The following is a 288,358-nucleotide window of genomic DNA, read 5'->3' as shown; positions in this document are numbered from 1 at the left end:
GTTCGTCTACTTTTTCCTCGACTCTTGCGGCTATATTTGTTAATTGTTTGTCATTTAGATACGAGCTGCCAAACTTTGATTCTATGTTCTTATTTTCAGTTTTATATCCCATTTGTAATATTATGCGTTTATGATCACTACCCAAGCTGTTAATGCCTTCTTCGTCTGTTCTCATCTCTCTAAGTTTGTCATATATTCCTTCTGTCATGAGACAGTAATCAATGCTCGATTGCCTGTTTCCGACTTCCCACGTGGTCTGCCCCTCACACTTGGCCCCACGTTAACTATCTCAAGACTATGTTGCTCGCAGAGATCTAGCAATAACTTGCTATTGGTGTCTGAATATCCGTCAAGGTCATGAATGTGAGCGTTCATGTCCCCTAGAAGGATTATTTCGGCATCATGACCAAATTCTTTAATATCGGTGCTTATGCATTTCACTATCTCCCGATTCTTTTCTCTGCAGTTATTCCCTGTCCACATGTAAGCTACACCTAGCCACGTTTTCTTTCCACCTACTGTGCCCGAAACCCATATGTGCTCTGAACACGTTTGTTTCACTCTCTCCCATTTTGTTCTGCTATGAATTAGCATTCCAACCCCCCCACCTCTCCTTTCTGATGTGATCCTGTTACATCCTTCCCAAACATAATTTTCAATATGTGGTGGCTCTTCCAAGTCTCTAAGGTGTGTTTTTGTAACCGCATAAACACCTATCTGTTCCTTGTTTAACTGTCCCTCAATCTCTAACCATTTTGCCTTTTTTCTGCCACCCTGCATGTTAATGTAACTAATTGCAACACGCGCCTTCTCCCTTCTTTTACCTTTTCTCTGTTTTTTCGCTATACTACCTGTCAAAGAGTCCCCCTGGTAGTTTTTTTCATTACGAGTTACCCTGGGCACCGAAGTGCCCGCGTGCCCCCCCCCCCCCCAAAAAAAAAAAAGCTACTGCGCGTCCTGCAAGACGCCAACCCACCTCATGGCCAAGCCTCCTATCGAAGTGTATTCCGTCTCTTCGAAAACCACCTCACCTGTGCACCTCTCTGTTTATTTCCACTCTCTCGATGCCTTTCTCTCTACTCATCTGCCATATCTCTTTGTTTGCGTCGACAACCGCTCTTTGCAGGTTGCGGTCACGCACCGGTACCTCCGGTATTGTGCATACCACTATCTGCACCTGAGGGGAAATGGCGCGCATGTCATCGACCCCTTTCGCCAATGTGGTCGCTAGTTCTGCTGATTCGTTACTCAAGACGTCGTTTAGACCTCCCGCGATTATCACGAGGTTACGTCCATTAGACTTAGTTAAGAAGTTGAAATACCTCCAGCCACAAATTCTTGGAGGAAACCCGAAGTTTCGAGACCGGCTTGGTCTCTTCTTCAGGGGTGACTGTGCTGATCAGGGGGGCTTCGTCGCAGCTTGTTTTTGGCTCCGCCTTTCTCTTTCCCTCACATTCCGGAGGCCGGAATGTGACCCTCTCAGACCCTCACATTCCGGAGGCCGGAATGTGAGGGAAAGAGAAAGGCGGAGCCAAAAACAAGCTGCGACGAAGCCCCCCTGATCAGCACAGTCACCCCTGAAGAAGAGACCAAGCCGGTCTCGAAACGTCGGGTTTCCTCCAAGAATTTGTGGCTGGAGGTATTTCAACTTCTTAATTCTTCCACCCAGCCAGACAGACTTCTGTCGAAATGTTTACATTTAGACTTAGTTGCGAGTTTTGCGCTAGCTTGTCTCATCACTGATCCCAGCCTATGTCCCGGGAACTTCCCTATTAAAACTCGTTTGTCGCCTCTCACCCTTTCCTTGACTGCTTCTGCGCATGTAGCTAAATTCGAGTCCCCGGCGATTATCACGTGATTCAACTTTTCTGCTGGACTGTCCCGCACCTGGCCACTGCCCCGATTACTAGCACGTGCTACTGCTGTTGTTTTGTCCCCTCCCTTTCCCAAGACTACTTCGCGGAAGGTGGGTCCTGTGACCCTTGCACCTGTCTTTTCCAAACCTGTTTCCCCCTTCGCGCCTACCACTGTGGGGGTCGATGCCCCATTGTTCCCGCTGTCGCCTGTTTCCTTGTTCACCACGGCTACCTTTGCTGGCATGGCTACCTTTGCTAATCCCTCCTCGGCTGACTTAAGCCTTTCCGCCATAGCCATCGTTTTTTCCCGCTCTGTCGCTACCGCTTTCTCTAGCTCGGAGATTCTCACCATGAGCTCATTCTGGGCGGCCATCATTATTTCCATTTTCGCCTCTAACTCGCATTGCTTACACTTGGCGTCAGCACTCTCTGTCGTCATATCCTCACAAACCTCTATTTTCGGCCCCATTCCGCATCCTGAACACTTTACGGTCTTTTTGACCATGGCTATAGATCGTTCACGCGGCGGATTAGATACACTTAAAGCCAAATAATATCACAAAACTCCGCAAGTATGTTACACTTAAAAGCACCTGTGCAGCTTTCAGCCACGTGGTGGCCGAACAAACAAATATTAAAAAAAAACACCCGAAGCGACTGTCACACCACTTTGTACCAACAGTACAAAGTTGTAAGCTCTATTAAACTGCAATCTAGTGGCTTAACTAAACAAACAAGCTCGAATCATGCAAAAAAAGACACTTATCTGACGCTGTCATTCCGGAGCCCACGAAAAACACGTCCGTCCTGTAGCAGCACCAGTCCCGCTGCCACCAAAGAGACCAAAGCGCCATCTCTGGCTCGGCGGCGAAACTAACCACTCTAACTACGACTAATCCAAGAGAATCGACAACTGGGCTAGTTTGTTGAAATGTATGGATTAACAACTAAGCGCACACAGATGAAGGCGAAAAAAAGGAAGGACAACAGGACAAGCGCTTAGTCGCAACTGAAAGATTTATTTAACACAGCATGTCTCTTAAATCTTTCAGTTACGAGTAAGCGCTTGTCCTGTTGTCCTTCCTTTTTAACAGCGAAGCTGTTAAAGCTCGAGATAAAACGTCCGCCCGTCCACCCTCCGCGCCGTTGCCTAGCAACAACCAAGCCACAGCTGCACACCACTTGAGTTTAACCTCGGCTAGCCGCGCCTGCGCCGAGGAGCAGCCGTGTGTGTGTGTGTGTGTGTGTGTGTGTGTGTGTGTGTGTGTGTGTGTGTGTGTGTGTGTGTGTGTGTGTGTGTGTGTGTGTGTGTGTGTGTGTGTGTGTGTGTGTGTGTGTGTGTGTGTGTGTGTGTGTGTGTGTGTGTGTGTGTGTGTGTGTGTGTGTGTGTGTGTGTGTGTGTGTGTGTGTGTGTGTGTGTGTAATGGTAAGAGCAACGCTGCTTTTGAGGAAACTGATTGCTAGTTGTCTAACCATGCTTGCATGGCATGTCTGTAGTGCTGCAGAACCTCAAGTGTACTTTTAAATTCGAACACCCCCATATATGTAGCCAGAGGTGGAATGGCGGAGTTCCGCGAGTTCCTCGAGAGAGCTCGCGACAACCGATAAAATCCTTCTCAGACCCTTGTATGCATGCGTCCTCAGCTCTCATTGATCATCGCGAACATTACGGGATAAGGGGGACTATTGCCGGAAGTTTGCGTTCGGGAATGCTGCTCTAGTAATTCACAACTGTAATCTACAACAGGCCTGTGCTTCTCCCAATACTTACCGGCTTTTTCCCATGCACACGTTGTGTAGGCTCGCTTGCAGCAGCACGTAAACAAAATGGCTGGCTCTCCTGTAATGGATGGCAGACGTAAGCATGAAATTGCTAACCGCAAAGCAGATCGTTTGGAGATAATACTAGCCAAAACCTTAATATGCGGTCATGACGCCACGCAGGCCTGAACGCTTACTGAGCCAGAACAAACCTGCCTCGCAGCTGCGCCATCTCGAAGGAGGCTGCGCAAAACCCGCGCCGCGAAACTCGAGGACCGCTGGCATTGCAAATAGCACAGGCCACCCTGTCTGAGCGCGAAAAGGTAACCGAGTGTATGTTGCCCTGTATTTATCTGCCTTAGGAACGTCACTATTGGAAATGACAACTTCAGCCACGGCCGGACTGGAAAGGCGCGCGAGCGTTACGCTTGCGCGCCTTTCTAGTCCGGCCGTGCTTCAGCGTACAGGAGGTTACAGCTTCAGCGATAGTGTCAAGAAACATTAAGAACTCGGAAGCAATATTTTTGTAGCTTGTTTGGGCAGTAACTAGCGGATGTAATGCGGTCCTGCACAAAGGGTCGGAAGCCAGAGACCGTATTATTTAGCTTTTGACTGGTCGCCCAGATGTTCCCGTTTGATGCTCGTACCACGGCTCTGGCTTTTGGCTCAAGGTCACATGAAGGTCACCGAAAACGGGAGCTAAAAGCATTTCATGCCTAATATATATGCATGTGCCTTAATTTTGTCGCAGTGTGTTGCATTGCAGCAGTCGCCTATATTGGCTAAATCGTGTTTTATGCATAGCTAACAGTAGGCGGCATGAGAGAAGTGGTGCTAAGTTGCATCGTACATTAGCTCCTGCGAACAAGGCTTACATACGCTGTAGAACATGACCTGTAGCATGCCTGTAGCTCTTGCTGCTAGCTTGTGCGGGCTCCAAAGTGCAGAGCTACATAACCGAATGCATGAGGTACAAACTCCAGTAGATTTAATTGTATCGCGCCAGCGCCGACCGTACGCTAAGCCAATCCACTGCGACTGCGGTAATCTGCGAGTTCGGCGGAATATGCGCAGGCGCAAGGAGCAACCTCCAATGTAAGCCTCGTACTTCACTGTTTCTTTCAGAAGGAAACACCCCCTGCATTTGTCATCTCATCTTGGCAGTGAAGCGAAGGCCACGGAGGCGAGGCTTCTGCACGTTCGTGTTACTGCGCCAGTGGTACGGCAGCTTGCAGGCGATTTAAATACCAGTTTCAGTTTTGCTTGCTCGCAGCGTTAACGCGTTTAGAAAAAAAAACATATACATGAAAAAAATCACAGCATATCCACGAAGTGAATGATGACGACTGGGCGAAGCTTATTTGCTTCGCCCACTCGTCATCATTCACTCTGCTTATTTTTCGATGGCGATGTCATCTGCCGCTGCCGCCGCCTGTGCTCGTCGCAGCTATCGTTCATAATGATTTAAAAAAAAAGACCTTGTTCGCGCCGGAATCGAGCCTGGGCACTCTGCAGCGTGGGAGTCAACTGTCCCCCAACTAAGACACGTACGCCAGTACTTGCAGGTCTCTCTGGACAATGACGCCCATCGCGAAAGGAGTCACGTGTGTAGATGCGTAGTTGCCCGCATGTTTCGTCGCATATGCGCCGTATCGCAGCAGCTGTCACGCATGCGAATTGCATAACAGGTGGGCGCTTTAAAGGAGCCCACAAATGGATACGCCGCATTCATCATAAGCAGCGGGAGCATTTAGACAGAGGACTTTTATCGAGCAAGCAGTCACGCGATGTAGCTACACGTAATGCAGGCGTTGCGTATAGTTTTGCGCTACAGGTGTCATGCCGCTTGAACTGTGTAACGCTTTAGCGCAACAAAGCTGGTCGCCCATACACAAAGGGCTGCGTCACAATTATTCCAAGAATCGTTATCAGCGACCTGGCTATGGCTTACTACATGGTCCGGCTAACGCGGGCCATTTTGTAGCATTGACAGCAGGGCACAGATCACCGCGGTTTTCGTATCTCGCTACGTTGCTATGGTGAAGTTTGAAGAGAGAGAGAGAGAGATGCTCTTTATTAGAAATACAGAGATTTTTGCCGGCGTCAGTATACCGCTGGCATGCTACTCTGTGTAGGGATGGGGAATGGGATTGACAGATTAAAGAAGAGAGGGGAGGAAATAATAATAGAAAGAAAGAATATAAAAAAAGCCGGCAGATCCCACGCATTGTGGGAATCGATGTAATACGAAGCAGCCAGCAAAGAGCTGCATACATCGTCTTGTATGTCACTAAGGAAAATGCGTGTCATGGTTTTCATGTTAACTCCTATTATTTATGTTCGTCACACAGTAACGTCGCGCAATACCAACTTCGGGGTAGATCAAGCTAGCGAAACGGCCGCCAGCGCGCCATGAGCGTGGTACGTAAGTCATGCTGTACATGACATGCGTGTCCTGATTCTCATGTTAACTCGTGTTATTTATGTTCGTCACACAGTCACGTCGCAAGATACCAATTTTGGTGTATATCAAGCTAGCGGAACGGCCGCCAGCGCCCCATGAGCGTGGCACGTAAGTCATGCTGTACATGACATGCGTGTCATGATTTTCATGTTAAGCCGTGTTATTTATGTTCGTCACACAGTCACGTCGCAAGATACTAATTTTGGTTTATATCAAGCTAGCGAAACGGCCGCCAGCGCAACATGAGCGTGGCACGTAAGTCATGCTGTACATGACATGCGTGTCATGATTTTCATGTTAACTCGTCTTATTTATATTCGTCACACAGTCACGTCGGAAGATACCAATCTTGGTGTATATCAAGCTAGCGAAACGGCCGCCAGCGCACCATGAGCGTGGCACGTAAGTCATGCTGTACATGACATGCGTGTCATGATTTTCATGTTAGCTCGTGTTTTTATGTTCCTCACACAGTCACGTCGGAAGATACCAATCTTGGTGTATATATCAAGCTAGCGAAACGGCCGCCAGCGCCCCATGAGCGTGGCACGTAAGTCATGCTGTACATGACATGCGTGTCATGATTTTCATGTTAACTCGTGTTTTATGTTCGTCACACAGTCACGTCGCAAGATAGCAATTTTGGTGTATATCAAGCTAGCGAAACGGCCGCCAGCGCCCCATGAGCGTGGCACGTAAGTCATGCTGTACATGACATGCGTGTCATGATTTTCATGTTAACTCGTGTTATTTATGTTCGTCACACAGTCACGTCGCAAGATACTAATTTTGGTTTATATCAAGCTAGCGAAACGGCCGCCAGCGCACCATGAGCGTGGCACGTAAGTCATGCTGTACATGACATGCGTGTCATGATTTTCATGTTAACTCGTGTTATTTATATTCGTCACACAGTCACGTCGGAAGATACCAATCTTGGTGTATATCAAGCTAGCGAAACGGCCGCCAGCGCACCATGAGCGTGGCACGTAAGTCATGCTGTACATGACATGCGTGTCATGATTTTCATGTTAAATCGTGTTTTTATGTTCCTCACACAGTCACGTCGCACAATACCGATTTCGGGATAGATCAAGCTAGCGAAACGGCCGCCAGCGCCCCATGAGCGTGGCACGTAAGTCATGCTGTACATGACATGCGTGTCATGATTTTCATGTTAACTTGTGTCATTTATGTTAGTCACACAGTCACGTCGCAAGATCCCAATTTTGGTGTATATCAAGCTAGCGAAACGGGCACCAGCGCACCATGAGCGTGGCATGTAAATCATGCTGTACATGACATGCGTGTCATGGTTTTCATGTTATGACTTGTCAATTATGTTCGTCATACAGTCATGTTACGCCATACCAATTTTGGTGTACATTCGATTAACCAAGCGACCAGGAGAGCACAAAGTCGTAGGCGGCTAGATAGATAGATAGATAGATAGATAGATAGATAGATAGATACATAGATAGATAGATAGATAGATAGATAGATAGATAGATAGATAGATAGATAGATAGATAGATAGATAGATAGATAGATAGATAGATAGATAGATAGATAGATAGATAGATAGATAGATAGATAGATAGATACGCTCAAAGTCGCAGAAGTTCGCTAAGAAATGCTTCGCATTTAAAAAAATGAAATGAGCAAGTGAACCTGATAGAAATATTTACAAGGAGGGTGTCAGGTAAGATAAGGCTTTGCTATGTGAAATAGCCAACCATTAAAGCTTTTCGACTAGGCCGATTTTTGATAGGTAATTAAACAGTGCCTGTAAAACCCGTCGCTGCTTTGAAGGGCTGGTCACTGGGCCTAATAAGTTGTGTAATGTTAACTGATCGTGACAGATCATGTCCATTTGTCGCTCAAGCAACTGTCTCTCATCGCGGTACGCGGAACATTCCAGTAATATGTGCTCCACAGTCTCTATGCTGCCACAGTTATCACAGCAGGGACTAGTGGTGTGCCCTATGCGGTACAAATAACACTTCGTGTACGCCACGTTCAGTCGAAGACGATGGTACAGCGTCTCAAGTTGGCGAGGAAGTGTTGGGGAAATTTTCACTCTCACTTCTGGGTCAATGCATCGCAGACAGTTATCTTGGTGGAGCGGCAGATTCCAGAGGCGGTCTTTTTCTTGACAGGCATATTTTCTTGCGAACTTCGAGGCGTCGACTTTAGTAAAAAATATCCTTCTGAAATTCCGGTAGTGGAGTCCTTTTCGGGCTGCTTCATCCGCTTTTTCGTTTCCTGAAATACCAGCATGGCCAGGTATCCATTGGAACTTAATGTAATGTCCTGCAATCTTAGCCTTGTGATGAAGATAGGCGATATCAGATGCTACACTTTGGTGATTACCATGCTTATACCTGTTCCACATACTTTGTAGGGCTGCTTTAGAGTCTGTAAATATCACCCATTTTTTGGCAGCTGCTGTCGTAGTATAAACATAAGAGCCTCCTTAATGCCATATAGCTCAGCTGACGTAGATGATGTCGCTCTCTCAAGACGATACGAGAGGGATTGTCCTGTAGAGGGCACATAAATTCCGTACGACGATCTACGTTGGGTTGTAGAACCGTCTGTGAATATGTGTGTTTCGGTTGCGTATTCTTTATACATATACTCCAGCGCTATCTGATGAGTTGCTGCTTGGGGCATTTTCCTTTTTGCACTGATTCCGGGGATATATGGCACAATTTCTAGCGGTGCCAGTGTCCAGGGTGAGATGTTCTTTGGCATAATAGGTGACGCCTGAGCAGGGATCGAAATACGTGCGTATATGCTTCCGACGGCCTGCCCGAAGCTAGATGCGGCATTGGCTGTAGAAATATTCTTTAAAAAGTGGGTCTTGTTGTGAATAACGTGTCTGAGGTGAATCCGAAGTGTCTCCTGTGAAGATATCACTTCAAGAGGCAGGCATCCGGCTTCTGCTACAGTTGCTAATCGAGAATGGAAAAATATCCACTAGTGTTGAGTGGTCGCACCCTTCCATACGTGAAGACACAAAGGTTTCTTGGGGTTACGATTGATAGGAATCTCACATGGTCTCCCCAAGTGAAGAAACTGACTGAGAAGATTTCGTCGGCATCGCACGTATTCCGATTTTTAGCCGGGTCACAGTGGGGCAGCAACTGCCGATCAATGGTGCTCCTCCAAAAGGCCTACGTCGACGGGACCTTGCGTTATTACCTGCCCATACTGCATAATATGTCGTATACAAGCAAGAGAAAACTTGAGGCAGCACGCAACAACTGTCTTCGAATATGTGAAGTTTGAAGGAAAGAACATGTCCCTTAAAAGACATCTTATTTCCTTCATTCATAGCGAGGGCCTCGTTCTGGCAGACCTGATGCCTTCAGGTAGTATGCGAGGGATTATTGGTCAGCTGCCAGCTCGTGAAAAGATCTCGTGCTACGTGACGACAACAGGCAGCAAAAGAGTGTTCCACACTCGCCGCCATGGCCGCGATCGGCGCTGACTAACACTCCTAGGTTCAAATGCACATATATACCCCTTAAAGTGGACGAGAGGATGACCGCCGCCCTAGCTCAGTGGTAGAGCATCGGACGCATTATTCGAAGGTCGCAGGTTCGGTCCCTGCTGGCGGCAAGTTATCTTTTCGTCCACTTTACTTTCTTCACACTTATATCCTAATTACTACAAGTAACACCCCATATACTTTCCTTGGCATTAATGTTTGTTAGTTCTCATTAATACTGTGTCTAACAAAGAAAAACGAGCCCTTAAAAGTCACCTTCTGAACTTCCGTCAGGGCTTTTCAGTCGGGTCTAGTCTTAAGAGAGGCCGCGAGGGTCCTTAACGGCAGGCCCTTGCAGGACGAAATTCACCACATTGTCCGGTTCCCGGCTCAATTGGGTCCGGACGTTATACCGGGCCAACCGAACCCCAACGAGATCGCTCATAATCGTGCGCGAGGATTCGTATGCCGCGGCGATGTGGGGCCCTCTAATCTGGGGCGTAGGCAGAAATTTTTTTCGGGGGGTGAAGGGGGAGGCACCTCCTTGATCTGAATGGGGGCCGGGCAGGGAAGTGTGGTCTAGTGTCATTTTGTGCTCTGTATCCCATGGGAGAAAAAAAATTCGGTTGGGGCACGAACCCGGCATGCCCCCCCCCCCCCCCCCCCCCCACCGCCTACGCCACTGCCTCTAATGTTTCGGAATAGCTCGAGTCCGGCGCTCCACTAGTCACCTTTCACGCGATTACTTCGCACTACAGGGGTATTAGACGGGTGTTCCCATCCCCTCACCATAAACATGGTAGAGCACAATCTATGACACTGAGAATGCTCTAAACGGATTTGTATCCTTCAAGGAGCTTCCTGGGTATGATACATGCGGAGATAGATCCAACATGCCCAGACTGCGGAGACGTTAGCTCATTGAAACACATGCTCTGGCGATGCCCTGCGTTGCAGGACCATACAGTCAAGAAGCCTGGTGGACCGTCGCTATCAACGACCTCAGCTACAACGTCCAGCTCATGGCTGTCCGGAAGGTCCGTGAGAGGGCGGAGAGGCTCTTCCTCCCCGTCCCGACATGGGACTAGCCATGAGTTGGATGTGTAAACACCTCATGCTCTTCACTCCGGACCAAATAAATGTCTTTTCTCTCTCTCGTATCAGTAAGTTATCTCTCTCCAGTGACACCACCCCGAATTTAGGCTGACAATAACAATGGGTGTGGAATCACGGCTGCTGGACAACTGAACGAAATTATTAGATGCTTTTAGCAGAGCGTCGCTCACGCTCAGCCCCGTGCAGATGTAGGGTCCCGGGAGAGTGCAGGACACTGCATAGATTTTGCGTTTTTGACGAGAGCGTTTTGCCGTGACGCGGTCAGCTGGCTGCAGAACGACGGCGAAATCAAGTGGACGCACCTTCACGTTCCGCTCAGTTGACTTCGTAACGAGAGATGCGTTCTACGTTCCGCTGCTCGTACGATAGTTCCGCGCACGCGCACTACAGTTCCTTCTACGCGTTTGTGTTTAGTACATCGCGTCACGTGCGCTGCATTTCCTTCTACGCGTTTGTGTGTAAATCGCTCTAGCATACGCAGGTTTGACCGGAGTGGATCGTAACCGCTCAGCTAAAAGTGCGGATTGAGCCTGTGCTGAGGTTGGGTTCGAGTCAGAGGATAGGTTTCCATTGAACAACTTAACAAAAGAAAACGAAGCCGGTGCCAATTCCATTCTCGAACCCAACTTAATCACAAATTTTACAGGGAAATCTCAAACGCATGCTACTAACATTCGCCAAATGTTCGCCTTCTGCTACCGAACAGTCCTGATGAGACGCCTTCCTATGTCATAAACGAGCGGTATATATTTCCGTACAGAGCGTTGTGCCGTTTCAACCACGTGACTGTCGTGACGTCGTCGCTGAAGTCCTGGTCTCGTCTTCGTAACGTCGTTCCAGGGACGTAGACGAGATTAGCCTGTGGCGTTGGGCCATCCGTCACACCGCCGGGCAGCATGCAGGATCACGGTCTTCCTCTAGTATTACAGAACCTTTCATTAGGCCCTCGTTGTTCTTTGAGCCCGTTACCAGTGTCCACGTATCGAGGCAGGACTCGAAGTCGTTGCCGCCCTCGCGCTATGCTCTCGGTTGCCTGGTTCGCTCTTAGAAGCTCTACCATGTTTGGTCTCAGCCAAGATACGAAGCTGATGGGGCTCTCTCCGCCACGCTGCCCCTCTTTGCAGGGTCTATCCGCAACACCATCTCTTTCACGCAGCTCCGGTGGCTGCATACAATTTCTGGTGTTGGAACAAGGGGAGACCAAACACAACGGATGACTGTAAGCCAATCGATGCTCGGGATGGCCACGTGCTGCTCCAGCTTGCTGAAGTAGAATGCACTGGCATGCAGCGCATGCGACCAGAATAATTCGTCCATCTAGTTCAGCTTCCAAGGGCTCACTGTGTGTCCGTTGATCATTTTCTCGAAAGTATTATCCATTGGCGAAGACCTTCCTTCAGCGACGCAAGCACAAAGGAGCGTCGTTGGGCGAACTGCCCATGTGCGAGAAAGTCGCATTGTTGGGCTCCCTTTGTGCAGTTGTAGTAGGCTCTAGGCCCATTGTCGTTGTTCGTCGACCCACTCTTTTGAACGTCAGTTCCAAATGTCACGTGCCAGCAGGTCGATCACCCTGGCGCTTTTCCTCTTCAGCTCGAAATAGCGGAAGGTTACAGCATCTCCTGCAATACGTGCATTGAAATGTCACTTCAAACGCGCGGCCATAGTGTCCTGTGTTGCCTCTACTCAGGCAAGTTCTCTTGCTGCGTTCTACAATGGGCCTTGCCTGCGTAATCGGACACCAGTTGCAAAGCTGTCTTGTCATCGGTCATTGCACTTGCGCCTGACGTGTCGCCTCGTCGCGAGAAAGGCGTCTTTTACAGCGACAGCTGTTGTGAGTTCACAACAACAGCCGATTTTGGCGGCGTATAGCGGTCCGCCGCCGCCAGCGCTATATGAGAAAAATAATACCCAGGATCGAGCGGGGTTTGAACCCAGGCTCTCTGCGTAGCAGTCCAGTATTCTACAATCATAGGCGTGCGCAGGGTTGCCCATTAAGGGGGCAAAGTTTCACCCCACCCGCCTTCCATTTGATCGAGTCCAAAAGACATGTTTCACAACGGATGAGAAAAAAAAAGAAAAATCAGCAGTTGTTCCGTGTGCGAATACAACCAATGAGCGAAGCTTCTTAGAAATGGGATGCAAACGACTATATGTACGTTTTGAAGCTGTTCATTTGCGCCGCGCGCCTTTTTTTTTTTTTTTTTTTTTTGCGCCGTGCGCGCTGAACGCCGCGCGCGCTCATTGGCTTTCGCGCCGGCGCCGAGTGGGGAAAGCGTCTGCTACTGCCTTCGACAAAGCGCCCGTAGTGAATGATGGTTGTCATTTCACAGTCCACGATAAAACTGGTGAAAGTGAAAGACGACCATTATAACCAGTTGCACACAGAGCTTATTTCTTTTAACCTCGATTTCTGGTGAGCTAGACCCAAACCGCTCAAGGCCTAAAAATTTCTTCTTAAATTACCAGCACTGCAACCCAAAGCAATGCTTAAAGGGGCACTAAAGAGCAAAACGATTTTTCTCGCATTAGTAAAGAAGTCTTCCACGATACCAGAAACACCACGCTTGCTGCGAGAAGACGCTTAATAAGCGAGAAAACGCGCAAAAAGAAAATACAGGTGGCGATGCCACCTTTGAATTCCCGCACCATTTGCCGTGACGTCACATATTTTTGACGGCGCCTGCTTGGGCCTACGTAGTTCCTAATCGGTTAACTCGAAGTACATTGTCCTCTGAGGGGCCCAGAGACTTGACATAACGAGTTTGTGGAAATTTCGTCGAGCCAGTGGCGCCAAAATACGTTAAATGCTCTTTGAAATCTTTTACGTCACGAATTACAGAGTTCGGCGCGAAATTTAAAAATGAAACTTTGAACTTGGTTTTCTGCTCTAATAATAAACCTATGGTGGTGAAATAAACTACACAAGAGTTCTCCGAGCACACTTTATCAATCTAAACCAATTCATTGTTTCTCTTTAGTGTCCCTTTAAGAGAAGGGAGCTTCAACGGCGAAGTGTGGGCCTAAGGAGCTTCGCTCCTAAAAAGAAACGATGACGTGCTTCTCTCACAATGGCTTTCCGGTTGTAAAGATGGGAAGTAAACAGTTCTTGGAATGCAACATCAGGGGCCTTTGGTCGCCATTATCGTCAAAAGCCTGCGTGACCATAATTATTCCTTTTGAAAGGACCGACAACTGGCCGGAAGGTATGATTAGACCCTCGTGGAAATGAAAACACTGTGAACTATAGTGACAGACTGAAGCATACTTTTCGCGATGTGGGTCGGATTTATATTTTTAAATCGTGCTTAAAAGTCACAAAAAAAGCATGGTTGATCTTTCCGACATAGGAATCGGAATAACACGAAAGTAAAGCGTGCCCTTACAGAAGTAACTGAATATTTACTGTACATTGATATAAGAGAGTTTGCACGATGTATATAATATATTGATGTCTATTGGATAGCGTGCCCGGCATCTGTTGTTGCGGACCGAGCGGTCGTGGGTTCGATGCCCGTTGACGGAACTTTTTTTTTTGCCATCTGGTCATGTATATTTTTCGACGTCATTTCTGTGACGGAAATACGTCACTGAAGTCTTGGTGGACCGCGGCATAAAACACTTTCGTGTTAAAAAATTGGCCGCGTATCTGCGTGCTTCGCTGCAAATGTCGTCGAAAGACGAAAGTCTTCTGCCGGCCGTATTTTTTTTCTGTCGGCCTTTTCTGCGCCATTTCAGCGCAGCCTAAGAAACACTAGGGTCTTTAGAATTACGTATCTATGTATTTTCTAGTAAAGGAACACACCACCTAATACTTACGTATTGATGTTGCGCCTCAAATATGCGTAATATTTGCTTTTTGATCGACAATGCTCACAAGTATGAACACAGTTACCAGTTCAAGATGGCTGGGCGTTCGGCAAGTGCTTAAACTTTGGCCGGGAGGCTGAATCGTGTGACAGAAAGACAGACAGACAGACATACCGAAATTTCTGCGTTTAAATATCCCAAGAAAGACTGTCGTCTTTAAAATATACGGCATTTGCGTAGCCTAGCGGAAGAGCCTTGAAGTTGGATTATGGAGTCGTTCACTTTGTTGTACGTGGTCTGGTGCTTTCATGTGCACCACAATCAGTGCTAAAAATTATGTGAAAGTAGGTGAAAGCCTCAGATGCCTCATCAAATGCGAAAACTGACCAGCGTCCCGCGTCGGCGTCAACACGAGTGACGCAAAAAAAAATTGCGATGACGTCATCATGGCGTCACAAACTGCCAAATTTTGGCGGGATGATTTGGAATGACATGACGCTTTGAAATGCGATGCACAATTAGTCAAGCGAACTTTGGCTATTATGCAAGCGACTAGTAATCAATAATTACTTTTTCGACGAAGTGGTCACTGCTAATAGAAAACCTAAAAGCTTCCACAGAGCGGCGGCTAACAAAGTCCGTTAGTCCGATCATCGTGTCTCATTGCCTCCTTTTATTTAGCTTCGTACGGGTTTGCGAAAATGCGCCGCAGATCTATAGGAATAAAATTAATGTGATAAGCAGTCATATTTTATTGCATCAAATGTCTACGGCCAGACTTCCATCTCGTTTCAAAAATTGTATAGACCCGTCTAAGAGCCGCGCCCCCAGCTTGGCAGCCCAGAATTTGAAGAACAAAGATTCCTGTCAAATGACGCCTACTGGTTAATTTCGGATTGCATCGCTGGCGTTCGTTTTTTCGTCGGTGTTTAGCACGTGATGTCGGTAGAAGTGACTGTGAAGAGCTTTGATGTAATAAGAGTTTACCGCGCCATGGACGGCACTATACTTGATAAGTTCCATGAATGTGCTCGCGAAACTGCTGTTAAGTAGCAGCGGCAATGAGAGTGAAGGTGCATAGCCAAGTGCATGGTGTGTTAAAGGGACCGACAACTGCCCAGAACATGAAATGAGATGACTGCACTGATGCAAAGATTGTCCGTTGCACTGACTCAAACCAACCCTGTTTATCTCATGAGAGGCGGATTTATATTTTTATTTCTTCATTGAAAGTCGCGAAAAATGACCTTTGGCGCCTCTGGCGGCAAAATCATACACGGTCCGATGAAGCCGGTCACGTGACCATTGATTGGTGTATGCGTTCGATGACTTTTCTGTTAGTACTGAAATATTGTTCATTTCTTTATATTAAAAGATATTACTCCATAAAAATGTACATATAGGCCTGCGTTAGTTGTATGCAACAAAGTGGTGCTGCCTTCGCTTGGCGTAATGATCTCATGCCGCGAAAAGCCATCCATGACACAGGCGCAGGCAACCTTGGTCGCAGGCGCGCACAACGCTGTACAAATACCGAGGTGTATAAAGCCACATCATCTCATTGTAAGAGCTTGCTATTTTCAATAATGGCTGGAAAGCTCGAAATAAAGGTGGTTAAGCATAGCTACAGTAACTCCTGCGAAAGCAGAACAACGACAGCTTTCACAAGGGCTAGCGGCATTGCTATCAATTCTCAGCGTTGCTGGAGCAAGCCTTCATGCGTGTTTGGAGCCTTTCAGATCGAAAAATCACAGCATATCCACGGAGTGAATGATGATGAGTGGGCGAAGCTGCGGAGGTTCATCGGTAAACCGTGAATCTTCCGTGAATTCTGCCCAGTACATCGTCACCGACGTGAGATCGGGCGCGTCTATACTAAAGGTTCGATGAGTTATGACGACTTGCAGCTCATTTTAATTTTACATGTACGCTGTGAATTTTCATTGTTTAGAAAACCATTGCTTTAGAAAACATCTGGCGTCTTTCGTTAAGCAGGTGGCGTCTTTTCGTTTTGCTTTAGAAACATCTGGCGTTCTTTTGTATTGCTTCTACAAAACATCTGGCGTCTTTCGTTGGTTTATTTCATCAATCAACGGCGTTTTGAACAAAATTTTTATTGTTTAATCACGCACAGGAGAAATCTCACCAGGCACTACCTTGGAGGTAAACAATGGCTGCTAATGGGAATGAGAGACAGAAGAAGTCGGCTTTTAGCTAACACTTACACTTCTACTTCTACTAACGTTTCCTACTGGAACATGCCAATGGCTGCTAATGGGGAATGAGAGACAGAAGAATTCGGCTTTTAGTTAACGCGCACGCTGCGAATTTTTTATTGTTCAACAACGCACAGGAAAAATCTCCCACCGGCACCACCTTGGAGGTCAAACCGTAAGACTGGTTACGCACTACGACTACGACTACGAGGGACGAACGGGTGCCGCCTTAAGGAGCTTCGCCCCTAAAATACTGCTTATAAAATAACTACGTGCTTTTAGGATAAACCACTGCAGCTACAAACGCTACGAAGGGTAAGCTTCCTGTCTCGCCGTAAAAAACAGGGTCGAGAAAAGTCAGTTGTCGGTCCCTTTAAAATGAACCACTAAAGCTATTACGAAAAAAAACAACATTAGCTTTTGTGGTGGTGGATAGGCATGAAGGTTTACGGTACACTTGATAGTCCGGAAAAAAAAAATTGACCAGAAGGTTTGGTCTCGTGTCAGTGTCGTAGCTCGTCAAACTTCTGAAAACAAAAAAAAAACGTGTAGGGTCCGTGCACGAGTCTATGTACGGTATTCCATTGAAACTCGTATGAGCAGTGCCGGAAATGTCGTATGTCGCCGATGGATGGCCGTGAAGCTGTGCTTGTGTATGCATTGTGGCCATCCGCAAAAATCTGCGCGTGAATCACTGCAAACGTATACGTGTTGCCTAGAGGATTACCTGTGTCTATGAAAGTGGCCGTCGGTGAGGCATTCGACACTACGTGCCTCTCGAGCCGTCCATTCGTTCGTCATGTACGGCGTCAATGCCAGGAGGCATGCTCAGCTGCAAAAACACGCGCCACCGTAGCGGCTTATCGAAGGGGCCTGCTGAAATGGTGAGAAGTTTCATGTTGTCCGTTGAAGGAGGGATTGAAGAAAGATTTTGTTGATAAACTGGTAACTCGACTGTAATGTCTCGATATGGTAATACGACGGTATTCTCCACGCACCAGAAAAAGGCCAGCCCCCATAAGCGTGTGCAGCGGGAGAGGGGGGGGGGGGTTCGTTCACCACCCGTAATCTTCGAAAGGGGAAACGAAGTCTGCCCTGTACCGTTACTCAGACGCACGAATTTAAAGCGCAGGCCATGCCAGTTTTTTATGATAATGTCAGCCGAAGACGCTTCATGCTGAGTACCAATGAAATGTTACTTCTCAGCTTTACCGGAAACAAAGGTGCTACATGCAGGCCTTTGTAAGAAGCGTGTGATCGTTCACTTCACTTTGTGTTTGCATGCACTAAGAAGCTGGCGTCCTTTTGAGTCGATCAAACGGGACGGAGGGGGGGGGGGGGGAATGTACGCATATGTTTGATAGTAAATTCGTTTCTGAAATGACTGTCGGATACGGAAAACGTCTGTACGCACTAATGGCCCGCTACACCCTTTCTTTGCTGTGTCTCCTTTATCGAGTTCGTGTAGTCATATACGGGCCTCGTTTCAACCATACTAACAATCACAGGCGTGCGCAGGGTTCCCCATTAGGGGCACGGAGGGTACAAAGTCCCCCCCCCCCTCCACCCCGCGTTGGACGAGCCCGAATAATAACATACGCCGTTTTTTTTTTTTGCGTACAACAACGCCGTCTGCTATTTATAATCTGCTATTTATAACTATCTTCGCTTGGAAAAGTCGCAGTTTCGTCCCGAAAGGCAAACCGTTGACAGCGAGAGAAAAGTATCACGCATTTCACGAAGCAAAGTTCCTGGTTTTATCAGCCGTATATATATTGCAGTAAACATATTCGCTCATTAACTCGAGCTAACTGGCATGGCGTCACGAACGTGCTGCGAGCAAATAACGCCAGGCCTGCGCGGCAAGCGCAGCACAGTCACAGCGAAAGCTGGAAGAGCGGCATTTCTAGATACCGTTGTAAACTCTCTTGGGGCTACTAATAGAAGTACACTAGCAAAGTACCCGCTACGCCAAAAATCATAATTTTTGTGAAGTTGGGAAGCACCCACTGCGCCATTATTCTTCATTCTGCGGAGAGGCGAGGTACCAACTACACATCTGTAAGGCATTATGTGTACTTTGTCGATGCAACGGCTGATGACAATGAAGAATTATGGCTGAGCCCTTTGTAATTGGTTGAAAGTTTTAAACGACCCACTAGTTACGTCATCCGCATTGTGTGACGCCCGGTCATTATTTCACTCTCCTACCACGCTATATACCATACGTTGACGCGACAAAGAGAGAGAGAGAGGGAAAGAACTTTATTGAGACCCTGAGGAAATTGATCACGGGGGCACTCATGGGCTTCCTTTGAAACCAATACAAGTGCCCTTGCGAGGAACCCACTACGCTATAAATGATAATTTTTGTGAAGTGGTGAAGCAGCCACTATGCCATTTTTCGTAATTCTGTGGAGAACTGTGGTACCCGCTAAGCACCTGTAAGGCATTATGGGCACTTTGTTGGTGCTGTGACTGATGACGATAAAGAATCATGGCAGAGCCCTTTGTAATGGGTTAGAAACATTCAACAACACACTCGTTGTGCAATTCGCATTGTGTGACGCCTAGTTGTTATTTTACTCTTCTATACCACGCTATATTGCATATTTTAATATGGTTCGTTTCCGACATGAAGCCTGTATAGGGTCTATCTGCAATGCAGTCTTGAACATCGGCATGGCTCTCCGGAACTTCACAGAGGCGACAATTAACAAAAGATACAAAGATGCCTTTGCTGCTTAATCAGGTCTTCACAGGCAGCGTCTGTGTATGCACTTTGTAGAAGAATGTCTTGAATGTTGGTGAAATAGGCATTTTTTTCACACGCACAAGCACGTCGTGTCCAGGCAATCCAACATATTGTGAGCGGTACAAAGGTGCAGGAAACAACATATCTAAAATGGCATTATATAGATCTTTTCGTGAACTAGAGAATAAATAGTCATTAGAGAATCTTACTGTCCAAAACCACACTGATTCATACACTTCACGCATGAATCCTTGAAAATAGGGAGGCGAGGCACAATTAGCAGATACCACTAAACTTGGTAAAACATGGACGAGATTCACTTATAAATTGTAAATTGTAAATTGAAAATTGCTTCATCAGCTGTAAAGACGCCACACTCTTTTGGGACGTTCTACAAAGGGCTTTTAAAAAACAACTCGATTTAAATTCGTATAGCATACGTTATCTCATGCCACCCAAAAGCCATTCTATGCCTGTTGACATGCTATTACTAATGGGTAGGCACAGTTTATGGAAAACTCGCATGTTATACAGACATGCGGAACCCATGGTATCATCGCGGTTGCATTTCATTCAAATGGCTCTCCAGCTAAAAGACTTTTATCAACAATTAGAGTTTCAACCGGACTGGTATCCACACTTCATAAAATGTATAGCTCTAATACCCTTTTAGGACTTCTGTGTAACGCTTGTACGCTGGTAGAGGCCGCCTTGAGTATTTTGTTCGCTATGTATGCTAATTACACACATTTGTAATAAATACTATGAAAGAAAAAAAAACATCGGCATGGCTCTGTGGTAGAATACTGGGATCCCACGGAGACGGCCCAGGTTCGTTCCCCATTGAATTCTGGATATTTTTGTTGTTTCGTTTTTTTTTTTCATATTTCGCGCGATAGCAGTTACGGACACCGGTGCCGGCAGCTCTCATAAGCTTTCGCTGTAAAAAACACGGAGCGGCGACGTGCTTCTCAGAATGGCCCGCCTCTGGTCCCTAGTTAACCGGCACTAAAGATGACAAGAAAACAGTTCTTGGAATGCAACATTAGGGTCCTTCGGCCGCCATTATCGTTCAGAGCCTGTGCGGCCGTAACTGAGTAAACGTATTGCGCAGACTTTGCTCATGGTGCTCATGGCGGGGAGGTAAGCCTATAGCCTAAAGGTAAGCCTATAGCCTTTGAAAATGTAGTGTTTTCTGGTTTTTCAAAGTTTCATCCAATTTGTATGAAATTGATTTTGTTTCTATTTTCGGCCCTAATTAGTAAGCCTTCGGAAGTCTAGTAGTTCGCGAGTTTTCAAGACTTCATCGAATTTGGATCAAATCGATTTTCCCTCCGTTTAAGGGCACAAAGGTTAGTCTTGGGACAGACAGACAGACAGACAGACAGACAGACAGACAGACAGACAGACAGACAGACAGACAGACAGACAGACAGACAGACAGACAATGAACTTTAATGTAGTCCTGAGGGGTGACTCGGAAAGCCCCTTGAAAAATCATGTTTATTTTGCGACTTTTAAATGTTTCGTCGGATTTTGATCAATTCGATTTTGGGACCATTCTCGGCCTAAATAATAAGCCTAAATAATAAGCCTTGGAAGTCTTCTATTTTTCGATTTTCAATATTTCCTCAAAATCAGATGAAATCGGTCTGCGACGATTTTCGACCCAAATAGTAAGCCTATAACCTTTGGAAGTCTTCTATTTTTCGATTTTTCAATGTTTACTCGAAATCAGGTCAAATCGACCTGGGACGATTTTCGGCCTAAATAATAAGCTTTGGAAATCTTCTATTTTTCGGTTTTTCGATGTTTCCTCAAAATCAGATGAAATCGATCTGGGACCATTTTCGGCCTAAATAGTAAGCCCACAGCCTTTGGAAGTCTTGCTTTTTTCTTCGGTTTTTCAATGTTTCCTCGAAATCAGGTGAAATCGACCTGGGACGATTTTCGGCCTAAATATTAAGCGTTTGGAAGTCTTCTATTTTTCGATTGTTCAACGTTTCCTCGAAATCAGGTGAAATCGATCTGGGTCCATTTTCGGCCTAAATGTAAGCCCACAGCCTTTGGAAGTCTTGTATTTTTCGGTTTTTCACTGTTTTCTCGAAATCAGATGAAATCAATCTGGGACCATTTTCGGCCTATATAGTAAGCCTTTAGAAGTCTTGTATTTTTCGTTTTTTTTTCACAGTTTCGTCAAATTTGGAATAAATCGATTTTTGGTCCATTTCTGGCTTAAGTATTAGGCTTACAGACTTTGGAAATATTGGAATTTTTGATTTTTTTGAGTTGGTTGGGGCTTGCTTGCTTTTTTGGTAAAAATGGCTTGCTTTTGGCTTGCTTTGCTTGGCTTTTGGCTCGCTTTTTTGGTAAAAAATGTTACTATGCTTTGTTTTATCGTAATGCATCGATATTTGGAATAATCCAAAAATAAAATACTTATAAAGGATATATCATTAAGTCTTCGTCATTAATTACACCAAAATATTTTTGAAGTGGCACCTGCAGCGAGGTTTGGACATGCAACCCTAGCAATAATTTTAAGATTATGCGCGGCAATAATGCACAGACCGATTTGCAAGCAGTGTTGGCTGCGCCGTTCGAGTAACCGAGTCGCTAAGGCGTTAAGCTCGAAACCGAAAGGGCGGTGGTTCGAATCCTGGTTTGGGCATCGCTAACAATCAGGTAAGGCTGAACACTAAGAATTCCTAATGGAGGCGATTGCGGCCGGAGCGCTCCTGGAATAAGGGTCCCTCCAACCTAGAGTGACCCCGCCTTTTATTTCATTGATTCGATTTTTTTAAATTTCGCCGCTTTATCATGAAGCGTATACCTTGCACGTTGTTTACTAGATCCCTCACCACAGCGGTGGCGTAACGTTTGAGCGTCCGCTTTTACTACGGGAGGTACCGGGTTCGATTCCCAGCGCCGGCCGCCCACCCAGCGGTTTCCAATGGGTACAGGCGGGCTTCGTGGTGGTGTTCAGTGCCGCAGTGGTGCGAGGCTTACAACTCTTGGAGGACTCCTAACCCGCTGCACGGGACCAGTGGCTGCTTCCCGTGCAGCGAACCGGGAGTCATTCTTTTTTATGAAAGCTAAAAAAAAAAGAAAGAAAATCCGCTTATGCTATACAGAAATGGCCGGCCTCACTAGCGCATAATAGGGTCGGTCTGTGCGTTATTGCTACCATTGGCGTCTGTGTCAGTGAGAGCCTCGATACACCCATGACGGCATCATTGTATACTCAGGAATATCGGCAGTGCGATTCGAGCCACCAGTCTTTTGGGCACCCATTGCGTTTCAGCCACGGTAACCGCATCACTACGCGGCTTTTCTTTTTTGCAGCCTGTCCACCAGCAGGATTCGAACAACGGCCCTTTCAGTTGTGAGCTGAACGCTTTATCATCTCAGCTACGAGAAAAGCACAGGAAACAGTGTTTAGAAGTTACTCTGCACATTATTCTAGCGCATACGTGAAAATTAAACGCTGCACTTCCGTGTCCATCCTAACGTAAAATCAGAGCTTCACAAATGAAATCTGGTGTCATTTGTGACCAGAAAGGTGTGGATATAGTGTCCGCGAATCTTTAATTTCTGGATTTTTGAAAGTTTCGTCGCGATATGATGGATTATATTTTGTTGGAATTTTTGACCCAAAGGATAATATATACCTCTGTAAATCTTTAATTGCTCGATTTTTGAAAGTTTCGTCGCGTTTTAAAGAAATTCATCTTAGGGTACAGGAATCTCGGAATTGTATAGCTGTTTCGCAGCAAATAAATTCGGCAGCGCGAACGAAGAAGGACTAGATGAGACACATAAACACAGGACGAGCGCTCACCTTCAACTGAACTTTTCATCACAAAACTGGATATATATATATGTTGCAGGAGCTACGCCCTCATTGGCTGGCTTGATAGCGCGGCGTGGTGCGTACTAGCGATGCGCGTGGGCCATCCTGTGCCCTTCAAATGTGGCCGCCTTCGCGCATAGCAGGGTGAGGATCGAACGGCTCCAACAAGAACCACACGCTGCCTGGAGTTGCTGCTCGCCTGCTTGTCGCTTCCTGCCTGCACTGCCTTGCGTCCACTGGGTCGCCGTGCTGACGTGTGAGCGTTAAATAAATTGTTGTCCGTTGGTATGTGAAGCCTAGTTGTGCCTTGGTTTAACTACGGACGGGACGCAGCTAGCGCCACACGCACAGCGTGTGCCGTGACAGGGACGCCGTACTGAAACGGCTACTTGCTACTAGTTCAAGGAAACATGCCTCAGTGATTACGCGCTAGTCATGCGGCCGTTGAAAAAACGTCATGGTATGGAAAAGAGCAGCGCGTTCCCACTGTTTACAATGAAAATGAATTTCGCACAAGATAAGTTCCTAACCCCAAGTTTGTGTTCCCGCGCACGCTGGCTCTTTCCCATAAGACCGCATTTTCGAATGGGCGGTGTAATGACTTTGAACGCGAAGTTATTGAAGCATAGTTATTTAGATCCATGGAAATACTGTCAGTACGTCGTGACTATCACAATTCAAGAACGAAGTTGATTTATTGACGGATTTCGTCTGATTTTTCGATGAAGTGCGCACACATATATACGTCACAAAACACACACAAAAAAATAAATCATTCTGTCTAACGTTAGGGCTCGTATCATTTTAATGCTTCTCTTGTCATCCTTGTTTGTTGGTGCTGCACAATTTATTTGCCAGTTTTAGTGTATTTTCGGACGAAATAGTAAGCCTACAGCCTATGGAAATCTTGTATTTTTCGATTTTTCAAAGTTTCGTCGCATTCTGTTGAATTCGATATTGACACGATTCTAAGTCTCAAATGGCAAGCCTTTGGAAAACTTGCCTCTTTTGGTTTTTCAAGGTTTCGTTGTATTCTGATGAATTCGATTTTTGGACCATTATCAGTCTAAACGGCAAGCCTAGAGCCTTTGGAAACCTTTCATTTTGCAATTTTTTAGTTTCTTCGAATTGGTATGAAATTAATTCGGGGTTCATTTTCGGCTAAACGGTAAGCCTATGGAAACTCTGTTTCTTTGGATTTTTCTAAGTTCCCTCGAAATTTGATGAAATATATGGTGTGTGCCAATTTTCATCCAAGAAAGTAAAGCAACAGGCATAGCTAACTAGAGTTCTTCGATTTGTCAATGTTTTGCTGAATCGCCATAAAATTGATTTGAGGGGTAATTTTCAACAAAAAGTAAGGCTATAGGCTTCCCTTTTGGTCAAAAATGCTTACAAGGCTTGTTTTATTGAATTGCAACGATACTTATAAAATAAAGAAATGCGAGATTTATAGAGGCTATAGCCTTCATCATGAATGACACCAATATTTTTTTTAACTGGTACCTATACCGAGGCTTGAACAACCATCGCGCTAAATTTTAGGATAACGGGCTGCAGTAATGTACAGACGAACTTGTAAGCATTGGTGACCCTGACTTTTATTTAATGGTGGGCGGGCCAGTGCGAGCCTCAATCTACTCATGATGACATCACTGTATACACAGCATTACCGGCAGCGCGATTTCAACCACCAGTCGCCAGTAAACGAACTGTGTTTTAACCATGGTAACCGCATGCATGCATGACTTTCGTTTTGCACAGCGAAGCCGCCAGCAGGATTCGAACCAGCGCCCTTTCGGCTGTGAGCCGAACACTTTACCATCTCGGCTACAACCGCGGCACACGAAATGGTGTTTATAAGTTGCTCTGTACATTATTGTAGCACATGCGTGAAAATTAAACGTTGTGCTTGTGTGTTAATTCACAAGCTTCACAAACAAATTCTGGTGTCATTTGTGACCAGTAAGTTAAGGCTATATATAGCCTCTGGAAATCTTGGATTTCTCCATTTTTGAAAGTTGCGCCGCATTATGATGGAATAGATTTTGTGTGAATTTTTGACCGAAACCGTAAGCCAAATGCCTTTGGCAGTCTTGAGTTTGTCGATCTTTGAAAGTTTCGTCGCATTTAGAAGAAATCAAATTGATGGTAGAATACTCTCGGAGTTGTTTAGTCGGTCCTTGGCAAAGAAATTCTGCAGCACGAGCAAAGAAGGACTAGATGGGACACATGAACACAGGACGAGCGCTCTCTTTCTGTTGAACATTTCATCACAAAATGCGCGATGTACTTCCTGCAGGAGCCATGCCCTCACAAGCTGGCTTGATAGCACCACATTATGCGCATTAGTGATGCGCGTGTCCCATTTTTGTGCTACAAAACAAGTAGAGCAAGAAAAGAAAAAAAAGAGAGAGAAAGCCCCCTTCCCCCAGCACAGGGTAGCCAGCCGGTCTAAGAACTGGCTAACCTCCCTGTCTTTCCGCTTGTTTCTTCCTTCCTTCCATCCTAGTTGTGCCCTTGAAATGCGGCCGCCTTTGCGCAACCCAGGGAGAGGATCATCGTCTGGCTTCCAACAAAACCACACGGTACCTGGAGTTGTTGCTCGCCTGCTTCTCGCTTCCTGCCTGGCCTGCCTTGCGCATCTTCTGTCGTCGGGCTGACGAGTGAGCATTCAATAAGTTGTCCTCTCCTCATGGCACATACCCAATGGAGGGGATCGGCCGAGTAGTTGGTGAATTCTTCCTATATTGTCTGCATGGTGTGACTTCTTGGTACGCTATTTGTTTTACAGCGAAAGCTGTTATGAGATCATTTCACCGGCCGTTTTTGGCGCCGTAGTTGTCCGCCGCCGCCGCCGGTGTCCGTAACCACTATCGCTCGAAATAAGAAAAAAAAACGAGAGAAGAAAAAAAATTCCAGGATGGAACGAGGTTCGAACCTGGGCCCTCTGCGTGGGAGCCCAGTATTCAACCTCTGAGCCATTTTTTTTTAATGCTTCCAACCCATTACAAAGGGCTCTGCCATAATTCTTCATCGTCATCAGGCACAGCATCAACAAAGTGCGCATAATGTCTTACATGCATTTAGCAGGTACGACGGCTCTCCGTAGAATGACGAAAAATGGCACAGTGCCTGCTGCCCTACTTCTAAAAAATTAGAATGATTTATAGCGTAGTGGGTTCCTCGCAAGTGCACTTGTATTGGTTGCCAAGGAAGCCCATAAGCGCATGATCCATTTTCTCGGGGTCTCAGTAAAGTGCTTCGCTCCCCCCCCCCCGTCTGTCTCCCATGTCAACGTATGTTATATAGCATGACGGGAGAGGGAAATAGCGATCGGGCATCACCCATTGCAAATTACATAACTGGTGGGCTGTTTAAAGCTTCCAACCCATTACAAAGGGCTGAGCCATAATTCTTCATCGTTATCAGTCGTCGCGTCAACAAAGTGCACATAATGCCTTACAGACGTGTAGCTGGTGCCTCGCTTCTCCGTAGAATGACGAACAATGGCTTAGTAGGTGCTTCCCAACTTCACAAAAATTGTGATTTATGGCTTAGTGGGTACCTTTCTAGTGTACTTGTATTGTAGCCCCAAGAGAGCTTACAACGGGCTCTAGAAACGCCGCTCTTCCAGCTTTCGCTGTGACTGTGCTGCGGTTTCAGCGCAGGCCTGGCGTTTTTTTTTAAATTATTGAATTGAAGTGCGAATTATGAGTGATTAAAAATTTAATGCCCATGGAAGCCTGCTTCTTGCTTGGTTTTACTACGGATGGGATGCAGCAAGCCCAATACCCGCAATGTATGCCGTGAGAATGGTGGCGTACTGAAACGACTACCATAGGCGTGCGCAGGGTTCCCCATTAGGAGGTGCAAAGTTTCATAGTAGCATTCCGCTGGAAATCGTTAAATTTCAATGCCAAGCTGAGTGATTATGACAACACGGATTATGACCGACAATTGGATGTCATGGCCCCTTTAACGTCCCTCTCTATCCTTTCTGTCGTTCTCTTCCCTCTCTCCACCCAGCGCATTCCTCTCCCCCTTCCATCTCTCCCTTGGAGATGCCTTAAATGCCGTATTGATTGCTTCGTCAACTTTCATCAAAGGAGAACGTCTCCTCGAATGCGACGGCGCCGGGAACGTGCAAGGCGGACGTCGAAGCCTCGTACCCTCGCGACCTGTCCTACGTGGCGGGCGCCTGCTGCACTCTGTTCGTGCTCTTGGGCGTGCCGGGCAACCTGCTCACGCTGGTGTCGCTGGGCCGAAGCCGGCGGTTGCGCGGCCCGACCACGGCGTTCGTGCTGAGCTTGTGCTGTGCCGACTTGCTCTTCTGCGCCATCAACCTGCCACTGACGGCCACGCGCTACTTCCGCCGCTGCTGGATGTTCGGCGATGACATGTGCGTCGTGTTCGGCTTCTTCTTCTACGGCAACGTGGCTACCTCCATATTCTCGATGACGGGCATCTCAGTCAGCAGGTGGGCTATATACGCCAGCAAAGAGTACCCTTTAGATGGAAAGCTGAGGTTCTGTTGCTAGTAACATGATAGCCTAAGTGGAACTCTATTCAGGGAAAGGGATCGGAAACACGAAGGACAAAGGCCATTGGAGGAGGAAGCATGCGGTAAAGTGAAAGAAAAAAAAAACGAGTCTATTAGAAATGACTGTAGTGAAAAGGAAAATGTTCAAATCAAAGCAAATATTCTTCCATTATCACAACGTGAATATCACAAGATGGATGTCTAGGGGCGCAGACGTGAAGACTCTGCGAAAGCTGGACTAGGGATCTGCACATCTGTTAGTTCTAAAGTTTGTAAACTGCTGCCTTGCAGAAGGAGGGAAGAGACATCTCCTATTTGCCACTGTTTCGATGGGCACAGCGATGCACCTCCATGTGCATTTTAGATGCGAAGCAGCTCTTGCTTAAAGGTATGTCCGGGGCGTCGGCGTCCGCACTGACACTGCGCATGCGCAACTCTCCTTTTTCGCTCTCTCCAACAGCTGCGCGTTACTCTCTTCGCTTCTCTCCCAGCACCTGCTTGCGCTTCTCCTGCGTTCTCGCTTTTTCTCTCGCGGCGCATGCGCTACTCTCCTCCTTTTAGTCTCCTCTCCTTCAAGTGTGAATATAAAGCGGGTAGAGCGCTGCGCGCGTTCAGTCCAGCGCTTGCTTCGGTTGACTCCTTTGAAATGCGGGCTCCACATGCCGAAATTCTCTCCTGCGCAACGCCGCGATGACCGCCAGCGCATGCGCGTCCCCTCCCCTCTCTCTCCTCTCCTACGCTGCCCCCCTCTCGCGCGCCTGTCGACGGCGTTCCCCGCTCGCCCTGTGAAAATTAACGGCCAGGCTAAAGGGAAGACACGACGCGCGTAGTGTTCCTCTTCTCGTTCCACGACGCGAGGTCGGTAGCATGCCCAACGGAACGCGATCGCGCAAGTGCTCCGGCTTCGCATCGCCGCATAGTCCCCTGTAGCGGGACATGGGTTAATTTTACGTTTTCGCTTAACAGTTGTGGCCATTGACGACAAGGTACTGCAGCGGAGCATGGACAGAGCGATAATCTGCGAGTGCAGTGTGGAGTGAGAGGGCGACTCAGAAATATCGGCACCCATAAAACAATTATACGTAGGCCCAAGAACTGCCAAGTGGATTGTGCGTAAAACGGTCGAAAAATCGTTTGCAGGAAACGTTTTAATGGTGAATAAATTACTCTACGGAAAAATAATTTGGCGTCACTGAAAATTCGTTCAAAGAAAATAGACCTTGCGAACTCACCGTCTATTCGTAGGTTACAATTTGAGCCCTAAAGTAGTAGTAGTAGCAAAACTTTATTATGTACAGAAACCAGACAGGCTAGAACCCCGCCAGGAATATGGGGGTGAAAAGCGTAGTCTCTCCTGCAGGGTGGTGCCCCCATTCCAAGGCCCCACTGGCACGAGCCATCCGTTCAGCTCTTTGAATCAGTCATAGCTGATCTTTCAGGGCGGTGCTAGACAGCAGCGGCCTCCCATTCGTCCCTAAAGCAATTGATCAAATTTAACTACTCGTTTTGGCTAGTTCGATTATGTATTTGCCTTTCTTGCGCAATGATGACCGCCGCCTAGAGAAATCCAGAGATTAAACAGCGTGCTTTGTAACAGACTCGATGCCAATAGAGTCAAGCGCGCGAGGGGTACGCAGAAAGTTAGTTGGGCAGATGATATTAAGAAGTTTGGCAATCAAGGGACCGGCTTAATTGGAGAAACGTGGGAGAGGCATTTGCCCTGCAGTGGGCGTAGTCAGGCTGAGGATGATGATGTGGGCCATAGGAGATTTATAAAAAGTTTTGTATTCTCTTAAAAAAACGAAACGGTAGAGGGCCGTGCACTATACAGATTGAGCTTCACTATAAAGATCCCCAGGTGGTCGAAATTTCCGGAGCCCTCCAACGTCGTGCCTCATAATCATATTGGGGTTTCGGCACGTAAAATCCCAGGAATTATTATAAGTTGAAAGAAAAGTCCCGGTATATCTGCTGGGTCATTTTCGTTTAAAAAAATAACAATTATAGGAACAATTGAGGCAAAAATTCGCTGCCGCCATGATATTCCGTATAAAGTCTAAGTGCGACATGATCACATCGCGTGCTGTATTGTGAGTTCGTGGGGAAGCATCCGAAGGTGAACTGAGATTGGCGATGGCTCGATGCATGGTTCCGCCTTCGAAAGCCAGCATGGCAATTTCCGACGCCATGCTAAGGATGAGCGAACCCATACGGCTGGTCCTTTTATGCGCGCCCTCAGTGTCCAAAGCCGCCTTAGATCAAAGTTTTGGAGACATGTTTACGCGAGAGGCAACGTACGTGCCCACCTCTGTCGGCTCTTTTCATCACTATAGCATTGTAACGGCGAGTGTACGCAATCATCGAGTGGCATTTGTTCGTTTTTGCCCGCAGCACGTACGTGAAGCCATGCCTGTTAGCTCGAGTTAATGAGCAAATATGTTTACTGCAATATATACGGCCGATAAAACCAGGAACTTTGCTTCGTGCAGTTGTGTGATACTTTTCTTTCGCTGTCAATGGTTTGCCTTTCGGGACGAAACTGCGACTTTCCCAAGCGAATAGTTATGAGTTGCAAATTTTGGTCACGGCGTTGTTGTACGCAAAAAACCCGGGGTCGACCGGGTACAGCAGTGCGGCCCTCGAAGGCGCGATGCTCTCCCGATCGTGGTCATGTTGGCGATCAGCCGTTTCTGATATGCCAATCTGACCTTTTGCTGAGGTCACCTGTCACTTCATGTTGCCACATTTCATGGTTGCCTGGATATGAACGCATGTTCATCATTGTTGCCTGTCGCAAATGAAGTGTCGCGCTTCTAACCACGTGGATGAAGGTCCCATTTCCGACATGGAGGAAGGAAACAATTAGGAGGAGCATTGCGCAGTGAGAAAGAAAGAAAGAAAGAAAGAAAGAAAGAAAGAAAGAAAGAAAGAAAGAAAGAAAGAAAGAAAGAAAGAAAGAAAGGAAGAAAGAAAGAAAGAAGTAGATCAGGCACACACCAATGTTCGCTTGCCCCCATTTTGCCGATAAGGAAAGGGCTCCTGCTTTTTTGTTTGTTTGTTTTTTGCTCTGATAGCTTTTGCAACTTCCAGGGCTGTGCTGGTAGACTCGCGTCTTCGGCACGACCGCCTGTTCTCCGGGCGGCGCACGCTGGTGGCGGTCGTTTCATGCTGGCTGCTCGGTTTCGGCTTGCTGGTTCCCGTGCTCCTCGGCTGGTGGGGCCGCTTCGGTCTGCACAAGCCGACGTTCTCGTGCACCGTGCTCAGCAAAGACGGCCGCTCGCCCAAGAGGTTCCTGTTCGCCTTGGCCTTCCTGATACCCTGCATGGGAATCATAGCGTCATACGGGCGCATTTACTACAAGGTAACGATGCCCCACCCCCGGAAGCACATCCTATCCAGCTGCTGGCATTCCGGCAGAAAAGTGGTGTGTTGATTTTCAGTTGCTAGCGCAATAATCGTCGCCATGATGTCCCCAGGCTTAATAAATAAATATCATGGTCAGTAACAAGTCAAGAACTCAGGGGGCTCTCAAAGCGAATCTTGTGTTAATGCGAAAACGAATTTCGTTTACACCTGACCGTCACTGTTATTGCTATCCGCAGATTGAATTTGATGAGGCACTGTAGGGCAGTGAGCCTCTCATGTTCGAGATGCCACATGATCCCTCTGCTAGCCCCACTATAGAGCCTCGTTATTACACTGCTCGTGTTGGAAGCCGCGTTCGTGGTCCCCAGGTCTACCAATTTTGGCTGTTTCAGATCTTGCGCTCGCTCAACACCAAGACGTGTTTGTTGCACAAGTGCCGTGTACTGGCTTAATGTCAGTAAAAATCGTAAGGATCTGCTTTCTCCGAAGTCGATGGACCGGCACGGTAGGCCTTCTATGAGGAGTCCGCATTTTGACGTGTGGTTGACTAAGTCTCCGCATATAGACAGCACCAGAGGCGTAGCCAGAAATTTTCTTCGGGGAGGGGGGGGGGGAGGGGTTCAACCACACTTTATGTATGTTCGTGCGTGTGTTTGTATGTGAGCGCGCATATATACGCAAGCAAAATTGAAAATTTTCGGGGGGTTTCAACCCCCCAGCCCCCCCCCCCCCCCTTGGCTACGCCCCTGGACAGCGCTATAGGAAAACGCTTTAAGTCACGACATCACACGCGTTGACTAAGAGCTGCTATATTTTACAGAGGGATCGGGCGACGTTTAGCACAATTTAATATACGGAGGAGCATGGTCATTACAAGGGGATCGGCCAACCTATTACGACGTTAAAGTATGCGAGCACGCAGGCCTCCTCGTGAAATGTAATCTTCGTATGGACCACGATCTTGCTATAAGAACCTTGCCACGAAACGAAAAAATACAAAAAAGTGACGCTATAATAAAAAAGACAGCGATTTTTTTAGTCGGCATACGTTAACACAATATATCGCTGACTGACCACGTGGCCGTGGCGTCGCATTACATATTGCCTATAGTCCTAACTTACCAGTGACAAGAAAGTCTACGCCGTTGTTGTTTTCTTCGCCTGAAAGCAGCACAGCAATTAGGTTTTATAACACGAAAGTGTTTTATGCCGGGGTCCACCAAGACTTCAGTGACGTATTTCCGTCACGGATATGACGTTGATAAAATGGACGCTAACGGATGAGAAAGAAAAATCCGCCGCCGGGAATCGAACCCACGACCTCTCGGTCCGCGACGATAAGCTATCGACTAAGCTACCGCGGCAGATGCACGACATTACGCAAACGCACCTTATCTCTCTGCCACATTCTCTCTCGCACGGTACTCTCGGTTGGCGGGGCTAGGAGGTGCGGGGCGGTGCCGCCGTCTGTGAGCGGTGAAGCGAAGTAATGCGGCATGACACTTACTAGCGTCGATAGAGCTGCGTGCCGGCAGGAAACCAGCCGGCACGCACTCTCGGAGGCCATGGTTAAAGCGCCTCGATACCAGCGAAAAACATTGGCCGCGCTAGCATCGGGGAGTCGCCCTAGACGCGGTTCCGTTCTTTGCCTTTTGCTTCTTCTTAGCGTGTGACGGCTCGTTGTCGGAGTAGTGCAGCTTTCACATGCACCAACGGTGTTTCTCCGTCGCCGACTCCTTCCAGCGCGATAGCATTGACTGATAAAACTGCTGCTATAAGCGCTGCAGAAAGGCAACGATGTCGACGGGCGAATGTCGTCCCTTGGTGAGGCGAGACAGAGGCCAGCGGGAAGTGGAACGCTGCGCGCGTTCGCGGCTCAAGCTATGAACCTCTGCCTATCGTTTTGCGGAAGCGCAGTGTGGTAGCCACTCCGTGGTGGTAGCGTACGCATGAGCACAGACGAGGTTATCCTATTACTCGGGAGCGCACACCGTGCCGTTTCTCTCATTAAGAGACGGCGCCTTGAAGAACTGCATATCGAGTGCCAACGTTTATTATGTGCTTGTTGATGTCACCTTTGCGCGGGATTCACGATACGCTGTGTCCAGGCATATGTTAACAACTTCAGCTACCACAACGGTTAAATCGTAATCATGGGCGTTAGTCGTCGCGACGGAGATGTGCCACTAGGCGTCAACGCGGGTGCATCCACGCCAAACGGTGCTATAGCTGCCAAACACCAATAAATACTGTACAAGCTCTCATGCGCGTATATCACTACAGAATAAGCACTACTTGTGAGAAGACACGTTTCACTTTCGTGTTATACCGATTCCTATGAGGAGAGATCAGCCGTGTTTTTTTTTTTTTTTTGCATCCATCACGTGCTCAGAGCTTTCGGTAGTTACGGCAGCAGCTTTCATGTTTTTCAGTATATTATTTGCACATTTTGTGGAACGACCGGACTTCTCGTCCCATGGACAACGTGGGCTCATATAGGGTGCTTTTCACACAGTATGTCAATTAACTTCAGCGCTCTGTACGAGTCCCGGAACAACACCTTTACGCGCTAGAGGGCACTGAAACATGCACGTTCGTTCAATAAGTATGTCCCTTGTGCTGTGCAGATTCAGCGCAGTTCGCGCAGGCTTGCTTCCTACAGCGGCATGACGAGGATGCGTAGCCCGTCCTCGCACCACCGGGAGGAAGAAATGAGGGTCACCCGACTGATGGCGATTATCTTCGCACTCTTCCTCCTCTGCTTCCTGCCGTTGCTCGTGGCCAACCTGCTTGAGACGCAGCTTACGTAAGTGGCACCGTGACGAAGCAGGGTATTTTTTAATCCTATGTGTGCACTCTTCAAAAGGGGTACTGACACAGAAATTTTGGTGCGGCGTTCTTTTGCTGCGTTCTTTTGCTGTTCTTTTTGGCGACTATGACGTCATGATTTAGCTGGGCATCTCGGAGATCGGCCGCAGTGTTGACGTCGCGGAAGTTCTTGGTCACCTTCAGGTCACATTGTATGATGTTAATGTCGCGAAGTGCGGCTTAGAGCGCTGGGTCGGGCACGCGAGCTTCAAAATTCATAGAAATTACCTTCCATGATGTATTCGCTGTTCAGATTTGGTAGACGATATACGCATACTGACGAGAATCGATACCACAAGCTGTCTCAGCCGCGAAACTTTTTCAGTACCGATTTGAAGGGGTAATGCTGATAAAATATTTTATTTTGATAATAAAGTCAATTTCCCAATGGCGCACCTACCGACATCGACACTAGCTTGACGTCAGGCTACGGTACTAACTCTGTTGACTTCACGCCGCAGTCTGGCTAGTTGTGATGATGTCAGGCGCGAAAACCTCTAAAGTGGCCGCTTGAGCGTCACCAACGGAGCCACGGCGCGGAGCTGCCGTGCAAACGTCACGATAACTTGTGCGAGCAAGTGACGAGAAGCTCGTACCGTGTTATATCGTCAGGGTACAGTAGGAACCGAAACTAGCTTTTCAAAACATAGTGTAATTACTTTTTCAGGGTGCATCCACGCTTAGCAGCACATTTTCTAGGCTCTTGATGGCCTTTCCTTTCATTTGACGCAAAAAAAAACTAAAATTTTTGTGTCAGTACCCCTTTAACAAACAGATAGAAGCTCAGGGGAAGATGCAATCCTGAAGCAATGAAAAATCCTGGAGCCAACGACACGCCGGCCTCTTCTTCCGCCAACACCCCCGTTTGCGCACTTGCCCTTTCCTCCTCCTTTGTTTGGGTTGGAGAAAAGGGTACGAAACATGCACATGACCGCGCTAAGGTAGGCAGTTGCACCCTCAAAGAAAAAAAGTCCGTTTGTCGATACGTTGGCTCCAGCAACACCCTGTGTTCCAAGGAGTTTACATATCTATCTATCTATAACGCCAAGAGGTCGCTATTAACTTGTCGCGTTGAATCGACGAATCACGCTTTGGGCAAGTGTCTTAAACGTCCTTAGGTTGTTCAACTTTTTTTTATGTCTATTTCAGAACACCGTGGGTCCACGTGACGGCTTCCATTCTCTCCTGGATGTCCTGCTGCATAAATCCCGTCGTGTACGCAGTCATGAACAGGCAGTACCGAAGCACTTACTTGGCACTTCTGTGCCCCAAAAGAGCCAGAGAACAACACTTACGACACACAATCTGCCGAAGCCTTAAAAGCACCGCAGTATGATTATCACGTGACTTAGTAGCGCGGCCAACAGGATGAAAGTACGAGAGCTTTTTTGCTGTTCTCGTCTTTGTAAATAATCATGCTTAAAAGCACGTGCAAGGCATAGAATGCACGAAATGTGGTAATAAAGCAAACATGTAGTACATAAGGTGCCGCTTGTGTGCGAGAAATTTAGACTCCTATACACAAGTTGAAGCAGCACACCGCTGCCACCGTTCGGCTTATTCAAAGGATCTCAGGCAGAAGAGGAGGCATCAAAGAGGACAACCTACTCCGGCTCTTCCATGCGTTCCTTTTAAGTCATATCAATTACGTCGCCTCCATGCACGCCTGGAGAGCTGCCGAAAAAGCTAAACGAGCAGTCCTTATTAGACAGACTATCAAAAAGGTTTTAGGGCTCCCTTCTAGAACGAGTACCACAAGACTCGAGGCTTTGGGCGTACACAATAAACTCGACGAATTAATAGAAGCGCAGCGCACTGCTCAGATTTCCAGGCTTTCGTGCACTGGAGCGGGCAAAGCGATTCTAGCCAGAGTAGGAATCACCTCTCCCTTGACTAAGGAGAGAGCAGTTCCACTTCCAGACACCGTAAGGTCGGCGATCATGGTTCACCCACTTCCCCGAAATATGCATCCGGTATACAATCACGGTAGAAGGAGAGCGCGGGCTAAAGCCTTCCTCTCTCAGTTAAACAGCAGAAGAGAAAACGCTCTCTTCGTCGATGCATCTCGCTCGGGACCGAATAGCTTCGTGGCCGCCGTGGTAGACATGAGCGGCCTCACTGTGAGTGCCGCCTCGGTAAGGACCAGGTCCATCGGAGTGGCCGAGCAGGTCGCCATCTCTCTGGCACTAACAACTGAAGATCCATGCCCCATCTTTTCCGATTCCATGACAGCCGTCAGGTCGTTTGACGACAATCAAATATCCTTGGCTGCTCACAGCATTTTAACTAAATCTACAATATTCCCCCATGAGTTGACGTGGTTTCCCGCCCACATGGGCGCCTCCGTCGACGGCATCGCCAACCCCAACGAAGTGGCTCACGCTCGGGCGCGAGGACTCATTCTCCGCCCCGGGCAAACGAGCCCCCCGCCGGCTGCGGGGGAGGGGGGTGGCTATGGCGCCGACGGAGACCCGTTGACCACCTTTCACGAGGTCACTTCACACTATAGGCTAGGCAGGAAATCATTTCCAGATCCGCACAGAGAGCTAACTCGGAACCAGGAGATCGCCCTCCGACTCCTCCAGACTAGATCGTTCCCGTCGCCGGCCACTATGGCCGTGTATACAGACATTTCGCCAAAGTGCTCAGCTTGCGATCAGCTAGCAACTTTTTCCCATTTAATGTGGCGGTGCCCCCGCTTGCGCGTTTGCACAAGAAAGCATCACATCAACAAGACAGAATTCTTAAAATGCATCGCAAGTCCGGATCTTGCGAATCAACTCCGGGCGGTCCAGGGAGCCTGTGAAGCGATCGGGAGCCTTTGGCTCCCGACCACTTCGCGGGCGAAGCCCTCCGCGGGTTTTTAGGAACCCTCGTCCCAGGACACAATAAAGTTCCTCTGTCTGTCTGTCTGTCTGTCACACCCTCGTGTACTTAATTTACTGCAAGCAGCGCCGAGTGAGTTAAGCCTGGGAGTCTTGGACAGATGCATTCACGTGATCTTAGCAACTGTCCAAGCGCTCCTTGAAAGAAAAGTTTCATGAGCGCAATACTGACTTTTGCAGAACTTCCTCGCAAATGTAAGGTGCTCTGCCCGGCACTCCCTACAGCTGGTTAACCAGCTAAGCTGAAACGTGCAGTCCCGGTGTTTATCATGAGATGGGATCTATCGAAGTGTCTTCTGTTGTAGCTTTTCATTTCTGTATCACCTCACTAAATATATGCGTGCTTCAAACTTTGCGTTTGGTGACGTTAGCTTAAAGGATATTAACACCTAACGGATTTTATGGGGAGCCATTCATGCTGCGGCGGGTATCATCCCTAACTACACATGCTGACAAAACCCTGAAGAGAGAAACCAGTGCAAGCGCAGAGACTCTTCGGGGTAGCGTATGCTAACATTCTTCCTTCATATTTAGAGTACTAGTGGTAAGCAGTTGGGCTTGCCAAATTTCTGTGGCCCATATCCGTTCCTGACGATAGTTGCTGCGCACTCACGGACCACCACATTTTCCCACCTCTCATAGCTCAGGCGTGTGGTACGCCTGAGCTTTGGGAGTGCTTAGTACGCAGGTAGTACTTAATCTCGCTATTCTTACACGGCTATTTCATTAGTATAAAATTGTTTTTATCGCTGTTACTTGATTCAGAGTGGCGCAGTAACGATGGAAAATCGAAATATATACTCAGTTTCTCGTACACTCGCAGAAAAGATCCGAGTAAAAAGGGCGTCTTTTTGTCCCACAACGATAATCGTCATCTGGCTCGCTTGCGTGTCCTTTCTTGAAAACTCGGCGCTGGCCACTTTCCTACCAAGAATGCTATGTCACGCTAATAGCTCACATGCCGTTCGTGATCCGGCAAGTTCCGGGCGCGCGGCGATAATACAAGGAAAGGAAGGCAAAGTAAATGACGATTATTGTTGTGGGACAAAAAGACGCCCTTTCTACTCGATCTTTTCTGTGAGTGTACATTCGCAGTGATGTAGTTGAACAGACCAATTGCGCTGACCACTTCTAGTACCATAAAGACAGCAAAAATATTTTACAGCGACGTCTGTGCTGCTTCAGGAACAAACGCAGAAAACGCTTCGTTCCGTGAATCTGACCTTCAAGTTCAGCCAAGGTAATGCCGGCCAAAGATCATCAGCGAAACGCTAGTGCGGCGCGTCCGCAGAAACGAACAGCGGCTCAAGGTCAGTATTTCATGCCGCGGCCGCCAGAAGGGCTGGCTGCATCCAAAATAGAAAACAAGCCCTTGTACGTGGCTTTTCTAGACATCACTGAGGCGTACGACAACGTTAATCAGGAAATTTCGTGGGATATATTGAAAGGAATTGGCATAGGCGACGACTGTATACAGCTTTTGAAGGAGATATACCGAGAAACTACGGTTTGCATAGAGTGGGAAGAAAAAAATAGCACAGAGAACATGGATATTAGCAAGGGGCTGAGACAGGGTTGTCCTTTGTCCCCGCTGTTATTCATGCTGTACATGGTGAGGATGGAAAAAGCGCTAGACGGTAGCAACATTAGTTTTAATATGCATGCCACACAAACAGGGCGGCGTGGAGATTGAGCAGAAGCTTCCAGGTTTATTTTATGCGGACGATATTGTCTTATTTGCGGACAGTCGAGAAGATATACAGCGGCTGTCGGATATATGTGGAAGGGAAGGTGAAGCCCTAGGAATAGGACTTAAACTAACAAAATGTGGATTGATGTTATTCGATTATCTCAATGATAAGGCGGTGTCAGTGCAGAGACAAGAAATACTGAGGGTAAGCGAATACAAGTACCTCGGCGTATGGGTAAATGAATGTGATAGGTACATGGAGGCACAGGAAAAAGCCTCCGCAGCAAAGGGAAAGAGGAATCCTACAATACTGAAGCACAGAGTATTATGGGGATACAATAGGCACGAGGTGCTTCGAGGTCTGTGGAAAGGTGTAATGGTTCCGGGGCTTACATTTGGGAACTCAGTGGTCTGCATGAGGTCAGAGGTGCAATCAGGAATGGATGTAAATCAAAAGACTGTGGGACGCCTCGCGTTGGGCGCTCACGGGAAGACAACAAATGAGGCTGTAAAGGGTAATATAGGATGGGCAAGTTTCAGGTGAGGGAAGCTCAGAGCAAGATAAGGTTCGAAGAAAGGCTAAGAAATATGAAGGTGAGTAGATGGGCAGAGGTGTTCTGGTATTTGTATAGAAAGAGCGTGGACACACAGTGGAGAAAAGGAACTAGGAGGCTCACCAGTAAATATACGGCTGGTAGTGTAACCGATATGGTAAAAAAAAAAGCGTTAAACGAGAAGTCAGAGAGGCGGAGAGGATTTACTGGATGGCAGCGATGAAAAAAAAAAAACGGCTTTGAGTAACTACCTAAAGGGCAAAAGGGAAATAAGAAGGGAGGCATTTTATGATAATTCGAGGGGAAGCGCTTTACTCTTTGAAGCAAGGTCGGGTTGCCTTAGAACGCGTATATAGTTATCAAGCGAGATTCAGTAATGAAGAATAACAACGCACATGCTGTGGGGAAGATGAGGAAACGACGGAGCATGTTCTGATTGAATGTGGAGATATCCACCCACCTGTACGTTTGGGCACGAGCCTACATGAAACCTTGGGTTTTAGCGACAAGAAAGGAAAGCTGAACAAGCCCGAGATAAAAATAAGAGACGGTTAGAATATTGGTGACAGAAAACTAGAGAAAAAAGCCAGTTTCGCCGCAAGGGCGAAGAATTGAATGCGAAAGCAAGAAATCGGAACGTCACACGAAGAACTATAAGCAGCTCGATACTTGCAGCGCGCCGCTGAAGCTCAAAGAAGGACGCCCGAAAAGAACGCACAGGCATGCACAGGGCAAGCGTCAACTAACAACTGTCGCAGTTGTTACGTCTTTGTGCTTGACCAACGCGGTGGAAGTGACGACAATATAGAGTTTGAGAATTGGGGGCCCAAAAAGCTTGGGGAGCAAGGAGCTTGCCAGCCGCCAGGGCGCATGCGCAGAACCCAAGCCACTATTGGGCTCTTGTGCTCGTGTTGGCCCTAGACCCAAAAATCGAATACTAGCGTGGGTCCCCAAGACGTCTTGGGTCACCGCGAGACTATGCAGACGCCGCACGGGACCCGACGCTGTATGGCCCGCGTCTCGCATGATTTTAATTTCAGTACGTGTGGCGCCCCGTGCATTTGCGCCGACGCGGCTTACGTTTGACCCAGTGCTCAAGCTCTGCTGATCCTCCGAACGCAATAGCAGCCTACCCATAGTTTCATACAATAACCTAGAGAGGAAACTGGCGCTACGATCGTTCAACCACCATGGGAATGATGGGAAGTACAGGCTTCGGATTGGATTTCGTTAGTTAGCGAGATGTCTACGGATGCTTTTCTACAGTTTCAGTTTCGTTCTTGGCGAGGCGTGGGCAGTGGGGTGCGTTGCAAACAGTGTTGTAGGCGTTACTGAAAAAAAGTAACTAAATACGTTACCCGTTACACTATAAAAGAGGAACGCGTTACCGCCCTACGTTACCTACAAAAAAATGTAACGCGTTACCGTTACCGTTACCAAAAAGAAGTAACGGACGTTATCTCTGCCGTTACTCCGCAATCATAAATTATAATCGATGTGTCTTTGCTGCACGAACCCACAATAGCAATAATTTAAATCTGAAATTTGTTTCACATAAAACTTCTGACCCAAACAACGAATATACCCAAAATTCTGATCTAATGAGTATTACTTGCACAAATGTACCGGACCTCAGCAATGGTATAGGGGCTTAAAGTTGCCTTTAGAGTTACGTGTGATGGCTTCTGACTCTGACACATGGTGAAGCCGTTTTTGTCAATGTGACATTATACAGAACATGAGAGTCAATCATCAACGCTATTCGCAAAGAAAGCATCAATGAAATCTCAAGAAATTTACAATAATTCTGATGGTGTGCTTCTGCTAGCAAAATAAATGCGCGAATTTTGTAGTAATAAAGAAATGCTTAAACGGGCTAGTTACGTAAAGAAATATCTGTGCATAAGCATTTTTTGTTCACTTTAACCTGTATATTTACCGCAAAAATTGCGAGCGTTTATGTGAGGGTGTTCAAGATCAGCCTCACTCGCTCAGGAGTTCAATAACCAGAAACTTCGGTGCAGTTGCAGATAGAAAAAGCAAAATTTATTTTTTAAAACAAAGTTGATAGGCCTTATCAACTTTGTAGCTACTATAAAACGTCGCATATTTAGACATTTTTCAAAAACAGCGGTATTAAGGTAGTGAGTAAAAAAAAAGTTTTTTTTTGTGTTACAAGAAAAAGTTCTACGTTTCGCGTCCCGCTCGCACTCTTTTTCAGGGTTTTCTTCCAGCCGGGGGTCACGCCAATTCTCCGCAATAAGGCAGACTCTTGATCGGCAGCGCACCTGTAGACCGGTTGACGTTACCGGCTGTCGCCTGGATCGGCCAGAATTCCACAGAAAGCCGCTTAAGTCGACGATGTGGGAGTTGTCGAATTCGATGCGGTGGTCGTTTACCATGCTATGCTCAACGAGTGTACTCCTTTGTCACGCGAACTTGCGGGCATCGTTTTTATGTTGTCGCAGCCTTTCGGGAGAGTTCTTTGTTTCCCCCACGTACAAAATTTCACGACCAGCACGTGGTGTGGAGTAAACGAGCCCCTGCGCTTTCTCTTCGGCCGGCCTGTCATTTGGGCACGAAAAGGCGCAGGTGCCAGCAATCCACCTGCTACATCCACTTCCACGAGAAGCATGTCCGTACAGTTTCTCATGGCGAATTATGCGGCTTTCATCAAGCTTTGTGTGGCGATGGCCAAAACCTCCACACAAGGAGTCGGCGCGTCTTAAAGGACCCTGACAGCGAAATTTTTGTTGGTGACTTTTTTGCTGTAATTTGTAGCTTTGTGTCTGGTAATCTCTAAATTAAATCGTAAATGCTCTAGCGTATCGTACAACTAATTCTAGCGTAGTTAATTGCGACCATTTTAGCATCACTTCAAAACGCCCGCCTAAAAACCACAAGAAACTGGCGCCCCACGCGGGGGAGCGTCAAGGACCACGTGCACTCAAGCTGTGGTGACGTTGACAGCGCGGTTTTCAAATCGGGGCCCCGCGCGCGGTAGAGATTGAAAGTATGTGGGTGCCTCGGTTAAAGGCCAACTCCGGCGATTTTTCGAGGTCCATGGATCTCAATAAAATTCGCTGGGTACGTTCCCTTTCACGTTCCCGTTATATATGCCAAATTACAAGCTGGAGACATACGCAGATTCATTGCAAATGAATTTTATTGATTGCCCCGACTCTCCCCACCTCGCTTCCCAAAATTATTGGCAACATTGAGTGCGTGACGTCATTTTTGTTAAGCGGAAGTGACGGAACTGAGGGGCCCCTAGAGCGTCTGCTATCCGCAAGGCAACAATCGCGAGTGTTTGGCGAGCGCTTCGTTGGCTGGGCGTGTGCATTTCAGTTCCTTGTGGTAATGCGTGCGATGGGTGGCAAGTGGTGTCGCGTTGTGGGCTGCACACGATTCCCCGTTGGCAGTCACGAAACACTCGCACCTATTACCCTGCGTCTCAATATTAGTGTTTTAGCTAGCAATGCCGGTTTACGGCACGGAAAGTACGGTAATACCGTACCGGCTAAAGAGTGCGCATGCGTGAACACCACGGAAACACTTCCCGTAGCATATACAGGGTGCACCGTGACCGGGCCTTTCGCATCGTGCGAAACAACGTAACCTAATCTAGTAACGTTGGTGCGAAAAGTGGCTCATACTTGGTTTATATTAAATTCCTTCGGCCCTACCAACGCGATGTTGAACGCCGCTATTGCCAAACTTATGCACTCTTCCCATAGCAATATTAAGAAGCTTTAGTTAGTCCGCGAACTTCTCAGCGATAGCATTTTACCCGATCACGGCCCCACAAACTTGAGCTCCCTGGACAGGTGGTGCCATCTGGCGGTGGAATGTGCAACCAGGCAAGCAAAGAGCTAAACATTCCACTTCATCGAAGAGGAATGGCCATTACAGTTGGCCTCCAAATGCGTCGGAATCGCAGCTGTCATTTTCCGACAGCTCAGCTTGTGCACGTGACACGGTCAGTCAAACACAAGATTTCCGACGGAGTCACTTTTCAAATGAGCGTCTGCTCTTCGCCGCTTTCGTAGCTTTCATACTACGCGCTGGCGGGACCGGCATGCCTTGCATGATTTCCGGTTTTCTAACCACTTATACGTCACGCGAAGACAGTATGCTCAGTTGGGTTTCGGTTTCGGTGTTGCGCTTTTTTGCTTATTTAAAATTATTCTCCAATTTGCCGAGTGTTTCCGCTATCGGACCCGTGACAGGAGCGTCTCAGGAATATAAAAGCACCATTACTTTGACATGGCCAAAAAATCGCCGGAGTTGGCCTTTAAGCGCGTGTCCCGGTATTCAGACGGGGGAGGAATGGTCGGGGGAGACGGGGGGGTTGCGGATCACGTGACCGCGACGTCACGGATTAGCGAGTGGGCGTGACCCCCCCGAGCCTCCTCGGAGGAGACGGGGACGTTTTCCCCGAAAGGACAAACAATCCCCCGGCGGTGGGGGATGTGGCGGAATTTCTGGCTCTTGTTTGGCCACATTGTTGCACTTGCTCCTGCAGAGAGCGGCAGTGGGTGTCCAGTCTGCAGTTGGGGTCATCTGTAGCTGGGGTCATCGTCGTCAGCAGCTGGTGAAACGGGCGGTACAAGCCACAGGAGTAGTCTGGTAACACTGGTCTCCCCCTCCGTTCGCCCCGTCCGTGTGAGTGGGGGGCATTTGTGGCGACTTCTCCTCGCGAGTTGACGTCACTAGGCTCCGCCTTTACCCCCCGAGCATTCCTCCCCCGTCTGAATACCCCTTTAAGCGCGTGTCCCCTCACGAAAACTACCTCGAGAGCAGCCCGACAACAGAGCCAGAGGGGTGCGGAACAACAGGCCTCGCCGGGTGCCAGTCGTCGTATTGTGCACGTGCGCCCCGCAAACCTTCTGTGACGTCCACAACACTTGCTTTACTCGTGGAACGTCACACGGGGCCTCTATCTACGTCATACCAGGATGTCGCAAGGTGCAGCCAACTCAAGTGAGCACTCACGCTCACTTTAAAGGACCCCTGACAGCAAAATTTTTGTTGGTGACTTTTTTACTGTAATTTGTAGCTTTGGGTCTGGTAATCCCTAAGTTAAATCGTAAATGCTCTAGCGTATCGTATAACTAATTCTAGCGTAGTTAATTGTGACCATTTTAGCGTCACTTCAAAACGCCCGCCTAAAAACCACAAGAAACTAGCGACCCATGCGGGGAGCGTCACAGACCACGTGCACTCAAGCTGTGGTGACGTAGAAAGCGCGGTTTTCAAATCGGGGCCCCGCGCGCGGTAGAGATTGAAAGTATGTGGGTGCCTCGGTATGGGTTAAACCTGTTAAGCGCGTGACCCCTCACGAAAACTACCTCGAGAGCAGCCCGACAACAAAGCGAGAGGGGTGCGGAACAATAGGCCTCGCCGGGTGCCAGTCGTCGTATTGTGCATGTGCGCCCCGCAAACGCACGCCGCACGCTTCGACACAGCAAAGAGAATGAAAGCATGGCCAACGTTACTAGAACAAACTCAGTTTCAAAGCTCCGTATCTCCGCCAGCGGAGGAGGGTGGTCCGAACGGCGGTCGCGAGAACTAGCGGCGCTGCAGTTCCGTCTTGCGCCACTATCGGCGCGTCGTCTGCTGCCACGGCATAACGCTGCGGTCCGCCGCGCAGCTGCTCGCGGTAACTGCGCGGCAACTTTCTTATTGTACTAGTTAGGTGGATACTTAGGTGGATATGCATAAGGTCGTCTGTATGCATTGGCCCGCGTGCGTTGTTCATTGATTGGCTAAGATGTTCGGTCTATATTGCCACGCCCACTTCTTGTTTTCTTTTGATGTATTCGGGTTTGACCAGCAAGGACGGTTATCAACGCTCGACGCTGTCCGCGAAGCAGTGTTCGAGAAGCTTCGCGATTGTAGTAGATCGTTTTGTTAAGATTGCGCGCCGCACGCGAATGTTCTAGCTTTGTCGAGAGATAACGCCGCCACCAGCGATATCGCTGGAAAGTTCGATAGCGCCTGTATAAAAGCCGACGCGCTTGACCGCTTGTCAGTTGATCGACGGTCGACGCTCTGTTCACCGCTATCAGTGTATTGCTGTAGTTTGACTTTCAGTTTCCCGGCCACAAGTTCGGCCAAATAAAGAGTTTCATCTCGGACCTGCTGACTGCTACCTTCGTCGATGTCACGACCCTGTGACAATATTTGAGCTGTCTACATTGCGCTTAACTTTCAAGCATAGGAGTTTCTAAGCGAATGAGGGTTTTCAGCGTAATTTTTCTAACAACCACCACAATTTTAGCCGCTGCTGTCTTATCTAGACCAAGAACAACCCAACACGTTTGTGAAAGCCTTTATAGTGTACAAAGAAGCGTACTTACTCGAGATACAAAAACGTTCTAGAAAAACAGTACTCATGTTTCTACAATTTATTGAAAAAAACTTTCTCGAAAAACATCACCAATGCTTTGCAATGTTTACAAGACACGTTTTCGCGACGGTTAAAGGGATACTGACCAAAAATCGTAAAAGTTTACGAGAACTCGGTAAATGAAATCTCAGTGTGCGATTACGTCGAATAGATGTCGTCTCTGAGCAATTTTTTCAGCGGATAGTTGTATTTTCGGTGTCTCATCTTTCTACGTCGCATCCTTGTACGGTACCTTAAACAATTCGAACAGATCGGCCGTGATGTGAGCACCGAGCAGTTATTCGCGCGTACTCTGTCGCTAGAAGAGTCGTCAGTATTCAACTTCAGTTTTTCAACTTCACCGAGCAGATGTTCCATGCCCGCAGCACTTCTTGCACTGTACGACAGCCGTTTGCGTTTCGTGCTGTAGCCGTTCACTACGCAGTTACTGCTCGTCAACTACAACTATCTTTTGCACAAGTCTCCGTTCCCGAAGCAAAGTGTGGGATTGGGCTAGTTGGTTTTCCATTATTAAACTTCTCAGCGCAAAAAATTTGACACGGTACACATAGAAAAGACGAGGACCAGCGCTGGTCCTCGTCTTTTCTATGTGTACCGTGTCAAATTTTTGCGCTGAGCAGCCCGTTCCCGAGCCGGCGAGTGTAAAATATTCCGCACATCTTGTTCGATACATCGTCGTAAAATCTCTCGAAAATCCACAGCTTTGAAGGCACAGCGACAGCTGACAACTGGCGGCTCCTCCAAACTGGGCACTGGGCTTTCGCGGGACGCCGTGCGTTTTGGGAGGATTTGCGCCTAAACTCCGAACATTTTGGCTTTAAAATGTGGGGTGGAAGTGCTGGGAACAAGCGCGGCACGGCACCGGGCGCGAGTTCCCACTTTCCACGTGGGATCAAAACTTCTTGTCCCGCAATGACACGACGATAGTGCTTTAAAATGTCGTCACTCTCAAAATGAACGTCACAGACCTTGCATTTCGCAGTAAGCTTTCTATCTTTGCGATGCAAAGCTTGAATGGCGTAGGATCTTTTGGAGGTCCGAAGAAGTGTCATGAAGCGGAGTCGTCGTTGCGGTAGCCGCTCTTGCAGCCCGGCGCAAAGCAAGTCGGCATACCGCACTGTGAATCTGTTCGCCCTCGCTACGCTTCATACATCATGCACGTGTCTTCGTACAAGACGCTAAGCCTGGTCAAGAACAGTCGCAAAAATGACGAGCTAACAAAGCGCAGACGACGCTGTAACCAACGTGCGCTCGTACATCGGCGGCGCAGATCACAACAAGCGCCAGCCGCGGGAGCTAGACGTGACTGCAGCGCCACTAGTTCTCACGACCGCCACGCGGACCGCCTCTCCGGCGGAGCTTTTAAACTGAGTTTGTTCTAGTAACGTTGAGCATGGCTGGCAGTCGGCTCCAAACACACTCAGAGATCGTCGACGTCATTGTTACTAGCGTATCGTCACTCAGGGTGATTTTTGTGCAATGTATCACACCGAACACGTAGCACTAGTGTCGATGTTGCAGGGCAGCCGATTTTTTGTTTTTTCTCCTACGCTGTTTGACATCGAATTAAAATAACCTCCACGCGACGGATGCCGTTCAAATTTGGCCAAGAAGACCTATGCATACCAAGCGATCGAATGATGGGCACATCTCGATCTTGAAATTTGATGTCAGTGCTCCTTTAAAACCAAATTAAGATATCTTAAAGGCAACGTTCGTCACTAATAATCGGTCAGATGTGCCGCCGTATACAGGAAAGTCAAACAACACAAAGATCTCGAGGTTTCAATTTTGGTGTCAGGGGTCCTTTAAGAAATTGGTCCCAACAATTTCCACAAAAAGGAAAAGCGATTCCGCCCGCGCTTTCTTGGTCAATGCCTGGCAGGCCGACGGCAGTCCGACGCTGCGACAAAAGAATTTGTCGGGGCGAGCTCTGAGAAGACTGCACCCCCAGGATGAAAAAGTAACGAGTAACGTGACACCACACGTTACCGAAAAATGTTAACGTAAGTACGTTACCCGTTACAGTTTCTAAATTGTAACGAGTACGTTACTAAGTTACCGAAAAAAGTAACGCGTTACCGGTAACGCCGTTACTTGTAACGCGCTACCGCCAACACTGGTTGCAAAGCACTCAAGCAGTGCATTTGTTGCTCAAAGAGGCTGAAAGACCACTAGGTCTCTTGGTTTGCTGCCACGTTGCACCTTTGCATGTTGTATTTGACAGTTTTAGCAAAGCGTCGTGCACTCACCGCTGCGCATAGATGTAGCGTCCCATGCAAGTGTAGGAAATTGCTTAGAGTTCACGTTTCGCGATAAGCGCTACTTGTCAAAACTCTCTTAAATCGACTGCAAAACGACGGCGAAGCTAAGTAGACGGACCGTCACGCTCCTCTGACTCGACTTCACAACAAAACGAGAGATGCGTAGGGGGCAGGCCACTTGCACAGACGCATCTGACATCGCCGCAGATGACACGTTAAGTGTTTCTCACTCAATACGGTACTGTTATTTCCATAAATAGATAACGCGTACTTTCGAGGGAAAGACAAGCGCCTTTGTTTCAAGTGTTGTAAAGAAAATAATTCATTATATTGTGATGCCAAATCTGGAACACAATCGCAGAGCAATGCATACCCTGGTGGTTGAATTTGTGCAGGTTTCAGTTCTGCCTCACGGTCACGCAAACTTTTTGCAATACATTTTACGTACAAAAGAATAAAGCAAGTTTTATTTGGAAATAACTTCATATTGCTTTGTTTTACACTCGACAAACGAGCGTCGCGAATCACAAGAACCTAATCCATCCGAAGCGAATCCGAAGCCTGTACTTCCCATCATTCCCTTCATGTTGAAGCGTCGCTCAAGGTATAGTGTACTAGAATAATTTCCTATAGTCGGTGACAAGCTAAGAATAAAAAGTAAACTGCACCGCTGTCCATTTGTATTATGCGCGTCCAACTACGGCCGATCTTTACATTGACGTAACGGTTAAGACGAACCAATGAAAAATGCAACATGGCGCCGTTCGCGACGAGAGACGAGGTACCACTGCATCGAGACTGATATCCGTCATTTCGAATTTCATGCGGTGTTTGTTTCTTCCAGAAGATGGCATTTCCTACTGTTATTCGCACATACCCAGCATCGTCCTCGCCGGTCGTCATCCGGTGCAGTAGAAGCTTGTGACTGTGCCGCGTTTGAAGTGCACCGAAGCGGCGGCAGCTCGGAGTGTTTTACAACGCTTTAGCGCGTTCCGTCGTTTCGGCAGCGTCAAGTTGCAACACGGCGTGTGTTCCTTCTATCGCTCGGATACACCAAGCATATCGCCTGAGGGTCACCACATCGGCGATTGTCGTCGTGTTCATTCGTGTGCAGTGAGGTGAAAGTGAAGTCTGAATGTGCGCGTCTGTGTACGATTTACCGCCCGCAAAAGCCATGGCATTAGCGTTGCCACATGTGCGCGTGTGTGTGTTACTTCGAGCTCGCGACGTGGGAATCTTGGTGATCTATTGTGATATGCGCCGTGCTGTGCGCCTATATAAGCGACGTATGTGCGGACGAAGCGTGAGAGAAAGAAAGCGACCAACATAGCCCGTTAGCGCAACACATTGCAAAAGTAAACAAACCTGGTGTGGAGAATATGCAGTGGTCTGTGATTTATAAGAAGATAATTGTGGTCATCTGATGCGTTTGTGATTATGTGACGTGTGCCTATTGGGGCAGTTGCGTCGGATCAACGGAATTTATTTCCACCAGCCCAGAATGATGTGCTAGGTTGAAGCGCCCGTCGCGTAAGTGTCGCGCTCGATGCACGAACGCCTTGCAATGAGAAACGCCGTGCGAGGTAATCGTTGTCTACAAACCGTGAATTATTGCACTCGCTGTGACACGTCGATTGCATGGATCGTGATCGTAACTGAAGTGATGCCGCTAAAACTATTATTGAGTGAAAAAAAAAAAAAAGCTTTTGTTTTTAATGGCGTTGCATCATACTTCACGATATAATATTTGGAATGCTTGTTTTTGCCTAACGTGCGTTTTTTAGTATTTCGTGTGTTTTGTGTGCATGTATTACGCAGTGATAATTTGTTTATATTAAACTCGTGAAGCTTATAGTGCATAGACCCTTTTTTTAAGCGCTTATCCCTTCTTGTGAAGCCTCACCCCCTCACTATGCTTCACGAACAAATGAGGAGGGGGGAGCCGGAGAGCTGGGGCTTGACTCCTTGGGCTTGACAATGTATGAAAGGAATGTACTTACTGATTGTGTCCACCGAGATTATCTATGTAGACATCTATATGTTTTCCATTTTTTTGTTCGAGGATGCACGTGCTTTTTCAATGTCCGAGTGTATATTTGTCGTCTTTTGGCTCCTGATTTTTTCATTTCTACATTTTTTCTTATTTATTTTTTTGTCGTTTCACCTGCACGGAGGACGATGCTATAAAAACGCATCGAAGCCTCGTAAATGTTTCGTTAATAAAGATCGGTCTCCGATCGAAACGTTGACAAATAAACTCTTTTGAGAAGCGTGTATCCTTTTCCTATTTGTCTTACGGCAACCGATGACAGCCTCTTCACAATCCACGTATAGATACATATATACCTTCGCACAGACGCACAAATATAGAGAAGGTAGGGGCCCCTCGTCTAGCAAAAGTGGGCCCTCCTGCTGTAATGCCCACTGGGGGGACGCAGGTATGTAATAAATAAATAAATAAATAAATAAATAAACTAAAACCTTGAACGTTCAAGGGGTAATGGCAGTGCCAGTGCAAGTTGTCAAAGCAAGAAACAATCCCACGTAAAGCTTTTAGTCAATGCCAATTTAGCCGCGTACACCTCCTTGGCGTGAACGGCAACGCACGCAATGGCCCCCACAGTTAAACGCCATGTTTGCAACACACTTTTATTTCGTTGAAACAAGACGTCAAATGAAGCCTTGGCGTCTTCCTCAAACACGATTACAAGCACGGCGACTAGAGGCGCAAATGCGGTATTTACGGCAACACCAGAGTCTAAATTCACAAAGCCGATCTCACACCACTTCGCCATACTTCGCTTTGAGTCACAGTTGCCATAGTTACAGCAGACTGAAAACTGGCGGCGAGAGTTTCACAAAAAAAATTACAAACGACCTTATTAAACGTGATTAATGTCCCTGTTTTGTTCTGTGAAACCGTAAAATAACGATTCCTTTATTTTAAGTTTTATGTTAAATCTGGTATTCTTTGTTTTAATACCACATTAGGTGCTGCTCAGAAACATCGCCCTTGAGATGTACATTACTTCTTCGTATAGACTCCGAGATGAACGCGGCGGGGGGTGCGATTTAAACAACACATATATTGTTATGCTGACGCTGAACTCCGTGCCTTCACAATTTATTTTATCTAGCTTTGCTTTCTTTATATCAATATCAGTGCAGTATTGCAAAATAAGGTTTATATGAGTGAAAATTATTGCCATTGTTTAGGAACTACTTCGTTTGTAGCGCGGAGGCATGCAAAATATGAGCAATGCGCCCTCGTGGGCGGAGCTTATATTTATTCTTAGGTTGTCACCGACTATAGTTACGCGTCTGAGAAGGAGCGCGCGTGCCCGTTTGTGTAGACGCCACCAGGCGCCGCCACTGCGCCTTTTTCTAGTCGTCTGCTAGCGTTACTGCCGCAGACCGGCGGATTCATTGCAGTTCGGGACATCGCCTGCAGCAGTATCTATTCGCATTTTTTTAACATCTATTTGCACAAACCCATCATATGAGTAACTCTGCATGTTTTGCTTCTATTGCGCAATACCTAGCACAACATTTAAATCGCATGCTCATCGCAAACTACACAAAAGTGCTCAGCAACGTATACGCTGCGTTGCTATGCCAGAAGGCGTACGATGAAATAACGGCCTCGACGGACGCATATTGACGGTGGCAAACGTTTCGTGATTTATTCTCGGTTACAGAAACGCAGCTAAACAAGATTATTCCTGCGTTTCCTTACCTCATTTTACGGCGTGCAATCGAGAGTGATTCGTGAAGGAAATGAAAAGGGGCGCTATTTTCGTACTACATGGAAGCATCCCACATGTAAGCGTCCGGAGAAAAAAAAAAGTCATCCACCATTTCTTTTTTTTTTTTAAGAACTGCGACGTTGAACGTAGCGTCGCAGGGGACGCGCACGAGGCAAGCAGCTGCAAAGCGCGTCTGAACCGGCCCAAACCGGCGCGAACTGGCTCCGCGACTAGAAAAAAGCGCAGCAACGCCACCAGTGGCGTCTACTGGCGTTTGCTTCAACCGGCCTATTGTCCCTGCCTCCTGGACGCGTCACTAGGAGATTATTCTAGTACACTATAGCTCAAGGAGCCCGCGTAGACACTAGCGCCAGATTCCCCTCTAGGTATTATTGTAAGAAACTCTATGCAGCCTACCCAACGCAGCTTGGGTCCCCAATTCTCAAATTCACTAACGGAGAATCAATGCTCTTTGGAGTGACCCCCTGCGTTTCCTGCTACATGGGGGCGTCTGATGCCAGGTGTGGTGTGCCCAGTGTTCTTTGTTCTTTTTCTTCCAAATCACGAGTGGGTACAGAAAAGGACCAATTTGTCTTGCGCGTCACAAGGGCAGTTTCGCATTGAAAGAAAATTAGGAGCGTTGCGTCTGCAAGTGTCGACAATGGAGATCACACGCTCTTAGATATATTTTTCCTTTAAACTGCGGCGCGTGGAGTGGCTCCCTGCGTCTCCTACCACACGGGGGCGTCTGATGTAAGGCGTGCCTAAAGGAACTTTAGGTACAGTGGCTAGAATACTAGAAGTGTGATCACCGCCAAGCGGCTGCAATGGGAGGTAGTGACGCCGCCTTGCGATGTTTCCGCTAGGTGGCGCGCGCTGTCGTATACACGTCAGGCTCTCAGGCTGCGCACGTTGTTCAATGCTGGAACTCGCCGGTTAGACGCGATTCTTTTGCCTGTTTACGCTGTTCTTTCGTGCTACATTTGCTGGTCGGACAGCCTTGTCGAGTTTACGTTATGTCTTTCGGGAGTGTGTGCCATGAGCAGACGTCAGAGCCACTGTTTTGGGCCCAGATGCTCAACTGGGTACAAATCGTGCAAGCAGAAGCTTTCATTGTTTGGAGTCCCGAAGACGACCATTTGTTCCAGCAGTGGCAGCGTAATATACCAAGAGCAGACGAGCCTTTGGAAAAGAATGCTGCCGTTCCAATCCCCGAGATCCAATCGAAAAGCTATTCGGGATGTATCGTCAGTTATCCGGGTGCAATGATCATCCCACATCGACCCAGTTCCTTACTGCCGTGAATTCCCTTAGCTTTTGCAATTTGGTAAAAGCACCACACACGGGCAACTGTGCAGGTGACACACTTACGTCATTAGTTGGAACTGATGAAGTGGCCATCCATGTTGACAATTTACTGGACACTGGAAACCTGGACGAAGATTCAAGTGTACTACAGGCATCGACTCTCCTTTCTGACCATGTGTGTCCTGTGCAAGTCAGTGACGGAAGACTGGTGTACTATTTGGCCGGCTATGTGGCACGGAGGAAACTTATGGCAACGAAATGCCAGGACTGTTTTGAGCAGGTGCTCAAATCCCTCGAGAACGCAGATAAGGATCTTGCGTCATTCACAGCATTCTGTGATGTTGGAGGGCTTTTTTACCTGTCGCCTGAACTATTTTTATTTGTGGAGGCACTGGAGGACACATTTACATCGTGGTTCAGTTATAATAAGCTCTAAAGGGACCAGGGGCGTAACCAGAAATTTTTTTCGGGGGGGGGGGGGTTCAACCATACTTTATGTATGTTCGTGCGTGCGTTTGTATGTGTGCGTGCCTATATACGCAAGCAAAACTGAAAAATTTCGGGGGGGGGGGGGGGTTGAACCCCCAACCCCCCCTGGCTACGCCCCTGAAAGGGACACTATAGTTGAACTTCTTAACTCAATGCAGAACACAAGCAAGATCTGACGAGCAACATAATCAAGTTTTTTGTTCTCACACGGCTTCACTTCACGAAATCTCTAAACAAACAGAGAAGTTCTGCAAGAGAAAGATCAAAGCACTTCAAGTTTCGAAGGGCGATGTTATGTGCATCACCCTGTAATGTGCTAGCTTTCTTCCCTACTTTGATTCCCTCAACTCTAAATAAAATGTGTAAGAAGAATAAAATGCTCTCCGATTTTCTGTGCAGTTGTAAATTGAAAAATATTTCCACTGTGAATACGCAAGAATACTTAAGTTCTTGAAAACTATCTCATGCAAATTGTTAGGTATACTGTATAACAACATGAAGAAAATTGATATCAATGTCATAGTAGCATTTTTCTTTCGTGCTTCTTGAGGTTGCTTGTAACCTTGTGAAATGGCAATCCCCCCAAAATGTTAATCAGTTACATTTCTCAGCATCAAGGAACGATCGCAAGCAGTGGCAAGCTTAGCTGGCCGCGATGTTTGCGAACGATGTAAAGCTTCACTTATGATACTGTGCGTACGGTCATACCATACGGTGATAATGTTTGATAATATCTGCCGCAAATTTCATTTCTTTATGACGCACTTACGCCCTGCATTATAGTAGAGACACTAATAAAAATTTACGGCGCAAACAAAACCATATGAGCCACAAATCAGCCTTGGCATGGCAGCTTTGCTGCAGCGAGCCGAGCGAGCGACGTGTAAGCTACAACCAGCGCCACCTAGGCAGCGCCGGTCGAGGCATCGGTGGAGAGCGTCAGCGCAGGCGGCGCGGTCTTCACACTTCCCTATTCTAGCCACTGTACTTTAGGCGTGCCCGGTTAGGGTGCCTTGATGCGCGTTTTGTTGCGCGTTTTAGGGGGGCACACATCGAGGCACACTATGCCCGGTGTTCTTCGTTTTTTTTTTTTCTTTCCAGATCACTAGTGGGTACAGAAAACGGCCCATTTGTCGTGCGCGTCTCAAGGGCAGTTTTCAAATTGAAAGAAAATAGGAGCGTTGCGTGATAGAAAACACGCTCAAGCTCCTCCGAGATTTGCTCACCACCAGCGGTAAATGGTGTATATAAATAGCTCCCTGTTAATTCGCTGGCGCATACATGCGCATACATGGGGCATGGGCCAATAAAGAAAAAAAAAACATGGGGCATGGTTGAGTTGTCAAGTGCAGCAGGCTGGGGAGCGAGGGGTCGATGGTTCGAATCCCCGGTCGGGTGCTTCGGAATTCTTTCTTCTGCTTTATTTTTTGTGCCTTTTTTGTATATATATACACACATATACATATCCGGGGCATGACGGCGACGGCAAAAGTCAGCCTAGAGTGTCCATATAATTGCTATCGGAATAAAAGAACGAAAATAAATAGTGGGAATAGTAATGACATTCTGCCGTAAGCGGCAAAGAACTGGGCTGTGAATGTATTTTTTCTATAGTAAGATTGATTTAATCCAAGTAGAAGAGGCATTACGCCAACTTAAGAAAAAAAACTAGGTTTTTCTTTTTTGCCAAGCCAGGTGGCACACGTCACCGCCCCGTTATAAAGGGTACGCTCTAAAGGGGGGGGGGGGTGTTTTACCGAAAAAAAGTAACGAAAATAGGCGTTTTTTCTAAAAAAAGTCAAGGTTTTCAGCAAGTGCCCCCCCCCCCCCCCCCGAAAAAAATTCCTGGCTACTGGCCTGGATCATAGCATCCATCCATCCATCCACTGACTGCGCCTTCGCACAGAGAGCGCCGACGAGCAGCGTCTGTGTGTTGTCGCGTGGTGCAATTTTAGATATGCGGTAGTTGCTGCTACAAAACCGGCTGTCTGGCAGTCAAAGCAACCAAAACTTGCTCGACAAACTTGGTCTAACAGCGTTCAAGCACGGACATTTTTCAACAGAAGGTGGCAAATTCATTTTGAAAGTCTACTTTAAAATCTATAGCGACTAAGAAACTTTTTCACCAAGATAACTATATCACCCTGCAACATTTTGAACTCGGTTTGAAGACATCGTACGGCAAAATCATCCAAGTTTGCAATCGAGCTGATTTGCAGCTCAATATTTTGAAATTGGAAAGCATACTTGTTTACAATTAAATAACGGTATGCTATGAACTGGCGTTGTAAAAGCTATAACCATATGCTAGCCATTTCGCAATCCCTCGCCAAATGTTCGAGCAATTTGTGAGAGGTATCAGTTCTTAAGCTTGCTTTCTTGGTTCGTTGATATGTTGCCTTGGTAGTAATAGCACGAACTTTGCGTTTGAAACATATAGTAAATGAATAACTCGGCCTAATTTGCTTTGTACATTTTCTATAGCCTATTTCATTCTTCTATGTCAGTGTAAGAATTCAGTTGCTTAGTTACAAAGCAGAAAGTCTGTTTGGAAATCATTGAAACGCAATGATTTTGCCCTCACTTTTAAACCGTAAGCCGCCGCTTTGAAGAAAAAAAAATCTAGGCCTGAGCGGAACACACGACAGTCGTAGCGTAAGCTGGAAGAGTGGCGTTCTTTAAGATCCCACTTGTAAGCTCTCTTAGGGCTACTACTGCAAGTATGGTTGCGAAGTACCCACAGCACCATATATAAGCCATCATCATTTTGTGACATAGCGAAAGACCCATACGAGTCTACGTCAGAGTTCTTTAACCATATGATTGTAGGACTCTGACCAACGTAACTGCACACATTGTTGAAGCTGTTGCTGCTGCTGATGATGATAAATTATGGCTGAGCCCCTTGTAGTGCGTGGGCAGCTTTCAACCACGCAGTCTTTACGCAATTCACATGGTGTGACACCTGGTGCGTTTTATGTTACAGCTTACTCTGTAAAGGAAACGCGAATACTGAAGCTCCAAACGGAGTACAATTTCGTTGTAACAGAAATGCAGATACATTGACTCTCGAAAACGGTACAAAATCTTTTGTAACCAGGATTCCGCCTTTGAAGCAAATTCAGGGTGAAGCGTCACAAAACGTCATGACAGCACTTCACAACACATACCTTTCACAATGCCGCAGCTAAGGAAGTCGTTTGACACTCGCCTCATTTGGACCACAACAACGCGGAGGTTAGCACCGCTGTAGCACTAACACCATCATTTGAAGGGCGCAAATAAAGTGAGAATAGTCCTTAAAACACATACGTGGTTTCGACAGTGAAACACACGACCGAAAAGTTCTCTATATAAAAACGTTTCGCTGCACCGGGCGTCACTCGAAGGTCCACAACCATCCTTCGTCGTCTTCCTCAAGTTCCGACGGAAGCAGAAATGGTCCTTCTGCGTGCTCTACACAGGCGCCCAACAAAGGGTCCATCTTAACATCAATGACAGTCGTCTGGAGATTGTCAACCATCGGACCTGGAACGTACGCGCCCGATATTTTCACCGTCACTCGAGGATCACGAGCACAAAGTTTCTGTTCACTCGCAGCTCGGATTTCTTCAATAAAACGGTTTACCAGGTACTCCGCAGAAATGTGGTCGGGCGAGTAGCCCGAAAATACCTCGCCATTGTTAGGCCCGCTGTCAAGGACAATGCAGGAGTCAATCGATGCTGTCCTTTGACGGTGCCAGGAATCCCGCGTTGGTCTAAAACCCTCGATAACCGGGATCGAGTACGTATTCAAATCTTCAGACCCAGACTTTTTCTCTGCACAAAATGCGCTCAGAGGTTGCGTTTCCTCGGCAAGCATGGCAGCAGGTACCGAATCGCAATCAAAGCTGCGTTTCAACTTCGCAGAAGCAAGGCTGGGTTCGGGAGGTTCACTGTTGCCCATAGGCTCGTCCCCGTCGCTAATCACGTGGTGTTGTCGTCGCACGCCTGTAGACGTTGCACTGGCAGGCGGCGGTTCAAGTTTTTCGAGGCCTGTTTCTGCCTCCGCAGCACCTGCATTCTTTTCACACTCGAATTTGTTGGACACAAATGTTTCTCGAGCGCACGTGCATTCTACGGGAGTGTAAGGAACGCCTTTACGTTTGGCCCGCGCCATTTTCTTGGCGCAAGACTTACACCTTTTCAGCAGAGACAGCACCGACGACTGTGTTCTGCGAGGATCATCGGCGTGAAGATACTTAACCGGCTTCAGTGCGCGGGGCATAAGCATCCCGTTTTCGAAGCCAGCAGGCTTGACCGAATCACAGACTTCACCGGTTTCGCCCGTTGTACTCATGGCTGTATCGGTGGATGTTACAGACTCGTGCTCTGTCAGTACAGTCGTCGACTCTATTAATGGACTCGCACTTGGCGAGATGTCCATCGGCGCCACGTCGTGACTCTCGGGGGTGCATGAGCGAACGTGGAGTTTCAGGGAATTGTCTACCTCCGGGGGAGGGGGAGGCGGAACGCCCACGACGACTTGTGGAGTATGCGCTGGCCAAATGCCGTAGTGGGTCCCATTCCATAGTGTTGGGAAAACGCCGTACGGTGGTGGTGGTGGTGGTGGTGGCGGTGGAGTGGCTGTGGGTAGCAGGCCGCCGTAGTAGCCATACGGTACAAGTCTCGGCGGGAAGCATAGTGTTGGTGGAGGAATGTGGCGCCAGAACGGAAACGGTTCGCTTACTCCGGAGCACGGGCTGTGATTCGCCGAAGTAACTGTTGGTTCGACGATATCTCCCGTGGACTGCGCTTGTCCGGTAGAGTCTATCGTCACCTGTTCTTGTCTGTCTGAATCTTCCGGCACTTCTGCTTGTTCCGCTGCGTCTCCATTTATATGGGTTAACCCATTTAACACGTCCACCGCCTTCGCTTGTCTAGCGGAGTCATCTGTGATCTGCGCACGTCCGTCGGAGTCGTCGCCCATCGCCTGCGTCACAAACAGCATCGTGAATCGTGGAAGCAGTGTTAAGGCGTACGAAATGCAGTAGTCAAAATGAATACAGGTCAAAATGTATTATTCTCACGAAGAAATTTTGGGACATAGTTCAGCATATCAGACTCAGTTTGAAAGGGCAAAGTGTGCATGCCTCGCATGCGAAGTGGCAACATTTCCGTTTTTGCGCGAGACCTCCAAAAAACAATGTCACTTCGCAGAACAAATATTTCCCACGCTGGCAGGGCAGTCCGTAAGGAACAAGCACTGAGCGAAATGCACACCATCTATAAAAAAATTTGCAGTGGCTTAGCTCAGCTATGCCAGGATATACGTAGCGTTAGTAAAGGTTCAGCTGATTATTCTGAGCTTTCTAGATTGTCTAGGATTAGCTTGACTGTCATGCTTACTGCTGCTCCAATGACACACACATGGTATGCGTATTATGTGGCACATGCATATTTATTTTTGCTCAACGTCAGGTTGCTTCTTCATTCTTCGTACGCTGAACCGCTAATTGCCAGGCAACTACTTCGGGATCCGATGACATAAGCTTCTCGGCTCTTCTGCGCCGTTGAGCAGCATTTGCGCTCTCCTTCCCCATGGCGTCACCCACGTGCAAACGCCAGTCAGAGGCGCTATCATGCGGCACCAGCGCATTGTCAGACGGCGACTGCACCGCGAAGGCGAATAGCTGCGCGCGCCATGGCAACGACGTCACCCCTCTCGAATGCGCAGAGCAGCAGCGGCGAGTCGCGCGCGCCGGCGCCAGTCTGTCTGTCTGCCCGGCTACGACGCCACTCCTCCCGCTCTCCGCCACCAGCAGCGGCGAGACGCGCGCGGCGGTGGCGGAGAGCGCGTGAGATGCCGGTTCCGCACTGATCCTCGTGCATGCGCAGCACGGCTCATGAGGATCCACGCGAAATCGGCTCCGGCTAGGCAAGTGTAGCTAACGCTACAAAAAAGCCGGCAGATCCCACGCATTGTGGGAATCGACGTAATGCGAAGCAGCCAGCAAAGAGCTGCATAGATCGTCTTGTATGTCACTGAGGAAAATGCGTGTCATGGTTTTCATGTTAACTCCTATTATTTATGTTCGTCACACAGTAACGTCGCGCAATACCAACTTCGGGGTCGATCAAGCTAGAGAAACGGCCGCCAGCGCACCATGAGCGTGGCACGTAAGTCATGCTGTACATGACATGTGTGTCATGACTTTCATGTTAACTCGTGTTATTTATGTTCGTCACACAGTCACGTCGCAAGATACCAATTTCGGTGTATATCAAGCTAGCAAATAATAATAATACTAATAATAATAATAATAATAATAATAATAATAATAATAATAATAATAATAATAATAATAATAATAATATCTAGGGTTTAACGTCCCAAAACCACGATATGATTATGAGAGACGCCGTAGTGGAGGGCTCCGGAGATTTCGACCACCTGGGGTTCTTTAACGTGCACCTAAATCTTAAGTACACGGGCCTCAAACATTTTCGCCTCCATCGAAAATGCAGCCGCCGCGGCCGAGATTCGATCCCGCGAACTTCGGGTCAGCAGTCGAGCGCGATAACCACTAGACCACCGTGGCGGGGCTATATCAAGCTAGCGAAACGGCCGCCAGCGCACCATGAGCGTGGCACGTAAGTCATGCTGTACATGACATGCGTGTCATGATTTTCACGATAACTCGTGTTATTTATGTTCGTCACACGGTGACGTCGCAATATACCAATTTTGGTGTATATAAATCTAGCGAAACGGCCGCCAGCGCCCCATGAGCGTGGCACGTAAGTCATGCTGTACATGACATGCGTGTCATGATTTTCATGTTAACTCGTGTTATTTTATGTCCGTTACACAGTCACGTCGCAAGATACCAATTTTGGTGTATATAAAGCTAGCGAAATGGCCGCCAGTGCCCCATGAGCGTGGCACGTAAGTCATGCTGTACATGACATGCGTGTCATGATTTTCATGTTAACTCGCGTTATTTATGTTCGGTACACAGTCACGTCGCAAGATACCAATTTTGGTGTATATAAAGCTAGCGAAACAGCCGCCAGCGCACCATGAGCGTGGCATGTAAATCATGCTGTACATGACATGCGTGTCATGATTTTCATGTTATGACTTGTCATTTATGTTCGTCATAGTCATGTTACGCCATACCTATTAAAAACGCGAGAGACTGACGCAGACACATAGGGCCCATTCGAACCTCATCCTCTTCTTCTTTTCCCTCCGAACCCCCATCCTTTATTAAACCACTTCTTTTTCTACATTCTCCCGGCCCGCCGAAACTGATAGTATTTCTAGTGGGTACAGTTTTTGCACAGGCCTCGTAATCTTTCCGCCTTGAGTTTGAACTCGGCATGCTCGTACCAGTCCGTCGCGTCCAGGATATACCTCTGTTATTCTTCCGAGTGGCTAAACACATCGTGAGGCATTGGGTTCCTCGACGATCACTATGTCGTCGACCTTTAAGCCCTTATCTCTCGCTGTTGTGTAGTGATGAAGTGAACGAAGCTCAAGTAAATATTCTTTCTTCCAACGAAGCCACAGGTGCTTGAGGAGCTTGTTCCTATGTCGTAGTTTTTAAATTAGGTTTTCCTGGCTTGTCTGCAATATTCGGCTCTGGTATTCCTCGCCGCTTTCCACCGGTTGAGCCAATAGAGATTTTCCGACCAAAAAATTGGCTGGGCAAATCGGAGCAGGTTCTCTGGCGTCCGTATACATATAAGTCAGCGGCCTCGAATTAATTACGGCCTCCACTTCCGTCAGTAGTGTTCTGAGCTCTTCGCTATCGAGCGTTTGTTTTCCGAGTGTCTTGCGAAGCGCTGTCTTCACTGACCGTATCAATCTCTCCCACCATCCTCCCCACCATGGTGCACTAGGTACAATGAACTTCCATTCGATGCGATAGGAAGCAAGAAAAGTGGAAAAGGGGGATCCATTCATGACTGTCCAAAAGTCTTGCAAGTCTCGCGATGCTCTCTTGAATGCCAGGGCGTTGTCAGAGTAAATAGTAAGAGGAATTCCTCTGCGTGACAGAAATCTGCGAAACGCGAGGAGGAATACCGCTGATGACAGGCCACTTGTCAGTTCAAGGTGTACCGCTCTGGTACTCGCACAAGTGAAAAGCAATACGAAAGTCTTCGCAGTGCCAGACTTCGACTCCCTTTGCTTGACGTACAGTGGGCCTGCAAAATCTACGCCCACCACTTCAAACGGCCGAGACATTCTGATTCTGTCTACGGGCATAGGCGCATACTTGACATAAGTACGTTTTGCACTGTATCTCTTGCACAAAAAAAAGGCGTTGATGACTTTTTTAGCCTCTTGCCTAGCTTGTATAACCCAAAACCGTTGTCGCACTTGCATCATTGTGCTTGACACATTACCATGTAACGTACGGCAGTGCGCCTCTGTCACAATTAATCTCGTGAACTCATGTTTATATGGCAGAATGACGGGATGCTTCTCTTGGTAAGTACCGTCCAGCTCTTGAAGTCTTCCGCCAAGGCGAAGTTCTCCTTTGGGACCAAAGAAGGGATGTAGATCTCTCAGCGCAGAATTCTTGTTAGTGGCTTTTCCGCGCGTCAACTGGCAAATGTCTTCTTTGAACGCCTCTTTCTGCACTCGAAGGATCCATAATTCTTCGGCGTTCTTCATTTCTGCTGCGGATATTTTGCCTTGAGTGGTTTTTTGCATATGTCGGCACTTTTCAACAAAGCGAAATACCAGCGCAGTTACGCGTAGTAACTTCTGTAAGTCACTGAATCTTGTGAGATCGATGAATGTGTCATCTTTCCTTTTCGCCTGAATGAGTACCTTAAACACCACAGGCTCAGGTTCTAGGTCCACATTTTCCTGTGAGACCATGATGGGTTCTGTAGGCCATTCCGAACTCGTTCGCGGGAGCCATTCTGGACCGCTCCACCAGACGCAGCTTTCCAAAAGAGACTTTGCAGACATGCCACGTGTAATCAGGTCTGCGGGATTCTCTTGTCCTGGACAGTAACGCCATTCTTCTGGGACCGTTACACTTGAAATTTCCTTCACCCTATTTTTGGCGAACTGGTTCAGTTTGTCCCCGCTTCCTCGGATCCAGCTGAGCACAATAGTGGAGTCGGTCCACATAGTGCAAGGAAACTGCCGGTGATCCCACGCAGATAGGATGTACTTCAATAGTCTTGCTCCGATAACTGCGCCCATCAACTCCAACTTCGGCAACGTGAGTGATTTCATCGGCGCAACTCTACATTTCGCTGCTTCGAGCGTAGTAGTAGACTCGCCTTGCAGGTTGGTTGCCTTCAGATAAGCACAAGCGCTGTATGCTTTCAAGCTAGCATCCACAAAAATGTGAAGTTCCGCCGTATCCGTGACTCCTTGGAGACTGCTTCTTACGCAGCGCGGAATTTTCATCGAGCCAAGCTGCAGGACGTCCGTGCACCATTTATTCCATGGTGTGCCGATTTCCTTGGCCAACTCTTCGTCCCACGCAACGTTTCGAACCCACAATTGCTGATAAAGAAGCTTGGCTGTTACTGTGGAGGGTGAGAGTACTCCAAGCGGGTCATAGATCCTGGATGCCGTCTTTAGTAGATGCCTCTTGGTATTTGCCTTTGTTGACGTTAAGTATTCCATTACTGACTTAAAAGTGAACTCAACACTGCATGCCCAATACAGCCGTATTGCCCAATACAACCGTATTAATGCTTCCATCTATCGCCTTTTCTTTCTCCAGAAACAGTTTTCGAAGATTCATCCCAGCGTCATTCATGATTGACTTCGTTCTTCCGTGAACTTCAAGGGCTTCGTTGAACGTATCTGCTCCAATGAGCAAGTCATCAACATAAAATGACTTCTTCAGATTCGCCGCAAGCTTCTCGTCTTCAGGACGAGCGTTGTCTAGGTGGTTATGGATAGTAGCCATCAGCAAAAATGGGCTTGATGTTGACCCAAAAGGCACGCGCGTCATGCGCCATTCGACAACGTTAGCGTTCTTCTCGTTGGGTGTCTTATCGAACCAAAGAAATCGAAAGGCGTCTCTGTCTGGCTCTTGAATCTCAATTTGCAGGAACGCTTTTTCGATGTCCGAGTTCAGGGCGAATAAAAACCATCGAAAACGAAGTAGCACACGCAGAAGCTCTGGATTTAGATTAGCTCCCTTTTCCAGACAGTCGTTGAGTGATAGTAGTCCTGGGCCATGCGATGATGCATCGAACACAACCCGGAGTTTGGTGGTCAGTGACTCTTCTTTGATGACCTCCCGGTGTGGCATGTAGTAAACGGGATGGTGATCGCGAACATCCTTGGATACAACTTCTGCGTGACCATGCAACATATACTGTCGAATGACTGTATCGTAGCGGTCAAGCAAGCCTTTTTGTCGCGATAGTCTCTTCACCAGCCTCTGTAGACGGTTGACGGCAATGTCCCGATTGTCTCCGATGAGGTGCTTGCATTCCTCTTTCCACGGCAAAGCGACAGCATATCGGCCATTGGATTTTCGTGTGGTCTTTCTGAAGTGATCCAAGGACTTGATTGCAGATGATTCATAAACGTCCTCAATGCCCATTGTTTCCAGTTCCCAGAAAGATCGTAAAACTTGAGAAGTCCTTTGATCTTCTACTTCGCTGGTGTCCACTCGCATAACATAAACCATCAAGTTAGTGCTGTGATCGAGAAAGCCTCTCTGACGAACCGGTCCTTGCAGTGTCCAACCGAAGCAAGTGTTGACGGCTGTTAGCCCTTGAACTTCCGTGCTGCGAATGGCTTCACCAGTCAGAATGTTCCACAGATAGTCAGATCCGATAAGAACACTAAGTTCTGGCTCTTCATCGACTTGCAGGATCATACGGTCGTCAACCAGGAACTTGTTTTCCAAACGCAGCTGTTGTACGAAATGGCTGTCAGCTGATGGCGCAGCGATGTCGTGGCATATCACCGGAACAACAATAGCTTGTACACGGTAAAGCCCGGTGCCTTGTTGACTGCGTAAAGGTACTTCAACTATTTTCCGACGTTCAGCTCGAGAAGGAGATGCGCTGCCGAACGTGTTGAACGATATCCTTGTCTCCCCTACGATCTTGAGACTCATCTTCATGGCTACTTCTTCTTTGATGAAGGACCTCTGGCTTCCACCATCCAGAATGCCTCTGACACAGCGGTGCTTGTTATTTTGGATGATCAAAGCACGAAAGGTCTGCAGATATACTTCGGTATCCTTGTTGTTTACTCGCTGCCCACTGCATGATAACTCTATGGAATTTGACACTGCTGTTTCGGGGGAAACGAATACTGCTGTGCAGCTTCCTGATGAATCTGCATCGACCCGTGGTTTGCGGTAGGATGGATCGCACATGCTTGTTGCATGTCTTCCATGGCAAGATGAGCACGTTAGCTTAACTTGACAGGTCCGTGCCTGGTGTCCCCTGGACGTGCAGCGAAAACATCGGTTGTCCTTGGAAAGTTTCTCCTTCTTAGAAGCAAGAGACAGGTGGCTGTCACAAGCACGCGTGCAATGCTTCTTGGAGCGGCAAAAAAAGCAGTCCGCTTTCTTTACAAATGAATTGTGCAAAACCGAAGCCGTGGCACCTCTTGTTGTCGTTTCAGGTCGTTCACAACGTTTTTCTCTTGGCGTCATGCATTGCTCACGACTTTCCAACTCGACACGAATGAATGCCAGTAGTTCTTTCAACTTGGCATCTGAAGAAGCCGCTGCTGAAGCTGATTCAGACACAACTTGGGTGCCGCCGGATGAGTCACTCCTCAATGCTTTAGTTCGTTGCTTTCTAGTAAACGCAAGAACGATGTCGTACGGTAGAGCCTTTTGCAGTATGTCGATAAGCATGGCGGAGAAGCTTAGCGTAGGCACGTTGAGAGAATTCAGGCAACGAATGTGCAGCTGTGTAGTATCGTACAGCCGTCTCAGACCTCGGACGTCAGTGCCTTGCTTAACGTGACTAAGGTTCCTTAGAGCGGCTAGGTGATGCTGCTCGATTCGATTTCTGTCCCCAAAGCGCTCCTTGAGGATATCGATAGCGTCGTTGTAACAAGACTCAGATGTTGGTAGTCCTGCTATGGCCGCTGCTGCTTCTCCGGCGAGATATCGCCGCAGGTAGAAAAACTTCGTTGTGGACGAGAGGGCGTTATTTAGGTGAACTGTCTGCTCAAACTGTTCCCAGAATCCAGTCCACTCATTTATGTCTCCCTTGAACGTTGGCATATCGAGCTTGGGAAGACTAGGTCGACAGAAACTGCGCGGTAGAACAGCGTTATCAGTGACGTTAGGCTGCACAGGTGGTGCTTGCGAAGGAGTAGCGTGATCTCTCTCAGCTCTTTCCAGTGCCTCGATCCGACAAGTTAATTCGGCAAGCATGCTGATTGCCTCGTCGTTGTACTCGGCAGCAGTCGCATATTCGACTCCTAACTCATCCTCCGGTATGTGTTCCTCGATATCGTCATCGATCTTCGATAGCCTGTCGTTACTTGAAGAAAGACGATCACGCATACCTTTGAGCTTGGGAATGTCAACATCGGGCGTACTCAGAAGAGATCTGGCTTCCTGAATGACCTTGGTGTTCTGTGCTCGTCGGGAGGCTCGCTTGGCTTTCAGCTTGGCTGGTTACGGACACCGGCGGCGGCGGCGGCGGACAACTACGGCGCCAAAAACGGCCGGTGAAATGATCTCATAACAGCTTTCGCTGTAAAACTTGTCCCACCGCTCTCGGGAACGCAGCCGCGTAAAAGCGAAATAACTTTCCCCTAATTTTGTCAAGCTAAACACAATACTTTGTTGTGTTTCTGCGTTTCTTATAATGAAAAGAATAAGTGTAGCAAAGAAAAAGTCACAGTTTCGCCGCAAGGGCGAAGCAATGAATATAATAGCAACAAACTAGAACGCTATACGATGTAAGGCTTGCAGCTAACTCCTTTAGGATTTGATCTCGCGTAACTCTGGAATACGCCGACATAAGGGAACACGGCCGCTCCAGGGAGTGAAGCGGTTTTTGTGCATCGTGCCAAGTAGGCGGCGGAAGCACAACGCGTACTACGGGAGGAGCCATCTACTAATGGCTGTCGAGATAGCGCGCGCGACCACGTCCTTTTGATCAAAGTTCGCAGTTGCTGCCCGAGCGACGCCCCGCACCCGACCCCTCAGTAGCACCCCTTCATGCTCCTTCGCCCGACGGAGCCGACCGTCCCGTTTCATGTCCGCTTGAGTCGCGCTCGTCTGAAGTCACCGCGAGCTAGTGCTCGCACATAGAATATACGACGCGCGTGCTCGCACAAAGAATATGCAAGGTAATGACGGTCTCCCGCCAGTTCAGTAGCTCCTCAACATACAAACTGGTCGATGTTTACCTTCACCACGTGTCGTTATACCGGTACTGAGACGTTACCATTTCCTTCAATCCAACATGGAATGCCCATATTAACGCCATCACGAACAATGCTAACCGTACATTGGGATACACACGTCGAAATTTTAGCAACGCCCCACTTTCCCTTAAGATGCTTCTTTATAAAACCCATGTGCGCTCGAAATTGGAGTACGCTGCTGCAATCCGTAGCTCTCACCAGGAAAACTTGATTAGGTATGTTGAGCTAATTCAAAATAACGCTGCACGTTTTATTCTATCGGATTATCACCGTACATCAAGCGTAACAGCAATGAAGCACCATTTGTCCCTGCCATCTTTATCACTACGTCGCAAGTACTTCCGCCTTTGCCTTTTCCATAAGACCTATACCATAATTCATCACTGCGTAGTGAGCTCATTACGCCTCCCACTTATCATTCGTCTCGGATTGACCACAAACACAGGGTTAAAGGTACTTTCCGCTACACAAACACATTTTCTTGCTCCTTCATACCGGTCACATCGAATGATTGGAATCAGCTACCAGGTGACATCGTTTCCATTTCTGATCGCTCCCTCTTTTTTTCGTTCATCAGCTCAACTACTTCGCGATAGCCCTCCCTAGTCATCCGATCTATTCCCCCTCCCTACGACTTTCTGTCTACACGTGTCAAGATGCCGGCGTCTTTTTCTTCTTTGTGTCATTTCTCTTAATTTTACATTTTGTTGCTAGTACTATATAGTTTCAACGCATGCACTATTTTCTTTTTCTGATTCCCTTATTTTTTACGTTTCGATTTTGTTGCGTTTCATCGAGTAGAAATGTTATTTGCTTTAGTCTTGTTCATGTGCAATATAGCACGTTTTGTTTCGTTGTTTTGTATTTTTCATGTTGTAACCCACTCCCCTCTGTAATGGTTCGGCTATTGAGAGTAACAAAAACAAATAAATAAATATGACTCGCGAGGCGATGTCATCGATATTGACATTATACGGAACATGACAGCGACGGCAAAAAGGCGCCTCGAGTGTCCATACAGCTCAATAAGAGCTGTTTGCGCATAGTATACACGTATACTTACTGCAAAAAGTAAGGTATATCTAACGTATTTTTTGCATTACCGCCTTTTCTGCTCATCCTGAAAATGTCTTCGGAAAATTTACCCCGCATAAACGCACCCCACCCCGACCCCCCTTCTTTGCTTAGAATTTTCGGGAGAAAAACTGCGTTCATTGCGCGAGTAAATACGGCACATAGCAGCTTCCATGTGAATATCCAGTATAAATACGGAAATATCCCTTATCATAAAACATGTCTGGAACATCTCTCAGTAGCGAAGATAAACGTACAAGTGCTTATTTTACGAAATCACGACGAAATATATACACAAAAGGAAAGGGACAAAACATTCACACACGCGCAAGAAACACATCAAGAGATACCCGATATGTGATCTACATACAAGCCCACTATGCAGCTCTTACCATAGGTCGGCAAAAAATGTTGAGCTCACTCAGACTCACTCATGGCGCATATCTTGCCCTTAGGGCTCACTCGGACACAGATTTACTAAACCTTTTCTCAACCGGACTCACTCGGACTCAAACTCATCAGAGTATAATTCATTCAGACTCACTCAGGCTCAGACTCACGGCTCGATCTGAGTCTGAGTGAGTGAGTCGACTCATAAGACTGTTAGCGTATAATTAGCTTTTTCTACCATAGTGTCAATGATCTTTAAACCAATATCTCGCATAACTGGTGCTCTACTTGGCACCTTCTGATATAGTAATTTCAAATACGAGTTATCAGAGTTTGCGATTCAGTAGGGACAGTTTTATTGAGGGATAACTCACACAAGAAATTTTTGTCTATAACTTCCCATGAAACATTATGCGGACGGAGCTCAACTGAACGCGCCTCCTTCCCCTCCCCCTTCTCCCTCCAAAACTCACGCCTCTGATCAATAAATATTGAGCTTACGTATCAACGGTAGCGCTTCGAAGCATGTGTGAGCAGACGCGAATATAGACGTGAGCCGACGTAAGGCTGACATTAATGCTGAAGTACAGTAGATAGCAGTCTCTTACTGACATGCATAAAATACTGTCATGGGGTGGGAGCGGCCCGCCGCGCTGAGTCGCGCATCTCAGGACAAAGTTTTCCATCCATCCATCCATCCATCCATCCATCCATCCATCCATCCATCCATCCATCCAACCATCTATGGGGTGCCTGTGTGGCATGTGGTTGGTATCAGATATGTCTTCGAGCAGCCAGGCATATGAAAGCACTGTACCTCTTTTTTCAGTTGCCAAAATTTTGCCTGCTGCTATTCGTTTTGCGGTTGATATTCTTGCATTCATATAAACGCAAGAACAGTTTAAAACCAATATGTCAATGAAATACCACACATCACAAATCTAGAAATAAAAATGAAGTTCCAAGCGGTTCCTATTATCACCCTCCTGTGTAATTCCACTTGCCGGACATTGGTCAATGTAACAGTTTCGAGCTTCGTGTTCGATGAAATCATAGTTCTGTGTTGAACTTGAGGAATTCTTCAAGAGCATTGGAACGTTATAGAGCTTCACCCGTACGACAACTCTGTGTTTGGTAGAGAACATACAAACATTGCGGGCAAGCAGAATTATTGCAGTATATAAGAAACTCTGCACTGAAATGCTGTAGGAAAATACTTTAGCCAATGTAAACAGTTCTCGCACAAAAGCCCGCGTGCGAAGAGTGCAATGACGGCAGCACACGCTGCACAGGAAGACCGAACACTCGATGCCTGCACGCTCTGTTAAAATAGCGCCTAGATACGTATACAGTACGTGGCATGCGCGGCTGCATGCTGAAATCCTTCGATGACTGTATCGCCCAACGACAAGGAAGCAGCGTCATTTATTGGGCGCAGCTATATTGGGCGCAACTATATAGATGGAATTGTCAAATCTCTGTGAAGACGTAACAAACGATGGTATATCTAAAATAAGTTTGTGGTTTACGAAGTCAATGTTCTTCATTCTTATGGCAAAAAAAAAGCATTGATTGTTCAACTTTGACAGCGCTAGTATACTGTAGTGCTCGGAGTTCGCGTGCCTTCGCTTTTAGCACATGACGGAAATGAAATTAATGTGCAGGAATGTCACTCTGTTCAATAATATGACAAAAGGAACACATCAAACACTGAAAAACCGTCAAACATTCAAACTTACGAGCAATAGACACGCGATCAATGTGTTTTTTTGTAAACTACGTTCGTATTCGATAACTACTTGCATTACTAACCGCTGCGAATTGGAAGCAAGATGGGTTCCCTACATTCTCTAGAGGCCTCCCAGGGCGCATTTCGCTGAAATTCATACGTTGGCCACACGTCACCTGTGCAATATCCAGGGGTGCAACAGCTGAAATACGATTTGGAGCAATTTTTGGAGCAGCAAAATGTTGCTTTTGGAGCACAAAAATTCAAGTTTGGAGCAGGTTACAAAACCTGATTTTTTTAGCACGAAATCCAAAATTTGGAGCATTATAACAAAGAAGCCTTTTTTTTAGAAAAGAAAAAATACGTACAAACCATTCAACAACAGCAAACTCGTGCACAGTGCACGTGAACACTGCTATTTCAATAAAAGCAGTGTGTTGAGCCACCCCACAGTGCGAACACTAAGTCCACATGAGCATTTGCAGTGCTTGTCAAATAATTCGACACGCACTGCAAATGCTAATGTCCACCTGCGAACCTGGCAACCTCGAAATTCGGGATATTCTTAGAGCAGGAGCAAGTGAGGGCAGCAAAAAAAGAAAACTGGCGTACGTTTTTGCGTATTGGTTCTCATGGCCACAGGAACGCCATACACAGCAGCTCAAAATGATTGCCAATAATTTTTTAGACGTCAGCGATCATACAAGTACTCGTAATTAAACGGCGCGTGCACGAATCATTAATTAAAGAACAAAATGTGCTGTGTCCCTGACAGCTAGTACTCACAGCCCCTTCTAAATCTCAGTATGCTTTTCCGCAGGACAACAGTGTACTGCGGCAAAAGTGGCTTAAAAAGCGTTCTGCACGCAATAAAACAGGCATCAGGAAATTCGAAAACCACTGTCCTTTTTTTTATTGCGATAACAATTATATGGACACTCTCCACGGGTTTTTGCCGTCAAGTTCCGTAAAAATTCAAATTGATAACATTCCCCCTAGCATAGTATGCTCTACCGCGGGTAAATGCACGCGAGTGCAGGCGACGAACGCGGCTGAAGCAGAGATCAAACGAGCCAGCCCATCTCCGTCGCTCGGAGGGCGCATGCGATAACGCCACTCCGCTCGGGAGGCCTGCCGTCGAAGCAGAGAGGAAACGACCCGCCCGTCTTGAACGAGCATGAAAACACGCGAGGAGGGGGGCGGGGCTTCATTTCTCGCTAAAACTTCCGCAACTGAGAAAATTTTGAAGCTGGTCGCGCATTTTGGCGCAGCGTGGCGCAATTTCAACAACTTTCACGGTTTTGGCTCAGGTTGGAGCAAAAATAAGGAATTGTATCAAATTGTCGTAATTGGCGCAGCTGTTGTACCCCTGAATATCTCAAAATTATCCGGTATCCTTCAATAAAAGCTCTTTTTCGTTCTCCAGGCGTGGAATGCGACTTGACAAGAAGAGAAACTGCTGTCAAGATGTAGAAGCAGACAAAATATAGAAGCTTCGAGCGACAGTCTTTTCTTTTTTCTTCATGGACAGATTGTGCGGTGTCGGATAATCACAGTGACGCCGGTGCTGCAGAATATCAAAGAAATAAAAACGGCGGAGCTTGCGACCGGATGCGAACCGAGAAGGCGACTGTCGCGTATTACATATCCGGTTTGCATTTTCCATGTCACGCAATGTGCAATCATACATGACCACACCTGCTTATAAATATTAGAAATCACATTCGTAAACGACATCAGTGCGAAAAAACTTGTACTGCAATGGCGCCAACACAACTTGCAAAACGCACACTTTCATTCGAGGAAGGTGAGAATAGTTCTACCACACGGGGCAATGCGACATGCAGACAGACATAACGCTGCACAAGAAGAAAAGGCTAATGTTGGTTAGCCTTTGTAGCATGCATGCGATATACATACGAAACATTTCACAAGGAAGAACGGTCACAAATATGTTTAGAAGAATTGAGGTCTTCAGAACGAAAAATTCCGCAAACCCACTCTATAGGCAACATGATGGCGTATGGCACTGCAACCGTAAGCTGCACAACCTGATGTCGCAATTATTATTGAGGCGAAAGCCTTAGATGCCTCGTCAAATGCGAAAAGTGACCTTCGGGCGTCTGCGTGAGACCGATGCAAAAATATCATCACGTATTGGCGTCACCTATGACATCACCATGACGTGACAGGTCGCCAAAATTTGTGACGTCATCATAACGTGACTCTTACGTTACATGATGACTAGAGAACGGATTTTAGGTAAATGCATATTTTGTTCCTTACGCTCTTATCGTGCCACTTCGATATATTAGCATGAATTAGAAGTTAAGAAGGGCTTTTATAGTGTTTTTATAGTGCCTATAAATGCCTATTTTTCGCGCTCGTGCCTATATGACTAAATTGCCGATAAGTGCCTATTGTCAAGAACTGGCGCCTATATGAACACTATCTAACCTCAAGTTACGCTTCCCGGTGCGATTTGAATCCGTTAATCATGTTACCGCGCAATATTGATTGTTCGGAACTCTACGGGGTTCAACCTAGTCCTCTGGTTCAACCAACTCCCGGAAACAACCATTAGCAAGAGTGAAGTGGGACGCGCCGGCGCGCATACGCCGCAGCGCTGACATGGCGCGAGCGCTTGGTGAATGCCAAATTGCGGACAGCCGTCAGGGAGGAGTCAAGAGCAAAAGAAGAAAGAGAAATGTGATGTGCACGCGGCTTTTGTTTAGTTTGTAATTTACTTTTTAAGGTGTTCACCGCCAGGGGAGAAACTGGTTCAGCACGATTCGACCCGGCCAAATCATGCCGAAAATAAAGGCACAAAAGTGTGTGTCGATTCTACAGCGGACACTTGACTCACCGCGCCACAAAATAAGCGGAGAGACCGTGTTCTGCAAAGTGTGCGTGACGAAGGACAATCGCACGGCTACGTTTAACTGTTGGTGCCTGTGTACCACCTTAAACAATAACTTTTTTTTGTGTTTTCCTGTCGTAGATAGAGGTTGCGAACGTCTTCCTTTATATTATTTGTTTTATGCAAAAATTTATTGTGCCTACATTTACTATATTGGAGGCCTAAAACTTTGTTTTGTCTGCCTATCTTTGCCGCCTAAAACGCACTTCTTTAATCCATAAAAATCCGGCCTCTAATGATGGCATCTCGCTTGTTCAATGATGGACCGATCCCGGAGGCATTGCAAACCACAGGAGGCGCAGAAAGCATCCAATGCCTCCGATCCCAGAAGCAGCGCAAAACCACGTCGGGTGCAGAAAGGTTCCGGGGGAGGGGGGAGGGGAGGGGAAAATTTCAGCATACGTTGATGAGAAAATGCACTTTAACTGTCCTAAAAGCAACCATGTAAGCTATAAACCTCTCCTGTTAACAGATACAGAGAAATACTCTGTACAAAAGATTTATTCAGTGGCGTAAATCATGGGTGGGTCAGGGGGGTCCTGACCCCCTTGTGTTCAAGCTTTGGGGGGGGGGGGGACATCCCTTTGAGATTTAGATGTCCCCCTTTGAGATTTATTTTTCGAATTTACTATGCGAGTTTCTAGGCAGTTAAGGATAGCGCACTCTCCGCAATATCAACTCTGAAATCAGAAGCTCTTCCAATGGGCAGGTACGAAATACAAAAATGAAAGCTGCTTGTCGTTTCAAAAAGCACTGTACAACACGAGCTTTCGGAAATGCTACTGGTAACTTCTGACGTGCCGCAAATGTTTATTACGCTGGGCTTTGAAATGAAGAGTAAATTAAAAATCTCCGATCATCTACCATTACTTGTGTCAATTGGTTGCCATAGAGTTTCCTACAATACTTACAAGAGGGAACTCTTGCGCTAGTGTCTATGAGAGCTGCAACGCATGGCGCTTCAACCAGCATGGGAATGATGGGTAGTACATTTGCTTAAACTTCGTTCTTTCGGCTCTGTTTGGCTCCGCGTCGCCTGCATCCGCTTTGTCGCAAAACGAAGTTTAGCAAAAGTCAGCAGTTCCACTGCACCGGTTTAACCTTTTTAGGCTCACCAATTCAAATCTGGTCAGGAAGTTCACAATGATCCATTCTTTTATCCGAAAGAAAACCAAAACATAGCAATAAACAAAGCCACGAGTGCGTTTGAAGCCCGCAAGTACGAAGACTAGGCAAATCCGTGTACTACCTATCATCCCCATAGTGGCTGAACGATCGCAGCGCCAGAGTCCCCTCTAGTTAATTTTAGGAAACTCTATGTTTGTTGCAACCCATTCACAATGAAGTATAAATGCAATTGCTCGACTATGATTTCAAACAGGTATACACGACGGAGAACGCAGCTGAGGTTACAGAAAAACTCTACCTTTACGCGTTATCACAAAAAAGTGCTAGCATTTGTGTTTCATGGTTTAACCCGAGCGACATAGCTGGAAATATGCTAGAACCTACCTACGAGCTACGTTTAGAAACTAAGTTCGCCTTGCAACGTGCGCTTATACTAATGGCTGCTCAGTGCTGTTTTGTCTGACCCGGCGCCGTCGCTCATGCTCGTCTTCTTCTTAAATTTCAATGAAAGCACGATTCTAATTTTTATAGAATTAAAAATAACATATTTATAGAAACACGATGGCCGCCATTGCAAGATGTGTGACCCACCTGGGAATTTTTGTGGATTTACGCCACTGATATTTATTATTTGAGGACAGTCTGTACTAACAGCATTGTCCACGTACCATGCACAATTGATTCAAGAACGACAATTTAGAATTATCTTTACATTTCACTAGAAATGTAATTCCTTTCTTCGGCGTTTTCTTGGCGTTGCTGTCCCTTGATTTCCCATGGTTGTGCCCATGGTGAAAACACTGGACCCTATTTCTCCTGAACTTTCTCGCTCCTTTAGTAGCGAGACGCTCGACCCCGGTATAGCCTCAAGACCTCAAGGTTGCGTAAGAAGCTTATTGGGGATTTGCTTGTTTCTGAGGTTGAGTGCTAATGTGACTCCTGCGTTGTGTGACGTTGAATACCCGCAGTCATAATTGTCAGTGGCACTGACCTAATACTTTCAAAGCAAGGCTGTGTTTTAAGTACGTGCGCCCAAATACATAAGAAGTGAACGACGTCGTCGGCACCATTGTCGCGCAGTTGTTGATATGTTCGCTTCGCCTTTGCGGGTTTTGTTCGTACCACTGACGACGCGTATTGCCAAATACATTATCAAATAGATCTTGAACCACTTCTCGGCCTTATTGCAAAAAAAAAAAATGTCACTGTAACGGCTCGTGTTTGAAGCACTGATAGCGATATGGATGCCTTTGTAAAGACGGACCCCGAGAGCGAGTGGCGTCCACGAGCAACGCGTTGTAGAGACCGACCCACAGATGTCACTGGAGAGGGTGACCCACTATAGTGTTCGTTCCTCTTCGCTACACCTTGGACAACTCCATAAAGTGATGAGTTTGCAACTTTTATCACCCTTTTCTAGCAGCAAACATTCTCTTACTAATTATATTAAAGAGTGTGGTGCCACGCGCGCACAGGCAGGCATGAATACATCACACTCGATGACCACGAGCAATAGATTTCACAAAGCTGACATTCTAAGCAGCGCGAACAGAATCGAGCAATTTCATCGCGTTACATCATGCCCCTATGGGATAGCACTTCCTCCATCACGCACGCAGCGAGCACTAAGCGACCAGTCATCTAGTCTTTGCACAAACTACCCGCTTTTACGACCGTCGCTGCATGGAGCAACAGCCCAGCAACTCCCGCAGCGCTCACAAAAGGAAACGCACGTTTCATCAGTCTGCGGAGAAGCAAGGTACCCGCTACTTATCTGTAAGACATTGTACAGGGTGTCCCAAATATCACGCAGCACGATTTTAAAAAAAGAGGAAATGTACTTACGCGACGCAAACCTAGTGCATATTGTTCCCAGTATACTGTAGCAGCCACTACTAATTTTTTCGTTAATGAGACATTGTTGATTAGTACTGATTACGTTTCTAACTCGACGAATACTCGCATAATTATTAAAATGCCAATGAGGCATATGTAGGCATGTTCAAATGACATCTAACCGCGCTATTTTCAACAACGTACTAATTGCATGCTCGCTTTTTTTTTGCTAATAAAGCCCGCGAAATCTGAAAAATGACACGTGACTAGACTGCAGCACGTATCAGGAAGCAGCGCCCTCAAACAGTATCACTGTGAGGTACCAAGTCAAGGCTACGCTGCCCTTTTTTTGCGGGTGGGAGCGTAGTCACGAGCTGTTTTCCATATTTCGCGTGCTTTCTTTATCAGCCGGAAAAAAATGAGCACGTAATTAGTAAGTTGCTAAAAATAGCGCAGTTAGATGTCATTTCAGCATGCCTACATATGCCTCATTGACATTTTAATGATTAGGTGAGTATTTTAGAGTTAGAGACATAATTCGGACTAATTAACCAAACCTCATTAACGAAAAATTAATACTGGCTACTACAGCATACTAGGAACAATTTGCACTAAGTGTGCTTCGCGTAACAACGTTCCTCTTTTTTTTAATCATGCTGCGTGATAGTTGGGACACCCTGTATATATGCCATGGCCACTTAGTAGTAGTAGTATCTTTATTTTATTTCTTGTAATACAAGAAAAAGGAAAAGAGGCAAAAGGCGTTTCATACGCCTGACAAAGGCCTCTGTACCTGAAGTTCGCAACACATACACCTTCCTTGTACATCTGCACAATCGAAAAAAAGTTTTGACGCATCATAAAACCACATGAGCGCTAACAAAGGAGTACTGCAGTCAACACAAGCAACACATGACACGCTTAAGATACTGCAGATACGCAAGTCTTACACACATAAAAAAAACAAGAACAGAAAATTCGATGCATCGTGTAACCACATGAACAACAACAACAATAATAATAATAATAATAATAATAATAATAATAATAAAGTATTTGTTAATAATAAAGTATTCTGTTAGAAAAGGATCAATGACACATTTTCCGTACACAAGCAAAAACTTTCATACCACGATGCCACTACAAGTTCTGAGCAATATTGTCTAGTGGTGATAAGTTATTTCATTGGTCAATATAATTTCCTTACCTTGTTTTTTAAACGCCTCTAGAGAAACGTCAAACTGTAAGCTATTATCCAATTCAATAACTATTCGCATTGATTGGTATTTCAGTTTGTTTTCCATAATTTGTCCTAGTTCTGGGTAAACGCTGTGAATTTCTTCTAGCAGGATAAAGTTGGTGATTTTCTTTTGGTTTATACCACTTATTTTTGTGTACCTCTTGTAGTAGTTTAAAATAGTACATTTGGTTAGCCCTTAACATTTCGTGCTTATCAAAGAGCACTAAAGTGCTCAAACGGTCTATTCTACCATTGTAATTTTCATAACTACGAAGTATTTTCTTTTGTGGCATATAAGTTTGTTATAATTTCTTTTGTCGTCCCCCGTACTAGTACACCGTAAGAAAGTCTCGAATACAAGAGGGCATTGTACAAATTTTTCTTTAGCCACAGAGGAATAAGTTATCCAATTCTGTACAGGCATCCTACCGTTCGCGCAGGTTGCTTTTACTAAACCATTAATGTGACCATTCTACGTCAAGTCCACTGAATCATACCCCGAAAAATTTTTGGTTTTTCCCGCTTTATAGTGTTCCCGTCAAAGCTTATCTTTGTCATATTTTACATGTTTATTTAATGGGTGGAATATAATATATGTCGTCTTCTTGGCATTTAACTGTAGCTTGTTTTGTTTAAGCCAGTTTGAGAGTAAACTCGTGTATATATACCCATATACTCGTTTACGTTTTTTTCTAGCGTTTCTAAGTGTCCTGATGTAAAAAATACGTTTGTGTCGTATTTAATTTATATCGTTATGTAAATAGTTTTGCAAAAGCTTAAGGGCAATCCCGCGTATGCCGTATCGTGACTGTTTCCGTAATACTATGCCATAATGTATCGAATCAAAAGCCTTTTTTACGTCCAAGGATAAACCAAGCGTAAATTTCTTATTTTCCATTTTGCTATTATCTGATCTTTAATAATCGTTAATGCTTGCTCAGTAGATTTTTCTGAAAGCCATATTGATGCGTTGTGATAATGTGATACTTGTTAAAAAAGGATAAATACCTGTCGTGAATAACACCTTCAAAAACCTTAGATAATGTCGTAAGTACTGATACTGGTCTATGATTTGAAATGTTTATGCCACCGCCTTTAGAAACTGGCGTTACCTTTGCAATCTTTAACTGTGCTGGAAAGACGCCTGTTTTCAGCACAAGATTTACTATGTAAGCAAGCACCTCAGATATTAGTGGACATGTCAGCTTTAGTTCAGTTGCGATGTCATCTATACCTGGCGCAACATTGATTTTAAGTTTATTTATTAGGTTAGATATTTCAGCGCTGTCGGTGGGAAGCATAAATGTGGAATTCTGCGTCGCTGCCGTTCCTTCGAAACAAGAGTCGTGTTCGCTTTCAGAGCAACTACTGTACGCGCCCGCATTGACGAAATGACGATTCATAGCTTTGGCTAAAGCCTCGCCGCGCAGCACCACGTTTCCTTCCTGTATTTCTGTGATATCATATCTTGTTTTCTTTCTTCCTGTAAGGGCATCAACCATTTCCCAGACCTTTCATTGGTTATCATATATGTTCTTAACTTATTTCTGATAATATTCTCGTTTAGCTTTCTTTAAGCCTGATGTAAGTGCGTTGCAGGTATTTTTTGTACTCTGTGAATGCTTCGGGATCTCGTAAGCGCAAAATTTTTTTAAAAAGCTCATTTTTCATTTGAATACGCTTATAAACTGTGCTGTTTAGCCAAGCTTTCCAGCAATATTTTCTCTTTCGGAAGGACGCTTCCTCTCTAGGAAATGCCTTGTCGTAACAGTGACGTAATAAATTCAGAAACCCATTGTAGGCCTCGTCAGCGTTTTATCTTGTATATTTCGCTCCAATCTAGTGATTTAACCAGCTGAAAAAATAAGTTTTTACTATCGTTATTTATGTTGCGTCGGACGAAGGTTTCCTTCTCTTGCTTTTGGCGTTTCGATGGTATGGGTGTAAAACGAAACACTGGCAAATGATCGCTAATATCACTTGATACGATACCGCATATGGTCTCCGATGGGTTCGAATTAGTGACACATATGTCGAGTAATGTTGCACTGTGTATAGTCAATCTAGTAGGAGAACACATGATTTGCACAACCAAATGCAGAAAGCAAAGTCTCAAAATGTGCAGCGGAAGTATGTTTTGCAGCAAGGTTAATATTTATGTCCCCCATAATAATATAAGAGGTGTTATGAAGTAATGGGGAAGATAGCAATTAGTCTATAAATTCTAAAAAAACGTGTTTTATGCCCTTGAGGCTGGCCTATAAACAACAATTGCTACAAGTTTATCCACTTTTACAGCCAGACATTCAAAATCTGCTGTGATTACCGACAGTTCTAATTTTTCATAAGCATACTTTTCTTTTAAATAAATTGCGACACCACCTCCTTTTCTATCAACGCGGCACAAATGTTCAGACCGATATCCAGGAAAACAAGGGACATCACTATCATCGGTTAACCACGTTTCGGAGAACATAAGCATATCAAAGTTTACTGCCGCGGTCTCTAGAAAAATGCTTATGTCATCGATTTTACTTCTAATACGCGTACTTCTGGCATTGACATGTAATGCAGAAAGCAAGTTCGTATTTCGTGGACAACAAGATTTTAGATCAAGAACATTCTAGTATTTAGAAATTTCACTGAAAACACTCATAATGAACAACGAAGAACAAAAGTGATACACACAAGATAACGAAATCAGCACATTTTTTGTATGTCATCTTGACAGGTGGCATGAATCACATGTTGGACACCCTGTATCAAATGACATGGATCTTTGTTGATGCCGTGGTTGAAGACAATGAAGAATTATGGCTGAGCCGTTTGTAATTGGTGGGAAGCGTTAAACGACCCACTCGTTACGCAGTTCGCATTTCCTGACGCCCAGGTATTACCTTCCTTTTCTACCACATTGTATTACAACTTTTTAACATGACTCCTTGCCCGACATAAAGCCTGCATTGGGCCTTTTTGCGACGGGATTCCAAGCACCAGCGTAGCTCTGTGGTATAAGACTCGACTGCCGAGCAGAGGGCCTCCAGGATCGAACCCGCTCGATCCTGGATATTTTTTTTTCTCATTGTGAGCGATAGTGGTTACGGACACCAGCGGCGGAAAGCTACACGCCACCAAAAGCGGCTGTTGTTGTGATCTCATGACATCTTTCGCTGTGAAATGATGCATTATTGCGTAGTGGGCACTTCGATCACTACAGTACTTGCAGTAGGCACACTAGGGCAGTTTAAAACGGCCATTGTTACGCGCACAAACGTTGCCTTCCTCTCGGCACGATTGAAGTGTCCACCGAGAAGCGAAGTGTGGCAGGGGAATGAGAAGAAAATACGCACGGGGCCCGATTACGCTATCGCGTTCTACACGAAGGCCAAGCTCAAGCGTCCTCCCGAGTTTTTTATAAAGGTCGTCGAGTCTCGCGGTAGCGGAATAAAAACCCCTCTCTGCAACAAATGAAGCTGACATGGAGGATTCCACGCATCAGGAAAATTCATACGTTTAAATAGTTTGATGCCAAGCACGCGTTTCGGTGGTCACGGTATGCGCTTGCCACGGGGGTTGTACCAGAAGCTCACGAATTCTAGAACGAAGGCGAAAGACGCCACGCCAGACCGCCCGAAAGCAACGTTCTATGGAAGGTTACAACCTACGATAAAGCTTTACGCTTACGCGCATCAAAACAACTCTCAAAGGAGATCCCGCGCGTATTTTTTTTTATCTGTGCACTGTCCCTGTCTTTGCCCCGGTACATAATTCGGTGGATTGCATATTTGCACGCGGCCACAAAACAAATGAAGTTCAATTCAACAACTGATCCATGCTTCGCCTTTTTGCCAAAGTGACATCGCTTGCAAACATGAAAACACACATAAAAATCGCAGCATATATCAATGAGATATACAGAGAATCAGCATTATCGGCAGCAACAGTGGCGGCACGAGCGCTTGAGATAACAAGAGATAAAGAAAATGAAGCACCAACCTGCAGAGACGCACGTATAAGCTTCCGTGGGCTGCACGGCGCACTGGATGTGCAATGAGAGCTCTGTTAGATTTCTGCGGCCAAGAAAACGACGACAGGCGTCTCACGATGCTCGTATACGCTTCTAGCAGGTTCCTGCAGCGTTCACAGCCACTTCGCCGTAGAGAGCACAACGTGAAGAATCGTCAGGCTGTTCTGCAAATTGTCAGAAGTTTCTTTTTTTAAAGCCATGAGTGGATCCCGAGCTTCGTGCTACTGTCGTCACTTCTTGCAGAATGATGGTGGGCAGATTCTCGCTGCTCGGCAGTCGATGGCGGCCACGCGTTGTGCAACGTGCAGAATTTCTTTCTCGGTCATTTCCCGCAGCAGCCGTGGCTACTTAGATGACCTGGAGAGTAACAAGTTATCCAGAGTTGTCAGGTGTGTCGGCCAATTCTGTAGATTTGTTTTTGTTTACCCGAGAGTAGGTACGAATGACAGCTAGCCTGTCAAATACATCATCAAACGTTAGGCTTTTGTTCGCCAAAGTGGGTCAACCAGAAACACGAAAGACTACTGTTCGTAGAGCTATAGAAGTCTACGGTCAAAGAAGGAATGACTTAGCTTGCAGGCGAAGCTGAAGCACGTTGTTTGGTGACAGTGACAACACGGCCCAAGGTGCACACTGACGACGGCGAAAGCCACCCTACTGCTTTTATAGGTGAAGAGGCAAAGGGCGCAACGATCCTGCCGCAGTCCCGATTATCACGTGAATGTCAGGGCGCTATCTAGCGATCGAAGGATGTTGGCAGCGAACGTTTTATGTTAGGTTGCCTGGAATGGATGACATCAATTGAAAGATTTACCTACGGACAGAAAGTGCCACGGAGACTATCACCCGACGTCGAAAAACCTTTACACGTGCGGCTGAAGGACAAACGAAGACAGAAATGCGGGTAAGTTGGCGCTAAGTCAAAAAATTACACGTAAACCACGCTTCGCAGTCCTGCGCCCAAGCACGCCTGCGATACCGTATCGCGCTTTAAAAAGAATTCAATGAAATCGTACACACACATGCGCCGGGCCAGTCGTTATGCCTCACATGGTCGAGCAACTGTCGCGGAAATGCTTTGGTACCGGGTTTGAGTAGCAGACTGTAGAATGAATTTTTCTCCAACTGGTGAGGCTTTCTGGGAAATCCGTACGCATTTCTAGCTTCTTTCACCTAGCTTGCGAGCTTCCGCAGAGGTAAGTTGCCACAACCAGAACCACACTGTACCGCTAAATCGGATGCGCCGAATGCCCGCCCCGACATCGCCCGAGGTGGCATCGACGTTACTGTATATGTACACCGCGTGCTCAGCCACGCTTACTGCAGTTTCGACGAAAATTCAGTTATGCTGTACTATATGCTGGGGTCGAATCGTGTGCGCGTTCGGTCTTGGTTCGATTTTCAAACGTTCGTTTTCCGTTCACGCGCTTGGTCAGAAGCTAGATGCACGACAACGACAGCTGGTTTCTGGCCAAGCGCATGAGTCGAAACCGAATGAAGACCGAACGTGTACAGGGTTCCGCCTCTGTTCACGAAGATCTTAACGGCAACCCATGCCCACACGGTCGCAATCCGGATGCTGCTTCGAGAATACGATGATCCCAAGTAGGGGTCCATAAGTCCCCAGTATAACACGACACTTTCGTCTCTCGCACCAGCCACACAGTTCTCTAAGAAGCGATGGAGCCGCTGCCCGGAGTTGCAGCTACAGACCAACGCCCTTTCGGATCTATGAATATATCGAGATATTCACCCTACACCTCCCAATCGTACATTTGTCCCCTTTGCGATTAATATGCGTCCAGTTATGCCAATCTTCATGCCGCATCCTGTTATGCATACGTACCATGTCTCGAACCATCCACCCCATCCCTGAACAGTATATGAAGCCGTGCTGTTCATTTTGCAATCGCGTGACCACCAACGCCAGCTGTGGAGCATAGTGAGAGGCAACAAAGTCCGTATCGGCGTTCTGAAACCACCTCCTGCTAGCGCAAACAGGTAGACAGACGAGCACGTGACACCACGCATGTTAGTAAGATAATGTTTACCTCAAGTTATACAGGGTGCTATTACTGTCAGGCTATCTGTAGTCCTTGCAAACGAACTCTACGCCGAGGCGGAAAAACTTAGCCGCGCCTAAAGTAACACTGAGAATAGCAATAAAAAAACTTGTTAATTAACTTTTTAATTATTAACTTGCGGGCCGTTGTTTATATGAAAAAGATGTAGGACGTGACAATTTATTGCAGACCAATCTTTCACAAAAAAAAATTCACAAAAACACGTGTAGTTTGAGATATTAATAATCGAAATTTAAGGCCCCGATCCAGGCGATATTGAAACTGAGCGCTCAGGAAATGAGGCAGTCGTGTTACGTCAGACCGCAAGCTCACGTGACGAACTTTGAAAAAAAGCGCGTCGTAACAGAATTGATCAGGAAAAACGGCAAATCGTCCAAAATACCCAAGTGGATCGCTCATAATTTGCCTTCGCTGTTTAGTGCTTATCTGTTTTATCACTGAATGTGCTGTCGTTGTCGTATGCTTATCTCGGCAATGAACCATTGCGTGCAACAGCTCACGCGCCGAGTAAGCATACGGCAACGAACTCCATGGGCGCGCGTGAGAACGCAGCCACGAACGAAACATGGCGAAAATGGACCTGCCAAGTGAGTGGATTCGACCCGCCGGTCAGGCAGAAAAGAAACAGAAATTTACCGGTAATATCGACCTGTGCTCCATCTATCATTAGCTGCTGCAAACATATCGTGTCCAACGCTTGGCAGCGCTGGCGTCAGTCGACGCCGGTCGAGGCCACGTGGCGGGGCGTTCGAGTTAACCGTACTCACCGCTGTACAACGCAGAATGGTTTCTAGACTAAAATTTTGATACCTCTTTTTTCACGGCTCTTATCGAATACCGCAACTGACATACATTAATGCCCCATTCAAACATTCAACCCGAACAAATCATAATAAGACAATACTTCAACAACCCAGTCATAATGACACTTACAAATATTCTTTATTTCCGCACGCCATTTCAGATTGGAAGATGCTGCATGCTGATGCTGTAAACTGATAATCTGTCAATGCATTCATTAACAGCATTCAGAATTTAGAATTCAACTGGTAAAAAGTTATTGGTGTTATCAATAATTCATATGTAGCCCCTTGAGCCTGCATAGTTATTGTAAACGTTGTTTCTCTGTTTATATTGCTACGTAGCTAACCCATCAAGAGCCAAACATTCTGCGTACACAAGACGACAAAGAGGACTGGCCTGTCTGTCTGCTGTGGGTGCTGTCCTCCATCTTGATCGATGCTGTGCACATCAGTTGTAAATACACTTGTAAATAGTCACGCCTCGTGTCATTTTACGTAACAATATTAACAGCTTTTTTAAGTAGAATGTGCGCATTTCTTGTTCCTTTTGTGTGTGCTCGTGTTATATGCTCTGTAAATATGGCTTCATATCTTTCAGTTTTTGAATTGTATTAAAATTTGAACTTACTCTTTCATGGGCCCGAGGAGAGCCTGCACTACTGTAAAATAAATAAACAAATGCCGACTCAATGAAAAAAAAAAATGTCCGCCTGTCTGTCCCTCTGTCATCTAAGACGATCACTGGCATAAACAAAAAATGAAACAAACAACGACAGTTTCACTTGAGGGCGACGAAACGAATGCGATAGCAACAAATTGTAATGTTATACGAAGTGAGGCTAGCAGCTAACTCTTTTGGATCCGATCTCGCGTAACTCAACAAAACGTTGGTTTAAAGGAATATGGCCGCTCCAGAGACAGAAGCGGTTTTCGTCTGTCAAAGGTACGTTCACACCGAGCGCGGATCCGGAAAGCGGAAAGGCGGATCCGGAAAGCGGACACGGATTATCCGCAAGAGCGGAAAACCCGCGGCCACTTGCCCGGATCGCTCCTGGACCGATTTTCTCCGTGCGGAAAAGATGCCGCTTTGGCCACAGCCAATCAGGGCCCGAGAAGCGCGCACGCAGTATTGCGTAGTGCCGCATGATGGCAACATGTACGCCGTGGATTGGTTGATTGCTCCATCCCCGCGGCGGAGCGAGCAGAAGGCAACGCGGTCGGTCTGAACAGCCGCACGGCCTCGCTGTCTCTCCGCTTTGAAAATTCACTTGCCGGCTTGCGTGCTCCGCGTTCGGTGTGAACGTGCCTTAAACGCGAAGCATTGAGAGCACAGCAAGCTTACGAGCCGTCCCCATATGTCTGTCGAGATAGCGCGCCAGCCGGCGACGCGGCCCACCCCCCTCCCCTCCCCTGGCGTCCCTTCACGCTCCTTACTAAATACGGGCGGGGCGTTTCCTCTCTGCTTGATGAGAAATCGACGGCTGGCCTCGCGCGCGGGGTGATGTTATCGCATGCGCCCTCCGTGCGACGGAGATGGCCGGCTCGTTTCATTTCCGCTTCAGCCACGTTTGTCGCCAGCGCTCGCAAGCTTTTGCTCGAGGGTAGAACTTACGATGCGCGAGGTGATGTTATAAATTTGGACTTTATGTGGAAAATGACGGCGACTACAAAAACACGTCCAGAGTGTCCATACAATTGCTGTCGCAATGAAAAGTTGGAGCCATTCCACTCTGACGTTGGATGACCAGCCGAGCTAAAGGGCACACTACCGCCTCTGCTCTCGTCGACGTACTTCACAAGCGTGCTATCCCTAAGGTGTTCTCAAAACTTGGAGCACGCTTGAGGTTCGAATCGGGCCCCGTGCGCACACCTTCTAAATTGCTAGCCTGGCTTCTGTTCTCGGTGCATGCCTCAACCGTGCCGCAAGGAAACGAACGTCTGTGCGCGTAATACTGGCCGTTTCGAACTATCCTAGAACGCCTACCGCAAGTACAGTTGCGCAGCGCCCACAACGCCATAATTCTTCCTTTTGCGAATCAGCGAAGGCCCCACTACGCGTCCGTAAGGCAACATGCGAACCTAGGCAGTTCACTTTGTTTATGCTTTCGCTGATGATGATGATTAAAGATGTCTGAGCGCTTTGTAATGGGTAGGCCTTAAAAACACCCACTCGTTGCTCAATTCACATGTTTTGACAGCTGACGCAATTCTACGCCTCTGGAACGCAATATTACATGCCTTATGGCCTCCTCCCGCTACATGGCATTCATATATAGTGCTTTCTTTCCGAAGCAGTTCCAAGCAATGGCGTCGCTTTGTAGTAGAACACCTGCTTGCCACGCAGAAAGCCTGTGTTAGATTTTCACTGGGACCGAAGATTATTCATTTTATTTGCATCTTTCTCGATTTTTCGGTCGCGGACAAGGCTGATTTTTCGCTCACAACCAACGACGCCGACGCCGACACCTGCGAAACGAGCTCCTTAACGCTGTCGCGTTAAAAGGAGCGATCGACCTACTTGGCACACACGACCGCGCCGTCGCAGCGCCTGTACTCGACTGACGTGGCGAAACACGTACGAAAGGCGTACCGCTCCGCCTAGGGCGTCAGCACAGCCTCCGGGATCGGCCTACTGATTCCACCGGTTGCAATGCCTCCGGAATCGGCCCGCCTTTGACCGATTGAGGATGACAAATGATGACGTCGTGACGTCATGTGAACCACCATGGGAATGATGGGAAGTACAGCTAGGCTTCGGATCGGATAGCGTTAGCTAGCGAACTGTCTACGAATCTTTTTTACAGTTTCAGTATCGTTCTTCGCGAGGCGTGGGTAGGGGGGGGGGGGGTGCGTTGCAAAGCACTCAAGCAATGCCCTTTGTTGTTCAAAGAGGATGAAGACAGCTAGATCTCTTGGTTTGCTGCGACGTTGCAGCTTTGCAGGTTGTGGTTGACAGTTTTAACAAAGCGTTGTGCACTCACCGCTGAACATAGGTTTAGCGTTCTATGCCAGTGCAGGAAATTGCATAGAGTTCACGTTTTTAAAGACGATAGTCTTTCTTGGGGAACTTAAACGCAGAAATTTTGGTCTGTCTTTCTGTCTTTCTGTTTGTCGGCACGTCCCTCGATTCAACCACTTGGCCAAAGTTGAACCACTTGCCCAAGGGCCAGCCGTCTTGAACTGGTGCGGCTGTTCATACTTGTGAACGTTGTCGATCAAAAAGTAAATATCATGCATATCTGAGGTGCAACATCACTAGGTAAGTATTAGGTGACGTGTTCCTTTAATAGAAAATGCATACATACGTAATTTTAAGGACCCTAGTTTCTTAAGCTGCGCTGAAAATGCATAAGAATGGAAGCTTGAGCGAGTTGGTATGCGTTCATCTTTGTTGAAACAGCGCTCACTAGACGACGACGAAGTGAAAGAAGGCACAGGACAGGCGCTGCCTGTCCTGTGCCTTCTTTTACTTAGTCGTCGTCTAGTGAGCGCTGTTTCAACAAAGCTGAAAATGCGACTGCGCTGAAATTTGCCTTCCTCCGTGCCCTTCGCACGAGCTCATTGTTGTGTTTCGGTTTCGGTTCTGTATTGCACTGTACGAATGCCATGGGTTGGTGTTGAAAAACCTTAGTTTTGAGAAGGCCAAGAAGGTGAAAAAAATATTTAAAAAATGAAAAAGCAGCGTTGTGGGCGGCCTTCAGGCTGCCGGTTGTGGGCGCCGCTCTGGCGTTCCTGTTTTACCCAGGCGACGTGTAAATAAAAGAGTGTGTGGAGAGTACTCGTTGAGTGCGGACGTTTCTCTGCTTCAGCGCTTCGCGCCAAACCGCGTTTTCGGGCTGGCTGGCGTCCCCGCCGGTCGCGTTGGTCACCGCCGGTCTTCGCCTGCTGCTGCGCCGGGACTACCAGCACGCAACACAGCACTCATGTTTCCCGACGTATTGCCAGATGGCATCCATATCTCACACAGCGCCTCTTCTATCGTCTTTACACGACATTTGCAGCGAAGCACGCAGATACGCGGCCAATTTTTTGATAAGCGCTACTTGTCAAAACTCTTTCAAATCGACTGCAAAATGACGGCGAAGCTAAACAGACGCACCGTCACGCTCCTCTGACTCGACTTCACAACAAAACGGGAGATTCATTGGGGGCAGGCCACTTGGACAGACGCACATGGCATCGCAGCAAACGATAAGTGTTTTAGGGGCAAAGCTCCTTATAGCATCACCTGGTCGGTCGTCGCTCCATGCGGCGTGTTCCCGCCGTCGCGTCTCCCGTATCATTCAATAGATGGCGCTGTCCCATAGATGCATGCAAACTGCAGTTGGGTGACGATATACTTGATGGCGCTGTCCCATAGAGATGTGTGCAATATTTGTGCAAAAAAAAAAGGAAAAAAAAGAGAAAAAAGCAGCGGCAACCTTCACGCTAGATGGCGTGCAGTAATCAAAGCGGCGCATCGCTTTGATTACTGCTGGGCGAAACCACTGAACATTTCACGGTGTAACCATGATTGCTTCAGGAGCTTCGCCCAAGCTCTTCATCATTCACACGTGGATATGCTGTAATTTTTTTCACTCAATACAGTGTTGTTATTGCCATAAATAAATAAATAATGCGTACTTTCGAGGGAAGAACAAGCGTGTTTGTTTCACGTGTTGTAAAAAAAAAGTCACAGTTTCGCACCAACGGCGAAGCAATGAATGCGATAGCAACAAATTGGAATGTAACGCGAAGAACGGAAAGGAGCTCGAAACTGCCAGCGCGTCGCTCGAGCCCAAAGGACGCACGAAAAGAACGCACACAGGACGAGCGCGAACTATCATGTGTCACAGCTCGATACTTGAAGCGCATTGCTGAAACATAAAGCAGCACGCACGAAACGAACGAACAGGTATGCACAGGACGAGCGCGGACTAAATGCCACAGTTGTTACTTATTTCTGTTTCAACAGCGCGCTCCTTTCGCAAACGCGGCCGCTGCAGCGAGCGAAATGACCTTCGTATGCTCTGTGGCCTCAGCGCGGACATTGAGGGGAAAGCACAAGACATACAATCGCCCGCTCGAACCCCCTCCCCCCCGCCCGCCCCCTTCTTTCCTCGAGATAAGCGCACGAAGGCGACCACGCCCTGTGGGGCGAACAGCAACGGCGTTCGCAGGAGCGGGGCGGCGACCTTTAAAGCCCAGCGCCTAGCGCGCTCCTCGCGCCATCTCGCTGGTAATGAAGAAACGCTTATAAGCGCCTGCCGTCTCTGAGTCCGGCCAGCGGCAAAAGGTGTGTATATAATGCTCGCCGCTGGCTACCTGGACGATCTGCGTTTCGTGGCGTAGTGGCTAGCGCCACGCGCTGCGGAGCGAGAAGTCCCTGGTTCGATTCCGCGCTTCGGAAGCATTTTTCTGAATTTTTCTTTGGGACTTTTAGATTATATATATATACACTTATACATATACGGTGCATGACGGCGGCGGCGACGGGGACGGACAAAAGCCAGCCGAGACTGTCCATATAATTGCTATCGCAATAAAAGTAATTCATTATATTGTGATGCCAAATCTGGAATACAATTGTAGAGCAATGCATACGCTGGTGGTTAAAAATTTGTCTAGGTTTCACTTTTATCTCACGGTCACGCAAACTTTTTGCAATATGTTTTACGTACAAAAGAATAAAGCAAGTTTTAATAGGAAATACATTCATATCAATTTGTTTTACACTCGGCAAACAAGCGTCGCGAATCTCAAGAACGAAAGCCATCCGAAGCAGATCCGAAGCCTGTACTTCCCATCATTCTCATGGTGGATCAAGCGCCGCTGAACGAGCCCGCACAGACACTAGCGCCAGATTCCCCTCTAGTTATTATAGTAAGAAACTCTATGCCCAACGTGGTTCTGCACTGCGTCCAGGATCTGAGGCAAGACACCGTGTTTTGCACTGCCTCCGTGACCGGACCACCTTTGACCAGGGTACGATGTAATGACGTCACCATTTGATGTCGCAGTGACGTCAGGATGACGTCACGAATACTGGTGATTGGTGACGTTATGATGACGTCATCACGTGATGATTTTTTGCATCACTCGCCCCGACGCCGCTGGACGGCGATGGTCAATTTTCGCCTTTGATAAGGCATCTAAGGCTTTCACCTTAATAAATCTCTTTGGCGGGTCTGTGTTTGAACTCGGGCCCCCACGCTCCGAAAGCGAGTGTCTCAAACACTGGGCTAAACACCCACTCTTCCAGAACGTGAACATACCTGAACCATATGAACGCGTTCTGCCCGTGGTGCAAATGAAATATATTAAGAGGGCATTTTCTATGAAGGCTTGATTGAATTTTTTCGTAGCGGAATAAAATCCCACTGCAAGACAACATGCACAGACGACATGGAGGATTGAACACATAAGGAAAATTCCGACTTTGCGAAAATCTCATGCCAAACACGTTTTCCGTGGTCACGGGATGCGCCTGCTATGGAGCCAGCCAGGAAGGGGGCGGGGGGTATTGTGATAGCAATTATATGGACACTGTCGGCGGATCTTTGCCGTCGCCGTCATGTCCCGGATATGTGTATGTATGTACATATATAAAAAGTCAGTTTCGCCGCAAGGGCGAAGCAATGAATGCGATAGCAACAAATTGTAGCGTTATACGAAGTGAGGCTGGCAGCTAACTGTTTTGTATCGGATCTCGCGTAACGACAAAACGCTAGTGTAAGAGAATAGAAAATAAGGCCGCTCCAGGGAGAGATGCTCTCCGCGTAGTCACTTCGCGTTGAGAGCGCAGCATGTAGAAGGGTATACGATCCGCCCGCTGTGATGGCTTTCGAGATAGCGCGCGCGCCAGCTACCGCCACCGCACCCTTAGGTTCAAAGTTTAAAGTTGCTCCTCGCATGGGACATCATCAGTCAAGCCCTTGCTGCTGCCGTGTCTCAAGGGATTCCGGCCGACAACTATGGGCGACGGGCAATGCCTGACGTGACTGACTGATTCTTTAAAATAAAGTTTTCTCTCTCGCGCGCGCGACGCGACACTACCCCCCCCCCCCTCGCGTCTTTTAAGGCTCGTTAAAGACGGGCGGGGCATTTCCTGTCTGCTTCGATGGCAGGCTTCCCGATCGGGGGGATGTTATCACTTGTACCCTCCGAGCGATTGGCCGGCTTGTTTGAACTCTGCTTCGGCCGCGTTCGTCGCCCCCGCTCGCGTGCTTTTACCTGCGGCAGAACATACAATACGCGGGGAATCTTGTCAATTTGGACTTCATACCGGAAGGACATGACGGCGACGGCAACGGCGATGGCAAAAACCCGTCGAGACTGTCCATATAATTGCTATCGCAATAAAACTTCGCATTAAAAAAAACATCGCCCAAGCACTCCGTACCTGCACATGGTTAAACGTGAGGCCCCCACTGTTCATCACGAGCTGGGAGCTATCGAAGTGCTTTCTGTCGCAGCTTTTGACTTCTCGATCACCACACATCAGAAATGAGTGCTTCAGACTTCGCGTTTGGTGGCGTTAGCTTAAGAACACCTAAGAGAACACCTAAATTAAGAACACCTAAATGGTTTTATGGTTAACGATTCATGATGCGGCGCAGGTACCATCCCTAGCTATATATTCTGACAAAACCCGAAGAGAAGTTCAAGCGCGGAGACCCTTGAAGGTAGCGCATATGCTAGCATCGATTCTTTATAATCAGTTTCTGCGCACTCACATACTCACGGAACGCCACATTTTCCTACCTCCTATTCATACAAAGCGCCGCTCTAAGAATAGTAGACAAAAAAAACCCTTCGTACAGACGTACCAGCAGGCAAGCAATCAGAGATGGAGAGGCTGCAAAGTGAGTGAAGTTGCCATAGAATGCTAATCGCACTAAAAGCAACTATGAATGATCAACTAGCCCAAATTACCAAACTGAACAAACTAAGTTGTTATCGCACTAGAATAAAGCAATAAACGTCAAACGAGCCCCAACGTCGATGACTTGCCCGTCAGATTTGCAGACCGTTGTCGCACTCAGTTGACACCAACGTGGCAACATGACTGACGATTCTAAGTCGTTGGTGCGACAGGCCTGTATGCCGACGCAGCCGACACAGCGCCAGTCCTCGTCGGTCCCTTGTCCTTGCGTCTCTCCCGCGCTGTTCACGTGGCTATGAAATACCAACCACCCCGGTCACACACCTTTAGGAGTCAGCCGACCGGTCTTGATGCCGCTGAACATCTATTTCAATTTGCTCCCCATCGTGGTACAACAAAATTCACTAGAGCCAAATAGTGCAACTACTGAGCACACACAAAAGAGTGATTCCAGAAGCTAATATTGAAAAAGAGCACAGCAGCAGCATGATATCAGAATCGCGACCACAAAGAGCTAGAAACATAACCAATATTACTTTGAAAGAGGTAAGAGTGTATTCCTTTACCACCTGCCGGCCGACTTGCAACGCACATCGCGCTCCGGGAGTCGACTCGGCGTGGTACTGACCTCGACGGCAGTGTCCACACGGCAAAATCGGACCGTCTATAGGTCCTATAACGTATTAAGAGACAACACATCCCCATGCAGGTGACAAGTTCACAAATGAGTTGGTCGTCTTCTGTGGCCTGGTAATTTGGGCATTGGCAGCGTACAACGAGATACATTTGATAAAGAATTGAATTGCGTTAGCGTGGAACGGTCGGCTTGAAAGACGTACCGCTCGAGAGAAACAGAAATGCTTACGGTCGGGCAGCGGTGCCTCAGGTCCGGTGTTTATGCAGGCTCCGGTAGAAAACTAGGGCTGACGCCCGAGAACACGATACGCTAGCTTGCTGCTATAGCGCCTCTTCGAAAGGAACAATGCTCGATTCGATTATGACAGCGATATTTTAGCGCACGCGCACCGTTTCCACTTCGTCCTTCTTTTTTTAAACCTCCTGCATGAAACAATAAGAGCCGGGGAGCAGAAAATTTCGACTGCGCCTTAAATTGTGTTTCAGCTATTCCGAATAGCGCAAACGAAGCACATAGGTGATCTTTAGCTTCCGGAAGCATGCGTGTGTTAGCATTTCGCTAACGCCCTTCCTTGGGGAGCGCTATTTATATGTTGCACCAGTGGGCGAAGACGAAGACGACGTTCATGCTCTTGCGTGTTCGCCTGCGTGTCGTAACTTGCATTGGGTTTCTATAGTAAATTGAATTCTTACTTCAACGAGTTGTGCCTGCATCTCCGCTGAAGACAACATAATTCAGAAGATAGGATCCAGCCGCCACCGGACTGAACGTGAGTTGGGTGCACTAAAACCGCTAGCCCTAAATGGGACAGTCGCAGGGAAGAGTCAACCAGACTGGCTGAAGAGAACCGGACGCTGGCCATGGTGACGCGAACGTGGCTTACGAGCTCCTCGAAGCTTTACAAGAAAAGAAGTGTGGCAACACTTTTGGAACGAATGAGTGTTGACGGTGCGGCGCAGCCTCAACCGACGCAAACGTTACGCGTCGTTCTGGACACAGGTCAGAATATGAGCACCTTTGACAGTTACGGGGATGCTCCTTCGGCATGCGAATATAGATTGAAAATATGTATACGCCGAATGACGACACTTCACGGATGTCCCGTAACATACATGCTGCAAACTACAAAATCCCGTTTGGATGGAACTGTAAAAGATTGGTATATGCCTTGTGCACCGCCTATAGGGCTGACGCGCTGGAGTTTTGAGTACTGTGGCGGAGCCTGGTGGCGTGCGCCGAAGTTGCTTGGGTAGTCAAAAATGGACGCCGACCGGCGAGTTACGCAGTTCTCAGTTGCTTTGAGCGTTTTACTTAATTTTGCGCCTAGTTTTCAGGCTCAAAAAGAGCTTAAAACGTAAGCAGGAACTTGTCCGCTATGCCTGCAGAGTCTGACATGTTTGACGAGCGATCCCTGCTTCAACAAAGCGTGCCGAAAGAAGGTGGTCCGGGCGACGGCTCTGAGCAGCGCGCGGTCCCGAAGCGCGGTCGCCGCCGTCATTGTTGCGTGGTTAATTGCCTCGAAAGTGGGGGTAAGAATCCTGATGTGCGGTTTTACTGGTTGCCCTGAAAGCCGTACGAAGTGGAGCGACGGAACCGCTGGATACGTGCCGTCCGACGCGTGAAGTGAGTACGCGAGCAAAACATGGTTTGCAACGCAACGTGCTGATTACTTTTCGTACGCGCGTTGCACGCGTTTATATATGTATATATTCCCTGTGTGCAGCCCAGACGGCACGCCGTGGCTGCCGACGGCGATCACGAGGATATGCAGCCGGCATTTCGTGGGAAACGAGAAAAACGATGCCATGAGTCACCCTGCGTATGTGCCTACGATTTTTCCGGCAGCTTACAGCCGGCTGCTTCCAGCGGCTGGCTGTAAACATTGCGCGCCGTCGCTTCTCGACCGCCACCGCACGCTGACAGAATTTGACGAATTCCCTAGAGGCAAATGTTGAAAATTACGACCGTGCATGGGGAAAAAGTGTGTTTGCGACTGAATGCGGCAGAAAACGGCACACGGCGCGAATGCGCTCATTCGGGCCGCCGACGGCTAGCCTTCGTCACTGGACCTTTCTTGATTCCGTTTCGTCGTGTAATGCAAATCATTTCGGCTGTCTTAACAGCAATGTTTTCGTTTATGCACTGTCGTTAATCGAGCGAGCATGCCTCGTAAAACTTAACTCGAGTTCAACGTCGTATGAGATTCGCTGCACTTGCGAATTGCAGCGCGCCGAAATGGTTCCTTCAATCTCCTGCACGTCGTAAACATACTTGACGTTGACGAGCTTCTTGCGTTTACGCAGATTGCTTGGCCTGAAGAACTCAGCCACGCCAGAATTTGGCCGAGATCCAAAGCGCAGCACAACCGACAGCGGCGGCTCCATTGCGCATCTGAGCTTAGTGCTGCATGCGGCCGCCAGTCTGACTACTCGAAACCAAAGAACTTATCGTAGGGGGCGCTTTTTAGCACCGTTTTCGCAGCGCCGCCTGGGCAGCCAGTCAGGCCTATAGAGGCGCCACTGATAGCCACCTAGAGGGCGCCGCCGACAGTACGTGCGGGAAGCCGAGCAGACGACAGCGCTTTGCACAGCTTTGCTGTGAGGAGATGGATGAAGTTCGCCGCTGCTATTTCCGCTTCGTGTGGGTGCCAGACAACTAATTCTGCGCTGGTATCTGCAGGAAAGGCGTGGGCCTCTACGAAAGTGGACTTGTGCACGATGTTTGTCACAAACGAGCGCTTAACTAAGCGCACGTCGCCGATTTCGAACGACGGCATGAAAGCCTGGCGCCGACGGTTCGTGCGCGACAGAGCGCGCACATCGAAAAAACAAGTATAAAAAGGCGCCGAAAGCGCGCCCCTTACCCTCTCCGCAGAAGACGCCACCGACACAGCCAACGCACGCGAAAGATCGGGATATTCGAGAAAGCAAAGCAGCACCAGCGGCGCCGTCTGATTCCGCAGACGAATCGGTGAGAGGATCTAGCCCTTTCCCTAGCTTTCGCTGTGCTACGCACAGACGAATCATACGCACGTTCCCGAACCCAGGCGCGAGCCGATACAGGCAATGCAAGCGCGCGGCGACGGAGAGTCAGTCAGTGAGGAGTCAGTCGGCGAAGAAGTTATGTCGTTCTAGTGATAGCATCGTTCGCTCGACCGCAGAAGACGTGTTTGATGATCTAGTGCTGTGAGTAAAGTATCAAGAGATGACGCCGCGGGAGCAGTGACAAGTTTTTAAGAGGGTCGCCGAGGAGACATGTGATGACCGACTGCGGAGGAGAACGAAGGTCCGCGTGGAGTAAATCGTCATGCCGGTGAATATGAAAGGTGCGTCGCGCAGACCAGCGTAACAAGACCCAGCTATGAGGTGCAGCTCGTGGTGAACATCCGCTTTGTTTTGTTTACAAAGGTGACGTCTCAATCACTTCTTGTTCTTTCTGAAGTCAACCATTGCTGCATTTCTCTTTCTGTAAATAATAAATATAGAATTTAGCTTGTAATAGCGCGGTACATGTACCGCGCTATAGTACAAGCTAAGTTCATGGATGACCAACTCGCCCGAACACCAGCACTTCTGAAATATAGAACGTTTGAGCGAAGTGCCCTTGGGGGGCACGGCGGTCGAACCGAACCAACACGTGCTCAGGCTGATAACTTTGGTCGTCTACAAGTGTCAACATGATTGAGTGCATCCAGCGAGCACCGATGTGGCAGAACGAAAGCATTAGAACAAGAAACGACGTGGTAACTCGCTCAATGAGGAAGCGGCTCGCCTTTGCCAACGAACAGCGGCGATCCATTGATTCCGCCGCTCTTGCTCATGGAGGCCTTGCGGTGAGTGAGTAAAAAACGCCAGGCCTGCGCTGGAACCGCAGCACAGTCACAGCGAAAGCTGGAAGAGCGGCGTTTCTAGAGCCCGTTGTAAGCTCTCTTGGGGCTACAATACAAGCACACTAGAACGGTACCCACTACGCCATAAATCACAATTTTTGTGAAGATGGGAAGCACCTACTAAGCCATTATTCGTCATCCGGCGGAGAAGCGAGGCACCAGCTACAGGTCTGTAAGGCACTATGTGCACTTTGTTGACGCGACGACTGACGACGATGAAGAATTATGGCTCAGCCCTGTGTAATGGGTTGGAAGGTTTAAACGGCCCACCAGTTATGTAATTTGCATTGGGTGACGCCCGGTCGCTATTTCCCTCTCCCGTCATGCTGTATAACATACGTTGACGTGGGAGAGAGACGGGTGGGGGGGCGAAGAACTTTACTGAGACCCCGAGGAAATGGATCATGCGCTTATGGGCTTCCTTGGCAACCAATACAAGTGCACTTGCGAGGAACCCACTACGCTATAAATCATTGTAATTTTACTGAGACCCCGAGGAAGTGGATCATGCGCTTATGGGCTTCCTTGGCAACCAATACAAGTGCACTTGCGAGGAACACACTACGCTATAAATCATTGTAATTTTTGAGAAGTTGGGCAGCACGCACTGTGCCATTTTTCGTCATTCTACGGAGAGCGTTGGTACATGCTAAACGCATGTAAGGCATTATGCGCACTTTGTTGATGCTGTGCCTGATGACGATGAAGAATTATGGCAGAGCCCTTTGTAATGGGTTGGAAGCATTCAACAACCTACTCGTTGCGCAATTCGAGTTGTTTGACGCCTGCGTACCACGCAAGAGTGACCGACTAATTCTGTGTGTGCAGTGTCATGTGCTATCTTTCTATCCTTCTCTCTTTCCTCTCCATATTTAATATCGCCCACCCTCTCCCCATGTGTAGGGTAGCAAACCGATTGTCCTATACTGGTTAACCTCCCTTCTCTATTATTTCTTCTCTCTCTTGACGCCTGGTTACAGAAATCGCGTTGTGCGACGCTTGGTGCTTATTTTACTCTTCTACCACGCTATATTGCATATGCAAATGTGGTTCCTTCCCGACATGAAGCCTGTATAGCACCTTTTTGCAAAGCAGTTTCAAGCACCGGCATGGCTCAGAGGTTGTATACTGGGCTCCCACGCAGAGGGCCCAGGTTCGAAGCTCGTTCCATCCTGGAATTTTTTCTTATTTCGTTTTTTTTTCTTATTTCGAGCGATACTGGTTACGGACACCGGCGGCGGCGGCGGACAACTACGGCACCAAAAACGGCCGGTGAAATGATCTCATAACAGCTATCGCTGTAAAACCGTGTTCCGGGCGCATTTTACAGCGAAAGCTGTTATGAGATCATTTCACCGGCCGTTTTTGGCGCCGTAGTTGTCCGCCGCCGCCGCCGGTGTCCGTAACCAGTATCGCTCGAAATAAGAAAAAAGAAAAACGAAATAAGAAAAAATTCCAGGATGGAACGAGGTTCGAAACCGCGCCCTCTGCGTGGGAGCCCAGTATTCAACCTCTAAGCAATGCCGGTGCTTGAAACTGCTTTGCAAAGAGATCCTATACAGGCTTCATGTCGGGAAAGAACCACATTAGCATATGCAACATAGTGTGGTAGAAGAGTAAAATAAGCACCAAGCGTAGCACAACATGAATTCTGTAACCAGGCGTCACACAATGCGAATTGCGCAACGAGTAGGTTGTTGAATGCTTCCAACCCATTACAAAGGGCTCTGCCATAATTCTTCATCGTCATCAGGCACAGCATCAACAAAGTGCGCATAATGCCTTACATGCGTTTAGCATGTACCAACGCTCTCCGTAGAATGACGAAAAATGGCACAGTGCGTGCTGCCCTACTTCTCAAAAATTACAATGATTTATAGCGTAGTGTGTTCCTCGCAAGTGCACTTGTATTGGTTGCCAAGGAAGCCCATAAGCGCATGATCCACTTCCTCGGGGTCTCAGTGGAGGAGGAGGAGGAATAAACTTTATTAAGGGAAACCAGCAGGTTTAAGTGGCCGGGCCTAGGCCTGGGCGACCCAGCCCTCATGGGTCTCAGTAAAATTACAATGATTTATAGCGTAGTGGGTTCCTCGCAAGTGCACTTGTATTGGTTGCCAAGGAAGCCCATAGGCGCATGATCCATTTCCTCGGGGTCTCAGTAAAATTACAATGATTTATAGTGTAGTGGGTTCCTCGCAAGTGCCCTTGTATTGGTTGCCTAGGAAGCCCATAAGCGCATGATCCATTTCCTCGGGGTCTCAGTAAAGTTCTTCGCCCCCCCCCCGTCTCTCTCCCACGTCAACGTATGTTATACAGCATGACGGGAGAGGGAAATAGCGACCGGGCGTCACTCAATGCAAATTACATAACTGGTGGGCCGTTTAAAGCTTCCAACCCATTACAAAGGGCTGAGCCATAATTCTTCATCGTCATCAGTCGTCGCGTCAACAAAGTGCACATAATGCCTTACAGACGTGTAGCTGGTGCCTCGCTTCTCCGCAGAATGACGAATAATGGCTTAGTAGGTGCTTCCCAACTTCACAAAAATTGTGATTTATGGCGTAGTGGGTACCTTTTTAGTGTACATGTATTGTAGCCCCAAGAGAGCTTACAACGGGCTCTAGAAACGCCGCTCTTCCAGCTTTCGCTGTGACTGTGCTGCGGTTTCAGCGCAGGCCTGGCGTTTTTAGATGCGAAGTATCTTATGGCGGAGTTCAATCCGGTGGTGGTGGTGGTGGTGTGCGGCGTGACCACCCTTAGTGCGCATGCGCATACCCTCGCCCCTCCCCCTCTTCCCTTTCTCACTCTCCACTTTCCCTCTCCCATCCCCCTCTCCACTTTCCCACTCCCCTCCCCCTTTCCACTCTTCCTCTGAAACGCGGGCTAGACATGCCGAAATTCTCTCCTGCGCAACGCCGCGATGAGCACCAGCGCATGCGCGTCCCCTCCCCCTCTCTCTCCTCTCCTACGCTGTCCCCCTCTCGCACGCCTGCCGACCGCGTTTCCCGCTCGCCCTGTGAGAATTACCGGCCAGGCTAGAGGGAAGACAAGACGCGCGTAGCGTTCCTCTTTGCGTTCCACGACGCGAGGTCGGTAGCATGCCCAAAGAACGCCAACGGAACGCGATCGTGCAAGTGCTGCGGCTTCGCATCGCCTCATGGTCCCCTTTAGCGGGAAATGGTGTAATTTTTTGTAGGTGTTTGAGCACTCCACTCCACAGCAATTGTTCTTCGACATCCCTTGAAGTTTCGGCCACCACACATACGACGAACGTTGCTTATTTTAATGCAGAAACGTGAACAACGCGGAAACACGTACAGCGACGTAGGAAACCACGGCGGCCGTCTGCTTGCTTTCCCGAAAGTAATGACCGAGTTCTCCGCCTATGGCGCTTCCGTCGGCGCGCACTAGGCGTATAGTTCCAGAAGTTCCTGAATCACGTCGTTGGAATCAAGTGAACGAAACCAGGCAAACGAAAACATGTATCGACATTGTATTCAGAGCGCAGGCTGTCCGCTCACAGCAATAGAGATTACGACCGGCGCGAACCGCGCGATATACTGAAGGTTGGGATTGCTTAACGTCACCAACACGGTAAGCGCACCTGCTTCAACTGTAACGTCCATGGACACGTGGCTCGTGACTGTGCTGAACCTGAGCGTCCGCTTAGTGCCGACTTTGTCAAGCAACCAACCATACGCAACGCAACTCGTCGCCGCGTAACAAGTCCAACATCGTCGGAGGAGCGTTGCCCTGAACCGAGGGTGGTCATAATTCTCAATAATGAAATCGTACTGGTGGGGCTTATCGACATGGGTAGTTCTCCAGGGGTGTTTGCTGAGTGCTTCGGCGACAACACGAGGTGGCATCGAGATTGTGCAAGAGCGTACTCTGTAAGGTTTCGGACGCAAACACCGACCAGCGACCAGAAGCCTCGGTGCTGCATGCAGGGCGAAGACCAACAGGTGTTACGGCAGTGAACATTTATGTGTTAGTTGTTACGAAAGACGCACTAGGAGTTGACATGCTAGGTTGCAGAACCTTAACCGAACTGCCCATCTTCGCATATGTCAAGATGGCAAGCACGATTCGTTTCAATTCGCAATGCCCACGAACTATAGTTGGCGCGCTATGCGATTCAAGATGGCGCCCGGAGGAAGGTCAACCCGTATGCAAGCATAGGGACAGAAAGGACGTGCGGATGCACGCCTCGTGCCGCTTTCACCGGATGAAATCATGAGAGCTGCACTGACATGAATATGAGACCAAAATACTTGATCAAATCATGGAAAGTGCTAAATGTTCGCCATTTAATTATTTGCTGCGGTGTGAATGGTTATATTTCGGCTCCGTTACAATGCATCAACGATGCTTTGCGAAATCATGTGTGCTACAGAAAACTGCACGAGCTAGAATGGACGTATGAACTGAACGGTACTCCGAGGTAGTACGTACCAAGCCAGCCTCTAGGATGTTGCAGGTTCGATCAGCACCTCGAAACATGGATCTCGAAAAGAATGCACATGCATGCTTTTCACAACGTCGAAGAATTCGACGTTGCGAAAATTCGTCGAACAACAATGCCGTTCGGAAGGTACCTGTGAAATACAGGTGAAGTTAACAGAGTGGCGTGGATTGTGGCCGTGAATGTCTTAACCCTATCATTTCCGCTGGTCGAGCGTGTTGGCGGCATGCGGCGCACCGTAATAACCACAATAAGTTGCACTACATGCAATGCATAAGAAAAATTATGCCTTTATTTTGATTATCGCTCAACGTAATTATACATTAAATACAATCAAAGTGACTTACGAGAGTGAAAAAAAAAAAAAAACGCCAGGCCTGCGCGGAAAGCGCAGCACAGTCACAGCGAAAGCTGGAAGAGCGGCATTTCTGGAGCCCGTCATAAACTCTCTTGTGGCTACTAATACAAGTACACTTGCAGCGTACCCACTACGCCACAAATCATAATTTTCGGGAAGTTGGGAAGCACCCACCACGAAATTATTCGTTATTCTGCGGAGAAGCGAGGTACCATCTGTAAGGTATTATGTGCACTTTGCTGATGCGACGGTTGATGATGAAGAATTATGGCTGAGCCCTTTGTAATGGGTTGGAAGCTTTAAACGACCCACTAGTTACGTAATTCACTTGTATCACGCCCGCTCGTTATTTAACTCTCCCACTACGCCTTATAACATACGTTAATCTGAGAAAGGGAGAGAGAGAGAGGGAATTAACTTTATTGAGACAATGAGGAAACGGATCATGGGAGCCTTATGGGCTTCCTTGGCAACCAATAGAAGTGCACTTGCGAGGAACCCACTACGCTATAAATCATCATAATTTTTGTGAAGTAGGGAAGCAGCCACTATGCAATTTTTGTGATTCTGCGGAGAACCGTGGTATTCGCTAAACACCTGTAAGGCATTATGTGCACTTTGTTGATACTGTGGCTGATGACGATGAAGAATTATGGCAGAGGCCTTTGTAATGGGTTGGAACTTGGAAGCATTCATCAACCCAATCGTTGCGCAATTCGCATTGTGTGACGCCCGGTTACAGAATTCGCGTTGTGTGACGCCTGCTTGTTATTTACTCTTCTAGCACACTACATTACATATGTTAATGTGGTTCCTACCCGACATGAAGCCTGTATAGGACCTTTTGCAACGCAGTTTCAAGCAACGGCATGGCTGAGGTAGAATGCTGGGCTCACACGCAGAGGGCCCATGTTCGAACCTCGTTCCATCCCGGATATTTTTTTTCTTATTTCGCGCGATAGAGTTTACGGACACCCCCACAATTTTTTTTTAATTTTGCTTGCGTATATATACACGCACACATACAAACGCACGCACGAACGTACATAAAGTATGGTTGAATCCCCCCCCCCCCCAAAAAAAAAAATAGCTGGCTACGAGTGGGAGTGGGAAGATAGAGTGACATTTCACGAAATTACAGTACACCAGATTGCAGAGGCGTGCATTCCCACCGCCTCACCTTAAGTAAGAAACAGTCTGTCGAATGGCGGCTTGCAAACCCTTTCCTACCCGAGTCCAGCTATCATGCATATAATACACCCAGATTTATACACGACAGACAAGTGCAGACATTGCGACTCTAGAGCCACCTTAGAGCATATACTATGGGGATGTCCAGATATAATAAACAATAGCCGTGATGCAGCCTTAAACAGCGACAGCCTCCGCGCGCGCTGGGAGTCTGCGTTGCTCAGCTCGGACCTGGAGCACCAACTCTGGGCCGTCCAGCGAGCCGAGGAAGCCGCCAAGGGCCTGCAACCCTTGGCCGAAGCCTAGGTGGGATCCAGGCCCATCCCACCAATTCGCAGGGCAATCAATAAAGTTAATTGATCTGATCTGACGCCCCTGAAGTAGAGTGTTTTAGCAATGCCGGTTTTACCGTACGGTAAGTACGGTAATACCGTACTGTCGGGGCCAGCAAGCAGCTTTTTAAAACGTTATAGCCGCGCATTGTGTACGGCATAACATAATGAAATGACCAAGGGGGTTAACAGAGGTCCTGCAGGCTGTAGTCTAAAAAATCGGCGTGACAACCACGGTGGCACGGCATTACCGTATACTTAACGTACAGTAAGCCGCCACCGCTAAAACACCCTACTTTGCCAGAATTAAACAAGAGATGGCATACCGTTTGTTGTAGTTGGTGACGCACAAACTCTTACATATGCACTTTTATGTCTTAACAAGCTACAGTCTAGCGTTGCACGCCTTAAACACGTCGCTTTACCTACACCCCGGATTCAGATCATATATAGTCAAAAAAACATTAAACCTGCAGCGGAAAACGCAGTAAAGTCACAGCGCAAGACCGATGTAAACTCTCTTAGGGCGGTGGAAGTACAGTTGCGAAGTGCCCACTGCGCCATAATTCATGATTATTTCGCGAAATGGCGTACCCACTGCGCCTAATGCGAAGCAGGTCAAAAGGGCAGAGACACATGCTAATCAACAGCCGCTCACAAACAACAGTTAATTTCATTGGCGTAGCCGAGGAGGAGGGTTCAAGCACCTTCCCAACCCCCGAATTTTTTTTTAATTTGGCATGTGTATATACCGCGCACACAAACACAAACACGAACATACATGAAGGTGAATTGAACCCCCCCCCCCCCCCCAAACCGGAAAGAAAAAACCTGGCTTTGTCCCTCGATTCATCCAACCGCATTCCTCAACCATCACTGATGTCTGTACGCGCACACACTTGCACTTGCAGGAACTTCCTAAACATTCATACAAGACGTGACTTCTGTACCGCTGATGACTGCCAAACCATCTCAATGCCAATTTTCCATACCTAACAGTACTCCTTTCTGATGAATACGTAAAGCATTTACAACCTGCGCATCCATCACAAGCAGAACGATTTCCGCTCGAAGTTCAGGAGACCTGTCTTGCGCGCGGCAGCATTCAAGTGTTCCCATAGCTTTCATACATATATTGTCACATACAGCCAAAGTGCAGCACACGAATGCGCACAGATGCCTTTAACTTACTTAAATTCCCATCGAGATTGAAAAAAAAAGGAAATATTACAAATATCAGAGGTCTGCCCAAGTATCCAACGAATTACGGCAAACGTTCGGAACATGTGTAGCCGTCCGCACCATGGCTTAATTACTGACTGCAACAAACTCAACCTACGGAGCATGCGCAACGCTGAAAAATACAACGTCATACAACACACACACTACCGAAAGCTTAAGGACAATAAAGAAACCGCTTACGGAAAGGAAAACGGGAAGCCTATACCCAACGTAAGCGCCACTGCTTCTGCTTGCACATCGTCGCCGCCGTCGCCACCCATTCCTCCTTGCCAGAGCCTTTCCGAACCACGTGCTCGCAGTCCCCTCTCTGCCCGGACCCGCAACGCCCGCCAGCCTGGCGCCATTTGCCCAGAGGCGCCGACATCGAGGCGCCGGTTGCAGAGAGCTGTGCAACGCTTCTAGAACCACCGAACCACACCGTACGTGCCAGCGTGCCCAGTGGCCGCGTAGCTTGCTTGCATGGTCGTTGAGAAAAGGTAGTTAGGCGTAACTATTTGAAACGTTGCACGTTTTTTAGTATTATTTTAAGGCGAGAGGAGAGCCTTTGATTACTTCGATGCCTCGTAAAACGCGAAAATTGACCGGCGTCCCCAGTCGGCAGCGTCAACACGACTGATGCAAAAAGGTCATCACGCGATGACGTCACAGATTTTAAAGATCTTGACGCCGTCACGGTGTCATTGTGACGTCACGTTATGTGACGTCATCACATGATATTATTGCTTGGTCATAGGTGGGCCGATCTCGGAGGCAGTGCAAAACAAGGTGAGGTGCAGAAAGCTTACAATACTTCCGATCCTGGAGGCATTGCGAAATCACGTTCGTTGCAGAAAGCTTTCGCAGGGGGACGCCGAAGGTTCAATACATCGACTTAGAAGGCTTTCGCCTTCGAGTCGACTGAGGCGGATGGATAAGGGAGCCCGCGAGTTTTATTCCGAGTTGCTAAGAAAGCTTGGGCCTGGCGAAATGAAATGTTCTCAGTGGCATCGCGGTGCGAACGTCGATGAGACGAGGCAGGGCGTTTAATGGGACCTGCGAAATTTCAGCGAAGAACCACTACGAAGCACAAGGGCACCGAGAGTGTCCCCGCAAGTTGGTCTGCGTGATTTGGAGCAAAATCTGATTATCGTCGTGTGCTGATCGATCACGATGGATGTGTGCTTACGTGTCCCTCCACTATGAAGGCTGCTGAAAACTTAGTGACGCATTATTATTATACTTCACGGGCACTAAGCAGGGCAAGTCGCCTCGCATCAGGGCTCTCAAACTCACCCAAGCATAGCGGGCCGCAGCCACGAAATTTACTCGCAAGGGCCGGGACAGTGAAAACGGTAGGAATGGGTGGGGGAGGAGGGAGGTGTATGTTGTACAATATGTCAGCTAACGTTGCCATTTGAAAGAAGGCATTTCCCATATCCTATATATGGGTCACTTCTAAAGGGGCTTTGGCCTCGGGATTCGGACAAAATATCGATACCGATATCCAAAATGACTAAAATCTGAACGTCGATTATGAAATATAGGTTTTTGTTTCACGGTTACGTTTCAATACATACTGACCGCCTGGGGCATCTCTAAAAAAAATACTTGAGACCAGTGATCTCTGCGTAGGTCCCGATCATACTTATTAAGAAAATAAAGAAAAATATTGGACGAAGACGGTCATGTGCGGGCCGGGTCGCAAGTCGAGAGTTCCGCGGGCTGCGTATTTGAGACCTTCGTTACATTGATTGTACGAGATTTGTCAGGGTCCTCTGTTTACTTCGAGAATTCCGCCATAATCTAAGTTTTTTACATGTAGGTTTTCGCGTGCTTTCACGTAGCTTTTCTGCAGTTCGCTATCCCCATACGCATAAAATGGTTTCTCCAGCATTTTCCGCATGAGTGTCTTAAAAGAAATTATCAAGGTGAGGACCTTAGATGCCTCATCAAACGCGAAAATTGACCGTTGGCGTCCCGTGGGGTCGGGCAAACACGAGTGATGCAAAAAATCATCACATAGTGACGTCACCATAACGTCACAGATCGCCAAAATATGTGACGTCATCATGATGACACGCGATGACGTCATCACATGACATTGTCGCTTGGTCAAAGGTGGGCCGATCACGGAGGCAGTGCAAAACTAGATGAAATGCCTCCGATCCTGGAGGCAGTGCAAAACGACTTTTAGGTGCAGAAAGCTTTCGGCGGGTGGAGGGGCAGGATCAATACATCTAAATACATCGAATGAGAAAAAAAAAAGAACATGGTTTTCGCCTTCGAGTTGTCTTAGAAAAAAGCGTAAGGGACCCTGTGAGTTTTCCCATAAGCGATACTGTTAATTTGCTTTGCATGAAAGTATCAGGTTAGAACTAATGCAAAAAGTCGACGGCGAAAAACTTCACTTGCACATGGTTCATCGCATGTGTATAAATAGTGCAGCCGAAGTTAGGGGACGCTTCTAGCCATGTGTAGAAATCGTGCAAAGAATGCGTGACAGAACGCCACTGTTCGAGTTTACGACGCTCAGATGAGCCGGCACCACGAAGTCATGAAAACAGCTAGGAGGTCGCCCGGACAGCTATTCTTCGCCAGCCGGGCGGATTAATTTTTTTCCCTCTCTGTTGGCGCCGCCGTGACAAACACGCCGAAAGCATTTTGCGGGATCACCGGCGCAGCCTTGCTCATCGTTGGTCGCTGAGAAGGGGGATTAGCGGCCGGCTGTCTATGAATGTGGCGCCCCGTGGCCGGATGAGACTGGCCTAAAGGCTGGCCAACTTTCTTAGTTAGTTGCCACTTCCATATTACCCCCAAACTTCGGTTGACCCAACACCCAAATTCAATTGCAAGTTGGGCGACCCACGGGCAAGTGAATGTCAATTGATCCGGCGACTTTTCGATGTCGGGTGATATCAATAAAATTTTCAATATAGATGTATGCTCTGTTTGCTACTCTGATGATCTGTGCCACACTATACGACTGCAAGTAACTTGAATCATGCCTTTGAATGCGGGCAAAGCTTTGTTTGTGACGTCGTAGCCTACATGACTACCTCTCCTACCAGGCGGTTAAAAGGAGAGCGAAACGATTTTTCTGATATTAGTAAAGTACTCTTTCGCGATACCAAGAACACCACGCTTGCCGCGAGAAGACGCTTAGTAAGCGAGAAAACGCACGAAAACAAAACGTGCCGGGTGGCGACGCCACCTTGAAGTTTCCGCACCATTCGCCGTGACGTCACATGTTTTGACGGCGCCTACTATAGATAGGGACTACGTAGCTCCTAATTGGTCAAAATAAAGTACATTGTCGTCTGAGGGGGCCATAGACTTAACCTACCAAGTTTGGGGTAATTTTGTTGAGCCAATGGTGCCAAAATACGATAAATACACTTTGAAATCCGTGACGTCACGCGGGGAGATTTCGGCGCGAAATTTAAAAAAGCTACATTTTCTCCTCTATTAATAAACCTACGATGGCGAAATTAACGAAATTAGAGTTCTCGGAGCACAATTTATTGATCTAAACCGATTCATTGTGTTTCTTTAGTGTCCCTTTAAAAGCAAGCGGCGATTCTCCAGCGGTTATATCGTTGCTTAAAGGACCCCTGACACCGAATTTGGAAACTCGAGATGCTTGTGTTGTTTGATAGTCCTGCATGCGGGGGCACTTCTGACCGATTATGAGTGACGAGCGTTGCCTTTAAGATATTTTAATTTGGTTTTAAAGTAAGCCTGAGTGCTCATCTGAATTTTGAACTCCTATCAACATAACCACTAGTATGACGTAGACGTAGGCCCCTTGTGACATTGCAGAGGTAAAGCAAGTGTTGTCGACGTCACAGACAGAAATATGCGCGGTGCATGCACTGTGGTATACTGCGAAGCATGTTTGCTCTCCCACCTTCTCCTTCTTCGGTACGTGTCGGCAGGCAGCGTGAGCTCTCCGTGTGTGTGTTCTCCAACTGGCAGTTCAACAAGCGCGTGGCTGACGTCACCCAATACTGAACGCATGTCATCACGCGTGCCCCGAGGCGCGACCGCCGCGGCGCTAGTTTCTTATCCTCTTTCGGCGCGCGTTTTGAACCTACACTAAAAATGACCATAATTAACGCTGCCAGGATTAATTAGACATCACGTTGGAGCATTTACGGTGTCATTCCGTGGTTACAAGACATAGACCTACTTATTACAACATAAATGTCACAAACAAGAAATCGGCTGTCAGGGGCCCTTTAAAGGGGCCCTGAAACACTTTTTCAGCTTGGTCAGAAAACGCTGCCGATCGGTAGTCGAGACTCCTGAGAACACGCGAACCAAACATTATAGCGCAGCACGCGGCCTGGAAATCCCAGTTAATTCTCAAAGTTAGCTAAAAATCGCTTCCTCTTCTCTCGACAAATGATGCTATTTACTCAAAATCACTGCTTCATTGACTCAAGTTCCACTCCATTGGCTGATTTGAGCATGGCGGTAGTTACTGTTGCCGCCTCGTGCGCGCGATCGCACTGAAAGTGAGCCGCGCGTTTGAAGAAAAAAAATTGCAGCTCGTCTATGCCAGGATATACCTATAGCGCTAGCAAAGCTTCAGCTGATTATTCTTAGCTTTGCAGATTGTCTAGGATTATTAGCCTTCTTTTGTTCATTCTTCGTACGCTGAACCGCTAATTGCCAGGCAACTACTTCGGGATCCGATGAGATAAGCTTCTCGTCTCTTCTGCGCCGTCGAGCAGCATTTGCGCTCTCCCACCTGGCGTTACCCACCTGCAAACGCCAGTGAGAGGCGCTATCAAGCGGCTCCAGCGCAGTGTCAGACGGCGACTGCACAGCGAAAGCGAACAGCTGCGCGCGCGCCGGCGCCACTGTGTTTATGGCTATGGCGTCACTCCTCTCGAATGCGGCGCAGACCAGCAGCGGCGAGCCGCGCGCGGCGGTGACGGAGTCTGCGCTTGAGAGGCCAGCTCCGGTGACCCAGCTGTGTGACATCACTGATCCTCGCGCATGCGCAGCACGGCTCATGACCATCCACGCGAAATCGGCTCCGGCTAGGCAAGTGTAGCTAACGCTACAAAAATGCCCAAGGTCACGAGCCGCGCGTGACGTACCTTCTTCCTCCGTGCCATCCCTCCCTGCAGAGTACCTTTAGGTTGCATATACAGTAACTCTATCCCTGCTTAACTTCCTGCGCTTTCGTCAGGGTGCGACAAATCTCTGTAACACCTCTCGTACTTGACGGATTCTAAAAAAATTTACGGTTGTCGATTCCTGACGCAATAAATTTCCTTAATGAAGCCATTCGATGGTTACTTGGAAAAGTGTCGCAGGGCCCCTTTACAGGCGAACACCGGCAATTTTTGAAGGACAATGGATCTCAATAAAATTTCGGCACGTTTCTTTGCACGTTTCCGTCATTCATGCCACATCACGGGAAGGAGATGACATGGAGATTGTTTACAAATGAATTTTTTTGATTGCTCCGAATCGCCCAACTGGCTTCCCACAGTTATTGGCACAGGAATCACACCAACACCACATGCGATTGACACCACGTGGTGCTCCAATTAAAAGTCAGCCTTACACCTCAATCGAAAGCAAATAAAGTTTTTCTTATATGGGTGGCAATGGGCAACTTCAATGACGAAGCCGCCGTATGAACAAATGGGAAGATAGCCGTTAATGAGGAACTTCAAAAGTTATTTTCTTCCTTAAAGGGACCGACGGCGACAACTGATTTTTCTCGACACAGTGTTTTACGGCGCGACAAGAAGCTAACCCTTTGTAGCGTTGTAGCTGCAGTGGTTTATCCGAAAAGCACGTGGTTATTTTATAAGCAGTATTTTTCAATCTGAAAGGCTCCAAACACGCATGGAGGCTTGCTCCAGCAACGCTGAGAATTGATAGCGATGCCGCTAGCCCTAGTAAAAGCTGTCGTTGTGTTGTTCTGCTATCGCAGGAGTTACTGTAACTATGCTTAACCACCTTTATTTTGAGCTTTCCAACCATTTTTGAAAATGGCAAGCTGTTACAATGAGATGTGTGGCTTTATACACCTTGTCGGTATTTGTACAGTGCTGTGTGCGCCTGCGCCCAAGGTTGCCTGCGCCTGTGTCATGGATGGCTTGTCCCGGCGTCGTTACTCTCTCGATACACGAGCCAAGCCAAGTAATCGAAAACGTAAGTGTGCATATGCACGGCCGCACCCAGTAGCAGCGCGCGTCATTTCTGAGACGAAGTGTAGGTAGTAAAACCATGTCGCTCAAAAATCTTAGCGACCTGGCAACTGCGTGCACGGTTGCATGAGCACGCTGAAAAGTTGCTCAAGACGCGCTGACGAGGACGGGATCATTACGTCACGCGAAGGCAGCGCCACTTTAATGCATACTACTAACGCAGGCCTATATGTGCATTATTATGGAGTAATACCTTTTAATATAAATAAACGAACAATATTTCTATACTAACAAAAAAATCGTCGACCGCGTACAGCAATCAACGGTCACGTGGCCGTCTTCATCGGATCATTTATGTCTTTGCCGCCAGAGGCTCCACAGGTCATTTTTCGCGACTTTCAATTAAGAAATAAAAATATAAATCCATCTCTCACGAAAAAAAAAACAGGGTTGGTTTGAGTCAGTGCGACGAACAACCTTTACATCAGTGGAGTAAACTCATTTCATATTGTGGGTAGTTGTCGGTCCCTTTAAAACAAAAAATTTAATGATAAAAATTGCCATATCAGAATAATTATTTATTTCCACGATTGTGGTATAAAGGTGATTTTTAATTGGAGCACGTCGTGGTGTAAATTGCATCTCAATACGGCCCAAAATGAAGATTTGCAAACTTCAGTGGTCTGCAAATATTTTTATCACAAAGCACACCTTCCATAGAGTAAGTATTGATCATTGGATATTCTAGCGCGGTATTACAAGGTAAAAAAGATGCCAACATAGAACATTCTGACAAAATTTGTGAAGGCATATATGGCAGAAAAATTGCAGTAATATAACTCAGATTCGACCTCGTATATACTCAGACGCTTTTGCTTAATCTGTGAACCAAATTTGGCATTGAAACACGAAACGATACAGCTCAGAATTAATTTTCGCACAAACGCCATTGAGGCGACATTCTGCGAAATTCAGAAAGCTTCCACGTGACCACAATTTTTTTTTCTCTCCGAAATATCCTAGCAATTGCCTGTTTTCAACGCAAGAAATCAGCACAACTTTCTTTTCAATCACATTTGAGATGGTCGCCAAAATGACTGGGACGTTTGGAGTGGAATGACCCAAAATGGTCTCATGTGTTTTGTAAATAATACTACTACTACTACTACTACTACTACTACTACTACTACTACTAATAATAATAATAATAATAATAATAATAATAATAATAATAATAATAATGTAAACGTAATTTCCTTGTCCACGTGTTCGTGAAGACACCGAGAATATTATATGAATATTTGTAGCCGTGAAAATTAATGGACACAAAACATGTTCCGCCATAATTATAGCCTTGAAACCTCTTTGTTTCTGTATGCTGGAGGATGCCATTTATCGTCACATATGGGGAAGCGGGGCTACGCAGAGGGGCGCAGAAAAGGCAAATTAGTATTTTTACAGCAGAGCTGTTATGGTCGAGATTTTCCGTGTGTCGTTGATAGAAAACTATCATCATCATGAACCGGCACACGCTTTATTCGTCCTCTTCTGGTTCCCTCCCAGAACACGCGCGATGATTCGTCCGGTGTGGGATGCCATAACTCTGACGGGCGAGAGAACGAGTACCCACAGAGAGAGAAAGATAAAAGAGAAATCTTGGCGGAAGGAGAATTATTGGCGAGGCGGGATTCAACACGCGTCCCAACGATCCGAAGGCGAGCGTCGTAACCACTCGGCTATCCAGGCACGCTAGCAGAGTGTATCATAGAGTAGAGGGGTGGGAAAGGGAAGTGACGGCGAGGAGGACAGACGTGAGGGTGAGAAGGAAAAGTACGAGGGAAGAACGAGTACAGAGAGAGAGAGAGAGAGAGAAATAGATAAAAAGAAAGGGAAGAAATACAGATAGAAATACAGAGAAACAAATAGACATAGAGAAAAATATATAAATATACAGACTAAAGAAGATTTCAATAAAAGAGCAAGCCCTAGCCATGGCTAATTAGTATAGTATAGGAAGGGGTGGGAAAGATACCGGTGAGAGGGCAAAATACTAGCCAAGCCAGGCAGTGGCGTAGGCAGAAATTTTTTTCGGGGGGGAGGGGCACCTCCATGATCTGAAGTGGGGGCAGGGCAGGCATATGTGGTCGAGTGTCATTTTGTGCTGCGTATGCCATGGCAAAAAAAATGGGGGGGGGGGGGGGCACGGGCCCGGTGTGCCACCCTCCCCGGCTACGCCACTGAAGCCAGGACCTAGGTGCCCACCAGCAGTGGCGTAGCTACACCGCGCCCGTGCCCCCACCCCCGAAATTTTTTTTGTCATGGCATACAGAGCACAATATGCCACTCGACCGCATTAGAGTCACTGTATATGCTACCTTTAAAGGTAGCATATACAGTAACTCTAGACCACACCTGCCTGCCCGGCCCCCACTTCAGATCAAGGAAGTGCCCCCCGCCTCCCCCGAAAAAAATTTCTGCCTACGCCCCTGCCCACCAGTTCTGCTGTGACCCAACCTTAACGCTTCCAAAGTTTACCTACAGTCAGGACAACAGCCAAATGTAAGCAACTAGAGGTGCAGCAGCAGGAATATATACCATGAAGATGGCATCGAAAACGCAGCCCAAGTTAGCCCAAAACAACGTTGGCCCAAACTAACCACCATAACCAACCGGAGCTCTCTCGGGGTATTGTGGCTAGAGGGGGCCCCATACTCAGGGCACTGTACTCAGGGTAACGAAAACAGATATCAAGGGTCGTGCGTTTGCTAGCTGGAGACGACGGACGCAACGTCACTTTACAGTCGTCAACGTTTCTTTAATTTCTGAAATGATTTGATATGCTTAAGTCATGGCGGCCTGCCCGCGCGTGTCATTCCAAAAGTTGTAAATTTGTTTTCTCAAAGAGCCCAATTCCACTTTGGGAGTCGAAAACACGCCGCGCTGCGCTTACGGCATTTCCTCCATGCAGTACTTACAGTACTCACAGCGCACAAAAGGATGGCCTTCGTGAAACTAGAAACATGTTGAGATCCTCGTCAACCATAGGAGGCGTTGACCATAGCCATTCAATCATACGATCGCGAGTTGCAAACACGCCTAGCTGGCAATTGCGGTTTGCTGATTGTGGCGCCATGTATCAGAGGAAAAACAAACCAGTAAATGGCTTTTTTGTGTGTGTGGTGGTTTATGCGTTGCACAGCAATGCAAGCTTGATGAAGTTGCAAAGGGGGGAACTATTTGCAGGTGATATCGTGGCCACAACTCTTCGATCATTCTTTGAAGTACTTCTCGTAATTATCTCAGCGACAGGTCGCGCAGTGACAGCAAAGATTGTAGCACTGAGCGACGCGGCGTGTTTTCTGTTGTTGCTCCCAGGTGACGGGTCGGCTTGCTACCCCGAAAGATTGAAACCGCGGTAATGTCCGAGTTTGAGACGGATTTTCGCAAAAGCTGTGATTACTATGAATATGAGGCCCGCTCTTCGCTTTGCCATATGGCCATATTTGGCGCAGCTCTCTGATCTCGACTCCGTAGGCTGGCAACGCTGTCCAGCAGGCATTCAACAACATGGCGCTGTGCATGCGGGTGTTCAATTTTCGCCTCGATTTAAAAATGTCTTGTTCGCGACATGGCTGTGTAGCGGTCCGTGAGTGTCACGAGCTCTCTTGAAGCTCACATCGCGGCGCCGACAGCAGGGGAACTGTCGGTCGCCTCCTGCCGTGTTTGTGTGCTTACAACGCTAGCTAGAGGGGACAGTTGTACCGAAACCGTTGGAATTGCAGCCAACGTGGTCACTGTACACGAAGTCTAGACTTTTTCTGAGGCACCTTCATGGCCACTACGCCGTCGGGTACACCTCGCCAGCAGAAGCGCAAACCCAAGGGCAAAAACAGCGCCGTCGAACTGGCTTTAAAGCATGGCTACTCGCCGTCCAAGAAAGGCAAGACAAAAGGTGGCGACGCTGCCGATAGCACCACATCGTCGACGGTGCCACGTACCCAGACAGCGTTTCCCCGAAAGCTGCAGTTCGCGTCGAGCAACTGGAAAGCTCTCCAGGAGGTAAGTTGTCCTTGTGTGCGTTCTTCTGTGTGTTAGGTCGTTTGCTGTGTGGCGTGTCGTATCTTCAATTTGAGAGTTTAAACAAGTTCGACCGACAAATAACCATTTTTATGCAATTCTTAGGCATGTAAGTAGTAGTATTACAATGACAAAGGTGAAACTCAGCCGTAAAGAGAGAGAAAGAAAAAAAAGGGGGGGCGGGGGGTATTCAAGCAGTTGCTACCAGTGAACAAGCGTACTAAGAAAAGCACTTTCTAGTCGGGGCACCGTACCTTGGAAGATTTTCAAACTCTCACGCTTGAGGTAAACAGCTTATGCAGTGTTGTACCAGTGCTATGTAGTGTGTTAACTGGCCGGCTGAGACGTTAAAATTGGAAGAAAGTGGATTCATGTAAGCTCTCTCTCGTAAAAGAGTGTCCTATTTATCACGTGGAAGGTGTCGCAGATGGTAACTTATTCACCACTGAGCAAGCGGAGGGACATATTTCTATTACCAAGCAGCCATTACAGACAAGAATGCGCGCTTGCAAAGAAAGCACAGTATGTCGAAATCATACCTTCATAGATTGAATTTGTAACATACGAACTAGCTACTATTCCACGTAACACGCCACAGATCAAAAGCAACTGTGCTAGAAAACATGTAGTGAGGAGACGTATGCAGTATCACTGCTCACGTAGCAACCACAACATTGCCTGAAAAATATGAAATGAGGTACGGAGCAGTGTGGAGGCATTGAACATGAGTGTGTGTTAGCTCGACTAGTGCAATTCAATAATTCTCCCCGTAACAATATGAAGGGAATCAGTATTCTGACATAATGATCTTCTGTGGTGGGCATGCTACGTATGTGCGAAAAGTGTCACGTTGGCATTGTAGGCGATGCTGATGGTAAGTCTCAGCTACACATTTTAACCTTTACTGTGGTCGCTACCAAAAGATCTCAAGAAGCTGAAACTCAGCTAATTGCACCATTAGCTCAAGCCTTTCATGGTCTTCGTGTTTTAAGTTCAAAATTCCTAATCGCTTTGTCGGGCTGCTGTGAGGACATAAAACTGTACATCTAAATTGGGGGCACAGCAATTTGCACGCATCATGTGGCAGCAGACAGCGTAAAAGAATGAGCGGAGATGCCGAGAGAAAGCTATCTTGGGAACTGAAGCTGAAATGATAGTTGAAGAAATGAGTGTGAGCTTTTGTCTCCGCGAAAGCTCACCTGTTTCACTGAATGTAAATGGAGATACACTACCATTTTCAATAGTAATCTGCTGCAGTTCCTGCATAGCTATTTTTCAAAATACGAAAATGGAGTTGTGTTTGCGTGGTATAAAGGACACTGATGCTTACTTGATTGTTGCAGAAGTAGCAGACTAAAAATCTCTTAATCTGGGATAGGAGTATCTGCTGCAGTTACCAGCCATAGTCCCTTCGCCTAGTGTGATTCAGTTATCTATTATTGGGAGGTCGTGATTATAAAATTTTCAGAGGTTCTCTCCCCCCCCCCCCCCCCCCCCTCCCGCACACACCTTTTATCATAAAATCTGCCTGTCAGTGCTTTATCGTCAATACGTATGGTGATTACGTCACTATATAAAATGCCATAGTTAAGAAGTAATGAAGGCAGCTGTGTCTGTCATCAAAAAAGAAAGTTGGATTTGTGCCATCTGAGTAGTAAGTGAGATCTCGCGCACTGGTGTGCTTTTGAATATGGCAGGCAGTCTGTTTTTCTCTTAGTTTTTCTGTAGTTTGTTAATTCTTTTTTTTATAGTCTGTATGCCACTTCTTTAGATGTTAGCACTCTTCAGGAAGTGTACCATAATTTCGCAGACTGTGTACGTTAAATCGTGGTCTTAAAATAGTCTTATGTTAAGTCTTATAAACCATTGAGAGCAGCAGCATTCTAATGGAGTCTCACGAGAAATTGTCAAGCTGAGAAGCAAGTGCCTGCAAGGTTTACTTGGTGGCATGCCTGGTGTATTACTGCGTATGGTAAGACAAAGTATGAAATGTGTGCAGTACATAACAAGTAAGCATAACATTTGCACAACACACCACAACCCTAGGCCTCGCCTGCAGTGGGGCAGCCTTAACATTCTTAAAGGGACACTAAAGAGAAACAATGAATCGGTTTAGATCGATAAATTGTGCTCTGAGAACTCTAATGTTGTTAATTTCGCCATCATAGGTTTATTAATAGAGGAGAAAATCAAGTTCAAAGTTTCATTTTTAAAGTTCGCGCCGTAATCTCCCCGTGTGACTTCACGGATTTTAAAGTGTACTTATTGTATTTTGGCGCCATTGGCTCAACAAAATTACCCCGAACTTGGTATGTTAAGTCTATGGCCCTCTCAGAGGACAATGTACTTCATTTTTACCGATTAGGAACTGCGTAGTCCTTAGTAGGTGGCGTCAAAACGTGATGTCACGGCGAATGGTACGGAAACTTCAAGGTGGCGTCGCCACCCACATTTTGTTTTTGCGCGTTTTCTCGCTTACTAAGCGTCTTCTGTCAGCAAGCGTGGTGTTTTTGGTATCGTGAAAGAGTACTTTACTTATATGAGAAAAACCGTTTTGTCTCTTTAGTGTCCTTTTAAAATGTTCATTACTGGGCTACTCACGTCTTTTTGCCTTCCTGCATCAAAGATGATGGGAAGGAATGCACTAGGGCAACAGCAGTGCACTAGCTGCCATATTATCTGGACAATAGCGCATTACAGAACAGCTGAGGAAAAATTTTAAAGGATATCTTGAAACTTGTGTGCAGCTGTGCCTCCTACATAGCAGTTAGTTTAGTTGTTCGCTAGTTTTCCATGATTTTTTAATGCCACCTGGTTCAACTTTATTTTTGCGCTGAGGCAATGTGGTGTCAAACTAATAGGCGATGTCCAGAAGTGAGTATGTTGCGTGCAAACAGACACCACAGTGATTGCTGTAGGTGTCCATTTTCTTTACAGTGTCTATTCTGCGCTCAGCATATTTATTTCTTACATATGTCGGTGGACTATACCAGTACCTTTATTTTGCCCTTGTAGAAGCTCCAGGTTACTGCTCCCAAAAACAAAAATGGGGTGTCTGTAAAGGCAGCTCACAGCAAAAAAGATACAAACAAGGATGGCTCTACGTTGGCACCAATCAAGTAAGTAGTACACATTTTGTACGCAAGCATTATTAGTATTACTGCTCTTATACTGCATGTAGTAGTACTACTGCTACTGCAGTATTTGTACTTGTGATGAAATGAGCATGTGCAACAAATGTAGCATGAAAAGAAAGTGAGATCTTTTTCAGGACGTAATTCACATGTGTGGTAAGAAAAATTTGTTATTAACACGTAGACAACAAAATTAAAGTTTATCTGATTAAATCTTGCTCCCAAGCTACAGTGCTGGTATGTTAGTACATCAATTTCAAAGTATATTTGCAGCTTTCCAGTAATTTTTAATCGGGAAATGTTTCAAAACTACCTCAATCGATTCATTACTTCTAGAATGCACTGTAATCATCATGGATGATGATGATAATTCTTTTTTGCCAATCGGTGTTCAACTCCCCACCTTGAGTGTGTTTGTGCATGTGAGCGGGTCAGCAGAAGCAGCGCATGACAGGTGTCGCCTAGTAATTCTTCCAAGAATGTAAATTACAGAAATGAAATCAAGAGAATGATCAAAAGGACCAGAGATTTTGAAAAAGGAAGCAAATTGTGGGTTTTTCATGCCAGAACCATGATTTCATTACGAGAGACAACACAGTGGGGGACTCCACATTTCTTTTGACTACCTGTGGTAATGTGCACTTAAATCTAGGTATACGGGAATTCTTGCATTTTGCCTCCACCAAAATGCAGCCTCCATGGCTGGGAATGAAACCCACGCACTTTTGTTTACTTTAACACCGTAGCCGATAAGCCACTATGGCAGGCAAGGAGCGAAGAATTGTCCCCCATACATACAGTCTAATGAAGTGTGAACTAAATCCAAGTTACGGCAAACTATTATATGAACCACGTAACCTGTAAGCAGTGCTCAAATATCTGACAATGTCACTCAACCAAAAGGAAGATGTATTAGCTGGATTTAACACACACAATTGAGAAAGACATTTTGGATATGATAGCACAATCTACTACTGACGTACACTACAACCAGAGGAAATCAGAAAAAGATAATGTACCTGCCGAAGGTGTAGATACAGTACGCAAACATAAATGTACTTCCGTAACATACTAGCTGCAGTAGCTAAAGTGACTACAATGTTGCACTGCTGAGCTCGTGGCCTTGGGCTCAAATCCCGCTGCAGTAGCCACGATTAGTTACAGTGAAACACTAAAACAGTTGTGTGTACTTAGATTAAGGTGCACAGGTGCCAACCTGTGCTTACATTAACTACAGGTGGCCAAGATGTCTCATAATCGGGTTGTTGTCTCAGTATGTAAATCCGGTAATTTTACTTTCCCCCATGTTCCCAGTAGGGGTGTGCGAATAGTGAAATTTCACCTCGAATCGAATAGTGCCGAATAGTGGCCAAAAATATTGAATATTGAATCGAATGTCGAATAGTATGTTTATAGGGAGTGTGTACCGCCGGCTCCGGCAACACAAAGGAAATGTCAGGGACGCTACGGCGTGCTGACAGTTTTATTGCGCACTTGTTCGGGAATGGCTTTTGTTTCAGCTTTTATCGGCGCGCAAGCATGTAGATAGAAGAGCCCATTCCTAATGACTAACAGAGGGGGGTACGGTAACTAGTGTTTTCCCCATGGTCGCACAATACGGCTCATCTGACAATGGTAATATTGTGCTTCGTCGCCATGGGCACTCCGGGCCCAAAAATCTTCGGGCGCCCGCCACAGCAGCGTTTTAACTGCGTGCCGGAACGATGGGAGTTTCTCAACGAGTGGTTCAGTGCAGCAGTGGCAACTGCCCAGCATGAACGAAGTTTACATGCAAAGCCAATGACTCAGGGCTTCGCAGGCCAATGTCAGGACGTTTTACGGTGCTTGCGGCATACGCGACCGAACTACGCAAGAAGTCCGTGCCTTCGTTTCGGGAACAAAGTTGTGAAGGGCTTGACAGTTTTCTCATGTGCTCTTCTACATGCGGAAATGATATAATCTCATTTAAGAACAGCATGGACTCGCTTTTGAGCCAGGATGTCGGTGAAAGTTTTAATGAAAGGCCTACTGTAGCGACGTTAGCGTTAGTTTTAGCCACCCCACCCTAACCAAGTTGCACCATTGGCCTTTGTCGCGTATTAGATATTCGTCCTGTCGAATTATTCGAAACTTCGAATACTACCTATTCGAAGGTCAAATCGAATTATTCGATTAGGTACTATTCGATTCGAATTCGAAACTCAAATATTCGCACACCCCTAGTTCCTAGCTTTTCAATAGCAATGTACAGGGTCGTCCACATCTAAGCTGAACGCCTCATTCGTATTCAAGACCTCACAAAAGCTGATGCTTAATACATACTACATAACTTGAAAAATTATTATTGTGCTAATGGACACCATGATTAGACGTCATAGAACGCACATTTCTCTCGTGATGAATGATCGTTCTAGTTTTAGTGGCTTGAACACTAATGAGGTGTTCACCTTAGATGTGGTCAACCCTGTACATCAATTAATGGTTACTTTAGTCCGTGCAAAGTTGTACGTCCATGTACCAATAGCATCAACAGTGTCATTTCTGTCTTAGAAAGGATTACGCTGTCCTCATGATCCGCATAAGCACATGCTGCACCTTTGTTGAAGCATGCGGCCAACCGCTTGTGTGCTATGGCACCGTTGTATTTCCAGATTATCTCAACCTGCTTTTAACCTTGGCTCACGTTTGCAGGCCTCTCTGCATACCGGAATGTGCAATCTTAGATTGATTTTAATGACCTTTTGCACTCCCATCTCATCCATTAGTACAATGCCCAGTTTTCCTGCACTCTGACCTATTGTTGTTTTGCGTGATAACGAGATAACATTCCCGAGTGTGACAGTGTGATAAAAAAGTAAGGGGGGGGGTGCTGATTGGAAGAGCCCGTCTATCTTCACTCTTTCCTCACATCATTGCCCTTTTTTTGTTTGTGTGCGCCATGTATTCCTGCACATGTACATGTACTACAGTGTTGCAAAAACGAAATCATTTGGCAGCTGTACGCCTGCCCATCTCCTTGCGCGATTGTCTGTGTAGTTCGTGCATAGTATGTCCCATCCAGTGGCCCAGTGCTCGGATAGGTCCAAGTACGTGGACTCTGTTTTCTCTATCACTTTATCTTACCGCGTTGTCTGTTTACTACGTTCCAGGAAGGGGGAAGTCTGGTTCGATGGCGTCGACCCACTGCTGCTGGAACCTGAAAATGTGCAAACTGCAGGCCAGGCCATTGGCTTGGAGAAGAAGGGCACCTTCAACAAGTGAGTGTGGCCAAGCGGCACCTGCATTCCTCGACTTCAGCTTCCTCTCTGTTAACACCTACACTGCATGGAGCTAACAGAGCAGCCGCTGCCTTTAGTTAAAATTTAAAGTTACATTCAAAATGAGTCTATGGAGCTTCTGTCTACAAGCCAACAGCGAAAGCACCGGTTTACATAACTGTAGCTCAGGAATTGGTGACAAGCTCTGTTGAAGCAGAGCAACTGCTTTGCCTAAGGGGCATTGTTGTGCATCACTCAGCAGACCCAAGGAGGTAGCTGGAGTCGAGGCACGTTTGTGAATACACCTGTTAGTTGCAGAGCGATCAGCTTTTGCTTGATGATGTTGCTGAAGGGTCACCAAGCAAATGAACCTGCCTTCCGTGGTTCGTTAACTGGATAACATTCGTCTAGATAACATTGAAACGTTCGTGTTTTCACCTGTTCAGTAGCTCTAGGTATGTTTTTCATTGCCTTCCACTACTAGTGATATCTCTTTTGGTAGCAGCATCTTTGCTGTATTGTGTTTTAAAAAAATTACTCTATCTAGGCATAAGCATGTGTTATTTGATGCCATTGGACTTGTTTCAGGCCCACCCGAGTCGTTGCTATGGACTGTGAAATGGTTGGCGTTGGCCATGAGGGCAAGGACTCTGTGCTGGCACGTGTCTCGCTGGTCAACGTCATGGGCCACGTGATCTACGACAAGTTTGTCAAGCCCACAGAGGAAGTGGTCGACTACCGGACTGCAGTGAGCGGCGTGCGACCGAGTGATTTGGAAAAAGGCCAGTACTTAGCACCTCGCAGCAGGCGCGGAACGGCTGTACGCAGTTTATATGCTGCCGCAGTGTTACTTAGTTTTGCAGAGTCTCATCACATCCTGGCACTACTACACTGATTTTTATTTGCTTGTGACAGAGTCATCAGAGCAGTGTGCAGTTCTGACAGCAGCAACAGTATAGTACCAACTTGTTGCTGCAACTTAATTTTTATGTGGTTCAGACGTATACTGTAGCATACAGTAAGGCATATTTAAAACACACTGCTCGGACCATTTGCTTTAATTCTCTCTGAATTCTGTCCACTTTTGTTTAGAAATGTGTCAGTCAAGATGAAGTCCATTTGAAAGTCGGGGGCCTGTCTTGTGTGTCTCTTCTGCTATTATCAGCAAATTTCTTCCTTGTTTCTTGTAAGTATGAACCAGGTGGCATAGCAGCGCACGTATTTATACTAAAGATGAGGAGGGCCTTGGCCTGAGGTCTACAGCTATTCATAGGCAAGTATGATTTGCAAGAATAGGTACTGGTCAGTTGTAATAGAAGCCCTGATCATTGGCAAACAGTTGGATCGTCGCGGTAGCTTGAGGAATGTGGCGTTGTGCTGCTAAGCACTAGATTGTGGGTTCTGTTATAACCTCTCTCGGGGTGTCATTAGTGGTGCCTCTACATGAAATGTATATAGTATGTAGCAAATATATGTTCAACTTTAAATTTGTGATAACTATTAAAGTTTTTCATTTAATATTGCTGTAAGGCGTACATTCGCCTGTCTATCTTGCATGGTGTGTCTGCTCAAGTCTTATTAAAGCTTGATTTACTTGTTCCCTCTGCAGGCGAGGATTTCGCTAAAGTCCAGAAGGAAGTGAGCGAAATACTCAACGGTCGCATCCTCGTTGGCCACGCCGTGCACCATGACTTAAAGGTGAGACGTCTTAGCTCATCCTTGCAGTCAAAAAACAAGCAAACCCTTCAGGGTGTATCCTGGTTCTAAACAGCAGTCATTATCTGTCTTGCTTGTGCATTGCTTCCTTTCTCGATAATCTTGTGCTTGCTGCACTCCTGTCAAGAATGCTACTGTATGTTGATAATGTGCACGCTGTTCATGACCTGGAATTATCGGGTATGCAGCGTTAAAGAAAAGAAAGGCATGCCACATAGATAATGATAAAACCACAAGCCATGGTCACTGATGTTCCAAGCAGTGCATGTGACTGACTCTTTCAAAGCAAAGCTTTCTCGAGAAGGGGGCATGCTTATTTTGTAATTTTGACTGTTGCAACGTCGTGGAGCCGTTTTACATGCTGCAGACACGGTCGCCGCCGCCTTCTCTATGTGCCACAATTGTTCATTTGCAATACTCAAACTTCACAATTATAATGGTATGAAATGTGGTGGCAGATTATTTGCATTAGGTAGTATGCTTAGGAATCAGAGGGCAGAGGCCTAGCCCAAGTATGACGCAACGCTTGGACGTTTCTGAAATTCCAGAGGGAACAACACCTTCCCCGGAATGCTTACAAATGTTAACATTGAATCGTTGGATCCGAAAGGGTTATGGGCAGTATATAAACATTTAGCTTCTCGAGAACCTTGCCAAGTAGAGGTTGTAGTTATACGGACTTGTGTTTTCTTTCTTTCATGCCTCTGAATCCTTCGTGTGTTGTCGACAACACGTTTGTGCAGGTTCTGTTCCTGTCGCATCCCAAACGACGGACACGAGACACAAGCGCGTACCGTCCGTTTCGGGCCATGTTTGGTGGCCGGACGCCATCGCTCAAAGCCCTCTCGGAGCGCATTCTGGGAGTCAAGGTCCAGCAGGGAGAGCACAGTTCGGTCAGCGCACTCTCTGGCCCTTCCTCACAATTGCTGATGCAGGCTTGCTAACTTCAGTATGATGTTGCCGCCCACTGTGTTTTTGAGCCTTTTCGTCCGCTACCATGCCACCAGTTCAAGAGCAGCCTCTTTGGAATTTCCCGAGTGTGGTTTGTCAGTTTAGGTCAGCTTGACCTTTTTTTAATGTGATGCATCATCACATTCAAAAATTGACCGGCGGCGTCGGTGTCAACACGAGTGATGCAAAAATCGTCACACGATGACATCACCAATGATGTCGCATCACGTGGCATCACATGACATTGTCACTTGGTCAAAGGTAGGCCGATCACGGAGGCAGTGCAAAACCAGGTGAGATGCAGAAAGCTTGCAATGCCTCTGATCCTGGAGGCAATGCAAAACCATGTTAGTGCAGAAAGCTTTCAGGGGGGCGGGAAGAAAAATATCACTTTCGCCTTCAAGACCCTGTGAATTGTTTGGGTGCAGACTTTGTGAAACCCCCTGTGGTTTCCAGTCTGTTGTGCCTCTCACATTTTGCACTACAAATGTACAACAGTGCTGGAAATAGGAGTGAATGCGATTACGCCTTTCGGGGCTAACAATGTCCCGATGCAGTAATAGTCACCTAATCTTCTTGCCAGAATTTTCTTACTCAAATGTTGCACTCCCAGTGCTCTTAGTCACAAACATCGTATGCATATCAGTGTGACATAGCATTCCCCAAGAGTATAAAAGTATTGGGCACTACATGCAAATACTACATAGATGAATATTACACAGAAAGGGTGCAAAAATTTTCATTCAGTGCAAGATTGCCTGGAGGGCCTGTCAATTGGGCAGCGGCTGCCGTCGGTGTGCCTGTGTGAAAGTTGAGTGTCAGACTGTCGATTTTTGCATTGCAGGTACAAGATGCCCAGGCTACAATGCGCTGCTACACCATGTACAGAAAACAGTGGGAAGAAGATGTGAGGAACGGTCGGCGGTGGTTCACTCAGCAGAAGCAGCTGCAGCAAGTGCAGCAGGATGCATGAGGACACCTTTGTACACTTTGTTATTCTCGCACGTGTGCGAGATACATATTTATCGCCGTGGAAATGAAAATATAACCCGTATTTCGCAACATCCGCCTTGTTTATATGCTTATTAAAGTAACTGTCCACATGACTGGCCTTATTATTCTGCCATAAAACATGAACAGCAGACCACCGTATTTACAAAAATTGCTACGAATTTCCCTCAGTCATTTCTCAAATAATGTACATGGCACTGTTTCACAAATGGACGGTTGCGAAAAAAGACAAGCTTAACGCCCTCATACACAAGGTGTACAAATTTGCGTTGGGACTTGCGCCCGGAGTTAGCACCAGCAAACTCCTAGAGCTAGGCTTGCATAACACGCTCGAGAAACTTGTGGAGGTGCAACAAATGTCCCAACTCGAGTGCCTGTCCAAGACCCGCCTGGGCAGACACGTGTTTGAAAAACTCTGCATCACATACCACACGCAGCATGGCATCAAGGTCGAAATTCCAAGACCCGTACGCGAGCAAATAGATGTAGTACTCCCATTGCCTCAGAACATGCACACCCAACACCATACGGGATGGTGTAAAGCCAGGGCACAGTGCATGACCCAAACCTACTCCAATGACAAGGAAGCGGTTTTCACCAATGTTGCCCTTTATCCAGACAGAGTTCTGTGGTGGCAGATACCAGCCATCGAGGCAAACACATCATGAGCTTCACCGTGAACACAGCACACGCCAAGCGGCAGAGGAAGCAGCTATAGCACTGGCCCTCACACAGACCAAGGCAAGTGATACGCAAGGATTCACACAAAGCAAGGCCAGTGATCAGTGATTCGCAAACAGCGATTCGCAGTTTTGTGAACGGGCGCATCTCGCAAGGAGGTGTGCCACATACTCTAGTGATATCATACATCCAGGAGAGCTCACTTCGGTAACAGAAGGCACTTGCTATGGATCCCGGCACACACCGGCCTGAGCACCCCCAACGAAGCGGCTCACCGCGTTGCTCGAGGCCTCACTCGCCGAGCATCATCGGAGGAAGGAAAGACCCCGCAGGGTACTCCAAACGCCTGGGCAAGATTGTATGACCAGGTTTCACGAAATCATGACACAGTACCACTTACAGAGACACGTATACCCATCTCACGCTAGGCTGAACAGGTTGCAAGTGGCACACTACAGACAATTACAAACAGATACAGAAACCTCAGACTCGTGCACACCACGTTTCCAGACATTTACACTACCAACCAGGGGCATAGTCAGAAATTTTTTTCGGGGGGAGTTTAACCATATTTTATGTGTGTTTGTATGTGTGCGTGTATATATACGCAAGCAAAATTGAAAATTTTTGGGAGGGGGGGTTGAACCCCCCCCTCCAAACTACGCCCCTGCTACAAACAGATGCAGATCATGTGGCGAGGTTGCCCCGCTTAGTCACATGTGGGAGTGTCTAGACTTAATAGGCAGTTCGAACAGTGCCGATTCATCCATCACTTCCACCGCAAGCCTCCGCTTGCGCTGGAAGACCGCGCTGCTCAGCTCGAACCTGACAGCAAAACTGTGGGCCGTCCGATGTGCCAAGGAAGCTGCTTCGAGACGAGGTCCCGGAATCGCGTCTGCAGTAGGTGCCCAGGCCCACTAAAAAGACGCTGGACTCGAATCTTATGCATTCGGCAATAAAGTTTACATTCTTCCCTCAGGGCAACTGTATGTGTGAAGCATTAGCATCTCATGACATGCACTGGCCTGATAGTCAACATTATGGAGTGCTGGTATTGTAATGGTTTCCTAATGGTGTTTTATTACAAAATTGTGTGTCTAGTTTATATTTTGTCGTTTTCTGTGGTAATGTATGTGTGTGCCCTTCATGAGTGGGTCTCCCCCCTATCTTATCACTGAAAATGGTGCTTTTGAAGCAAACTCAAAAACTGTGTCAAGTCCTGTTTATTTTCCACAGGATCCTCTGCATTAATACAGTACTGGCATGTAGAGATGCAACATGCTTTACTAACCAAAAAACGTGTCAAGCCCAGTTCTTTCCACAAAACGCTCCACAGCGCAGTATAGGCATGTTGAGGTGCAACATGCTGCGCCAACAATCTCTAAGGATGTGCCTTGCTTGGCACTGGTACTACCCACTAAACCATAGGGTTGCCAAAAGAGGGCACCACGTTTCAACCAAAAGTGGAGACGGAAAGATGTGGAGGAGGCATCTGGGTGAGCTCCTCTGTAATGAAGTGCAAGAGAACAGGCCAAAGTCTATTTTCTGTGCAATGCAAATATCGTCTTGCTGGGAGACTCGGACTGTCTTAAATACCTGCAGAATTTTACACGCAAGAATATGCCAAGGAATGTTGTTACTGAGACCTCTGGATAATATATATATTCTTGAATTTTCAGGGCATGCAAACATAACTGATTTGGGAATTTAAAAGAGGCGTTAAACTGTGAGGTTCTGTAAAGTGCATTTGCACCATCTCCACGCCATAAAACTGTGGCTAAGGTGCATATGTACAAAGCAGGTGATGCAATGTCACCCCAATTTCAACTTGTATCGATGCAATTTACTGTATTTCACATGCGTGTATAACTTGCACCACGTACAGTATACAACATCCCGAAATAGTACTGCTACTTATACGCCCACAAAATCTGCGTATGATAATGCTCAGGCCTTTGTCCAAATAACCTCCATTTATCGATGCAAGACACATCGTATCTTCGGCAACGCTGTTGGTGATAGGCTTTTGAGACTCTGTAATTACAGGCTTCCACTGTGCGCAGCTCGTCGCAACAGCCCAGGTCTGCTGGCGTGATTCGCTCAGTCAAAATGCAATGGGCACTCATGAGTGAGGGGGGAAAAAAAATTTTTGTTTTTTGGACGCAAGGGTTAGAGTTCCCTAGAAGAAAATGAAACTTTGCGAATCTGGCGTCCCACTCCCCATTTTTCAGATTTCCTGTGTGCCGGGGATATTTGTCATACGATGTGTGCACCTCCTCCTCCCCCAATTTCCATAAAAAAGTCTTAGCTAAGCAAGCAAGCATTAAAGTCAGTAAAATGTGAAATAAGCAGAGTACGTCTTCTCTATATAAATGAAAAAAATAAAATGAGCACATAGATATGGGCAAAAGTCAGACATTTTAATTGGATTTTTACTAAAGCTGTGCGAATAGCAAAATTTTGGGTGCGAAGCGAATTCGAATGCTAAAGATTGAGTGCGAATCGAATCGAATAATTTTCGAATATTTCTCAAACATTTTTCGAATAATTCGAAGTGAAATTACAGAAAAAGTTGCAGAGAATCCCTAAGTATGTTCTTGTGAGATCGCAACATGAAAGTGTTTCTTTTCGCTAGGTTGATGAAGCGCTGGTGGGGTCATATTTTGTAGTTGTCTTTCTTATCAAGAATGAGGCAATGTAGAGGCCGAATTGCATTTATGTACATGATTTGGTGCAACCAAAGTGTTGCCGACAACACTTTACACGTGATAGGCAGAGATGCCATTTCCTCAGCCTCTCCTTCTCTTTCAACTTCTGTGGAAGGCCAACTGATGTGGCAGACAAGGGTGTGCTCCCTTCAAGTCCGGAGTTCCAAATCTGCCTCGTAGACGTCGATATATAAGAACATCTGAAATTTTTGATGCTAAAAAGCTTCGGCGTCTGATTTTTCGGACTTCCTGCCCAAATTTCAGGTCCAAAACAGCATTGAGTCCCCAACTCTGCCACATTTTTCATCCCGATATCGGAACCAGCGTTTTCTTGAGTTAATACACTTGCGACCGTAGCGGAGCTTGAAAGGCAGCTTTGCCGCAATACGGGGGTGTGATGAGGTGAAGCATATTAAAAAATCTAGGGACCATTTTCAACCGGATTTTGTCTCTTGGCCAAGTTCGACCGCAACGGAGCTTGAAAGGCAGCTTTGCCGCAATACGAGAGTGTAATGAGGTGAAGCATATTAAAAATATGAAGGGGTCACTTTCAACCGGACGTTAACTGCATTTGTCTTTGGGAAGTTCGAATAGTTCGAATAGTAAAATTTCAGTGCGAATCGAATCGAATAGCAAACACTATTCGAAAAATATTCGAAATTTCGAATATTCGCACACCCCTAATTTTTACCTTATCAGACTGGGCTTAGCCACGTACTGCTGTACTACCCCCTGCCCCTTTGTAATTCTTTAACTATACCATTGTGATCTGTCAGTGTTTTCTTTTACTGCGATAACTAGTATACAGAAGCACACAGGGTTTTTGCTGTCGCTACGGCCATGATGTTCAAAATGATAACATTGCCTCGCGCATCGCATGCTCTATATGAGAGTTAAAGCATGCGAGGGCTACCATCAGTCACTGCTTTTGTCGCATGCGAGGGCTACCATCACCCATCTTTTGTCACGCGAAAATCTCATGGAGATAGGAGCTGGAGGTGGGCCATCTTTCTTGCCACCCCTTCCTTCCTGAATAGTGGGTAGATGTGTCCCTAATATTATTTGCCTTCTTTTTCCGTCGTGTGCTTGGTACCTTAGTGACATGGCACAACCCACCAAGAGGGATCAGCCACAAATCAGGTGGTACATCAATTTAAAAAGTAGAGTAAAACAGAAAAAAAGGAAGCCACGTAAATTTGCACTTTTCCAAGCACGTATCACTTCCGCTCGGCTTAGTGTATTTTAATGCCCACTTAAAGGGCCCCTCACCAGGTTTGAGAATTTTGAGCTGACGAGCGCAATGCATGCACTGGGCGTTCACGATTACGTCTGCCAAAATTTGCAACGCTACGCGCCACGTAAATGGGTCAAATTTCAAGCTGAACGCCGCTTGCCCTTCTTCTCGCGGCCGCGCGCCCAGAGAATGAGGGGATGACGTACATGAGAGAATGGCCCTACGTAGATGGTAGTGCTGTGACATCGCTCCTCTACGTAGACGACTGTGCTCTGACGTCGCTAACAGTAGCACGTGACACTGCGATAATTATTTGACACGACGTGTAGTTGGTGTAATTTGTTGCTTGAATGGATAAATAAAACTTGACAGCAATAATAAAACACACAAACGGAATGTGTGCCTTTTCTGTTTTAATTTTTACTGCGCATCGCAGCCAGATTCGAGACTAATCTACCTCCGTTTCGCACGCGTTCGTGTTCTCGCGCTTTGCGCATCGTGCAGACGCCGCCCTTTACAACGAAACTAATTTTCTACCGCGTTCCAGCGCTCATTAGGCTCATTTATCCTCCCGCGTCTAACTAGATGTTCATGCGGCACACCGCTAGTCTCGCGTCCGTAAAAATGTTGCAGCTTTCGTGCTCAGTAATAGGTTGAAAAGACAAGTGTTAGGCGAGGGTGCATTCGGCATAGCTTGCAGAGATGAAGCCAGAGATGAAGCTCAAAGAACGCCGCCACAACACCGCTCGCGTCTCGGGGGCTCGGGCTAGTTCGGGCACGTCATGCGCTCGTGACATTTTGTGCGCATGACGTGTTCATGCGTATGCGTTATGTGATCCTCCTGCTCGCGTGCCGAAGAGGGCAGGGAAGGGATTTGGCTTGCGAAGGCTACGCGGGGCGAGCGGCAAGGGTTTGCAGCTCGCCTCCTCGCATCATGGTTTCGTGCCGCTACAAATTATTGTTTTTCTCAGCTTCTAACCGACCGATTAGAAATATTCTTGTGGCATAATGCTCTTAATTGGGCTCGCAACAACTTGCAATGTCTAACTAAAATTCGTTAGGTCACCTGGTGTGGGGCCCTTTAAAGAAGATTCATTTGTCACTTACCAGGGATCCCAGGAACCTCAAAGCACACACGTGTTACATCGAGAGAGGCAAGACAGAACACTTCTTTGGAGCTTTTCCATCCATTTTTATTCTTTTTTTTTTCTCGTTTCACATCCCAGTTTGTACACCTTGATGTCACTGGATAACATTAGATAGCACAGGTATCTGCTCTGTGATTGGGGTCTCATGAATGGCCCCTCCCACACAAACAAACAGAGAACAAAAATAAAACTGAAGAAGGTACAACGGCAGAAGGCTCCGGCTGCACGCGAGATAACACTGTGGACGTTCCAAGATGGCTGAGCAGCCCGGTCATCGAGGCCTGCGATTTACACGACTGGGCAACTTGCGACGAAGCGTAGAGGCATCGCTGTGCATTGCCTCCCCACTTCTAATGCTTACCCGCTTGCGTTTGCAAAACCTGTAGGCATCCAAACATATCACATGAAGGAGTTGCTCACCTCTAACAACAGCATATTGAACAGCAGAACATGGTAATGCAACAGTACGTAAATCTAAGCAAACAGGAACAATACAATTATTAACAGAGTTGAAGGAAGGAGATGCATATAACGCGAGATGTTAACACAACTGTAGCTGGCGGTCACTGTTTTGTAGATGTAGATAACAAATTTCCTCGGTAAAGTGCAGCGCAGGTGCTGGGCTTACAAACTCAAAAGCTGTCGCATTCGTGATAATTATCAGCTGAATGTATTTACAGAAGGAAACCAGCACTAACAAAGCACACCACTACATAGTGAACTGTTTGGAGGAAAGGCCATCTGGCCGGTTAAAACCACTTCTGAAGCTTAACTAAGTGTCATCACTTAAATTGCCACTTTCAATACAATGTTCCAGTAGAAACTGTTAAGACATTCATATACACCCTGAACCAGCAGTTCCGAATGAAGCATCAATAAATGTTTGCAAAAATTACTACCACCAGCTATCACAGCTGGTAAGTACCTTACGTTTTCGTGTAAGTTCTGGGAATCTCTATTCAGTTGACCAACTACAAGCATAATAATGTTCTCTTTCAGCCCAGTAATTTTACATTTCTTCCTCTGCAGATGATCACCATCAACCTTGAGTTGACAGGCATGGTCTTCGCATTGTAGGCACACATACCGCAAGACTCGAGGCAACTCGTGTTCTTTAGAAGCAGTACCCGTCAGAATTTTTCATTATTTATTCAACAGTGTTGTTTGGTCAGTCGGGTTGTGCTACTTGACTGGCTTTTTGTCTCAACCTGCCAATGTGTTGAGCACACACTACACGTGTAACGTGCACCTTCCAGCACTGGAATTGGTATCACTAGAGTGGCATTTGCAATGCTATATAAACACGTCGTCACGGCTTGCCACAAGCTGTGGTACCAGAGGCACGTACCTTGCTGTTCACTTCATCAAAGACAACTCTCGGGCGAAGAATTTATTGCACACTGATATCGCCATCCAGAAGTGGACATCACAAAATGTGAAGTATTGTCGGTGGCGCTGCCAGCAATCTCGGGAAGAAGTAACGGCATTTTATGCGTGCTCAGTGATCACCCGCCACTGTTGTGTTCCTAATCCCTTACAAACATTGCACAACCTCTTCGCCTACTATCGGAGCATTCTGTGATGCCAATGGCATCTTGCGTTGCAGTGGCTTGCTTCAGGCGTCACTGACACAGCTCACGTGACTGTTGCCCACTAAATGGATGGCAACACTAATGCACAAGAACACTGCCACTCCACCTTTCACCAACCGCTAGGCATTCACAGGTATGCCAGTCGTGTAAACCTCAGCCAAGATGTTTCTGGTGCGCATCTTGATCCCGGAGTGAGGTATACTTTTTTTTTTGGTCGAAACATGCAAGTGCTTGTAAAGAAGACTAGTGTTTTGTCGGCTGAGACATGTACGTTTCCCCCAACCATACTTTTATTTCAGTTGGTGGGTGCCACGCGAAAAACAAAAGAACGCAGGCTGCTTTCTGCGTCTCTACTGAAAAACTCTGCCTCTGGGATGGAATCCAAACAACCTCAGATATAACTTGTGGTGAACCAGCTGTAAATATCTCTGGGAAACTTTCTCTTCTTCAACAAGTATTTACACATTATATTTATATATATATAATATAATATATATATATATATACTCATGCCTCCACCTACACAACGTGCACATTGCAGCATCAAAGTACAGTTTGAGGGAACGGGCAAGGCTCAACAATTCAAGGTGTGGTGTGTGTGCGTCCACTTAACGGCCGTCACAGACCTCAGAAGCCTTTGGTCTTTCTCGGGAGCTGGGCCCCCTTTCTCGCCTTTTTTTTTATTCCATTACGAAGCTGTAATGCAGCACGCCCTACAAAAGGTACTCTCAAAAAGACTGGGTGCGGGAGCAGAGTTTGTCAAAAAAGCAGAGCTTTCTGGGCAAACACACGTAACACACTCACACCAAACTAGAACAGTGCAGCAAGATCAGATTGCCAAGAGCCTCTCCCCCCATGCCCAGAAAAGCCCTTATCCCTCCCCTAATGTGAAAATCTCGGCTGGAGAGAAACCCCCCCTCTTTGAGCGCAAGTGTCACGTCGTAAACTCTCTTTATCTCTTCCTTTTCTTTTTTGTACAATGCTGCTCGAAATCTCACTTTTGTACACCACCAATCCTTGGCATCTTTCCTCAACGAGGAGGGTGGCTTGTGGAAACAACAAAACCTGCGAGCCCGCACAACAAACCGCGGAAGCGGAAACGGGCCATCCGTCTTTTTCTCGTCGAGATTACGGCTCGCGGAAGGGCAAGGGACCATCCACGTTTTCTCACTGTTAGCGATACAACTTACACGGTCTTTATTCAACAAAAATAAATAATGCTTCTCATCCCCCCGCTTCGCTTTCTGGTCTTTGTTGCCACCTTTTCCATCACCGCACTGCAAAAGACTGCGCGTGTCACTTTTGAGGCCACTGATGCCCCGCAAGAGTTTGCTGCAGTCCAACCTTCCTTCGACACCTCTGTGCTGCACAGTAGAAACGAGACGGAAACCAAGGCTTCACGCAAAGCCGTCGATGGGACTACCCTGTCCTTCAGGATAATGCACCTCTCTCACTTTCTTTAGACTCTTCTCAAACCACAGGTCCCTCAACAGAACATTTTCGTACGCCTTCTACGAGGACTTTGATCAACTCAACTGTGCTTTTTGTTTTTCCCCCATTCCTGTTGGCATGACGAAGGGGGGGAGAGAGAGGGGTTGAGGGCACTGAGAGAAGCTTAGAGCGTAAACATCATCCCCACAACAACGTCAACAACAACAACAAACAGTGGCCCCCACAGGTTGCCTGCTCCCCCGCTGGCCCCCTCGCGATTGTGCCACTGAGAAAAGGGACAGGAGCCTGCCCCCCCTCGCAATTCTGCTGCATCCGCCAAACAAACATAGAAGAAGGAATCCTCGCCACCATCACGGAATAACGTTAACAACAACAGTAATGGCTAGCCAGCCCCGCCAGCACTAAACACAGTCCCCCCCCTCGAGGGCAACTCTCCCGACTCTCGTGGCGAACAAACCATAAAAATTCCACTTCTGGGCAACACTTGGGTCGGGGAAAAAACTTGCTCTCCATCTTTCCTTGCCTTACTAGTGACAGCACATAGCTGCCGGAGTGCAATGCAGATGCAAACGGGGCTGTCGCGCAAGCAGCAGCAGCGGAGGGGGTGAGGGAGCGGCTACTTCTTTCCCAAGAGAGACGACTGGGAGAGGAGGGCAGGGCAACGGAACTGTCCGTTGCGCATCCAAGGTGGCGCTGGGCAGCGGCTCAAACGGTGGGAGGAGCGTCTCTCAGGCCTTCATCTCGCACTCTCGTGCCAGGTGGCCCACCTCGCCGCAGTGGTAGCAGCGGTTGTTGGCGCGTGTGGACCGGCAGTTGCGTGCTATGTGCCCACGCTCGTTGCAGCTGCAGTTTCGGAAAGAGTAATGAAGGCAGGACGTGTAAAGACAATGCGAAAATGCATGAAGTTAAGCACGTAACGGGCAATGGGCACTATTAAATAGGCTGTATCAACGCCTGTGGCTTTACTTATTCGCGAGTAGCCAGGTCCAATTAACAAATTGATTTCTCGCCTATATTGGTTAACCAGTTACAGTACCATGCACAAGAAATGTTGAGTGCAACCCTTGTTTCATTGAAGTAGCTTACCCATGGTTCATTACACTGATCTCTATCAGAGACCTGTTTACCTTTCCAGTACTGTCCCTAAAACCCAAGGCTTCATGTAGGCTGTGCCGCTTAAACATACCCTTAGGTGGATATCTTCACATTTAATTAAAACATGCTCAGTCGTTTTCCTAGATTTCCTGCAGCAGTCTCATTCTTTGCTCAATCGAACTTTATAGCTATGCATTTTCATAATTCTTCTACATAGCGGGCTCTTGTAGATATGATTGGTAATAATCTTGCTTTCTTTCTGCCATCCCCCTGAAACATTATTATGCTAGCTGGAATAGCAGTTGTAGCTGTCTTTACTTTCAGTAAAGAAGGCTAGGGTCATGCACAAGGCACGAGAGCTTTTAAAGGGACACTAAAGAGAAAAATTATTTTAACACGAAAGTGTTATGCCAGGGTCCACCACGGCTCCACTGACGTATTTCCGTCACGGATACGATGTTGTAAAATATAAATACTAACAGTGGGCAAAGAAAAACACCAGAAGAAAAAGTTCCGTCACCGGGAATCGAACTTATGACCCCTCGCTCCGCAGCGCGAAACGATTCGGCCACGAACGGCATGTTCTTCGCAATGCTAACGATGAGCTATTTATATAAACCATTTGCCGGTGGCGGTACTCAGAGATCTGTGTTACAGCGTGTTTTCGTTATCACTGGCGAGATGGCGCGAAGGGCTCGACGAGCGCGCCTTAGAAGTCGCCGCCGTTGCGGCAAGCGCCCGCCTCTACAGGGCGTGGTCGCTCGTGCATGCGCTTATCTCGTGATCGCGGTGGTTTATACATCTTGCGTTGAGAGCACGAAGGTCACTTGGCTCACTGCAGCGGCTGCTTTTGCGAAAGGAGCGTGGTGCTCATGCAGGAATAAGCTACAAATGTGAGTTCGCTCTTATCCTGTGTATGTTCGTTCCGTGTGTCCTTTCTGCTTGAGCAGCGCGTTGCAAGTTTCGAGCTGCTTGCCGTTCTTCGAGTGACACTACAATTTGTTGCTGTAGCATTCGTTCCTTCGCCCTTGGGGCGAAAGAATGCACAACAGACGCTCAACTACGTCTGTGAAGACACGTTTCACTTTCGTGTTATACCGATTCCTATGACAGAGGGATCAGCCATGTTTTTTCTTGTGTTAGTAAATCCCCCTTTAACAATACCAAAAGTAGAACTCTTGCTGCTAGGAGACACCTGGTAACTAAGAAAATGCGAAAAAAAAAATAAGTGCAGTGGTGACGCCACCTTGAAGTTCCCGCACAAACTCACTGTGACATCACTGATTTTGATGATGCCTACTATGACATGCATAGTTCTTATTCAATAAAAACGAAGTACATTGCCCACCGAGAGGGCCAGAGGCTTCACGTACCAAATTTCAGGAAATTTCGTTGACAAAATGTAGGCGAAATACAAAAAAAAAAAAAAACAATTCGAAATCTCTGACATAATGCCGATGCGCATGTGCAGAGATTTCAGCATGATATTTCAAAAATGAAACTTTAACCTTCATTTTTTCATTTATTATTAAATATATATGAAGGTGAAATCAATGACAGCGAAGTTTTCAAAGAGTAACTTATACATTTAAACTGATTCATTGTTTTGACTTTAGTGTCCCTTTAAGAGAGTCACAGACTGGACGGGTGCTTCACATGGCAAAGACTGGTGTTTGCCGTGAGAGGTAAAGGAAGGGAGGGTCCCTCACCGGTAGCAGACGTCGGCGACCGCGTCGTTTCCCCCGGCCTCTGGGCAGTCCCGGCTGATGTGTCCCAGGTGTCCGCAGTTGTAGCACTTGCGGTCATCCCGCTCGCTGTTGGGGCAGTCCCGGGAGATGTGGCCCAGCTTGCCGCACAGGTAGCACTGGAGAGACAGGCCAGCACCACTCTTGTGGGGAGGAGGGGAGAGCAGCACTTCCAAATGAGTCCCAAAACACAGGAGAATAAAGACAACAGAAAACAAAACAACATAAAAGAGAAATACAACCGAGGCAAACATAATTATAGAGTAACGTAAACAAAGGTGAAAGGAAACACAAATTGTAGCAAATGAGGAGGGTCCACATAGGTGCCCCCACCTACGAGTTAGCATCTTGTGCAGTTTTCTTCAGTAAACTTAAGTGGAAAAGCAGCCAATGTGCAAGAATGCTGCAAGTAAAGCACAAGCACATTACTTCATACACTGACTACAAAAATAGAAACACAATGGCTGAATCGAGTTCTACTTTGATGAATTTGTCTCCCTGCAACGTATATCGTCTGCATCAGACTCTCTCCCTAATGCACAGTACCGAAAGGAACACAATATATGCAGGCAGACACGTACGTGTCTGCCTGAGTTTGTGTCTGTCTTGCAGTAGCGTTTCTAGCGCAGTTTTCTAGAAGTCAAGTGAACGTAAGATAAGGCAACCAATAGACTACCACGGATCTTGAGTCAAGGACTAACATTTCCAATTGAAACAGGTGTCTTCGAATTGTAAAAGACATTATATTTGGATAATCAAAATAGAACAACGTAAGGATAAACGCAAATTACAGTACATAATGGCAGGTGACTATGACCTCGCTCACTCTTTTGCAAGCGATGTGCTTCTCTTGCAGTACATCCATCCACACCTGTCAACCACAGATTCTTAACAGTGACTCACATTTGAGCTATCACTGCCATTGTGTTACCAGAACCACTGCACAAGAGGGCCAACTCGACACTGCCACAACAGCCCAATGAGCTTTCTCAGTGATTTGAAATACAAAGTGCAAGTAGACAGTGTAAATGTAGCCCAATACATCAAGTGTTGCCCTTTTGCTTCAAGAAATTACTGTGGCCTGTAACATCCACACACTAAAGTGACCTGCAATGCTTAGAGGAGTACAAACACGTAGTTTTTAAGTTGTCGAGTATCATATCACATGCTTCTCATTTGTAACTTGAGGGTTAGAAGACACATAAGATATCTCAATTTGATGCTAAAGTTTGTCTCAAAGTAGAATTGTTGGAAATCTGAAATGTAAGTCTCATTCCTGTCTTTTTGATTAATAAACACAATAAAATTTATGATGCATGGTCGTTACTGTGGATAATCCCGATTTTCTAACGTTGCTTTCCCCACGCCACACAGTGGTTCCTGACAGCAATCATTCTGTAGCTTTGCCTAGTGTTGTCCGACGTAACTGCTGCAGCATGACATTAGGTATCAGTGGAGCTGCATATGATGACGTTGGTCATGAAAACATTAACAGAAAGCACTGCCCGTTTCTCATGGCAGCATCCACTTATGGTAGCCACAAGAACACAGAAACGGAACGATGCGATATGTCATTACAACATATATGTCATGAGGTTAGTTTTAAGTTAGGTTACGTTGATACCGCAGCCAACTCCTACATATCAAAACCAGACCCATTTCGTAAAAGAGGAGTATCATAGTGAACTATAAGGGCACTGCAGCACTTTCTATTAATTTTCTTGGGCATATGTCCATTATTTCAATGTAAAACAGATCCAATAAAAAAAGTCTTGTCTATACTCCTTCAAGCACCACAGGTTTTAACCCAACGGTAGCCAAGATTACTGAGAAAGCCATGAGGCACAAATGGCACTTCTAGTTCGTTAAGCTGTTGTGACAGGTCGCCACAAATGATTTTAAACAAGGCAAACGAATGAAAAAAAAAAAAAAACACAGTGAAGCTACCGCAAAAGAAATAACTCGCAAGTAATCAACAAAAACAAACGCCCCAGGAATTCGTCGCCGGCGTCCCAAGCCAAACTTGTCACTGTACCTTCGGGTCCTCAATGACACGATGGTTTCTTCAGAACTTCAAACAGACAGGAAGTGTGCATGTTGCAGGGCCTGTGTCTGTGTGTTTGCTGATGGCATTAAAAACAATTTATATAACGGTGGTTCGTTTTTAATATAATGCTACAACACTGTTTAAATTCGTGTGGTCGAGCCATCATTATTAAGGCATAAACACTTTACAGTTGCAATTATAAGATGCGGATCATAGCATCAGAGATGGCCGTCTTTTTTTTTTTCTGCAAAAAAAAAGACATCATTAAGGTGCAGTAATATGCTTGCTTCTGTCCCGTGTTTTGCTGCTGCCACTGCAGAACTAATCACTGGTTTGCGTAGACTGCATGCAGCACATTTATTACGAGCAGCACACATGCGTAGTGCACACATGGTGTGTAGCGAAGCAGGTCTGTGTGATTTTCAACGGCTAGGAAGGCTTGGCAATTTAGGGTGTACCCAGTTATGAAATCAGCCACTAGAAACACCATCCAAACAAGCAAAACCACTTGGATGTTGAGTGTTCTTAAGCTCTGGCTGTGACGCGTTGCATTCATGTAACTTTCGGCAACAGAAATCTTTGTAAGATGGTTACTGCAAGCCACACGCGCCATTACACACGATGAAAACCTAAGGAACGCAACGAAATGCAAATTGTCACCAGATTGAGCAGGCCAATTACGTTGACTCATTTTCACGATGTAATAACAAGAGGTAAAATTCTTTCAATAGCGACACACCCCGGGAACTACTTTGCATAGAATGAAGGGGTACGTACAGTGGAGTTTTGTGTGCCCTGCTTGCACTGTATTCCAATGTTGTCACTGGGTATAGAGAGCCTGCATTGCTCTTCGAGAGCTTTTGAGCAGTGAAGCTATCCCAGTAAGTCAATTAGACAATCCAGGATAGTGCTGCCAACGTTTTTTGCATATATGATTACTTATTCAGGAAGAAAAAGCAAAAGACTGCAAATTTATTTAGATTTTGGTTAAAGAGCTAACTATGCATCTGAGGTAGGAACGACTTGTGTGCACGCAGAGCTTTTGCGAGTCATCAGCAAGGCATAATGGTCCATGACGACATGAAATGCACTGCGGATTTCAGTAATAAAAGCTTTGCTTAACAACCACCAAGGGCTTTGGCGAGAAAGCGTGAGCTTTATTCAGTTCTAAAATGCGTGAAATTACAGTACACGGCATACTCAACCTTGTAGAAACATGCCACGGCATGATGAAAGATGCATGGCGAAGTACGCCAACAAACACACTCCATAACTTCTTTCCTCACCGTCAGCGAGATGATGCACGTGCACACTTGAGATAATTATTGCTAATTTTTCCTTTATCCATCCTGCGTAATATTACAGTAATGTAATTCAGGCTAGCCAGTGTTCATGACATTTAATTATCTATTAATTAGCTCCTAATTACCAGCCTATTTATGTCCACTCTAGACAAGGACTCCCTCCAGCAATCTCAAACTACCAGTCTTGTAGAAGTGAACTACTAATCCAACCACATTACCCCATCCTCTGCCTTTCAACCACTGTTAGTGCACTGAGCAACTTGTTATCTGCTCAAGCATCACGTAACATGCCAATCCACTTTCTCACACATAGTGAAGTAACACCTTTCGCAAAAGTTATGCCTGCATTTTTTTTCTGTCACAGCACTCATTTTTCAAAAAGTTTCACAAGCTGCTATTCATGACTTAACAATACTTGTTCTAATCCATTGCTCGTTTGAAGATTTCCTTTTTGTGATCAGGGACTGTCTCCAATCACGTAGCCTAGGTAAACGAACTCTTCCACAGATTCAGTAGGCTGCCTAGCAACCACTAGCTCTTGTCCCCTGAGCAGCCGGGTACTAAACATTCCAAATCTCTCACATAGTAATGCATTAATCTTCAACCTACTGTTAGAACAGACAATTAATATTCTCCCTCATATGTTTTTAGCAATCTCTAGCATTGATAAGCAGAATGGTGCATTGAGCAAACCATGCTTTTTCATTTCTCACTGATCTTTATAAGCAGTCCTTTTCCAATGAAATGCATAGAAAACTTCTTGCACACTTGAATAACATCAGAGACAATATGCCTCCCTTGCCTGACACCCTTCTTAGTCAATTTAAAAATTACTTTGTGGCATCTGCCATGGCTGCCGATATTTATATGAACCGAGTGCCTTTTCATAACTATAAAAGCTACATGTTCATAGACTTCTCGATTACGTGATAAATGGTGAAAATGTGATTCGTTGAGAAATATCACTTGTAGATGTGCCTGTCTGATTGAAATTGAGTGTTGCACCAATTATATTTAAATACCTTGGTGAATATCTTGTACAATAGAAAGCAATCCAACAGGTTAAAGCTACTTTCAAGTTTCCTTTCTTATGAAACAATATGCTGGCATTCTTCTGAGCACCTTGCACATTTGGTCATGTGCCACTGCATATACAGGGGAGTAAGCTTAATGAATAACTACAATAATCCCGCCATCTAATATAAGATGAACTTTTACTGCGTAATTTACTAACGATTTTTCCCTGGACCCCATGTATGTCGGAAGGCTTTTTAACTTAATTACTACTTGCACTTGGTGCTTCTACGCATTTCCTGCACTTCCATCTAGACACTACAGAGTTCGATAGTTAACCTGCTGATGACATTGCCCCAATTACCTTTGCTTCAATATCCAAGTACACGATGCATACTGACCACACCGGTGTTCCACACACTCTACCAAGAAGACTTTCCAGTGGCTAGTATTACAAAACTATGCACATTACAAATGTGCAGTGCAGACTACACATAAAAGGCAACACCCAATTAGCAATGCAGGAATTTTGAGAACAATGATACACATGAGCTACAACATGCTATCTTACAAAACCTGCATAAACAACATGTACAGCACGCATCGCACATTTCACCAGAAGAAAGTATGCATGTCTGCACGTAAAGGTTGTTGTTAACCGAGATGCATCTAATCATGCAGTTTTCTCACTGGTCAGCTGCAATACAACAGGTTTCCCTGTTGTTCCATCTGATACCAATTTCAATTTGCATATTTGTTTAACATTTAGCATAGTTTTGTGTGAACTGCTTGCATGCCTTTTAAAGGATACACATATTACTTGTTCTCATTCCTGCTAAGGTGCAGTCACTTTTTTTTTTATGAGTGTGCAACTCAAGAGGCTAGTTGTAATATAGAACCGAGACCTAGACCCTTTCCGGACAATACGTTTTCTCTCTGCAAATGTCACTATGCTGCAGGTTTCATTGATTTGAAGCCTTAGCTTTTAACTTGTTCCTCAGTTTTGCAGTCTGCAGCACAGACCTTGACAGTGCAGCAAGATCATTTGATGTGTGTGCATGCAGGGGGTGCCTTCCACCAATGAGAGAGAAGAGTTTGGTCATGTGACACAACCCTGAGCTCCCTGCAACTGTTACCAGTTCATGCTACCCGACATGCAACTTAAGTAGTGGAACCTGAAGATTCCATATGAATTAATGTGAAAGTTTTGCAGTGGCACAATCACGCCTCACCTGTCCCTTTCAATGTTCGAGGCAGCGCAGGTGTTTGCTACCATATCGAATTGACCCGATGGTGCAAGCACAGTAGTTTAAACCATAATGCCATAGGATATCCTTCACACTGACATGTTACACCTAACACTCAAACGATGGAACCCTGAATCGTTCCACGAACTCGTTCCACGAAGATTGGGAGAAACACACCTTACCTGCACCACAGCTAGTGATCATACATTCATGTCTTGGCACTTGTAGTTATTGTGTGATGTTTTGATGAAGTTCCACATTTTGAATTTATATGCGGCTGGAGAGGTTCTTTCATAGTACACTAGACAATTATATATTTGGATGTCGTATGCGAATTTCTCACAGAGCGTTTTTGAATGCAGTTGAGATTCTATGAACTTGACAATGTTACTGAAGTAAATAAAGCTAATTCTGCAGCTGGTACATTGTTAAAGACATAGATGAAGCCAAATTATCAATAGATAAAACTGACACCTAGAGGGATATGCGAGCACCTATGGCAATGTGGTCTGCTTGTAATTGGAATGAGTTCATGGACCTTGTAACGGGTGTTCCTTTAGCAGGATGTTAAAAGGTACATGGCAGTGGCTCGGTGGCAGTGCAGTGACTGCAACCTCAATTTTCACAATATCAAGTAGCTAGAGCCTTGTCGCGCAAGCACTACCACCACGATAAAACACAGGTGCTCACGCATCAAAGAGAAGCAGCTATGATGAGAAGACTATGTGCGTGGCTTTCGTTCATCTGTGTAGCACTTAATCTTTTTCTTTTTGCCATTCTGCTTGCGGTACCATCTATTCAAGCAATGAATACTCAGCACTTCCGAGGCAGTCTAGCAGTTGATGGGGCTTCACGTGCTGCGCAAGTATGGCAGGAGTTTGAGAAAACCTTGGGAAAGCACCAACATCAAGCCATACTGCAGATTTCGAATCTGCATTTCAATGAGCAATGCTTGTTTCAAGTGCGTGTGGCACCATTTCTGGCAACTGGGTTGGTATCTTTTATCATGCTTGAACATGAGCGCGTTTTCTACGCATGTTTTTCCACTGAAAGTCTTGAACTTGCCCTCAGCCAGCCAGCACAGTCTCGTGCACCTCTTGCTGTCAGAGTGTAGTACCAGTGCCATTAGTTACAATCTCGTGCTAAAAGACCACGCAAGGAAAGAATCTGTGCCACCTTGAGACATCGTGCGCAGTGGCATTAACTTCAATCCTTCTGGCTGCCCAATATTTTGAAGTGTCCAAAAAGCCTTCACGCGTGTGATGCACAAACATCAATTGACCACCACCAGAGTGCCACGACACTGAGTTGATTTGAGACATTACTCGCCAGCATAGCTTCGAGAGCAGTCCGAGCAATGCCCAGTTCGCCTGTATACCTGCTGAATATAGCGAAGTGCTACTGTGGACTAAAGAGCGAAGTCACTACTACAGATAAATTCTGGCCTTCATGCAACAACATGCTGCCATACGTGCACATAAATATCAACATGCCCACCACTACGAGCAGCTCCACTGCTGTCTCATGCAAAAATAAAAACTCAAAAAGGAAAAAAAACCCCTTTTTTTTGGTAATCATACCCAGTTTATTTTGTCTCCTGAACAAACAAGAAGAAAAAAGGCTCCTCTGTGTACAGCCAACAAACCACAAGTGCACCGCTTATTTTTCAGTGCAACACAGCTAATAACAAAAATGAGGAGGCAGATACAGTCTACAGCTTTTGTGCAGATGTAAAAGGAAACTACAATGTCCAAGCAAACAGAAGGGGGAAAAAAAGTGGAAGGGGGAAGGGGTTGTACAAAGAGGAGAGAGAGAAACATTGCACCTCTTTTTGAAAAGAGAAAAACTAATAACGGATGGAATTTAACCAAACAATAAGAACTGGACCTCCTACAGTGCAAGGGTACAGATATGCAAAAAACAGGGAAAAAAATTAAGGCAGTGAATATACTTCAAATAAACTTGCCAATTTAAACAAAGCAGTTGCAGCAGTACGTGGTTAAACTGAACATATGAGCCTCCAAAAATTCGAAAGTGAAAACAACATCTTAACATATTTATATTAAGAGCTACAACGCTGAAAACTTGCAGATATCTGCAATTTTTTGTACCCTTCTTGAACATGAGCTCCATTTTGGCTTAGTCTAAATGGGCAAAGTCAAAATGAACCTCGCATTCAGAATAAACGTGTACTGTGGTACACAATAACATATATAAGTTCTCAGCACCACAACTCTAAGAATAGTTTTTTTTTTCTCATTCTGGTAGACTCCACTCCTCACGTTAATAACATGCACAGAAGAAAAATAATACAGATCCCTAGAAGCAACGTCGAAAGCAGCAAGAATGATGATGCAAAGGTGAGGGGGGGGGGGGATCAGTTTTTCTGGGAAAGGCATCAGCTGGAGAACAACATGCCGCCGTCTCTGCAGCAGCCGAGGTTAAGCAGCAGAGGAGGCACGCACGGGGCAAGGGAAGGACGGAGGAAGCGCACGAAATTGTGTTCCCGCTCTGTGCACAAGAAAAATGCTGCCGCTGCCGCGGCCTATGGTGACGGTGGTGGTTCGTCTTGGAGGGGGCTCCCATTCTCTAAATAGTTGACACTGCCGCCCCCCGTACTCATCATTCGGGACGCTGAAATTGGGGGCAGGGGGAAGGGGGGGCAAAGTCAAATAGTCAGGAGGGAGGGCAAAAAAAAAAAAAAAAAAATGGCAAGACCTTTTTAAAAAAGACCAGAGAGAAAAAAAAGCGAAAAACTACCTAAACCCAAAATCAAACCAGCAGACATACAACAGATTTCGACACAAAGCATGCAGCATGCAAGGGGGGGAGGGGAACAGGCCGCAGGCACGGAATGCGCTTGAGCAAAAGACTTAAAGCCATGGATCTGCCAGACAGAACAGACACAAGTACTCAAAGGCAACGATAAAATTAGCGACTGCTCACTCTGACTGTTACCAAGAATTTCGCGCATTGTTAATACCGCCGTAAGAAGTTACGTAATGCTCATCTCGCAGAACCGTACTTTGCCATGAGCAATAATGGACTGCCACTACTACACTCAAACCTCGTTATAATGAACACAGATATAACGAATTATCGGTTATAACGAAGTAAATGAAGAATAGTCTTGTCATAGCTACAGTGTTACAAATAAACGTTTATAACAAATTTTCGGATATAATGAAGTTATTTTCGTGGCAGATGCAACTTTGTTATAATGAGGTTTGAGCGTAGCTAGTTATCGAATGTGCAATGCAGGTGCATTCAATTTGAGTCCAATTCCTTAACTACAACTTAAAACGGTGCTTCACTTCGTAGAGCTATCGTCATTTGCTTTGCACATCGTGAACCATCTAGCTCAGCGCTAATTCTTGCTCACAAAGAACCGGCATCGCAGTACCTGCTTGAGTCTTGCACTAGCTACAAAGATGCACCATCTTGCTCAACTCAAATTCTCACACGCATCACAGTTTCGGCAAGCGTTACAGTACAAATAAAAAATAATGACCTACCATGGCCTTTCATACCTGAGCTATATTTTAGACCTGCGTTTTACATCTTAGCAGCACTGCACTTGAACCAAGCAAACTAAATCAACTGTGGCAGTAACTACTGCCATTTTTTTTCCGTGCATGTACACTCCCATCAGCTTGCAACAACTACATGCATAGTAGTTCATACTGTTGCTTGATGACATTTGCAGTGTCACTGGACTTCAGTAATATCACTCACTTCGTGGTGGCCTCTGCAGCATTGCCCAGAGCTCCTGATATTTTCCTATAACTTTACAATGCTCATTTAGCTTAGTGTTGCATCTATAATCGCTTGTAAGATCTTCATAAACCCATGCAAGCAGAATGTATTGAAACTGGAACTTTTTTAGGAACGTGCGACACTATTTGCACAACTGAAACACTGAATTCCAGATTAACTAAGTTCGCGATGTAACAAAGCTATTCGCTGCGTGTAGAACTCATTATATCCACGTTCAACCGTACTATAGGTTCATATTGCTTGGCAGATTAAACAATGAGCAGTGCAAAACTACCAGCAATGCTTTTCGAGCAGAAAATTCTCAAACATATTTCAAATAATTAGGCAGGAATTTGACAAGCTTTATTACGCAATATGCAAAGTACCTTATTAATAATGTTCTTATTAAATGGCATTAGAAATTTGTCAGCCCTTGAATAACATAGTGCAATTAAACAGGTATACAAGCAAGGCACACGAACACAACACATAGGTGCGTGTGTTCAAGCACCTTGTTTTAGTCCCCGTTTATTCGCGCTACAATATTATTATTACAAATAGAAAGACACACACACACACACAGAGGTGGAGAAGGTGCCGCTGATGCCTACCTGAAACAGCATCTGCCAGAGTGAACCGACACCGGGGTAAGCGAGACAGCAGACTGGTGAGTGCATGCTATCGCAGGACAAAGCTCAATTAGACGGACAACATAGAAACAGGCCCGTCGAAATTACAGGAGGGGGGGGATGCTGAAGGTGCTAGTGGAGCGTACCTGAGTATTCGTGGCCAGAGTGAACCGATACCGTGGTACGTGGGACAGCACTCGGGCTAGCAGTGCATGCTAGTGTGGAACAAAACTGCACATGAATCCGCAGCCAAAGCACGAGGTGTGCGTGTGCGTGGCGCGCATGCAGAGGGCACATGCAGTAGCTACGGCAACCTCAAATGGTCTGTGCACTTGGCTCTCGGTAGAGGGCGCACCTTTAGTGGGCAGTGTGCATAGAGTGTTTGTATTATAAGTGTTAAGTCTTGTCTCCAACTCCCGAGGCTTACCGAACTTTCAATTCCATGCCAAGATGTACTTTGGCAGAATAAACTTTATACTAATATGAACTGTTCACTACAAGCATGTCAAACACTATGTCATTTTTTTTTTGTGAAAAGTGTAAATGCATGCAGAACATTCAAAGAATGCAGTGAAGCACCACAATGGGCTGTTGCGTTTTCTTAGCTGTCAAACAAACCTGCGCATTACGATAATGGTCTTCCAGAGTGTCCCGTACAGAATGCATCTTTTTAATGTGCTACGTTAAATAAGTCTTAGTGGCAGAACATGAGTGAGCACAAACACCAATCAAACAGATATTAACAGGGGCAGCAGACACTACGGTAAACATCAAGCACACTGACAGCAGTGGGAGGGCTGCTATGGACTTGCGTTGGGATCAAGAGCAATACTAGACACAGTTAAACACAGTTTTGAAAGCGCCACTTAGGATACGTTTACATGAACACGAGTCGGGTCAAGCTGGCTCATCCAGAAGCTGGCTGTTAGGTTTGTGTAACACTACACCGCAGGGTCAAGTGATTGCTGGGACGAGTTTCATTAAATCATCAGCAAGGTGCAGACTGATCGGCCTAGGCAAGGTAATACACGTTAAACAATGCTGGATCAAGCATAGATGGCACAAGTTCCGACTTGACCTGACTGGATCAAGTTCGTGTAAACAGCTTTTAGGAGACGAGGGTTCACAGAGACTCATGTCATGCACAGTGCACAAGCTTCCGCAGAACCTTGTAATGAGAACGTAGTGAAGAGAGTGGTTAAAAACAGGAGGGAAGGACACACAAGCAGATAGTGGTCAGGAATATAGACACCAGAGAGCTGCGGCGGTCGAGCCTCTGGGATTAAAAAATGGACGGGACGGCGGCCACGAGGTGAATGCCGCATAGACGACGCAAGTGCTCACCCTTCTCTCGTCCTGCTCGCAGTCCCTGGAGATGTGTCCCTGCTTGTGGCAGATGTAGCAGGTCTTCTCCTGCTCCTTGCACTCGCGTGCGATGTGGCCCATCTTGCCGCAGTTGTAGCACGACACTGGCAAGAGTCAAGAGGCAAAAGAGGAACCAAAGGTTTGTCATTAGATGACTGCGCTCGCGTACTTAAAGGGGTCATGAATAATTTTTCGAAGTAATCACAAATGGCCTCAGTACCGGAGTTTATTGCCTCACGAATAGATTGCTGCTAAGCTTTCTCGAATCCATTAAGAACGAGCGGAGTAACAGGAGTTTGTCACACACTTAAGGTGCTTTCTTCTCTCGCCCTGAGGAGAGGAGAAAGAGCTTTATAGTCTGCTACATAACGTTAACAGACTATGGAGAACAGTGCCAACACGTGGTGGCAACCCGTGGCAAGGAGTGTGTCTGATCCAAATGCCGCTCTTGATTCATGCCAGCTGTTGGCCAATGGCATGCTATCTAATGTTCGACGTTAAACGACAGGCGCTGGCAGCTCCGAGGAGAGTGAGCACAGGCCTCTGTATGAAAAGAGGGCACCTGAGAAAATGGCAACTTCACGCTTCGCTTGTGAACTCTCCTTGCTGTGCACGACTGCAAGATTTGAATGAGATACTCATAGCAGTGTCTGCTATCCGCAGGATGTGTTTCCTCACCGAGCCCAAGGGGTGGTTCATGAACCCTTTAAGAGCCGACTACAACGGGGTTCCACTTATGACAGAGGGTTGTAAATGAATTAAGTACAGCTAGGGCCATACATCGTGTGACTGCTTAAGCTCAAGTGTAGGACATGATATTTAACGCATTCAATTCTGTCCTCCATTCACGTAGGAGTCAACAAATCTTAACTTTATACTACAGCAGAATCTTGGTGATACAAAGCTTCGCTTGAGGCCAATTCAAAACTAAGTGCTGAAGTCCGCTCCATTCTAGTCATAGCAAATGATAGGAATGCCGAAACGCTTCGAGCCTTTTTACAACTTTAGTGCCTTTATAACCTACCGCTGCGTTGGCCATGTGCCTTTGGAGCTGCGCAGTTGCTATCAATGATTGCGCCGATAGTGACCGCAGCGTGGGCGTAGTGGTTGCAGGAAATGGTATGTTTTCAATCCGTGTGGGCTGGCCAGAGAACACCTATGCACTGGCCGCAAAAGTGCCTTCAAAACTACGTTGCTATCGATGATCGAATCTGCTGCGGTTTCATCCGCAGCAGTTGCGGCAGGCAGCATCACTTTGACACTGTGAGTGTTGGATGCGCACGCATTTTCACAGTTTTGTTGTCATACACAATTGCGTGGATAGCAGTCTTGGCTTCGTGCGCTGTGGTTGCGGCAAATGGTATAGTTCCATTTTCACTCCGTGTGTGTGGACCACACATGTGCCTTCAGAATTACATACATCGCTGACATCTACAATTGTGTCGACAGCAGTTTTGTCTACAGCAGTTGTGCCAAGCAGCATCGCTGTGACTCTGTGAGCATTAAATGGACATATATTTTCGGAGTTTCGTCGTCGCCATACATGATCGCGTGAATAGTGATCGTGGCTTCGTCCACAGCGGTTGTGGCAAACGACAACCACAGTTCTGACTGTGTGCGCTGGCCGCGCGCATACTTCGGAAGCTCCCGGAGCACACTGTTCTTGGCCGTTGCTTGAGGGTTTCGGTAGCAAAGTTCATATCACCCATCGCGCAGTGGAAAAGCGTATGGAACATCCAAACTTTGGCCCACTGGACAGAATAGAATTAGGCCGGGGAATTTTACAAATTCTTATCAGCCAAGTTTGTATCACCGAGGTTCTATGTACTGTACTACGCCCGCTTCCCTTCTCAAGCACCATATCGGCCTTGAAGACATGGAACTAGCCCGTATTTAAATAAACCAAATTCAGGCAGAACCCACTAAGTCATTGGAATAAGATTAAACAATGACAGTGTTGCAGTTATAACAGCAGATAGCCAACACTAGCCAAAGTTAGGCAGTGCTAACTAGTACACTTGAACCTAGCTGCAACGAAACGGGATATGAAGAACGAACGGATATAACAAAGCAAATGAAATTCCCCTTAAAAAACCCGCATCTAAAACCTCGTTTCAGATACACGCATCTGAAACCTCGTTTTAACAAAGACTGACCTCTCTATGAATATAACTAACTAAAATAGTCTCTAGAATAAAAAAATCCCAATGTGTTCACACCAATTTTTCTACTTTCCGTGGTGTTCAGTGCCTATTGCCTTTTTTTGTTGCTTTTTATAACACTTCATCGACTATCAACCACTATCACGGACCTCAACGCCGCCTCCGTCGTTGCACGTTTAAAGTTCCGCAGCTTAATGGCAGATACTGCAGTAAACGGAAATAATGGTTATAGCAACATAGAGGATATAACTAAGTACCTTCGCCATCCCTTTAACTTCGTTATAAGAAGGTCTGAATGCAGTGTTCAAAAACAGCATTCAGGGGGGGGGGGGAGGATGTACTGATACGCTCTTGCTTAAACGAAAAAAGAAAGATGAGCGGGTGAAGGCTGCACTCACTTTCGTCTGGGCCATGCTGGCAGTCCTTGGAGATGTGTCCAGTGCCGTTGCAGCGATAACACCGGTCCTCAGCCTCCTTGCAGTCCCTGGCGAAGTGGCCTATCCGGTTGCATTTGTAGCACTTTTCTGTTGGCCACAGGAGAAAGAGGCGGGAGACAAAACAGTTATCAACTTGCCAGTTTGGGCGAGTCGGTGGAAAAAAAAAAAAGAGGACAGAAACAGAGAATCTGTTGTGTTCGTCCTCTATTCCTGTCCTCTCTTTATTTTTTCATGCTGCTTCAAGTTAGAGACAAAACAGTCACTGAAGATGCCTGCCTGCTTAAAGCAGGACAAGCCCACGAGAAAAGCCGCACTGACTTGCACCAACAAAGGAGCGCGAACCTTACAGCAGCCCATCCACTCAGACACCGTAATACACACAAGACCACAAAAAAAAAAATACGGCTCAAGTCTGATGAGAGCATGTGCCAAGTGAATAGGCCACGACTTGGTAGCCTTTCAACGGCAAACTTGAATTTTTTTGCCAAAGCCTCTTTCTATGAACACTGAATTGAAATGAGTTCTCTGGTTTTACGTGACAAAACCACAATTTGATTATGAGACACTTCGTAGCCTGAGAGCGAGAGAGTGAGATCCCGCTTTATTCTATGTCCGTAGTTGGGGAGGCTCCGTATTAATTTTGACCATCTAGGATTCTCTAGTGCACACCTGAATCTAAACACCCATAGGTTTTTGTGTTACGCCCCCATAGAAATGTGGCCACCGTAGCTGGGAATAAAACCTACATCATCAGGCTTAGCAGCACACCCTAACCCCTCTGTTACCACACGTGTGTTCACTGTGGCTCATCTTGTGCAGAGTCTAATAGTATGTAGTTAAGCAATCTCGCTGGTGCACTAGGTGTGCGGGGATGTTTTCAAGGCCAAACCAAATACAAATTGCATAGAGCCAGAATTGAATCAAATACTGAGCACCTTTCATATAGTTCAAATAAAGAACAATTATTTTTCACATTAACCACAACACAAATTTCACGTCTTCCGTTAGTTGTCGTTACACTGCATGTCATAAAAAAATTGATTCTTAGGTTTTTACATGCCAAAACCACAATACGACCATTGGGCATGTGCATATTGTAACGCATTGTCCATTATATGCACAAATGAACCATCACGAGCCAAAATAAGCAGTTTATTCATATATGTGGGGGCTCATCAGCAAGTGCAAGTGTTCAACTTTTCGGGTTTTATGTCTGCTATTCCTGGTGGAATGGAACTTTAGGCATTTTTCCTAAAAGCCACGTACAGTTCGCAATCTTAAGCACCCGAAAGCAATTAGAAAAATATTCGTACACACTGATAATGCCCTAGTTGATTAGAAAAACACACAGGAAAATATTCAGTTTCTCATTTGAGAGTTTTGAATAGTTACACATTCCCACAAGTATAGAATGTTGATAGCGCAACCACTTATGCCTCAGTCTGTAACCCAAGTGTACATATTTCTGAACTTTGCAGCTATTCTGCAACTCGTTTATCAAAAAACTGAACTTCCTAGTATGCCATCCATTCGGGCACCATTCGGCTCGCCAAAGGATTTCCTATACTCCTGTTAAGTTGACTTTCCTAAAATACAAACAGACTACTAAGGTGCATTCATGCACATCTGATCATAAGCCATACAAAAATAAATGAATAAAAAATTAGGCAAGCCACCTCCAGAATCAGACCCTGTCAGCATGACAGCTGAAGAGCACTCCGTAATTTGACCCAATGGACGCAGGCTAAAGGCGACACATATGCAGGTGGTTCTGCTCACTGCGCAACAGAAGCTAGCCTGAAACTTGCTGGTACAGGGATCAGCTTAATCAATCAAGGATCACACACACACTTAAAGGGCCGGTAAGCAACCCCGCAGTCAAAATGTGTGATGAAGGGATAACTGTGCACTTGTACGATGTGAACATGCTGCCAGCAAGAATTTTGCGAATAAGTGGTGTAATAATGAAGTTACAGGGGATAAAACCACTGTTTAATCAAGCGCAGCACCGTGTCGGACCGAGGAAGAAAAAGCGCCTCCTTCCACGAGAAAGCCCTTGCTCACGAGCACTTACAGCTAGAATCGATTGACACGGTTGAAAAATATTGTTCGTGATGTTTAAGCCTTGCTTCTTGCCAGTGAACCGTGTGCCATTTTAAACAACTTGGTGCTGAAGATCCGGGAACTACTACCAGAGACCACAGAAGGTTACGAGTGAAACTGACCAGCATGTAGCGTAGCATCGAGTTACTGACCAGCATGGAGCAGCTGAAATCGAAGCGGACGTCCTAGACGTTCTCTCAACACCAGGATTATCAATGAGGCAAGAGCTTTTGTCAGCGGTGCAACAGTCACCATAGATCAACTCAACACCATTTACGGACATCTGAAGGCGAACAACAATGAGCTGAACCAAATCAGCGAGCAGCTAGAGAGCAACATAGCGTATGAAGAGTTTGAGCAAGACTACAACACCGTCACTTGAATACGAGGACAACGCTACCAGCATCATGACTGAGCTGCTTAGCAAGTGCGACTGCATTGTTGCGGCTGCATCATCAAGACTGAAGCTTCAGACTTCGTCAGTAGCCAGTACCTACTTGAGCCTCTGGTATCAAGCTACCCAAGCTTACCATCGCCCCATTTGCTGGTGATCTGTGTCGGTGGAACAACTTCTAGGAGCAGTTTGACTAGCTAATTCATTGCAACGTAAGTCTCAGTGCAACGGACAAGTTCAACTATCGTGGGCCTGCCAACCACGGAAGCTTGCTACAAGGACGCCATCGACATACTCAAGAGACGCTTCAGTGATAAAACGAGACTCGAACGGGAGTACTTCTCCAGGCTTCATACATTGCCTTCAGTCTGTTCAGGCGAAGCCGACAGCTCTTCGCAAGCTGTACGACCAGGTCGCCATCAACATCCGAGGACTGGAGACCCTCGGAGTGAGCAAGACGTCTTTTTCTGCAATGCTGTGTGACATATTGCTGCGGGCTCTACCACACGATCTCGTTTTACAGTACCACCGGTCTTGTGCTAATCGCGCGATGAGCGACAGCTGTAATGCAGCCTCTATGACGGAGCTAGAACGCCTATTAAATTTCTTGTCCATCGAATTGGAGAGCTTACTTTTCAGAAAAGCGAGCTCGCAAACCCTCGGGGAAGAGACAGCTATACGGAGAATGCACAAAACAAATCGCACCAGTTTTGTGGCTCGAAACAGACAGTCTTCAGTTCTCCATAACAACGCCATGAAAGTACCCGAGAACTGTGTGTTTTGTAAATCGAGCCAACATTCCATGGAAGACTGCTCGCCAGATCTCCCGCTACCGCAAAAGAAGCACATTTTATCAGGAGACACGAGGTGCTTTCGATGCACGCCCAGAGGTCACAGGGCGTGTGATTGTAGGCGCAAGATTACGTGCTCTACCTGTCAAGGACATCATACGAGGAGTGTGTGTGGTCCGCAAAATTAAGCCAGAAGCCATGCAAAACCACCAGGACAAATGCCAGAATACTGCCAAGCAAACCAAGCAAAAACATGACTGCGTGTGCATCTCTGGGGAAGAATCAACATACCCATGAGAATTCATCCACGAGCGTCCTCCTGCAGACGTTTTGGGCTTGGGCCGTCGCAGATGTTACATGTTGGTACATCAGAGGTGTCACAGACGGAGGCAGTCAGCGCACGTTTGTCACAGAGAGGCTATCAAAGAGGCTGAAGCTGCCATGTGTGGGATCGACTGTCATTGCGCTCAACACATTTGCAAGCAAGTCAAGTCGAGCTGCGCAAAAGCGGCGTGCTGTGCAGCTCCGTTTGTGGAGACAGTTTTCACACGCGGAAGTTGCCTTACAAGCCATAGAAATTCTGCACATACGCCAAGATATCGAGGCAACTACAACAAGCTCACTGTTCGTTGCTGAAATCCAGAGGTCTGGAAAAGCCATCCCTGACAAACTACTATACGGATCCGTTGTCACGGAAGAAGGCATAAGCGGTCTCGTCGATTCCGACCAAATGTGGACGGTGATAATGGGAGAGGTCACTCGAGGCGCTAGCAATGAGACACTTATTGCTATGAACTCCAAACTGGGGTGGATGTTTCAAGGCAACACCAGCAGCATGGCATCGGATGTCGCAGACTCGCAGATTATGGTCTGCATATTGAAAACGAGTGTACAGGAGAGCGACGAATTCCTCCGTTCATTCCGGGAACTTGAGAGCGTAGGAATATCGGTACGCCGTTGACAGCGAGAGCAAGCTCAGTGCAATATTGAAACAATTTGAAGAGGCCTTGGAAGGAAGACGTAGAGCTTTCTGACAACAAGCAAGTCACCATGACAAGACTTTGGAAACTTCTCTCCCGACTGCCGAACAAGCAAGGACTTTTGGAGACGTATGACAGCACCATCTGGGAGTACCTATGAGCGGGACATGTGGAATTCGTTGACGGGCCACCCCTGGATTCGACAAAGGTCTATTATATGGCGCATAGAGAAGTGATCTGAGAGCACGCACTAACCACGAAGATCAGAATAGTTTTCACGCTTCTCATGCAAAAGGGTGCTTTTCATTGAATGAATGCCTAGAAAAGGGTGAAAACCTGTACCAAGATCTTGTCAAGGTACTATTACACTTCAGAATGCACCGTACAGCTCTGCTAGCAGACACTGAAAAGGCATTCCTTCAAATCTCAATTGCAGAGAAAGACAGAGATGCCTTTAGGTTCCTCTGGTTTCGGGAAAAAGAAGCACTGCATTTTTCAGAGAAGGCTATTCAAGAGTGGAGAATGACGCGAGTGCCATTTGGAGCGACATGTAGCCCCTACCTACAGACGGCAACTATACTTCACCACATAAAGAGTGTGCATTCAAGCAAAACCAGAACCGTGAAACTGATCAGTGAATAACTCTACGTGGATGATCTAGTGGCTGGAGCAGAGTCAGATGAAGAAGCACTTCAAATCTGCCAAGAAGCCAAGGAGATTATGCAGCAAGCAGGAATGACACTGTGGAAATGGACGACCAACACGGATAACCTGATTGACACAATGGAGCATGAGGTGTTAACAGTCAGCAGGAAAGGAACTGGCTCTCCTCCACAAGACAAGTATGAAAGTACTCGGAATTACATGGAATCCACCCACGGATACTTTCACGTTTTCTTTGAGGGGCCTTCTCGAACTTGTGAAAGAAAAATGTGATACCAAGCGGTTCGTTCTTCAAGCTGCTTCAAGAATATTCGACCCAATGGGATTTGTTGTGCCATTCACCATTGCTATAAGGATCTTCCAGAAGTTATGGACATGTGGTATAGCGCAGGATGAGAAGCTACATCAGGATCTTCGGGATGAGTGGCATGACTAGGTGCGTCAACTACCGCTCTTGCAGAATGTTTCTGTACCGCGTTATCTTGGCAGCGGATCCAAATTGCCCAAATCGCCCCGAGAGCTACAGGTGCATGTTTTTCCCGACGCAAGCCCTTCGGCATACGGTGCAGCGCTTTACGTCGTAACGAGCTACTCAGTGAGGCCCGAGTTGCTGATCGCAAAAGCACATGCAGCACCTATCAAGACAATGACACTGCCACGGCTAGAGCTTCTTGGAGCCTTGATTGGAGCAAGACTATTTCATTATGTATAAAGCACACTCACAGACTTCGAGACCCACTGCATAATGTGTTCGAATTCCACAATCGTGCTGTCGTGGATAAAAGGAAACATAACGAAATGGAAGCAATTTGTGTCGAACAGAGTGAAAGAGATCAGAGAAAAAACAGATCCTTCTATGTGGAGGTATTGGTCTAGGACAGGTGAATTCGGACGACCTGCTCACACGCGGGGTTTTGATGGATAAATTATTGTCCAGTCGCCCATGGCGACATGGACCAGACTGGCTATGTGAATCAGAAAACTGATGGCCTCTACAACCGTCAGAACCTATCAGCACCGACAACAGGATCACCTCTGAAGTGATTGCCATTCACGTTGCGATATCCAGCGAGACAATGACATCCTGGACAATGATAGCTACAGCAGAATTGAAAAGCTACCCAGGGTCACAGCCTGGATATTCAGACTCATTAAACTCTGCCGCCAGAAAAACGCAGCACACACTGGATTTCTAGTGGTCGAAGAGATCGATGAAGCAAATTATTGGATCAGGCATGACCAGCAGCAAGCCTTCAGAGAAGAGATCAAGTTCGATTTCGAAAGGCAAATCTGCAAAGGAAACCTCTCGCATCAACGACCTCAACCTGTTCTTGGATGCCAACAACATCCTTCGGGTCGGTGGGTGCCTGTTACACCTTGTAGAAGGAGGTAAAACACCCAGTCGTCATCCCGCATGATCATCACTTTTCTACGTTATAGACAATGCGAGCACACTGCGAAACACTACATGGAGGCATGAGAGAGACACTGTCAGTTTTAAGAGCAGTATTGGATCTGCCGGGCATGAACATTGGTCAAAAAAGTTGTACATGGCTGCTATACGTGAAGATGCTTCAGTATTAGCCCAGGCGATGCTTCAACTGCTCCTATAGCATGTCACTGTTTATCATTGACAAACCCATTCGAAGTTACTGGAGTTGACTTTGCAAGACCACTCTTTGTTGTGACTACAGCGGGGGACAGAAAATGTTACCTAGTCTCTTCGTATGTGCTACATCACGTGCAGTCCACCTAGAACTGGTTTCCAGCATGACATCAGGAGCCTTCATCATGAGTTTACGACACTTTGTAGCACGAAGGGGTCTTCCTCACGTAATTTATTCAGATTAATGCAAGAACTTTTAAGACGTCGAAAGACTTAGAGAAGCTCTTCCAGATGTTTTTCCAAGAAGATGTGTCGGCATACTTGGGTCAAGAAAGGATCACCTGGAAGTTCATTCTTCCCAGGGCTCCATGGTGGGGTGGATGGTGGGAGCGTCTAGTCCGGACGATAAAGCTTCCACTGAGAAAGGTTCTCGGCAGAGCTCAACTTGACATTGAAGAGCCGACTACCGTGCTTATGGAAGTAGAGGCGGTCGCGAACTCGAGGCCTCTCACGTACATTGAGTCGGACAGTGGGGAACCTCACGCATTAACCCCAGCAGACATCATTGGACAAAGACTAACGACACTACCACAGGGCAGCAACGACATGCCAATGGACCTGACGCGCACGGAAGCGGTCCGACGGCATACATCCGGAAACGTTTAACTGAGAATGTCTGGAGCCGGTGGACGAAAGAATATCTGCTGCAACTTACATCAGTGCACTTTTTGCGTATGAGACCCACCAACAAAGTTAAAACAGGAGACATTGTCATAGTCCAAGCTGAGAAATTACCGCGACAAATGTGGAAACTTGCAAGGGTTCTTGAAGTGTACAGAGGTGCTGATGGCCATGTACATTCTTGCAAGATTCAACAACAGCAAGGGGTTGTTACCACCAGGCCGATACAAAAACTTTATTCGCTCGAGCTGAACGAGTGACTTGGCGGCCGGGAGTGTGTTTAATCAAGCGCAGCACTGTGTCGGACCTAGGAAGAAGAAGCGCCTCCTTCCACGAGAAAACCCGTGCTCACGAGCACTTGCAGCTAGAATCGACCGAAACGGTTGAAAATAAATATTGTTCGTGATGTTTAAGCCTCGGTTCTTGCCAGTGAACCGTACGCCATTTTAAACAGAACCATTTCGTCTGGTTTCCGTTTCTCACTTGGCCTCGCCACCATTCTCTGCCACGCAGAGGGGTACGCATAGCTGGTCGTCGTGACTACGCCCACGTCGGCAAGGTAACAAGACAGCAATTACGTCATTTGTGCGCAGCCAACGACCAAGCAAGGCTTCCTCCATGTGTCACTCATGTCACAGCAGCACGGCAAGGAACCATGGTGTGAAGGGTGCAAGGCACTGGCGACGTAGCAAATATACGTGACACGCGTGACAACAGCGCGGCCAAAACATCACCACAGGACCAAGGCACTGTTTTTCTAATTGTTTTTTGAAATGGACCACCTGGCGGCACTGTGATATTCACAAAATGTGAGCGCCATGGTCTTTTGTACGAATTAGTGAGTTTGTTTGGGAGGTGTAAAGAAAGTCCAAGCCTGTTTACTGGCCCTTCAATCAAGTCTCAATAATCTGGTTGACATGCATGGCAGCTCAAGTGATGCTCTACAAGGTTCCAGAAATAAAATTAATAGTTATGGCATTGGGAAGAGAAGTTATATTCTCGACCAATCAGTTCTAAGGATGTAACCTTCAGTGCACAGAAAGCTGCAGTTAAGTCTATGAACACGGCTGTGACAAAAGAAATGGCATTATTTCCATCAGCATCGTTTTCGAGTCGCACAGATTTCAAGTACACCTTATACAGTCAAATCTAGATATAACAAAATTCAGTATAACGACATTCTCGATGTAAAGAATTACTTCACTTTTCACAATTTCGTGACCATAGAGCACCCCGAATACTGAATAGTGAACCTGGCACAACCCGCTGGACGAATAGCGGAACACTGTGCCGATCCTGCCTCATTAGCCCGGCCAACAGTAGTGGATGATGTGATGCTCCAGGTCATCACTTGTCTCTCCAATCGCGTCGTAATCGTGTAGCAGTTCTGCGACTGCTCGTAGCAGCACAATGAACTCATCTGTTGAAGCCGCCATATCTGCAGGCCGACCGTGTAGCAGACACAGAGCGAACGCGACTGCGCTAGCGTGACGACGATGGTGATGCTGTCGCAGCAGCCTCGGGCTGCATGACACTTGCCCGAGAATTTTGCCCCTCGCGACAGTGATGCCTGATGGACGTCATTTCCTGTCAGAAAGGAGTTCTCGGGCTGCCATCCGGTTGCCCAAACAGCGAAAATTGAAGAGGCTCAGTGGTACTAGACGCGCGCCAAACTGAACTATTTCGCGTAGGAGTACATGTGAAGAAGCTCCACCCCCACAGCTTTCCGTTCATAGCCAAGATTTGTCCATGAGTATGGGGCTTCTTCGTCGGCGTGGTCACCAAATCTCAGGTTTAATAAATTTTTTTTTTCATGTTATTGAAATTGGCTTTTTGTACTACCGTATTATTCAAACATTGCTCCGATACTTCCCGTGGAAAAGAAGGAGCCTTTCGCAACTGTACTTTGATTTCAAAGTACAGTCGAATTTCAATTTAACAAAGTCTCGATATAACTAAGTAAATTGCCGATTTTACCAGCATCGTTATATTGTGCTTTAACTGCATCGTCCACACATGAAAGTGCTATACCAAAGGGCAATGGACTGGCATTACATGCTTCATTTAAAAGCATGCGTTAATCACGAGGAGCAGTTGCTATTAAATATTGCAAGAAACATCATGTGGATATCACCCTTGGGTTCTAAAGCCCAACCTAATGCATTCCAGGAAAAGACAATGTGGTCGTACTGGATTCTTAGGAGTGCTTTCTTTTTCTGGAAAGGGGAGGGTGAGGACAGCACGCCATGTATTTTTAGATAATAAATAAACACAATGTATCACTCCTCTGAAGATGACGAGAGACATTAATGCGATTAGCAATGCCATGCATGGATTGGCAATGATGTGCTTCACATGTCATGATGTTTTATATGTTACAACCAAGTTAAGAGTCCAAGTTGGCATGTAAGAGGTTCACTGAAGAGCCGCACATGCCCAGTGTCACAATCAGAGACCAAGGCGATTCCAATGGTTGGTTTTGTACACCCGTCCCCACAGCATGGCAGCTTGATGCTCTACCCATTAGGCAGCGGACTACCGAATGACCCAAGCCATCAGGAAAATGGTTAGGCACACAGAATCTCCGAGAGTGTTTGAAGTACCTGAAGAGTGCCATTCGCATTAGAGTAGCAGAATAAACTTAAACCTCATTATAACAGTCACATTTGACACGAAAATAACTTCGCTATATCCGGAAATTCGTTATAAGCATATATATTGGAACCACTATCTATTACCAAGGCTATTCTTCATTTACTTCGTTATAACCGATAATTCATTATATCATGTTCATTATATCGAGGTTTGAGTGTACACTTCAACCTCCATATAACGAACACAGATATAACGAATTATCGGTTATAACGAAGTAAATGAAGAATAGTCTTGTCAGAGACACAGTGATACAAATAAACGTTTATAACGAATTTTCAGATATAACGAAGTTATTTTTGTGGCAGATGTGACTTTCTTATAACGCGGTATGAGTGTACAATGCTACACTAGATTTTTACCGAATCAGGCTAGGTACTCCAATTGCCTCACCTTCATCCAAGCTGTTACAGGGGTGCTGAAGTGAAAATCTGAATTAGTGCAGGCTGATAGATTACATATTCTCCGAGAACTCCATTGTGGTTAACTGATCACGGGCTCGTTATCAAAAAGAGAAAAATGAAGGTCAAAGTATTCCTGAATACTGCACTGAAACAACAGCACCCGAATGCCAGTGTGATGTCAATGACTTCGTCTTTCTTCAGATTTTGGGAATACTGGATGAATAAAATTTCTTCAAAACTTGCTACATTAAGCCTCTGGCTCCCTTGGAATGCAATGCAATTAATTTTTACCTATGAGGAACTCTGTAAAGCACTAGCAGACGCTGTCAAATACTGCGACGCTGTGGTGGATTGGTGCGGGAGCACCAAGGGCGGCGTCACCATCTGCATTTTCTCTTTAGTGCACTTTGTTGTGGCTTATCAAGAGTCTCCAAGAGTTTTGTTTTTTAGTATTGTGTCATTTACTAATAAGAGAGAAATCCTCTTGCTCTGTGATGTCCCTCTAATGTAAACGCCTCTAGATGCCCATCTTATCATATTCAACAACACAACGTTTATGACATAAATTGAAATGAATTAATGTGCACGAAAGAGCACCATTTCCGTCAGTGGGATCCGATCGCACAACCTTTAAAGTACGCATCCGATGCTTTAGCAATTTAAGTCATGATTACTACTCTACCATTAAAAAAACAACAACAAATAATGTCCTCTATGCTTTCCTTGACTTAACTGTTTGTTGCATTCATTTCATTGCGTCTAACAAAGAAACTAGTCCCTCCAAAAAAATTCTTTCGTTCAACAACACACAGAGCACAAAGCACACTCAACGCATTTCTCGGGCTACTCCGCAGCTAGCTCGGCGCAGCGCGGCAGAGCAAACAAACGACCGGGCGAGCTCACCTCTGATGGGAGGCTTGTAATCCATGCGGCCACGGGAAGCGCCGCGGCCTCCGCCCCGTGGTCCCCCTCCACCCATGCCACCTCGGCCCCCGCCCCCACTGCCGCCATCCTGGAAGCATTCGCGGGCGAAGTGTCCCAGCTTGTGGCACTTGTAGCACTCTGTGGTGGCACTCATCCTCCTCCTCCTCCCCTGGCCGCCTCCTCGACTCTCAACTCACTCCTCGCTCCACCCGCCCCTCGGCGCCCACCTGCTGCGGCTCCTCCTGTGCCAACAAAGGACCAGTGGTGGTGTTCAGCCCCGCACCAACTCAATGATCCACGGGTCTCGAGAGCAAAGCGCAAAGAAACAAACGACGTGGACTAAAGTCCCAATGTTTTCACTTTGTTGTTACGTAATGACCAACCACTGAAACAAAGCCGACAAATACCATTGGGTGACGCGTCCCCCACACACTAACGATGGGGGGTTAGCGAGGGAATAAATGTGCGTTACGTTCGCGTATTGTCTTCTGAAAGGTGCGTGGCTAATGTACTTAAATACACGTGGCTTTGTAAATCTTCTAGGTTAGGAAGAACACGGCGGCAGATGCTGGCTGCACGTGGGAGAGGGTCGGAAGAGGAGGCAATAGTCGCTACACAGTGCATAAAAGACTGGCTCTTATCCCAAGAACTAGATATGCAACTTAGAAGGGCGGTGGCAGATTTCCAAGTTACACTTCTAGTTCTTCAGGCAAGCGGCTGTCTTTTGTTCACTCTCATCCACTTTGTCCATTTCTCCGCGCCTTACCCTCAAGCATCATGAAGTACTAACCCAAACCATGGCCCTTCTAAGATTTATAGGTCTTAACTACCGTGCTTACATAAAAACACGGGCACTGCAAGACATACCAAAGTAAGGGGCTTCGGTTCTTCAGTGTTTCGAACACCTGAAGTTAACACGAACCAAAATCTAAGTCCACAATCCATCCCAGTGAGGCCTCTGCCCAACCAACATGGCTGGTGAGTTTCATACCAGTATCACCAAAGATAAATTTGGCACTCCGATCAATCGCTCTATCAACACAGAAATCATGGGTTCTAAAATTTGTGCTGTACTCTAGCCTTAAAATATTGCTTTAGAGCAGTTGTTACTTCGATAACTGCATTTACACCTATTTCCAGCACTTTACAGCACTTTCAAATACAAATCTCTAAATCATATTTTGCAGGACTAGCAGTGCATAATTTTTTTCGATATTCTAAACAATTGTTTTGGTGACAACCTGAAAGCCACGAAAGGGGAAAAAATGAGACTAATGATCGACTTTACAATAAAGTTGACATAAACGATGAGCTTATCAGCTAAGGGGCAAAGCAGCTATCCATGCAGCTGCCTGAAGCGACAAGGGCAAAATTTTGAGCAACTCCGTGTAGGCACTGCTTGTCATTCTTACTCAAGCTAAATGTCCGTGCTTGTGCTGGATATAGACACTAAAGATGATGATACATGTCAACAATAGAAGGTCGCTTTGAAAGAACAATTACCTGTCCGAACTAATTCGTCATTTCTTGTTAGCGCTGCTCTAACAAACAGATTGCTGAAGAATTACGCCTAAATTTCTTCGGTAGCTTCTTTTTTGAGCACTCCTCACCAACCGTTCACAAAAAAAAAATTCGTCGGCATCAAGAAATCAGTAACTGCATTTTTGAGTACAAAAGAAGATAGAGGTGATACACATGGATTAGTAATCGGGGGCTCATAAATGTAAGACTTCGAAAAATGTCTTAAGAACAAACCTTCCAGAATACTACAGTTCTATTGCGATTCCCCTACGTGTTCCAATTCTGAAGCACACGTCAGCAATTCATTACAGCCCCTGTATGCTTTCCCACTGCTCCTTTGATATAAAACTACGCACGTTACGCAGATTGTCAACAGCTGGAGAGATGAAACAAGCTATTTCTAAAAGAGGTTACAGCGTTGCTACAAAGCTTGCAATGCATGGCTCAAGGGGAAAAGATATGTCATGAGAGAAGGAAAACAAGTGTGAAGAGGGGACCCTGGCTTAGTCATGCTCTAGTTTTGCAGCAGTTTCCTGTAACACCTTTGCATTCACTGCACTATCAGAATAAAATGAATACGCCAATGGCAGACCACACAACGTGACAAAGATGTGAATCAATCAACACCGCCTGTTGCCACGAACACGAAATGTGTGCCGAAATTCGTGAAGCGCTAAAAATGCTCGCCCATAAAAAAAAAAAAAAATCACGCCTAACCAAGTCATTAACGCTTCCGAACAAACCTCAAGATACTTCATGTGCCATCGAACGCAAACGAAAGGCCTAACTTACGTGGACGCCGTCCAGATTTCTTAAGAGAGATCAGCCTGCGGCGGGCTATTGTGTCTCGCTGGACAGTGCTTTGCCCTTTACGGGTGCATCAATCACCCCTGGAGCCTGCGGCACGACAGCAGCAGCAGCTGCAAGGCAGCGTTTTTAGGCCTTGGGCCGCAAGGTCTGCTGCTTCTGCACAGCTTCAAATGCATTTCCTCCAGCCTGGTTTTTAAAATTTTGCATACACTTGCAAAGCTCTCCGAGAACACCTGGCCATGAATGTCTTTGCACATGCATGCTACTTCGAGTTGTAAGCGAAGTGTCAAGGAGAAGCGGGGACTAAAGTGGGAGGGCCCTGAGCCCCCTGTTAAACCTTCACCTTCCATTATTCTTACACAGGTCAGACCCAATGCTAACCCCAATCCGTGTAAGCAGCGCTATGCATAGCCTTTTCATCTAGATGTCTGGCGTGTCAGCTGTGAACACAATTCGGTACTTTATGGTCGGTAACACTATAATCCTAGAAATAAGGTTCCCAGAATAATCCATTTTTCTTCATTCCTGAATTACTGTTCCATGAGTTTCTTCAAAAACAGCAGTAAAACTGTTTCCTTTACTGCTGAATAATTGTTTAAATCTTGTGTTTTATTGCCTCGCCATTTCCAGACATATTGTGTGCTGCTAGCAAGTTGAAATGTGAAATCGCCTGCTATAGGGATGCCGACTAAAACTCACGCCTTCGATGATGTTTAAAGCCCCCCCTCCCTTTTCAATGCCCCTTGAAAGACAGCTCCAAAGCCTCTAAGGAGAGGCAAACAGTTTTTAGAAAAACAATGTCCATTCCACAAATCTTGAAACATTTAATTAAGGCAAACCATTTAAAAATTGTGGCAGCAAAAACAGAGAGAACGCCCAATATTAACGTGCATTACCTAACGCAATTTTTGATTTTACTTTGGCCAAATCAGTTCTGCAAAAAATAAATCACATCCACATAACAGCAGCAATATAATAATATCTGGGGTTTAACGTCCCAAAACCTCGAAACAATTATGAGGGATGCCGCTGTGGAAGGCTCCGGAAATTTCGACCACCTGGAGTTAACATGCACCTACATCTAAGTACACAAGCCTAAAACATTTTTGCCTCCATCGAAAATGCAGCCGCAGCAGCCAGGATTTGATCCCGTGACCTTCGGGTCAACAGTTGAGCGCCATAACTACTAGACCACCGTGGCGGTGCCTAACAGCAGCAAGGTATCAAAGAATGTTATGAAGTTTTAAAAAATTGGTCTTGAATCGAACGAGGGACCAATGCCTTTTTAATTCAGCCGCGCAACCATTTGGGAAGCCAGCAGATCGCACAACAAGGCCAAATTAATTGACTACTCAAAGCACAGGGACACGCAATAAGTTTCCATTGGTGGCTTCGTTCTACTGTAGGCCCGATTACAATTTTTTGCCCCCCTTTTAAGGCAGTTTGGGCCAACAACCTTTACAGCTGAGCTCAGCCAGGCACAGCCACTACCCTAATTGTATGTTGGTTCTCATTAAAAGGACACTAAAGAGCAAAACGATTTTTCTCATATTAGTAAAGTACTCTTCCACGATAACAAAAACACTATGCTTAGTAAGTGAGAAAACGCGGAAAAACAAAATGTGGGTGGTGACGCCACCTAGAAGCTTCCGCACCATTCGCCGTTACGTCGCATGTTTTGACGGCGCCTACTAGGGACAACGTAGTTCCTAATCGGTACAAATCAAGTACACTGTCCTCTGAGGGGGCCATGGACTTAACACACCAAGTTTGGGGTAATTTTGTTGAGCCAATGGAGACAAAATACGAAAAACACACTTTGAAATCCGTGACGTCACACTGGGAGATTTCGGCGCGAAATTTAAAAATGAAACTTTGAACTCGATTTTCTCCTCTATTAATAAACCTATGATGGTGAAATTAACGACATTAGAGTTCTCAAAGCACAGTTTATCGCTCTAAACCAATTCGTTGTTTCTCTTTAGGGTCCCTTTAATGTTGTGTCTAACAAAGAAAAACCAAGCCCTTAAATTCCACTCCTTTCATACAGCCACTACCTGTAACTTGACAGGCTAAGTTCTAGTGAATACCTCGTTATTAATCTCACTTAACGGCAACCATAGGGGACACAGCAGACATTTACATGGTTGTAAGGTGTACTAATTAAAGAGTTAGGCCTAATAATCTTAGCCTGCACCTTTACCTTCATTTTAGCACTCGATTTGTTATGAGATACTAAGCAGCCCTGGTCACAGTGAAAATGTTAACAGCAGAAATTACAAGGATGCTCCATAAACGTGAACAGCAAATGAATTGTTCCTTTACTGCAACACACTACATTCTACACATTACCAACACTACCACAATATTCATGATGCTGTCCTCTGCTAGATAACCCCAAACAATCAGGAGACACATCATCATCCCCACAGCTGATCGCATAGAAGCAATGCTTGGAAAGTCTTTCCACAACTCCTGACACTACGGTGGATTGATCAAGACGAACACAGTTAAACCAAACTGCATATACGGAGCAGTTTATGGAGCAGTTACTTGCACGAAGGAAATCCCTTCAAACTGATTCAGTTAAGTAGAACTGCTGCCACTGCCAATGATTGCGCAGCGAGAGGGCTGGATTGGCAGACATGGCTCTACTAGCTACCCACGAGGCAAACGGTGCTTCTGGGTACACAAGAAGCTGTGCCAACAATGGTAAATGCGACGAATGAGCAGGTGCTCAAAGTGTCCATGCAGACAATTATTTCAAGACTCTGCACCGCTGTGTTCATACATATAACACCCCTGAGCCCTTGAGAACCTTTATTTTTTTCACTAGTGTAAAAACAGTGCAACACGTTTTAGAAATATAGGCGAACCACCAACTCTTGTGACAGTGCACAGGATTTGGACAATGCCGCAGGCAACAATTTACAGTACACAAAGCAATACCTTTGTATTATACTAATACAACAAATCTTAACATATATAGGAACGAAACTTGGAGGACAACAAAGAAACTCGAAAAAAAGAAATGTGAAAGCCCACATGGCGTGCAATGGAATGAAAAATGACAGGCAGACACAGCAAAGTGGGTCAGGGAATGAACTGGGGTAGCCAATATTCTATTTGACATTAAGTGATAGAAATGGAACCGGTACTGCTTTTTTCAACCAGTGTTATATGTTGAGTAAGCACAATTGTTATTAGCGCCGTACCTTGCCACTCTGCTATGCTATACATAATTATCGGCAATTCCAACATAGCATGTGCTTCCAACATTCTCGAGATGGCCGTTACCACCCCCTTTATGTAACTAATATCCCGTAGACTAAGAGAAGGCAATTAGATGCATGGAATAGCTTGCTCGGCTTGCAGCGCCTAATGTCATGAGAACCTTGTTCAATGAGCTGTTCAACAGTAGTATGTTGTTCCCTCTTGTCTCTTAACACTAATTACATTCTAGTGCAAGCGCGACGTGATGTCAAATACGACTAAACTGACCATCGAAACATTGTGTAAAGGCAGCCATCATGTGAGGAAAAAAATAAATAAGAGAAACACAGCGTGTATCCACGAACTCCAAGGTACTTAATGGGTTAATTATACAATCTCGGCAGGAACGACCAGTGACGACATTGTTTCCATTACAACCCGGCGCGATTAAGCAACGCCAGCTGCGACCGTCCGAGGCGGCTTTACAATGCGAACTACGGTGTAAACGAGTGTTTTTTGCTACTGGCTGAACTCGATCGATACACGCGATTGCTTCCAGCTTTCGCAAGGGCCCGGTCAATGAGGTCGGGACGCAGCAGGAAACGCTGTCCAGCGTTTCACGTTTGGAGGAACGAACGAACGGTTCAGGTAGAAGCAAAACAAACGCTCCGCGACACCGCAGGAGGCGGCGTTTCGACACGTCGCGTTTCCGCTTTCGACCGAAAATAATGGGAGGAGGGGGACGCCTAGAATGAACGAGATTTCTTCCTCGCGTTCTTGGGGCCGATTTCCCCGCGATGAAACACGCATGGCTTCGAAAGGATGCGCTAGGGCGGCCATTACTCGGGGTATTTACGAGTTGGCCCGCTGGCACGACCACAAAATCGCGCTTCCGCGATGGCCAGTCGCGCGGGAAGCAGCGAACGCGTGCGCAACGGGAGAGGCGGAAAGGGAAGGCGACCTTCGAATCACCGCAAGAGGCGGAGAGGAGGGGGTGCGGGCGCCGAGGCGCTGAAGTGAAGCGGCTGCTGTGCCGTAACCGTTCGTAAAGGGTGGGAGGGTCCCATCTTGGTTGTTTTGGAATGCGCGAGGTGGCAACAGAGTTCAAGGTCAGCAGCCCTCAAACTAGGTCATCAGTGGCACTGCTGCCAGAAAACTGTGTTCTCTGTTTTTGAGTCTCCTCCCTTCTCCTCTCGCTAAATCAGCTGACACACCGAAGCTACTACTTTAGAGGGTCGGAGGGAGGGGGATGCGAAGCAAAAGCGCAGACGCGTACGACCCAAGCAACCGAGCGATTCACACTGCAGCAACACCGCGTCTCCGAGCTTGTACCGACGCGCGTCGTGGAAGAGAAGCGAAATGAGAGAGCGAGAAAAGAGAGAAAATATATATATTGCGAAAGAAAGGTGAGGAGGTAGCAGCCGCGTATAAGAAGACGGAGAGTGGAGCACGACCGACCGGGAAGTGGTTATTTACTCGCTCGGAGAATTGACGCGCGTCTCGTATATTAGCACTCGAGGTTCGGTACAGCGGCGACGCGACCTGAAACAGCTTACTGAGGGCAGAAAGCTAATACACCAAAAAACAACGGAGCAACAGCTGAGAGCGCCACGGGCTCGCTCGAAAGAGAAACACACTCCCGGAAAGAGACACCAACTGCTAACCTTCGGAACCAAACACAACATTAGGCTTACTTTTTTTGTTTTCTCCCCTCGCTGCAGCGCTGACAGCCACGACGTTGCGAGCGATTACGAAGGCAGCGTCCCGGCGGGAATCGGTGAGCAGCAGCCGGTAACCGCTTGAAACCAGCTGTGATTCGACCTGGCCGCCAGTTAGACGGATAGGCTTAAAGGTCCTTTTTTTTTTTCCTCTCTCTTCTTCCTTCCTCACCTCGCGCCACAGAGTCGTCGGGGGTGAACGCGGACCCTAGATTTGCCCGGGCTTAACTGCAGCTCCTAGCCGCCGAGAGCGGTGCGCGCGCAGGAGAGCACGGGGCCCAAGAAAAATCCATCCGTGAGCGCTTACCTGGTTTGGCGGCCTGATCTTGGTCAGATGAGCGCCGTGTTTATTTTACAATATGGAATAAAATGTAACTACGGAGAGAACCGCGCGTCACACGTGGGATTTGCACACGGCCCGCCACTTTATTGTGGAGGCGGAGTAGCGCTAGCACGTTTTGCGCACGACCGACGCGACTCTGGCGAAGGCTCGGGGAACTATGCAAATTTTCTCATTTTCGAAGCCCCCCAGGTGAATTTTGCGGAGCAAAAAGCGTGCCGGCGAAGCGGCTAGAGATCGCGAGTGAAGCAAAGTTAAATGAACCGCTCGCGGCTTGTCAAACCGCGATTGCACAAGTTTGCGCTTCTCCTCGCGTCCGCTGGAGAGAGCCACTTATTAAGACGCAGGCACGTGACCGTGCCTAGCCAATGGCAGCGAGCGTCATTTTGTTTGGCGCGCACACGATCGGTTTTGGTACAGTAGTTTTGGTCTGCTGCAGGAGAAAGCTTGCTTGCGTGTATTTAGAAAACGTGGAGCAGTTTATTATTGCGCGTGTTGGTTTGAATTTGCAATGCACACGCTGCAAGCGATCATGGCAGAGTACACAAACTAAGCCAAAAAGCAGTTGCTTTGACAATTTGGTGGATGGCAATTTTTTCACTGCATAAATCTTTACCCCCTGAATATATTTACTGATGCTACCTAGTTCACACATGGCGCATTTTTTTTTTCAAAAAAGAAATATTTATTGCACTGGAAGACAATTCAGGAAAAAAATCCTGTCCATCAAATATGACAATATTTCTCGAGTACAATCACAATCACTTTGCTTAGATAAACACATACAGTCATGGAATGACTTCTAATCATACACGTGCTATGTAGCAGGCTGTTTTATAATTAAGCATAGGAGTGATACAGAACCATGTATGAGCCCAAAATGCACACAGAGAAAAGCCAGGTGCTTGAGTCTAAACAACCTGCAACACTACTACAGCAAATCTACAATGTAAAAAGGAGCACTTAATCCATCAATAAAGCAAATATAAATGCAACATTTCTTCACATTTATAAAAAAAGGCTGATATAGTCAATTAGACGTATACATTTGTACATAAGAGATTTGACTGTTCGTCTTTATGGCATATCTCAGCAACAATGTATGATGAAATACGAACTACATGTCCCATTAACAGCAGCCCATACCACACAATGTGCATGCACCGGGGTACACTTGAGGTTCAAAGACTTCACCCGAGGCTCCCTATATCATTTCACTGTATCTCAGTCTGTTCAGGGGCATAGCTAATGACTAAGTAGCAGCACAATCTCCAACTGCTACACGAAGCAACAATACTGGCCCTTCCAGCAAATACAGGGACAGCATGCTTTTTAACACTCTATCCTATTCTCAGAGTGCTGCAAGCTCATACATGGTCCCCGTGCTGCAAGGTGATCCTAAACAAGTCATTCACACATTCACTCTAATCCACCGAAACAGATGTATTTGATCTGTGTAAATTCGTCGAGTCCATAGCGTGACCCCTCGCGGCCGAGTCCGGACTCCTTGACACCACCGAACGCTGCCTCGGCGCACGATATTATGCCTTCGTTGACACCCACCATGCCCACTTCGAGTGCTTTGGCAACTCGCCAGCCCTGTGCGATGCTCTCTGTGTAAAAGTAGCCTGAAAGAAAAAAAAAAGAACACATTGTTTCAGCTGTGACTTTCGTGTACAATGCTGGCAGCTCATTCAAGAAGAAATACAGCTACTTAATGAACATCTATTTGAAAGACAACAGTGCAGATTACTAAGGTTATGGCAAACAACTCTTTAGAAAAATGCTGCCTCTAATGATGCCATTAGTGTCAAGCTTAAACATGACTGCATACTTTCTTCAATAAAAACTTTCATTTGTATAAATACTATACCGCTCTGACAGTCAGCTTCATAGTAATCCAGTTTGAGTTAGATTTACCCAGTTAACGAACACATTATGTTAACAATGCAAAACAATTTTATGTTGAGCCAGACCAGTTTTGAATAAAGTTCACTCCCCTCTCCTCTTGGAGTCCACAAGGAAGCAGGCAATGCCAATGCCATAGGTTTAACAAACGCTTTAGATAAGCTCAAATGTGCTGAAAAGATTAATAATAAAATTTAGCTATCAGACAGCTATAGCACCTTGTTCATGTAACCATATCCACAGTTCAACGCTGTTGCACTGCACACATAGCTTTCTGAGTCTATTTCAAAGTGAGCCAGCCAAAAATTGGCAGTGTACTCAGTTATGTTCTCTTCAAGACTGAGGATTAACAAAACAAGGCTACATATCACTGCATACAGTAGTAATGCTGCATGCCTTTAAGAGTCAATTTACTTGTACCACCATATTTTCTGGACTTACTGTTCCAAGTTCATAAATACATTTACTATAAGAAGGAGGCCAGCACTCTGTTGGCTGAAGCCGTCATGTGCATCATGCTGTGACATGACATGGAACTGAAGTGAAATTTCACGTTCAGAGCTTGCGCACACGACATATAATACATGACTTGCCCTTGCATGGATGACATGCAAGCCCATGCGTCTGTAGCATGTGCAAGATGAGATTTTAGAGTGCAATTGTATGAAGCACGTAAGGAGGCTTGCCAGCAACAATCTGAAGTTCCACGTCACAGTGCTTGGTGAATGCATTGCAGTAACGTATGAAAAAAGGATGCCCAACTTTCGCTCCCTTTGCGAGCCGTATACAGCAACTTTCATCTGCGATCACAACACTTCTCCTCTGCCAGTTTTTATCACCGAGGAATACCGCTAATTGGTTGGTACATGTGTAGGTTAAATTCCTTCTATTAGTTAGGCAAAGGCTACCACGACATTGACATACCGCATGATATCTCTTAGTCTGAGGTGTATGCTACAGGACAACAGCATTCGTTTAGAGTAACAGCCTTTTTTTGTGAATAAACACGAAATAGCTGTTTCAGACATAACGCTCCTTTTTTTTCGTTGAATCGTTGTGAAATGGAGTCAACTTTTTGGTGATGTTGCAACAATAAGATCTATTGCCGTCACTTGAGAAACACTTAATTCAATTTAACTTGCACCGCTGTTCATGGTATTGTAGTGCCTTTTTGCTTTTAAGAAATTATGTTATTAATCAATTTCTTTTCATGCACCATTCATTTTTGTGTGTTTTGTGCCTTGTTCCGTGTAAAAAGCTGTCATGCTCCACTCTTGTATGATTCCTCTGAGATGACAGTATTAATAAATAAACGAACGATTACAGAATTAAAGCAAGGTGCAGCGACATTCTGTGGCAAAAGCCTGTGCTACATTTATAGACTTCCATCACGTATACATAATGTTGAAGGCAATGTCACTCTTTGCTGTAGCTTCGGAGTCTCCATTACCTGCCAGTCCAACCCTGGTGGAGTTTGCGAGCTCCACGGCCTCTTCCTCGTCTTGAACCTAATTGGTAACAAACAAAGAAAAGAAAAATCAAACGAAGTTACACAGTTACGGAACTTGTATTACCAGCCGACTCCCTATTTTACCAAAACAAATGAAGAAAATTTCTTAAATTTTACGAGCAAACTTCAATTGCCTAGTGATAAGCGACTGAGCACGAAGTATTCACAAGCTTGATTCTTAGAAGTAAATTTGGCATGGCTTGCAGCATAGCATAATCTTGTATGGGTGTAGCATAGTTTTGTATGTAACGGCTTGTGGCGTGGCGTAATCGCGGAATGGCTTGTAGCGTAGTGCAGCTTGGAACAAAAGCACCAAAATAAACGACAAATGGACACAAGTGCTTCTTGTGTTCTTGTTTCCCACAGCGTTACGCTACAAGCCATTGCATGATCACAAACTAACAGTACGTACCATCACCAACAATGGGTTAACGCCTGTAAAACTTCATTTGTGCAGCTTCATTTATGCTCTTTGCCAAGTCAAGCCGAAGCTGCTATGCTCTGTTATTCCTACAGTAGCCCTAAAGGAATTTGCATAGGTGGTAGCATTAAGCCACTCCACTGCGGCCATACAGCATTCTTGCTTCCGTGTTTGTAGGTGAAAATTCTATTTTTGGCCTAAATGATCTCGTGACAATGTAAAAACGCTTTTGAACGCCACTGTAGGTGCATGTCAAGGAAACCCAGGCGGTCTAAATGAATCAAAACGGCAAGTTGGGCGAGTTGGTAGTTGACCATCGTTTGCTGAGGGCAGCGCGACCCGGACTGAGGACGTGTCTCTCAGTCCTCAGTCCGGGTCGCGCTGCCCTCAGCAAACGATGGTCTAAGTGAAGTTAGAGCCTGCTGCTAGCCTGCTACACCATCTTTTACAGCTTCAAGACGTCAGCCCAGCCTCTCCCAGTATAAAAATAAGATAGTGAGGTTACGTTCTCCTCCAGCCAATCACACGAAACTTCAAACAGGGCATTCTCACTTGATCACCGAGGCCACAGGACCAAATGTCTCCTCCGCGCAGACCAGCATGCTCCTGTTAACGTTGGTGACGAGTGTCGGTTCGAAGAAGTTCCCTCCGAGTGCGTGTCGCTTTCCTCCTACGACCACCTTGGCTCCTTTCTTGATGGCATCTGCCACGTGCTGCTCCACCTGCAAGTTTTAAAGAGGAATGCCCAGTGCGTAACTTGAGAACTCTGCGAGAGCTTTGTCTGCAGGGACTTTCATTTGAGAGGGGGAGGGCATGTCTCGAAAACCAGTAATCCAACTAACCCCTTTCGATGCTGTGTTTATACATGGTGTGCCAGTATCAAAAGAAACAATAGATTTCTCCAACTTTCCTTCTTTCGGTATAACAGCAAATAAAGTACCACAATTTAGACTCAACACATAAGAGCTACACGGCTCACATTATTAAACCGATGCTTTCTATGCCTGCACCAATTCACTTACACTCAAACCTCGTTATGACGAGCACGGATATAACGAATTATCGGTTATAACGAAGTAGATGAATAGTCTTGTCATATAGATACAGTGTTACCAATAAACGTTTATAACGAATTTTTGGATATAACGAAGTTATTTTCGCGGCAGATGTGACGGTTATAATGAGGTCTGACTGTATCACAATCTCCCACATACGTATCGAATCATCCCAAGCTTTACTGCGACAGCAGTAAGCGTATAAATTGGGTGTTTGCTTTGTGTGACCATTAATTTGTCCATGTTATTATAATGAAATCAACCATTTTTGTCATCGACGACACGCAAAAAATTAGAGCATGCTTGTGCTTCGCCTTCGCGATAGCGTTATCGGGACCCATGCTCATCGCCTTCAACCGTGCCACGAACAAAGGAATGTTTGTGCGCGTAACAGTGGCCGTTTCAAACTATCCTAAAACATCTACTGCAAGTACAGTTGCAAAGTGCCCACTACGCCATAATTCTTCCTTTTGCAAATTGGTAAAGTACCCACTACGCATTCGTAAGGTGCCACGCGCACCTGCACGCTTTGTAATGGGTAGGCAGCTTTAAACCACCCACTCGTTGCGCAATTCACATGTTTTCACGCCTGGTGCGATCCTACGATTCTACCACACAATATTACATGTGTTAAGAAGACACCTCCCACTACATGACGTTCTTATAGCGTTTTCTTTATGAAGCAGTTTCAAGCACTGGCATGGCTCCGTGGTAGAACACTTGCTTACCACGCAGAGGGCCTGGGTTCGATTCTCACTCGAATTGAAGATTTTTTATTATTTATATATTTGCATTTACCTCAAATTTTCACTCTTGGACAACGCGGATTTTTCGCTCACAACCAATGCCGCCGCCACCAACACCAAAATTTCTGCGAAACGAGCTCTTTAAAACGCTATCGCGTTAAAACGGTTGTTGTTGCCATGCAACCTCATCATCCTTGGCTTTGATGCTGCCACTGCATGTGGAAAAACAATGCTTCTCCCCAACCACCTCCACCTTGATTTGAACCCATGCCTGCGAAACAATCCGCATTTGGGAGTTGAGTGCGCATACCAGTGAGCTACAACACAGCCACCGTGCATAGCTTGTGGCATGAATCTTTGCGCTCCACGCAGACTATGAGTGCAGGGGTGCCCTTGTATGCATTTCATAGGCCAGGACAAGCAATGCAATACTGAAGTGGATGAGGACTACATTACATGCAAACATAATGTCGACGACACAAAGAAGCCATACATGAAAATGATAGTGACGATGTTCAAACGTGGCAAATGCCTATAACAGCGGATATATACCAATGATCACACCGCTGGAGGGAGGAAGGTTACCCTTAATATGCGAATGCCGTTTCCACCAGCAAAAATGTCTGAGGAATGTGACAAAGCTTAGTTTGCACATGTATTTATGCCATGTGGTTCTTATGGGCATACTATACCAATATCATCTGCAAGTGTACAGGAAAACTTTTTCTTTAAAAATCAAATCTGGCAGACGGCACTTCATCATTTTGCATACGACATCCACTGCAGAAAATATGACCTCCGAAGTAGAAAATCCCAACCCAGGCCTTCAAAACAGCTCAGCGAGGCTGCATAGCGTGCGCTCATTAACATAGCCACTCTTGACAAAGTGCAGATATATTGCACAGTTCAAACGCATTGCTGTGGGGGACCTTCAAAGGCTAAATTGTTAGAGGAAGGATGAGGCCATATTATAAACACCAGGTACAAGACGCCAACATCGTCGATTCTTCGAAGAAAGCCAACTGTAAAAGTGTCGATAGGCAACCTTTGCGACATTATAACGTTAACTTCACCGTGGGAAAATGCTGTTTTCACTGTAAACGAGTTCACAGCTGAAGGAGTCGCTGAAATCTGCTGTCTTCTTTTTTTTTCTCAGCATCAGTTTAATTTATGTCCATTGCCGGATGAACGCTTTCCCCAGCAATTTCCAATCACACTTGTCTTGCGTCGACTGACCCCATCCTGTATGCCTGCAAATTTCTTTCTTTCTTTTTTTATATTTTCACCAATAGTACATCATCTTCAAACCGTGTTTCTATTACTAGGCCACCCATTCTGTTACTCTAATAGACAAACGGACATCTGCCGTACCTGAGGCACGGCCTGTCCAATTACATTTCTTCCTCTCAGTCGCAACTGGAGTTACGGGTGCTTCCGTTTGCTATTTTACATTATTTTCTTCGATGCACCATAAAAGTGTCCCCCACATACGCATAGACAGATAGTGAAGTAGAGTTTCTTGAAAGACTCCGCAGCATCATAAACTAAAATGCAAAAGCAAACATTCAGGTTTCAATAGAAATATGCATAATTTTCTTTCCAGCTCATATTGTCCGAGAAGTAGATGAACAGTACTTAGAACCTGGACCTGTGCTTACACATGAGCAAAAAAAATAGTGCCACATGTGTTTCCTCACACTAAATGTGATCAGCATTGTGGCTTACTTGCGCTGCAGTGCAAGATTTGCTTATCATGTCTGAGCGCTCATGAATCGCAAAATGTTGTAGTCACTTGTTGGCAGACAGGCTTGTCCTAGTCAGAATGCAATTGTAAGAAACAACTACTGTAGCTGTTTTCAAACTTTTGTTATGTATGTATTCTAATGGTATGACTTAGTTCACTCGATAAATGTGTTTCCTTTCCGGTCGGTTGTTTTGTCTGTCCACTGGCACTCACCAGTATCACGTGACAGTGCATGTTCACATGAACATGAGTGCATGCAGCCAGGGAAAAATTCACAGTCAGCAATCAACTTTTGAGACATGCCTGATGATTTGGGTACCTTTGCAGTGCCGTCACATGCCCCATAACGCGTGAGGACATCTGAAATTTCAGACGGCGAAGCCCTTTGCCATCCGATTTTACGGATGTTTTGCCATGATTGCAGGTTTTACACTCCAATAATCGAAGTCACCACCATCACAACGTTGATTATCTCGCAGTGCCGAACTAACGCTGACAAATCCACCGACAGCTGTAGTGCTTTCCAAAGTCGGCTACGCCACCATGCAGAAGTGTTTTGTGGTCAAACATATGCAACATATGTATTGAGGTGAAGCATACCAAGAATGGAAAGGGGCCTCTTTTGCAGGACAAAGAGTATGTGTTCCTTATAAACACGTGTGGACCTGCCATTTTATGTTGGAGTACAAGCACTAAAATGCGTGATAGGTGCAGTGCCAAACCTTAAGAGCTATTTCGTACAAGCCCTTTTGGAAGCAGTAAAAAGGCATGCAGTAGTGTTTTCTTGTTCTTTTTCTGACTGCTTTATTTTTTCGGATGATTTCTTGGTACATAGGGATGTCAGAAACATTCGACACTGAACGTTAAGTGATGGGCAGGGACAACAGATTTCAGAGATGCAATCTATTTATCTGGGCAAGCTAGAGCCTGAACAATGTAGGAATAAACCGGCCAATGGGGTTTGCAGCTAAGGCTAGCAAGAGCTAGATCAAATGGTACAGAGAAAACACACTTGCTTCTGTTTTTAAGACTACCATGACACATTCTCCTTAATAAAACCAGCGGTTATTGCAGCAACTTCAAAACTACGGCAAACATTGCAATACATTTTTTTATACATTCTCACACTTCTCCTTTTGTAGCATAAATTTAATTTTTTTACATCAAATGCCACAATTTTTTTTTCATTTTCAGAGCTATGTTAGGATGGAGTCCTCCACCTTTTGAGGGTGGAGCACGTTTTTTTTTGTTTTTTGTAACGAGTGCGAGCTCTCACTTTTTCAACTGCCTTGGAGTTGATGAGTGGGCCAAGGGTGGTGTCTGGGTTGAATCCATCACCAATCTTCATCCTCTGCTGAATGGCCTCCGTAAGGGCAGCAACGAATTTGTCGTGGATGCCCTCTTGGACGAGAATCCTGTTGGCGCTTACACACGTCTGCGAAATCACAATTTCAGAAGTTACCTCGAGCCCAGCAAGTACATGTGCTCACGAACAGGTGAATACACATGGGTACAGGTGAATACGCAGCAGTTCAATATCCAATGTCCATGCCACTAATTAAAACATCTTGGAAAGTTACAGTGACATAATAAGCATGCTCAATTGCGTAGCTTGAATCAGTGGTTAGTTGTGAACATTTTTGTTAGCTCACACACACGCACACACTGACAGGAAAACCCACAAACAGACTAACTGGTGCCTGAACGAAATACCTGGCACATACATTTCAAAGCTCTCGCGCTTGCAATAGATGGCAATATATCGCCTATTAAATGAGTGCTAACTAACACTCGAGAACATTTTGTTACTACTGTATTTGGATGTACATTTTTCTACATAACAAATACATGGCTAAATTTGATCACATACAGCCAAGATAAGTTTGCCATAGTATTATTTTTAAACACAAATAAACAGATCGGATGTGCAGTGACTGCCAGGAATGAAAGGAGCTTCACTTTCCTTTATCCAAATGTTTCCATACAATAACATACTTATTAAATTATCATATTACATTCAGAAATAATACAATTAATCTTGCATTATAATTAGAGCTGTACGAATAGCAAAATTTTGGGTGCGAAGCGAATTTGAATATTGAAATGTGAGTGCGAATCGAATCGAATATTTTTTGAATATTTCTCAAATATTTCTAGAATATTTCTCGAATACTTCGAAGCAAAATTGCAGAAAAAAAAGTTAGAAAGGATTCCTAAGCATATTCTTATGAGATAGCAACATCAAAGTGTTTTTTTTTGCTAGTAGGTTGATGAAGCACTGGTGGGGTGGTGTTTCATAGTTGTGTTATCAAGAATGAGGAAATGTAGAGGCCGAATTGCATTTATGTACACTGATTTGGTGCAACCAAAGTGTTGCCGACAACACTTTACACGTGATAGGCGAAGATGCCATTTCCTCAGCCTCTCCTCCTCTTTCAACTTCTGTGGAAGCCCAAATGATGTGGCGGACAAGGGTGTGCTCCCTTCAAGTCCGGAGTTCCAAATCTGCCCTGTAGACGTCAATATATAACATCTGAAATTTTGGATGCCAAAAAGCCTCGGCTTCCGATTTTTCGGACTTCCTGCCCAAATTTCAGGTCCGAACAGCATTAATTGAGCCCCACCTCTGCCACAGCCTTTCATCTCCATGTTGGAACATGCGTTTCTTGAGTTAGTAAATTTGCGACCTTAGTGGGCTTCAAGCGTACATTGCCATCGGGCGTCAACAGCAATATCATACGACTTCGTGGTTTTAGAGAGCCACCATTACCCCCACCTCTGCCACAGTGGGTGCATCTTTCGAAAAATCTCCATGTTGGTTTAAACATGCTACCCATTACATAAGGCACACACCTTTGCGCGCATTCTGTTAAACACTGAGTGTTCGAACTGCGCACTAGGAACAGAAATCGCTTGCGTTCAACTCTTAAAGGCGAAGCTTAGGCGTCCCCCAATTTTTTCTTGAGTTAATACACTTGCGACCGTAGCAGAGCATGAAAGGCAGCTTTGCCGCAATATCGCAGTGTGATGAGGTGAAGCACATTGAAAATCTAGGGACCACTTTCAACCGGACATTGACTGTCTCTTGGCAAAGTTCGACCGTAGCGGAGCGTGAAAGGCAGCTTTGCCGCAATACCGAGCTGTAATGAGGTGAAGAATATTAAAAAATCTAAGGACCACTTCCAATCGGACGTTGGCTGTCTAGCAAAGTTCGACCAGTAACAGAGCTTGAAAGACAGCTTTGTCGCAATACGAGAGTGTAATGAGGTGAAGCATATTAAAAATCTGAAGGGGTCACTTTGAATCGGGCGTTGACTGTATTTGTTTTTGGGAAGTTCGAATAGGTTCGAATAGTAAAATTCCAGTGCGAGTCGAATCGAATAGCAAACACTATTCGAAAAATATTCAAAATTTCGAATATTCGCACACCCCTAATTATAATTGCATCTCAGCAGGGCTGTAACTTGGGGGTTCTGACACCCCCCGAAATTTTTTCATGCTTTAACTTTTCGGATGACACTAAAATACTTGCACGCCTTCACAGCGACCACCAGCTGCAAAAGTTGGCCATTCTACACACAAACACGCCCCGAAAAAAATTCCTGGGTACGGCCCTGCATCTAAGTATCATGCAACGAAACCAAACTGCCACTATGCTGTACGCATTCCCTTGGGTGACATCTGAGTTTTGTGAAATGTTCAGAGATCGCTAGATCAAAATGTGTCCACATCGACACAGTGAAACAATGTAAAAGTGCTGTGCTATCCTTTTCACTGTATGCAGCGTGGCGCAAAAAGATTCCTACACATTAGACACATCTTCTTGCGAGAAAATAAGAACACTCGTACAGATCGAATTCTTGGCTTTCACTCATCGATTGTACACTTTTGGGGCTATACATGCCAAAAACCTAAATCCAAGTAAACAGGTGTTTTTCATTTTCTACCGTATTGGAATGCCACGGCCGTGGCTGTAAATTGAATCGATGTCCTCAAGCTTAGGAACACGACACCCGAGCCACGCAAGCTACCACGGCAGGTGGTCATCCCTGTGTTGTGATTATCTGCTTTGCAATTCAAATTTCTAGTACTCCAAGTTGGCAGTAACCTAGCTCACCTGGCCGGTGTTCCTGAACTTGCAAGCTAGGGCTCCGTTGACGGCCTTCTCCAGGTTGGCAGTGTCGAAGACGATGAACGGGGCGTTGCCCCCGAGTTCCAGCGACACTTTCTTCACGCTGTCAGCGCACTGGGCAAGTAGAAGCTGTGGGGGAAAAAAAAAGGTAAGCGCTTTGTAAAACATGCTCCACTGTTCTCACTGACCGAACAAAATACAGCAGACTTTCAGTAAACGGAAATCTCTTAAACGAAACTGCTGCTTCAATGAAACAACTGACTCTGATATGATTGGTTTTGTGCATGAATTCTGCACCCCTGTTCATCTCTTAGTCAACGGAACTCCTGTTAAATAGAACACATTTTCCTGGCCCCGTCAGGTTCCGTTTAACTAGATTCTACAGTATTACTTTCTAGATGTACACGGTTACTAGGATTTGAGAATACAAGGTACATACGTCGTTCACGTGGAATTGATAGTATGCAGCCTTACGAAGATGATTATATGGAGGAATGTGCAGATGTGAAGTAAAATACAGAATTAAAGAAAAAGGCAGTTAACTAGGAGAGGAAAGGAAGGTATATCTGAAATTCTGGTTGAGATAAAGAGGAAGAAATAGAGTCGGTTAGCACATATCGTAAGGTGTATAGCAGATAAATAGTCTATCCGAGCAACAGAATGGGTGCCAAGAGAAGGAAAGAAGAGTGGAGGATAGAGGACAGTAAGTTGTTGTGATTCAATTGCAAGCTAGTGGTTGCAGAGAGTGGTAAGTGCAGATTGCTGGGATGGGCCTCTGTCTCGCAGTCGACATAAATTGGCATGATAACGACGATCATCACGGGAACTCAATCAGTCAATCAATCAAAAACAATGAAGTCATAGCGAGTAATCATTTAGGCCTGCTACGCATCTCGTTAACATCAGCGCTTGCGTCACCTTGCCCACAGCTGAGGATCCGGTGAAGGAGAGAGCAGTGGATCTGGTGGTGCTCGCACAGGGCCCGGCCGACTCCCGGAGTGGTCTTCTCCGAGCTGGGCAACACATTCACCGTGCCCTGGAGGGAAGCCGGCTTCGTGTGCCAAGCTGTGCCAGGGCTAACGCCGAGAGCGGGGTCTCCGGTGCAGGCTTGATGATGCACGTGCAGCCCGCCGCCAGGGCGGCGCCAATCTTGCGGGTGATCATGGCATTGGGGAAGTTCCACTGCAGCAAGTGTGTTTGAATTATGTTGCATTTTTGGTATCACAGAAGGCAGTTCTGTTGGTGTGAGGTGGGATGGAGGTCAAAATTTCAGGGCTGCAGCTGCCCCATATGGAAGGGGTAATTTACTAAACCAGCTCAAATCACTGTTACACCTTAGGTGATGAAAAATCCTTAGAACACGGAATGTCGCTGCAGCCAACATTTCGACAAGCGGACTTGTCTTCCTTAAAGGGCCCCTCACCAGGTTTGACAATTTTGAGCTGACGAGCGCAATGCATACACCGGGCGTTCACGATCACGTCTGCCAAAATTTGCAACGCTACGCGCCGCGGAAATGGGTCAAATTTCAAGGTGAACGCTGCTTGCCCTTCCTCTCGCGGGCGCGCGCTTTAGAGAATGAGGGGATGACGTACATGAGAAAATGGCCCTACGTAGATGGTAGTCCTGCGACGTCGCTCCTCTACGTAGACGACTGTGCTCTGACGTCGCCAACAGTAGCACGTGACACTACGATAATTATTTGACACGACATGTGTAGTTTGTGTAATTTGTTGCTTGAATAGATTAATAAAAGTTGAGAGAAATAATGAGACACACAAAAGGAATGTGTGCATCTTTTTCATTTTTTTTTCGTGAATTGCAGCGAGATGCAGGGCTAATGTGCCTCCCTTTCCCATGCGTTCGTGCCCCGCGGTTAGGCGCATCGAGCAGACGCCAGCCCTGGAAACGAAAGTAATGTTCTGGCGGCTTTTGTTCGAGCACTCCATTATGCTCATTTATTTCTACCGCGTCCAATTTAAACGTTACTGCGGCACTGGCTCGTGATACGGCTACTCCTGTGCCCGTACAAATGTCTCACACACTTTTCACGTGCCGGTCCCGCAAGAAGAACAAGCAGTACCTTGTCTCTTAAGGCTGCAACAACCTTGAAGAACCATATTTGGGTTGTTACCTTAAGAGTCATCGGTGATTGTTGACAACAATTTACCACTGATTACAGACAGCATGCACGTGTTATGCCACAGTAACTGAAAGTGTATTTTCGCTGGGGCAGTGCCAATGGGGCCCCCCCATATACATCATCTTTTCGCCTGTATAAGCTCCATTTCTAGCAAAAATGATCTGTACATCTCGGAATGCTAAAATCAATCGCTTTAGTGTGATTTCGTATTTCTTAAACAGGAAAGGTTATTTTATTAATTATATCTGTAAACAAAACTGGTCATTGGTTAAAGGAATGCATGAAGCAGGTGTGCACAAAACGAACACGTTCTTAAGGAAAATAACAACATAAGAACAAATGTCAGCAGTGAAGTAGAAATTACAAAAAATGAATATGTAGAGAACAGTCCCATAGTAGTGAAGGAACTGCGATCCCATGTGCATGGTGACAACAATCATTCAAATTAAAGCAACACTGATAACAAAAGTAAATTATAAAGTCCTGTTGTATTCTATAATATACAAAGAAAAGAAAAAAAAATTTTAATTGACTCAACCTTGCAGGAAATTTTTTACATATATATGTACGATAACCTTTGGAACTGCAAGAAAAATATTCACTACCACGGCCTGATGCTGCTGACATGGCATGACAGAAAAATATACAGCCAGACCTCGTAGAAATGCAGCATCTAACACAACAATTTGTTATAAATGTCTGCTGCTGTCAATGTCACTATACCAAGACTTATCATTACTTAGTACATCATTAAAAATGATAGTTCGTTATGTTGAAGTCCGTCTTACGCTCATGTGATCCAATGATACAATGATGCAGTGAGAATAGCAGTTGGCAATGAGGGTATACGCAAAAGAGCTATGCCCAATCCATCCACCAGACACTGCAAGCCGACAGAAGTAAAATCCACAATACACACATTGGGCTTTTTGTTGTCTTTCAATGCGCATGCATTTAAACTATTAAGTAAAAAATCACTGCGAAAGGGCTTTTGTCTTTCGATATGTATCATGCTGGATGCCACTATGTGTTCTGTGCAAAGTAATACAGACTAAATATTAACATGCAGCTAACAGATGACAGCGCATTAAATGACTACACAGTCAGTGTATTGTAGCAGCAAACGTGCCTTTCAAGAAGAAATTAAATTTATATTATAGGGCAATTATTACCACAGAAATTGTGTCGTCTCGTACGTATATGCACGTGCATGCATCTGTCTTCTCTTATCACTATGCTAACTGACTACACTATCCTTCTGCTGGCACCAACTACATGTAACTGCACCACTAATCAATTATCTTCCCACATTTCAACAGCTCACTGCTCTAGTGTTTGACAATGATTTATCAGTGCTCAAAGGTTGGCAGGGTAAACCTGTTCATGAGCTGGCTCTTTTTGGCATGCAAGAAAGCGCCGAAAAAAGCAAAATACTTGGGAAACACAGAGCACACGAGGTAAGCAAAGTGAGACGCACTGGAGTGATGATGCCTGTGACGCCCACTGGCTGCTTGATGAAAACCATCTCCCTTCCCTTCACAGGGGCTGGCACGTAATCACCATACATCCGCCGGGCTTCTGCAGCGAACCACTCGAGAAACGAGGCCCCGTACACGACCTCCGACCGGGATTCCACCATTGGCTTGCCCTGCAGAAGGCAGGGGAGAATGCAAAGTAGTTGCGCTGCTGTTTTGTTACGTACCGTTGAGTTGCTGTCAACTCCTGGTTTGTGACATCTTGAGCATGTGAACACCGATGAAATCTGTTGGATGGGCCAATGGCAGGATATTTTCCACTCTTGGTTTTCCTTTTTTTAAAATTTATTTTTGCATTAATATGATTGTGCTCAACATTGTAACTCTGTATACATTACATATTGTGAGTCTGCATAAACTATAGGGTCAATCAATGCCTCAACTTCGTGTATTTCTGCCAGGTGTATTAAATTTAAATTGCCTTTAACTTAAGCTCATGGCCAAGGGGGGTAGCTGCCCCCTAAAATTTTAACTTGACCCCCCTTTGCTTCTTGGAGTATAGCTATATATTTCCCTCAAGGGCACCCCTGCCTCCTGGAGGAGCTTGTACTGTAGTTGCACCCCAATCTTAAGCCTATAATTCCAGTTCCTTCATTAACTTATAATTTACTAATGGAGACATTTAAAAGCTAGACCTGGACTCATGAAAAGGTGGGAAACATGGGAAAGTGAAGCTCCAAATTTCAAAGAATGTAGAGTTCTTTGAACACACTTAATTAGGGCTAGCGTACATGTCATTTTTCCATTCCACCCACATCAGTACATAGCTGCTTTAGCAAGCAGTCGAACCTGCAGCCTATTCTTCATCAGCAGAACATGCAATAAACTGCAATGGAAACTTGCGGTCATGGCTACGATCAGTGCTGACTAGCACTCCCAGGTTTAAATGCACAGATATACTCAATGAAGTGGACGGGAGGGAATGACCGCCGCCATAGCTTATTTGGTAGAGCATCGGATGCGCTATTCAAAGGTTGCGGTTCGGTCACTGCCTGCGGCAACTAATCTTTTCATCCGCTTTACTTTCTTCACATTTACATCATGATTACTACAAATAATATCCCCTATACTTTCTCTTTCTTGTCTGTTAGTTCTAATTAATGTTGTGTCTAGCAAAGAAAAACGAGCCCTTAAAATTCCCCTTCTTTCGTTAATGGGTATGCAAGAGAGATGTCAGCAAAAGAAAGTTTCAAGATATGCGTCGTACATTTTCGGCAGTCATGAGCTTGGCGAGGTCCTCAGCATGCTTGTTCTGCAACTCGTAAAACTTGAGCAGCATTGCCGACCGCTCCTGCAAAAATGCAAGATTGAAACAAGACGATGAAGGTGGGCACTGTTACATTTTGGATTTATACGAAGAGGTGGAGCCGAGAAAAAGTCAGTGCAACATATAGGCATTGCAGCATGGTTTAAATAGGGGAGGCTCTGATACCTTCATATGCAACGAATTCAGTAGTGACTTTAACGGCAACAGCAGACAACATCGTTGAAGAATATATATATAGGTGGCAGGTAGAACAGAGGGAGATGTTGACACCAACAAGCAATTTATCAGACCAAGTAGAAAAGAGATAGAAATACTCAGCAAGCCAGAAACTAGTGTTAGTATTATAAATAGAAATGTCGAGTATGCTTGACTGTTTCAGCTAAACCACTGACTGGTTTCTACACAGATTTCACACAGAGGCCGTATTTCGTAGTGTGATCAGTTAAATTTCATATTTAAAAGCATTCTAGCTGCCTGTTTCACTTATAACTACATAAAAATTCATGTAATTTATGGCAACGCCATTCAAGAAATGTTTGGCAGTGAAATCATGGTAGCATCTGTCAATGACATTCAAAAAAATGCTTATTTCACTGCAATGAAATGGTAGTACCATCTGTCAATGCCATTGTGAAAGTGTATTCACCATGTTAAAAAACCACAAGTGGTCAAATTTAATGCAGAGTCTCCTACTACGGCGTGCCTCATAATAATAATGCGGTTTCAGCACTCGGAACCACAGAATTTGAGTTTTTTTTAACCATAGTGAAAGTTAGCATTACCATTCTGCTGAAGCAAAATTGTTGTTTTTGTCTGGTGTTGTCATGGGCCACAATGTAGTGAACACCAAGTGAAGTGAGAGCATCAGAGTAAAAAACAAAAACAAAAAAAAACCTTTGAATATGATTGATACCCCGTATGTGTGGTTTCTGCCAGTTTTTCTATAGGAATGCTCTTGACACATGATTGCACCTACTGCAGGGGTCAGTGCAGTGCTAGTGGATTGCATGTAGGCAGTAAATAAATCAAACACATATATCCCACAGGCTTAACATAAATAAAGAAACTGCGAAGCTTGAACAGTGTTCAATTTAGCCAAAAATTTATCTCACCCAGTGGAAATGTGCACTACATTCAGAAGTGTAAGAAGCACGTTATAAACAACTATCTTTCGGTGAAACTCTGGTTTTGTAAACACTTTCATGAGGTTGTGTGGTACATAGTGTTCACTGATATAAGGAGGTCGTATGTTTGTTCAGCACCACTGCACTAAATTATTCGTTCAGTATGTAGGTGTACTGTTAGGTTTATCATGTATGCACAATAAGGGCAAAGCAAGAATTAGGACACATCTGCTACTGCATTTTTTTTTTAATCTGAAGGTTTGCCCAATGACGTAAACAATTAAATATATAAGCGAAGGCCATTTCAGTGATGTATGTGGAAAGTACTTTATGGTTGGGACCATAGAGCTAAGGCATTGCAATAATGCAGCCTACCCATCAGCAAGTGACCCATATAAGCCATAACCAGACAAACTGGCCAAATATAAAGCCACAGAATAATTGCCAACATTCGAGGGTGCTGAGGGTGCCTTGCACCGTATAAAAATACTGTCTCACAACCACTCGTTCGCAGCGCACGATTCAGCCGCTGCACCAACACCTAAAAGCCTTGAAAAACCACATGTGTGTTCTCTTTCCTGCACGCTCATGCTTCACGCATGGCCTCGTTGGTGAAATGCACACCTCACAGAAACCGTAACACCGTCCTAGGTGATGGAGCAGCTGATCAGTTTCATGTTTGCGTGCCACGCGCGTAGGATCCTTTTTTTTTTCCTTCCAATAATTTCAAGTTCTTGCACGTCAGACAAATTTTTATGACAGTTACCAAATTTTAAACTTTCCGTAATTACATCTACCTTTTTTGTAAAATATGCAACCTCAATGAACTGCTGCAGATGTTACAAAATCAATGAACACTGTGCACCTTGTGTGGTGAAGATACAGTGCAATCCACTTATAATAATGTTAACAATACCTGAAAATGTGATCATTGTTACTAATTATCGCTATTTCTGGACTGGTAAAAATGCAAGAAAATTGAGAAATATGAAGAATTTTATCGTTATAAGCGATACACCGTTATATCTGGTATCGTTACAAGGTGGACTACACTGTATACAGTGTTATCAGTCAGACAGGAATATGGCTTGACGAGTTTTTTTTTGTTTTGCTTAATGCTCAAGAGAAAACCAGCGCACATATGTTATAATATCAGCTAGTGCCTACCAGCCTTGAGTGAACAAAATCCTAATTACTTTTTTTAACAGATGCATTTGCACAAATGAAACAAACGCACATTGATCATGTCACATTATTAGCACCCATTACACACACAATGGCAGTGACCGTAATGCATTAGTGAACTTTGCTGCATTAATATTGCATAAGCGTTGTGAATGGTAGCTGTGGTGTTTAATTAAAGGATGTGCACAGCTAAGGTACAGTGAGAGGCTCAACACTAATTTAGGACGGACACGGAAGTTCTCAGAATTGCAATGATAATGAATCTCACTTAAAAGATGCATGACAGCTCTTCAGAAGCATGCCTGCGTGCTTTTTATTCTTTGTTAAAGGAACAGATGGGACGAAGTAAATAAAGAATCACTGAGCACATATCTGGCTATCTGTTGTTTTTTGTTTGCGCTTTCTTTAAAACAGTAAATATAGTGCCTGTCAAGAAAGGCTTGCATACATAACTTCATCAAACACAACTTTCGGGCAGCTTCTTTGTAATTGAGTGTTCCTAGCTGTAAATAATTTGACATTTTAAAAATAACATGTGTGTTAAATCAGACATTACTGCCTGTCCTAATTGTTCGTCAAAGTTTTAAAAGGCTACCAGACAGGAAAAAGTTCAATTTTTTTTAAGCACGAACACCAGATTTTCACCCTGGCTCAAATATTTGATATAACAGAATACAACAAAGGACCCTATAATACATGAGGTCTCTCTTTCCCAAATGTGCATGTAATGAGTTAGGTACTCTCTCCACTTGAAAGGACCCAACTGGCCTCAAGTATGAACTGGACAACAAGTTTTACAAGATAACATACATGACACCTCTCCACCTCATGTGAAAACAAAAACACACATTCTGGTACAGTAACATGTGCTGGCAGGCTGGTGATGCATAGTTCATAGGTGCATAGTGCATGCATAGGTGCACAGTGCATAGGTTGGTGATGCATAGTTCATAGGTATAACAGCACAAACAGGACAGTGTCTTAGTTAAAGTCTGTTAGCTAAATAAAGTCAGCACTCTGTCCTGCGTCTTTTTTGTGTCTTGTTACGTTTGTGCTGTGATGCCAATGAACAGACTGTGGACTTTCTCTCATGCTCATTGACTGCTACATAGCAATTAGAATGATAGCAGAAGCATACACAGTTTACGAACAGTATCTGTTCACCGTATCTTCACCGAAGGTTGTGAAATGTTAAAGGTTTATACCAGGATGGTACAGAAGCTGAGGATTCACATCAAAGGTAGCAACAAAGAACTTCAGAAGAGAGCCATTAATTTTGATCAGGTGCATGGTCGTCAATCAAAAGCGACAAAACTTGGCTTTACAGATACATTGTGTTGGAGTTGTAAAATAAGGAGCCAAAGCCAAAAAAAGTGCAGAACAACAACGAAAGAATCAGCCACGTTAATTGCATTTTTTGTTTTTTACTATCGCGTAATTGTGCCTCACTAATTTGCCCCTGCATGTTAAAGTGTGTCGATACAGCTTCCTGTGTGGAGGTTGATCCTGAAGCCTCTGGAAGATTGTGTGAGCCACATGCAGCCAAATCGGTTGAAATAATAATAATATCTGGGGTTTCACTTGCCAAAACTATGATATGATTATGAGGCACGCTGTAATGGAGGGCTCCGAAAATTTCAACCGCATGGAGTTCTTTAATCTGGACTGACATCGCACAGAACACGGGCCTCTAGCTTTTAGCCTCCATCAAAATGCGACCGCCGCGGCCGGAATCGAACCCACGACTTTCAGGCCAGCAGCTGAGCACTGTAACCACTGTACCATTGTGACGGAGAGAAAGATTTATCAAAAGGGTGCACTCGATCGATACTTCACTGCAATAATGCCCTTGTGTACTCTGCAGATTTATAGTGCACGAGTTTATTGCGCGTGAAATTCCATCAATGTGCTGGGACAATTTAATCCCTACTTGCCAATAAATTTTAACGCTGTGAAAACTTTTTCTTTCTTTCTTTCTGTTCCTCAAATGCAAACTGGTGCAACGAGGGGCAACATTTCACGCATGTCGTAACAGTTCAAAATGCAAAAGATATTGCTCCTGAAGCACTAACAAAATAGGGCTTTCAATGTGCCCCCAGCAATGAGAGAAGATATGCAACCAGTGCATTTGTGTCTTACAGGGGAAGCATTTTAATTTTAAATACTGCGGCTTGGGCTATATGTGCTTCATGCTTGATGGAGGATAACAGCTAGAAGTGATGATGGTGACAGGCTATTGTGTTTATGTCACAAAAATCTGTCATTTCACACTAATTATACTCCCGGCAATTGCCCGCAGTAAATTTAGATGGCAGTTTGCGCTTATTCGTCTTCACGTGCATGTCCTTCATTCCAGTAAATTTGTACTATACCACTCCTCAAGTATTTCTGAAGGTGCGTTACGCTGCATGACATATCTAAAAGTTTGCGAAACACATATATGAAAACCATGAAGCTGCTACACAAACTTTTGGGATAGACATTGCATATGCAGTAATGTTATAGAAAAAGGCACGCGTATAATTTAATTATGACGACGCCAGCTGCAATAGGTATCACTAGTGCATGTGAGAGGCGGATTAAAGCAGCTGAGCTTTTCAGAACATACAAACTGCAGGTTTTATATATAATAATAAGTGCACCTTTGCCGTTGTCTCCTTGAATGACTTGAAGGCGACGATGGCGGCCTGGACTGCATCTTCAACATCCTCCGAGCAGCAGTCAGTGACATTGCAAATCACTTCCCCATTTGCAGGGTTGAACACCTGAAAGAGTTTAATAACTTTCGTAAGGCGGGGACATTGATCAAGTGGTATATGCGCCTACAAAGAAGGCAGATATATGTGTGGATGTCTCGCAGAATTAAACTTGCGTTGGTTAACTGTCGTGCGAACTCGTACGTGCATCGTAACCGACCTTTAATGTAGGTACAATACGCGTACAGATATCACAGAGCGTAAAATGCTGTCCCTAAATGTAAACATATCAGATATCTCTCCAAGCCCAAGTGTTTACGAACAACGGTCGCAGATGGGCTTACAGGCACGATGCATATATATATATATACATACTCACCGGGAAAGTGGCACCACTTTTTGACTGCCTCCAGCTACCATTGACGAAAGCTTTTTCGTGGGCCAGAGCATATTGATGTTGTAGTCGAACTGCCATAGTCCCGCTCGTCCGTGACACCATGACGGGCACCTAGAAACGTAAACAAGAGCGGAAACGTCACCGCACAAGGCAGGAAAACTTCTTTGCAGGAGCTGATCCCTTATCGCATTCAAGCTTATCACAGCGCAGTGCGCGCGCGCGGTAACCGAAACTTGCAACTGACGCGATCCACGTGAACATTTTAGTATTTCACGTTTACTTCGTTGCTCTTTACGGACGTACACACCGACATCGCGCCGCGATAAACCGTCAGGAATAGAGTAAACTCGCGTAAAATGTAAGAGGGTCGCCCAAAAGCGTCTGCTATCCACGGACTCGGTTGGTTTCGCCGACAGTTTACTCATATAGCAAAAAATCACGTACGAGGAACCCGGTGCTTCGAAGAAACGGCAGCATATTTCCTCTTTCGGTGGTCCGTACGCGCCCTGTTCGGGGTACCTAATCAAGACTAAACGACAGATAATAAAAACTTATTCTCGAGGTCTTCTCGCCGCCGCACGAAAGCCATGGCGCCAAACAAAAGGTAGCCTGGCTCGCCAAGCCGCTCAGCCGTATTCCTTCATGATAAAAAAAAAATCGTAAACCTGTCGTTGAAAACATAACACTGAGAACTTATATATGACTTAAACGCTAATCTGTATTGTCTTTATTGCACAAACACACGTTTATGAAGAGAAATGTTGTAATTTGTTAATTTCGTTTGGTTTCGGTTTGCAGCCGTCACGGGAGAAAGGACGACCCAGCCCACCTGCCTTCCTCTCTTCGTAAAATGATAAGCGGTTGAATGCGTCGCTGATTTCTCATATTCCGCAATCACAGCTGTCAGCATCTCGTTAGCGAAGGCGTTAACGAAAGTGTAGCACGGGTGATCGGTGAACCTGTACGTGCCAACGGCCGCCGTCTAGGAAGTGAAGAAAAAGGAAAATGCCCGACAAGAGGAAAGTCAGCCCCGTGAAAGATTTCTTCGCCGGTGGTTTCGGCGGTATTTGTCTCATATTCGCCGGCCATCCACTGGACACTATTAAGGTGAGTGGAACCGAGCACCGTACGAGCACATCGTCCAGCTTTCCTTTTGTTTTTGTGTCAAAGACGAACGTTGTCATCCGATGCCGACCTGTCGGATGGAACGGCTCGTCTAAAAGGGTGTTCTCGCAAGCGACGCATTTGTCGCATAAGGGCGCGCTTATTCACTACGCGCTGACGAAGTTCAACGCTCGCGATGGCACCACGAAAGCACGTGGAATGGAAACACTTGTTGCAGCAACAAACCGCGGCGCGCCTCCTCCGCTGCGGCAGAGCCGAAAGGGGGGCTGCAAACAATCGATCGGCCACGGGAACATTGGATGTGTACTACATATCTCTTTCTTGGTTGCATACCTTATCGCTGGCACTGCTGGTGTCGGTATGAACCGAAAGGCATACTGCACTTGGTTTCGCTATCTCTCGCCTTCTGTAGCGTTACAGATTCGATAAGACTCCTCGTTTTTTCAGCCTCTCTTCGAGAAGAGGAAGACGAAGAAACGGCCGGCCGTTCATTCAATGGCCGCGCGTCTTGATTCGTGCGATCAAGTCGCGCTAGCTCGACGTTGTCACGCGAATTTGCGGCTATACTGCGTGAATAGACGTTTGATTGCTTTGGGTATACTTGTTCACGGCAGCCTGTGAAATCACGACTCGGGGGGACTCGGTAAAAAACCGATCGGCGCGCGCTAGCACCATGGGCACGAGAAACAAAGTGAGCCCGATCAAGGACTTCATCGCCGGCGGGTTCGGTGGCATCTGCACGGTGGCCTCTGGACATCCTCTCGATACCATCAAGGTAATTTGGCCGTGACCGTGCACAGTGCGTGTGTCACATCGTGAACTTTGATCGGTACGTGGTATATATGTATCTAGTGGTATTGTCAATGTGTGATTAAAGGAAATGGTCATGCGCCTGGTACAACATTAGCAGATATGGTGGTTGCATATATGAGCTGTTTGCTTGTTCGCCATCCAGTTTGATCATTGTCATTCAAGGGCAAGCCATGTATCTGCAACCCATGCTGATAGCTGCTATATATCTGATCATGCAGTGGTTGGAAAATGTGGAAACATTGGCTATTGTTCGTTACACACTAACATGCAAACGTAGCAGAGGCACTCAAAGAAAACGCAGTAAAGTGACTTAATTGTCTAAAACTTTTTGTTTATTTTTCTGGTGCTGCGTCCGTATGGCTTCTTTTGACTGTGTCCTGCTCAAAAATGGTCTACACTTAACGTGGCAGATCCCTGAATGCGGAGAACTTGCCGTGCTTAAAGAGGTAACAGATCACGAGTTAATACTATTGTGCTACAAGAGCTAGCGGGCAGTGGTCGTGTGCAGTAAAGTGCTACTTTGTGTCTACAGACATTCTTCCGTTATCACTCAAAATCTGCTAGGGAACTCGCCTTGAAAGCAATACATTGTCACGAACAAAAAGGAAATTACATTTATGACACTGGCTTGGAGCATTCCTCCAAATGTGTGTCACTTGGAGTCATATGACAGCAAGAAAACACGGTACATTTGGTGAAAGCTAGTTAAGTGCCATATTACGCTGTTTGTCTGAGGGTATTGTCATTCATAATTTACAAGCGTATTCTAGGAACCGTATACTGAGATAACCACATTCGGCGACGGTGTCGCTTTGCATGACACATAGTCTAGTGCGACCTATATGATTGATCCCTTTGCATGACATATAATATCATGCTTGTAATGACTGAAGCGACTCCTTGCTCACCTTTCCTCAACCAAACGATCAATGTGCACTAAAAGCATTACTATCTCCATAAGTGATAATCTCGGAATGCAAGCTTGGAATATGTGTTGCAAAAATAAAGCAAGAATCGCACTGGTCTAGTGATGATGAGGACTCGCCACAGTAGCCCAACAGCTATGATTAGTCCAAGGCTGACCAAAGCTTGCAGGTTGGGTACCAGCCTCAGCGGCGGCATTATGATGGAACTAGGACCTAAAAACACATGTGCACTGTGTTAAGCGCACGTTTAAAAATCCCAGTCCATCAAAATTAATCCAGAGCTCGCCACCAAAGTGACCCTTATAAACTATTTTGCAAAATCATTTAATTTTTTAATAACTAGAACTAAAAGCTGGGCTGTTTGGTTGTTTTCAAAATTGCTATTGCTCCACAATTTCGATCGGATCTACCATAATCACAGTATCATCAAGATTTGGCAGAAGGTGTACGGTCAAGCCATTGTTATTCATTGGGTTCCAATGACAAATGTGGACATGTTATGGTAGGTGTTTTGTAGTTGATGAAATTGCGTGAAGACGTGTTAGCTTGCTTGTACAGCTAACCCAAGTTAATCCGGGTGCCAGAGACCACGTACTTCCATTTCAAATTTTCAGAAATAATTGAAAGTCAAGGGGTACTATGACCATTTCTGATCACGGTAAAAAGATGCTTGTCATCTGTGGAGAACGTTTCCATGCAACCGAAATATTCTGCTGCATGCAGCAGGGTACCTACAGTTTTGCATGTGAGATCGTTTTCTGCCCTCACTCGAGGTTTTTCTATCATGTCTCGCTTATGACGTCACAGAAATGTACCCCAGAAGGACTGACTGCTGGAGTGATTAATCTAACATAGTTACTGGTGAAATTTGTCCTGTGTCCATATCTCAGTTTTTGCGCTGATTTCATCGGTAACTATGATGTTGAACACCTGCTCCAAGAGACGCCAGCTAATGAGCAGTTGTTCATGACCATGAGTTCTTCTAGTTAAAAAAAAGCTCATGGCATGCACTGCATGCCTCTAATCTTCTAATAAGTGGCCTCAGATTGAGATGAAAACCTGGATGTCTTAGCAAATTGTATGGAGTAGAGCACCAAGTCAGTCTAGTTGGTTCACATTCATTTTAAAGCCTCTTAACTGCACCAGTAAACACTGACAAAGACGAGGGAAGACAGGACGCCTGCCTTCCCTTGTCTTTGTCCTTGTTTACTAGTGCAGTTAAATACGGGAGTCTTTGATAGCCATACTCTGCCAAAATTTTATATAGAAACAACAAACTCTTATTTTCCTATGAGCACAGCACTTACATTAGCAAAGCAAGAATGCTTAAGCTTCAAGCAAACTCTAGCTGGCAGGGTTCTCTCACAGAGGTCAAGGGGCAGGTGCAGCGTGGTTTTGTTGTTGCTGGTTGTACTCAATTCCTATGTAGTCACAGAATTAGTGTACTCTCAGATTTGAAAAATGTGGTGCTGCAAGGCACCTTCATGTCAAAATGACAGGGATGGATTCGTAACTTGTCGAGATTCAGGCAACCGAGTTTCTAGTCTATTACCACTCATCGTTTCACCTTTCTGCCAGTGTTCTTTTTAACTGGACTGCCACTGCGATTAGGTTGTCGCTCAGCACGAGATGCACCTACGCTATGTAAAATTTATTGTACATTGTAACTAATTCTATAATGAAGCATCTGCTTACTTATTGGATTGGAAATGGTTTTTTGCATTCACGAACGTACGCAAGCAGTGGCGCTTAATCTGGGATGTACTAATGTGTAAATGGCGGATGCACTTGGCCCACGACATAAGACACTCAGTCTGACAACCAAGATTATTGTTCCGATTGTTGCAGTTTGACTGCTGCTTGCCCAGCTTGACGCAAGTTTGCTCAATGCAGCAACTCTCACTGTTAGCAGTGATACCAGTTCCTTACTGCCACTGCAGTGTGGCAATGTCGTTGGGACAGGTGTAGGAACGTGTATGTGCTCTGCCGTGCAACGTTCAGAGCAACCATGTTAATGGTTTCCCCTTTCTCAGGGGTCTGAACTGACGTAAGAGACTGTCTTAGATGTGAAATGTGTTCACACTTTAAAACGTTGATATGAATTTCCTTTGTTAAAGGGGCCGTGCAACACTTTTCCAAGTAACTGTCAGATGGCTTCATTAATAAAAGAGCTTGTTGCCTCACGAATCGACTGCCGTGAAAATTTTTAGAGTCCATGAAGTACGAGCGGAGTTACAGGGATCTGTCACACGCTTCAAGCACTTTTTGTCTCCTTTTGTACTAGTGAGTGCGCTGAAAGCTAAGCAGGGAGGGGGTTGACAAGGGGGCAAGAAGATGCGTCCCTTCGTCAACGCACGTCATGACTTTGAGCACTTTCTTTTCTTTTTTTTTTCAAACGCACAGCTTATTTCAGTGTGATCACGAGCGTGCGCATGGGCACGTGGTGGCATCCTGCAGCAGTCACGGTAACTATGCAGCTCTCGATGCTCAAATCGGCCAATAGCCGTGGTTTATGGCACAGTCACTTTGGTTTATGGCATCATTAGTCGAGAGAAGAGGGAGCGATTTCTAGCTGACTTTGAGAATTAATTGTAAATTCTAGGCCGCGTGCTGCACTATAATGTTTGGCTCGCGTGTTCTCAGGAGCCTCGACTATCAATCGGAAGCGTTTTCTGACCATGCTGAAAAAGTATTGCAGGGCCCCTTTAAGCTCAGTTTTCTTTTATCAATAATTTTGAAATTAGCTGCCACCTCAGAAAAATTAAACTAGGCAACTAACTTTCCAACAGAAATAGATTTAGTGTACTAAGGACTCAGAATATTGTTGTGCATTATGTTGATTTATTCAACCATTTTTACCTGGTTGTGCAACTGGGCTGTGTAGGGTATCTAGCTAAAGCAGGTGTCTACTGAAGATGGGTTGAATGTGTCCATAAATTGTTGCCATCGTACCCTGTTGCAAAAAGGGGGTGGAAGGCTCAGAACATTGTCCCTAAAAAAAAAAAAGAGTATTTGGGATATAGTAGGTCAGCCAATATTTGGAGATTTGTTTGAACTATTCGAGTTATTTTGTGACTACTGCAATTGAACACATAAAAAAACACATTTACCTCCCCGAAGGGTCCTATGCACGTTGCGTCAGATGCTTGTGATAGGTTTCCATCTGTATTTTCTGTCGTACTTTGACTCTGGGAGTATTAACATTCCGAAGCTATGCAGAGGGCTATTAAGGACATTGTAGTTGTAATGGAAGAGTTGAGGATAGTTATGATCACCTGTGGTCTTTTTTTTAAGCACTGACAAACTCGGCTGTCAAGTTGCAACTTGTGAGATTGTTGTGTGATGAATAATAATAAGGAAGTATAATCTAATAAAGTCATTAGAAAAGTTTGTGGTGGTGTTATGCTTGTATCCAGTGATACTGATCATGGCATGGGTCAAAGAGATCACACCAAATCCAATAGGATAGATCATGTGGCAGTAGAGCATATAGTGATGCTTTTGAGAGTGTGCTAATATTAAACTATAGTTAGCACTCTGTACAGTACACACACACACACAGCTATAGGAACTGTCTAAGTGCTACGGAACACACTCTTTTGACATATAGCTTTGTTATGTCCACCTGTGACCGTCAGCAAGAACGTAGGTAATGAATTCTGTAAACCTATGCTTTGACCTTCTCTTACTCAACTAAAGTGTGGAATGTGTGTTTTTTTACACGTGGCAAAGGTGTAAGGACACGTTTCTATAGACAGTAAAAGTTGATCCATTTTGCAGTTTACTCAGCCGTAAACCTCAGCGTGGCTGAGTGAAATTTGTCTTGCACTTGTAAACTTTACGTGGCAGTTCTTATTTATCGTTGGAAAGAAACGCTGTAAATGACGGAGGGACTGAAGCAAACTGCGTCTTCATGTGTGTGTGTGTGTGTGCGTACGTGCGTGTGTGTGTGTGTGTGTGTGTGTCCCTTCAGCATTTTCACTGTGGCTTACCAGTGACAAACTGTCGATGCTGATGAAACACAGCACAGCCTGTTTAGTAATGCCTCTGCTAGGCTGCAACGTTGCACAGCATATTGTGCTTTCACTTTTCTACGATGCTTCGTTGCTCAGTTGTCCCTTCACAGCCACGCAAGGTTCAAAACATCTTGTGTAAGTCGTGGGTGGTGAATGACCTGACAGATGTTGAGATATAACTGATATAAAGCGAAGGACCGCTTGTCTAGATATGGTCCAAAGCAGAGATAACGTATGGAGCCTGTGTGAGATTTGGCGGCACGCTCTGTTGCTCGTATGATAAGCCAGGGTATTTGGTTTCATATGTGCCGTGATCAAGCAACGTCGTGTTGCGTTGTGTGTGCGTATCATGTGAATTTCTTTTTAAGCGATTCAATGTGCGCATTGCTGTGCGTACCAGAGCAAGGCCTTTTTTTAAGAATGCGATCGGTCGTTACTGATGCTGTTTCCAATAACGGCATATTTAATTTGTCTCCATCACTGTGCATGTTCGACAAGTGGTACGTTTAGAGACGTGCAGATATTTCAAACTTGGCATCACAAACGAAATTGTTTTCTATTTGATTTGGTCTTTGAATCAAATCATCGCTATTTCTGAACAGATAAAAAAATTTTTTCAGAATGTTAATTGTGTGCAAGTAAGCACAAAATTAAAGTAAAAGTGTAATAAATTTATCCCTGTGCACTTAGTATTGGCGTTTAAGAAATGAGAACTTGCGTAGCGGAGCAGACTACGTCAATCAGTGCGCTACACTTTGCTGGCTATGGAACAATCATTCCCACCCTCAGAAAATTATTCTGTTAACTTTTGTGAGAACTGTTATAAAAGTATTCTGTATGGGACAGAATTAGATTCTCACTTATTGATTCTTATCCGATTCAGTCTAAAAAATTACTGTCCCACTCACCCCTAAGTGTTCTATGTGCTGTCGCGATTAAATTGTCTAATGGTTGTGGCATTGGAACCTTTTTAAAAAATTTATTACTGTATTTTTGTGTGTTTTGGGCAATGTGACGTTGTGAGCACATTAGATTTGTCATATGAACTGTTCCATTTATTCTCAGTCTTGATATCTAAACTGTGATGGAAACGAAAATTTCAGTGGCATCTCTGGTTTCCAAGCTTCTGCACATAACTGTACGTCATTGAGTTACCTCAATAAACTTGCCTGAAACTGTTTTGTAGTCTTTTACGCTTTGGTGATGTGTATCAACGAGATTCTGAACAATACATTTTCACATGGTCCATGTGTAAAGGCAGTCACCTGAGTTGCTGTAAGGTAATGAAATTATCCACTTAATCTGTGCACGTGCACGGTTTGGAAGAAGTCTAGCAGAAATCAAAATTTCGGAACAATGTAAAAATATGAACAAGCAAACAAAAATGGTGAAAGTGTCAGCTGCCAGCTTTTTGTGTTATTTGTAAGCCATACTTGATGCACTGCTAAATACTAGCTTATCCTGTATTCATTGCTAAGGTGGCAGTGAAATTAGTTTGTCTAAAGCATCCTCACATCATCCTCTCAGACGTGCTGTGCCCTCTTACTTAGTGGCATTTAAAAAAAGGAAACAACGCTTTCATTCATGCATGCTCCGCTATCAATGTTGCCTTAAAAAGATTGCACCCTCTCTGCACATTCTTACCTCACAGCAGTAATTTGTTCTGTTCGCGCGGTATCTATTTTCCAGTGTGGTGTGTGTGTGGTGTGCTTGGTGATATATTGCATTACTGGCATATACATGGTACCACTGATGTGAAGGGAACCCACACATCTCGTTGCCAGGGCAACTGCTTGCAGAGTTGATGAGTTGCTGGGGAGGAAGCCTCTCCGTGGAAAAGTCCCACTAGAAACAGCAGCTAAATGAAGTATGAGTTATCCAAGCCATAATGTGGTGCCCACATTAGAAAGCTCTCACCATTTCTTGTCGCAGCTACAACACCAACTATGTGTGCATGTTGTGTGAGGAAACTGTTAGTAAAAATAGGTAATGGCCATAGATAGGCAGACATCAGGAGATGCAGTAAACTGTTTATGGTGGTACATCTGTTGGCTGTTGGCTATTTGCATGTGTGGGAAACTAATCAACACAGCACGGCACGCTGAGTATCTTGTGGTGGGATGATCTGGCGCTACCAGCAGAGTGTACAACTGGAAAAAGGATGAGAGGGAACAGACCAGATCATAGAGTTCATAACAAGGATGGACAATAGGTGTAATAAGGGACTTAGAGTTCAGAATGTGTAATAATGGCCCAGAAGGAATGGTACAAGCGCATGGTAAATCTTTCCATTGACTAGGGACCCATAGTCTAAAGAATGTCCATGCGAGCATACTGGCACTGAGAAAACAGAGTAACACATTACAAACTAGCCAAAAGCAACAAAATAACACAACGAAACAACAAAATAGCATAATGGTAGGTATATAAAGCAACACTAGGAAGTGGAGAGTGCAAAGCAGAAGTGGCAAGATTAGAAGAACGTTAGAATAACAGGAGGAAAAACCTTCACAGCCATTTAAAAGAAGTGCAGCTAAGGTAATGACTGTAATCTAATGGCTGTGTAGAGCAGGTGGGACCCGTGCACACTTAATCAGTAGTGTTGGTAGCATGTATGAGCTCAATTTAAAGTCCCCTTACTGCACGTTTGACTGGATCACGTTTATCATTCCCATTAGTCTTCTCTCACAGAGGCTCGGCACTATTAACGCACAGCGTTGCCGATGTGGGGCACATGGTGTCCTCACGTTTACGTACTGCACTGCGTTAAGCAGCATGGTTTCACTTGCTTGCTGGTGAACAGTCCGACGAAATTATCATTTGGCGTTTGGGGCATGTGGTTCGGTAATTTTTTATACACATGCGTTGTATTCAGCGAGTGATTGAAGACTGGAGATCTCTGAATGGATTGATTATGCATCAGTAAGCTGTGAATCTCTTCTGTACAGCTGCTTTCAGGATTGCTACTAGATCTGTGTTCACGATGCCTTGGACAGTGTCAACACTTTCCTGTGAATATCACCTCATCCTAATTTTCCCCATAAAACAAATGTTCAATGTATGCTTGAATTTTTTATTGTATTGGTGGCTACCAATTTATTATAAACAAGTCGACAAGACGACAGTGGGGCTGTTCACTGAAGGCACATTTCTGCCATTAAATGCAGCCTGAAACTGCTGGATAACTTAAATCACAATGGTTAGTTTGTGGTAAGTTTTCTTTTTCCAGTAACACAGTCGTGCTTCTTTGCAACAGGTACGACTACAGACTATGCCGAAGCCAGGTCCCGGCGAAAGCCCACGCTACACGGGCACCTTCGACTGTGCTAAGAAAACCGTGGTGAAAGAGGTAAGCAAGGCACATTTATATGGTTGTCACCGAACCGGGAATGTTGATGGAGCCGACGTTTCGATAAGAGTTGTCGTCTGTGTCAAAGGGTCCTCTTGTCAAAGTGTTGGCTCCATCGATATCTTCTGTTCAAGGATAATTTATCCTTCAAGCTTCCATCGTCTCCTGAACATCTCTCTTGTTTGGATTTATGTGAGTGTGCCAAACTGAAAAGCTTGTTCGAATAAGGTGGCACTCACACCGGTGACTGACGGAAGCCCGTGACTGGCAACCGAGTAGCTACTCGTGGTGACCAATGTTCACACCGGCAACTGCAACTTGCCCTTCGTCACACCCGCGATCACTTCTGTTTGCGTCTGTTTCTTGTGTTTGTCGCCGCTAGCTCAACCACATCAACATAAGATAACTTTCACCATTGCCATGGCCCATGGGTATTCCGACATCATGCTCCTGTTCCACTGATTAGTTTAGCATCTTTGTGACTCCCGTCACGCAACTGGAGAATTGGTCAGTGAGCGACTTCACCAGAAGGGTTGCTTTTTGACCAAAGTGACCATTTGCAACTGTCATTTTGCGATCAACTTGGTTGCACGACCCCTGTTGGTCGCCGGCGTGACTGCGCCCTAAGGGATGTTGCTTGAGCCAACATTTCAACAAGGTCTGCTTGAATATGCTTTGTTGTTGTAGATGTCGATATGCCAACTCTAGCAACACCCCTAATTTATTCTCTGCTAATCACTTTGTCTTCATCTTTCTGTGAACATCTCTATGAAGCCAACAGGTAAGGAAGCCAAGGAAACCATAGGGTCTTCACTACCTTTTGGCTTCATGTAGATGTGTGTAACGAAAAATGGGGCGCGCAATCCATTCCTATTCTCATGAACATGTGTATTGATTGCAAAGCTCTTTCATGTAGTGAGTGACTTCAAGAGCTGTTACAGTCTGTGTCATAAACACAAATAGGTAGCACTTCAGACATGCTCTTTCTCTATTATATTTTTTTAGTAAGAAAGGTGATATGCATACCAAGTTGTGTGGTGCTCGCTTGGTTACATGAATCTGCACAGCTATTATATATTGTTCTTTGATGACAATAGCTTGCAATTTATCCTGACTGCGCATAAAAAACAAAGAGCCTTACTCTGATGGGCCTGTTGACTTGCCAGCATTGCACAAGTAAGAATGAAGAACTGGTTATTTACTGAGAACATATGTGGACTGCAACAGGGTGTGTAAAGTGAAGCGCACCCTCATGCATATCCTGAAAATTGAAGCTCATTCGCAACTTACTGGGCATGTGCCCATAAAGCTTGCAAAACACCTTTCATGGGTAATAGAGGCTTGCACTCCCCTGCTGTGAAGGCGGTCCCTCGGCGACTTGTTTGTCGGTTACTTTCTCTCTTTCATCCGAAGTGATGATTCTTTCTTGTAAAAAGCGATTGAATTGTAATCCATTGATGAGATCTTGTGCTATGCATGTTGACACAATGATCAACCTGCAGGAGTTCTGTTGTTTTATTTTAATGCCATATAGGGTGTCCTCGGTCTCTACAAAGGCATGGCTGCACCTCTCACGGGAGTGACGCCCATGTTTGCAGTCTGTTTTCTTGGCTTCGGGATCGGCAAGAAGATTCAGCAGAAGCATCCCGAGGAGGAGCTCACGTAAGCTTGGAAGCAGCATGGGCACATTATATTGAAATGCATAATTGTTCGTCTGATTCACGGTGTACCGGTACCGGATCAAACATTTACATGTGCTATCGCTCGACACAAGCTACACCTTGATGCATCAGAATCTTCATGAATGTCTGCGCCGAGATTGCGGGCATCACGTAAATAGTGCACAACACTTTGGAACGCTTGCGAGAGTCAGCGACTATGCCAGAATTTACCGCGACCCATTTATTAACAGCGGACACTTTAGACCTGTAGATTAGATATTCAGCAGTCGTCGACTGTGCCTGCCACTATCGATGTGCCGCGGCTGTTCTTTGTTTTGCTGGTCACAAATTTGCCCAATAAGGAGTTCATTCTTTAAATTGTATTGTGCTATTGGTTTTCAAATTTTTGGCGGTCACAACGACGTGGTAATGTTTGATTATGATGACATTTAATGTGGTTAGTGCCATGTGATGACAGGTGTCATCAGAGGGCTCTGAAATTATTTTAGGACACCTGGTCTTCTTTAACTCCTTTCTGGGGGGGGGGGGTAATTCCTTCTCCCTCCCTCATCCAGTCATTAGCATTCATTTTGCGAATCTCCCGATTTTCAAAGTCCCTAGGTTGGCAGGTTTGTCTGCTGCATAAGAGTGAAGGTGCATGCGAAATAGTTCTTTTTTGACAATTGGTAAGCACACTGATCTGCGAATCAAGCTTTGATCAAAAACAGAAAATGATGTCTTTTACTCGTGAGGTCATTTTGTCCTTTAAGGGAAACAAAGCAACCTTACTGGATTGAAGAAATGGTTCTATTTTGTTCTGGGAAAAGAAAAAAGTAACTACAAAGAATGAGATGAAAAAAAATTTGTACAATTTTGTTTCTCCACTCTCTATCTTTTTTCTGTATTAGAGAAAGGGCACCCAATGCTTAACTCACAACTATTTTATTATTATTTTTAATTTTTTGTATTTTGTCTCTGTTGGAAGGCGGCTGTTGTAGGATGACATTGAAGATCACGTGATTTTGTGCTCGTAAGCAAATTGGAATAGCCGGAGATCTCTTGTCTGCCATCAAGATTCACTTATACAGGTTGTGTTTACTTATAATGTTGAACCTGTGGCACTATGTGACCTTAAACTTTCAGTTTCGGTGACACGTACTCCTTTTTTGCCTGAAACTGCATCTCGCTTGGCACCTGTAATGAACTGGTCATGCTAAAGGGTGATGTAAATAATTAAGCTTTGCACTTTCAATGAGCCTAGGCTGCATACCATGATTACTGGGTTGACATCCGCTATGTTTTCTTTTATACCTGTTGTGTTGAGAGAATGAAAATCAATCAATCAATCAATCAATCAATCAATCAATCAATATTTCATGCATTTTGTGCAGGTTGCCCCAGCTCTTTTTAGCTGGCATGCTCTCGGGTGTTTTCACAACAGCGATTATGGCCCCTGGTGAACGGATCAAGTGCCTTCTTCAGGCGAGTTGTTAAGTTGCAATCTTGTCATTTGGGTAAATGGCGCAATATGTTCAGGGCACATAGAGACTGTTAGTAAAGCAAGATTATTGATTCCTTTGCATTAATTGATTCTTAGCGTCATAAAGTGGCGTAGCATTGCGTAGTTCACCTCATACATTTTCATGATTTCAACAGCGCGAAGACAAATTTATGCAACAGATACCAGCCGTGATGGTCTAGGGGATATGGTCTCAACTGCTGACCCGAAGTTCACGGGATCGAATCCCGGCTGTGGTGGCCGCATTTTGATGGAGGCAAGATGCTAGAGGCCTGTGTGCTTAGATTTAGGCCCACGTTAAAGAATCCCAGGTGTTCAAACTTTTTGGAGCCCTCCACTACGCGTCTCTCATAATTGTATAGTGGTTTTGGGATAAAAAACCCTAACAGTTATTATTATTATTAAATTGCACAACAGCAGGAGAAACGCATGACAAGAGCTGTAGTTGCCCTCACTGTACATGTGCTCCTTGCTACATAAAGTGGTAAAAAAGTTTAATCATCTAGATTGTCATCACTTCTCATTGATATCCAAGGCCAAATTTACTGCAAATGGTGGTGCAGAGCCAGTGTGTTCATATCCTTGAAAGTGAAACAGCTTGTCAGTGCCTTGCATGCTTTTACAGAAAGGAGGATTCAGGGCTCCCATCCTCTGCTGGAACAATATGCACGGTATACTTTTGGAGCTAGGGGCCCCAGGACCCCTCCTGTGGGTCTGCCAGCGCTTATAGTCAAATCCGATCTTGTGTGTGGAGATGATTCCTCCGTGGTTTCCACTAAGTTCCTTAGTCTGCCCCGTCTAAAAGTTTAGGAAGGAGGTGTGGAGCCGAACAAAAATTGAATGGGTGCCCTAGGTGCCTGTTTTTATACAGGTATGCATAGTGTCAACAAATTGCTTCCTTCTCAAAAGAAATGAACGCCAACCACACACCGTAATTTCCTTTAAGGTTGACTATGAGTATCTGAGAGAAGTGAAGTTGATATAGACTATAGTCGGATACAACTTTAGAAGTTCGCGGCATTTTGTCTTCAAAGGGGGAGCCTGCACCAGTGGGTGCATTCTCCGGACTGACGTCATGAGCCGGACGGCTGGTGATGCCGCCTTCAAAGAACATTTTCGAGTGCATGAGTGGGACTATTTCTTCAGTCGCGGAGGCCATTGGCTGCCGCACTTCGGTCATCTGGGCGGGGCCTCTGCGTGCTTCTTAAAGGGGTACTGACACAAAATTTCGCGGCCGAGATAGCCTGCTGGATCGATTTCCGTGTACGTGCGTGTACCATCTGCAAAATATCGACAGCGAATAAAGCTTGGAAGGTATTTTATATGAATTTTGAAGTTCGCGAGCGCGATCCAGCATTATAGGCCGCACCTAGTGCATTGACACCCTCGGAGGTGACCCGAGGTGACCCCCCTACTTCCCCTACGTAACCGTTGCAGCCGGTACAAGTTATGATGACGTCGTAGCCGCCATTTCTGTTTTGACGCGCTTCCCGACGAATCGTTCCTCGCCAGCGGGTCAAACCTGAAGTGATTCGCCACGTCGAAAATTCCTTCCATCCCCGCCGCAAGAAAATCGTCGCCATCAGACGACAATGAGCCCGACGACGACAGACCGCGCGGAAATGCGTCACTGTTCTGTGTGCTCACGTGACCGAGCGTTTCACTCGCTAGGTGGTGATAGTTGCACCCGGCGGTTTGTCGTTTTCGAAGCTCTGTCAAACCGAAACTGAGGCTGTGTCTGTAATGAGGAGCTTGTAATTAATTATCTGTCGCGCGCTGCAGCAAACAATGTGCCGTGTTATGACTAACAGGCCCCCAGCAACACATTGCAGCAAAAAAACGCGGGGCAAAAATTTTTGTGTCAGGACTCCTTTAAGTTGTATCCGACTATAGTATTGAATTTCTGTAGGAGACATGACAAGGATTTTTCACCATCTAATTTCGTTCTCCAGCTTGGTCTCGCTACTCTTGTCACGCATAATTGTCTTGAAAGTGTAAAAATACACGTACACTTGCTTCTTGTTGGTTCACCTTGCTTCTCTTCGCTAGACACTTACGTACCTCACATTTTCCAAACCTGTACAGTCGAACCCGTTTATAACGAACTCGAAAGTGTCGCGAAAAGTGGTTGTTATATCAGTAGTTCGTTGTATATGGACTCGCCCTTAAAAACGTGCGCTTAGCGGCCAAGCCGTTTTTTTTTCTTTGCACTTTTATTAAAGTGCTAACAACCCCTTCGGTGACAAGCTAAGCCTTTTCGCGTCGTAAAAGCGACGCCCGCTGCGTGCTCACGAGTGAATTAACCGCCTTTGCAATGAGCCGACACCGTTCCACCGAATCGCGGCACCGCGACGTGGAGCCGATCATCCCTGGCTAGTTGCGTGCAGCGCGTCGCCTACTCGGGTCGCGAGTCACTGCCTGGCCGCTTGCTGTATGCCGTATGCGCGCGTTTGTACGTTCTTCGTGCTTGCTTCACTCCGGACCGTGCACGGGTGCGGCGACTAGCCTCTTCGTTCAACGCGGCGAAAACAAGTATTTTCCAAGCAACGCGCACTCTACGTCTCCGCGATGCTCTCGCGGCCCTGCACGACAATGCGCGGCGCACTTGAGTCAAACACGCAGTATACGCTCGCTGTCAGTGCATCGACGTTTCTCGGTGCCCGCGCCGCTCAACAACAGCGAGCTAATTTCGTTTCTACAAAGCGACGCGCACTTTAAAGCGGTCTCGCACGACGCGGCGGCGGCGAACTTGCGAACGGCAGCATGGCGCGCTCGCTACCGCCGTCAATCCGCACAGTGTACGGCGTACGCCACACGCCCAGCCGAGCAGATATCTACAGATGACTGTGATAAGGTTGTCGGCTATAAGGCATAATGGCACGTTCATCGACGGCCGCCACCCCGCCTTCGCTCTTTTCTGATGCTTATCCGCGAAGGCATCGCCGCAATCGCGCGGAAATCGTTATCACCGATCGACCGGTCTCTGCCGTTACCGGAAAGACGGACGACTTTTCGCGGCACATTGTGGCGTCGACGAGTTTAGGGACGCAGTGAACCTTTTTGCGATGGAAAGTTATCGCGGTTATCACTTCAGTTGCATTTATGCCTTCTTGCGTTCCAAGGCATTGTTTGGTTCATCGCAGGCGGTCGTAGCTGCAGAGAACGGCGTCAGGAAAGGTCACCGTGCAAAAGGTGACCGCAAGGCTTCATGCTGCCTCCCTTTTTTTTCTTACTCACTGCCATTCTGCCACTGAAGAAAAAAGGCTGGAAAGTGAGCGACCTCGCTCGTAGCGTCCGAAATCTGCGTGCGGTGCTCGCCGATCTGGGTATCTTAGTCGCGAGTAAACTGGAGCGGGGCACGCGCGAGCGCGCGCCCCTGTCACGCTTTAGAAGGAATATTTTAACTTTTTTTCGCTTCGTATGCACCATATTTTTACCGCGGTCGTGTCTGAAGTGTTCGTTGTAAAAGTAGGAGGCTTTGAAAAATGTTCACTATATCTGGACGCAGCTTCAATGGTCAGCATAGGAAAATTGTAAGTGCACCCAAATATGGTCGTTATAACCGATAGATCGTTATATGTGGGATCGTTATAAGTGGGTTCGACTGTATTTCCATAGAACCATCACACGCTAAGCATTTCGAATGTTTTGGTCTGCACTGACTTCTTTAAGTAAGTTTTTTCCCTTTAACCATTGAAGATTCTATACCCGGTAACATCTGCTGATTGCCATTGAAAGAATTCGTGCAAGCCTGTTCATAAATATTTTTATGTTAGTTTTTTTTGCTTATGTTGCTTCCCACTCCTGAAATAGTTTACACACAAATAAATAAGCAAATACGTAAATAAATGATTGACATGACGTGAACGAATGCCCCTTTTGCTGATCTCTGGCTATGGGGACGACAGGTTCAGCAGGCCCACGCAGACCACGGAGGCAAAGCCCGGTTTGCTGGACCTGTGGACTGTGCCAAGCAGCTATACCGCGAGGGAGGAATCCGCAGCATCTACAAGGGCACGGCTGCAACTCTTCTGCGCGGTGAGTTGCGGCGAATGCCTCAGCGCCTTTCACATGACACTGTATAGCTTCGCTTGCTGCCATGGTTGGCCAAGAAGTGATGAATTCTGTCACCGCACATGGTAGGACTGCTGGTCCAAAGCTTAATTCTGCTCCATAGAAGCTGCAGCAAATTGTGAAAACACAAGCAACTGTTATTGGCCCCTGGAGGCTTCCACAACAGAGATTGTTATGATCTTGTTATAAGCAGATGTTATAAGGTTTTCAGATGTTAATATTGGCAGCGTTTCTGAAATCGGCAAAGTTTGTAAATGAGTCTTCAAATCTCTTCTTTGATTCTGATATTCTTTGCAGGAATGGCTGCTGTTCCAGATTTTGTCTGTAATGGTCGTGGAAGGTGTTTTGTGAAACCTCTATCTGGCATCGCACCCTTTTCCTTGTTATAAGCAGCAAAAACCTTTTTGTTTTAATTGTGGGAAAGGTTTCAGTGCTACTTCGTGAGCTCTCACCACATTTCACTTGCAATCATAGTAAGGTGGCTGAAAAGAACAGTGGTGAAAAGATTGATGTTAACTGAAAAGTGGATATTCAGTTCACTTGCGACATCGCAGCATCTTTTCTTGCCGAGAAGCTTGAAACTTGGATTTCCTCCAAACCTTCCCTTCCTGGAGTAGCTGCATAGTGGAGAGGGCGCAATGTCCTCTCAAAATGATCACTATTAATACATGTACCTTCCCGCAATAAAACACTGGGTGTGCCTCTGCTCTCACAAGTGTAAGTGCAATCATGCTAGCTCGAAATATGGAACCCATTATGTGTCCACGTTTTGTTGCGTGCAGATGTGCCGGCCAGTGGCATGTACTTCGCCAGCTACGAGTGGCTACAACGGGTGCTCACACCAAAAGGTGGCAGGTATGCATCCTCATCATTAATTTTTTGCTCTGTGGGTGCTACTGCCAAACGGTGCAGTCTGTTATCTTTGTTTCCTGTTGTTAGGTTCTACTGGTCATAATGACAAGGTAAAAATCGTAGCAGGAAAAAAACGAGGGCAAGGACACGCTGACAAACTTCAATTTAATGGCTATTGTAGTTGGCCTCCTGTCAAGTGAAATTTGACGATAAGGCAACAGTCACATTTCATGTTCTGAACCGCGAGTGTCCTTGAGCTTTGTCCACCTTTAAAAGAAGTTATGGGATGACGCTAAGCTTACTATGAAACAGTTTAAGCTAGCATGTAAATGAGAAAATTAAGTCTATGAAAGGTGTTTTTCTGGTTGTGTCCCTCTTGCAAATGTAAGCACCGTTAAACAAAGCTGTTGCTCTGATAGGAAAAGTCAAGTGCTATGCTTTTGAATTCTTCCTCTACTTAGTTTTGCAAGATGCTGTGAAACGCATGTATCGGCTTTGTGACTCAGCAGAAGATTGACCTGTATGAAGCATTCTTAGAAAAATTTAGTGAGCTGCAACATTACGGTTACCTAATCAGACAGCATTCAAGGACATATCGTTTTTCCTTTGGAAGGGTGGTTAATGAAATGTGACAGCAAGCTAGCCAAAATATGACAGACGTAGCAAGGGTAATTTAAAAAGTCAGCAAAATTGATTCAGTAGTGACGTCACCAAGATTGCAACAGTGCTTGATGTGAACCCTCTTTTAATTTGAATGATTTTAACATGTTAACACATGCCCTTAGCATGCAGCTTCGAGAGCAGGGCTGCTTGCTGAGAGAAATGCCTTTGCAGGACCCAGAGATGTTGTCACAGAATCTAAATTATCCACAAATCTGCATTTTGTGGTCCACTGGCTTGTAGCAGCGCCCACTCCAGTAACAGGGCACGAAAAAGCCCAATTATTTCGAAGAGGAGTTTGTGGCTAAAGACATGCATTCTGCATATCAGTAACAGTCGTTCAAAAAAACAAATTTCATATTTCTCGTATTGTTCATGACTGTACCATTGTGCATGTTCATTGGGTGCTCCTAACATTCATTCTTTAGTTGATATTTACTGTGCTGTCTCCGCTTGAACAATTACCTGACAATATTCATTTGTCTCCATCGTCTAGCCGCTCAGACCTGAGTGTGAAGGTGACCCTGTTTGCCGGTGGCATGGCGGGCATCTTCAACTGGCTGGTAGCCATACCGCCCGACGTGCTGAAGTCACGGCTACAAACAGGCAAGTCCACGTGGTGAACTGCAAACCGATGCTTATGATTCCAGCTCCTGTGAATGCTACCCATTGGTATAACGTATTGATAGGCTGGAGGAGAGGCAGTGGATAGGTTGGTTCTGCCACACTGAGAGATATTAGTGCACTGGATGCCCGAAGGTAGCAACCAAGCAATACATTTAGAATAGATGACTACTCTGTGTTGCCTGTCACTGAAGGTTTGTTGTCCTGTCTTATGTTGCCACTGGGCACTACGTCGCATGCCACAGTTACGCAAGAGTGAAAGCTTCTTGGAACTACCTACGTTTCCTTTCTGCTCATAGTGCACATCCTGATGCACGAGACTCTGATGTGAAACATTTCCCATTATTGCTTCAGTGTGATTGAAGATAGTGAGACCTTCTGCAGAATGCGGCTTCCTACTGCCAGGACATTACCGAGTGAACTTATGACACCTGCTTTTTAGCACAGCTTGTCGATCTTAGAAATGAAAACCGGCACCCTCACAACTGCAGCACCAAGCTAAAAATATGGTTGCTGCCAGGTCGATGCCAGTTTTTTTCCTTTCATAACACTCTTTTTTGTTTCAACCATTCACTGTGTCTGTTGCATGAGAATTTTGCAATCACGGTGATGGCGTTATGTGAACAGACGTGTCGCTGGGGTGCAGCATTTTCCCCGGGTGTTCTTTAATCAGAGCACTGAACGCTTTACACGACTACATGGTCTTTACAAAATGAACCGTTCAGAGCGCTGGGCATTACATGATCAGTCAAAATCGTGGTGTGTACCTGTGTTTGCCAATCCCAGTAGGAGACTTCAAAAATAAGAGATTTCTAAGCGACTTCACAACTTCTTCACTGAATTTTTTAAAACTACCCTGGGCGGTCACAGACCAGAGCTATGACGACACTGCCTTCGTTATTTGCTTAAAGGAACAGTTAAGAGAAAAACGATTTTTCTTGTATTAGTAAATCACCTTTTCACAATACCAAAAGCACAACTCTTGCCACGAGAAAGATGCCTGGTAAGTGAGAAAATGCACAAAAAGAAAATGCAGGTGGCAGTGCCAGCTTGAAGCTCCCACACCAACTTGCCGAGATGCGATTGATTTTCATGGCATCTACTAGGGCCAACATAGCCCTTAATCGGTAAATGTGAAGTACATTGTCCTCCGAGTGGGCCAGGGACTTAAAGTACCATGTTTTAGGAAATTTTATTGAGCCACTGTGGCCAAAAAACAAAAAGTATATACACACTGAAATCCATGATGTCACGAATTTTAAAAATGAATCTTTGGCCTTCATATTTTTCCTCTATTGAAAAGCCCATGACGGTAAAATTAATGGCAGTAGAGTTTATATATACAAACTAATTCATTGTTTCACTTTAATGTCCCTTTCAAAAAATGTTGGTGGCACCATCTTTACCGCAGATTCTCTTCATCCTGTTAAGATTTTTACACTACTCTTGTGCACAGCACCCGAAGGAACATACCCCAACGGCATCAGGGATGTGTTCCGCGAGCTGATGAAGCACGAGGGTGTCCGTGCCTTGTACAAGGGTGCTGCCCCGGTCATGCTTCGAGCGTTCCCCGCAAATGCTGTAAGTACTTTGTGCAGCCCAGACTTGTACACGATACAGAAGATAAGTAACCGATTACAATTACTTCCTTTCAAATGTAATTGATTACATTGGTCACTTACAGCCACAGAAAAGCAACTGAGCAATTGCAGAAATGTAATCGATTACTTTTGCGTTACTTTCCTTCAAATTTTTATTGCCGTAACACAATAACACAAGTTTACTCAAACTACAACGAACTACTGTGGCTTGCGTGGTAGAGAGAAGGCTGGAAGGCTTACTGTGGGTTTTGTGATATAGTGTCACGCGTTAACTTTCAACGGGAGTTGTTTTTCAAAGCTGTCATCGCTGATTCTTCCACGTTTCCTCGTTAAGAGGTCAGCTGCTACGCTAAAAACTCTCTCAATGCATGCGCTGGAGGGAAGGGCGGCACGATAACGTAGGAACACCTTGCGCACCAGCTCATCGTTGCGCATTGCTTCGATGCTAGTGTCCATGTCTTCTGTGAAGTGTCGTGCCTCGCTGTTGCTGGCAATCTGGTGAGGCGTTGCAGGTAAGGCCAAGGAAAAGGTTAAAAAAAGATGTCTGATCCCTCTGTCATAGGAATCGGTGTTAAACAAAAGTGAAACGTCTCGTCACAGAAGTAGTTGATTATTTATAGTGCATTGGTACTCTACGAGAGCTTGTACAATGTCTACTGTTTGGCAGATATAGCGCCGCTTGATGTGGACGCACTCACGTTGACGCCTAGTGGCACATCTCCGTACAGACGACCATAGGTCGGCAAAAAAATTGGAGCTCACTCAGACTCACTCAAAAAATATATTTTGCTCTGAGGGCTCACTCGGACTCAGACTCACCAAAGTTTTCCTCAACCGGACTTGCTCGGACTCAGACTCATTAAACCTTTCCCCACCGGATTCACTGAGACTCAAACTCACCAGTATCTTACTCAGCCGGACTCACTCACACTCAGACTCGCGGCTTCACCTGAGTCTGAGTAAGCCTGAGTGAGTCGACTCATCAGTCCCTTGGTGTAAAATTAGCTTTTTTGATCTTGGGTCAATCCTCTTTAATGCCAATATCTCACATAATCGGCACTCTACGATAGGCCTTTTGATCTTGTACCTTCAATTACGAGTTACCATCATATATCATATAGGTCATCATTAGCATATATCAATCCAGTAGGGATATTTTTATGAAATACGCTGCTCACACGAGATATTTTTATCAAGAACTTCCCATAAAAGAGCATGCAGGCGAATGTCATGGCACTCCTCCTCCTAACTCACGCCTCTGATCAATAAATATTGAGGTGGCGCGTGAATAGACTTGAGTATAAAGGTAAGCCGATATAAGGCTGATAGTAATGCTGAAGATGAGTACATAGGACCATAAGTCGGCAACAAAAGGTGGAGCTCACTCGGACTCACTCAAGAAATATATTTTGCGTTTAGGGTTCACTCAGACTCAGACTCATCAATATTTTCCTCAACGGGGTTCACTCGGTCTCAGACTCACTAAGATTTTCTTCAAGCGGACTCATTCGGACTCAAACTCCCCAAAATATTATTTACATGGACTCACTGAGACTCAGACTCACGGCCAGATCTGAGTCTGAGTGAGTGCGCAAGGTTTGCCGACCTATGCCGACGACTAACACCCATGATCATGATTTAACCCTTGCGGTAGCTGAAGTTCTTAACATATACGTGGACACCACATATGGGTGAATCCTGCGCAAATATGGCATCAACAAGCACATAATAAACACTGATACTCGATATGCACTCCTTCAAAGCGTCGTGAAACACGAAGTGAAACGCTATGCGCGTCGTATCTTCTCTCTAGCTTGGCCGTTAATTTTCACAGGGCGAGCGGGGAACGTGGTGCGACAGCTAGGCGAGCGTTTGGAGAGCTATTTTTCGATATGGATGGATGCTATGAGCAAGGCTTGGGCTAAAGACAGCACCTCACAGTGTGTGTTAAAGTGTTGACGAAATCATACTTCTATTGGAAACGCGCCAAATGGGATGGTTGTAGCAACGGCACGTTTTTGTTTTTCGACCCTGGTGTCACGCATGTCACCGCCCTGCTATAAAGGGGACGCTCATAGCATCCATCCATCCATCCATCCATCCATCCATCCATCCATCCATCCATCCAAGAGCACTGCGAGGGGAAAGTGTGAAAGATAAAAGGCGCGTTCGTGTAGCCTCAGTTATGTGTTTGGCGGTAGCTCAGTGGGCTAAACACCCGCCAGCCATCGTCGCAGTCCGAGAGGTCATGGGTTCGACTCCTGTCAACGAAACTTTTTCTTATAGTTTTCTTTTTTTGCCCTCTGATGGCGTTCATTTTGCTGATGTTAATTATTGAGCAGTAATTACTCGTTCGTTGATTTCACTGAGGAAGTTGTGCGCCTGCACAACAAGCTTAGTGTGTTGCAGCAGAATTATTGAAAGTGTGCTGCCTTACTTGCATCACTGTTTCACCATCAATGCTCTGATATGCATAGTCATCCCTTACAAATGATCGGAAATTACCATTGGACAATTTGTATAGCGTGTTATCACATCAAATATGAAATGAATGACACAAACTTCAGTTCATAATTACTATTTTTGAATATTTGCACACCCCGACTGCTTATTGTGTTTGTTTGTATGTGTGTGTGTGAGTGTGTGGTATCATTTCTTTAGCCACCATCAGCAATTTTGGTACGATTGACTTGTTATGTAGCCTTGAGTGAAGTCAGAGCTGCACAATGCAACACTAACCACTGTTAGTGGTTTTGGCAGTCTGTCTAAGTGTGAGTGGCATCAACAAACACACACGCATGCACGTGCACGTGCACACACACGACATCAGCACAGTGCCGTACGTACACTGGATAACCATGAAGTATAAGCACTTGAGAAAATGTTCCAGCGACTGGATTGGCCTCTTGGCCTGTAGTATCGAATTCTGATTCTCTAATCACGGCACCAGAGGCAGCACAGGCCTTATTGGGCGGAATGTATAACACCTTCATATGCAAGCAAATGCGTTCAGATGCTTGGCACGTTTTCTACAACACTGATGGTTTCCTGGAACAGTTTCTTCATGCAAGCCAGCATGTTGAGAAACTTGGCACGTTCGCACAAGCGCTGACGGAGTGTCCCCGAGTTGCTGTTGAATTGAATGTAGGTGCAGTTAAGTGCTCTCAGAAACACTTAACCAACGAGTTTGGAGCATAGCGTGAGTTGCCCTCATTTGTGTCGGAACACGTGTGTATCTAATGTGCCTAAATGCTACGTGGATTGACCGTGACGAACATCGGCATATGGTTTCTGCTGTAATCATCTTCACTTTACCCTTGCAGGCTTGCTTCATGGGGTACGAGGTCGCCATGAAGTTCCTCAACTGGGCAGCACCCAACTTATGAAGTGAAACAGCTGTACGAGAAAACACAGTCCTAACTCTCCCTTGTGCAATGAAACCGGTGGGCTTTTCCCTCGCGAGGCCATGACTTGCTGTACCGAAGTCCATCCAGTGCTGTACATATAAGCGTAAACGAACTCCTTTTAGACGAGTTACTGTTGTCTGTTAGCCTACGAATCTATGTATGCCGAGCATATTGACAAAACACAAAAGTCATTATTAGTGTTGTTTGGAAGTAGTGCTCTGGTTCATGTGCATATTTGTTGCTGCCAGTCTGGAAAACTGCATGAATGCGCATGAAGAGGGTAATGGTAAAGTTGGTTTTGTTGCAAGTGCCGTTTTCCTGCGCGCAAGTACCGTTTCAGGAAGGAAGAGACCCGGCCACTGAGTGCAAATGTTCTGCTCTCATTGCTACATGTTTAGCGGTGTCAGTGGTGCCGATGTCAGTGCGCAAGATGGTTACCGTTTTGAATAGTAGGTTCCTCGAGAAAGAACAAAGGCTAGCTAGCAACATAAAACGGTTGGTTCGTGCGACACCGGCCGTCAAAGTGCTCTCAAGTGCCCCGACTGCTTCCCACATCTTGGCTAGATGCCGCAGTTGTTAAAGTTCTTTTTTTACATGGTCCACGGCAGCAGAGCACGTTCTGCAAGTCCATTAGCCGAGGACATTGAGCAGCTATTTCTTCGTGACCACCACTGCACCAAACTACTGTTTTTTTTTACGTAGTTGAGTTTTACATGGTTGCACCACGATGCTGTGGTGTGTACTTGGTATACTTTGAAGGTTATTTGCTCAATTGCAGTTCTCTAGAGTGCTAGTGTACACTGGGACCATATTTATTTTTGTTCCAGGGATGAACTGCTCACAGCGTAAACACATTTTTTTTTATAGTTCTTTACGAGACAAAGTGCTTAGCAAGTTCTGTCTATCTGCATTGTTGCATTCCAGCATGTTAATAAGCCTCCTGCCTTAGAACACAATGTGCAATAATATGAGTGTTTCAAGTATTGCTTAAGCCTGTTGGTTTTCTGCTATGCAAAGAGATTATGTATACTCTGAAATGCACGCAATTATATAACTGCACTGCACGCTGGTTGTCCTTTCATTGTGTGAATCTTTTCTCAACTCTGTGTACTAAATCTATGCACTGTCAAAGCAATTCTCCAAGATAAAGTTTAGGGACCACTGTTAAGTTTCCGATAGAGTTTGTGCCGTTGTTTTCTTCAGCTGAACATAGAAGAGATTTCAACTTTGTCTGCGAGTTCGCTTTAAAAGAAGGTGGTGTACTTTCCTGGCAGCCTACGTTGGCAGGTATCGTATCTCTATATGACCTGTGGTGTGTAATGGTGCACCCACACATAATATTCGATGCAGAAAAAAAAAATGACAGAACCAGATGGCATGAAATGTCTCTAAAAGCAAGATAAATGCACACAGCCATGTTATTAGCAACTTGGTTCCAAGATTGTCATTTGAAGCAATAGAGCGACAAAAACAAGAAATTTGTCTATATAATTGCTTCACCTCCATCGCGGGTTGGCCTATACAAACGAGACACATGTAACCTTCGCTGTAGCAATGGAGGCAGGGCTCATCACGTGCACACTGCAATCCCTAGCTTCGGGCATTTAGGAGAATGCAGGGTGTGCTGCTCGAGGGCCCTAGCAAAGGCAGAAGGGAAAGAGCATCTATTTTGGCAGTGAGGCTCGCCTTCTGGACACATGGTTACAGGACGGTTCCATTTTGTTCAGCTTTGTACAATAATGCACACATTTGAAAAATCATTTTGGCAAGATGCCCCTAGAGTGTGTCTTGCGACATCCAGTGTGTAACCAATACAGTAGACTCTCATTAAATGGAACCTGAAGGGACCAGGTAAATGTGTTCCGTTTAACAAAAGTTCCGCTTACCGAGAGATGAACAGAGGTGTAGAATATAAGTACGAAATCAATCGTATCAGAGGCAGTTGTTCCATTTAAGCTGCAGTTCCGTTTAAGTGATTTCCGTTTACTGAGAGTCTACTGTATATTTGTAGCTTTTTTACGGAATGTCGCCGATTTCACGTCACTCCACACTGTTTCATTAAGGCTCAGTGGGAGGCCTCAACGTAGGTTGGGGAAAGAAACAAGGAAGAACTGGACTAAGTGCGAAGTGTCAAGGGTAGCATCACTATTTCCCCTTGAGGTGCAATGTCCACACATGTGAAAGCAACTTGTTTGCACCAGTGGCCAAAAAAGACCAAGATATAAGATATATTGCACATGGGATGCACTAACTGTCTGCATATTCGACATGTCTTGACTTAACCTCAATATGCTGCTTACGGCTGTAGCCGATCACGATGTTCGACAAGTTGTTTGGTGTGCCGCATTCCGGGGCCAATGCTAAACATATTTTTCTTCGCTCGAAATGAATACCACCAAAAAGAAATTGCGCACACACTTTGATTCTATTTACGTAAGAATTAGACCTGTGCAAATAGCAAAATTTTGGGTGCGAAGCGAATTCGAATATTTTTCTAATACTTCGAAGCGAAATTGCAGAAAAAGAGAGAGGATTCCTAAGCATATTCTTATGAGATAGCAGCATGAAAGTGTTTCTTTTTGCTAGGTTGATGAAGGACTGGTGGGGTGTTTCGTAGTTGTCTTATCAAGAATGAGGCAATGTAGAGGCCGAATTGTATTTAGGTAGATGATTTGGTGCAACCAAAGTGTTGCCGACAACACTTTGCACGTGATAGGCAAAGATGCCATTTCCTCAGCCTCTCCTCCTCTTTCAACTTCTGTGGAAGCCCAACTGACGTGGCGGACAAAGGTGTGCTCCCTTCAAGTCAGGTGTCCCAAATCTGCCTCGTAGACGTCGATATATAAGAACATCTGAAATTTTGGATGCTAAAAAGCTTCGGTGTCCGATTTTTCGGACTACCTACCCAAATTTCAGGTCCAAAACAGCATTAATTGAGCCCCCACCTCTGCCACATCTCTCATCTCCATGTCGGAACCAGCGTTTTCTTGAGTTTACATTTGCGACCGTAGCAGAGCTTGAAAGGCAGCTTCGCCGCAATATCGGGGTGTGATGAGGTGAAGCATATTGAAAATCTAGGGCCCATTTCCAATCGGATGGTGACTGTCTCTTCGCAATGTTTGACCGTAACGGAGCTTGAAAGGCAGCTTTGCCGCAATACCGGGGTGTGATGAGGTGAAGCATATTGAAAATCTAGGGACCACTTCTAATCGGACGTTGACTGTGTCTTGCCTAAGTTCAATCGTAATGGAGCTTGAAAGGCAGCTTTGCCGCAATACGAGTGTAATGAGGTGAAGCATATTGAAAATCTGAAGGGGTCACTTTCAATCGGACGTTGACTGTATTTGTTTTTGGGAAGTTCGAATAGTTCGAATAGTAAAATTCCAGTGCGAATCAAATCGAATAGCGAACACTATTAGAAAAAATATTCGAAATTTCGAATATTCGCACACCCCTAGTTTTCAGATGTTTGGACCTTGTCATCAAAAACGGTGACGGCTGGTCACACTCAGAAGGGGGTAATGTACAGTCCTCACGAACTGAGATGCGAGAATTGCACATTACTTTCGTTTACACAGTCTTCAGTTTGTGTCATACTGCCATAATTTCAACTAGAACATTTGCATCTGAGCCAGCATTACTTATAGCAACCATTTTGATTGCGGCACGACACAGTGATCTCGAAACATTGCACGTACTAGTCATTAAACTGAATGCTTTGATGTCGCGTCTCAATCCATGAGGACTGTTCGTATTATGTTCACACGAGTTTAACACAAATCTAATACTTTGTCTGGGAATGGAGCTTGTGGTGTTAGACTAGCAGAGCATTAGGAGGACATGTGCAAAACAAACGCCGGGGTAGAAGGGCACGGTAGAGCATGCAGTCTCGATAGGAGGTCTAGATTCAAGGTAAAAGAAGCCACAAGGCTCGATATTATTAAAGAAAAAATGTTTTATTACAATAACATGATTCATATAGAATATTTATATAAATGTTCTTGTGTGTGTGGGAGAAAAACCATTGCCAGCAGCAGCAGCAGTCGATGACCTTGTCAAAACTGCAACAAGAAATGGCACTTTCAACTTGACAGTACCGAACACCAGTATATTCAAAGGCACAAAATGGGCACTCAATGCTTAAGCCTGGTGCACTGGATCTACACTGCAGTGAGCGGATAAAACAATAACATATCAGTTCTCTCATGATGACTAGTGTTGAGCTTACCAAATAAAACTAAATCGATAAAAAAATTCGCCTTGATTGCCGATGAACATGCCGAAAAATTTCATCTTGCAACGGCAACTCTTGCATAGGGTGATTCTTTTAGAAATGACCTATTTCATTGGGCTGTAGCTTTGTTACAAGATATCAGATTTTAATGCGATTTTGCAGGAAGACCTTCAAGAAGTATGAAAATTTATTGGCGCATCCCGTTTCCTTATTTGCAGCGCAAAAAAAAAAAATTAATCAGACATAACGAAAACCACGAAATCCTATGCAAGGAGGGATGGCTTGCACCTACAAAACGTTAAAAACTTATTGTTATGCGGCATACCAAACGTGACTAGTAAAGGTTTGTAAAGGTTATAAAGGTTTGTAATCACTTACTCTACAGTAGGTGTTGAAATCACCACCTAAAAAGGTTAAACTGTTCTGACTTCAACAGTATGCAGTCCCTCCTTTATGTAAATCTGCGGAATGTCGTGGTTTTCGCTATTTCTTATTTATTACTTTCTTGGCGTTGCAAATAAAAAATAGGGATGGGCCATTAAATTTTCATCCTTCGGAATCCTTTGCCGCAAACTGCATTAAAATCTGATAACTTGTAACGAAACTACAGCCCAATGAAATAAGTCAGTTCTAAAAAAGAATCACCCTGTACAAGCAAGAAAGACGCCATGAATAAGCTCTGCACTAACACACTTGTCTTCAAGCATTCAATGGCCTAAAGGTAGAATTCTCGTGCTTAGAGGAATCTTAAGTACATATATACATTTTGATACGTGAGCCTAGTCAGAAATTGCACGGTGCCGCTCGCTATCATTGCACAAGGAAATAAGTGCACTGTGCAACATGACCCGCGATTGCAATGCATAACACGAACTCACCCGCTTAAGAAATTCCTCGGCGCAGATACGCGCCCTTGCGTTGAGCGACAGCTTCATTTCGCTGATCTCCTTGTCAATTTCTTCCATGAAGTGGATCACAAAGTCGACGAGCTTGTGCTTGTACATTTGCTCCGTGTGGAAGTTTGTGATGAGGAATGAGATGTCGTAGCCCTGCCAACAGGCAAAATGCACGTCACGTCAATGGTTTCAGTGACAGCACCATTAAACTAATCTGTAGTGGGACCGGTTGGGACGTCTTTTTGGTGCATAACAATAACCATCATCAATCTCGTGAACTTGCCTTGCGTTATCGCAGCGTGCCCGGTACTGTTTGGTCACGAATGACCGCGCACGCTATCAACTTGACATGACATTTTTTATGGGAAAAGTAGCAAGCACACAGTTTTTGAGAAAGGAAAAACGACGATTCTTGTTGCGTACCAGAAAGACACCCAGAATACGCCCGTTCCTTAAAGCGTAACAGAAAAAAAAAAAGAAATTCTGGCAAGACCCATCTCTGACAATTTGCTATACCTGTGCTAAATGGAAGTTCACTTTTACCAGCACACAACATCCTGTCTGAGCTACCTGTATTTGTTCCCACGAGCAGTCGGCAAAACGTCAAGCGCACTGAAAGGGCCGATGCGATGGCTCAGTGTTTGCGGTCACAATTATATCCAGAGCCCTCCAGTAAGGACGGTGTTTCTCGGCAGCACGAGTTGCTTTGAGATGTCAAACCCCACAAACCAACCGACAAAGCGTACAAAAAAGCCCTTGAAGTTGAGGCATTAGCAGTGTCTATTGCCCTCCCCTGTTCGTTCACTCGAATGCATTCCAGCCATCCAGATCAACCGGGCAAGGTCGGGCTGACAGAAAAAGCAATCACCTCGATGGGCTTGCGCCGCAGCTACTATGAAGTTTTCGGCACGCATCATCATGAACCGCATGAACTTGTGGCAGAGGATGTGCTCGATGTCGTCGGCCTGCTTGATGGCGATGCTGATGCGAAGGGAGTTGATGGAGCCCTCGATTAGAACCTTCTCCTTCTCGTTTCGGCTTATCACCACGGGTGTCAGCAGTAGTTCCTTGCTGCTCCTGCGTGTTTGATCAACACCGTGGGTTGTGAGACTCGGAAGACCCTTGCACACTGAATGCAACACGAGCATTACAGTCGATCTGTACATAACGATGCAAATACCACCACGGGCCGGAAACGTTTAACCCTCTTCCTAAAGTAAAAGACTAGGCTTGTTTGCACTGTCTGTATTGCCCTTACCGAAGAAAAGCTGGCCTCGGCCACAGTGACATAAGCGCTGCCGCAGTCAAGCCGCCCAATCCTTTTATTAGAGACAACCAAATGAATCCAACAGACAGGCCAGGGAAAGCATAAGGGCGATTAATTGCAGTCTTTAACTGTAGTATAGCAATAATGAATTAAAGTGGACGAATAATCGCCCCTTTCCATCGATGGGATGAAAGGGCAATTTTTTGTCCACTGCAATTCATTTCAATTTACATCATTATTACTATACTACAGTTAAAGACAACAATTAATGGCCCCTTCCTGGCCTGATTGTCCGTTGGATTCATCTGGTTGTGCCTAACAAAAAAAAAAATGAGCCCTTCAAAAAAAAATTTCTCCTCTTTCGTCCCAATCTTTCCCTGTAACCTTATTTTAGGGGAGTTGCCCTATGGGCTCGTTTTCTGTATTATACGCAACTAATGAAACGGACAGTTAAGCCAAGGAAAGCACAGGGGTCATTATTTGCTGTTTCGTAACTGTACTTTAATGATTCTAACTTTAAACTGAAAGTAAATTAAAGTGGACGAAAAATCACCCTTTCTGTCGGTGGGATACGAACCCACAACCTCTGAAACCACAACAAATCAAAGGTTGTGGATCCGGATCCCACCTAATTTGTTTTCATGCCCATGTATGGCATTAAGGTACCTGGAATGGGTGTAGTTTTTGAACTTTAGTCTTCATTGTGTTGTGCAGTGAAGCCTATCTTCCGCCCAATATTAAAAGTATATTTTCTATCATGCTTACCAATAAAATGGATTTTATGAATTTTCTGATCGTTTTAAGACATGCAGAAGTGACCAGTCAAAGAAAATTCAGTGTTTTAAGATTATCGGCCAGACAACTCGGCAGGGAAAAGGTCAAAGGTCCTCTAAGTGGCCTCCACAGAACATTTTTATCAAGCAGTGATTGTTGAGTGGTGCAATCTAGGGATCAATTTTATCGCAAGAATCTCTAAAACTGGACCTCCAGTTGAGCAGATGAGGCAAACACTCCAAAGCCCCTTTACCAGCTTAAACTAGTACAGCGCAACAAGGAAGCATGTGTGTTAGCGCTTAACACACGTGCTGAAACAGCGCTCGGTTCTTTCTTTTGGGTGGCTCAGCTGTTTCTTCCTTTCCCTGTGGCACTGTACCAGTTTAAAGATGTCACACCAACCCACCCAGCCATCAATGCTAGCGACCTTTACCTGACTTCAACTTCCGGTTTGTTGTGCCTCTCCACGACTTGGGAGGAAAAGTTCTCTAGACACATGGCCGCGTTCAGGGTGTGCCTCACGGCTGTGAGATACGGCCGCAACGTTGACGACTGGAATGCAGAAAGAAAAACGAACTCTGAGGTTTGCCAACAGTGACCTATTGACCATTCTTACCACATATGTAGCATTAAGGGGGTACTGACACCTTTTTTCGAAAGCGAGTTTACACTGCCATACAAATCTGTATACAGAGACAGCTCTGAGCGAGCGTAAACCTGAGCAAATGATACTAAAGTCAATTTTCCCATGGCGCACCTACCAACATCGGCACTACCTGGACGTCAGGCTACAGTACTAATTCTGGTGACTTCACGTAGCAGTCTGGCTACTTGTAACGACGACAGATACCAAAACTTCCAAAATGGTCACTTGAGCGTCACCAATGAAGACACGACACGGAGCGGCATTGAAAAAGTCGCGATATCTTGCTCGAGCACGTGATGAGAAGCTCATACCGTGTCGTGATGTCCGGGTATTGTAGAAACCGAAGCTAGCTTTTAGAGACATACTGTAATTGCTTTTTCAAGGCACACTCACGCATAGCAGTACATTTTCTAGGCTCTTGAGGGCTTGGCCATTTCATTTGATGCTAGAAAACAACTCAAAATTTTCCTGTCAGTACCCCTATAAGGGCAAGATAATGGACTCACTTAAGAGTACAGTTGCTTGTTTTCACAGCTGTGCATACAAGTGAAGAGTGTCAATAAAGGCGAGTGAGATGATGGGTGAGTGCCAGCGAGTGTGGGTATGAGTCAGAAAGAGCACAGGTTAATGTATTAATGTGTGTGAATGCCAGTGTGAGTGAGTATGACCGTGATTCACTAACGTCAGTAAGCATGAGTGTGAGTGATTGTTCACTTGATCTGTCATTCTATAGGCACCCCAGCACATTACACCTAGCCCAAATGACGCACAACACTGGCAAGTTTCAATCTGTGTCATGATGTTGCAAAAATGTCACTGGTGTCAAGTCTGGCATTCCCGGAACTTTCATGTATAAAAAAACATCCGTAAGGCATTTCTCAAGATTCATACTTGCTTTGATTTATCCAACTTATTAGCAGGATGAAGCAAAAATGCATGCAAAAGTTGAAAGTAGTGGTGCCAGTCGCCAAGGCACTCTTTCAAGTGGTATACGCTGCTCTAAAACTGCATCATAGGCAAACTACATGAGGATTCAGTTTCTTCAGCCACGTCTGTTCACTGACTTCACGTTGCAAACTAATTTTGTGCAGATTCACAAAAATACGTACATGATTGACTGATGCAGCATCGGCATCAAAGCTGCGCATAGAATCTGTAATCCATTCCTTCTGCTACAAAGCAAGTGCAATGCATGCAAACAGTAACTGCAGGATTTTTTAAGGAGTTCGGAACTTAGTGCAAATAAAAACTAGATGAGCTTGCACACACAATTATTTTGGGTACGAGTGCACTTGGAAGTGATTGAGTACAGTCAAGGCAAACACTTCTATATATGTCAGTTGTTTTGTAATATGAACTACATTACCTCAAATGCACAACTATTACTGTGTGTGCTACAAGCGTAAGTACTTGAAGTAAATGCGCTGTGCACTCCAGTGCCTTGAAGACAAAGAATGTTGGTCAGTCTGAGATGAACTAGCTTTCAAACTCCTATGAAACTGTTTTGTCTTACTGCCTTTGCACAAACAAGCAGATCGTTGGTATGCAGACAAAGTAAAACACTGGAACGTGAGAACAAAAATATTTAGTTTTAAACTTCGAATTGAATGTTGCGCCTGTGGCATCCCGACGTGTTTATTAAGCTTATTCATTCCTGCATCACAAAATTGAGAGAACCGTCACTATCGTTGCTGGTTTCGTGCGCAGCAGTGTGTCTTACAAGAGGTGTCGCCATTAAAAGATGCCGAAGATCTCTCAAACACACTGTAACAAAGCGTAGCAGAGCACGGAGAACACTCCTGGTTGAAAGCCCATAACTTGTTAATCAGTTCACCGTTCTAAAAAAGCCGAGGCAAAGCGGAAACAATCTGCAATCGGCATGCCCCAGGTAGTCGCGCTATTGCGGAAGTCTAGGCAACAAATTCAGCGCAGAGACATGCGATAAGAGAAACGGGTGTAAAACAACGCCGGACGCTGGGTTTACAACACATTTGACTCAACGTACCGGAGATGGTTGCATATCCCGTTCGGGAGGTTTTTTTAGAGGGTCTCTACAGAACGACCGGTCTTGCCGACATGCCCGCTAAATCAGTCCTTTAAAGTGCGCCGTCATTTCGACAACCCGTTTCAATCGACTTATTATTCACACATGAGCGATCAGCTAGCACTCCGAAAGCGAGGGACGGTTGCCTCGGCGAGTGAACTTTCACGCCTAAACGAATCTCTCAAACAATGCGGTTGCAACGAACCCCCTTGGTGTTGAGTACGATACGCCGTACACATGGTCTCTCTTGTGCTACTGCAAAGAGAGAGAGAGAAAAATGCTCAGGTTATTTTCGAGAAGTGACAACGCCTATCCACTCCTCGAAGGAGCCATTGCATGGGGAATACAAGCGAAGGTACCGATAACTGTTTTCGGAATCCCGTATGCAATCAAAGAACATGCGGAACGCAACTCCTGTCGACTGAAATTACGTCACGTTAGGTTTGAAACTCAGGCTCACCATGAGTGCTTCTTTTACACCGGGGAATCACACTATCAATAATATCGGCCGGACATGACAAATGCAGCAGCAGCCCACCCACAACCGGCGCAAAGGGGGGCAAATGCTGCTTAGGCTTTGCCTTTGCGCACAAAAAACAGGGCCGCGCTTTTGGTCATAGGAAGACGGCGACACTGTACAGTCAATTAGCGGTTTATATAATTTACCGCTGCTGTTGAAGGTAAGCACAGAATTGGAAGCTATTAATAGAAGGTGGTCTATAAACATGCAATAACTTAAATTTGTTAGCCACACACACACACACACACACACACACACACACACACACACACACACACACACACACACACACACACACACACACACACAAATGACAATCGTACCTTGTTTAAATGCGCGGTTACAGAGAACTTATGTAAAACACTGAGGAAGTACACCAGTTACGTTCACTTTAAGCGTTTTTGTGAGAATTGTGAAATAAGTACAATTTAATTTTTTTTGCAATGCTGCGCAAACAAAAACAAAAAGTGATGACGTATAAATAGTGTGCGACTACGTCACCAATAATGTTGCAGCTGAGGCGCAAGAAAGTCACGTGCCCCCCGCGAGTTCACGCGGTTCACGTCGGCGCGAGCTCACCGCAGGAACGGTGACGTCATGTCGGCCCCGGGTTCTTCTTCGAAAATGGCGGAAGGTGGTGGCCCCGCTCCCGATTTGGAGACGCAGCGCAACGAGATAGCAAATTGGTTCAAGAAACCTCTGAAAAAGGACGACCTGTGGTAAGCACGCAGCGATCCCTGTCGCCGTCAAGCCCGTTCCTCGGTCGACGAGACCGCGGTAACGGAGCGTTAAAGTGCGCCGTTGCCTTGTTCTCCCTTGAACGTGCCGGTGAATGAGCGTCTGTGAGGGACAACGCGCCGTTCACTACACGCAAACGGTAACCCCCGTTCGAAGTGTCCCAGTCCCGCGTCTAGGCCGTCCGAGCTGTCTGCGTCAGCTTTCGGGGCACGAGGTTACCGCCCAAGGTCGCCGGCTGGCCGCCAGCTGAAAAAGAAAAATCCTCTGGCGTCTATTTGGCACTTGCCAAATATTACGCAGTGCCGACTTCCCACTGGTGCCAATCCAAGTCCCCGTCTGTGAAAACCGAAAGTCACGTTAAAAAGACGGGGCTTGCAAACACGGACACGAGAGAAGTCAAGACACCACAAACGCCGGGCGTTTGTGGTTGTCTTGACTTCTCTCGTGTGTCCGTGTTTGCACGCCCTGTCATTTTAGCATGAATACCTACCAACTAGCTCAGCTCTGTTATTCTAAACCGAAAGTCATCTCGCGTTGCGTCACCTCGATGGTGTCGGGCCTCTCTGGAGTGTAGTACCGGCGACCGCCGATTTGCGACTGGGATGTTCCTACAAGAGCTTTGCGTACCCTTTTCTGAAACTCCGTTTCTTTTTAACGGTAGCGCGGCCAAATGACGTGCGCCCGTGTTCGCTAACTGCATTCTGAAGCGACGAATAGTTTTCTCAGTCGTTGTTGCAAGAGTTCCGGGTTGAGCCGCGATTCCCTGTTGGAATCGCGGCGGCGGTGATAGTTTTTGATGAGCCTATAATAAAGTAAGGAGTGGAGACACAAACACAAAAAACGCACAACACCGATCTTCTCTCGTGTCTGTGTTTGCACGCCTTCTACTTTGAATCGCCCTACCAGCTAGCTCAAACTCTGTCGTTCTAAGTTTCGATTAGCCTGTTCGCCTGGCTCTCGCATGTCGCACTGTAACGTACGAGTGCCTGGCGCCGTTGGATCTGCCGGTAACCACGCGAGATAACTATCCGCTGCCCCCATTTCGCAGGTATATGGTTGACAAGAAATGGTTCAACCAGTGGAAGAGGTACGTCGGCTACGACTCCTGGGACACATCCAACGACATCGGCGAGCAGACCACGCACCCGGGGCCGATTGACAATTCGCCGCTGCTCAGAGGTCAGTGCCACAGCGCGCTGTTTTTTGTTTTTTGTTTTTTCCCCTCCGTTTTTGCGCCGCTGTGTGGCACGAAAGCCGTAGCAGCTGCACGGGGTCCTTTAAACGACGCCACAGAATGCGCGCCGTGCGTGAGTCATTTTGCGGATTGCAACGACGGAGGAAGTTGCGGGGTTCATATCCCGGCGCTCATAATGAGGCGAGATTGTGCCATTCGCTTGATTTAGTAGCTAGCTGCGCGTTGCGCAGTTTTCAAGCACTGGCACTGCTTTATGCAACGTGATGCTTCCTTTTGTAAGTGCGTAGTATTTCAGGGGCCCGGCTTGTCGCCCATGCACTGTCATGTCGTGTGGTCACGCAGTGATCAATACACGCACAAAACAAGGCTAACGATGCTCAAAACCAGGGCAAAAATAGACGAACAAGGTCTAAGATAATCTAAACTACCCAAATAACCGAGAATTAATCGAAATGATTGACCTAAATAGTGAAAAGCATTTGTGAAACATCAGGCTGAGTCCCGCGCCGTGCTAGAGAGGGTGCCACTGTCACGGCAAGTGCACAATTGCTAAAGGAATCAGTGGGTTGCCCGTGCTACAAACTTCCACAGGTTTGACGCTAGTGGAGCTGCATTAGGTGCAGGATTTAAAACTACACCAGGACCTACGCAAGAATGACATTAGCACAGGATTTAGGGCGGGACTAATCAAGACCTACTCAAGCACTACATCTCTTTTTTGTGCGCTATGATGTGCATAGATTACATTGCCGTTGCTATACATTGTGCTGAAAGGTGCCTATGTGTAGAGATTCATGTGCACAAGGACTGTCCATGACAAATAAAATAGACTTCGTATTGAAATTTCGGCATCAAACACACAGCAGGAGCCACGTTCATACAAAGACATGATGAATGGGAATTCGCTTGTACAAATGCAGTGCAGAAAGAAGAGCATTTGTGGCAGATAGAAATGGCTTGAAGCTCGGCAGTATGTCGTAGTAGGCAAGCATCATCAGTTGAGAATGGCAAAACATGTTAAATTCTACCTTTCAGTTTTGCTGTTTACTTGTCAGTCATTACCATTATTATTATTGTTATTTATTCTTTTGTGGGAGGGAAATGTTGGTATCTGCGTTATTTACCTGCATCTTGTGTTATTTACTAGCTGCCCTTTGTGTTCGCTTTGCCCTTGTCAATGGTCTTATCTATTTGCAACACGCCGATGCATTGCCTGTCAGCACGACATTGTCCACTGCTTGAAACAAGTCTTAGGTGCTTTGCTAGAGAGGTCTCCCTGTAGCTCTTGTAAGCGCTCTCTGCCGGTAACGAGGGCAGTGGTAGGCGCACAGCACCTATCCCGTCCACCCACCATGTTGTGCTTTTTCATTACCATACATTCATTAGTGTTTCTGTTCTCCACTGTTTCAAGTATTCATGTGATAATGGCTGTGTTTATAAGCAGCTATTGGCATTTTTAGTTAGTGCTTTATTAGCTAGCAATTCTTCCCGTAGAAGGTGTAGGTGTGTAATTTTACTTATTCACAAAACTGGCTGCAAGTACTGACTACTGATAGTATTGACGCTGCTGGCATCACGTGGCAGCGGTGCCTTGTTCTGTGTGTGAACCTTACTGAAAGACACTCGGGGCAGGTACGGTGAACTAGACGGGTCACTTGCGGCTGCAACACACCGTCTCTGTTCATTTTTCAGAAGATTAATTAAATGAGACGCATATGCCTACCCTGCTGTGTAATGAAGGGGAGTGTGTCGTGCAGAGCAGTGGCCAATTACATTGTTTTCTGTTTTCCTTATCAGACTTGTATTAATAGAACCTACAGAGATAGGTTTCATCGTTTACACCTGGTGACAAGGGAAAGGAAAAAAAAGAAAGCTGCAATATGCTTTTGTTACACGTGCATGATATGGCTTCCGACTCCTCTCATTATGAGATGTAACTGGCATGGTGATTGTGTGTGCCATTCTTTGTTGCAGCCATCTTGCCGTTGAAAAAAATATGCAGTAAACTGTGTCGAGTTGCCCAGCAGCAATTTCTTTTGACATGGCAGCATGAGAAACAGCAACTGAAGAGCGCTGTTTGTTTTTCCCATCTTATCTAATGTGAAACGTGGTTTTGTGCCACTCGTGTGCTTGCTTTGCGTGAAAACTGAGCATAAGCTTGTAGGTTCATTTCAGAAGCTGTAAAGTTTTATAAATGGATTAACATTGCCTAGCCTGGGTGGTGGTGGTAGGGACTTACGAGCCATTTGATTTTTAGACACATTCGGGTGCACTGTTTCGTTGCTTTAGTGGACCATCCAAGCTCATAAGAGCTTGCAGTTTTTTTTCCTCACTTTTGCTTTTATTTAGAAGGGTAAATAGAATGTCTTGTGCAAGAAATTGCACTCCATTTTATTGCAATACTGATTCAACGAGGAAGTGGCCTTAGTACAAATATTACCCACCCTGGTGGATTTAGCAGCTAAGATGATTAGTATGTTGTGTTGTGCAATCATATCATGGCTTTGGCACGTAAAACACCTGAACTTAATTTCCATTTTAGAGCAACTGTTGTGTATGTATGCCTGCAGTATTTTCAAGCTTTTGGGGACTGTCAGTTGGTGGCCAGCTGCAGTTGCAGATGTTTTGACGAGTCTTAACATTTCAGCGAAACTGTGTCACAAGATGTTTATCCAAGGAACAGTACGTATAAATGTCAGGGTCCATTTTGTAAATAAAGAAAATCCTGGCAGATCCCACATAATTTGGGAATCGATTTCATGCTAAGCAGTCTACGTGCAGCGTCCTACGCTGCATTTTTTGGCTTTGAGCCAAGTCTTACGAGGTGGATTCATGTCCTTGTGTAAATTGAGTTGTGTACATATCACAGACTTGCCAGGATTATATATTTTTCTGTCTTCTTGGTAATCGTGCGCTGTTGTCAAGTGATGTCCCGAATAGCAAAGTGCTGGCTGGGAACAGTGTCCGCATTTCTCTGTTCTGAGCAAGTTTCATCGGTTTTCGTTTTTCGAGATAATGCTTTAGTGACTTAAAACTTCGTTAGAAATACCAGGATGGCACTTTCTTGTAAACATCATTGCTTTGTTTGGTTCTTACAAGTCTTCGCTCTTGTTTTTCTGCCTCAAAAACGGGCAACTTCAGTCATATCTGTGGTTCAGCGAGAAAATGCGACCGTATTCCAAGATTAGATAATGCTTCCTTTCTGGGCTTGTTTGTTGAGTGGGACAACTCATGCTTAAGTGCAGTAACCAGGTGTTTTTGCCTGCGTTTTTCCATTGGCAATTTCCATGCCTTCTGTGGTAGCTCAGTTGTGCACTGCAAGGTCCTGAGTCTCAAGTACAATCAAGTTTATGTGGTTTTGCTCTCACCTGCCATTGATTATGAAGCAAGAGCAAAAAGTGGTACGCTGAATGGTTCATTACAATGCAGCATCACTTTTGAATTTTCTCTGAAGCTTTACGTAGCCGACATGGTGCAAAAATGCATCCTGCATCCTACGATTGGCTATCATGCTTGCCAAGTGTTGTTCTGAACATTCGAGTTTATCCATGTTAGCATCATCCAAATTGGGAAGGTTGTAAATTGGCTCGCAGGTAATTGGAGCTGGCAAGGTGACTCGGAATAGTAACTAACCTCTGGCCAGTGCGTGGAAACGTGTACAAGGGGGTACCCAAAAGTAACTGGAATAGCGCTTTGCTGGGTGGCACAGCTGTAGTATGCAGTTCTCCCGCTAGGCAAGCATCATGCCGCAACTTTTAAGTAAACTGCAGCTGGTGGTTTTTCCCAGGAAGCTTTTCTTCGGGTATAGCAATTTCTTTCGTGTAATCAGTTTCGTACGCTGGTTGTGTTTGTGTGATGACCGCTATCATGAACTGTATGTAGATGTGAAATTTTGTTTTGGGGTGGTAACAATAGCACTATGATTGGTAACTAGTAAAAACCTTAGAGGGAAAGTTTGGGTCGCTTTGCAGCTGTTCTTTCAAAGCATGGCCTATTTTCACTTGGCCATCTCCTTGCTTGTTTGTTGAATTTGAGGCAGAAATTTCTCAACGACCCTTCTCGCCCTCAAATAATCTGTTAAAATTCACTGAACCGAGCTCCAAGCTATACCAGATAACTTCTCCAACCCGTCAATGGTCCGTCGTCGGTCTTGAAGGTAAAGTGCGCAAATTTTTTAATATTTTCATCTGCTCGTGAAGTTGACAGATGTCCAGAATGAGGTATGTCACAAACCAACATTTCCACCTTTTTTTTTAAAAAAGAGAAGATCACTCGTACCCTTAAGTTTTTTCCGTTGCGCAGCGTCTTTGTAAACGGTGTTTAATATCGCAATAGTTTTCCCTGCTGCCTGCTGTTCACCGAGCGCATGCAACTGATTTCACAGAAAAAAAAGATCATTGTACCCAGATAAAATTTTCCTGAGAGAAGCCACCAGATGCAATTTACTCAAAAGTTGTGGGAGAGTCGCATACTATGTTCGCTCCACCCAGTGCAGCGCTATTCTGGGTACTTTCGGGTACCCCCTTGTATTGTGCAGATGATATTACTCTAATTGGGAATATGTTTTTAACACAGCATGTCCTGAACGGCTTTTTGCCACTTCACATTTGCCACCAGGAACGAGTGCTCTGTCATTGCTGGGGCGCCCCTCTGGCTTACCACATGGAAGTGGCCACGAATGCCCTTCCGTGCAATATAACGAGGGCACATAAAACTTCTCGGGCAGGCCTCATCCCAAGGCACTAACTTCACAGCTGGTGTGTCTTGCAGTAGGCTTGCGCCACAGTCTCACTAGGTGCTGGTGTTACTCCTTGACACTTCAATTATGATTACGCTTTGATATAGATGCCTGTCAAGCTTAGTTGCTTGGCTTTGGTATGTTTAAATCCACAATTGAGATTCTTTTTTAAGGAACGACCGGTAGCAGCATGTGAAGTGCCCATGTTTCAGATATTTGCACTTTCTGGCACTGACATTCTTAACGCCTTATCAAGAAAACCCTGCGACCACTGAGTTTTCTTTCAAGGACTGTTCATTGTCCCTCTGCATTGTCTCCACCCCCTATCGGTCTTTTTCTTTCCACCACAAGTCATCGAATACAGTTAAGGCTTGCTAATTAGGATTTGATTCATTCATTCACAAAACTTCATCAATAGTCCCGAAGCCCGGTCTTTTCAGACTGAGGCGGGCCACGTCCACTTGGGCACCGTCAGGCTGAGCCTTATGGCGCCATTGTGGACCCTCTGTTTCACAGGACCGGAAAAAATGTCCAGATTAAGCAAATGCCGAATTATCGAAAGTATCAAGAAAACAATAAGCAAATGTCTGTTCCATCACACTTTTCATACTCTTGATGAATACGTAAATCCTGTACTTATTTCGCACATCCATAGCGCATGCAAACTGCGCAGGTCAGGGCACTGAAGAAAACTGTAGTTTTGAGTGCATCTGGAAAGCAAAAACAAGTCCGAAACCTATAATAATCATTCGTCTTACCGCCAACAAGACGGAAAAGGACTTTTTGCGAGTCCCCGAATTTGGTAACGCACAGCAGGATAGTTTGTCAGTCAGCACCTGCACGGAAACGGGTGTAATCGCATGCCAGGGAGCAATAAACGAGAGAGTAACAAATCGGGGACCTTTTGAAAGATTCTAAACCAGAAAGCCATCAGTTCTAGTGGCGCAACAAGCGGGAACCGGCCAAAGGACAAAACCGAAACTAGCCAGCGCACTGCTGTAGTGAAATAAAAAGAAACAGAGAGAAAAAGATTCCACGTATTCCCGCAGTGTGGCAGCACATGTTGAGCAAGAGAAATGATCGAAAAAGGCGCGTGTTTTAAACATACAGGCAATGATGCACAGGTACGTCTTTGACCCTCAAAGGGTTAACAGTTATGCTCTTTCTCGCGTCTTGCCATGCAGATTTTACGAGAAATACCGACTCGCTGCGGAATGCCCTTTTTTTGTGCAATTGGGCGAACGCTTGCAGAGCAGAGGGTTGTTTGCTTGCGCTTTTCCAGAGGACAACAGTGGGGAGATCAGGGACCACCTGATTGAGGATCTCGACTACCTGCTACTCCCTCAGGAGGCGTGGGACAGGATGGTCGCCTGGTATGGCCTCACCGAGGGCCAATCGCCCCTGTCACGCAAGGTCATCGAGATTGGCTTGTTCGTCAAAAACTGCAAGGTGTGGCTCGCTGAAACTTCAGTGACGAGATTCACCTGGGCCCATCGGGGGGCAGCTCCCACTTTCTCAATGCCAATGCACGACGTACACCTGAAAAATGCGAATCTTTGAAGCTTGTTGGTGCATGCCACGTGCTGTGTTCTGCGTGTTGCTAGCTTTAACGAATCACATATAGCGGCACCCTCAAAGGCGCCGTGCAACACTTTTCCAAGTAATCATCAAATGGCTTCATTAAAGTAGCTTATTAACGCGATAGAGCTTGCTTCACAGAAATTCCGGCGTTGGTCTCGTTGGTTGTGAGCGAAAAATTGGTGTTGTCCGTGAGTAAAAATGCGAGGTAGACGCCTATGAATAATCAAAAACCTTTGTTCTGAGTGAGAATCATACCCAAGCCTTCTGCGTGGCAAGCAGGTGTTCTACCACGGATCCACACCAGGGCTTGCAACTGTTTCGTAAAAGAACACTATAAGAATTTCGTTTGGTGGGAAGAGTCCCCTTAATGCATGTAGTATCGCGTTGCAGAATCGTAGAATCGCACCAGGTGTCAAAACGTGAATTGCGCAACAAGTGGGTGTACTAAAGGCCCACCCATTACAAAAGCACTCGGACATGTTTAATCATCTGCAAGACAACGTTCAGGCCGCGAGACTCTTCTTTATTCACTCTCGAACCTAAGCCCCGCTGCTCAGACCCAAGCGGTGACGAGTATTTACAGGCTAGATGAAGCGTATGAATAATGCTCACACATCATCAGCAAAAGCATCAGCAAAGCAAGCAACTGCGTACGTTCACGTGTTGCCTTACGGACGCATAGTGGCCCCTTTGCTGATTCGTAAAAGGAAGAATTATGGCGTAGTGGGCACCGCGCAACCGTACTTGCAGTAGGCATTCTAGGGTAGTTTGAAATGGCCAATGTTATGCGCACAGACGTTTGTTTCCTTGCGGCACGGTTGAGGCACGCACCGAGAACCGAAGCCAGGCTAGCAATTGAGAAGGCGATGCACACAGGGCCTGATTATGCTGTCGCATTATACTCTTGAAGGAGAAGCTCCAGCGTCCTCCAAGTTCTTATTATAGTCATTCAGAAGTGGATAACCAATACTGCAACCATAATTGGTGTTCCTTTTCTGAAGCAGTTTTTTCTGAAGCAGTTTGAAGCATTGGGGAGGCTGTGTGGGAAAGGGGAGGGGGGGTGACAAGGGGGCAAGAAGCTATGTCCATATGGCAGCGCATGTCATGACTTTGAGCACTTTGTTTTTCTTGTTTTCTTCGAACGCGTGGTTCACTTTCAGTGTGATCACGAGCGTGCTGGTGCAATTCTTTATCGTGCGTAATTCTAGAACTATTCATTCTAAAAGGACAGGGCGTGCAAACACGATAGGAAGAAACGTGTCGTAGGTATACCGTACATTCATCGCGTATCTCACAGGCTAAAGAAAGTAGGAGGTAGATACGGCGTTAATGTTGTTTTCACGGCTGCCAATAAGCTAGGTAAGATTTGTGCCGCTGTGCAGAGGAAAAATGAGGGAGTAAATGACAAGAAGCGGACCGATATTTGTTTCGTAAAACACACCAACAAATTCACTGATTGCCGTACGAGTGTGGTGTATAAGATCCCTTTAAGCTGCGGCCGCTTCTGCGTAGGACAGACGGGCCAATGCATCAACCAGAGATTGTTGGAACATAAGAGATCGCTAACAGGAGGCTCACCTTCTAATCTATCTTTACATTGTCGAGATTTTAAGTGCATGCCAAAATTTGATGAATGCGCAGTGTTGTACTGGCATAGAAATGAAGAAACGCGCCTGATGATAGAAGCATGGCATATCGAGAATAGTGGTAGCGCATGCGTGAGCCAACCGTCGATTAACTTGCATAAAGATGAAATCAAATGCCTTAACAGTTATCTTCCACGTAGACCGCCACGCGTGCCGGATTGATAGGTTTGCCTGTTGCATGGGCATGCGCAGATAAGTTTTCGTGCCTTCTTTCTTTTCAGCCGTTGTGCGTCTCTTCAGTTGTTAGTCGGCGTTTGTGGTGTCCTGACTTCTTTCTTGTGTCCGTGTTTGCACGCCCTGTCCTTTTAGAATGAATACTTACCAACTAGCTCAGCTCTCTGTTATTCTAGAACTATAGAGCACGGCACGGGCGCATCATAGCATCCCACGGTGGCCGCGGTAATTGTGCAGCTCACGATGCTCAAATCAGCCAATGGCTATAAGCCAAATTGATGTTTTTTATAACCCAAGTTGTGCTTATGGCATCATTTGTCGAGCAAAGAGAGAGTAATTTTCGGCTGATTTTGAAACTTATTTAAGTTCCGTGCCGTGTGCTGCACTATAATGTTTGGCTCACATGTTCGTAGGAGCCACGACTACTGATCGGAAACATTTTCTGATCATGTTGAGAAAGTGTTGCAGGGCCCTTTTAACAAAGCAGCTTGAACTCTCAGTCTACAGGACATACACTTGCAGCACACGAGAGCGAGCCATAGTGTTCCTTTGTAGCGCTCAAGCTTTCTGGTTACATTATTGACTACTCTGGTGATGTTAAGCCGCATGCGGAATGCAGCTAAGTGAAAGGATGAATGAACGGGCTAGTTGGTAAATCATTCCGTTCAAAGAACTGAGAGTGCAGGAACAGGGATGGGGGGAGGGATGTAGAACACGAGCACTCCTGTTGCGTGGTTCTACCTCAACTGTCGCTCCTATTCCTGCGCTGTCAGCTCTTTATACAGCTAAGTGCCTGTGCACTGTGAGAATGAAATTTGGTGTGCCGCATTGGTCTTCATTCGTTTGTGCACGCGGGACTGAGAAGTAATTTGTGCAGTGCTCGTTTTGTCTGATATAAATAGTATGTTGCGATGTAGAACGTGTTTGACGCTTCTCTCGTCACAGGTGGAAGTGTCTCTCATGGAGTTCAAACTGTGCACCAACTCCAATATGGATCAGTTTGTCACGCGGAGGTTCAGCAAGGTCGACACCATAGGTTTGTGATTATTGTCTCCCCGATACCAATTGACAGCACTCTCGATGTCGCTTATCGCTAAGCGTCGGAACAGCGTGCATTGTGACCGAGGGCTGTTTGGGCCGTCTTCTGCCATGTGTGCGTACACAGGCCAGGTGGAGAAGGACATGCGCACCATCTTCAAGGTGCCGGCCGAGAAGGACACCAGGTTGTGGAACCGTTGCAGCAGCAACACGTACGAGCACTTGCCCGATCGGTCGCGCACCATTCAGGACGTGGGGCTCTACTCCGGTCAGGTAAGTTCTGAACTGGGGGCGCCCACATTTGACTTTTGTATATAACTTTTTTTTTAATACGCCAGCATTGTTTTGATAATGAGCAGTACTGTAGTATTCGAAAACAGCTGTGAAGCGGGAGGGGAGGGGACAGTACGTCGGGGTGCGAAAAGCATGGTACTTGATATAGGAGGTGGGGGCGCAAGCAATTGCGTTGGCATCACATGCCAGTTTGACGTCATTAAACGAAGCAGTAGCAATGCAAACAACTGGGGACATTGAAGAAAAAAAACGTAATACAAGCTCTGAAGGTCAACTCGTCCAGGTAGCTACTGTTGGTCTTATTCTTACTTTTTCTTTTAAGTGCGGGGCACATTTGGGGCCCGGGCTGTCGTATGCTGTCATCGCTTGGCGTAACACAGGCAAAGGCACATATAAAAATAGAAAAAAAAGAGGATGCAAGCAAGGTAGAAAGAGAAAGAAAGGGAAAAAAATAGGAAGAAAAATAGAAATGGAAATAAAGAGAGAAAAAAACTGGAAAAGAGAAGAAAAAAAAGAGAGGAGGGAAGAAAGAGAAAACCGAAGAGAAACGAAGAAGGCTGCCCAGCTCCACAATTCCTTCAGGCTTGGCACCACTACTGGGAAGCTGCCTTAATTTTTTTCTTTTTTTTGTGTGTGTGTGTGTGTGGTGACATGTTCTCCTGAGAGTTGAACTGGTTACATAGCCGATTGTCATGCTTGCAAGAAGGCAGTCATCCCTGAGGCAGTCTCTTTCTCGAGGGACATCATCAAATGGAAGCATGCGGGCATTGCTTGTTAGATAGGGGCCACGGAGCAAGACCAGACGGGAGCGCCGACACCTCTCGTCGGGAAGGGACACGTTCTGCAACGCCAGATCTTGCTTCACAGCGTATTCGCCAGATGATGCTACGAATGAAGAAAGTGGCGGATGAAAGACGCTGTCCTCTAGCAGAGCCGAGGGCGGGGGGGTCCTATTGTCGTTGCCATAGACGATCTTGCGCAAGACATATGGGCACCGCGTCTTCGGGCTGTTAAACAAATGTTTCCTTGTTATATATCGCAACATGAATTGAATAAGGTCACGAATCATCGAATGCACCAACCCAACCATTTTCATGCGCATGCGTCTGCTGCAGCACTGTTCGTTTAGTTAGACAACAGGGTTAACAGCTCAATATGGCGGCACCAAAACCTATCCGTAAAATAGCCTATAGCAACGGCGCACGGTTGTGCTTTGCCGCGTCTGCTTGCCCACTGGTTTGGTCATGTATAAAGACTAGTATACAGTCCTGAAGGCCCGCGTCCGTTTTGGTTGTTTGCGAATGCAGTTTTTGCTCCTTTGCGGCACTTTGTGCTTGGCGCGATCCAAGGATAATCCGAATTAACCGGGTTGCAGCCATTTGATGCCACTGGACAATACATATGCTTGCTGGGACCAGAGAACACATCCGAATTATTCGAGTTCCCTAATTAACGGGGGTCGAATTAAGGGGAGACACTGGTCTGAAAACTGCTTGTCTCAATTTTTAGTATTTCTGGCTGAAATTTACACACAATATGTATTTTCGACTGCTGAAAACAAATATGCAATTACTTTTTGTCTATCGTGCATGGATTGTAAGATATTGACTGTTCCATACACTTGCATTCTGCCCAGACTTTTGACAGCTTTCTCACAAAAGACCTTTATGAATTTGATATCACTGCATCCTATAAAGACCAGAGAGTGCAACATAACCATAACTTAATTTTTAGCTGTATGCATTCAAAAGTTATGGCCTTAACAAGTACACTAATGAGAAATCAGAAACTGTTACTTAATTTTACTGCTAATTAAATCACAGTTATTAATAAAAATGTTGTAATTTCTTGGTTTTCTTGCACTAATCAATGCATAAGCTTTCAAATACTGTAAAAATTGTCAAAATCTGACCGCTACATCAAGATATTGTGGGCAACAGCCTATAATGTGATGAAAAATGTGGTTTTGAGAAAATGAGAAAAGAAGTTTAGAAACATGGTGGGCACTTATTTTGAACTGGAAATGGCTTGAATTGGTGTTCTTAGGATAGTAGAAGCCACCAGGAACATAGTCATCATTATTCTTCTTAGTATGGTTTCTTTTCACTCTGGTCTCGCTGGTGATATGCTGCATTCTTGCAGCTGCCGATATCACTTCCTCCCGAATGCACGAGCAATTCTGAACTTCTAACGACTGCCTGCCATTGCACTATCATCAGTTAGGCATCTCCGCAAAATGGCGGACAATGCGACGATGCACCACTGTCTAGCAGAAGCATCCTCAAGCATCCAAGATGGAAGGAATAATTTACCCCGTGTGATAGAAATGCACCAATGCTGTGTGAGCACTTTTTTTTTCTAAAGCGCAATGGCTTCGCCTCTGCTAGATGAAAAGCGTTCTTGTACTAGGAACAGCTAATAGAAAAGTGTGTGTTTCAAATGAGACCAAAATGGCTGTGCTACTTAATGTGGTTCCTGCAAGGTGCGCTATTGAATGGGACTTTTTGAGGTGCTTTGGTGAGCAAAAATGGTCATGAAACTGACTTCAAGACCAAATAACTCGACAAGTATCCATTACATGTCTGTAATATTTTGGAAATGACTATTTTAGACCTTCTAGATTATCAAAAAAAATATTTCAGAAAATAGTTTTTTTCAAAATTTTTCCGCCTCCCAGACCAGTGTCTCCCCTTAATGAGCTCTAATTGTATTTAGGTTGGTGCAAGCACTCCGTGTGAGCAATTTAATGAGGTTTCATATGGCGTTAACAGTCGTGCTTTGGGCATGACACATACGTAGCAGTCCTTACTGCTCCTGAGCTCTTGGAAAAGACATGTCAGGCATGGTTGCGACTATGTGGCCTCTCAGTGGCAAGCATGAATCCAGAGTCTCATCTCTGTCACTTCCTAGATTCTCCTTCTCGAGGAACGGAACGACGATGGCTCATGGCCAAGGCAAGTGAAAAAGTAAGTCCAGCGCTTCATTCTCTTCTTCAATTCCTTCATCTTTCTTTTTTTGCGCTATTACCGTGCTCATTGATGAAGTCTAAAAAAAGTGTCCTGGTTTTTGTTTATCTTGCAGCAGCAAGCCTCCTTACACAAACAGCAGAGGATCGGAACACAAAATATATGGTGCACCAGGCAACACAATGTATGTCACTGATATGTTGGAGCATGTTGTGATGGAATGGTTGATATGATATGGAATGGTTGAGCCTTTCTAATGTTGCTGATTATGGGCTGTGTCAAAGAGGTTTATGAAGTACAGTTGCCAGCACATTTTTCAGGCCTTTAGACACTGTGAAAGCAAAAGGAACAGTTCCAGCCAAGCGTATGCTTGCAAGTAGGGCCATGGGCAGCCAGCGATAGGGTGTGACTGGCATGCTTGCCATTGTTGTACTCCAGGCATTCCTACCTTGAATGTGATATCAGAAAATTGGTTTCAAGATAGTCATTGGCCAATGGAATATTGAGCATTGAGCCTTACTGTGCACTTGCGGAATCGAGGTGCAGTTTGACGCTCATAATATCAAAAATGCTTTAGATTTGTGTACTTTTCATTATTAATAGTATTGTTCTGTGCATCTGCGACCTGAGACTTGAAAGCAAAAATATATCCTCCGGTACCATCTGCTGTAGTGCAATTCAGCAAGTAAACGTTGGACGTTGTCACAAGTGGCTTCATCTTACTGACAGAAGAAAGGTAATTCCAGCGGCCAGTTGCACGCCACTGCCTTTTTTAACGCGTGCGCTACGTAACTGAACAAGGAGTTAACTATATATTATCTGCAACAGCTTAACCTAATTAGGTAAGAAGTTTGGTACGATTTCTCTCATCTGCCAGGATGGCCAGTGTGCTCGAACTCTGCTGTGCCTGCTAGACCTGAACATGTATGGCGTGTGTAGGTGTCTTTTAAAAAAAAAGACGGACGAGCCATTTTTGGTCAGTATTATACACATTTGCTTTAAGTAGATAAATGCCGCAAGGACATGTAATCATGTTGTCAGGATAAGTTATACACTGCTCAATCTGCTGTGAGTCAATGACTTCAGGATAACTTCTTGCTGTTCGAATAAGCGGTGCAAAGTTAATATGCATACCGTAAAATGCCGAGCAAGCGCCCACCCCCCCCTACGGTGAAGGATAATCCGACCAGATTTGGAGGGTGTGCGCTTGCTCAATCCTAGACCGAAATTGAAGATGGCGGTGGGAGAGCTGCTAAAGATAAAAAATGCCCATCTATGTTTATAATGAAATGCTTTATTTATTTACCGTTTTTATTTCCCCTCGTCACTGTCAAACCATTGAAGCAGCGACCGGTTCTACCAGTATGAGACCGGCCACATGACAATGGAATTTCGTAAACAACATTAGATACACATTCAGTGTACTCAATATTGATGAATGAAAATAGCGCGAAAAAATGTAGGACGAGATGAAGAAGGCTACAGCACAAGCGCGTACCGACAGCTAAACTTTTATTAGAAAGAATGAAAATATATAGGAAGCCCAAACCACATGATCACCATGAACAGAACCAAAAACCTCAGATGTGCGCATCCTGTGTGGCAAAGCCTTCCCTTGGGTTAAATAAGGCAGAGATAAGGTATACCTGGATGCGCACATCTGAGGTTTTTGGTTCTGTTCGTGGTGAACATGTGGTTTGGGCTTCCTATATATTCTCCTTCTTTGTAGCCTTCTTCGTGTCGTCCTACGTTTTTTCACGCTATTTTCGTTCATCATGAATTACCGACTCGCCCAACAGTCTGTTCTTCTAAGTTACTCAATCATGTGGTTCTTTTTACAAAAGCAATGCTTGTCTTGAAAAAGTAAGTGGTCTCAGGGGAGGAGAGGGAGGCGGGGGGGGGGGGGGGGGGCGCTGTTACCTACACAGCGTATTTAAAAAAAATGTGTACTGAATTTAAAAAAATCGCCTGCGGCGCGCATTACGAACTGCTCGTTCAGGTGAATTACTCTGCAGAGGCAAACATCGGTACACTGGAAACCGAAATTCCGCTAAAGAAGCAGAATCTCGCTATACATACCATGGGCGAATCTTACAGGTTCTGCCAGCAACAACAAAAACAGAACTGCAATGCACAGCTGCCGTGTGAAGTAGCTGGTCCTGTAACTATCGCGTAATGTCGTTTAAATATGCATCCGATGAAAATTTTGGTTGTGTGTGCCCGTAACAGAGCTCTGGAGAGCAGTGTAGGTTGATTTAGCGAGCCTTTTCAATGAGCTTCTTTTGATTTTGGCTCAATGTTTTCACTCTCCAGGGACCGGTAAGCATACCTAGATCACACATGCACACCGATACAGCCATGTTAGTGTCTTCAGGGAAATTAACAGTAGTCTCTCTCTTTCTTTTTTTTTCCCCCTCCTTGCCCACCTGTGTAGAGCAACGAGGAGTTACAGCGCTGTAAGTAGCTCGTACAACAGCTACGGCGGCGGCTACAACTACGATCTCCAGGGGGGCAACACGCCAGGTCTTTGCGGCCTCGGTAACATCGGCAACACCTGTTTCATGAACGCCGCCCTACAGGTAAGCGACAACAGGGGATTGTCTTGCATACTGTCGTGAACAAACACCCGGCAGGGGGGTTTAGTGCTTATGGTGCTCGATTGCTGACCCGAAGGTCACGAGATCGAATCCTGGCCGCCACGGCCGCATCTTGATTGCGATAGCAACTATAGGGACAGTCTCAGCTGGTTTTTGCCGTCGCCGGCGTCATGCACTGTATATGTATAAGTACGTGTATATATACAAAAGTCCCAAAGAAAAAAATAAGTCAGAAAAATGCTTCCGAAGCACGGAATCGAACCAGTGACCTCTCGCTCCACAGCGCGTAGTGCTAACCACTGCGCCACAAAACGCAGATCCTTCAGGTAGCTAACGGCGAGCGTTATATACACACCCTTTACCGCTGGCAGTACTCAGAGACGGCAGGCACTTATAAGTGTTTCTTCATTACCAGCGAGATGGCGCGAGGAGCACAACGAGCGCATTTAAAAGTCGTCGGCCAGCTGGCTCGCTTCTTCTAATATTTGCACAGGGAGAACTTTGCCCTTCTGCCGTCTGCTCGCGCGGTTATCTCGTGTTGTGGGGAGGAGGGATGTTTCGAGCTTTCATTCTGATGTCCGCGCTGATGTTAGGGAGCGTACGAAAGTCACTCGAGCTCAAGGAACGCCGCTAGACGAACAAACAGAAGATGAGCGCGAACTATCAAGTGTCACAGCTCGACACTTGAAGCACGCTAGTTTCCTTCGCTGCTTCGGCCACCTTTGCAACAGGAGCGCTGTTCAAACCGAGAGTATTCATTGGCGAGCCTCACTTCGTATAGCATTACAGTTTCTTGCTATCACATTCATTGCTTCGCCCTTGCAACGAAACTACTTTGGTGGAGGTGAAAATCCTTGAGTCGCGTGTGCTTAGATTTAGGTGCACGTTAAAAGAACCTTAGGTGGTCAAAATTTCTGGAGCCCTCCACTACGGCGTCCCTCATAATCATATTAAACCCTAATAATCAGTATTGTTATTAAACTTGAAGCGTGAAGCAAAAGCGAGTGACAAAAGATGTACTATCATCATCAAATAAAACGTGAACAGCGTCAAGCATTCGCTATGGTATTCCATGCGCCGTACAGCCGTTGCAATGGAAAGGCATGCGCATCCGGTTTGGCAGCACTATGCATACTATACCATTGCGAATGCTTGCCGGTGTTCGCATTTCATGGGACGCAGATAGTACTGTGAGCATGCTCTGCTCCCCTGCTCCCCCTTTTAATTGCATTTTTTGTCTTATGCAGTGTAGTTGTATTGCTGTCACATTATCTTTTTTAAATTTTTCTAACGTAAAGTTACCTCCGCGTTAGAATCGGAGGCGCGCTAGAGTCACGCAAATGCAGTAGTTGGAATTTAGCACTTCTCTGTCTTTTCCTTCCGGCTTCTTCCTTTGCTTTTCGAATTCACTCGAGTTCTTGTGTGAAAGAAGAGCTTATACCCGCGTTGGTTGTTTTGTTTTTTTCCCCACCCAGTGCATGAGCAACACGCCGCCGCTCACAGAGTACTTCATGACAGACCGGTATCTGTCAGAGCTGAACGACAGCAACCCGTTGGGCATGCGGGGCGAGATTGCCAAGTCCTATGCTGACCTCATCAAGGTCATGTGGTCCGGGAACTGCTCCAGCGTCATACCCAGGCCATTCAAGGTGATGTGGCCGATGCACGCTCTGTCGATTTCTTTGTGAACCTTGCTGGTCAACAAAAGTTGATGACTACAGAAACTGTGCCCCCTCGTGCTTGCCACAGGAGCTTGGTGGCGGTGACTGTGGCAGCCGCATGGAAATTTAAGAGCCAGGGAGACGTGCTTGTGTGCTTAGGTTTAGGTGCGCTTTTAAAAACACTAAGGCGTTAAGGTTCACCTGGATTCCTCACATTATTCATAATGTCTTCATGGTCTTGGCATGTAAGACTCGTAATTAAATTTTGTCATTAGTGTGGCCTCTCCCGGCTAGTGGGCTCTCTCCTACCACCAAGTATGTTGCTTCTTATTGAGGTTTTTCTTCAGACGTCTATAATGAATGGTAACTCTGCTCTAAATGTGATGCCCAGTCACTGTTTGAAAAATTAAGGTCGGTTGCTTTTGCCCACAGGGGTGCATTACTTACTAGCAGGGTGCGCGAATATTTGGAATTTCAAATACGAATACAGCCAAACCTCATTAATGTGCACCCACTTAAACGTACTAACTGTTAAAACATAGTTGTGTCGACTCCCCAACCAAGCCTCGTAGAGCCTAATCTATTCGCTGACCACTTCAGCCTTAGTGGTTCGTCGTGTGCCTACCGGTTAGCGCGTACCCTGCGTATCGTGATAACTTTTTGTGCCATAAAAGTTTACTGTGCCACAGAACTTGCCGATGTCACAGCATGCTGCAAAAGCTCTTCAGTCTTTTCGTGGGGTGTGGAGATGGTCGATCAGCGATTCTTACTTCCGTGCGATTGCGGCAATGCCTTTGCGGGTAAGCATCAGGAAAGATCGAAGGCGAGGTGGCGGCCACTAAAGAACGCACCAGTGTGACTTATCACCGACAGCCTTATCAGTATCTTCAGCTATCTGCTTGGGCATGCGTGTGGCATAGTGCCACTTTAAGCCTACTGCACACTTTTAATGGGCGACAACCTGAACGCGCTGGGCTGCCGATCGCTGCCACCTCGTGCGGGGCTGTGTTCAAGCGCGCATTGCTTTGTAGAAATGAAAGCGGCTCGCACTTCGAGTCGGGCATTGCAGGTCGCAGGCGCTGAGAAACTTCACTGCATTGATGCTATCACGCTAAACGCACGCGTACGGTACAGCAAGCTCAGCGCTGTCATAACCATATTGCACGCTTTTATTAGGTGACAATCCAAATGCACCTCTGTCTGCCGTCAGGACCGCTAGAGTATAGAGCATCACGGAGACGTGGAGCTCGCATCGCTTGCAGGGAGCTCGTCATTGCCGCGTTAACCCAACAGGCTACTCGCCGCATCTGTGCACGGTCTGGAGCAGAGTGGGTACAAAGAACACTCCCACGGCAAATGTGTGCGTACGGTGCAGCAAGTGGCTCGGCAGTGACACCATGAGCTGAGTAGTAGGCGACGCGCTGCACGCAACTAGCCAGGAGACGATTGGCTCCATGCGGCTGTACCGCATTTCAATGAAACTGTGTGTTTTCTCATTGTAGCAGATCGTACTGCAGACGTGTACACATGTGTCGCGGAAAGCTGATATTGTCCATTCTATAGCTATATCAGTCGCTGCGTATCCAGGACCCTGTAATGGTTCCCAAATGCTCCTTGGTGTCGCCACCGCATGCTATCGGATGGTTGTGGGAGAGTACCAGAACCTTTCCAGCACTTTGGCAAAAAGGAAAGAAAGGCTTTGTTGTGGGTACTTCAGGCAATATTTGCTGTGGCACTGCATTTATTTCTTTGTTGGGGGCGATGGTGTTCGTCAGGTGATGCAAATTTGTACTTGGTGGATAAAGCATACTACCATTTTGTGCGTGGTTATGCTGTATTCCCAGCAGGTACGTATTAACGAGGTTTCACTGGAGAGCATTTTCCTTGTTGGAAGCATGTTTGAATGTTTCCAAATATTTTGTGAAAGTGGCGAATGTTATGAGCAAGTCGCCAATTATGAGTGCTATACATTCTTATTTTCACAGTAAAACATCATTAATGCGTAACCGTATTAACACAGTGGAAGACATAAAATTAGGTAGTACCTGTCGTAGCATAGTGCCTATGGTAGCTTAGTGCACTGCTAAACACGAGGGTGTGTGTTTGAATTCTGGCCACAGTTAATGTACGTATATATTTAGGTTCTAGTTAAAAGCCGTAGGTTGTCAAAATTAATTTGATGGCCCTTCACTACAGCATGCCTCATAGTCATCATTGTGGCACATGAAAACCTCGGAACCTAATTAAGAATTAGTGTGGCAAAAGATGGGGGTCGTCTAGCACTGGGGCAGTGTGGTTGGAGAATGCCGGGTAGGACTTGTGCTCCTACACTAAACGTAAAGTAGGTTTACAATTGTGAACTTGATTTGATGGTGGGGATGATAGTAAGTAGAGTGAGTACGTGAGTAGTTTCTGAGCGGAGAAGGCGCGTTTTTTATTTTTTTGCAGATGGCAGTGGGTCGGTTCGCACCTCAGTTCTCCGGCTTCCAGCAGCAAGACTGCCAGGAGCTCATGGCCTTTCTCCTGGACGGCCTGCACGAGGACCTCAACAGGGTCATCAACAAGCCCTACATCGAGCTGAAGGATAGCGACGGGCGGCCCGACGAGGTGGGCAATCGCTGTTTGCCACGGCACTGCCACCCTTAGTGTGCATCTGTGAACGCCTTGGCATGTAGGATTCTGAAAAGCCTTGCAGCATTTGTGTTGGGTGTTGCTGTAGTTGCGTGTGCTTCGTAAGGGTTAGGCTAGACCAATGGTCTCAAAACTCACCTCGGCTAGTGGGCTGCAGTCACAAAATTTAGTCCCGCTAGGGCGGGGACAGTGAAGAAGGTAAGAGCAGGGAAGGGAGGGGGGGGGGGGGGGATGGGGGGTTGTACAATATGTCAGTGAACATAGCCATTTTAAAGGCGGCATTCCTCATATGTAATGTACGGGTGATTTCTAGAGAGGATTGATGTCGAGATTCAAACAACATACCGTATAAACGCGTGTAAGGGCCGCACTTTTTTTCCATGAAATGAGGGCCAATTTTCAGGGTGCGGCCCATACACGCGACATTTTGTTTTTTAAAGTAAAAACACACCAGTTAGCGAACGAAGAGCGTTTATTGCAGTATACGACATTTCTTGTGACATACGTGCTCAATCGTCGTCACTCGGCGAGTCCTCAGACTTGGAGTCCGAGATGAAATGGTGTGCTGCGAAGCGCCGTCACCCCACAAGCAGTCATCTTCCGTGCCATCCAAGCTGTTAGATATCCTGGCGACTTTAAAACTTCGGGACACAGTGTCCGTCGACACAGAGCTCCACGCAGATAAGATCCACCCAAGTACAGTCACCAAGGCTAGTCCCTTCACACGCAGCATGTCCGTTGTGAATGCAAGACCATCATTGCGCACTTCAGTCACATAGCGGAGCAAGTCTTCTTCCAAATCGGGAAGCTTGCACTGCTCTCCTCGGAAAGCGCGCTTAGTGCGGTTGGTGTTTCGCAAGGCTTCTTTTTGAGCACACCAACGTCGAACACACTTCTCGTCAACGTCGAATTTTCTGCTGGCGGCACATTTCCCATGCTCGAGAGCATACTCGATCACCTTCAACTTATAGCCAGCAGTGTATTCAGGTACTTGCCCATCTTGCCAAAACGTGAACGCCGTGTAGGAAACTACAGCAAATGGCTGGCTGAACTGCACAAACCGAACAATGCGAACGCCATGCCAAAGTTGGTGATGCTAATGCCAATATGGATAGCGCCGATAATGCGTTTGTCTAGAGATGTGAGAAGCTAAAGATAAAATCCTGCTTTAAGGGGGGACGCGCCTTTCGTATCGCGAAAAATGGCATAAAATCGGTTTTTTTGAAAATCGCATTTTCAGTTTCTGTAGACCCTTTTCTATCAGATTCCAAAATATCTTCACCAAAAACCACGTAGAAGTGCTTTAAAAAATTTGTTACGCGTGCCACGGTGGCGAAAGTTATTGCGGAAATCGCAAAAAAACACTGATTTTCAAAAAATAATAGCTCCGCAACGGCGCCACCGTTCGCCGATATTTTGGTCTCGTCGGAACGAGCATTTCTCCGTCTTCGAATTCCCCGCCTCAGTTGGCTCCTCCCTTCGAAAACAAGCGCACAAAAAGCAAATGTCCGAAGGTCGTTTGGAGGCCTCCGATTGGCCGCGTCCGCCATGTTGCCCCAGCGCGCCTCGCCATTGGTCCGATGCGCGCTTCGGGGGATCGTCGGCTGCTGCCATGGCTGCTGCTTGCGCTTCGCGAGGTCACGGCTGTCGAAAGTCGCGGTCTTTATGACGCGTTTGCACTCGTTATGTGTTCACGGCTCGAAGTCGACGATCACGTAGAAATTAACTACGTTTTAGTTAGGAGCTGCAAGCGGAAGCTCGATCAGATTACGATGGCACGCCGCGCTCGTAGCGAACGTCGTAAGCGCGCGTCTCGGTCCGACCCTTTAGTTGACTCGTCGGATCAGCGGCTGGAGGTTCTGCTATCAACACTTCGTACGTAGTGACGAAGATAATCGCGGGACGACTCCTTGTACTCGCGACCACGCATTACGTACTTTGAAACAAACATCGGGCACCGCGGCCGGCGCGTCTACTGCTCGGAGTCGTCGCTAGGCCTAACTCCGCTCACGGCGCCGGCGTGCGAGACGAATCTCGAACTTTGCGGGCAAGAACCACGCGTTAGAGGAACCGCGGCAGTGTGCTTCTTCGTAAGCAACGCAGCGCATCGCCCGCCGGCTCCTCGGAACCACGGATGGTAATTTTACGCATCGGCAGCGGACCCCACAGCCAAGCTCGTCGCGCAGCGGCCGCGCGTCGGCGTCCCGAAATGCGAGACCAAACACGTTGCGCGCCGATTTTTCGTCGCCGCACCTAGGGATATTGCGCATCGTCACCGAATGCCGCGACCCAGCACATCGCGTGCAGATTTCCCGGACTCCGCGGCCGAGCACTTCGAGGTGAAATAAAGCACTGTTGATGCAATTTAGGCGCGCTTGGAGCCGTGCGTGGTATCGCCGCAAGCTCTCATGAATCATCTGAAAAAAAAATAAATAAAAGCCTCGCAGATAACCGTGTTCGCCGCAACCGGGTGAATTGTGAAGCGCATCACAGTCGAGGTTTACAAGTGAGCTTGAGTGAAGCAGGGAGATGAATTTACATCTGCCCAATTCGCGTCTTGAATAAACAGCTAAGGAATTTCTATTCCCCCAATGTTTTGGCCGTAATTGCCTGTTATTTAGGAGGAAGGGATAGGCTGTCATGATGAGAGCCACTCTTAGTAACCTATAAAAATTATTCAATGATCAATTGCAATAAAGACTTAGTGATAGCATGAATACAAGAAAGTTGGCACAGCACCACAGCATATGGCCTAATCACATTACAATATAACGGGCAGCCGAGAAAGATTCTCTGCGCTTGAAAAAGGCTAAGAATCGATCACTAGAGAAGATGGAAAGGCGGCAAAGAAAGAGAGTGCCAAAGGACACCTCCAGTTATGCTGCAGGATCATTTTAGAACTACATATGTGCTCAAAACTTTCAAACGTCGTTTTCTCAAAATGACTTTTTTGGCTAGTGAGGCTGCTTATCCCAGCCATATCTCTGGAACCACTCATCGAATTTCCATAAGTCTTTTTTTATTATGTACTTGAATAAATTTCTGAGGGGGTGACAAGCCCATTTTTTCAATATATTGTGTCTGTTATTTATTATAGTTAATCAAAATTTGATTGATAATATCCTAATCACCAACACTAAATTTGATGGTCTGCTAAAACTTTTCAGCAAGGAAATTCAAAAAAAGGGCTCTGTTACCCCCTGAAGTATCAATCTGGGAATCATCACAGTTAATTTCACAGTTCCAGTACCTTTTGAAAGTTCTCCAGGCCTGGGATAAGAGAACCATGTGCATTATTCTGACATACTGTCATAACTTGAGAACCAGTGAACATAACTTCATGAAATTTTGTAATTCTTCTAATGCTTTTGCTGAGTCTATCATGAAAATTTCATTAAGATATCTCAATAAACAAAAAAGTTGGTATCCGAAGGTATCCTCCCCCCTTAACCTTTAGTTGGCGGGTCTATGAACACTAATAAAAAAGTTAAAATTTTTAGCCCACTTCACGAACATCTTAACACGAATAAAATCCAAAAATATATATATACTCTGGTGACGATGATGATGGTTGCGTTTCCTTGCGCCATCTATTGACTACGCCTAGAAGCTTACGCGCGCGCGCATTTTGAATACGTATTGGTTGAGGAAAGTGTCTGTGCGGCCCTTACGTGGATTTTTTTTTTTTTTTTTAGAACATGCACTTCAAAAAAACGGGGTGCGGCCCTTACACGCGTTTATACGGTAACGATGCCGATCTCCAGAGTCACAAAAATCTAGATGCCGATTCTGAAATATAGAGCTTTTGTTTCACGGTTGTTTCACTACATAGTGACCGCATGGTTCGCTTCACGAAAAAAAGTGCTTGAGAGCAGTCATGTCTGTGTAGCTCATGAATATACTTAAGACGATAAAAAAAATGATGGGACGAAGACAGTCACGTGCGGGCCGCGGGTTGCTCGCGAAACTTCAGCGGGCTGCATGTTCGAGACCCCCGATCTGACAATAGCACGAAGGAAGTATGATGTATGCAATCTTCAGCACACAAAAAAGGAATAGAGGTCGTAGCTTGTTTTAATTTGGAATGCTCTACGGGCAAAGGATGCAGTTTGGAGTAATGCAGATAAGCTTGAGGGCATTTATAGTGCACCCCTACACAGTAAGCCAGTTAGCTAATGCCGCTAGGGTTGTGTGTAACGTTTCGGGATGACAGTTTTCAAGGATTGCCAAATAAAAAACTGCTGCTTTAGCAATGCTGATTCAGGATCGGAGGTAAAGTTGGGAATATTTTGCCTTTTTTTTTTTAAGCCTTGCCTGTGTGAAGTGGTAGGTGTGATGCTTGGCTGTGATGAGTTGTGCATGTCCTTCCACTTTTTGATCTTAGGTGGTAGCGCAAGAGGCCTGGCACAACTACCTATTGCGCAACAACTCCATCATCGTTGACATCTTCCATGGGCTGCTCAAGTCGACGCTTGTGTGCCCGGACTGCCACAAGCTCTCTGTGACCTTTGACCCCTTCTGCTACCTGTCCTTGCCCCTGCCTTACAAGAAGGAAAAGCCTCTCGAGCTGATCCTCGTCCGGGCGGACCCTCATGAGAAGCCTATCAAGGTGAGGGGTTCGTTTCCTGGTGGGAGCTGAAATTTGTTCTATTGTTCTAGGCAAAGAGGGCAAGCTCCTCAGTGTTTCAGTCCCCTGCTTTATACATAGGAGGGGCCTGCCTGTAGCTGGCAATTGCCAATCCTCTGGGATCACATTAGTCTTCTGGTGGTTGCATATGACAGTGGTGCAAGACACACTTGTAATTTACTGCTGTTAACAGGCAAGTCGTTGGCACGGCAAGCACAAGACATACGGTGCGTCACGGTTGGACTATTCCACGCAGACTGCTGAAATAGTTTTCACTGATGTAGACACACACCTATAATGAACGTCTGATATACATGAGGTACAGTACAGTTATATTGAAGTCCATATTTACCAGTATTACTTTAAGTGAGATGATTGCAACTAATGCGCTAATAGCTGTTGCAAAGCTCATGCTCAAAGCTCCTGAAAAGGTATTTCATGTATGGCTTCCAACGCTGACAACCAGGATGTAGTATGCAGGATATGCCACTGTGAAAACTTTGAAAATGTTTTTTGCATATTATAATTAGTGATTTCATTGCAGTGGGTTGAATTATTACTTTTTTCTGCAGGGATTATAATTCTTCTCTCCAACTTAGTTCTGATCTTCTCGCAGGTGAAGGTGACCGTGTCGAAAATGAGCACCATACAGGATGTATGCAACTCCATATCCAGGTTGATGGACATCCCAGCCGACAGGGTCAGTAATGGCAACAGCTAATAATAACCTCACTTAATTCACCCGTCACGGTGGTCTAGTGGTTGTGGTGCTCGACTTCTGACCCGAAGGTCGCGGGATCGAATCCCGGCCGTGGTGGTCACATTTCGATGGAGGCGAAATGCCAGAGGCCTGTGTACTTATATTCAGGTGCACATTACAGAACACCAGACGGTCAAATTTCCAGAGCCCTCCACTATATCGTCCCTCATAATCATACCGTGGTTTTGGTACGTTAAAGCCTAAACATTATTATTATTATAACCTTGCTTAATTAGAACTGCTGGGAATACCCTAACCTAAACACAGTGCAACTCCTACAGATGGCAGCTCTCTTTAGATTCATTTTTAAGACGGGTGATCTGGTGTAACCACAACTTCAAAAGGAAAATATTGACAGGATATGTTGTGCACCCCGTGGACTGTGCAGGCAACCTGGCCATGTACAAATTATTTTCAAAAGTGTAACTGGATGCATGCCAATTTAAGAAGCAATGCATTGGTGTTAGTTTCATCACTTCGTGAATTGCGTTGTGTTGCTGCACGTGTGAATTGTTTTTGCAGCCATAACACTCGTGTTTCTGCATGGCCTATGTAGCTCAATTGTGGAAAAGATGTTTGAAATAGGAGCTCTGACTAAAAAAACATAGTATATATAAAAAAGAAACTGTTAATTTGGCTTTGACTTTACGTTGCATGCCGAGCTGCCGATTTGGTCCAGTGTCACTGAAATTTTTTGGCTGGACATGCGGTCATGCATTCAGCGTAACCTCATGTCCAGCAGCCATATTCTGATAGTGGTGGATAGCAAACAAGCCCATGTACAGTCTCGGAGTCTTTGCACTGCTCGTAACCCATCGCGAGTCTTTGAGATGTTTTGAAGCCTCGCATAACTTAATTTGCCTGCCAAGATCTGTTGTCAGGCTCAAATAAATGTTTCAAACATGAGGCCTTTGGGGTGGTACCACTGCTGGTGCATGATTGAAGAGCTCTGGTGCACTAAACAGTGGCTTAGCAAGGCTTCTGTAGTGTGCGCTGTGGAACACCCTCCACCTTACCGCACGGAAGTGTCATCCGTTCACTTCTGTGATGTTCAAGGAGGGCACATCAAACAAAAGAGGCCAGCCTCATCCCAGGGCACAGCTCGTATACACATTGCAGTGTCTTGCAGACGGCATGGCCCACAACTTCTTTGCCTACCCATTGTGCATGACTTCCTTTTAGGAATAGTCGGTCAAAGGGGCCCCGCAACGATTTTTGAACATGGTCCGAAACTGTTGCCGATTGGTAGTGGAGGCTCCCGTGAACACATGAGCCAACCATTATATCGCAGCACGTGGCACAGAATTTACAATGAAGTTTCAAAGTCTGTTAGAAATCGCTCGCTTCTCTTGACAAGTGGTGCCACTAGCCAAAAGGACTGTGCTATGTGGGGGTGCTATATCACCTCTGTAAAGGCGCCTGCCGTAACTTGGGCGCGGCCGCTGTGTTTGCACGCACGTGCTTTGTGCGTAAGCGGAGACCTTCGTCCAAGGCCAGGGATGCGCTGTCTGTAATCCGAGTTTAGCGCGGTGGCGCCGGCATCGCCGCTGCGAATTTAGGCCGGCGCATAGAAACAGCAGTGAATCTCTCTTTTCGGGTGTGGCAGCGCGCGCGGATGGACGACGGCCGCGGGGTCCGTGGGGGTCGGTACCGCGGCTCGCTTCCCTCGGGCCCTCGTGGCGAGTCGTGCATCTGCGGCGCCGCATTTGTGTCTTATTATGTTGTCTTGTTTTATGTCTTATCTTTGTCTTATGTTATATTGTATTGCATGTCTTATATTTGTCTTAAGTGTGCGCTATATGTTTCCCAGTATTCATTGTTAGCGTGTTAAGTGTTACGTTTACTAATTCGGCCGGTGAGCTCGCCAAATATGTAAAGAAGTGTTGTAATAAACCCCCACGTTTGTTGCCCGACCGCGTGAACTGTCTCCGTGTGTTCCGAGGGCGGCGGTTATATCGCTGAGACCCCACAGCTATCAGCATAAAGATAAGGCCATTAGCTGATTTGAGCATTCTGAGCTTCACAGTTCCTGCGGCTGCCACGGGATGCTGTGACGTGCCTGCACTGCGCTCTGTAGCGCTAGAGTTACACATAGCATAGAATTGCACCAGTGCACTCGCAATCACACTGAAAGTAATCCGCGCGTTCACAGAAAAACAAAAGTGCTCAAGGTCATGATGCATGTTGACGAATGTACGTAGCTTTCAGCATGCTTGCTGGTACAAAAGGAGAGAGAAAGCGCTTAAAAGTGTGCGACAAGTCTCTTTAACTCCGCTCGTATTTGACGAATTCTAAAAAACTTTGCGGTAGTCGTTTCATGAGGCAATAGACTCCTTTAATGCAGTCATTCAATGAATGCGTGGAAAAGTGTTGCAATGCCCCTTTGAATGAATAATAAACAACCTGTGTGTCGCGATGCACTTTTTCATTTCATGCTGCTGCTTAAGTACCACTAAGGGTGGGCCCTGTAACTCTAGATTATTCATAGCTCGGCAAATAACGGATGATAAGCAGGATTCTAATTATGGTATTTATTAAACTAATTTTTCATACATTAATGTCGCTTGGAGCATTAGCAGGTAAGGTGTCGCGCTGCTGAGCTCGAGTACGCGGGTTTGAATCCCGGCCAAGGCAGTAGCATATCGATGAGGGCAGAATGCAGGAGCACCTGTGTGCAATGGAATCACGTTGATAGGTTTTTCACGGGAATCGGAAAACAAAACGTATTATGCAAAAGTTGTATTAACAAAAGAGGTTTAAAAAAGGAGGAAGATATACATACTTCGGCAGCAACTCATTTTTGTTGAGCAAAATTGAAGTAGCTGGTGAATTTGCGCTGCACTTCCCTCTTTTTGACGTCTAGGAGTAAATTCTGAAAAGTTAAAAATAAAAGTGCAGTTTGCTCACTAAGCTCTGCATTTGCGGCTAAGCTATGAAGTGCATCCAAGTGTTCGAGTGCGTCGCTTGCTATTGAAAACCGGTCGCCATGGTTCTCTCCAGCTTCTAATGTGTCGTTGCCATTGCCACCATCCTCAGCAGCTCTGCAACATGCAGATCATGGCTTGTCGGAACGTGGTTTGAGCTGGTATGCCAAAGAATGAACGTAGGATTCTAGGTATATCGGTGAAGATCCACTTTCGTGGTCGTGCTATCCAATTCTGGGCAAAATTGTGGTCAGATTAAACGCATGACAATCCATTATTTCCATGGGATGTTGGCCGGGAATAAAAACGTATTAGACTAAAAAACGTAATATGCAGAATTGTGTTGACGAGATTCCACTGTACCTGGATTTAGGTGCACGCTACAGAATCCCAAGGGGTCAAAACTACCGTATATTGCCAATTATAAGTCGACCCCCCAACTTGCAACCCCTTCTAGGGGACAAAAATGTTGATTCCGAACACAGCCTCATGCTGCGGCCATAGCTCACCACTAAGTTTTTCAGAAGAGGGAGTGATGCAAAGAAACATTTATTTGCCCATGAAACATTGCTTACGACTTGTCGTCGCTTCAGAGAAGGACGCAGTCGTGGTCATTGCCATCGTGTGAGCCACTGCTGCTGCTCGCCATCGGAATGGGTGCCGGTGGTCGTGAACCCAATCTCGAACCGCCTCCTCAACGGCAGGGCAAGTCCAGACTTTGGTCCGCGAAAGGAACGGCGTGTAGCAGCGCACGCGAAGATCTTGGTCCTTTGTTTTCTCCATTCCCTCGCGCACTTTTCAGACACATCAAACTTGCGCCCTGCTTCAGCGTTGCTTTCCGACTCTGCGTAGAGGATCGCTTGCCTCTTGAAAGCAGCGCTGTACTGTTGCCGGTGTAGCGGTGGCATCTTGGCGTCCGTTTGGCAGCGTCGCAAATATAGCGCACACCACTGCTCGCAAGCGAAGCGAAATGCAGAAATGGCGTACAGGCGTGAGTGCAAAAATACTCTGAAGACGCTTGTGGGCGCATGTGACTGGTCATGTCGTTTAGTGGTTTAGTTCCCCGCGAAGTGTTGCCAGCCCACACGGCGCTGCCAGCTTTTCTGTGGAACGCCGATGGTTTGTCAACGAATCGTTTCTATTGTATGAAAACAAAACTAACGGGCGCATCGCAAGATAAATTCCTATTTTTTTCATAGAGCATCGTTCGCCCTCTATCAAAGGTTTGAAATGCTGCTTTCGAGACCGTGTTTCCCAAGCAGTTCGCATTAATGCCATGCGGTGATTTTTAAACGCTCTCCGTAGTTTCGCCACTTTCGCCTCGCGTCGTTTCGCGATCGTCCTGGTAGATCGCAAAAATGTCCGGCTCCGGAAGCGGGGCGTGCGCGTTGGTAGGTAGCAGTTGCCGAGACTCCGCTGCCTCTGCGGCTGATGTTATAGATGCGTCGAATAGGAGGAAATCCGAGGACGATGACCTTTCGTCGGACCCCAGAGATAAGTCGACTTCACGATTCCGCGTATAGGTCGACCCCCGAACTTTGGAAGGTAATTTTATAGAAACATCGACTTATAATCGGCAATATACGGTAATTCATGGTGCCCCTCTAGAGCATGCCTCATAATCGTATTGTGGTTTTGGCATGGGAAACCCTGTAATTATATTACATTACTGCCAGCACCGTGCTGTGGCTTGTTAGCGTACGTACGGTTCGCGGTAGCACAGGGTGTCGTTGCTGCTTTTGGATCTGTCCGTGTCAACAGACATTGCGCTATTTCATGTGCTGCAGCTGGTGGTGACCGAAGTCCACAACCACCGGTTTCTCAGGGTTCTCACACACTCCGACCAGGTGGACACCCTCGAGCGAAGCGACGTCTTCGTGTGAGTCGTCGCTCTTCTCCTCTTGACGATGCTGTCGTAGAATTGTTAGCGTCCACATTGACTGCACGACATTGTTGCCCCTCTTTCCTCTTTTTTTCTTTTTTCATTCGAGCAGGTACGAGATGCCACAGTCGTCTGACAACTCAACCTTGTTCCTCCCCGTCTACATGCGGGAAAAGAGGTAAACTCTTGTTTTTGTTAATTTGTTCTATTAACTCCTTCATGTGCAGGTGCATTTATTTCTTCTTTTTTTAATCGTTAGGAGGGGCAGAATAATAAGGATGCATTATTGACTAAAAGTAGCCGTTTCCTGCATAGAGCAAAAGTGAAACAAAAAGTGCATATTAAAAGAGGGGTAGCATTTGACAAAAGCTAAGAAAATTTGGAGTAACCGATATTGTAGAAATGACCAATGCGTGCAGACTTAATTGGGGGATGTGTTATAAACCTAATCTAATCTGGTTAACTCCCTAGGGCCCTGCAGGTACAACAACAGGATTCAAAATAATTTAGAGGAATTAGTGGGAACTTGGGTCATTAGTGCAAGTGACACCTGCGAGTAACGCAAGCAAAATTTATGTTCTGGGCAGTGATTTCTTTTTCGCAGCTATTAGAAAGGGGGTATGGGTAGTATAGATATGAATTTATAAAGGATGCGCTCGTCTGACGTAGGGCTCAGTATCCACATGCCACACACTCGTGCTGGTAGACATTGGGTGCCCAGTACATCAGCGTTAGCTCTGGTTGCCAACATGGAAAACAAAGGTACATATATGGTATTTTGGCACTGGTTTATTGCAGGGCCCTGTTCTATGGAATAGTAGTACATAATTTCAAAGATGGGGTCAGTCGCTTTCATAAACATAAGTTCAGTTTGAGATTTTTTTATTTCCAACTGGCGTGTTGAAGGGATACCGACACGAAAATTTTGTGTTGTCAGTCTTTTGTGAAAAATGAAAGGCCATGCCCTCAAGAGCCTACAAAATGTACTGCTAAGCGCAAGTTCACCCTGAAAAAGTAATTCAGTGTGGTTTTAAAAGCTAGTTTCGGTTCCTACTGTACCCCGATGTCGCAACTTGGGATGAGCTTCTTGTCACAAGCTCGTGCAAGATATTGTGACGTCTCCATGGCCATGGCTCCATTGCTCCATTGGCTCCATCGCACCATGGCTCCATTGGCGACGCACAGGCGGCCATCTTGGAAGTTTTGGTACCCAACGTCGTCACAACTAGCCAGACTGCTGTGTGAAGTCACCAGAATCAGTACCGTAGCCCGACATTTAAACTAGTGTTGATGTCTGTAGGTGCACCGTGGGAAAATTGACTTTAATACATATATCAAAATAAGGTATCAGCATTTGCTGAGCTTCACACTTGCTCAGAGGAGATTTGTATGGCAAATAAACTCGCCTTTGAAAAATGGTGTCAGCACCCCTTCAATGCATCTTAATAGAGCTCCATTTGTTGATACTGTATGTAATGCGGTAGTTATTCTCAAGCTTTTTATCCTCTGTAATTGTAATGGAGCTTTGCTCATTCGCGTTTGGCAGTGGTCTTTCCCAAGCTTTTCCACTTGTGCAGTGTTCTTTTTTAATGATGCACTTACATTTTGTGGTGGTTCCAGCTCGCAGTGTGCTACCAACAGCCGGGCAGCGCCAAGCTGCCACCTCTTCAGCTACCCCTTCTTTGTGTCAGTGCCTGTGAAAGACTGCACTTACGACACGCTGTATGAGCGCATACTCAACTGCCTCGTGTGAGTGTTGGTGACTTGGCATATATCTTGTGCTGCTGCCAGTGTGAATCCCACTTGCGCGTGGTGTGAAAGACTTTTAGCGTTACTGTGGTTACTTTCTGAGCAACGGTAGTGCTTGCATTTAAACGTCAAGTCAAACGCTTGCCGAATTTGGTGGCTTGTAAGATCAACTGCTACCTGCCAGTTATTGCCAAGATGATTAGGGTTTGTGACTGCACTGAACTTCGCTTACCTATACTAAATCTTGCCGAGACTAGAAATTGGCTTCAAATTAATTTCTGAACTAGCAATGGTAAAGTTGATAAGGTTGAGGTTTTGCTCTCTCCTGCAATTTATTACAGAGCAAGAGGAAAAAGTGGTACTTCAAATGCAACACCCCTTTTGACTTTTCTCTGCAGCTTTATGTGGTTGGCATGGTACAAAAAATATCGCAGCATATCCACGAGGTGAATGATGGTGAGGTGGGCGAAGCTCCGGAGGTTATGGGTGATACCATTAATCCTCCGAGAAGTTCGCCCGATAAAATCATTATGCGAACACGTGAGGTACGGTGAAGATCTCGTTCCTGATGCCAGAAACTGCGGTGAGGTTATTATCGAACCAAAGTCTATCACACACGTCGCAACTGTGGCCAAACGAATGAGCGAGAAATTCCCGCTCGAACCGCGCGTCGGCTCCTTGAATGAGAGACCGCTGGCGCCGCTTCGCTGCCGCTTCTTGGGCTCTCTTTTCGGGGTCCGCTGCTCAGAGTGCACGTTGCGCCGCGGCGTCATTGGCGCGCACCGTCTCGGGATCCGCTAGGTGCCGCGCTCGCTTTGCCCACCAACAATCCGACACGTACGGCGACAATCCAGGAGACTGAGAGAGGCACTCGTTCCCCGCGCACCCAGGCACAGCCCGCGCAGCAGCCAATCTGAGAGTAGCAGCACTTCCACCGCCATCTAGTGGCGATTCACACAAGCGCACTATTGCACACACTTCTATTGGACCAACGCCATCTAGGAAATGAGATGAGAAATGGTGATGACGACACAGATTGTGTACAGCGCCATCTAGAACATCGTCACTCAACTGCAGGTTGTATGCACTTCTATGAGACAGCGCCATCTATTATACTGTTCGGGAGATACTGCCGGTTACGCCTGACGCCGGACAAGGTTAGACTAAGAGGAGCTTTGCCCCTAAAAAGAAACAAAGCAGCCTTCATCCTGCAATTGGCTCACACGATTCCAAAGTGTTATTTTGGGCGCTTGAGTTCATCTAGGTTCGCATCCTCGTCCAAATCGGAGAGATGGTAAATCAGCTCGTGGGTAATCGTGGCTGCCAAGGTGATTCAACCTCTGGTCGGTGCATAGAAACGTGTATTGTGCAAATGATGTTACGCTAATTGTGATGACATTTTTGGCGCAATGTGTCCTAAATGGACTCACACCAGGCTTTTGCCATTTTTCTACACCGACGACCATAAGTCAGCCAACTCACTCATGAGTCGACTCTCTCAGACTCAGATTGAGCCGTGAGTCTGGGTGAGAAATGCATTGGTGAGCTTGAGTATGGTTGAGCAAAATTTTAGTGAGTCTGAGTACGAGCGAGTCCAGTTGAGGAAAATATTGGCGAGTCCGAGTCCGAGTTAGCCCTAAGCGCGAAATACATTTCTTGGGTGAGTCTGAGTGAGCTTCACCTTTTATTGCCGAGCTATGGTCTTATCTACTCATCTTCAGCATTACTATCAGCCTTATTTCAGCTTACGTTTATACTCACGTCTGGTCACACATATCTCAACGCACCAGAGTTCACGCGCCACCTTAATATTTACTGGTTAGAGGCGTCAGTTATAGGGGAAGTGCCATGACCTCCCCCCGCAAACTCTTTCATGTGGAGTTCTTGATAAAAACATCTTGCGTGAGTCGCATATTACATAAAAATGTCCTTACTGGATTGATACCACCGATATGTTGTATTGGAAAGCACCAGAGTAAAAGGTGTATTGTAGAGCACCGATTACGTGAGATATTGGCAGTAAAGAGCGTTGACACCATGGACTCATGACTCATGAGTCCATGGTGTCTCATGAGTCAACTCACTCGGGCTCACTCAGACTCATGTCAAGCTGTGAGTCTCAGTGAGTCCGACTGAGAAATATGTTGGTGAGTTTGAGTCCGAGTGAGTCCTGTTGAAGAAACTTTTGGTGAGTCTGAGCACGAGAGGGTCCTCAGAGCAAAATATATTTTAGTGAGTCTTAGTGAGCTCCAATTTTTTTGCTGACCTATGCCGACGACACACTTGCCACCAGTACCTAGTGCTGTCATTACTGGGGCGCCCCTCTGGCTTACCACATGGAAGTGGCCACGAATGCCCTTCCGTGCAATATAACGAGGGCACATAAAACTGCTCGGGCAGGCCTCATCCCAAGGCACTAACCTCACAGCTGGTGTGTCTTGCAGTAGGCTTGCGCCACAGTCTCTCGCCAACCACTGGTGTTCTTCTCACTTCGATTATGACTGTGCTTTGATGTAGATGCCATTCATTCAAGCGTAGTCACTTTAGTTTTTAACAGCGAAGCTGTTTCGGCTAGCCGTAATTTGTGTGGCCTATCAGAAAGCTATCATCATTATGAATGGGTGTGTACCACAGAAATTGGCCAAATCCCATTACTCACCACTGGTTCATTAAGAGGGAGAGGGAAAGTTATAGAGAGAAAAATTGCGAGAAATAATGGGAATAAGGACATAAAAAGATGGAAAGGCAGAGAAAATTATAGAGAGAAAGAAAGAAACACAAATAAGAGAATGAAGCAGAAAAAGAAACGCAGGAAGAAAGAAGCAGAGATAGGATGAGATAGAAAAAGAAATAGAAAGATCAAGAGAGAAATAAAGAGAAAGAAAGGGTCGTTCCATGAGAGGTGTGGACGCTCGGTTTTGGAGATTAGACATCCGTGTCGTGACTAACTCAGCTAAAGCCTAGCAACAACCTAGAAGCAACCAGATTAGACCAGAATCATCCAGTTTCGCTGTTTCAAGCCTTGCACAACTTAGTGCAAGCTTCGCCATTTTTTATTTTTTTTTTACGGGAGTGCCTATGTTTCAGATATTTGTAGTTCCTGGCATCATCATTCCTAATGCTGTGTTAATGGCTGTATATCCACTTGGGAGCGAGTCTCCTTGACCAAGGAGCAAGGTGTACATCACGAGGGCATAGGCCTCAACAATCAGTTTGAACAGTTCAATTTTCGTGCAGAACGCGTGAGAAAAAAAAAGCCTTTAAGAACAAGAATAGGTACAGCAGATTCAAAACGGGTTGAGGTATATGTGGGATGTACAGTAAAAATGCCGAAGAACGTTGAGTCATCTCGACAGGGCTTAAAATACGCGGTCTGGTACGGGCGTAGTTGCGTTTTTTCTCAGCATGACGTGTGAAGCAGGAAAAAAGAAAATGATGAGAACAATAACAGATATAGCAGTTTCAAAAACGTGATAAGTCTACGTGGGTCATACAAAAAGAGAGCTTGTAAACTGGATATTTTCCAATATAACATGTTATAAATGCAACAATAGATGGAGCAGTCTTATAGTAAAAAGTAGCACGCTTGCCACCATGTTGTCACCATTCCAGGGCTGTCTGCATTTGTTCTTCCGCTTTCCCCTGACCCGTTTCTATGAACCCTTGGCTTACAGCATTGCACTGGTTATCAGGAGTTTGCATCTTCAATCTCGGTGGTACTATTGCAGAGGTCATGAATCGGGAATTCCTTTACAACATCCTTCTGTTAACCACTGTGAGTCTTTGAAACCAATTTAATTTTTTGCTTTCCCAGGAGGTACGTGACTCCTCCGAAGCCTGGCGAGGAGTTCTGTGGCAGTGAGAGCATGGAGGAGCAGAACGGAGGTGAGTGTGTCACACTTTGCCGCTGGCTCTGAGGAAGAAAAAAAAAGGGGCACGCCATTTTTCTTGCAGAGGGCTTTGTAGCAATTAGTGACAAGCTTATACACCATAGCCAGTGTGTGTATTCGTATGCCCGCTGGCGCTGGTGTTGCGTTAATTCCGAGCGTGTAAGTCGTAGCACACGATAACTGAATACAGTACAGCTTACAAGGCTGTACCGTTTGATACTCATAACACCATCAGTGAGATCAGTGCTCGTGTGTGTCATTCAGGGGCACCCCTCTAGCTTACCACATGGAAGTGGCTATGCATTCCCTTCCGTGCAACAAAAGGAGGGCACATTAAACTACTCAGGCTGGCCTCATCCCAAGGCACTTCTCTCACTCCTGAAGTGCCTTGCAGTAGGCTTGCGCCACAGACACGCTCTCAAGCGTTCGTCTATTTGCTCCAGGTAAACCTCCCATCTGTCACTGTCAGCCACAAACCGTTTGTTTAGTCGGTGGGCCTCCTCATGTTTTCTGTCAGTCACTTGTTTTCTCGATGTACGACCTTGTTTTGTTACGCTACCAGTTGGGTTTGTTTGTCATTGGCCTGTGTTAGTCTGAGTGTTGAGATGACTTGAGGCCTTTGAATATACGAGGGTGGTCTGAAAAGTTCTCGGCCTGATTTAGAAAAAAGCGTTTTGGACATTCAAAATTATTTTTATTTTTCAACATAGTCTCCTCTCAACTCTACACACTTGGTCCATTGATATTCCAGAGCCAGGATTCCGTCCTTAAAATGACTTTGTGGAAGTCCTGAAAAGTACTCATCCACAGCAGCAATCGCTTCTTCATTTGATGAAAAACGTTGCCCAACAGGAAAGATTTTGAGTTTTGGGAACAGGTGGTAGTCCGACGGAGCCAAGTAGGGAGAATAGGGTGGGTGCTCCAACAATTCGCACTTCAAATCGTGCAATTTAGCCATTGCAAGATGCCCTTTGTGCACCGGTGCATTGCCTTGATGAAAGATGATTTTCTTCTTCTGCAAATCTGGTCTTTTCTTACTAATTTTCTGATCCAATTGAGTTAAAAGGTCAGAATAATACTCCCCAGTAATGGTTTTACCCTTTTCAAGATAATCCGCAAGCAGAATGCCTTCAGGTAGCGTCCGAAAAAACAGAGGCCATCACCTTTCCTGCGGAGGGAACTGACTTGTCTTTGGTGCAGAGGACCCGGCTTCAGTCCACTGCTTTGATTGTTGTTTCGATTCCGGTGTGTAATAGTGAATCCAAGTTTCATCCATTGTTATAAATCTGCGCAAAAAGTCCGCTGGGTTTTTGTTATACAGCTCCAAAGCACACTGTGACATCGTCATGCGGTTGCGTTTTTGCTCAGGAGTAAGGATGCGCGGCACCCATCTTGCACAGAGCTTGTTCATGTGTAGTTCATTGTGCGAAATGTGACATACAAGTTCCACTGAGATGCCAACAGCCTCGGCAATTTCATGCAACTTCACTCTCCTGTCTTCCAAAACCATATCGTGCACACGGTCAATCAATTCAGGAGTTGTTGCACTTTTTGGGTGCCTTTCGCACGGGTCATCTTCAATGCTCTCTCTCCCCTGCTTAAACTCAGCAGCCCATTTCTTGACTGTGGAGTGTGAAGGTGAATCTTGCTGGTAAACTTTAACAAACCTTTGGTGAATTTCATTCGGAGATAAATCTTCTTTTACAAAGAACTTTATCACCGCACGGTACTCAAGCTTCTCCATGCCTTACGGTGCTTCACACTACACCCACTGTGATCGACTGTCCAAGCCAAACTGCTAATCGGCACTAGATGGCGTTTCATCTGAGACTTGCAGAGACTTGTATGAACGTGCAAATGAGTGCTGCATGTTCTAGCTCGCGTGATTCTTACTGATGCCGAGAACTTTTCAGACCACCCTTGTAATCCCGAGCACTTCCACATCTCTTGGATGTTGCGATTCAGCGATGGAAGTGATGTGCCAATTGCAAGAAAATAAGAAATGCTGACACATGTTGCGTCAGATGGCTGCTTTTAGCATTCTTTACGCCACACCTGCACTGAGGCCGACATGAGCAAAGTTGTCACTGCAGTTATACAGTCAGCCAGTCGACTGCATTCATAGTCGCTCTCTTCACACTATGTGACATCAAGCAGTCTCCTCCATTTTTTTAAATGTTTTGCGAGTCTTCCGTAGGCAGTGCGCACACCTTTTAACTTAACGTACAAGTCCTCCGCTGGACACCTAGTTTTGTGTATTACATTTCAGAGCCTTCTTCCAAACGCCGCCAAAACATTGAGAGTCCACAGAAGAAGAAGAAGGCGTTCCCCCGTAAGCCACGATGTGATGAAGCTCTAGTAGATGATGTAGCTAATGGTACATTCGGCCGGTCACGATCGCGCTCGAACTCAAACAAAAGCACTCAGTCAAACAAAATTGATTGCAACAATGCAGAGCTCGCTCTTGATCTGAGCCTGAGAATGTGAGTCTGAGCCAAACGTGCAGCCTCTCGCCAGAGCATTTGCTGACCATAAGAGCAATTGCGTCAGCGTATCTCTTGTTGCAAATAAACAAGGATGTTCATGTACTGAGGAAACCACCATGCACGCTGCCATGGCATTTGTCGCGTGAACAAAGCAAGCAGTGAGAGCCACATGTCGAGAACTCTGACAGATCTCGGTTGTGCTCTGAGGTCGGAAGTGAGAGCACTATGCTTGCGGACATTTTTTTCTTGGCAATGAAGGAAAAGCTACAGGGGCGGAGCATCTGGACACTTACTCCTGTGCCAAGTAGTCCGGTTTGGCGCACGTTTCGTACAATTGTGGAAAGTGGTCGCTGTCGGCATAAGTGTTGCGTAGCATTTGATTTGTCTGCTTAGACAACCATTTGTAGGTAAAATTCGTTGCAACTTTTTTAGGCAAGTGGCAGAAGAACCAGAGATGGACGCTCACCTGAAGACAGACTCCATTTAGCATTTGAGGTGCACGTGAGAGGCGGGACATTCTCACACATGCAGAAACGCGAAGTGACGTCTAAGCTATCTTGCTGCTGTGTGCTGCGTCCCATTTCAAAGAGCTTCCTGTACAAAATGAAAGAATTTTGTTTTATATCTCATGCAGAAAGTACGGACGCAATTGTGGGACTACATTCATATTAGCGGTAGCGTTCGCGCATTTCGGCTCTGTAGCCTTAGTTTCATTGCTAGGAAAAGTTGTTTGCAAGTATAGAATGCGCCGAGCTGGAGTGCTGTGCTCTGAATGAACCCACCGGACAAGTTTGAGCGCCCGATTTCAACCAGCCGAATGTACCATTTAGAAGTGCCATAGTATTTCTGAGGAGGGGATTTTTTGACGCATCTGTACGGATTGAAACGTACCGTGCAAGACTTGCATCAGCAGCATAGCACTGATAGTATTTGACATACCATATTTACACGATTGTAGGTCTGCCTATTTTATCTAAATATCCGAAGTTGGGCAGTAGACTTGCAATCGAAGCCGAAACTTGTACTCCAATAACAGCATGACGAGAAATCGGGGACGCTGCAGCTTAATCACATTTAATTTGTTTTCCGGCTCTACTTATAGCATATAGTGATTATTGCGCATGCATGTTGTGAAGAACAAAAAATTCTTTTTTGAGCCGCTGTTCACGCCTGATAATCCGCTGCTGGTGGGAAGAGCCGCTGTTCTGATGAGCAGCAGCATTCCTGACAGCAAACAGCAGCTCAGCAGTGATTTGCTCCAGGGTATGTACAAGTAGTTCATGGAAGAGCTTCTCTTTCTGGTCTTTCCGACAGCCACGTTTGACGGCCACCTTCCTTGGTAATGCCCTACACTTTCTCACCTTCCCAGAACGGCACGGAAATTTGAGATCGGCAGTGAAACTGGAGGGGGGGGCTTGCTCGGAATCTTAAGGTAGTGAGGAAGCATAGTCAGTCTAGCGGCTGTGTTGGTAAATTTTTGTTGTGGAATGCGCTTGCACGTTCTTTTTGTGCTTTATTGGGGGTTGACTTACAATCGTGTAAATGCGGTAAATAGCAAGTGAGTATGTGCAGCATTATGTGCTATGCACAGTGCTCGTCAAATGATACCCGAACACCGGCAAGCCTTTGCAGTGCTATAGTGCGCGCCGTCCAGTTATCACCATGGACAGGCGCGCATATGCGCAGTGCGGTCAAACCGGATGCACACACCTGTCAATGGTGATAACTGGACAGCGCGCACTATACCATGCAAAGGCTTGCCGCTGTTCGGGTTTCATTTGACGAGCACTGTACTTTTTTGTCTGTCATGTATTTGAGAAACAGAATGCGTTTTTTTTTTTCTTTCTATCTCTGGTCTTGACCGCTTGTTAGACAACTAGTATGCTGCTGCTGCTGTTGATGTCACTGACGAATGTTTGAAAATTGACATAGGCACCGGGTGCTAACGTTAACTAGCTGTCCGGCAGTCCTTTTGTTGTTCCGACTAATAGGCCTGGAACATTTGTACAGTAATGCATTGCCCAGCCTACAACACATTTTTAGCTGGATAGTGCCAAAGCAAACGCCACCAGCTTCGAACGCTTGGAATCTGACATAGTATAGCGCTTCCTCGAAACAGGAGTTTGGTCTAGTGCCAGTGTTAAAGGAGACGTGGGTCTTGATAACATTTTATTGCGATAGCAATTATATGGACAGTCTCGGCTGGATTTTGCCGTCGCCGTCGCCGTCGCCGGCGTCATGCACCGTATATGTATAAGTATGTATATATATATAAAGGCCCCAAAGAAAAATAACTCAGAAAAATGCTTCCGAAGCGCGGAATCGAACCGGGGACCTCTTGATCCGCAGCGAGCGGCGCTATCCACTACGCCACGAAACGCAGATCCTCCACGTAGCTAACGGCGAGCGTTATATACACACCATTTAGCGCTGGACGGACTCAGAGAAAGCAGGCGATAATAAGCGTTTCTTCATTACCAGCGAGGTGGCGCTAGGAGCCCGACGGGCGCATTTAAAAGTCGTCGGCGAGCTCGCTCGCTTCTGCTTATATTTGCGCATGGGAGAAGCTTGCCCTTCCGCTGTCTGCTCGCGCGGTTTTCTCGTGGAGAGGGGTAGAGGAATGTTTCACGCTTTCACCGTGATGTCCGCGCTCATGTTACGGCGCGTACGAATGTCACTCGAGCTCAGGGACGCCGCCAAACGAACAAACAGAAGATGAGCGCGAACTATCAAGTGTCACAGCTCGACACTTGAATCACGCTAGTTTCCTTCGCTGCTTCGGCCGCCTTTGCAACAGAAGCGCTGTTCAAACTGAGAGTATCCATTGGCGAGCCTCACTTCGTATAGCATTAGTTCCTTGCTATCGCATTCATTGCTTCGCCCTTGCGGCGAAACTGTGACTTTTTTTTTTTAACTTTCGTTTTCGTGTGAAGTAAACTTCACTGTTGTGGCCAGTTTTTCATGCTGGCTTCAAACCTTTAATTAGATTTATGAAATAAATGCGATGGTTAGAGAGATAGGGATCTGAAAACAAATTTTACGGGCACTTCTTACAGGGCTTTTCGGCCATTTCTATGTTCTAAACCCAAAAAGTAAGTGCACACATGCAAGACTTGCAATGTGGAGTGATTCTAATGTTTTTCATCTTCGAGCATATTCTGTAGCTAATTAAATCGACATTTACTGTGAGTTTTTCTCTGATTGCGATCCTTGATTGTAATTTGCAAAACGATGTTAAAGTAATTAGAAGTGGCATCATTGCCTAAATAATTTTAATGTGAATGAAGTGGCACCAAACTTGTGTGCGGTGAGCAAACATCGAAGTGAGAAGAACGCACTTTGAAGTTCTGGACCACTGTAACTTTGACTACAATGCAGCTACAGCTCTATTAATGCAATTGTTTTCTAGCTTCTTTTCTTCTCTGGGATAACCATACAAGATAGGTGACAGTGTTTTCTCAATATATTGGCAAACACTTGTTATAAAGCCATATACTGCACCGAGTACCAGCATGCGCAAGCACATTTACCGCTTCATCTAAGTTCCAGTGACGTGCAACCCAAAAAAAACACAAAATACTGTGTAGTAAAGTTGTCCAGCTTTAGCTTACACATGGTTCATGTAAAAGGCACGCGGCATATTTATTAGACCAAAGATTTATTGTCCTGCAGCAAAACTTGGCTCTACAGCAGTCCAAGGCTGCGCAGGGTCCCTTGCTGGCTTGTGTCATTTTGAAAACATGGCCTTCGTAGCACTGCTGTTTAGGTGCTCTTCTTCTTTTTTTGTCTTTGCAACGCCCTGTTTAGTTCTCAAGGCTGTGGTGCGCAAAGCGATTTCCCCTGCCTTAGCCCATATTCTCTGCAGTTTGATTTTGAGCGCCAACACCGGAGTCGGAGCAGTTTTTCTGCTCGTTTTGGAGCAAGTTTGTTCGTTCCAATGACAGAAGGAGGGCAGAAGTTGTGTGTTCCAGTAGGTAGTCTGAGTGAATTCAGAGCATCACTCACTACGTGGGACAGGAAAGTTGTTCCACGAAAATCGGCAGAATCGTCCGGAACTTTCCGAGACATATTTCCTTCTAACATGTTTACCTGCCCGGGGATGCTGCGATAGTTGTGATTTTTTGTGGTAATGGCAGACGGCATGAATGAGCAAACACCGAATGTGAATAACCACATGCAGAGTACAGTAGACTCTCTTTAAACGTAATCTGAAGGGACCAGGAAGATACGTTCCATTTAACAGGAGTTCCGTTTACTGATGGATGCACCGGGCTGCAGCATTCAGGCACGAAACCAATCGTATTAGAGGCAGCTCTTTCGTTTAAGCAGCAATTCTGTTTAAAGAGATCTCTATCTACTGAGAGTCTATTGTATCTTAGGGAACTCTGCGTCAGGGGACAGAACTTCCCCTTCTGCTTTGCTCCAGCATTGGGGGATTGTGTTCCAATCACAGATTACGACTTGATTGTCCGCTAGCATGCATCCACATGCTGCATAGCTGGGGTTACATTGTGAAGGAGAGAGCAAGGAATTTCAGGCTTCGAATGTGCTTTTTCGCGCAAATGATTGTTCAGCGATTTCTTACTTCTTTAATTAAGACCTGTGTCTCCCTTGATACTTGGCACAGACTCGTACCCCTACCCTAAGAGGCGACGTGTGTTTCTCTCCCGTGAAGAAAGACTTGCTTTCAAAGTAAAACTTTTACTGTGAAGTACAGACCTGTTTTCCCCATATATGATGCCTCACCTGTTTCCTAACTTAACCAAACCGTTTTTCCTCCTTAGCATCTTAGGGGCTAATTTTTCTTTCTGACCAGTGGTGCCATAGTGGCTCAATTTTTTTATTACATGAAAAGTCTCCGTAACTTGTCATGAACTGTAAAAAAAACGCTCCGGAGAAACTGTATGGCGAGTGTAGTTTGTTATTGTATATCTCTATGTAATAAATGGGAAAGCACCCTTTGACAACTTCTGCTTTTGTAAAGAGCCACTCTGAAAGTGGTAAAATATGTATTACAAAACAAGCTTGTTGTAAGCCAAGAACAGATTGCATGTGATGAGCTGAGGTCCTTGGAAGAAACCTTGCGGGGTTAGTACACCCCATTATAGCAGGCTAGTGGTACTAATCTGCTTTTGCTGTCTCGTAATGTACATTTGTCGGCACATGTTGCCAGTTGACTGATCCTTGTGAAGTGATGCATTATCTCGCCCTGAAGCATTGGTGCACGGCATCTGCTGAGCCAGCTTTGAAGCCCCCCTGTACCACCCAGGGGTCTAAATTTAGTTGTGGTCTTGCAGCTGTGCACGAGTCTACAACGAACACAAAGCCATGAGAATTTTTCGAAACTGTGCCGTAATAGTGGAGTTACATGCGTTTGATAATCCGAAAAAAGGTCCTGGCTCGCTTCACTCTTTCCTTTGCTATTGTCAGCTCGGCTCTCCTCCTGACTGAGTGCTCCTCACCGTGTGAGGAGGAAGAGCGGTGGATTAACGTACCTGCGAGCAGACAAACAGGTTTTTTTTTGTGGATGACATGAGCAGATGCGAATGTTGACGTCACAGCCATTGCTGGGGATTACTGAAAGTGCCGGAGAGGACATGAGATTGTTTCTCGGAATTTGTGGCACGCCCGTAGCTCATAGCGCAGTCGTGTTTGGCTTTGTCGATCATGACGGCATTCTGAACCCGATGCACGTGTTACTTGAAATGTTAAAAAAATTATCACAGGTGATTTAGGGGCCCTTTAACGGCCTTTCTCTCTGTGCCCCAGATTCTTTTTTCTTCTTCTTTACCTCGTTTGCACATGTACTGAATCCCGCGCGGGGGTTTGAAATGCAGAGCTTCACAATGGCCAGGACGAGCTGTTCGCCGACGCGGACGAAGAGATGCCCAGCGAGACGTCGCCCGAGCCGCCGCCCAAGGAGTGCCCGAACAAGAAGCGGCGCCTGTTCACGCTACAGTGCATCAACGAGAACAGCTCGCTCAACCTGGCCAGCCTGGTGGACAACGGCCAGCCCCTGAAGCTGGCGCCACGCACATACTTGGGGGCCGACTGGCTGCCCAAAGTGCGTGCGCAGTACTTTGATGAGGCAAAAGCGGACGTGAGTGCCCCTTTTCTAATCTCAAGCGGAAAAGGTTTTATATCAATAAAAGTAGCAGATGTTCTCGATAGATCCCTTTCATAATTGTAAAGCTAGCTTTCCTGCGATGCATTTAGCCCAACTAATGGCGGCTAGGGACTTCTGCAAAAAGCGTGTGCAAGTGCAGTTTGCTTGCGCTATGACGCAGAAGATGTTGACTCTGCTCTCTCGATATAAGCGCTCATAATAGACAAGCCCCAGCACGTGCAGCTAGGACCTCCTCTCCCCTTGAAGCAGAACAGTTTCCGCCATTAGTTGGGCGAATATGCAGCGCAGGGAAGCGCACTTGCGGCTTATGAAAAGGGTCTATTGTATTGCGCATAGTATTACTGAGGCAAAACAACAAAAAGTGACGGACGTGGCGCAGTGGACGCGTCAGTGTAATGCCAAGCATAATACTACCACGAATTTTTGCAGGGAGTTGTAAATATGCTTACCTTGTGGGTGTATTATGGAGAGGTTGTGACTTGATTCGCTGAAGTAAATTATACACGCACTAACGAAAGAAACAATTCACAAAGCCAAACGTGGGCAGCCTTGGGCAGTACTTTACGAGGTCGACTTCTCATGGTGAGGTGAAGCTTTAAAGGGCTGGGAATTCTGTAGGATCGAATTTTGACCTTGAGCAGCACACAGTTGAACTTGCGGCTCGAGCAATATTGGCTGCTAGGTGAGGTTGAGCTGCGAGACAGCTTGTATGTTGCCGTGAAACCTTAGCACTTGGCAGAAGATGCCTGGTCGGAGTGACGGTGCTCGTCTTTGTATGTCACTTTGTCCAGTCATCTTTTGCTACAGCTCTAACCTGTTATCTGATCATACTGGCTAGCCCATCCACCGCCGTGCTTTCATGCACGGTGGTGGATGGGGCTGGGGTAGTCTTTCGGGACTACCCCAGCGCTTGATGGTACGTACCATGGTCAAACAGTGAGGGTGTCTCATCGACGCAAGTAACATGCAATGGAAATAAACGACGAGGGGACGGCAATGAAGGGGTTCTGAAGAGTAAGGCTCAAGAAAAGGGAACTAAGTATGCTGTCCTTAGAGATAGGTTTGATGCACACAAGGGTTTCTCATCACATGGTATGGTTCTTGGAGCAAGGAGTATGCTGTGCCGGGAGACGGTCAGTTGGGAAGGGCCCTGGGGCTAACACGTCATGATTAGCTTATCTTAGCGCGTCTGTTCTAAGGGGGGGTCTAATCTGTTTGAACAGATTTCGAACGCGTGTGTAGTTCTCGTTCCAGATAACTTTTAACTTCTTTTATCTCGCGTTCTTTGCCGTTATGATGTGGTTATTTCCATCACAAGACGTTGATCTCGTTTTATTATTTCTTTTTCTCTTTTTTTTCTTTTTTTTTCCGTGTACAATGTGCGTTGCTCCAATTACTTTTCTGGTGGCCACAGCAATAAAGACAAGTATTGTACATATTACACATATTAGCTTCCTCAGGATAGTTCAATGCACTTGACGTCCTTGGGGAGGCCAGTGGGGAGTGCAAAGGCCAACGTCGGTGGGGATTCATCCCTCTCCCTACTGGTCCTGCGCAAGCGTCCTTACATTAAGTCTTGCTGTGGCCGCCATTGGAAAAGGCCTAACTTGTCACCGTTGGGGTTGTCAGCACTTTTTAATAAAAATACGCAGAAAAAAAAGCACTTCGTCCGCTAAGTGCACGTCTTTAAGGACGAGTTCATATACAACGAACTACTGATATAATGACCACTTATCATGGCACTTTCGAGTTCGTTATAAACAGGTTCGACTGTATATTCAAAAGTAAAGTGGGCTGGGGTGGGGGCGGGTTGGGACACCCAGGGACCCTCTCTGGATTTGCCCATGACTCTAACGCCACCTACACATTATGCAGCTTCGACAACTCGTGTATGGCAGCATGATGACTTGCATCATTTCTTGTGTGATTTCAGTAGGCGTCTTAACGTTGCAGGAACAGAATGCTGTGTGTGACAGATTAGATAGATTTCTGTGTAGCTGATTGATTTTTTTTGTGTGTGTAATGAATAATGTATTTTTAAGCAGTCTCGGCACACCATAATGCAGGGACCACACATTATAAATTGTACAAATACCCATTGTGGTAGCTTGGCTGCTTAGGTGTTGCGACGCTAAGCTCCAGGGTACAGGTTCTAATCCCACCCATGGCAGCCATATTTGATGGGGTGCAGACACCCACGCACTTATAGAGCCCCAGGTTGTCAAAATCAATCCAGTCTTCCTCTATGGTGCGCCTCATAAGTATTCTTTGAAACCCCGGAATTCAGTTTAATTTTTTTAATGTAAGTTGGTATACAAACAAGCAGCCTGTGTCAGTGAATTTGTCAGAATTAGCTTTAGTGCCATTGGTTCAGCATACAGTTGAAGATGTACTGACACCTTTTTTCGAAGGTGAGTTACTCTGCCATGCAAATCTCCTGTATGCTGAGACGGCTCTGAGCAGGTGTGAAGCTCGGCAAATGCTGATAAGATAGGTATTTTATTTTGGTATTTTTCCATGGTGCACCTACCGACATTGACACTAGCTCGACGTCGGGCTACAGTACTAATTCTGGTGACTTCACGCAGCAGTCTGGCTAGTTGTGATGACGTTAGGTACCAAAACTTCCAAGATGGCCGCTTGTGCGTCACCACCAATGGAGCCACGGTGCGGTTTGGGCGTGGAAACGTCACTAATGCATTGTGCGAGCACGTGACGAGAAGCTCATACTCAGGGTACAGTGGGAACCGAAACCAGTTTTATAAACATACTGTAATCACTTTTTCAGGGTGCACTCGCGCTTAGCCCTACCTTTACTAGGCTCTTGAGGGCTTGACCTTTCATTTGATGCAAAAAAAAACTGAAAATTTTCGTGTCGGTACCCCTTTAGAGCTTTGGTTCTAACGATAAGAGTGCGTGCCATGCAGGACGTGCTGATCCACGAGTCGGTGCACCAGCGAGCGGTGAAACGACAGCTACAGCTACGCGAGTGCCTGGAGCTGTTCACGACGACCGAGAAGCTGGGTGCCGAGGATCCCTGGTACTGCCCCACGTGCCGCAGCCACAAGCAGGCCACCAAGAAGTTTGACCTGTGGAGCCTGCCCCGAGTGCTCATCATACACCTCAAGCGCTTCTCCTACAACAGGTTCTGGCGTGACAAGATAGACACCCACGTCGACTTCCCCGTCACGTGAGTCCGATACCGCTTGCCTCTCAAGTCTTGCCGTGTACTCACGGACCGATTGTTTCTGGTGGTGGTAGGCGCGGCTCGGTATCCACCCATGGACATGAAGTTGCAAGACCTGCTGCAGTGCAGCTTCCTGCACTGCGAAAATTCATGCGCAATGCAGGGGCAGCCACTACACTTTAGAGATACAATGTGTATACAATGCTACACTTGAGAGATACAGTGTGTGTAGTCTGTTGGCACGTAGGTGTTTGGCTTCTGAAGACGCCTACGTAATGTGGCTGGATCACTTTGTAGCTCCTCTGTTGACTCTTTTGTGCAGTTTAGGTTTCATTGTTTCTTACTGGATGGCGCTGTTGTGAGCTGCTTCAGTAATACAGCGCAGGCCTTCAATAAAGCCTGGCTGAATAAGCAGAACGCTAGACTGCACGTAATGATTATTGTGAGGATGGGCCTTGTTGCCATTGTGCATAAACTTTTGCAGTGCAGGACAACTGCCTTGTAGGCACTTTTACTCCTCTGTATGGTCCTAGAACTTCAATTCTGTTAGTTTTTTTGTTCACGAGAAATGTGAAAGACCATGAGTATTTTGGTCTTGAGAGATGGGTTGGACCATGAATTGGTCGCTATGCGGTATTGCTGCTGAGCAGCAGGTCATGGGTTTGACTCCGGGATTGAGTGGCTGCATTTTTATGAGGGCATAAGGCAAAAGCAAAAGCTCTTGCGTACTTAGGCTTACGTTGTGGGGGTCTCTTGTTTGCTGTGAACCATCACGTGAGCGTAATACAGCCTTCGATAGATAAAGGCCAACTTTGAGAGGTACCTCAAAATGCTTCTTCCCCAGTGTGAAAGCCCACTTGGGAAGAGCAAAGGCAGGCTTTTTCGCCCATGTGACTGCAGGTACCTGTCGGGGCTGGCAACTCAAGCAGGTGACAGATTTTCCGCAGCAGGTGCCATTGTAAGCTCAATAAGAGCGAACATTTTGCCCCAGCATGTGGAGCAGTTAGTTTTCTTGCATGAGAGTTTTTTTTTGCGGCGGTATGCGCTATCTAAGATAGTATATGTTATCTATTGGTTTTCCAATTCCTCTTTTGGGGATAAAAACCTGTTGAATGATCCTCTAGGATGACGTATGTCATAAATGCACATATAAGGATCCTGTTTGCAAAGGGTAACACCTGACAACTGTTCGATCTAGTCACATTGAAATTATTGGACCCCGAAGACCATTCGCTTTGAAGTCGCTTCAAACCAAAGTACTCTAGCTATTCACACACCCTTAGTTTCCCATCTTAATTACTAATGGTGTGCTTATTTCGATAGAAAAAATGAGACAGAATTTTTGGGCCAGTGCTCTTATATGATCAACACCGACGGTGTGACATCAATCTGATGTCGTGCATTGAGGTGCATGGCCTTACACCATCACAGGTGGCGCTGTTGATTGTTCTTACAGCTACAATCTGAGCAGCTCTACCCTGCTAGTGCACCATCCCCTGATGTTATGCCAACGCATTTCTCTCGCATTTACTGCTAAATCAATGCCTACTTTTTGTTTGTTGCAGTGATCTCTGCATGGATGACTATATCATCAACAGAAAGCACGAGCGAGCGGTTTATGACCTGATCGCTGTCGCTAACCACTACGGTGGCATGGGAGCAGGCCACTGTGAGTATGGACAGTGTGAACACTGCATGTGGACAGCATAGATGCATTGCTTCTTGTTGTTCTGTTACCATGGCATTTGACAAATACCGTAAAAACCCACGTATAGCTCGGACCCGCATATAGTGCGAAGTGTATTTCGGGGATAGCAAACGTGAGAAAAAAAAGTTTTCACCTGAGCATAGTCCAAGGAAAACAGAAACTGGATGCACTTATTTGCACTCTTATTCATCGTCGTGTGACGCACTTTCACCTGAAACTCCCTTGTCAGAGATATCCTCTCATAGTAGCTCATCTTCACTGCCATCAATGGTGTTTGATATTGTGCACTTCTCGAAGGCACTACGAACGAGCGTCCCAGGAATGCAGGCCCAAGCCTTGGCGATCCATGTATGTGTACAGCGTCGCTGGAGAGGCCAGTTTCAGCGTTCTAGCAGGAGTCACTTTCCACTCCTTAAATGGTCCTTAAATGGTTTATTTAGGCGCACATCAGGCAGCTGGGATGTCATGCCTCCCGGTACGACGAGTAGTTCGGTGTGGGAGTTGCGCAGCAGTCGCTTCGTGAAGTCCACCAGGTTACACTGAAACGCATCAAGCACGAGCATCAGTGGGAGTCCCAGCAGTGCTCCGGGCCGTTCACACCGCACAGACTTGATCCAGCACTAGTGGTTCGTCCATCCACCAGGCAGCGGACGACTACATTTTTGGGGAACTTGTCCCCTTTCGGCAGCGTCGTCTGTTTGAACGCCACGTAGGGTGGCAGCTTCTGACCGTCTGCCGTGCAGGACAACATTACAGTTATCCGTGTTTTCTGATTTACAGTTTATTGCGCGGTAACTTGCCTGGAGCCTTCATGATGCATCATTAGAACTGAGGGCATATCGAGATACACCGGCGTTTGTTCCTGTTGCCGATCTGGCCCGGCTGAAAGGCGACCGCCTTTCGCAATGAAATCGTGCTTCTGAAATGCCACAAGCAGGTCTTCGTAGTTTCGTGGCAGCTTCTGTGAGATTGACGTATGCTGACGTAGGGAGAAGCCAGCACAGTGCATGAAACGAGACACCCAGTGCTTGCTTGCCTTGAAGTGCGCCTGCTGAATGCCTTTGTCTCGAGCGATCTCCCTTGTCCTTGTTTGCAGCAGCTTGATGTTGACAGCGAGGTGTGCAGCTCGTTGCTCCCGAACGAAGTCTGTCGGTTCCTGTACACTGTCAGGAAATCACACCATTTTTCGGCCCCTGGAAAGTTCTCAGGCCACTGGACACAAAGAGGGCTTGCTTCGGTTTCCTCCAACCACGAATGCTTCGCTCGTTCACACTGAACTGCTACCCCGCAGCACAGTGACTGATGGTTGCGGCAGCTAAGATCACCTTTCTTTTAAAGTCAGCCGAATACTGCTTTCACGGTCCTGACAAGGCGTAATATCGTGGCTGTCGTGAAGTGCGCCAAGTGGTTGCAGTGGTGACTGTTGCCTGTAGCATAGAGTTTTCTAAAATTAACTAGAGGGGGCTCTGGCGCTGTGATCGTTCAGCTACCATGGGAATGATGGGTAGCGTGGAGGAAGGAAAAATAAGGAGGCCCTGACGTCACATTCGTGAAGCCTCCACATCGCAAACACCCGCATCGCCTCCTAGCAAAGGAGCCTCGAAACATTTCGCGATTTCCGCCGTGTCGTTTGCAAGCGCATGCGCGATTCCAGCCTTTTTTTTTTTTTCCCGTGCAAGCGGCGCCACGGCGCAGTCGATTCACGCATGCTGCTCCTTGTGTGTGTTCTTTAGGAAAGCTACGCAATGCCCAGCTGTTGCGTATACCCGGTGCAAATCGCGTGCACTGCGGAAAGTACCGGGTGTCACTTTTCATGTGTACGTACACATTCGCTTCATTGCTGATCACTAATGCATGGTATTTGCATGCGAAGCTCTCGGATGTGCGCTCTGTTGCTTCTTACTCATTGTGTCAACTCAGAACACACGTGAACTTTTGTTTTTGCCGTCTGACGCGCCGTACATAACATGCGCCGAAGGCATCGTACGTTTTTAGAGGCTGTGTCGTTCAACGAAAGGGCAATAAACTTGTGTTGCTGTTATCGGACTACGTGATGTATGTATTGTGCGGTGTGCGCTCGCTGCGTGCTTGTTGTTGTGTGCGTACTGGAATTACAAACTTTACGTGCACGATCGCGTGTACAATACAGCGGTGTCCTCTTTTCGACGTGAAGTTACGTCAACTATAGGTTGGCGTTGCGCCGAATAGCTACTACGCTCACTCCATATACACGAACAAACACCGGCAACAGATCGGGAAATCGGGCTACGAGAAAGGGAAGGTCTAACGCCCAGCAGAACGCATAAGTCACTGCTACGCGAGTTCGAATACGATGATGCAGGGGCTGAGCGTCTTTGATCACGGCACGTACCGGTATTCTGTACGTTGCACAAAAACGCTCCACGAAGAATTTCAGCACGCAGCGCTCGGGCCTGCCACACACTAACAGCCTGGTAAACGTCTGCTTGCAACATTTTACTGCGTGCGAACCGCACAACACGCGCTAAGTTTGCGCCGGGACTACAAATCTGCACAGAAGCTCACCACCGCAGAGAGCACGCCGCGGGGCGTCTGCTGTTTTGTTTGCCCCATACCGGTTTGTTTGCCCCATAAATCTGACGTCACTTCCGCCACACTTTTCGCAATGCATTGAAATACGATAGGGCCTCTCCTTAGCATTCCTTCCTCCATGATGGGTAGTACACAAATTTGCCTAGTCTTCGTGCTTGCGGCTTCAGACAAATTTGTGGCTTTGTTTATTGCTGTGTTTTGGCTGGTTTTGGCGTTCGTTTCGGATAAAAGAATAGACCGTTGTGAACTTCATGACCAGGTTTGATTTGGTTTGATTTCGTGAGCCTAAAAAAGTTAAAGTGGTGGATAGAACTGCTGAATTTTGCTGAACTTTGTTTTGCGACAAAGCGGATGCAGGCAACACGCAGCCAAACGGAGCCGAAAGAACGAAGTTTAGACAAATTTGTGTACTACCCATCATTCCCATGCTGGCTGAAGCGTCATGCGTTGCAGCTCCCATAGACAGTAGCGCCAGAGTTCCCTCTAGTAAGTACTGTATGAAACTCTATGGCCTGTAGGACTAACGCAGAAGCACGCAGAAACTTGATGATGATGATAGCACTGCGTGATGCCGAAACCAAAATGGTGACTTTGGGTCGAAAATTTTTGGGATCCGCATATAGTACAGGGTAGAAATTTCACATCATAAAATCAGAAAAAAAAATACTCCGGGCTGTGCGCGGGCTTTTACGATAACATGCCCAAATGTAAACATTGAATTTCATTCCAGGTAGAGTGCCAAGTGACTGACTGTGGTGACATCATTTTTTGCAGACACGGCGTACGCCAAGAATAAGGAGACGCAGAAGTGGTACCACTTCGATGACTCTAGCGTTTCCTCGGCGACGGAGGACAATGTTGTGGTAAGTGTTGTCCAAACGGCACAGCTGGTTGTGTTCGTCTGTGTATGTGCGTAGGGAACTAGGGCTAGAACTTCATTTGCCATCCATTGGCATCATTGAAACCTTAGATTTAATCACTTCTAATAGCATGTTTGCTCAAGCCTAACATGCACCTTTTTTTTTTTTTCCCCCTATAAAGGGGATCCAAAGGTTACCTCTGCATTGCAATCGCACACAAAACCACATTCATAGTGTCTGCAATAGCCAACCATCAGAGAGGGTCAGATGCAGTGCCATCACCTTCACAAAATGGTCACAGAGCACATCACATTTTGGTGTAGATTGGCGTAGGTGCATTTTGCAACCTGTGTATGACCCATGTGCATAGCTGCCAACTTTCCCGATTTGCCCGGGAGACTCGATTTCTGACCTGTCTTTAGGATTGCAGTAAAAGATCTCCTGATAAACTGCCTTAACCCAATTTCGAAAAAAAAAAAATCTACAGTACCGGTACGATCGCTAGTAGAAGCAAGACAACCGCCGTGGTACCCCGTCGTGCCCGCGATGACTCTGCAGCACACGCACTTCTGGCGCTACCGCGTTACGGTTGTTTTAAAGTATGGCCAAGCTCTGTGAGTACCTGGTGTTCACTGGTGTTGTACAGCGTCAGGATGACTGACAGATAGTAGCGAAACCCAAATAGCGCATTTTGAATCGGCTTCAATTAGCTAAGTACGAAGTGGTGTCTTCCAAGGTGTCTAGCTTGCGAGGCACGTAAAAGAGAAAGCATGACCTGGCCAGCATACCGGTGGATTTGGAACTGACGATATGAATCGGTAAGTACTGTGGTAGTGTGTTCAGTGCGAGGTAAGCGGCCCACTCGGGTCCGTAAAGTTCGAAATAGCACGGGCTTTGCTAAGCCGCGTGCCGCCTGATGTGAACATGGGAAGAAACAAAATACTAAGCAGGCGACCATTCATTGAGACGAGAAGTACTAAGAGGGCTTACTTCGGTGCTTCCAAAGTGAGATAAATTTATGCGTACAGTCGATCCCGGGTATATCGAACTCGGATATATCGAATTATTGGCTATATCGAACAGTTGAGAAATCCCCTTGAATTTCCCATGCAAAAGCATGGGGCTGGTATGCACGTATATCGAACTCCCGCACAGCGAATCATCCGCTATATCGAACACTGCCCCACGCTGAAGCCCAGAAAGTGCATTTTTCCTAACAACTATTGATCATTTTTCGGCCGCGTTCTTATAAGTTCCAATCCCTCGTCGCGCGCAGGTGACGAAATTGCGTTGCTCTAGTTCGTCGCACAGTGCTTGTCAGTTCACCGGTATATTTGACGCGCGGTCCGCAGGTTTTAACGCATGGGCTAATGTTTTTCAAAGAGGCTGATTGCCGAGGGCACCAAAATGAGAATTCGAAGCGACTTCGCAGTCTTGTTGCAATGTTTGCATTCCCTTCCTTGTCTCTTCGCCCACGATGGCATGCTGGCCTGCAGAGCATGGCCTTCGACATCCGCAACCTCGTGACGTATTTTTAGTGTTTTCGGTTTTAAAACGCCGCTCTCAGAGGCTACGCTTTTTTTCGCATTTCTCGCCAAAGTAGCGGCTGCCTTCTGCAAAGCCGCAAGTGCCATCTGCATCGCCAACATGTCGACGGTGGAGAAATGTTTCTTCGTGCAGCGGTGCAGCGTTGTATCTTGCAGAATGCGTACTGTTTGTACATCGCGCTTTGTTTTTGATAAATCGTCATTCAGGAGTCGAACTAAACATTGACCCGCTCGTAGCAATAAAAATGATGACCGGTGCTTGGAACAACGTCAAGTAAAGCACCGTCGTGCACTGTTTCCTTACGGGCCTTGGTGCCAGGTGACGACTTCGGGCGCGTCATGATTGCCGACTACGGCGTACGGTGCATCAGTGAATTTTGCGACTTAGCGTCTCCGGGCTCCGTATCGGACGGGAGCACAGCGAGTGACTTCATTGGTGCAGATAACAACGTAGCTGTTTCTGAGTGCATTGATGCCGAGATCATAGCTTACGTTGCCAGTGCTGCGGAAATAGACCCGTGCGGTTTGAAGATGCCAGCCGCCGCTGCCACCGCTAAACCCTTTACCGCACTACAGAGCTCGCATCAGCGTTCAGCGTCGATCACCGCTGTTGTGGCGGAAGGTGCTGAATTTACTTGTTTGGAAAGCTTATATAATATTGACGATGACTTGATGAATTCACGGCGCGCAAGAAGCAAGACAAGTTGACGGACTTTTTTCATGCGAAATAAAGTGCGCTAACTTGCAAAAGAAGTTCTCGCCTTGTTCTTTAGCATATGTGAGCGAATCGTCATATTCGTGCTTTTTACGATTTTAGAAAACTGTGTCGAGGGCTGCAGTGCTTTAATTAAAGCCTTAAATACGCATATTTCGTATTTCGAATTATCGATATATCGAACTATTTCGCGATCCCCTTCGAGTTCGATATATCCGGGATCGACTGTATTTGTTTATTTAACTCGAAACTACCAATATAAACTTTATGGAGGATGCGTTTGCGATCATGAAATCGGCCATTGGCCATGTCAGTTTCAGATTGCCAAGAGAAGATCGAGCCCTTTTTGGCTGTCTGCAAAATTAAAAGTTGTGGTTTGTTGAACATTCACAAGTGAGTCAATTTCAAGCTGGGATTTCATTCGCAAATATTCAACATACCATAACTTTTGTTCTAGTACGTAATGGGTTTAGAACATCCATTTTTGTTGCACTGCACACAGTTCCAATTCCAAATTATTCTGGTATGCTGATTTACTTTGTAACTCTGTTTAGAAAAGAAAAATTCTGCTTCCCAAAAGGCACATTAAATATTATGTATTTTAAAAACTACTCATATACTAAAAAAATAATTGCATATTTGAAATTAGTGCACAAGTATAGCATACTCACCAAGTTTGATTACAATTGATCAACAAATAAAAAAATTTTGTTCAGGTGTCGTGTCCTCCTTATTTCCTTCTTTGAGACATGTGGCGACTAGCGTGCCTTTTGCCGCTGGTTCAGTTCTTTTCGGTTTAGCAGTGGAACGGCTAGCACGGGAGCGGAACTTACTGCTGTGTGATGATTTTTCACTTTCATTGCGCTTGCCTCCTTGTTCTTTGAGGCAATAAAACTGACACTGACCAGCATAAAAACTAAAAACGAAATGTTTCGGCTTCACTACGGAAGTGAACAGCGCTTCCTTCAGTGAAGCCAAAACGTCTTTCTTTCGTTTTTAGTTTTTCAGTTTCTATTTTGGTCGGTGTCTTTCATCTTATTGCCTCACATTTTCATCCCGACCAGACAAGCTTCCGTCGAACCCTTGACTCCTTGTTCTTTCCTTCTTCCATGCCTTCAACAGTGTTTGTACTCCTACCCTGTGTCTTTTCCTCTGCACAGTCAAAGGCAGCCTACGTGCTTTTCTACATCCGGCGAGACTCAGGAAGGCCAAGCGTCACCCAAGAAGCGCAGCCCAGCAGCGGCGACAACCAGGCAGAGCTCTTCCGCGGCAGTCGACGAGGAGCGGATGGACCTCAGCTAGGGCGCCGCCGGGACGCGTGTGAGAGCCGTGCCTCGGAAGCGGCCCCGGCAGCGTTGACGCACGCGTCGTGTGGGGAGACCGTGTGGTGCGCCGCGGATAAGACTGTTGCCGCCGCCTCCGCCGCTGGGCACGGCGAGGCATCCGAGGGGACTGGGGGGCGACGAAACGCGGAACTGAGGACGACAATGCGTGGGTCCCCGAACGAGCTTTCGGCCCCCAGGGGGGAACGCGGACTTCAGCTGTGCCTGCAAGCCGTCCCGACCGAGGAGGGGGAGAGAGAAGGGTTTGCAACTCGACGTGGCTAAGGTCCACTACAGGACCTGCTTTAGCTTTTGTCGTATCTTACCTATTGCAGCTGCATTCCTCCCTCTCCGAGCTGTTTGTCTAACTTTTTCTTTTTTCTTTAATCGTTGCTTCGTAGCTCTTCTCACAGGAGCTAACTGGAGCTAAAAAGCAGTGTGCATGCCTCGTATCTTTTTTTTTTTTATAAGATAACTTCCAGTATGCCATTTCTGTGATGTGTCGTCGGGGCTGCCACTGCAGAGCACAGATCATCGTAGTCTATAGTCCTTAATCAGTTTCACACGCTAGGTTATCTATAATAGTCAATTTTTGGATTCGAGCATGAGAGAAAATTTTTTACGACTAATTTCATTAGTAGAAGCGCCGATGCTTTCGTGTGCTCTGCACTTCAGTAGTTTCTGAAGTTTGTCTTATTTTTTTCAGTTTGCATGAAAAAATTACAGGTAGTTGGTCAAATTCTCATGACAGGTTAGCACTCCCCAATCTACAGAAGCTAGTGAATTACGATGAACGCGAAGAAAAAAAAAAAGCCTCAATCGAATGACTCGTACAGAGCTATTTTTTGCACTAGTGAGACTAGCTCGGTGATCTGTGGCAGTCCGGTCATGTTGGATGTTTGCTAGCCATGGCAGCAAGCAAGAGAGTGGAGATGTAGCGAGTTACCTGTAAGCGGATTGTGCGCAGCCAGGACCTAGACATTGACAACTGCAGCTGTTTAGGTTCAGAGGCTTCAGAAGTTCAGTGCATTCTTGTGATAGGAATGGTGTCATGCTGACCCAATGTGCGGGACACCATTTGTGAGCTTTTTTCGGTCGTGATTTTATTTTCACGGAATGCATTCTTTTAAAAGACATCCTTTGTTGTGGGTGCAATCGCAGTGTGCGTGAGGCGACTGTTTTTTGTAAAGTAAGGGTGATCTCGTGCGAATTGATAAGCCAGCTACTGAAGGATGTTTTTTTTTTCTTGATTCTCAAAGAAAAACAAGAGACGCTTGTGAGCCAAGCTGCTCGACGTAGTCTCGAGTCTCGGTCAGCACCTCGGTGCCCCAGCGTGTCTATACTGTGCATTTTTTGTTGAAAATTTTGTTACAGTTATTCTTGCTTCGATGAATGATGTAATTTATTTTGTTATAGTGATTTTGATCAAGCTCTGAACAATTTGCGATGGCTTGCAGGCTTTTGTGTCCTCCTTTGTACATGTTTTCTTGTGTAAATTTGAATACCCCCTCCCCTTTGCTTTTTCTTTTTCCTTTTTTTCCTTCTCATTCCCAAAGACTGAGGCTGCGAGTGACAGCATGTTACTAGAGTTTCTGGAAGTTCCGGCCGTGAATTTCGACACTGGAGCTAGGTATACGAATGCTGGTCGAGAGAATGTGATGCTGTCATTTTTACATGGAAAAATAAAGAACCTTGCGGACATGAGCGTTGGCTTTCTTTGCATAGTGCAATGCTTAATGCAGCTTTTTTTTTTCTGCTGTAAACCTGGAACTGCAAAACATCAAATCAAATCAAACTTTATTTCGTCCACAAGTGTGTGTGTGTGTTGTGGAACACGAGGGCTCGAGAAAAAGTGGATCTATGCACTTGAGAAGCCTCGAGCCCCCGTTTTACATGGCATACACCGAGAGCGTGGAAGTACTTATACTGTACTGATAATACAATACTTACACTAACACAATACTTATACTAACACAATATTACAATACAATATTTACAACAAACACTATACAATACGATATGTACACACTGTCTAATGATAAATCATTTACATAATCATGAGATCAAAATCTGTATTCCTTTACGCAATTAAAAAAAAAGCTGAAAAAAAGACAAACAAGAAGGGAAAACGGGCACCGTGTAAGTGTCGAAACCCTGCCCACTTCCCCGGAGAGGAAAGAAAAGGTGGGAGCACGCATGTGCTAACTTTTGGGAGCCACTACAGCTGTCGGATCAGCGCAAGGGAGCTCTGGTTTGATGCTGTGAGATAGCATGGCAGTGGCTTTACTTAATCGTGCCATACTGTACGAAAAATTGTACAGCGAAGGGTACAAGGGGACTGCCCGAAATCTTCGACCACCTTATACATTGGTTCTATGGATGATATGGTGGTGCTGCGAAGGAGAGGCACCAGTCCTGTAGCCAGGGGGGGTGGGCCGGGGTGCCCCGCCCCCCCCCCCCCCCCCCCCCCCCCCCCCCCCCCCGAAATTTTTGATACATGGTGTTTTACCAAAAATAAATAATGAAAGTAGGCGTTTTTCTCAAATAGTCCAGGTTTTCAGCAAGTGCCCCCCCGAAAAAAATTCCTGGCTACGGACCTGAGAGGCACATTTGAAAAATTGGTCGACTGCAATCCGAGGGAACTGTTTTCAGTAGTACGTGCAGCGACTTCACAGTGGCGAGGTTGCCTTTTTTTTCAATGCACGTGTAGAGGTGCGTAGAGATTCTGATGAGTAGTCGCGCTGGAGTGTAGAAGTGCATGTGTTCCTCGCATTGTGCAGGGCATCGAATGGAGCCTCATCCGATTCATTGAGCTAAGGCAAAAGTTGCTGCTACATGTTTGCAGCTGTTAATATTAAAACGTGCAGATTTCTTGGTGTCTCAGCTGCCAGGTCAAGTTAAGTTGCACACCCAAACTGCTATAGTGCCTCCTGGTCAGTGCTGGTAGTACTTGAATGTATGCAACACTATCGCCGAGATTTTGGTGCAAAATTCGATGATGAAAGTTGTTTGCTGCTGCTCAACACAAAGACCACAATAATAAGTGGAGGTTCTCTTATTATTGTGGTTTTCGTATTGTTCAGCTGCTATCGCATTTCTTAAAACTGAACATTTGAAAATAGCCCTTTAAAGCTCTAAACAAACAAGTTCTACATCAAAAAATTTGGCAGATCCCACGTACCGCGGGAGTCGACGTTATGCGAAGCATGTGGCGGGTAGGTGACTGTGGCGTAACTTTTTTACTGAGCGACACGTTACAAAATGACGCTAAAGATTTGTATATATTTTACATGCACACATATATATGTTGAAGAGCCGCATATGTGTTATATAACCAGTTGTTTACGGTTGGGTAACGCAGCCAATGGCAACGTGAGTATTACCAAAATCAAAGCGGTAGGCTGATATGTAGTGCTTATACGTGTCCCGAAAACGCACGCACATTTCACGAACCCGTGTGCATGTGTGCAAGAAGTTCTTGACAGTTCTTGAACAAGGGCATCATCACCATGATCAGTGAGCACCAGCAGCTGGTCATGACTTGTTTAAGGATCCAGTCGTGATCGTGTTGACGAGGGGTCCATGTGTAGTGAAGTATGTGGTATAGTAGAGCTGTTGGAATTCGCGGATGCCTCGGTCATTTCGTCGACAAATATTCTGTCGACAGAGCCGGCGACATGTCGGAACCTTAAGCCACCCTTCGTGTTGGTCCGTCGAGGCTGGTAGGCCTGGATAGTGCTACGTAGACCAATATCAGTGGATGGTGTTTGTCGTATTCGCAGACTACCTGGGCGCATGTGGCCTACGTAGCCTAGTCTACAAAGCGGCTGTCAATAAATCTGGCATCGTCCTCGGTCAGCATGAGGCCATTGCCCAGCCTCGTAAGCAATGAAGAGGACACTGCGTCGTTCTGGTGGACGAAGTGCACTTTACGGTGCTGTGATGTGGATATCATATGTAACATTCGTTAATGTATTTTTCCGGGGTCGAGCAATGCTCCAATATAGCTTCCTGAATCATAGGAATACAAATGTAATGTTTATTAGACTGCTATAAAAGAGGAGCCAACACTGGAACTACAGACGTTCATCTGATATGACGCCTGTATCACAGGAGTACACATCGTAGAAGTATCATGTATTGTTTATTGCTGTCTTGTAAAATTGCGTAGCCAGCACCACAACCACAATTGACGTTGCACCGATAGTACGCCTGCGTAGGCTGTTTTTCCAAGCCAGTTTATAGACCTGGCGTGGCTCAGTGGTAGAATACCTGATTGCCACGCAGAATGGTTGGGTTCGATTCCTGCTGGGGTCCTAATTTTTATTATTTCCATTCGCTGAGTCAACGCTGCGGATGTTGGTTTTCCTTAACGCTCTAGCATTTAAGTTACCAACGTCTGTTCTCGCCGTTCCTGGGTAGATATAAACTGTCAATCACCTGTGGCGCATACCCGTACACCACGGCCCGTGGTAAACGGGTATGTGCCACACGTGTCTAGTGGAAAGGGTTTGACGACGTACGCGACAGGATTTTAACATTATTCATGTCATGACCCGGCAATCATATCGTCAAATCCTCTTACCCTCTCATGCAAATTTTGGTCTACACCAACTTAAGGAGGCGATCATGAGAGCACCCAGACGTAGGCGGCTAGATTGTGGAGATAGGTTTGCACTAGGCTTACCTACGAGCGCGACCGTGCAGGGACGCGACGTTCTCCACTGCCGCTGCGTGCGACGACGCTGCGGCCGGGTTCGTCGTTTTTCCTCTCGACACGGCGCAAAACCAAGCACGAGGCAGGGTAACAGCAACAAACGGGTTTATTAACCCAGAGAATGCAGCACAGTACGACACTCACAGGCTTGCAGGCCGTAAGGGGGAACTCCGCAAGACCGATCGAGTACGCTTGCCAGCGGCGCTAAGACTACCACACAAAGGGCAGCGGTCGAGCACACGAACGAGAAGCCGCCTGCTAGAGCAGCGCGTCAACCTCTCGTGCTAGCCTGAGAGCATCTGCCGCCACGAGCGAAACGTCGGGCGCATCTTAGATCTTAGCTCATAGGAGAGGAGGATGTCACCAGCGGCCCAATGGGGAATGGCGCTGCGTTGTGACGTAG

The 288,358-nt window shown here is 46.1% G+C and overlaps 7 protein-coding genes across 11 annotated transcripts; 4 read left to right on the top strand and 3 right to left on the bottom strand.

Moving 5' to 3' along the window:
* The first annotated feature begins 17,447 nt into the window (after positions 1-17,447).
* Positions 17,448-35,601, top strand: LOC119396053 (protein trapped in endoderm-1). 2 transcript variants are annotated; one of them, XM_037663108.2, is made up of 5 exons: positions 17,448-17,600; positions 27,434-27,726; positions 30,958-31,228; positions 33,861-34,039; positions 35,251-35,601. In XM_037663108.2, exons 1-5 carry the CDS (start codon positions 17,529-17,531, stop codon positions 35,435-35,437), a joined length of 1,002 nt encoding a protein of 333 aa, XP_037519036.1. In that variant the 5' UTR covers positions 17,448-17,528; the 3' UTR covers positions 35,438-35,601. The 2 variants fall into 2 exon arrangements, with proteins under 2 accessions (XP_037519036.1, XP_037519035.1); XM_037663107.2 differs by having other exon boundaries at positions 27,434-27,804.
* Positions 35,602-113,724: 78,123 nt separating this feature from the next.
* Positions 113,725-124,374, top strand: LOC119396051 (uncharacterized). The gene is made up of 7 exons (XM_037663104.2): positions 113,725-114,250; positions 117,284-117,387; positions 120,552-120,659; positions 121,248-121,441; positions 122,269-122,357; positions 123,119-123,268; positions 124,171-124,374. Exons 1-7 carry the CDS (start codon positions 114,023-114,025, stop codon positions 124,297-124,299), a joined length of 1,002 nt encoding a protein of 333 aa, XP_037519032.1. The 5' UTR covers positions 113,725-114,022; the 3' UTR covers positions 124,300-124,374.
* A 5,754-nt stretch (positions 124,375-130,128) lies between these two features.
* LOC119396049 (CCHC-type zinc finger nucleic acid binding protein) lies at positions 130,129-168,872 on the bottom strand. Of its 4 annotated transcripts, XR_007416555.1 has the most exons (7): positions 168,721-168,871; positions 161,131-161,393; positions 149,915-150,040; positions 147,334-147,458; positions 135,957-136,135; positions 130,282-133,995; positions 130,129-130,250 (listed from the first exon to the last, which is right to left on the bottom strand). XR_007416555.1 is itself a non-coding variant. In XM_037663097.2 (6 exons), exons 2-6 carry the CDS (start codon positions 161,303-161,305, stop codon positions 133,881-133,883), a joined length of 720 nt encoding a protein of 239 aa, XP_037519025.1. In that variant the 5' UTR covers positions 161,306-161,393; positions 168,721-168,871; the 3' UTR covers positions 130,129-133,880. The 4 variants fall into 4 exon arrangements, 3 of the variants coding, with proteins under 3 accessions (XP_037519025.1, XP_037519028.1, XP_037519029.2); XM_037663097.2 differs by having other exon boundaries at positions 130,129-133,995; XM_037663100.2 differs by having other exon boundaries at positions 130,129-133,995; positions 135,957-136,111.
* A 1,304-nt stretch (positions 168,873-170,176) lies between these two features.
* Positions 170,177-191,222, bottom strand: LOC119396048 (succinate-semialdehyde dehydrogenase, mitochondrial-like). The gene is given in 14 exon segments (XM_049416886.1): positions 170,177-170,381; positions 172,112-172,157; positions 173,132-173,314; positions 177,414-177,572; positions 180,255-180,398; positions 181,188-181,223; positions 181,225-181,305; positions 181,307-181,333; positions 181,335-181,451; positions 183,890-184,060; positions 185,155-185,238; positions 190,166-190,288; positions 190,599-190,727; positions 191,061-191,222. Coding segments are annotated over 12 exon segments (1,278 nt in total). The 5' UTR covers positions 191,094-191,222; the 3' UTR covers positions 170,177-170,381; positions 172,112-172,157; positions 173,132-173,140.
* Positions 191,223-192,150: 928 nt separating this feature from the next.
* On the top strand, positions 192,151-216,305 carry LOC119396047 (mitochondrial carnitine/acylcarnitine carrier protein). The gene is made up of 9 exons (XM_037663095.2): positions 192,151-192,516; positions 200,753-200,845; positions 202,380-202,507; positions 203,898-203,988; positions 207,934-208,063; positions 208,882-208,954; positions 210,108-210,217; positions 211,692-211,816; positions 215,160-216,305. Exons 1-9 carry the CDS (start codon positions 192,415-192,417, stop codon positions 215,220-215,222), a joined length of 915 nt encoding a protein of 304 aa, XP_037519023.1. The 5' UTR covers positions 192,151-192,414; the 3' UTR covers positions 215,223-216,305.
* Positions 216,306-219,180: 2,875 nt separating this feature from the next.
* Positions 219,181-225,690, bottom strand: LOC119396046 (actin-related protein 2/3 complex subunit 4-like). The gene is given in 6 exon segments (XM_049416892.1): positions 219,181-219,304; positions 220,356-220,526; positions 221,242-221,262; positions 221,264-221,450; positions 222,848-222,966; positions 225,565-225,690. Coding segments are annotated over 6 exon segments (507 nt in total). The 5' UTR covers positions 225,568-225,690; the 3' UTR covers positions 219,181-219,298.
* Positions 225,691-226,214: 524 nt separating this feature from the next.
* Positions 226,215-283,423, top strand: LOC119396045 (ubiquitin carboxyl-terminal hydrolase 15-like). The gene is given in 22 exon segments (XM_037663092.2): positions 226,215-226,343; positions 227,411-227,541; positions 233,578-233,744; positions 236,642-236,732; positions 236,862-237,007; positions 239,939-239,994; positions 240,110-240,178; positions 242,429-242,573; positions 244,067-244,240; positions 246,701-246,859; positions 251,268-251,492; positions 252,127-252,210; positions 256,982-257,073; positions 257,189-257,254; positions 258,697-258,825; positions 262,640-262,710; positions 271,039-271,301; positions 274,256-274,518; positions 276,081-276,184; positions 279,569-279,657; positions 283,077-283,124; positions 283,126-283,423. Coding segments are annotated over 22 exon segments (2,787 nt in total). The 5' UTR covers positions 226,215-226,221; the 3' UTR covers positions 283,219-283,423.
* The last annotated feature ends 4,935 nt before the right edge of the window (positions 283,424-288,358 follow it).

The sequence above is a fragment of the Rhipicephalus sanguineus genome, chromosome 6, assembly GCF_013339695.2.
Source record: "Rhipicephalus sanguineus isolate Rsan-2018 chromosome 6, BIME_Rsan_1.4, whole genome shotgun sequence".
NCBI lineage: Eukaryota > Metazoa > Arthropoda > Arachnida > Ixodida > Ixodidae > Rhipicephalus > Rhipicephalus sanguineus.
Note: the sequence above shows the minus strand (reverse complement) of the source record. Positions and strands in the feature narration are given on the sequence as shown.

What these genes read in the sequence shown, in the direction of transcription:
- LOC119396053 (XM_037663107.2), top strand. Translation starts at nt 17,529, where the DNA reads ATGCCAGGAGGCATGCTCAGCTGCAAAAACACGCGCCACCGTAGCGGC. An exon ending in CGAAGGGGCCTGCTGAAATG is followed by an intron (nt 17,601 to 27,433) that starts GTGAGAAGTTTC and finishes CTTTCATCAAAG; the next exon opens with GAGAACGTCTCCTCGAATGC. An exon ending in ACGGGCATCTCAGTCAGCAG is followed by an intron (nt 27,805 to 30,957) that starts GTGGGCTATATA and finishes TGCAACTTCCAG; the next exon opens with GGCTGTGCTGGTAGACTCGC.
- LOC119396051 (XM_037663104.2), top strand. Translation starts at nt 114,023, where the DNA reads ATGGCCACTACGCCGTCGGGTACACCTCGCCAGCAGAAGCGCAAACCC. An exon ending in TCTACGTTGGCACCAATCAA is followed by an intron (nt 117,388 to 120,551) that starts GTAAGTAGTACA and finishes ACTACGTTCCAG; the next exon opens with GAAGGGGGAAGTCTGGTTCG. An exon ending in AGCAGGGAGAGCACAGTTCG is followed by an intron (nt 123,269 to 124,170) that starts GTCAGCGCACTC and finishes TTTGCATTGCAG; the next exon opens with GTACAAGATGCCCAGGCTAC.
- LOC119396047 (XM_037663095.2), top strand. Translation starts at nt 192,415, where the DNA reads ATGGGCACGAGAAACAAAGTGAGCCCGATCAAGGACTTCATCGCCGGC. An exon ending in GGATCAAGTGCCTTCTTCAG is followed by an intron (nt 203,989 to 207,933) that starts GCGAGTTGTTAA and finishes TGGGGACGACAG; the next exon opens with GTTCAGCAGGCCCACGCAGA. An exon ending in GAGCGTTCCCCGCAAATGCT is followed by an intron (nt 211,817 to 215,159) that starts GTAAGTACTTTG and finishes TTACCCTTGCAG; the next exon opens with GCTTGCTTCATGGGGTACGA.
- LOC119396049 (XM_037663097.2), bottom strand. Translation starts at nt 161,305, where the DNA reads ATGAGTGCCACCACAGAGTGCTACAAGTGCCACAAGCTGGGACACTTC. An exon ending in TTACAAGCCTCCCATCAGAG is followed by an intron (nt 150,041 to 161,130) that starts GTGAGCTCGCCC and finishes TGTGGCCAACAG; the next exon opens with AAAAGTGCTACAAATGCAAC. An exon ending in GTCGCCGACGTCTGCTACCG is followed by an intron (nt 133,996 to 135,956) that starts GTGAGGGACCCT and finishes CCGAAACTGCAG; the next exon opens with CTGCAACGAGCGTGGGCACA.